Genomic DNA, 242,177 nt, shown 5'->3' with positions numbered 1-242,177 from the left:
AGACAAAAACCAAGTATAGCGCCGACTAGTAAACCTACTGTATACTTAAATATACAGTACTGTGTGAGGAGAAATGTAAAAACTATACCCAGGAGAAAGTACAAACAGAACAGAGCAATGTAGTGCAAAAAAACAGCAGCAAGGAGGTGCAAAGACAGCATTTAAACATTCTACTGTAGTACAAAAGGTGCAAAAACAGCATGTAAACATTATACTGAATATAAGGTGCGAGTATAAATAATAATAAATATATAAATGGTGGTGGAGTGGATCGAGATGAGTGATGATTGTGTTTAGTCCAGGTTGTACAGTTCAGTAACAGTAACACACAGTGAGTGTGTGTGTGTGTGTGTGTGTGTGTGTGTGTGTGTGTGTGTGTGTGTGTGTGTGTGTGTGTGTGTAAGTGAGTGTGTGTGAGTTCTGTTCAGTTCTTTGTGTTGAGAAGCCTGATGGCTTGTGGAAAGAAACTGTTACACAGTCTTGTTGTGACGGCCCGAATGCTTCGGAACCGTTTTCCTGATGGTAGGAGGGTGAAGTATGTGTGTGAGGGGTGTGTGTGATCGTCCACAATGCTGTGTGCTTTGTGGATGCAGTGTGTGGTGTAAATGTCCATGATAGAGGGGAGAGAGACTCCGATGATCTTCTCAGCTGTCCTCACTTGTGCAATTCCCAAACCAGGCAGTGATGCAGCTGCTCAGGATGCTCTCAATGGCCCCTCTGTAGAACATGGACAGGATGGGGGGAGGGAGATGGGCTTTCCTCAGCCTTCTCAGGAAGTAGAGATGCTGCTGGGCTTTCTTAGTGATGGAGCTGGTGTTAAGTGACCAGGTGAGGTTGTCCGCCAGATGAATTTTGTGCTCTTGACGATCTCCACAGAGGATCCATCGATAATCAGTGGAGATTGGTCGCTCTGTGCTCGCCTGAAGTCCACAACCATCTCTTTCATTTTGTCCACGTTCAGAGACAGGTTGTTTGCTCCACACCAGGCAGTTAACCGTTGCACCTCTTCTCTATATGCTGACTCATCGTTCCTGCTGATTAGACCCACCACGGTCGTGTCATCAGCAAACTTGATGATATGATTCGAGCTGTGCATTGTTGCACAGTCGTGAGTCAGCAGAGTGAACAGCAGTGGACTGAGCACACAGCCCTGAGGGGCTCCAGTGTTCAGTGTGGTGGTGCTGGAGATGCTGTTCCCAATCCGGAATGCCTGAGGTCTCCCAGTCATGAAATCCATGATCCAGTTGCAAAGAGTGGTGTTCAGGCCCAGAAGGTTAAATTATGTAAATAATGGAATGAATTGTGTCAGTTATTACAAACGAAGGAAATTAGTTAGTGTAGGGTATCTATTGTGTGTGTGTGTGTGTGTGTGTGTGTGTGTGTGTGTGTGTGTGTGTGTGTGTGTGTGATGGTCACCTTCATAATTTGTGCGGTTTTAGCAATACAGTTCAGTTGGGTTCTTAAACTTGTAGAAACTGGCAACCCTGATGAAGGTCGTCTTATTTAGTTTCTGTATTTATAATAAGGAGAGCACACTTGTAGGATATGTCTTGCAGAACATACAGTATGGGATGTTTAACTGGGGATTTTGTGGACAGCAGTCTTAAGTATTAAAAAGGGTGTCTGTTGGTCCCTCCGAGTGCCTAAAATGACCAGCTAATCTCACAGTTAATAACATGAATAAGAAAATCTAAAACATATATAGAAATATATAGAAATATGTAAAATACATACAGCTTTTCATTGTACATTTGTTGTTCAATAGCATGTAAATTTAAAGTTGAAGGATTTGAAGGGGATGAGTTCTTTCTAGCATACAGTATAGATTAGATGTGCCCAAACATTTTCCTAGGATGGGCATAGAAAATCAACTTTGATTGAGGGCCATGGGCTGAAAATAAACGTTGCATCATACCAAGCATTATATTACTTAAAATAAAAGTTGCCATGGTTCCTCTCAATTATAATTTAATAAATAAATTGAAAAATATATAAATAACTAGAAAACATAACTCTTTGATCTGCGTAAATTATGAGGTTTTGTTTTAAAAGGTAGTTCAGTGAAACTTATATCGCAAAGAGAAGCAATTCACTTTATTGTACAATAGAGTTCAATGTCTTAAACAGCTATTTAGTGACCTATAATGAGAAACATAAAGCATATTCTTACTTTTTAAGTTTTTCCAAATGGTATTCTTCCCTTTTTCTTTCACTAATATATATGGCATGGTTTACTTCCACTTATATTTAATCTTCTAATGGGCTGGTAGTTTCCTACCCATATCACTAGCATTTCTTTAACACTTGACAAACAGTGATGGAGAATGTGCATGTGACTAGACTAGACTAAATCCCCTTAAAAGAAAGATTAAAAGTAGACAAAGCACATAAAAAAGCAAAATGGTTACATATCTTTAACATCCAATACCAATAAAAAAATTTATAAAATAAAAAAAACAATAACAACAAAATATAAAGGGTGCACCAATAAACTGGCATTTAAAAATTAGATATTCATTTTATAGCAGAAGCTTTTCATCTATAATAATGGTGATCATATCTGTAAATAGTCTTTAGTATGAAAAATATTTTTTCATTATTACTTTTAATGGCTAATTCCCATCTTCTAATTGTCTTATTTTTATATCAAAGCAAACACCTGTTTATAATGTGCACACAGTGTATTAAAATAATACACTGCCTCACACTAGCAGAGAACAAACAATGTGCCTGATATTTATTGTCCATTACCTTTTAATTAAGGCAGTAATACATCAGAGTTATAACCAAGCAGGCGCAGTGCTTTCAGGAGATTTTATTAAACCAGAAAAATCTAGTAAATGTTGGTTTCTAAAAAAAATATGCTAGATTACAAAGTTTTGCAAACTCTTGTAACAAACTAAAAAAACTCACTGCAATGTAATATTTTTTAATCAACAAGACATCTAATGTGTTAGAATTCATGTTTGCCTTCATCATTCCAAGCAATAATGATGAAAAATGTATTTACTAAATCCTTATAACTAACAGTTGCACTGTAGTGAATCTATTATCTCAATTTCATATCATATAAGCTACACTTCTTAATTTTTCTTTTTTTTTTAAGGTTGTTTACTTCTTGGAGGTAAACACATTTGCTGTCGATATGTGTTGAGCTTTCATATCGATCCTCTTTCTTTTGTTTGCACTCTTTATGACTTTAACCTCAGCTAGTTTGCTTTACTGCAGAAAAATAATGGCCAAACTTGTCAAAGAACAAGGACCTGGAAAAAAGCTAGATGGACCTAAATGAAGAACGAGGGCTTGGAGATTACTACAGAGCATTTTGGTAACTTGCTACCAGCCAGCCATATTGCCTCAGACTAAGGTCTCATAATTGGGAGATGGGATTGGAGAGTTAGCACAGCTAGGTAATGTGTTTTTATGGTGTGTGTGTCTGTGTGTGTGTGTGTGTGTGTGTGTGTGTGTGTGGGAGGGTGGTTGACGGTGGAGGGGGGGGGTTGTGCAGGCCTGTAAATTAAAGGCGTTCTGCCCTGATGACAGGGCAGTGTATTAGCTCAGTAGAGTGACCCATCTCTTCGAGACATTACATCAGGGCCTTTTCAAGTGGACACACGCCCCAGGCACTTTTCTTCATTTTGATTCGGCGTGGACAAACCACCCAAGTGTTATGGTTTGATACTTTACACATTTCACAGCTCAACATAAATACTGAGAGGAAATTGCTTTTGTTAAAGAAGTGTCATTCACTAGGACATGTTTTTAGCCCTCTCTAAAAGATGTGTTCAAGCTTTTTGAACATTAAAAATGCTGTAAGGAAAACTCAGGACTATTTATTTCCTCAAATGACTCTCAGATGGGTCCGAATAAGGCTGTTATTGCTGAGTTTTTGATTATTTCTATGTGATTTACAGTTTATTTGCTGTACCATTTCTGCTGGACTTTTTTAACAACAGCCATTAAAAGAAAAATACTCTATAATTTAAACAGACATTTATGAAGTGATATATCTGTGATACATTATATATTTATGTTGTTCAGTTTTCACCTCAAAAAAACAAGTTTTAATTACGGTTTCTAAAACATTTGAATTATATCCTAGGACTCTAGTATAGTTGAACATCGAGGGTGCAGTTACATGCTGGTTTTGTTTGAATGAATTCAGTTGTAACGGCGCCATCCTGTGGTTGCAAATAATGACTTTTTGTGTCCCATTATTTACCATATAAAGAAATTAAACTTGGATATATTTCAGAGTAGTCAATGTGCAGCTTGTATAGCAGTACAGATTTACTGAAAAATAACTCAACATACAGCCATTATTGTCTATAAATAGCTGGCTAACAATAGTGAGTACACCCTAAGTGATACCAGCTGTACGTCATGTAACCATCCAAGCCCAGTTCATCATCTTCATGTTTTTGTCTGCTTGACAGGACCATACAAATTAGTGTATCTTGTATTCGAGCAGTTAAAATTAGGTGCTTTGAGTACAATTCCCTCATACTGACCACTAAATGTTCAACAAGGCACCTCAAGGCAAAGAACTCTGAGGATTTGTTGCTCTCACCCAAAATCTCTAATAAAACAAAAATGGAAATCGGATTTGGAATATTCTTATGAAGATACAGACTGGGGAACACTCCTAGAAAAGTCACAAACTGCACTGGTGTATACTAATCACAGACAAATTCAATTTAACATTTTACACATAACATATTATACCCCCTATAGATTGAACAAACTTAATAGTGAAATTTCAGCCATGTGTTAAAGATGTAAAACATCAACTGGAACTCTTCTTCACATGCTGTCAGTGGAGCTGCCAATCTTAGATGTTTTTTTGGAAGTACGTAATAGCAATAATTCCTGAAATATCAAATAAGCATATTGACTTTGATCTTTAAGTTTGGATATTGGGTGATGTTAGTTCAATTCACATGACTAATCATAAAAGTATTTTATCTTTCTTGCAGGCACTATATATATATATATATATATATATATATAGTGCCTGCAAGAAAGATAAAATACTTTATGATTAGTCATGTGAATTGAACTAACATCACCCAATATCCAAACTTAAAGATATATATATATATATATATATATATATATATATATATATATATATATATACCTAAAACTGGAAATCGGAAAAGCCACCAGAAAGAAGACACTGGATTAATGGACTCGTGTCATATAGTACTCCTGAAAAAATATGATATTCTGTTCAGCAAAAACATTCACATTTTGACTGTATTTGAACCCTTTTTCTTGACATCTTACCACTGTTGATATTCACATATTTGCTCTTCAGTATTTTTCATTTTTTTTAGTTTTTTTTTTTTTCTATTTCTTTCTCTTTTCTTCTGTTTTTGCTTCTGGATTCTATTAGTTACATTTACTTACATTGATCTATGTATTTTTACATTTGGTTTACAATTTATAAAAAAAAAATTCCATAAGGGGGGGAAATTTTACTGTTTTTTGATACTCTAATGTGTTTGTATATTTTACAACTATATTCCTAATAAACATATCTTTACAAAATAATGAATTGTTGTCTCCACCAGGTTGGCAGAGGCTATAAGAAAATCTGTAGCACCCTGAAACTGAGATACAGTACAGTGACCAGGGTCATTCAGAAGTTTTCCTAAAGTGTTCCACTCAGAACAGGCCTTACAAGGGTCTATCAAAGAAGTAGAGTCCTCGTGCTGTGCATCAGGTGCAGTAGCTGACTTTAAAATATACGAGTGCTGCCAGCATTGCTTTAGAGGTTTTCTAGAAGCGGATGGTCTGCTTGTCAGTGCTCAGACTATACGACTGCAACAAGTTGGTTTGCATGGCTGTCGGCCTTGAAGGAAGCCTCTTCTGAAGCTGGCTCACAAGAAATCCTGCGAACCGCTTGCGGTAGACAACCTGTTAAAGAGCATGTATTACTGGAATCATGTCTTGTGGTCTTATGAGACCAAATAAACTTGTTTGACTCAGATGGTGTCCAGCATGTGTGGCAATGCCCTAGTGAGATGTACCAAGAAAATTGTGTCTTGCCTACAGTCAAGCATGGTGGTGGTAGCATCATGGTCTGGGGCTGCATGAGTGCTGCTGGGGAGCTGCGGTTCTTTGAGGGAAAGATTGGATTCCAACATGTACGTGAGATTCTAAAGCAGAACATGATGCCTTCCCTTCAGAAACTGGTCCGAACAGCAGTTTTCCAACATAATAACAACCCCAAACACACCGCCAAAATGACAACTGCCTTGCCAAGGAAGATGAAGGTGAAGGTGATGGAGTGGCCAAGTATGTCTAAAGACCTGAACCCTATTGAGCACCTGTAGGGCATCCTCAAGTGGAGTTTGAAGAAGCACCATGTGTCTAACATCCAGCAGCTCTGTGATGTCATTATGGAGGAGTGGAAGAGGATCCCATCAACAACCTGTGCAGCTCAGGTGAATTCCATGACCAGGAGGATTAAGGCAGTGCTAGATAACAATGGTGCTCAGACAAAATATTGTCATTTTGGACATGTTTACTTAGGATGTACTTCTGTTGCCAACTATTTAGACAATAATGACTGTATTTTTAGTTATTTTTAAAGAACAGTAAATCTGTATTGCTATACAAGCTGCGCGCTACTCATTTCTACTCACTTCATTTCTATAGTATTGTCCCTTTAGAAGATATAATAAAATGGTTGGTGAAATGTGAGGGGTGTACTCACTTTTGTGAGATACTGTATACTGTATATATACATATGCAGTTTCTCACAGATTTAAACTAAATGCACAAATGATGTACCATTGATGGTACCACCTCAGTGTCAAATAAAATGTGAAGTTTGGTACCCTCATTGCTGTGGATATTCTCACATACTGTGCTGTTGACAGACACTGTGCTGTTGACTCCAAAAGACCTATTTATGCACATTTTTGTTTCAGTGGATAATTTGCAGTCTTATATCTTCTATGAATTATAAAGACTTTTACTTTACTCGCACCAGGATTGTTAATGTCATTATGATCTCTCCTGGTTGGTTATACGATTACATGGTTGGAGTTCTCATCACTTGGGAAACAGCCACTGCTGCTGAAGGTGGCCATACATGGACAACTTAGAGATAAATAAAGATATATGAGATTACCACTTGATACCATTTTGCTTCATTGGCTTATAACAATGCGGGGAATGCCAGGTACAGTTCATTATTTTAACAAAATAGATTTCAGAATATAACTGTAAGGGTTTTCCTGACTTTGCTACTGCATTATACTACTTTAAATAATTTTGTATGACAATGGCTTTGTTTAAAACCCTATACAATTAAAAAAAACAGTGGCAGCTTGGCAGTGCTACGGTTTGAACCTCCACCCTTTTTAACAGTAAACCAGAGCCTTAACAATTGAGCCATCACTTCCTGTTGAGTCAAAGGTGGTTCCTTTAAAGTTTTATTTTTCATGTCAATTCTTAGTGTGCTGCTGTACTGTCCTTTTCCACAAGATGACGCTATCATACTCCTCATGAGTGCTGAATTTGAACGGGTAGAGTGAAATTAAGTCACTATAACACTTAGCTCTAGCATTCCTTTTTTAATGCTCAAAAATAAGTGATTTAGAGCTTAATAGAGAATACTATAATTAATATAAACTGCTACAGTGGCTTAGGACTACAGATGATGATGGTACTACAATAAATGGACATTCAGTGTCACCCAAATAAGCATGTTTTCCTTTTTGAGTATTTTCCTCATGCCATCTCAGTGGGGGTTTCCTTGCCACAGTCACCAATGGTTTGCTAATTAGGGATAAACTTATAGGGACTAATTTGTACATTTACAGTATATATATATATATATATATATATATATATATATATATATATATATATATATATATATATACACACACAGTTGTGCTCAAAATTATTCAACCCCCACTGAAATTGATTGTTTTGGTCGGTTTGACATTGATTATGATCATTCAGTCATCCTGCTTACAATTAAATCAAAGAGGCACGTGTAGGTCAGACAAATATAACATAACATTTATAATGAAATAACCACAAATGTCTTTTCTGAGCTCACATCATTATCAGTTTTATTCAACCCCCAAGTGACATTCAATCTTAGTACTTAGTACAACATCCTTTTACAGTTATAACAGCTTTTAAACGTGAAGCATAGCTTGACACAAGTGTCTTGCAGCGATCTACGGGTATCTTCGGCCATTCATCATGGGCAAAAGCCTCCAGTTCAGTCACATTCTTAGGCTTGCGCACTGCAACTGCTTTCTTTAAGTCCCACCAGAGGTTCTCAATCGGATTTAAGTCTGGTGACTGCGATGGCCACTTCAAAATGTTCCAGCCTTTAATCTGCAACCATGCTCTAGTGGACTTGGAGGTATGCTTGGGATCATTGTCCTGTTGAAAGGTCCAACGTCTTCCAAGCCTCAGGTTTGTGACGGACTGCATCACATTGTCATCCAATATCTCCTGGTACTGAAGAGAATTCATGGTACCTTGCACACGCTGAAGCTTCCCAGTACCTGCAGAAGCAAAACAGCCCCAAAGCATGATTGACCCCCCGCCATGCTTCACAGTAGGCAAGGTGTTCTTTTCTTCATAGGCCTTGTTTTCTTCATGTTTATGTTCCATGCTCCTCCAAACATAGCGTTGATCCATGGGCCCAAACAGTTCTAATTTTGTTTCATCAGTCCACAGAACACTATCCCAAAACTTCTGTGGTTTGTCCACATGACTTTTGGCATACTGCAGTCGACTCTTCTTATTCTTTGGGGACAGCAAGGGGGTGCGCCTGGGAGTTCTGGCATGGAGGCCTTCATTACGCAGGGTGCGCCGTATTGTCTGAGCAGAAACTTCAGTACCCACATCTGACAAATCTTTTCTCAGTTCCTCAGCAGTCACACGGGGACTTTTCTCCACACTACGCTTCAGGTAGCGCACAGCAGTCGAAGTCAGCATCTTCTTTCTGCCACGACCAGGTAGCGTTTCAACAGTGCCCTTTGCCTTGAATTTGCGAATGATGCTTCCTATGGTGTCTCTTGGTATGTTTAACATCTTTGCAATCTTCTTATAGCCATTGCCCTTCCTGTGAAGAGTAATCACCTGTTCTCTTGTCTTCCTGGACCATTCTCTTGACCTCACCATGTTTGTAACCACACCAGTAAATGTCTAGAAGGAGCTGAGTATCACAGTCATTTTAAAGCTGCCTAATTGGTGCTTATTAGGCTTTATTGCTGCTCCCTGATATCCACAGGTGTTTTCAATACCTCATTGAAAACACTTCATTGAACCTCTGTTCTTCAGAGTGGTAGTCTTTAAGGGGTTGAATAATTATGTCAATGAAGAATTCACAAAAGAAACATTTACTACTGTATTACAAAACTAATTGATGTCATTTTAGTTGCATATGGTTCTTTAAGAAGTCCTTGTAGGAGTTCATTCTGAATACAATTACAAATGTACACTAAATTCCCTAAAACCATTTACAGCATTGGGGGTTGAATAATTTTGAACACAACTGTATATATATATATATATATATATATATATATATATATATATATATATATATATATATATATATTCATAATCCATTTATTACTGTAAAGTGGCTTCGGGACAGTGTACATTGTACAAAAAAATGAATTCAGGCTTTATTCAAAATTCGATTTAGTAACGAACATAATCATATTTTATATGATTTTTATAGTACCCCAGATCTTCACCTCTTTTCACTTGTTGTCTTTTATTTGCACTTACCTTTTGTTTGCTGTGTGTAAGTGAATGCTGGACATGAATACAAATGAGCAGAAGTCAGCAGTAGTTCCAGTATTTTTATTGAGTGTATGTTTAACTGTAAAGGATTTATAAAAATTGCTGAAATACAGGATTTGGTGTTGTCATTGATAATAAGTGGGGCTTAGAAATGCTTTTGCCTCATTACAATGATGCAAAGCAGAATGGTACAGTAAACAGTACTGTTTTTAATATATTCAATGGGAACCAGCTTCTACACTATACATTAGATAGATTTACTGTCAATCTTGTTAAACTTTAGAGACTGCTCTGTGTGCAAATCCCAGGAGATCAGCAGTATTTACTTAACCCAACCCATCTGGCACCATCAACCATCCCATGGTTGAAGTTACAAAGAACTATTTCTTTTTCAGTGAACATTAACTAAAGCTCTGGATCTGCATTACTGTGTACACTGAGATGCTGCCACGTGATTGGCTGTTTAGACAACTGAATGTAAATTAGCAGAAGTACAATAATAAATTCCTAATAAAGTGGAAGATGAGTGTATAGTATATAATGTATATGTCTTTAGGAACAGAATTATGATGGCAATGATGGAGATGATGTATTTGTTTGTTTTTACATATAAACTTGCATACATTGCATTAAATGTAGCTTGTTACTTTACAATAAAGAGTAGTAATAGCATAAAGTAAAATAAATTATTTCAATAATATAAAAGTAATAAATGTTTTTATGTTCCATGCTTGGAAAAGTGTTAAAGGTTACAGTTATTTTTGTATTAGTTATTGTTTGTATAACCTTCACTCTTCAGTAGAATTTGGGAGCATGGCTATGGGAATTTGTACTTATTTGGCAACAAGAGCGTTAGTGAGGTCAAGCACTTATGCTAGGTGAGGGGGTCTGGGGTGCATTAAAGCATTACAGCATTAAAGTTCATTCCACCATCCCAAAGATGTTCAGTGAGGTTGAGTTCAGTGCTCTTGTGCAAAACATTCAAGTTCATCTTCTCCAACCTTGGACCTTGCTTTGTGAACAGGGGACAAATTTGGGCCTCTTTAGTTCCAGTGAAGGGAAATAATTTTACTACACGCACTAAGACATTCTTTACAATTGTGTGCCCCGAACTTTGCTTCAACAGTTTGATGAAGAACCACATATAGGTATGGTGGTCAGGTGTCCACTAACTTTTAAACATGTAGTGTATTAGCTTTTAATTTCAATTCTGATACAAAAGACCAGGTCCAAAATCAAATAATTGCACACAAATAAACAGTGTATCATGTGTAAGCAGAGTTGTAAGTCTAATCCTCCTGTAAATGTTGTAGTGAGATGGGACAGTATTTTGTTTATAATACAACATTTGTATTCACTGGTGTTCTACAATTAGCTTGGATAACATGCATTCCACTTCCTGGACTATTCACTCATGGCCACTAGCAGGCCTCAGCATCTATTTATACCTCTTTGCCAATTCTTTTGCCCTTTGACTTTATCTACTGTAACCGTAGACTTCAAGACTAAATGTCACATGGAACATTAATAGCATATTTAAACAACACTGTACATCTCTTTTTTATAGCATGCAAGAACTCAAGCACTAGTTTCTTCACCATGTTCATAGGAATAACACCTATCTCAACATGTAATGAAGTTTTGGTCAGAGTATATGTGCAGTCATGATACAGCACACATGCATCAGAGAATGTTAAGACCCTTGCAGGGGTTTGAACTATCAACCTTTTGTTTAATAACCCTAACCCCTAACTGTTGAACTTCCACTGCTCTAGTTTAGAGCTCCAGTAAACTATTGCTTATTGCTGTTTCTCTTTGGGGATTTTTAGTATACTACACAAGCTTGGACTATTCAACCCATATTTCAAGAGCTATTCTTACAGTGATACTGTTATCTGGCATAAAGGCTACTAAAGTTATGGTCATACAATCACGGACGCTTTCTCATCAACGCCTTGGGTAGTTCCATGAAATTTCGGAGTAAGAACGGGAGGTTTGAGGATGGATTTGGACTGTAGTTAATGTCAACAGTCTGCTACACTGACTCAGGACTACATTTCGCTTCTGATCATCATCACTGCACCCCTCAACATTGTATATCTGCTTTAAATGGACATTCGGTGCAACCTAGATGAGGATGGGTTTCCTCTTGAGTCTGGTTCCTCTCAAGGTTTCTTCCTTATGCCATCTCAGGGAGTTTTTCCTTGCTCATTAGGGACAAACTTACACTTATAAAGGACATATTCACTTTTAATCATCACATTATATGTGTAAAGCTGCTTTGAGACAATGTTTATTGTGAAAAGCGCTATAGAATTAAACTTGAACTTGAAACTTGAACTTGAATGCAATGCTCAAAATGAACATAGCATACTTATGACCAGGTGTCCACAAACCTTTGGTAATGCAGTGTATATTTCTGTCCCAAATAACCCCAATTATCCACCTTTTGCTGATAAATGAACACCAGGGTCTAATGTGGAAGGTTCAGCTGTATGCTACTTCTCCTTTAAACACTGCAGTGAGGGCGGGTCTGAGCCTGACCAACCAAATCAGTGAGTGTGTGTGTACGTAAGTGGACGTAGGGTGGATTACATGCTCTACATCCCGATTGGCACCTGGATCACACAGGCAAACTTGTGGGGCAGAATGGTGAAAATTAGTGTTGTCAAGACCAACGCGTACAGCGACCAAAAGCCAGGAACCAGCGGCTTGAGGAAGAGGGTGACTGTGTTCCAGCAGAACCCGCATTATGCTGAGAACTTCATCCAGAGTATTATTTCTGCCATCGAGCCCGCACAGAGACTGGAGGGCACCCTGGTGGTGGGAGGAGACGGACGATTTTTCATGAAAGATGCCATTCAGTTGATCGTCCAAATTGCTGCTGCCAATGGGGTTAGTATTTTTGGGTAAACGTTGACTATTTGTGCATTGCATACTAATATGCATTTGCATTTTGCATGCATTTGTTAACATTTAGTGCTAGTTTCATCTATTTTGAACATCGGTGTTTTTTTGCTTTTTGCTCTTTTTTTACACGTCGTGCATGCTTTTTATACTGTGCAAACTACTTTATTTCAATTGCATGAAAGGCTTTCACAGAGCTAGGGTGCTTATTTGTTCGGAATGACCTCTGTGATCTTTAAGAAGAGATCTCCAGGGCAAAGGGACACCGCTGACATTTCAAGGCTCTCTCTCATGTTTCTCTCATCAGCGGTCGGTCAACTGCAACACACACTGTTGCAATTTAGGAAATGCTTTTGCAACAATGCACAGCTCTTTAAATATCTCCCTAGTCCCTACGCCTGCACCCTTTAAAGGGAACTAAATAACACACCAGGTAGTGCGATATATGTGCATTAGAAAGTCATTGGGGAAGTGAACCAGAATGCAGCTCGCGCTTCCGTGGTTGGTATGTGTTTCTGCCGCGCATGCGCGAAGGAGGCGTGAGCGCTGTCACGTTTCCTTTTGCACACAAATATAACATCCAATACAACCCCTAAACCGTATATAAATAAATGCAATTTGTGCACTGTTGAAAGATTAAATATACAAATTCAACATGGATTTTATCAATCTTTAACATATTTAGTAATTCATATTTTTTTGGACCCTTTTCAGTGAATTGATTCCATATCCATCAGCATGGTCACAATATAGTATTGAGTCTCTTTATGTGATAGAAAGGGGAAGTTTATAGGACTGTGGTGAGACCTGAGATGTTGTATGTATTAGAGACAGTGGCATTGAGTAAAAGACAGGAGGTGGAGCTGGAGGTAGCAGAGCTGAAGATGTTGAGGTTTTCGTTCTGGGTGACGACGATGGATTAGAAATGAGTTTATTAGAGGGACAGCGCATGTAGGACGTTTTGGAGACAAAGCGAGGGAGATGAGATTGAGATCGTTGGACATGCAGAGGAGGGACATGGGGTACATCAGTAGGAGAATGCTGAGGATGGAGCCACCAGGAAGGAGGAAAAGAGGAAGACCAAGGAGGAAGTTCATGGATGTGAAGGAAGACATGCAGGTAGTTGGGTTGAAAGAGGCAGATGTAGAGGACAGGGGGGCATCGAGACGGATGATCTGCTGTGGCGACCCCTAATGGGAGCAGCTGAAAGAAGAAGCTAGTATTGAGTCTCTTTTAATTTAAAAGGTTTATTTGATTTATATCCAATGTTGGAGAAGTTAATAGTGTCAGTGTCGTCTTGTGCTTAGATCACATAAATAATAGATTTATGATTGTGTGTGAACGTCATTCCTGATTTCTTACACCCTTTCCTGTTCCAGATTGGCCGGCTGGTTATCGGTCAGAATGGGATCATGTCCACACCTGCAGTGTCCTGTGTAATTCGCAAACTAAACGCAGTCGGAGGAATCATTCTAACAGCCAGCCACAACCCTGGTGGTCCCAATGGGGACTTTGGCATCAAGTATAACATCGCAAATGGAGGTGCGAGAGAGGCTTGGATGCATGATTTATTTCATTCTGGATATTTAAGTTCACCTTTTTCTTCATTGAGATGGACAGTGAATATATTATAATTAGTGTTATTGCTGAGCAAAAACATTCTTTTCTAAGAAGTGAAAGGTAATGTAATATGATATGGCAAACTAGATAGCTTATGGAGTACAATCATTTATTAATATTATTTATATGCTTGATTATTAATGTATATGGCGTATATACAAGGTTTCATCTCTGAGATGTGGAGTTCTAGTCTAGTAAGTCTAGCTAGCATCTGTATTGTCCCTGAACATGTTTATCTATTAAATAACTGTATTGCATTTACCCATGTATGCTGTATAATCTACTTGGTAAGAACTGTTCTATTGATGGCCAAATCACATTTCATGTCTCATGTACAATATTCTGTACAAACTAATCAGTTTTTAAGATGTTTCAGTGCTCAAATATATACATAAAAAACAACCCAACAGATATTACACATTCTAACTTGCGAAATTTGTCCTCCCAGGACCTGCACCAGAGGGCATTACTAATAAAATCTTTGACATCAGCAAAAGCCTTCAAGAATACCACATCTGCCCAGAGCTCAAGGTTGATTTGTCTGCTATTGGCAAACAGACATTTGAAGTGGAAACTCTGAAGTCCTTCACTGGTGAAATCCCAAATCCAGTTACATTCTATTGGTTTATTTGATGTTTTTTGTAACCAGTATTTATCACTGTTCTATCATTTCTTCCCCCCTCTGCTATGATTTAGTGGAGATTGTGGACTCAGTGGAAGCATATGCAGAAATGCTCAGGGACATCTTTGACTTTGCTGCACTGAAAGAGTTACTTTCCGGACCTAATCACATCAATGTGCGGTTAGATGCAATGCATGGAGGTGAGGATTCGGGTTTAAGAAAAACTGTCTAGACACAGTTACAGTAAAAGATGAATATAGTGCATCAGTACAGCTATTAAAAAAAGTATATTGCTTATTTACAACTAAACTGAAGTAAATAGAGCTTTAGAGTGGATATTTATTATAGTACCTTTTGAATGATTCAAATCTTTATTACAGTACCTTTGAATGGAATAGAGCTTATTACACAATAAGCACAAATGAAGGTTTAATTACTGCACCACTGAAAAAGAAAAAAGCTTTATTACAGTACAGTTGCATAGAATAGATTTACAGTACAATAGCTTACAAAAACGAATTTACAGTAGAATTGAATAGAAATGCAATCAAAGAAATGGATGGAATCTATTGGAACGAAACTTCATTACGCAGCAAAACAGTAAATCAACACACACTAATGCAGCATTAGTGTGTGTTGATTTACTGTTTTGCTGCGTAATGAAGTTTCGTTCCAATAGATTCCATCCATTTCTTTGTATAATGGCAGATACAGTGTTTCTGTAGACTTTTAAATTGATCATTTAAGTATGGCTTTTCTGCTGAAGTATTGTGGGTTATGATATTCTGTTTATTGCATTCTTCTTGACAGTTGTTGGCCCCTATGTGAAGAAGATTGTGTGTGAGGAGTTGGGCTCCCCGGCCAACTCTGCTGTAAACTGTGTGCCCTCTGAGGACTTTGGGGGTCACCACCCAGACCCTAACTTGACCTATGCTGCTGACTTGGTCAAAGCAATGAAAGGAGGCGAATATGATTTTGGAGCAGCTTTTGATGGTGATGGTGTACGTGTGCATGCTTTTCCATTTACATTAATTCAGTGTTGTTTTTTTTGTACTTTATGCACGTTTTAATTTATGTGTCACAAAGTATAAAACACTGATTAGAATTTATTGCAGAAAAAGTGTGTACCGATTTTGACTCGGTTCATATGAAAATGTGAATTCATATTTATTGTATAAACATACAGATGGATGGGAAATTAAGGGCAAAATCAAATATAAAGTGTCTTAGAAAATGCTTTGTGCCTCCGACGTTCTGAACCTGCCATAGGTACTATAGGTTTAAACATTTGTATTGAAGGATGGACACCATGTTTTAATTCATTATAAAGTTAAGACAGGGTTTCCTTATATATAGTGTGTGTGAAAAATGTTTACCTTTCCTTTTAGATGAATATTTTCTAGAAGAATGATCAACAATGAGGTAGTGTGATTTGAAACAACATGAAACAAAGTTGCTGTATTTATTCCCGAAGTGATTAGTATCCAATAAAAGCACATACCTGAGCGTCCTGTTCCTCATACAACATGATAATTTGCCAAAATAATCAAAGAATGACACATCATACTGCAGGGAAAAAGAGTCTAGGTTTATTGTATTTCGTTCTCTTGTCGCACTGTATGAAATCACCTCTAAAACTTCCGAATACATAGCGGTATGCAGTAGAGTCCCTTTTTATTTAATGATAACTCATTATTATCTTTATGTTCTGATTTAGGATCGTAACATGATTCTCGGCAAGCATGGATTCTTTGTAAACCCTTCTGACTCTGTAGCTGTGATTGGTGCCAACATCACCTGCATCCCATACTTCCAGAAAACTGGTGTTAAAGGTCTGGCACGCAGCATGCCTACCAGTGGTGCTCTAGACAAGTAAGACCAGCCTGCTTTATTTAACAGTAGTCAACTGAACTACCGTCGAGACATTACAAACATAAAAAAACATCTCGGGACTGGATATTTGCCCGTATTTCATGCAGCTCCTGAATATTTAGGTGGTTGTGTTTTACAGTGTGGCCAAGGCTTTGAAGATGCAGCTTTATGAAACACCCACAGGTTGGAAGTTCTTTGGGAACCTGATGGATGCTGGCAAACTCTCTCTGTGTGGGGAGGAGAGCTTTGGCACTGGTGAGTGGAAACCACAAATCCATATGTTACTTCTGCTTTATGGGTTATGACTAATTATTCAAATGCGTTTTGTCTACACTAAATTTAGCATCATCAATTAGTTTTGACAAGGAGTGGAATTGCACAAGAGTAAAATCAGTTTGGGGACCGAGGCTGCTGAATGTGAACACCTCAGATCCTCCCTCATTCATATTCCTCATTCATGGAAACTTGTTCTCACAATTCATTGCACACACACGTCAACAATGATTGAAAATTACAATTAGAATGTAATTAAAATGTTCTAATAGAAGAATATATTACACTGATCTATTGTGTGCATCTAGTACTATGTAGATAACTACAGTATGTGTAGCACATGCCACAATATTTTTTTTAAAGCCATGCTTGAAGCCAAACTTTTTTCCTATGAAGGGACAAAAATGAAATGTTTGAGGGTAGTGGGTTAATATTTTTTTCCATTACAGTGGACCCCCGGAACTCGCGGGGGTTACGCTCTAAAACCCCCTAGCGAGTTACGAAAATCCGTGAATTTTGGACGCAGCCCCTATGGTAACTTAGTGAATTCATCTAGACATTGTCACTTTAATAATGTGTTTTTAAAACATTTTTTGGAATTTGTTAGTGAAAACATCATTTAAAATGTAATTCCTAACGTTCCTGAACATTCCGTTCCCGCTGCGGATTCCTGCGAGTTTTAAGACCGTTAGTTAGATTCTAAATGAGAACCCGCACATTTTCCGAGCCGCGAGTTCCGAACCGCGTATTATGTGTATAATAAGTATTGAGTGTATATCAAACATTAAATTTAATTTCGAGTTTAGTGAAACTTGTAGTATAATGAGAAATAATCCAATTTATTGTATTATTGCCCAATACTGGCAATCATAATGATTTCTAATGAGAAACATGAAAATGGTCTTTTCATTTGAAAAAGTTTTTCCAAATGGCTTATTTCCTCTTTTTTATTTTTATTTTTTCTTCTAGTATATGTCGTTGGGCCAAATCAAAGATCACCGCAGGCCAACTTTGGCCTAGGGGCCCTAGGTTGGGAATCTGTTATACACTGAAGTTGCATTTTGTTAAGCCCTGGTTATGCAAAGAATACTAAGACTGGTCAAAACCTTGTTTCATTCGGATTGGCAGAAAATGTTAGTTTTTTTAGCAGTAAATACATTGAATTAGCATAATTTACAAAAAAGCCTTGCTTTCTCTCTGCCCAATGATGGACTTTTTACCTTTTAGTTGTTGAGGTTAAAGCTAGCATGAACTTTGTACCTTCTCACTTTTTTCCCCTTACTTTGACTGTCCAGATATTTTTGTTTTTTAGGGTCTGATCATATCCGGGAGAAAGATGGCCTCTGGGCCGTGCTTGCCTGGCTGTCGATTGTGGCCACCCGAAAGCAGAGTGTCGAGGACATCTTGAAAGAACATTGGCAGAGATTTGGTCGGAACTTTTTCACAAGGTGATTGAGATAATATTTTTGTTATCTTTTGTTATGAGACGCCTGTTGGGTTGTGGTATTTTCTTTTGGGATCGATCTAGCACAAACCTTTATTAAGGATGGATTAATTAATATACATGTATGTAGAGGAATTGACTTCTGGAGCTTTATGATTTGCAGAAGGATGCCCTCTAGTGTTGGAGTTGATCAATAGGCCATGAAGATTCTGCTTTTGTGTTTATTGGAAGTTTTTTTTGGAGCTTTTGGGTAAACCAAATAATAAATAGTGTCAAGCAAATGATATTGAGAATTAAATATTTGAAATTTGACACATTTTATACTTTAAAACTGAAAATGTATCTGTGCCAATACTTTGTAGTGTTCGTTTATTTATTCAAAATAATTCATAGATGTCTAAAGGCTTTAAGGTCATTTGTGAAATAAAAGTCTGTAAATATTTATGGATATATTTATCCACCTTATTATTATATCAGATTCTTTTTTTTTACATAATTAATATAATGTTGGGCTAGTACTAGTTTTGTGCTTTTATAATTAACTTGGTTTATGGGAAATAGTTTTTGTAGAGATTGGAATTTAGTGTGAGGCGAAGAGAGGGCAGTCACAAAGTCATGTAGAAAAAGCGTTACTAAAATGTTCTGGGTTTCTCCTTGTTAATGAGAGGACCAATTTAGAGCTACTTAAAAATATATTTATTACAGAAAAAAGCCTACCACTGCTAATGTCCACAAAAAAATAGTGAAATTATGTCTCAATTTGTGCTCACTGGGTCCATATGGGGTGGCAAAAGGATGTATAAAAGTTGAATCTATTTGATACTCAAACCAGCTTGTATGAACAATGTTACCAGAAAACTGTATTACTGATTCGTATTTAAATTGATACATTTTTTAACAAAATGTATTTTGTTTCTTGCCTCTGTTGTTAGATACGATTATGAGGAGGTTGACTCAGATGCTGCTAATAAGATGATTGCTGAACTGCAGCAGACCATGTTTGATAAATCTTTTGTTGGACAGAAGTTCTCCTCTGGGGATAAAACCTACGAGGTGGAGAAAGCTGATAACTTTGAATATACAGACCCAGTGGATGGCAGTGTCTCAAAGGGACAGGTGAATGGAAGAGACTATACTGATTATACTATTAAAAAAATCCTATGACGTTTGTATTACATAGTATTTCACTGTGGTTGGTGAGCCTGGCTTCCTCATAGCTCCAGGATCTTATTTCAGTCTTGAGCTTGGGCTAATGTTTGTGTGGAGCTTTACATGTTCTTTCCAAGGGACTATCATAGGAAACTGGTCAGCTTGGACGAAGCCCAAGTGGACATGGGGGAACATGTGAAACTCCACACAGAGATCAGAATCAAACCAAGAACCTTAATGATTCTTCCTGCTCTGCCACCATGCATCCATGTGTTACCTAATGATGTGTTTAAATGTTTCACAATATGCAATCTGCACAAAATAAATCTGTTGAATAGGCTTGATTTAACAGCCAGCACTCTGTTCAGTTAACTAGCATGAAAGAACAGTTCAATAAATTTTATTCAAAATATTACTCAAATTCATCTTGAAACTTTGTTTGTCCAGGGACTGAGGATAATCTTTACGGACGGTTCACGAATCATCTTCCGTCTCAGTGGGACAGGCAGCGCTGGAGCAACCATTAGACTTTACATAGACAGCTATGAAAAGGATCCTCAGAAGATCTATCAGGACCCACAGGTAGACTTTCGAGTTTTTAATCAGCAGCCATATTGTTTGCCATGTTTTAAAGTATAGGATAAGAATTATTCATATTAATCTATCAGAATAATATATAACAGTCCGTATAAGGCTAATAAGCTTTTTGGGGAGCAAAATTTCAGCCACAAAAATTTCATTGAAATGATCCCTGAAAATCTGAGAAGCATTAGTTGGGAATCAGTTCATTCTGTTATAAGGACAAGGACAAGTGGACTGTACAAATTTGAAATAGTGTCCCTAATATTGTGTGTTTGCCCTTTTAAATAGCTGCTTAAAGCAGCTGGATGATGATGATCATCATCATCATCATCACCATCATCATCATGATGATTGACATAATTCTAATAATGCGCAGCAGATGAGACTCTGTATTTATCTACTACTGAGTAAAATTATATCCGATCATGATGAACAAAGGATAATTACTGTATGCACAAACAAAAATAAAAAAATAAGTAAGTAAGTCAATAAATAAATAAATGGCCCAGTTTGACAGTCTCTATTCACACTGTTTATTTTTTTAATTGAAAAGATCAATTAAAAAAATAACTTACTAATAATTACTTACTTATTTTTTTATTTTTGTTTGTGCATACAGTTGCTTCAAATTCTCATTTAATCCCAGAGCTGATCTTGCTAAAAAAAAAACAAGAGCAAGGATCTGATAAAAGCATAAAAATGACATCACAGTGAGATGTGGAGAATAAATTAGTTTAAGATTTTATGTTTTAAATGACGTTGAATGCTATTTGTCTTTATTAGGTCATGCTCGCACCTTTGGTGGACATTGCCTTGAGGGTCTCGAAGCTCCAAGAGAAGACCGGCCGTACCGGCCCTACCGTGATCACATAATTATTTACATGCCTTGCTCACCTCCTGCTCCTAATTTACACCTCAGTTCATCCCAGCTAGCAATACTTTACCCCATGTCCGTTACCCATATGCCCAGGCCAATAGCACTTTCCCATTTCCATGTGTGTCCTAAACATGTTTCACATTTCCACAAGTGTTGTGCAAGTGCAATATAAAAAAAGTCTTTATTCACTGTGAGTACATAAAAAAAACATGTTCCATCACAGTGTTATGCACTTGGAGTAGTGTGTACATGTGTAGCAATAGTTGAAAGTGAAAATAAAACCCACCTGCTAACCATTTTTGCCTCTTTTTCGTTTTTTTATAACTTGAATAATTGTAAATACAATGGAGTAAACGTGTGATTTGTTAAGTAGGGTGCCATTCAGCTATGTAGCTACGAGGTGGTATCAAAAAAGTTTTGAGGTTATCTGGTGCTGTTCTGACCACGTGTTCCCACGTCTGTGATTTCATGATGGACAACCAGTTAGAACAAAGAGCAAACGTAAAATTTGGTGTGAAACTGGACAAATCTGGCACAGAAATGTTTGACTTGACATGCTGCAATGAGTCGTTCGAGGTTTTTTGAGTGGCACGCGTACTTCAAGAGCGGAAGAACATCACTGGAAGACGAAGAGAGATCAGGAAGACCTTTAACGAACTCAACCCTGAAAATGCTGAAACCAGTCGGCACCTTGTGCATGATGATCGTCGAGAACAATCCACATAATCTTACTTCCGCACCCACCCTATTGGCCAGATTTGGCTACTGCGGAGTTTGTCCTTTTCCCGACGATGAAGATCTATCTCAAAGGTCGCCGTTTTGACACCATTGCAGTGATTCAGCGCGAATAAGAGAAGATGCTTGACCATGCTTTGAAAGGAAGACTTTCAGGACACATTGCAGAAGTGGCAGGAACACTGTATTGCTATGCAAGAAGACTATTTTGAAGATGGTTGTGTATAAATGTAGATAAATAAAGTACTTTCTTGTTAATAAAGCTAGTCTTAAAACCTTTTGATACCACCTTTTATGATTTATGAAAAATATGCATTCAAAAACATACGTAGGCTAGAATATCTCGTTTTGCAATAACTTGCTGACAATGCATTGCTTTAGAAAAATAGCAATTCAGTGAAAATGAATGACAGTGTCTCTAACATGCATTTCATATTTTCAAAACAAAATACCAACAGAAAATAAGTAGTTACTTCCAACATCTAAAAAATCCAGCAGCACATTTTTATATTTATATGACGTCAGAAGAATCTTGACTGGAAATCTTAGGGACTGTTATACTAATCACCTCTCGCATCACACAAGGATGTGGTTCTGGTGGTAGAATGAGATGCAGACAGGAAACATGGCCAATAAAACATATTCTGTTTTCCACACCACAAATCGCTCAGGGGAACGTTCAAAATTGGCCAAAAATTAAACACAGATTCAACCATAATATTTTTACCAGACAAACTTCGATGGATCCTTTTTAACTAGTGCCAGACAAAGACAATTATTAAAAGAGGCTTAAAAGAATCTAATAATATAATAAAATAAAACTATTGTTCTGCCCTATGTAGTAAAGAAAGTCTAAATGTGTAGTTTTAATTAGAAAACTTATAATTATTAACTAGAGCATTATGAGAACTCCTTATGATACTAGTCATAAATAAAATCTATAAAAACGTATATCTGATGTTATGTGCAGAAAGTTTTGTTGAGGTACAAGTGGAACTTCTATGCCAACCAAAAACTTTACAATTGTGGTTCTCTTGATATAGAGCTAGACAACCCAGAGTCACGGGATGCACTGACCCCTGACTGGCCTTATAATCTTTTCTAAGATCTCTTATCATATTTCTTCCTCTTTTTCTGGTGCATCTTTGCACATAATAGAGTAATTAGAGCTCAAAATCCTGGAATAGTATCCCAGGAATAGTTGAATGGCACGTCAGTTGCTTTCTCTACATTCTAGAAGGTGTATACACATACATAAACATACGTGTTAATGTATATGTGTGTATATATATATATATATATATATATATATATATATATATATATATATATATATATATATATATATATATACACACACACACACACACACACACACACACACACACACACACACACACACACACACACACATATATATATATAACATACAGTACAGACCAAAAGTTTGGACACACCTTCTCATTCAAAGAGTTTTCTTTATTTTCATGACTATGAAAATTGTAGATTCACACTGAAGGCATCAAAACTATGAATTAACACGTGGAATTATATATGGAATTATATACATAACAAAAAAGTGAGAAACAACTGAAAAATGTCATATTCTAGGTTCTTCAAAGTAGCCACCTTTTGCTTTGATTACTGCTTTGCACACTCTTGGCATTCTCTTGATGAGTTTCAAGAGGTAGTCACCTGAAATGGTCTTCCAACAGTCTTGAAGGAGTTCCCCGAAAGAGATGCTTGGCACTTGTTGGCCCTTTTACCCTCACTCTGCGGTCCAGCTCACCCCTAAACCATCTCGATTGGGTTCAGGTCCGGTGACTGTGGAGGCCAGGTCATGTGGCGCAGCACCCCATCACTCTCCTTCTTGGTCAAATAGCCCTTGATGCCTTCAGTGTGAATCTACAATTTTCATAGTCATGAAAATAAAGAAAACTCTTTGAATGAGAAGGTGTGTCCAAACTTTTGGTCTGTACTGTATATACGTGATAAACAAAATGGAAAGAGAGATTTAGCATTCCGTCTTGGCAGTTACATACTAAGTTAGATTCCTACCACATAGCTTTCATGTCCTCTTCTGCTGTAATTATGTCGCCACATATTTATTCCTTGTTCATGCAATAAGCTCATCTTGATAAATACCTTCTACCTGGTATTTGTGAAGGGTTGTGTATTGGAACACCTATCAAAAGACATTAGTTTCCAATTCATTCTTGTGTTGTTGGTAAATTAAAGGGTAGGAACTGTAATTCTTTCTTCACAGCACTCTGGTATTTTCTATTCCATGGGCAATGTAACATGAAAATTGTTTGTAAGGCTTTATTTTGGTTGGTTGCTAAGTAATAAGGATACTTGACACTTTTAGGTTAATTCTTTTCCTTTGCACAGTAGGTGACTTAACAATGGCTTGGTGGGGGAGTGCCAGCTCAGTTGATAAGGTATTAGACTGTAGATACCAGCAAATCCCAGCACCACCAATCTGCCACTGCTGGGCTCTTAAACAATGCCCTGTAAGTCACGCTAAATAAGGGTGTCTGCCAAATGCTATAAATGGAAGTGCAAATAGTTTTTACATTAACATTTTGTTATGTTATTTGCTACACTAATTTATCGTGCTGATCATACAGAACATCTGTTCTAAGTCTGTTCTGAGTATATAACATAAAACAAAAACATTAAGTAACCTTAAAACAATTGAACAAGGAAGATGGCACTATATGACAATTGTCACTACCTTCATCTGGCTTGGAATATCTGTGCAGGATTCGGTACATGTTCTGTGTTCTCAGTTTCCTCCAAACTCCCCTAAAATGCCAGTAAATTGACTGACACTGCAAAACTGTCCCTACATTGTCCCTGAATGTAGACTTCTCCTATTAACCTTTGACATACAGAGACATTAATTTTAAATGCTTTATAATATGGTTTAGAATTTGCATTACTTTTGCCTGAAGATTTAAACCAAGCAAAATACATAAATGCAGTATTCCAGTGTTGCTCCTGGTGGACTCTTGATGATTTCCTTCTCCTGAACTGAATGTCTCACACAAATATAGTCACACTTATCAAACATGACAGCACCCATTTTCCTAATGGTCTTTACTTCACTAATGGGGTTGTTCTGTCGTGGAATTTTGTTTGATCAGAAACTTTTCAGTGTCCATTTTTATTCTAGTTGTTATTAAAGGCTTACAAAGTGAACAAGCTCTGAAAAGGGACCACCCAAGTCCACAAATATTTCCTCTTACCCTGTCCATTGAAGTTTTCCTCATATTTATGTGCAATGAATACCACCTGTTGTGCAGTTTATTTAGCTTATTCGCTCTATTAACATCATGGTATTTAATAACACCATTATGTTATATGATTCCGAAGATTTAAAGGGTTATGTGATGGCAATAATAAATAAAAGTGTCATTTTAACATGCAATAGAAATGTTTACATTTAACATCAAAAGATAAAAATAATTAAACCTTTTATTATTTCTTTTTACAAGTGAATTAAAGTCGAAAATAAAATATGCATTCCATGTAATGACTGTGGTTAAGGCACACGCCAACGTTTTACATTAAGTCTCAGCAGGCCCAAATTTGCTAATCCAGTTCTCAATTGTAATTCATGAAGAAGATCTTCTCCTATAACTTATGCAGCTTGATTGACACCCAATCCTTGGTCCAGAACAGAAGGTCTATTCTTGGGAGGGAAGTTTTGCTGTTTTGGTGGAGGTTTATTCAAAGCAATGGCTCTTCCTGTAGGCCTGTACGGGCCTCAGTCTCCCTGCTCATAACAATTAAATGCTGTGCATGGTTGCAATTTCAATCTTATTTTGCTTTTGGAAAGTAAAACAGATAGACATCAGAAGAAAAATAAAGAGAAAATAGCTGCATGTCATAAATACTTCGCCTCCTTTGCTGCATGGCACGTAATAGCTTCCAAATGTTTAATATTAGATGCAATCAGACTGAAGAACAAGCAACAGGCTGCTTTCCTTTCTTTTCTTTTCTTTTCTTTTCTTTTCTTTTCATTTGTTTGGACTGTTTAACTTCTAAGGTAACATTAGAAATAATGAATTATATATGTCATATTAAAATACCTTTACAAACTTAGTTTTTATTGTGTGTATACCTTTACAAACTCAGTTTTTAGTGTGTGTGTGTGTGTGTGTGTGTGTGTGTGTGTGTGTGTGTGTGTTTTATTAATATCTACAACCCCAATTCCAAAAAGTTGGGACACTGTATAAAATGTAAATAAAAACAGAATGCAATGATTTGCAAATCTCATAAACATATACAGTCAGACCTCTCAATTTACGATATCTTCAGAGATACAACGGTCACCTCCGACGCTAAAAAAAAAAAATAAAAATGGTGAGTTGCAATCATGGGAAAGACACAGGAGCTTCCACAAAAGCTGAGAGAGGAGATTATTTCATCACAGCTGAAGGGCCTTGGGTATAAGAAGATTTCCAAAAGATTTAACATTCCAAGAGACACCATTGGGAGCATTATAAAGAATATTAAAACTTATAGAACAGCTGCAAACCTGCCTGGCCATGGAAGAAAGCTCACAATTTCATCAAGGGCCCTTAGCAACTTAGTCAGGACAGCTAAGAAAAACCCCCGTGTGACTGCAAGACAGCTACAGGATGACATGATGAAGGCTGGTACAAGTGCTTCAGTGGCAACTATAAAAGATATAAGACGTGCACTGAATAATCAAGGACTTAATAACCGGACCCCAAGACGCACTCCACTTTTGACCTCAAGGAACATCAGGAGTTGACTTGAATATGCCAGGAGGAATTTGGACAAAACTACAGAGTTCTGGAACATGGTTCTATAGACTGATGAAACCAAACTGGAAATTTTTGAACATATGGACCAGCAGTATGTCTGGCGTGCAAAAGGTCAGGCTTATGACCAGAAGAATACCATCCCCACGGTCAAGCACGGAGTCAATAATGGGTCAATAATGATGTGGGGATGTTTTTCTGCAGCAGGAACTGGCAATCTTGATTGTGTACCTGGCATCATGGATCCCAGAAATACCAGGTAATTTTGAAGAAGAACATGATGCCTTCTGTTGACAAATTAAACCTTGGTGATCATTGGATCTTCCAGCAAGACAACAATCCCAAGCACACTTCCAAATCAACCAAAGCTTGGTTGGGGAAAAGATGCTGGAGTGTCCTGGAGTGGCCTTCTCAGTCACCAGATTTAAATCCAATTGAAAATCTTTGGTGGGATTTGAAGAAGGCAGTTGCAGCACGGAAGCCGTCAAACATCAGTGAGTTAGAGGCTTTTGCATGTAAAGAATGGGCAAAGATTCCAATCGAGGGGTGTAAGAAGCTTGTCAGCACTTATCGAAAACGCTTGTTAGAAGTTATAAAACTAAAGGGCGCTCCACAAGGTACTGAAGCTGGGGGTTGAATAATACTGCACATGCTCATGTGTTACAAGAATTACAATTTTAATTTGAACTTCAAAGTTAAGTCAACTTCTGTTGTCAAAATAACTCAAATATGTATCAAATATTGTTTGTTATTTCACAAGGTTTTTTTTTTCTCATTTATTTTAATTATCTTACATCAATTGTACTATGTTAAAAATTTATTTAATGTGTTTACAGTGCCTCTTTATGTCTGCGTCGGAAGGCATCATAGAGTAGTCATTCTTCTCGACTTATGGCCTGATGGATTTAGAACTGGTTTTTCGGTCACTATCTACATCGTAAGTTGGGGTCTACCTGTATTTTATTCACAATAAAACATGAAAAAAATCTCACATGTTTAAACTGAGGAAATGTACGAGTTTTTAATTTGATGGCTGCAACACGTTTTAAAAAAGTTTGAATAGGGCAACAAATGTCTGGAAAAGTAAGTGTTATTAAAATTAAACAGTTGGAGAAACATTTTGCAACTAATTATGTTCATTGAAAACAGGCACCATTAATGCTGAACAGTAAATAACAACAAATGCTTCAATCCTGAAAATGTATTTTTTAAGTAAGGCTTTGCACATTTGAGCAAGACAATGCTGGCTGCATACTGCATCTATTACAATAGCATGAATTAGTAGAGTCCGGGTGCTGAACTGGCCTGCCTGCATTCTAAACCTTTTACCATTTGAAATCTTTTGGTTAATGATGAAACAAAAAATACAACAAAGGACACCCAGAACTGTTGAGCAGCTGGAATCTTGTATCAGACACATATGGAACAACATTTCTCTGTCTCCTCCTTTTCCAGCTGTATACAGACATAAGACGTAATGCTACACAGTGGTAAACATGGCCCATTTAAACATGGCCCATGATAAACATTTACATTTTGCCCCATGTCCCAACTTTTTTGGAACTGGGTTTGTAATAATTGTGAAAGACTGTGGAAATATGGCCATAGGATCCATGTACATATAACATTTATATTGAATGTAATTAATACAGTGTATTTAGTTTAATCTCTTTTTGATAAATCCTGGCCCAAAAACTGAATGAATCACTCTTCCATATTACTTTCTTGCATTTACTGTATATATTATTTTTAGGCTTCTATAAAATATACACTATAATTCCAAAAGTATTGGGTCACCTGAACTTTCCTGCTATATGTGGTTCTTTTCCAAACTGTTACCACAAAGCTGGAGGCACTCAATTGTAAAGGACGTCTTTAGATGCGCTATAACAACATTTGGAAACCCAAACCTGTTACAGCATTAAACTGTCCCTGCGCACAAAGTGAGCTAATTGAAGATATGGTTTACATGCTTTGGAGAGAAAGATCATGAGTGGCCTGCTATAGAGCTCTGATCTAATCCCTACTGAACACCTTTGGGATGAATTGGAATGCTGACTCCACCCCAGGCCTCCTCACCTTCATCAGTACCTGCCCTTTGTAATACCCTTGTGGCTGATGAACACAAATATCTATAAGCACACTCTATCTAGTAAAACAGCTTCTCAGAAGAGTGGAGGGAATTATAAGAGCAAATTAGGACTAAATGTGGTATGCAATGATAAAAAAATCACATACCGTGCTTATGCCCTTTGATTTGTATGAGTGTTTGAATATGTGTGTGCATGGGGACAAGTATAACTAGGATATGCTCCATAATATATCGCCCATGACCAAGATATTGTGTTTACTGAGGATAAATAAATTCAATTCCAAGTTATCTCCTCCTTTGTGAATCACAGGCCACTAATTATTCATAACCACAACACCAAAGTTTAACACTATGTATTATTAATTACTTCAGTTAACATAAACTCTCAAATTGAATGAAAGACGAGCAATGTGCTTCTGTAAACCAGTGCAGGAACATTCATTTAGAAAGATTTATTATCTTATGTATTTACCCCATTACAAGTAATTTTCATGCAGCACTGCAAACTGCATTCTCAGTTATGTCCTGTGAGAGATAAACTGTTCTCATAATGAGTATAATGAGATGAGCAGGTGGAGCATGTAACATGTAAGTAGTGCCAACAACTCATTTATTTGCTCATTAAGACATTTCATGGCAATCATTATCAGTGTTTGTAGTATACATGCATGTTAAACCTCTCTCACCTACATAACACCTCACTGTCCCTTTCCTGCCTTCCTTCCTCAATGAAAACTGCTGAGAAATGTCACAAGGCTTGGCTTTGATTGCAGGCTAAGGTCAGAATTCTGATGCCTAGAGAGGAAATGAGAGATGAAATTTAGGTTTGCTGAACGAACTCATACCAGGACTTCAAAGGACGATCGCTCTGAACCGTTTTCTCCTCTGGCAGCATGACACAAACGAACAGAAACAGGTCAGGATGCGAGACCCCGAGCTTGTAAATTGCTACTATTCTCTGTATAGTCCCTACAGTCCTGCATTGCTTTAAAGTGGAAATGGGAGTGTGCCGACTTTCATAAAATGTGAAGACACCTCAGCTTTAAATCCACATAAATCAACTCCGGAGAAGTTTCCAGATGTTAGACGAGCTGATGGATTGTAGAGCATGGCTGTAATAGATGTTGAAAGGGAAGGAGGAATTTTAAAGATGTGCATGTGTCGAAATTGAAACAAACTGCCATGGTGTATGATCACATTCTCACGTTAGTGTAAGTTTTTCATCTTTCAGTTTTAGTTCAAAAGCACAGTCAGTGGCCACCTTGTTAAGTACATCAATTATCTGCCTAGTGATCATTTTATAATGGGTATTCCCATACAGGTCACTAGTAGATGTAAAATGAATACTGATGTTAAACATTATTTTATAGCTCTCCTCTTTCCTCTCTATTAAAGACAAGGGAAACAACAGAACTGGTATTACATGGGTGGAAGAATATCACAGCACTGCAATGAAACCTAAATGGGAGCATGTGTTGGCCTGGTATAGGTTTTAAACTCGGTGCAGTTTCTATGCACACTTGTTTTTTTGGTCCAGCTTAATTGGTATCATTTTTTATTGCGTTATTTTAACCTTTATTTCTTTACTAGTGTCACTTTTTTGTCACAAATAAAATAACAACTACAAGACCTTCGAATCACACGAGCCAATATTTTATTCACAATAGAACAGAGAAACATAAATGTTTAAACTGAGAAATTTTACACTTTTATTCACTTAGCTCATTTCAAATGTAATGCCTGCTACAGGTCTGAAAATAGTTGGCACGAGGGCATGCTTACCATGGTTTTCAAAAACAGTTTGAAGACATCTGGGCATTTAAGTTATGAGTTTGTGTAGTTTTGCTTTTGGAATTTTTTCCCATTCTTGCCTGATATAGGTTTCCAGCTGCTGAAGAGTTCGTGGCTGTCTTTGGTGTATTTTTCGTTTAATGATGCGCCAAATGTTTTCTATAGGTGAAAGATCTGGACTGCAGGCGGGCCAATTTTAGCACCCGGACTCTTCTACTACAAAGCCATGCTGTTGTAATAGCTACAGTATGTGGTTTCGCAAGGCTTTCCCTGAAAAAGACATTGTCTAGAGGGGAGCATATGTTGCTCTAAAACCTTTATATACCTTTTAACATTTATAATGCTTTTCAAAACATGCAAGCTGCCCATACCATATACACTCTGCACCCCCATACCATCAGAGATGCTGGCTTTTAAACCAAATGCTGATAACACGCTGGAAGGTCTCCATCCTCTTTAGCTCGGAGGACACGGCATCCGTGATTTCCCCAAAAAAATGTGTTCTGGACCATGTTCACATATGGCTTCCTTTTTGCATGATAGAGCTTTAGTTGGCATCTGCAGATGGCACGGCGGATTGTGTTTACCGACAGTGGTTTCTGGGCCCATTTAATAAACTCAATGACACAATCATGCCGATGAGTGAAGCACTGTCGTCTGAGGGCCTGAGAACCACAGGCATCCAACAAAGGTCTTCAGCCTTTTCCCTTACGCATCGAGATTTCTCCAGTCTCTTTTAATCTTTTGATAATGTTATGTAATGTAGATGATGAGATTTGCAATGCTTTTGAGGATTGTTGTTTTTAAAATATTCCACAATATTTTTACACGTTGCCAGATTGGAGAGCCTCTGCCCATCTTTACTTTTGGGAGACTCTGCCTCTCTAAGACATCCCTTTTATAACTAATCATGTTACAAACCTAATGTCAATTAAATTGATTAGTTGCTACATGTTTTTCCAGCTGAATATTTTCAAAAGGACCTGCTTACTCTTTTGCTACACACTCAAATGTGAATTTGGATGCTGGTAGCCAGTTTCCCAAACAGGTTTTTCAGTGACTTAATACATTTTTGCTAACTAATACATTGGTTTCTGTTTGTAATCATGCACATATCTTCCATGTTTAGAATTAATAAACCAAAAAACTGACTATTGCATCTTTAATATCGATCAAATGTGTTCTGATAACCTCCATCGGATTCCAGGAGGTTGTGCAGTTCATGTCGTATAAGATTTCCACCAGTAGGTGGCGACATACACTTTTGTCCAGAGCGCGTGGCATCAGCTCGAGGGGTTGTCTGTAATATGCGGTGTGTGTGTGCGTGCACGCAGTTTCGGCTTGTACACTGGAGCGTGCATGTGGGGAGTGCAAGGAAAGTCCAGTTTCTGAACGAAGGAGGAGGAGAAGAAGAGAGAAAGGGATAACAGAGTGAGAGAGAGCGCGAGAGCAAGGGAGCAAACACGCGCGCGCGCAAAGAGCTCGTGCGGTTTCCAGTCCAGGGTTTTTTTTATTTGCGCTTTTGAACCGATCTGCAGCGGATGTACAGGCATGACTCCGGAGCACGAGAGCGGAGGAAGGTGGTGGACGAGGCGGACAGCACAGAGACTGGCATCACGAGGATGCCAACCACACCAGCGCTGCTTTGTGCACTGCTTCATGATTGTACTGAGCGGCTTCATGGCGCGCGCTGCTGCCGGTAAGAGCCTTACCCTTCCTCCTCCTCCTTATCATCATCAGATGGAAGTTATCAATGGCAATGTGCGGTAATTGAGTTTGCACGCTGTTCTGCTTCGTATGCAAAAGGAACAGCCATGTTTATAAAACCACAAGGAGCATGCAAAACTGTTGAACGACTTTAAATATATAATTGTGATCATTATTTATATGCAAATTGTCCATTTAGGCCACGTGACCTGCTTCGCAGCAGGTGATAGTCGTCCTGTTAATTCTTAATAACGCCTAATTAACTTGCGAAATCATTAATTGGCAGTAGAAATGCATATATTTGCGTCATTTGGATCATTTCTAATAAACAGTAATGGTTGAAACAGTGGAACCATAAAGCGCTCGCGCCTCGGGGTCGGACAGATTAAGAATATCGTGTGCGCTAATCTGATCCGCATCAAGCGACTACGGGACTAAAGCAACGCCCACCATCCTTATAATAAACCATAATAAAAAAAAAAATCACCTTAAATGACTTTCATGTGAGTATTTTTATAACCCTATATTTTAGTATAAACATCTTAATTTAGCATAATGAACTTTTGTTGTGTGAAAATTTTATTTTATATCTATAATTCTAAGACAATTGCATTGAATCTTATTTTTCTATTGACAAATTAGATTGTTTTTAGTTTGCTCACCCACAAAGCCATAACTCGATGATCGTGCCATCAGCGTGAAATGATTTCAATCTAAAGAAAGCACTGCAGCAGCGCTTTAGTCCTTTAATCTGTCCATTTTTTGTTCTAATCCCACTGTCATTGCCGTCATGCTTGTCATCTCATGCATAGCTAAATCAGGTCTCTGCTAAAACAGCATATTCCCAGAACTGGGCTGTTTTCTCGGACTGGATTTTTCACCAGTGTGTCATTGAGTGTCAAGGGATTTTGCTGAAAATGGAGTAAAAATAAGATCAGTCTCTCGATTTCTTTCGTATTAAGGCGTAAACTGACCATTATCTTTTGTAAGATTGTCGGAGGTATTTGTCTTATTGAACGTCATTAGATGTGTGGTAGGAATGTGTCCATGTGACTTTACTGCAGCAGAAAACGGCTCATTTCTTTAAAATACAATATTAAGCACCAAAATAGAAACAAATTCACCACATCAAAAACAAATCAACATGAAGATGTATGGTTGATTTAAGGACGGACTTTAGCTTGAATTTAACAATAAGTTCCCTGAGCACTTGAATGTGAAAATGAGCATTATTAGTGAAATTAATCAGTGCATTGTGCACTAATTTAATGTGTGCATGCATTAATTGTAAAGAAAATCAATGTATTTGCCTACATTGTGAATGTGTGTCTGTACAGAGTTTCCTAAAAGCTTTAATGTTCAAAACTGGGTTCTAAAACTTTAACTTCCGTGCTTTAATGCACTTTGATTTCTTGCCTTACTGACTCTATACCCTCACCCTATAGCCACTGTATACTGACTGAAGGTTGATCCTTAAATTAAACTGGAGTCAGTGTTGGTTTTGCCTCTATATAGAATGACAATGGAGCTCTTAAAGTGCAGTGAGTATGCGTGTCGCCGTCTTAAGCCTCTCGGTTGGAGGGCCTTTGTGAGGTAGAGTTGCTTCATTTGCCTCAGAAAGAGAACTAGGAATAAGATAACGCCTAATTATGCAGAGCAAACTCCCCCATTGAGCAAAATACATTAGCAAAAGTGCTATCAGGGAAATCTCAAGTGTCGAATTGAGTCTGTGGTGTTCATTTGGGTCCGGTACTAAGTCGGGTGTAAAGAACAGAAGTATCCTCTAAACATATTTTAACAGCGATGGGACAGAGATTCGCATTTTAGACGCGTGATTAAACCGAAGGCAACTTATTCTACTCTGTAGCTGAAAGGTTGCTTTCACTATCAAGAAATCAAACTTTAAACAAAACCATTTAGAGCTAAAGTGGGATGTTTGCTCGTGTATTTAGTGCTTTAAGTGTATTTCAGAGCATATTCCCCACAACAAAGTCCTTCAGCAAACAGTGATGGGTAAAGATAATCAAATTATCCAAGAGATCAGCATTAATTTGTGTAGCACTCATGCGTACAGTCATTGTTTAGTTAAAGTCTGTGAATTATACCCTGCAAAGCAGTAAGCGCTATTTAAATTTGATAAAGTGTCCATTTTAACCAAGCGCATTGAGGGAGTACTTGAGTGAAGTACAAGCCAAATCCCCAAACTGTCCTGTGCACTCAATAAGTACAGATTTATTAGAATTGGGATATATTAATATAACTACAATATTGTGCCTTATAACTCATCCTGTAGAGCCCAGGCATCGAGCGTTTTGTAGTTTTTCCTGCTGGAGCAGTTGAGGTTGTCTACCTTTTCCATGTTTTTATACGATAGAAATTCCATGAATGAACCTGTTTTTTACATGAAAATGTGCCTACAATCAGTAAGGCATAAACCACTATAGGGTGTACAGGCAGACTAGATAAAAATTTAACAACGGGATGGTGGGATTTGCATTCGGCCATGATCACCCTCAAGTTCTTTTTCTTTAATAACATGTCCTGAAATGTTTTATTTCTAAGCAATTTGCAATCAGTCAACCATTTTCATTCAGTAAAACAACACCACATGGTACTTCTTATACATTCAAAGTTGTGGAACATCACAGACATAAGTTAGTTCCCGTTGTTGCTTAGGTTGTAGCAATTAATAAGACAATAAATTCTCTTCATTTTTTGCTGAGACACCAAAGTTCACTGTCCCTTTCAATGGCAGAGAAATATGCTGTTTGACACTGGAGACTCCTTACATCAGTGCCAAATTAACATCTCCTCGCTTAACTTCAAAACTTCACTTCAAAACGTGTAATATCTGCCATGGACAGGTATAATAATAATAATCTATATATACAGATGCACATACAAGTCCCCGTTTATTATTTTATGGTATAGAGATTATTACATTATAAGAGCATTACGTTCACTGTAGTCAGAGCTACAGAAAATTAATCAAAGCCTTTTTTTTGGCCAATAAAGAGAAATGAGAATTGAGCAACACTGTGCTATAAATCATTTTATTAAACAATCAGTTAAATATATTATTACTATCCAGGCATTCCAATATAGAAATCATAAAAGATAGACGTATAAAAGTTTCCACTTTCCACACATCTGTGTCCCCAATTCCCTTTCTCGCCTTCTGTGTTTTCACGTCGTACGTATGCAGGGCTCAGAGTTTACTTACAGGAGCGCACTTTTATTTTATTAATCATAACCTTTGCTTGGAAAGTGGCGTACGGATGTTTTTAGCCATGTTTTGTGCTTACGCCACATTGGGATCATTTCAAACTAAAAGATAAAGAAAACTCCATACAGTGTTTTAACTTTTTTTTTGAAGAAATTTGAAATTGATTTTTATAATTTTATTTAAATATTTGCGTTTGCATTTTGATGTAATATGGCAATTAAATGCAGTAAATAGCTTTGGTTTTCACAGACTGCAATTTCAGCAATAAAAATGAAATTTTTCTAAAACGGAAACAAACGATTTGTTCATTTTAAGAGACCGGTCTTGTTTTCTCTTGTATATTTTGTATCTCTCTTTTAATGAAGAAAAAGTACTACTTATCCGATTACTCGAATAATCGATTAGATCGACTAATCGGTAGAATACTCGATTACTCAAATAATCGATAGCTGCAGCCCTAGTACATTCTATAGAGTAAAAAAACATGCAATATATTTCATATTTGTTATAGACAATGCTAAAAACTAGGCAGATATTGTGATATAACTGCAAATAGGTCTATTTTTTTTGACCGGCTGCTCTCAGGGATATACATCAATCTTTATGTCTGGCTTTTCATCGCAGGCCCCATAGCAGATGTGCTTTTCGCTGCACGTACAGGCTCCAGTGCATGCTGGGATCTAAATTAAGACTTGTTGGTTGATGGATGGAGCTTGTCATTGGTAGGTAGGTTACAGCATTGCGTTCACATAAATGGAAATTCTTCCCCGCTGATCACGGTTGATATCGCAAGAAATGTTCCTTTTATGACGACGAAAAGAAAGTTCATCCCAATTTCGTGCGACTGAACCGAGAAACGGAATCAGAGCTCTTCAGTATTTCAGACTTTGGGTCTAATAACGATTGTGAGACCATAAATCATTAGGGTGGGATCGTTTTTTTGCAGCGTTCAAGCGGTACAAAATGTTGACACTAAAGGCACTTTACCTCAAAAAAAAGCACCATGAGGGAGGATTCTGGTCTGTGCAAGCGGCTCACAAGTTGCTCTCTAAATGCATGGTACAGTCCAGTTTCTGTCTTAAAAAGCTTTTATAGATATAGATGGAATGCTGACTAGGACCAAGTATCAAAACAAACTCATGTAAGCCTTGCAGTCTGTCTTCTTTCGTTGGCATGTTCTATCTTTATCACATTCTTGGCTCAAATGAACACAATACGCAATATGATTTATTAATCACCGAGTTAAAAACCATTTTGAGCACGCACACTCTTCATTCTGCATTTAAATCTGTATATTAGTGGTGTCAGACATAAAGAATTAGCCGTGTCCCCCATTTATTACCAAACTTGAAAACCAGCCAGGCCGAAATTTAGCTTGACGTCGGCGATGCATATAATGAAAGGACAGCGCTAGTTTCTATCAACAGCATTTAATGGTTTGAATAATTACGCTGTGTAACCTCTCCCTATGAGGAAATGTTTCTCCAGAGAAAGCTGGGTGTCCTAGTCTTAGATTATAGACTTGCTGGAGCTCTGCTTGCAGCTTGCGGTCTGCTGTGTGTAGCTTGTCTTGAGAGACGGTTTCGTACAAATTGTTTCCTACAGTCAGTGTGTTTGGATTTGTGATGTAGCAACTGGCAGAGTTGACCGTCTTCAATCAAAAGCATGTCTCTGTAGTAATGTAATTGTGGATCTCTTTTTTTTTTTTCCGCAAAGCATGATGTATTATGTGTGGTTTTTTTTTTGGGTTTTTTTTTAAATTGCTGTAGTTGGAATGAAATCAGCAGTTTGTTGTTTTTGAGCTATCTGATACCTGTGAACAGCAATCTCAAAGAAAACACTGATAATCCTTTCCCATACCTCCACCCACTCCACCTCTGTGCATTCGGGAGAGAAAAAGGGATCAGGAAAAGGGAGCGGAGTGTCTTTGTTCCAGCTGGGGATGGAGTTTGATTTAATTCTGTTCTGGAAACAATGCAAAGAAAAAATTGCAATAAAAAAAAAATCTTCATTGTCAAATATTAAGCATTGTATTAAAATACAATCCACAATCTACTGAGGTGTTTTACATCAATAGCATTTTGGCAGACGTCCTTATCCAGTGCGACTTACATTTTTATCTCATTCTGACAGTTGAGCAGCATTTGGGGTGAAGGGAGTAGCAGCTTGGTGTGGCAGGGATTTGAACTCACGACCTTCGGATGAAAAAGTCCAATGGCTTAAGCACAGTGTACCACAGTAATTCCGAATTCTCAATTTTGATCAGACAGAAGTTGTGCAAGTGTTTTATTGAAGCAAGTCTGACATTATGGCAGACGTTTCACATAAATGAAATATGTGCAATTGCTGATATGCTGATATGTGATATTTGTATATTTGTATCCAGCATCGCAGAAAATATCTTTTCAGGCTTTCCTTGGTTTCCCTGTAAATTGATTTTTTTTTTTGTTTTATTATTGAAGAAAGGGGTAAAAAGGTAAATACAAAAAATTTAAATGATCAATGGAAATACAAGTAATAAGCAAAACTGACTTTTTCTGTAGTTGTTCCATAACATTAAATTAAACTATAACCATTTAAAGTATGATGAATCATTCTCTGAAAAATGATTAAAAAGTGTTGCAGTATAAGGTATAAAACACTTTAAGATGTACAATCAAACATAACAAAAATTCTACTTTGCATCAGCCCACATCATACAACCCTGTCTTTGATTATTTTTCTATAACAGCATGTCCTGTGATGTTTTACTCCTTATACATCCATCCAGTTGTACGTTTATTTTGTTGACCTTTTTTTATCACAGTCTTCGGCACAATATTGTCAAATTGTGTAGCAGTTTATTAACCCCTCAGACTTTTTGTTTATTATTTATTGATTACATTTTATGAAGCATGTTATATTACTATATAACTGCAATCCATTATTAATGAAATATAAAAGGTTCAGCAGTGATTAAAGAGAAAAACAAGATAAAACCCTGTGATTATTGGCGAAATATCTCACGCCCACAGTCACGTCCATGCGCGTGCCGTGTTCCCTGAGCTCATAAATATCTTTACAGCCTGCTCAGGTGTTTAAGAAAATCTGAAAATGAAAATATATGTGCGAAGTGTCAGTCATATGCGAGTTCTCCAACCCCCCCAGTCGCACAGTGCAGGACTTCATGGTCTTGGGGTTCTGTCAATAAAGACGGCTTTGTACATTCATAATTTATCCTCATGTTGGGCCAGGAATATTTATGCCTAATAAATGGCTCCCCCGAGAGGAAACCTGACCTAGAAACTGTAGTAGTATAATAAGTGATCTAAGTGAGTCCTGTCCAAGGCTTGTCTCGACTGAGGGACACTTTCAGCAAGTGATGATTTTATCTCGAACACACCCAACATAAACATATACAATAAAGTATGGAGCTTTATACATCCTTTTTTAATACAAAAGTTTACATAAAATATCAACTAAGTTTAATGTGGTGAAAGTGCAATTTGTGGAAATAACTAATTATACTACAAACTTAGTGTTTATTTTACCTATTGTACTTTTTATTTCATATATAACTAATGATATAAAATATTTTTCAGAATAAAAAGATAAATATTCAATCATATGTCTCAGGCATGCAGGTTTCTGGATTAAAATGTGAAATTCGAGCAAACATCCAGTTCTTGCCCTACTAGATTTTTATTTATTTTTTTATTTTTTTAAGTTTTTTTTTTTTTAATTTTTTAATTTACATAGGCATTAAAAAAAGGAAGAAAAACTGTTTTGGATGAAATAAAGTTTTTCTGTTTAAGAACATCATCAACCACTCAGACTCCAGCACATCTGTAATTTAAGGATTAATTCAAGGAAAGCTCGATGAGCCTGGTACAATTTGAATTTAATACATTATAAACCTGCATTTGTTGAGATAAGACATATGTTTGACGGAGTTTTTTAGTTTATGCCAAATTTTAGTGATCCAGATCAGCCTTGAGTTGCATTTTTCCTATAGTAGTCATAGTCATTTCAGTTGTCAAATCAGTTATTATTTATTATTTTTTGTGAGTATTTATCTTTCCTAACAGTATATTTTTTTTTTCTCTGCACAAGCGGCAGTGTGCATTTAAGAAATTAAAATAAATAAATGTGTGTATGTGTGTGTGTGTGTGTGTGTGTGTGTGTGTGTGTATATATATATATATATATATATATATATATATATATATATATATATATATATATATATATATTTATTTATAATATGTATGAGTATTGTAAATCTTATTTCTACATTTTATAAATAACGCAGTTAAAGTTATATAAATAAAATAAAAATTTTAAAATATTGAGGAACTCCTGCTCATAAAAGACCAACTTGAAACAAACTGCTCTGACTTACAAATGAACCGGAGAGCTTTATATAAATATTTAATTCCGAATCTACACAGCGCGTGCTGTTGACTTTCGGCATCCTCTGTAAATGTAACAAAAAGTTCCATACCACAAAACAGAACGCTTTTTAGTCAGCGTTTTACTTGCTTAGCTGGATTAACCAAATTTGTTTGTTTATTCACAACAAGTGGATGTTTGGTTCTTTTTTAAAAATTCACTCTCAGATGTTGCTCCATGTGACCTGCTTTATACTCACAGTGGGCGTGAGGTTACGTGGCACAGCCTTACTGTGGTAGTTGGTTTTTTACATATAAGAGGGAAAATCGCTGTACTGCCCCAATAACCACCCTGAAATCCAATCGTCGTCAAGATATTTACACAGAGGTAACACAACATATATGAATTATCACATTATCATTTCCTCCTTCTTCATTTGGGTGTGTTTTACTCTGTTAGCACGCTCATCCTCTTTTTGGGTTGCATTCCCACATTGGCCAGTTTCACACGAATTGTTGGACTGTTTCATAGCTTTCCTCGTTTACTCACAATTTGCTGAGTGACTGGTCAAAGCCACTAAAGAGTTAGTATTTCAACATCTGGAGCTTTCCAGCTTGTCCCGCCCTTGTGGTGTTTTAACTGTGCTTAATCAGGAATGGTAACGCCAGGTTATGAGTGTTAATAATCAATAATCTGAGTCATATAAGATGATTGCATAGCTGCTGATTTGTTGTAGCTTTTTAATTACAGATTTTTAATGCCATTTGTTTTTTTGTTTTTTTTTACATGAATGTTTCTTGGTATCTACGGGAAATTTCATACTATACATGTGTGTATAGTATAGTATAGCATAGCATATTGTATAGTATAGCATACTATATGTGTGTGTGTGTGTGTGTGTGTGTGTGATCAAGCACATACATTCATCTATTGCTACATGGTGGTGTTATAACTGAGCCGGAAATTAATCTTTAGGAGCATTTAATTATTCACTTTACACCCAAGTGATTACATAATGTTTCTTTATTATATTTAATACATCAATTTCTCCCAGATTGGTTTTGGTTATAATATTTAATTTTAGCATCTTAGCTAAAATAATTTAACTGTATATTATATTTAGCTGAATATTTTATTTCGTTAGTCACAACTTTGCTTTAATTTAGCTGAGGATTAGTGTTGTACAAGAAAATCTAATAAAAAATTATTGAACCTCATTTTGTGTTTGTGTATGACCAACTGTGTGTTTTTTTTTATGTAAGAGTTAAATGGGCTTAAACGCCTGTCCTTAGATGATTGTTATATTACAGACGTTAGGTTGTTTGCTGCAGTTTGTGAATTCTTCTGCACCCAGAAAAATGCAGCATGTTGGTTTGGTGCACTGATTTATTTAATGAAACGTAAACCTATTCTTTATATAATTTTAGCTATATGCTATAATGAAACATATTATTCAGTTATTACTATCAGAGTCAGAATTGCAAGCCTGCACCTGATCACATCTCCTGAGAGATTAAGGGGTTAAGAAAAAGGTTGAATTAGAGCTCTGCTTGTTTTTGATGCGTAACCACATTTTAAGTTTTTGTTCAGTTGTTAAGGCATTGGACTTTAAATCGGAAGGTTGCAAGTATATATACATACATATACATATGTGCGAGGTACAGTTTTAAAGATGGCAACCTGGTTGCTATTTCATGTAGTCAATCTGTACAGAAAATCAGAATTTCTTTTTAAATGGTTGTTTATTGTAAGTTTATTGTGCATTTGTGAGCTGTAAGTCTTAGTCATCCCTGTTGCTCTTGTGTTGCAGCTGTTTTCCTCTTGGGGAGTAATAAAAATTCTCTCAAATCTACTAATTGATTATACTGTTCAGGATTTTTTTGGGGGTAATATTTATATATTGACATATGTTTCTTCACATAGATACACCTCAGATACATTTACATTTGTGGCATTAAGCAGACGCCCCTGTCCAGAGCGACGTACAAAAGTGCATTGAGTCTCTAGCTATTAATAAATCTATACTGGTACGCTAGATTACAAACTTTAAATAAATCAGACTATAATTCTTGATTTTTACAAAGCAAATTTGGAAAGTGCTAACCGTCATTTAAAGATAGCCAACGACTTCGCTGTTCGGACATCTAGGGGAAGTTCATTCCACCACCTCGGTGCCAGAACAGAGAAGAGCCTTGAAGTATACTTACCTCTCATTCTGAGAGAAGGTGGTACCAGTCGAGCAGTGCTGGAGGATCTCAGACAGCGTGGTGCAGTGCTAGATGTGATGAGGTCTCTGAGGTAAGATGGTGCTGGTCCATTTTTGGCCTTGTAGGCAAGCATCAGTGTTTTAAATCTGATACGTGCAGCTACTGGAAGCCAGTGGTGGGAGCGCAGCAGTGGGGTGGTGTGGGAGAACTTGGACAGATTGAACACAAGTCGTGCAGCTGCATTTTGGATCATTTCATACACAGATACAGATACACTTCAGATGTACCTGAGATATATATCTTCTTTATTGTTAGGTAATTAGTATCAGTAGCTTGGGATCCTTAATCCATGTGTGAATTGAAGAAAAGACTTCTCAAAAGCTTACTTTGAAGATTAGCCCCTTAAAGCTGTTTAGGACAAAGCCACTGGTTTACCAAGCCTACTTGAGTCACAGGGATATAAAGGGCCAAGTGCAGCTTGATAGGATCTGGAGATAACATATAAAAAATGGTTGCATTGATTTTAAAGGGCACTGTACATTTTAGCTACTGTAGCGAATATATGCTTCTAAAACTTTTGCAAAGTCTTTCCAAGGAATTGCTTTTCTGTTTAATTCAAATGCTGAATTAAAAGAGGACACACTGCCTGATGTTTTGTCTTCACAAGGATATTAATTTTACTGGTTCTTTTCTGGTATACACGAGTGCATGAAGCAATGGTTTAGTGAGGTTTTCATGCTGTTCCACTGCACTTTAAGTCAATAGTGTATTGTACCAACAAATGTACAAAAACACAACTCTTTGTGTAGCAGTGAGGGAAAATCTGTTGGTTGTGCCTCTGTCTAAATTTTCCTTTTGAATGAAAAAAATTACTGTTTTTTTTTTTGTTTTGTTTTACTCTATAACATAGCATAGTGTAACACCATTTGACTATGCAACTATAAAAACAATTGAGATATTTTACTCAGCATGGAAATGGGGGCGCAACAATTCTGGTTAAAGATAAAATTCCATATTAATGCAGATCAATTTAAAAATGCATCAGTTATTCACTGAGACAAAGCTTTTGTGGAATGAAAACTAATTTTTTTCTTTAACCCTCTTGCTGTTTTCAAGATGAGTTTTCAAGATAAGTTCAAGGTGAACTGAGTAAAGGAGGATATTAAAAACGCATAACATATTTTTATTCATGTGACCAATTCGACTCTAAACAAACGAGACATTGGACAATGTACTGCAGTGCACGTGATGCCGTTAGATCGCACTGTTTAAGTTTAAGGTCACTTTTTACAGCCTTCAGATTGCATTTTTGAAATAAAAAATGAAGTAATATTTGCTCATAGTTGCATCAGTTCAAAGAGGTGGAAGGTAAATAAACAGCTGAGAGAAATGTCACAGGCGAAAACTTATGTTTTTATGCATACACATACAGCTTATAGGGTTGTAAGCTTTAGCAGCTCAATGGTTAAGTTGTTGAACTCCTGATTGAAAGTTTGTAAGTTCGGATGTAGCACCGCTGCAACTGCTGGGCCCTTAAGCAAGGCTCTTAACTGTCAAATGCTTAGTTGTATTAATATGATAATTAAAGTCACTCTGTTTAAGGACACCTGACATGCTGCAAATGTGTTTTCTGTGTGGACAGGTGTTTTTGGAAAACGTGAAAAAGCCAGTAGACAGAGATCGTTTTAAAAATGAAAACAGTTTTCAGATCTATCCAGAAGAATTTGGACATTGTCTAAGTGTGCTTTTCTCGCTCTGTGATCAAGTTGTCTGATAATTATGTGCTACATCAAAATGGACATAATCTGGATCATTTAGTTTGTAATCAGATCCTGGCCGTCAAATTGTCCGTGATGCTGCTGCGCCACGGTCAGAATGGAAAAATGTGATTTTCTCCTTTTTCATTTTTTGGGGGTAACCAAATATTAATATGCAGGAAATTGACCTCTGGTCAAGATCCAAACAAACAAGAAACACATTGCAGTATTCAGAGCTATAAAATTCTATTATAGAGCTGTAAAAAATGGTCAGTGTTGACCACATGCAGAGTTTTATTCAGGCCACTACACATATACAACCATGAAAAATTGAATCCGTGCTTTGCGACATGGATCAAACCGGCCAATTTATGAATGCAAAACAAGTCTGTAGTGTTAGACTGTAAATGGTTGAACTCGTTTTGCACTTGTATAGGGTGTTGAGAAGGACCCATGATGTATATTAGAAAGTATTTCTGTGGTGAGTGATTAAGACTCTGTGTGTGAAGGCACTGGCACTTCAGCACACACTTCAGACTATTCCTTGAGTCCTGTGACCTCAAACCGCTGTTTGTTTAGGACCAGCCTTTGTGCAGTTGTCACTGCCAGTGGCTTACAATTAGGCACAAGCCACTATTTGTTCTGCTACTTCACTGGAGGAGAAAAGAATAGGCAAAATAAAGAGGCTCGTGGCAGTGTTCTGCCTGACAGCTTGACCCTGAATGTATGGCAGTGGGTGAGAGAGGGAGGGGATCTGCCTGGATCTGTTCAGAACATGCCTGCTTTATATTCGCTGCTCTTTTCCGGATCACATTTTATTACATTAATTTCTCCAGCTTGTGTAATTCAGAATTTTTTTCCCCCTCGTTTATTCCTCCTTCCTCATTCCAGCTCTCGTTCCGTTCTGTTCCTTTCGCCCTGTAGCAAGGCAGAACTGCCTTAACTAAACAACTCTTAACCATGGAATTCTGAAGTAAAAGGCTTAATATGCCCAGATGCTTTGTAATCAGAAACCAAGCAGGCCACAGAGGACCAAACAGAGGGAACCAGCCATAAGTACAGAGTTGTTAAGAATTAGGGGAGTGAGCTCTTATTTTTAATTCAGATTACCTCAACTGACTGTATGCCTGTGCTAGAACGCTACAGTGAGTATTATTTAATGTGTATGGACTTCATTTTAAGTGGTTGGCTAAATCTATAGTCTAGTTACCGACTTACTCTCCTCTCACTTTCCCTACAATTCTTTTCTCACCACTGATGAGCTGCAGCTATGAATGCCGTCACTTTGACAGTTTACTTTTCTAAATTATGTTGACGAGACGCAGCCACACTCCTGTGGCTAGGTTGTGTTTGCCCCCGGCTCTGAGAACCCCCATCTTCCACATCTTTGGGAATGGAAATCGAATTTGGCAGGATACGCGATGTCTTTTGTGCTCCAACGGAACCTTTTTCGAAGGTGGATCAAAATTTGAGTGTGTCAAGGGGAAAATTGAGTTTACCTGAAGCAGGACTTCCAGATTTAAGAGTTATTTGATTTTGGATGATTTCCAGATTTAGCAAGGCCAGTGGTCTCTGGACAAACCCCAAGGTTAACTTTATTTATTGGTGTCGAGTATTGGTTTCAGTAAGACAGGAAATGAGATTGTTTTGTGCATTTGTGTCACAGGTGGGGGAAAAAGCAGGTGACAAGACAGGAAAAGCGCCAAGAAACCAGAATGAACTGTATAACCGTAATGAATCAGAATCCTTGTGGGTGTGGACTCCGGTTCCTTTACAAGGAAAAATCATTGACTCACATGATAACCAAGAGGTAGAGCTGAGATGGCTGATGATGGTTTTTGGAGAATGATTAGTTGTGCTGAACTTTGATGAACACAAAGAAGGACACTTTTCTGTGTTTAGTTACTGAGATTGAGAGGATTCAGAGAAAAAGCAAAGATAGTTACATTTGATTTCAATGAAAGTCTAAAGTCAAAAGGTAAATTGTACTCAAGAATGCAGAACAAATTAAAAACTACACAGATGGACATTAAAATGTAGAGGCCAATGCGCTTACACATACATCTTAGCCATAGCAGTTATAAATTCATTTCAGGATCCACCTTAAACCTAAAGCAGCACACAGGCCAAATGTAAAATAATTCGCCTGTTGGAAAAAAAGCTATAAATTGAAGAGGTATGATGCAGGAGGTGACACATTTGTTTCTTGTACAGCATCACTTTGATATAAACTAAGTGGCCTGGACTGTGGTCTCTTTGGTCAGTGAAAAACTGAGAAGCTGCTTATTATTAAGTTATGTTCAGCAGATATTTGCCTCACTGTTTTCTACAGTTGTTTGACTCTGGAGGGGAAAAAAATATATATATATTAATACAAAAAATTGCCTTGCCTTGACACACACTAGGGGTTTTGTGGTAAGGTTCTGTTTTTCCTCTGTGCCAGCTAAGATTTTCTTGTTAGCGATATTTGGCTTAATCCAAATAAAGAATCAATTTTTCCTTTGGTGCTAATACACAGACCTTGGTAGGTGAATTTCTTTCAATTATTACGCTTTTCTTTTACATTTATTGAGGCTATTTTACCCATGTTTCCTTAATGTGTTGGACTCAAATTTGAAAGGCTGCACTTGTTTTTTCTTGTTATTTCTGTCATTTTTTAACAGACCATAGTGGCATTTGCCCCTCTCCCCCCATTTTCCTATATTTGTCTGGAAACTCAGTAACGCATTGCCATAGGTGGTATTTTATCTGGAAATGATGGTTTTCTACAGTGCCAGCTGTCCGGCAAAGCCACTTACTCCCAATCTATATTCGACCCATTGTGAGGTTAATCCTTATTTAATGGAACTATGCTATGTTATTTATTGTACTACGTTAAGGAGATTAACATCTGTTTATGCGCATGCTGCTGGGTTGTATAATTGTATTTGTAATACACTGACAGAATCGTTGGCCTGCTGTATGATTCGGCTTGCACGTTGCGCAGCCTGTAGAGCGCTCTGTGTTATTATTTTTGACGTGTGTGGCTGGACTTGCTGATTTCAAATGGGAGGCAAATGTGTGATTCATTGCTGCTTAATCGCATGTCTAAACACAGAACCTATCAAGACGAAGCCCTTGTTATTGTTTTGCTCTCCACTGGCGCAAAGAATAATACAGGTCTGAAAATCGGGTGTTTTTATTTCCAGTATCATGAAAAGTTGGCTGTATGTATAATCTTGATGAAATTACCTCATAGTTTTGGCTAAAGAGTTTGTACTAAGTCATTGAATGGTACTTTTTACATAATATGGCTATTCCATGTAAATATGATGATATTCGAGCTGCAAGTCAGCAAGTAGCATTGAATTTCAAAGAATTTTTTCCAGACCTGAAAAAGTGTTTGAATACTTTTGTCAAAGTAACACTTGAGATGCTCAGGTTCTAAATCTGTGACTCGAGTTTTCTATTCTAATGTACAATGCTTTGTATATTTTTCACCTTTGAGAAAAAATAACATTGAAAATCTGAAAAGGCCCATGGGATCAGAAGCAGTACAGTACAGTAAACGTCTCCTGTTCTTTAAACTATTAAATGATTGAATTAAAATGATTGGATATCATCTCGATCTACTGTTAAACTGCACTCTGTTTTGTAATATAATTTTTATATGATCATATATTTCCTTATTTTGTCCTCTGGTCTACTCTGGATATTGACAGCAATTACAATGTTAAACTGTTTTAACGTCTGTGAACTTTTTAGTATTCTATGGATCACTAACTGGCATGTTTTTCACAAGCGGTTTTAAAATGTATAGGAATTAATGTGAATTTGAATATATCAGGTTTAAAGCCCACACAGATATAGGAAACCTTGAAGCGGAAAATCACCAAACCTCCATTTACAGTTTGTTAATAGATGAAGTAATTACAGGTCTTACCCTTTAAATAAAGTATGAAGAATGTTAAGAGTAAGAACAACATATTTTACAGACCAGTTATTTGCATAGTGATATGTGTCTCTCAACACCCTGTTATATTAAATGACTGGAGAGTCATAGTTGTTGTGGAATTGAAAGGACTTTAAACTGGTGTAATATTTCATCTTAAAGAAAAGAACAACAAATATGAAACTGATACTTGTGATAGATGAAAGTGGTGCTCTTTATTTATTCGATTGCAAAGTTGGCAAATGTTGAAAATAAGTTTTAATTGGTCAGCTTTGATTTTGGTGGCATAGTGATGCACTCAATAATGAAACAGCAGGACCCCTGCTTCAGTATCTGAAGTTTTACATGTTCTCTGCATGTGGGATTCCTTTGGGTTTTCTGGTTGCTCCGAAAAGCATGGCAATTTCTTGATTAATTGTGCTTAACCCTATGTACTAAATTGTGTGTGCATGCATGTTGCTTTATGGTGAAACAGCAACTCATCCGTGGTGAAATCCACTCTGTTTTATAAGTTTATGCTTACGACATAGTATTTACTGTTAGATTTTGTAATGTCTGCACAGATTTTATTTCATTATAGTAAAGGATATTCCCTGAATTTTTTCCCCCTGATTTTTCCCCTATTCAATAAAAATCTATTCTTTTGTAAATATTATGACATAATTGAGCTTTTCAGAACATATTTGTTTCATTTATCAGCAATTACTGCATGCATTGAAAATTTTATTTCCTCCAAAATAGAAACCCACTATGTAATCCTGCTTGTCTTTTTGGTTTCCTCACAGTGGATACAGGACAGATTGGTGTAGAAAGTTTAACGTCTTCGAGGTGGTCTTGGACAGACCTCTGGATTGCCTGGATACTTTGTTACATGAAAGAAATTAGCCGGGGGTTTCGTGGAGCGCTGAGATATGTGTAATAACAGAAGTAGTCTGGGTCACTGGAGTCCATGTTGGTCTGAGAATTACAGTCAACACGATTTAGAAAAACCACAGTCCTTTCTTACTTTGATTAAAAAAACCACAAGGGAAATAAAAAAAGAAAAAGAGTCTATACATGACTTCATATTTTCATGCTGTATTTTCTTCTTCCCGTTTGTCAAATCTGACAGATGACACTATATTGTTCAGTTTGTTTTGATTCCTTTGTCCTGATCGCAGAAGTCTCTGAATTCCTCCAGCAACTGACAAAGTGAACGGAAAGTTTGGTTTTTTTTTTTTTTTTTCCTGGCTGCGAGTGTCACCATGAACTTGCCTGCAAGACTAGAGACTTATTTCCCCCTTTAATTAATTATAAATTTCTTTCCTTCCAGAAGCTTGGCCAAGGAAGATTTCATAAGCATGAAGTGAATGATGCAGAGTTATGTAAGCATACCATGCAGATATTTAGCCGATTTTGTCAGTGTAGGGAACGGAATTTTTTGTTGAAACAAACAATCAATCATGTCAAATTATGGAGGTTCTCAGGTTTGAAGTTGCAGCACTTTGGACTGCGTGGGTGATGTTTCCTGATGTAGGTCTGCTCTCATTTTGAAAAATTGGTCAAAAATAATGGGTGTTGGGAAGAGGCGGTTGAGACAAAGATAACAAGGCTGGATAGATTGGCAAGAGCAACTTGTTAAAATGTATTTCTCAGAAGGTAGAGGGATTTTCACCTCTTCTTGAGGAAGCGTTGCCAAAAACAATTACAGTGGAACCCGGTTATGTCGATGTCCTAGGGGGTCGCCAAAAAGCATCGAGGTAACCGATGATCGAGATAAACAAAAACAAAATGGCGGCAAAATATTAACGTGCTTGAAATTTCTTTATGTACATGATGTGCGTTAATAAATGAGAATGTGCATGCACGTGTTTTTGGAGGGTTTTTTACACAACAGCATTGCTGCGATTTGTTTGATGAAGGCATGCTATAAAAATGTACATACGTTTGTTAACAACAAAAGGCATAAGTGCACCTACTAACAGCAGAGATTCACCAGTATACAATACAAACCACCGTCCATTCTCCATACAAACCTTTATTATATTCTCCAACATTATAAACACACAGATCACTCAAAAAAAAAAAAAAAACAGCAGCTGCACAGTGCCGTCTCACATTTAGTCCACATGTGGGAAAAAAAAGACAAATAAACAGTAACTAAGTTTCTGAAAACTTATGACTATCAGGCTGAAGTAATTCGCACAAACACACAAAGCAAAGTGTCCGTAAAAACTTACGTCCGCGATGCCGAGGGGGAGATAAGCCGAGAGAGAGAGAGAGAGAGAGAGAGAGAGTTTGTAAATGGGAAAAATAGGGAAATTAAAAAATACCGCGAACCCGAAACCAAAAACGACAGAAAAGTCTCAAACGTGAACGGCCGAAGGGGGCGTGGCAGGTGCTTTCTCGGCCGCTTTCTCTGAAGCTCACGGTTTCAACTCCTTACCGAGAGAGCCGTGCTCCTTACCCGCTTACCCTAGCTCAGTAAGGAGTTGAAGCCGGGAGCGCTGTGCTCCCGTTCATCGCATAACATTTAACAAAAAAAATGCACATGTGCACTTACTAACAACAGAGATTCACCAGTATACAATACAAACACCTGTAGTATCTGTAAGGTTTGATTTTTTCACCACTTTCGCGAGTTCTTCTGCGGCTGCACAGTGCCGATCGACATAACTGACATTAAAATTTCTAATTTTTCCCCCCTTGTGCTCGAGATATCAGGGTTCGGCGACATAAAAAAAGTCGACATAACCGATAAAAAATGCGTAGAAAAAGCGAGAATTTGGCGGTTCCACTTCAAAAACGTCGACTTAATAGGGTTGGCGAGATAACCGGGTTCCTCTGTAATTGGAAGAATGTATCTTCATTATTTTAATTGTGTGCACACATTTATCTGGATAGTTTGTTCTCATCTTCTTCTATAATTTAAATAGTTGTGAAATCTACAATCTGTAGTTTATGGCACATATCTCATCCAAGTTCTAAGCTTATGTAAATTTCTGACATATACAGTAGCTATTCAATAGCTTTATCCGTTTCTTTATCAGAGAGATTTTCTTTGTCACGTTTGACTCTGTTCTGTTTATTAGAACTCTAGATCTAGTTCCCGATTCTTTAAATTTGCTTTGTAACAGTGTCAAGTACTAAACATGAACTGTACTGAAAATTGTAATTAGATGTATACCACTAACATTTATAAGGGGTATAAAGCTTCATTTAACAAATGAATTCTGTTTTTCATATTACTATAACTGGCCATGTTTAAACATTAGGAGGTTTAACCAAGGCACTAAAAGTTTTGCATTGTAACTAGGTGGCAATGAATTTGTTGTGGTTCATTGCTTTGTGGCTGCTTGTTTTATTTATAATCCTAAAAGATTAGATTTTGCTTACTTTCCTTCCCAGTGAACAGCAAGTGGCACTTTACTCACTTATTTAAGTATTTTTTAAAGCATTTGGATTTTACAGGAAGCAGAAAAAAGAAAGCAAATAAGTGAATTTATCGACACCTGAATTCAGACTTGACACAAGGACAAGGTTTGAGAACTGGGCAAAAGATTTTATGTATTTCATAGGCCGTGGTGTAAAGCTGACTATAAACTGTGCTATAAAACACCATTGCCACAAAAAGCCATGAGGCAATGGAGACTTAGGAGCTGCTCATGGCTGGGGAGATGAAGACAACATGGAATATTCATTATCTAAAGTGAGGAGTTTTAGACCTGGAGGATTCAGGACCAGGTACATTAAATTCCTTGCATTGAAGAGTCTGGAAAAGCAGCTATCATAACTTAATAGTGACAAGAGTTTCCTTTTAAAGCTTAAACATTGATGAATTGCTTATGAGTGTTAATAAGAAAAATTAGTTGAAAGTGGTTATGTTTTGTTTGTTCCTGACAGTTCATATCACCACTTTTGAATAGTGCCTTGTCTTTGAACATATGCGATATAAGTTGTTAGGATCCATTAGGCTATTTTGGAAGGTTGAACCGAAGAACAATACAAATGGATTTGAACTGTAATAATGTTTTAAAAATTTGCTACAATGACTTGCTAAATTTTTCATAAACAGGTTTGCATTCAAGTGTCGATCAGAGAACAGCTGATAACCTCAACAATGGTGGAATTATAATGAATGGATATTTTGTGTCGGACAGATGAGGATGTTACTTTTTCCTCTTTATACCATGTCAGGGAGTTTTCTTCTCACCACTGTCGCCACTGGTCTGCTCATAAGGGATGAACCTAAAATGATAAATTTTCACTTTATAAAAAAGGAAAAAAAAAACATTTAGATAAAAGTGTGTGTTTGGATGCAACAGAGTTGTGCCTTGTTGATTCCCATTTTCGACAACTGTCACTGAATGATAGCAATACAATGATCAGCATTTTTAAAAGTGCTCAGGTTAGCACACAGTTTAACAATAGTTTGCTCGGTCCTCTAGTTTGATCTTTTCACTAAAAACATCTTAGATCATCAATTTATTTATTTATTTTTTTAAATTTTTTTAAAACCAACTCATGCTAAGTAAAAATAGCGAAAGTGACCAAGCAGTGAAGAAATATAAGACTTCCCAGCTTCTGGGGGAAAAAACATTCAGGTGGTGAGCTCGGGGCTTTGTTTTCACTTAACCCAGGGAAGTAGTGGCCTTTCTCACCCAACCTAGCCTGTCCTGGGGTCTAGCTTAAATAGAGTCGCCCTGTGTGTCCTTTCTCGTAGCCATGAGAATAACTCTACTCTAAGTAGAGCGCTTGATTGGCATGACGGCAAGCCCAGAGAACGAGCTCAAAGGGGCTGCCTTCACATAAAGAAGGATGGCGGCTGTGACCGATCTACAGACAGATGGGTGGAGGGAGCAGAGGTTTTGATGAAGGATGGTTTGTCAAAGGGCCAAATCCCCTTTCATAGTGGAAGTGGGGCCTTGAGACTAAAGACCTCAGGCATCTGCAGGGTGTCTGAAACTATAGGAGAAAGAGGAAGTCGAAGCCGAAATCTCTGCAAGGTTGAGTGGAGGTGAGCACTGGGAAGTAACGCACACATAGACACTGCGTTATGATTGTCTTTAAAAGACAAATCAATCCTTTTTTTTCCCCTGTCAATAAGAAAAGTCATCCTGTCTTAATTGGCCTTTTCCCCAATTTACTATATAGCGCAGTGCAGACTGCATGCTTTGCACTCTTGACGGAGCTCCATCTGCATTTCTGATTTAAGCCAAATTTTTGTGTTACTTTTAGCAGATGGTTGGAATATGTTTCCTTTTGCGCTCCCCTTTTCCCACCTGTGAATTTAATTAAGAGCCCGTCGGAGGCTGACAGTCAAAGAGCATACCATCAAAGAGCAAGTTGGGAATTAATTGGCACGGTTTAAAGTGTTTATCCATTTGCTCATTTGAGGTCGAAAAGGCTTTCCATTTCTGTTGTGTCATTAAGGATATGGTACATGTTTAAAGCCAGAAAGTAATAATATCATCCTTTATGGAGATGTTTCACAGCCTTTCTGTCAGTCATCCAGCATGTGCTGAAGATTAGGAATAACATTATTTTTTTCTCCAACTGTTGGACCTTTACAAAGGAAACATTCTGCTATGGATCATTTACTTTTTTTATATATTTGATAGCGTCATACATGATACAAAAGCTCCGTTGTAATACTGTCTCATGCCAAAACTTTTAAGTAGAATCTAATAGCTACACAATGCTTCATGTTTCATATAATAGTATAAATGATATATAAGTTGATTAATGCATTTTAGGCTAATTGTTAGGTTGAAGGTTAAATTCATTAAGTCTTAAATGAGTTTTGAATACTCTTTAATGCAGATTCATTTCTGGCCATGAATCCAGATTTCTGTTAGACATGCATGCACCTTGTAATCCCCAGTTTTAAAGGCCGGACACAAACGAGCACTGCAAGAGTTCATTCATCATTGCAGATCTTTAATCGGCACTGTGCATGCTTCAAACACACTCCAGAATGAAGAATGGTCTGTTGTGGAGAACATGTGGTGGCAGGTTTCATATAAAAAATTTCAGGCTTTCCTCTTTCAGATTCATTTTAGTTTTTTTAATCGTCCCCAGAAGCTCTTTTCAATTCAGTGCATTTTGTCATAATGAATAAAACCTGATTGAACCCACGTGTCTTTTCTTGGACCGTTAACAAGCCAGCGATTTAGCTTGAGTGAGGGTGTGATGTATAACAAAGACTGCTTATGACTTAGACACACAGTCTTGAAGGAATCCCAAAACTGTCTCGAACGTCTCTGTTTCTTGTGATTACAAACAAGACAGGACTGAACTTTCTGCAAAAGTAGGAGACCCTACCGCTGGTTATATTGTAGTACTTTTCTGTATCGGGTCACAAAGATGAAGTTCTTATCTCGCGATTTAATGCAGACTGCTTTTTATTTTCACAGACTTGATAAGGTAAGTCGATTTACCATGTCAGCTAATACTATACAGGCAGAGATGAAATCAAGTGTGCTGGAAATAATCGAAGTAGAAGAAATGAAATACTCTGTGGTTTTGATCTGATTTAAGATATTTAAGGAATTCTTATCCACATAACAAGACCTTCATCTCCTTAAACTCACAGCTTATTATTCAGAAACTGCTATAAAAACCTGAAGCAAATAGGAGGTAAAGGAGTGAGGAATGTAAGTCTGGGCCGGCTGATTACCTCTGGGAGTTTGAAAAGTGTATCACAGTATTCAGTGTTTTGAGTTGCTTTCTTACTTTGAGCAGAAACTCAGAGAAATGCCCCTTCACAAGCAATTATGTAGAAAACAGGAAAGGAGAGAATGAGAGAAAGAAAAAGCTTTTATTCAACCTTCTCAGTGCTCATGTGGTCTGTCTACAAAAAAAAAACCAACAACATTGTGTCTAATCCCAGAAACCACCCCACTGTCTCATAATACATTGTTTGTGTTCTTGTAATGTGGCCCATGGCATTTATGCATTCGTCATCAGTAACCGCTGTATTCTGGTGGTTCTGGAGGCTATCCCAGGAACATTGGGCATGAAGAGGGAATACACCATGCATAGCATTCCATTTGCATTGCAGCCTATTGTAGACTTGTAGTGTTTATTAAATGTTTTAATTTTCATTTAGAGAAAATAGCACTGCGGTTCAGCAGGTATATTTGCACTTCACAGCTCCATGGTTCCTGGTTTGAACCTTGATATGTATTTTTCTAAAATTTTTTTGTAAAAAAGAAATTGGAATACAACCCTGACTAAGCAGCAGCAGCTTTGCATTCAATTATCTTCAGTAACCACTTTATATACTAGTCAGGGTTGTATTCCAATTTCTGGTCTGTGCCCTACTGCCTTTTCGTAGCAAATCTCCAAAGATAAGATGTACACTATTTGACATACAGTATATATGCTTTATGTAGAGTACATCATTTTTCTATTCCTTATACTTCCCAGAATATTGCATGACATGGCAAACTTCCACTATAATGCAGATGTTTTTTGGCCACAGAGAGCCATCTTTACAGGCGATAGGCATATCCCTTTATCCCATGATATGAATGAAAGATGAACCGATAAATAAAAAGCTTTTTAAAAGATTTTGCTTTCACTTCTCTAGAACCTTCTGATTAACACAAGCCTACAGAGGAATTTTCGCTCAGTGCCACAGGTGGTGATTAAGTGTTTCTGCACAGCAGGTGTGTAATGCACTTAGCAGTTAGTTCACGCCACTTATGCGGGGGGTCAAGTCTATGGGTGTTTACGCGAAATGGGAATCCAATATCAGGATAACATTTCTAATTACAACTAGAACACTGGTGGTGCTGTTGGCTGTTAGTTTTATTTTACCTTTGATATAAAAGAAGTTCTGGGCTTATAATGGCATTGCACAAGGACTAGAAATAATAGGATTTAAAAACGACTTAGCAGGAAGTTGGTCTGCCTCTTGTTCTGAATAAATGACTTTTCCATGACTACATACAACTTTGCCATGAATATCCTCTGTTTATGCTCCAAAGGGGGCTGAGGGATTAAGGTGGCCGGCATTCAGCTGATTAAAGTGAACACTTTACATAAACCATGAAATTGTACAGGAAAAACAGAGGGAACTTTTCATACTGCACAATCCATTTGGTTTATTACACAGAAAACACCCTGCAAATAGAAACTTTTTCTGTTTTTGTCACTATATATTTTGTGTTCATTCTGTATCTCCCCACACACACAATTTTGTGAAATGTCATTTTCCCCCACCACATACAGAGCTGTTGATGCAGCATACAGTATATTACAGTATATTAGTCCTTCCTTACTATTAAAATAGATTTGGAACTCTGCACCACTCCTCTCTAGTGTAACCCATGCATCTTGTGCGGTCACCGTTCGCAGTTCCCCCATTAACTCACCCCTGACAGGCGTAGCTGGGACACTTGACATGCATATCTATACCACAGTCCTCGGCCAAAGCTTTTACTCATGAAGATCGGCACTGAACCCTTAGCTCCTGCTGTAAATCCCACTCTGTGCTTTGAGAACACACTGCTGTGAAGGTTCGGCACATTTAACTTGGCGGTCAACATTTCACAAAGGAGCTAGTGTTGAAACGTAGAGAGATGATTTTGGAGAAGTCTCATTACAGCAGCTGTAGATTTTCTGAGCCACATGCCCTCAAGACCAAGGTTCAGGAAAGTTCATAGTTACACAACATATATATCAATTATAGTTATTAAGCTCAAGAGCACAGAGGCGATTTATAAGCGCCATTCTTTATAGTTATTAAGATAGAAAAATATACACTAGGGTTACACCTTAAATGCTGTCAGTGTTGGGATTGAGGTTAAGGATTTGGAGATTTGTGGTCTTGCCTTTCTCTCAGAGTGCAGTAAAATCTGTATTCAGACAATATTTTTGTCAGGAAAATGGGATAAGGGTAATTGTAACTTCAGTAAATATTGTAAGGGATACACTGTGTTCGAATAAGGGGAAACTTTAGGGAAATTTGTATTGTTGATCAATAGCACATCTGTGTTTTGCATGGAGATACAAAAATGATGTTGACAAAGGTGACCCATTAGTCATAAATTTTTTATATACACGTCTTAAAGCAACAGTGCAGTAGGTGACATTCGACTCGATATATGATTTTACATTCATTTGAGCTTTTTAGCTACATCCATTTTATGTTGTTTGCACTCATTTGCACACCTGCATTTTATGCAGTGATATGTGTAGGTCTGCTCATTGCAGACTAGTTAGGTCTGTGTTTGTTGCTCTCTGTTGTTGTTTGTTGTTTCATTTCACAGTGTACTGTACCAACTGTACATGGTTGAATGATCAATGAAAGCCGCTTGAGATAAAGTGAGAAATCAAAATGACTAGCTGTGGTTGCTTTGGTATGAAGCCAAGCATGTAACATGTGAATCAAACTATAATACATTTAAAACTATAAATGGTGGGCTGTAAACAATTCTTTCTGGCAACTATAGTTTCCGATCAGAGTTTAAGTAAGCATGGAGTACATGCCCAAAATTGACAAAAGTTCTGGGGTCAAACTACGAAGTAGCACAAGCAGCTTGTCACATACCAATGTGAAGTAGCTCAGGATTAGTTGCCTCTACTGGCGTACCAGTGTAAAAAAAAAAAACGAAACTCAGCCGACATGGTTAACTGTCCTAGATTGACTCTTGGTTTTCCTGGAAATGGCCATTTAACTCTTTTGTAAACACCGAGATGTAGATAATCCTGTGAAAGCAGCACCACCTGTAGTGGTTGCTACTTGTCAAGAGTGTGGCAAATTTAGGGCGAGACTTTTGTTTGTCATCTGGTTTGTCTGCATACCTTTCATCTAAACTCCACAAAGCCCCATTGTGTTCAAGTACTTTTGGGACCCAATAATTGGAAACAAATGGAGCCAACCACTAGAGAAGGAAATCAGTGTGAAAATTTTCAAGTAAATGCATGAACTTTCAAGCCTTTTTGCAAAGCACACCCGCTTGGGGTTATTCATCTGTGGCCTCTACCCGCGCCCTTGCTTTCTGTCTCTATAGGAGGGCTTTATTGTTGACATTCTGCCCTGCTCCATGGCACTCTCTCTGGGCTCGCCTTGTTAGACAGCCCCCTTCTGTGGATGTCAATCCCTGAGCTGAAAGAAGACAAAAGCGGCCTTTGGTTGGCCAACCAGTGAGCAGGTTTGGGGCGGTGCAAGCTGTCCATCAAAGGCAGACGTGCTGAATGCAGGTGGTGGTGGGTGATGGTCTACAGATAAGGAGCCTGAAAGGGTGAAGTAAAAGGTTTGGGAATACAGGGTCTTTATCGTTGGCTCTCATCTGGATGCTGTATATGATTTTCCCAAGGCTGGCTATGTTTACAGAAGACCACGGCAGCAGGAACACAGGGTTTAACTTATATAGGTCACAGTAGTCTGCTTGATAGGATTGTAAGACAAGGCACATTCTTTCATTTTAAGAGATTTTCTCTATCTCTCTCATTTTTTGCCTTGTCTCCTGCTTTTTATCTCCCTTATCATTGCATGCATGAAGGCAATCTTTTGTGTCTCATTTGGTCTTTATGTGTGGATCTCTCTATATAAATATTTGTTTTAGCCACTTTTCATACTCTTCATTTCATTAATTTTTTTTAAACACACTAATAAGTAAAGCCAGGTAACTGTAATTCTTGTGTTTTCATTTCTAGGAGCTTTGCAACTTTAATGATCCACAAGTCCTAATCACTGTGTCTTTGCTCCTCTGTCATACTCTGTCATTTTCAATGCTTTGCGATTTTGCGGGAGGAAAATTGGGGTTCTGATCTATTTTTGATAGATGGCATTTGAGCTAAAATACACACTAGACAGCCATGGACAATTCCCTTTGGCAAGGATTTGTCTCTTGTCATAACTGACATTGACAGCCCTTTGATTTGCTTTTGGCTTTAATAACCGAAGGATGACTGTGAGATGAAGCCAGAACCACTATACTTTTTATTCAGAAAGAAAGGTACAAAGCTTAGCTGACTCTAGCTTTTTTCTTTTGAAAAGAATGTTCCAGCAATTTCAACCTAATTTATATTGGGAGCAGGACAGACAACCTGCTCACCACAAAAATTATTTAGACATGACACCTAAAATTTCTCAATATAGTACATCACTAATTAAAGACAACCATTAAAATGATTTAAGAATGAGCCAGACATTAGAGAAAGTCTTCTCAAAGTTGTTTTTATGTAGTTTTATCCAACTTTCCAGTGCTGGAGTAATGCAGTAAATAGTAGTTTTGGCTACATTTCTTTTCTTTTTTTTCAGTTTTTAACAAGCAGGCATCAAAATATAACCACAGATTTTCCCTCTTGAGAAAGTCCCATCTCAGAACAGATAGACTAAAAAAGTTAAATTCCTTCAGTATAATAATTAATACATTTGTTGAAAAAAGATATAGCTGATAAACTATTATTGTGAGTGGATTTCTCAATAGAGGCAAGTGTCAAAATGTTTGTCCATGGTAACTGCACATAAAGATCTGATAGAGATTAGGTTGCAGTACAACGACATTTATCATTTATGGTTCAGTGCACACACAGACCTTGCAACACACTAAACAATTTAAAAGTTCAAAAAGAAATATACTATGAACAGCTATGCATATACAAATTAAAGCCCAGGAGATCTTAGCTGAGGAAACATCTGGATCCTCACAAGGATTGTAAGGAAATCTTACTTATAAACCATAGTTCACAAGTTTTGAAGATTCCATAAATACACATTAAAGCTGTTTCTTTCTCTCTGTCACCTAGTATGTCTCCTAATCTTTCTATGTAGACTAACTTGAAAGTTGTTGCAGATGTTTATATAAGATTAAAGCCAACCCAGCTGTGCACATCTTGACCTGCAAGGAAGTGTGTTCGGTTAGAAGGTAAAACAAGCCCCTGACAGTTTTATTATTATAATTATTATGAAAGGACTGTTTGATTAAACGAAAAGTTTAATTTTTCCTATTGATTATTTTGTATTACTAGAGAATCTGGTACTTTTCACCACAATCAAGAGATGCTTAAATTAATTAAACAAACAAACAAATAAATATATATATATACACATACACAAATATATATACATACTGATCACCAATCTTTAAGACTCCTGGGTAGGCTAGGCCATGTAATGCAAGGACTACCTGTGTGTGTGTGTGTGTGTGTGTGTGTGTGTGTGTGTGTGTGTGTGTGTGTGTGTGTGTGTGTGTGTATATATATATATATATATATATATATATATATATATATATATATATATATATATATATATATATATATATATATATATATATAGTTCTTGCATTACATGGCCTAGCCTACCCAGGTGTCTTAAAGATTGGTGATCAGTATGTATGGGGTAGTATACTTTTAAATTACAGTACATTATTTAGCAAAGCATAGCAAATAGGTATGTGGATGGCGGAGCCGGGCTGAACGAGCGGAAAGAAGCACACCCTTAGCTGATGAAAATAATCAGCACGCTCTGTTTCGGTGTCCAGCGACACGAATAAAAAGGAGAGAGCTTTGGGCTTTGAACAGAAAAAATACACGCTCTAACACAGAGGCATCTGAACTTTGTTGACCACTGGCAAGAGTAAGGCATCTCACAAGGTGGGAGATGTGTACATCCTGGAAGCATCCCAATGTATCATACCGCATATGCTGCAGTGTGAATCCTGGAAATATTTGTACAATTTTGGCGTATCACTGTCATCATCGTGAGATTGAAACTATCTGTATATATATCTCATGTCTCACATTTGCCACTCGTGGTCTTTTCACTTTGTTTCACTAACTGCATTAAAGTATTGCTGAAACCTCATTTCCAGCCAGTGACATGCTGTGCCATGGATCCAGTTACCCAGTGCATCTCTTCCCAACCATATCAACAAAATCCCCCAAAGTTTTAAGACACAGCCACAGATTTTCCAGCTTGCTGCATATTACTAGGATAACAGCAGGAGTCTGTGCAAGCTTTAATGTTTTTCAGCCGTATTTAATATGATGCAAGACAACAACAAAGCATAACATGCTTCACAACAGAAGGGCCCGTCTCTGGATCTTTCACCAATTGTTTTCTGGGCCAAATGAAAGTGGGACCAGACGGAAAATATCGATTGCTGTTCACACTCTATACAAGATTATGTCCTTCAAAACACTGTGGCCCTGTTTCAAAAGCATCAGTGTTGCATTGTCCAGATCTGGAATGCATGACCACATTTATCACAACTTAGTAAGATTTTCGCTGTTCCCAGCACACAATATACGCATCAGTGCCATGTCGCGGGTGTTGTGAAACTGTTAACAGATGACTGTAGAAGTTCAGTTTGTCATTTTTTTGGGTGTAGTCCTGGAACATATTTCTAGGGATCGATTCGATGGATGTTGTGTATGTGGATTTAAACGGGTAGGATTTTGATTAATAAAAGATTTGATTAATGTAAGCAAAGAATTTCCTCTAAGTTTTTCCTTAGTCATTATAAGGCCTTCTTTTGTTCTTCTCACGAATTGTCATGGCACTGTTTCAAATGTTCTCTTATAGAACATCTGACGGTCAATAAGTGGACAAAATACACATGTGGTGCACATGAAGAAGCAAGGCAATGTTTTTGGAAATCTGAGGCAAAAAAGTAATGGTGTAGCTTTGAATGTTTAAAATGCACATCTTGCCATCTTACGCTAATTAATTTCAGGCCCTGTTAGGGCTTGGATGATTATCAGTTTGATGGTTGAAATGAGAAATTATCATTTTTATATTAATGATTTTTTTTTTTTCAGTGGCATTAAAAGTTGCACAATTAAAACTTAGAAGAAAGTGAGGGATATGTATATGTGTGTGTATATATATATATATATATATATATATATATATATATATGTATATATTAGTTCTTTAAACAGGCAATATTCAATACCTTTAGTCTAGATTCTGATCAAAAGTATAAAACGTATAGCAGCTGTACCTATTTGGTCAAGAGAAATAAATATAATAATTATCTAGGGTTGGGGTGTCTCTTTCTTTAATTGTGTCCTTTTGTGCTAATCAGCCTGAAAATACATTTAACATACATGTGGATATACTGCCCAGTCAATAAGACCAAGTGTCAAGTGAATTCATTCAGCACCTGTTTTTACTCTCAGCTATGATTAATCAACTTGTCATCTGTGTGTCTTTTGAAGCAAACAAATATTTGACCTGAGATGAGCTTCCTGAGTCCTGTGTTTAAGCTTTGTTTAGCGAGTCATTATGGTGGTATGGGCAGAAACATGTAGGAATTGTAAATGACAGGCTTTAACTCTGGTGAGTACAGATGCAATGGACTGACAGTGTTGTAATAAAAGATCTGTCTTACCCTTCATCCTGAATATTGAGATGTTCACTGAACTGTTGTGGATGGCTAAATAATCTTTGGGGTATTTTGGGAGCGGTTTCGGATCAGTACTATTGTATGTAGATCTGTAATAAAAAAACTATTAGGCATAAGAATAGGCAGTAATGAAGTGTGTGTTTTTATATATATATATATATATATATATATATATATATATATATATATATATATATATATATATATATATATATTTTAAAAACAATGGACCAAAATCATGACTCATTGTTTCAGTTCTCAAACATCATCATGGAATAAGTCAGTGACCATTTGAAAGAGGAGTTATCTAAGTTGATTGTGAGTATAATACTAGTGACTTGGCTGGAGTTTTGTATGATTTTTCCTTATGGGAAGAGGTGGATTGAAGTGGCATCAGTGAAAGTTATATATATATATATATATATATGTGTGTGTATATGTGTGTGTGTGTGTGTGTGTGTGTGTGTGTGTGTGTGTGTGTATATATATATATATATATATATATATATATATATATATATATATATATATATATATATATATATATATATAATATATATATATATATATATATATATATTACTTTTATTGATGGCACTTCAATCCACCTCTTCCCATAATTCTCAACATTTTGGTACTGACTGGCCTTTTAGTGAAGGATTTATAAAAGCTTAAATAACTAAAAGTGAGGGATGTTTAATTTTGGGTTGGATCTGGCTCTACCTTTACTGTGGGCGACTGGAAGTATTTATGGTTTTTACTCTCCTTAGAGCACAAGCTGAAGGAAAACGGTAAACGCAGCAGAAAGCGCATATGGAATATCTTCAGTATGTCTTTAAAGTTCTGTACTATTTAGCAGATAAATCCAAGGTTCCTCTTATGCAGACGTGTTATTTATTAGAAGTTACTGAAGGGGGATGCAGCCCTGTGAAGAGCTGTGTGGTGCCAAGAAAATTGTAAAGTTCCTCAGTTAAACAGACAAGAAAAGTCACATTAGTGCTGGCTGTTCTAGGCTATTAGGAACTTTAAACATCAACAGCTGCAAGGATGTCGGTGGTGATTGTAACATAGTACCATTTTAGCATTTGTGTAAATCTGACTCCCTGCTTCCTGCCATGATAGCTGGTCATTAATGGCACTCAGTGAATTAAGGACATATTTTTCAATTATGTGGCTGATTTTTCTAATAAACTCAGCAGATTACAGCTGCTAACACCAGTCAACTAGCTGCCATTAGCTAACTGACTCAGTTTCTGATAGATTTTCATAAATAATTCTAATCCCTGCTCTTAACATTAAGCCAGCATCCCTCAGTAAACCTGACAGGCCCTCTGAAAGGATTTAGAAAATAAATATATTTATAATTGTCTCTAATTCATGTTGCAAACACAATTATCTGCCATGACCTAACATTATTCATTTCTGACAGGAATTTTAAGTAATATTTATATTACATTGATAACACTAGACTGCCAACCATATTTATAACTGTTTGGAGTTTCTGCTGGTAATGCTAGCCAGCTAGCTAGCACAAGCTAACCTTACTGGCTTTCTGGAAGGATTGTATTTGAAACTGATTAATTTTATGGTCTCTGCTGCTAACGAGCTACAATGTTTTCCAACCTGATTTTATTTTTGACAAAACTTAAGTCAAGTCAAGTAGACTTTTTTGTCATTCGAGCCATGTGCAGTACAGTACACAGTGAAACGAATCAACGTTCACTCAGGACCAAGGTGCTACATAAGACATCATAAACTAACACAAAACTAACTGTGGTGCGACATAAAGTGCACGAGTGAGATGCAAAAAACAGCATAAGGCAGTGAGACAGTAGACATAGTGACCGTTCAGCACCAACCAGTACAGAAGGTTTGTTCAACTCTTATTTATGATTTATTTTCCTCTCTGCTGCCAAATAGTTATAATAAGCTAAGTATTTCTCACGTCATTAGTCCAATGTATACACTTTTATAAATGCTAGGTACTGAATAATATTTTTTATGAATGCGTAGTAGTTTCTTCTTTATGGTCCTGCCAGTTGTTACAAAAGTAAAAACTACTTAGTTTAAATTCAGAGATCAGTTTCTCCTATGAAGCATGAAGTAAATATACGTGTGCTTTTTTTAATAAAAGCAAGAGAATAACATGAGCTAGTGTGTACTCTGACTAAAACTTCCCCAACTCTGTTATACTTAACTTTGTCGTACTTTAATTAACTTTAATCAAATACTTAAAATGACCCTTGAATTGTTCCTGTTCTTAAATCAGGATTCAGCAGCTTGTAAAGTCCACAGCTGTGTGTAACTTTTATAAAACATTTAGTTATTTTAACTGTCAGTGCTAGTTCTGAACTTTGTTTCCTATTAGACCTTACGCTTGCCATGACGTCACTGGAAGAATTTTCTTGTCAAATATTATTGGACGTGACTGCGAAGCAGTAACAAGTGTGGCATTCTTTCTGAATTTGTGCAGGCATTTACTGTAGAGGTAGAACTTTCGGTGAGTGACAGCCGATGCAAAAACAAATAAAAAAGCCAGAATGTTTGTGCGGCCAATTGTGGGTTTAACCCTCTATTTGCATGTCATTATCGGCTTGTGCTGAGCCACAAAGTGCTCATTCAGCCCTTTAACCCCTGTGTGTTGGGACAGCACTGGCAGTAGTAACAGTAGAAGACTCGCACTCGTGCACACAGCTGCGAGAGTCGTCCAGAATTAGTTTCCGAAATGGCAGATGTCAGCTGGATGCCTGGGATTGGCACAGAATCTTGTTAGCCCATGTGGCTAGGTGCTGAAAGCAGGGTGTTATCTGATGTGCCAAGCTGAAAGTCAATCCTTTGCACCCAAGAAGCCAAATGGGTGTATCCTAAATACTTTTAATATCATTTAGCATACGTGTTTGTCAATATTACAGTTAATAAAGACGAGAATGCAGGTACGTGTTTGTGTATTAGCAGATAAGCTCATGCTTATTTAATGTTATATTAATATTAATATGACTGTATTAGATGGTAGAAACTCTAGTGCTCATGATATTTCTCACTCTCTGGTGTTTGTATTGTGGTTTTAAGATTTTATAATCACACTCTTGGTGTCACCCAGATGTGGATGGCTTCCCGTTTGAGTCTGGTTCCTCTCAAGGTTTCTTTCTCATAATATCTAAAGGAGTTGCTCTTGCCACAGTAGCCACAAACTTGCTCACTGGGGATAAATGCACAATTCACTATTTAAAAATTTGTCCTATAATTTTTACATACTGTAAAGCTGCTTTGAGAAATAAACTTTAATTGAATTTGAATCAAATTTAATATTTAATCAGAAATTGATGTTTGGGCATTTTTGGGCAAAACAATATCAAGTTATAAAAAGACAAAAAAGAGTTTGAAATCTTTGAATTTGTATTCAGATTGTCAAAAACTTAGATGTTTAGTATCAAATAAGTGTTGATGTAAATGTTAGTGTATAATTGTACACCACAGACAACAATATTAGCCGTCTATATATAATATATATACATATATAATGTGTCTCTCTGTGTATGTATGTATGGGTGCACTAGCCCAAAAAATAATATGTTAAGGGTTTGTCAGTCTCATTGATCAACTTAGCAGAGTTTCATTCACCACGCGTGGCTTGACCCTATGATCCAAACTGCATTGTTTTCATAGGAGATGTCTCTGTCTTCACCTCTCATTCACTCACGTCTCCTGCGGCACTGTCACTCAATCCTTCAAGCTAACTCATGTTGAAAGCCTTGAAATTGTATTTTTGTAGCAATCAAGCAAGATTGGGCAAAGGAAGGGAGCACAGTATTGTGCCTGTGTGTTGAGTGAGGGGGGAAGCTTCATATCTGCTGAAAGATTGCAGAGTACACACACACACACACACATACAGTATCTCATGAAAGTGAGTACACCCCTCACATTTCAGCAACCATTTAAGTAAATCGTTTCAAGGGACAATACTGTAGAAATTAAACTTGGATATTTTAGAGTAGTCAATGTGCAGCCTGTATAGCAATACAGATTTACTGTCCTCTAAAAAAAACGCAGCATACAGCCATTATTGTCAAAATACACTGGCTAGCAACAAAAGTGAGTACACCCTAAGTGATAACAGCGGTATGTCGTGTAACCATGCACATGTCCTATTCATCATGTTTATGGTTTTGGCAAAGAACACTGAGGATTTGAGAATTAGAATTATTGCTCTCCACAAAGATGGCCGAGGCTATAAGAAGATCGGGAATACCCTGAAACTGAAATTGACTCTGCAGAAAGTTGGCGACCTGTGTGTCTCAGCATTCGCTGACCCGCTCTGTGATTTTACGTGGCTGAGTTTCTGTCGTTTCCAATAGCGTCCATTTTGTTATAATACCACTAACAGTTGACTGTGGAATATATGAGCAACCCATTCTTTTGCAAATGTTTGTAGAAGTGGTCTGCATGCCTAGGTGCTTGATTTTATACACCTGTAACCATGGAAGTGATTGGAACACCTGAATTCAATGGTTTGGATGCTTCATAAAGACTTCATGTTTCAAAGTTTCATGTTTCAATATTTGCATGTGCAGTTACATGGTTACATGAAAAAGAAAATTCAATGATTCCTGCAGTGATTTCAACATGTTAGAAGACTGAGGGTATTTTGAGACTTTAATTCAGTAATTGCTGAAATGACAATCACTTGAGTTTTGCTCAGATTCATAAAATATTGAAATCTCATTTAAATATCACAGAAATGATTCATTACTGTTTAACATCTTAAATAAGACAACTGTTTTGACTTTGTACACTGGCAAAGTCATGTTCTGCATTTTTTCTGCACTCTTTATAAATATGAGCAAACATTTATATGCAAAATGATAATGCATTGAGAGATTGTTTGAAGCACAATCCCATAGAGATTCTGCATTGTATTGTTTTACCACACTGCCTGTTTTACTATTTGAAAGTTGCAACGTACCTTGCAGTTTTTGGGATTTATTGGGCTTAAACGTTGTTATCCTCAACCCTTAACCACACCCCAATCACAGAAATATGCTTTAAGTATGTTGTATTCATAATTTTTATACTGTTATATATATACTTTTTTTTGTTGTTGTTTGGCTATCAGAAATGGAATCACTACATTGCAATTGCAAAATATCAATTACATCAACTCTATCTTAGGAGGGAAAAGTCACACTTGTGTGAACAGCCCTTAATTGTGTGAAATAACCTGCTCAATTGTGACATAAAATTTGCAATAGTGAGATAAAATGGTTTATATATATATATATATATATATATATATATATATATATATATATATATATATATATATATATATATATTTAAAACCATTTTATCTCACTATTGCAACTTTTATGTTCTTGCTGGCAGAAACAAGCTTTCATATCTTTTTGATATGGGAACTGGGATAGTTGTTATGGAGTTTAATCTTTTAGCAAACATACTGGAGTTCTGTGTTTGTTGCCTAAAAAATTTATTTTAGCCTCATTTGACTACAACATGATTCAGATTGAAGTGGTTGTATGTTCATTCAAATCTTGTGGGTTGCCTTTTTCAAAAGAGTGCCAATAGTTTTGCTGTCTAAATGTCAAGAAGGGACGTTTTAGAGTTTTACTAGGTTTGTTTTCAGATGAGTGTGAATGAATCACAGTAAATTGCTTAATCAGTTCCACCAATGACATGAGACACATACACACCAAAATGTTAGACAAAATCCTGGAGAAGCAATACGTTGCATTATTGTGAGCCTCAGAGCCTTGGCCTGCCTCCTGGGGCCTGTCAAAGGTCACTGGAGTATGGACTAATGAGGCCTCCCATGTCAGGTTCATGATCAGGCCATTAACAAGCCTCACAAGTCGAAATAAACAGCTGTAAAGATGGATGATGTGGGAGACTGCATGAAAAAATTACAGCAACACACAAATCACAGGGTAAGTAGTGTGTTTCCAGCCTGCATGTGTCATTCTGCAAGTTCACATGACTGTTTTTTGCTATTTCACACAGACCATTAGGGTTCTGTAAAATCAACTAGGATTCTGCTTATCAGCATCGGGACAAGTCTGCTCTGCAGTTAGAGCAATGTCTTAATAGGATTTAATTAAAGTGTAACATTGTAGAAAACTTTTGTCTTTAGTTGAAAGCCCCAGGGATTGCATCATTTATTTAGAACCATTGTGACCAAAGACACGTGACTGCTCTTATTAAATTCATCTAGAAGCCACTAATCGGAGAAATGCAGTACCGGGAATGGTAACAGATTAATAAAACATTATAATGAATAGAGAAAATGTGATCCTTATGATGATTTTTAGGATCATTTAAATTAATTCAACCTGAATGTCTGTCTGTTAATGTGGCCCCAAGTAACACCGACTAATGATGTCCCAAACCACAGTTTGTAATTAAATAGTTATTTTAATTATATTTTGAATTCTTAATTTTTTCCTAATTTTCAAAAACTCTGGAGAAAGTGATGAGGAAAAACCCCTCTGGGACAATATTCACTGTACAACCCTATGAAAGGATAAGTTAGCAGATACAAGCCTCTTTGTGTTTTTGCTAACCAGGGTCAGCAGTTTTAAATTGGCACTAAATGCAGGAAGGAACTAATGTTTTGTGAAAAAGCAAAGAACTGAAGGTTTTGTTGGAGAACTCACGTCAAGGAATTCAAGGATTTACCAATTTACTACATCACATCTAATTTGTTAAGGAGAGTATATCATCTATATGTTGTTTGATGTTAAGGTTTATGGCCCTCTCTCTGTGAGCTTCTGTAATACATAAAGAGTGGTTTGTTGCAGGGTAATAAAATCAGTGCTCTTGAACTGTAAACTTTTATTTTTAATTCCAACCTTTAAGCTTCTGCACCTAAAGGCTATTTATACAGATGTTCAACACTTGAGAAAGATAAAAATACAAGTTGAGGCTGTCTCAGGCTATGCAATATCTGTCTACACCCTGCTGAAATTACTGTCTTTATTAATAGATAGACAGTGACTTCACTTTTTGGTATTTTTAGCAGGTCTGATTAAAGCTCGGTTGATATCCTCTGGGTTTTTTAATTGCAACACTTCTGTGTCTTCATCCTCACTTCCAGCCACACCTTTACAGATGTCCCCCTACTCCCCCATTAGTTTATCCGGTAGTTGGGGGAGAATTTCAGGGAGGGGTAAAGGGATGAGCTGCAAGGCACAGAGAAATCCAAGTGGGGAAGGTGGAAGAAAGACGGAGGAAGAGGTTATCAGTCATCTGGGCCATGTTTGGAAAACAAAACTTTTGGACAAATGGATTTAAGTAGAAGGTTTATAATTACTTTATACAGTACAGTAGGGGAGAGGAGGTGGATGTGATAATGCAGTTATTTCATCCTCCCTACTTTTTTGTCATCTTTTTTCTCAGTCTGCTTTTACCACTACTGAGCTAATTTGAATGATCTGTTTCTCTCTTTGAATGCAGTTTCTGTAGTCTGTATAATTGTTCATCAGAGCTGCAATGTTAAAGCATAGGTAAATTCAAGGGTTCTCAATTGTTGTGGATCCCATTCAGATTAAAATTATTTAAAGAGTACAGACGTTATGCACAACAAGACAATTATATACCATTCTATTATATAAATTTAAGGAACCAGTGCAAAAGTGAAGAATTCGAAGAAATGTTATATAATAAGCATGTAAGGAGTTCAGAACATTACAAAAAGGTAAAGAGACACTGAACCTTTGTGTTTAGCAGGGTGTTAGCAAAGCTTTTGTGGCAAGCTAGAAGGAATATAAACATACTATCTAACGTACTGAAGCATTTTTTTTCCAAAGATGAAAGGTGTTCATTAGTGGTGTGAGGCTTAAATGCTTCTAAAAGCTCGACTATCACATACAAAACTGATACGAGTGCAAATGACTGCCCTAGACACTTTATCTCACTTTTACTTGAGTAACTCACAGTTCAGAGGTGAATATAGTCCAGAACTGAGGCCACATGACTCTTTTTTTTTGTGTGTGTGTGTGTGTGTGTGTGTGTGTGTGTGTGTGTGTGTGTGTGGAGAGAGACTAGGTCATTCATCATTACCATTTATCAGAAGTTGCTAAGAATCCCCTGAGCATTTATACACTACAAGCCAATTTTAAAGTGACTATGCTCGATTGTAGGAGTGTGTGTGTGTATTTCACATACATAAACATTCAGTGGTATGAAAGGTCCCCATGGTGTTTAGAGCTTAGTACAGTCCAACACTTGATTTGATATTGAAGTGTTTTGTGGGTATGTGTGTGGGCCTCTATACCTCTTTATGATTAGGATCATTTTAGTTTTTTAGTTTTTTTCAGAGATACTCATAATCTGCATATATATATATATATATATATATATATATATATATATATATATATATATATATATATATATATATATATATATATAAAAACATATATGAACATTCTGCCAAAACTGTTTAGTATACATTGTGGAGCAGGGCTTAATGAAGAGCCTTGTGGGACACCATAACACCACACTACTTTTTAGACTCTGAGGAATCTGCATTAACGTTTTAACAGCGATAAGGGTCTGTCAAGTAGGATTTAAACCAGACAAGAGCTTTACAACATTACTGCCATTAGCCAGCCCCAGAAATTCCCATGATTCTCCCAGAAACCAGAGAGAAACAATATGCTTATAAATAAACTGCTATTGAGATGACATTGCTAATCAAATACTCACACCTACCGTTGCCTTCTTTGTGGTTGTTTTGGTGCAACTTTGTGTTTAAACATCCAATCATCATTTGGACTGCCGTTCTCTCAAACTTTATTTCAGTACTCAAATAGCATGCCCAGAATGGAAACCAGAAGACATTTTTCTCTTCCATTCTTACAGTTTTTCCTGTTTTCTCACAGTTTTTTCCCCACCTGGGCCATGTCTCAGTTGCAGACCGATGCAGGCCCAAAGCACTAAATCCCCATTCTCTGTGGAAGCTGACTGGCTCTCTCAGCCTCGTGTGCCCTCGCTCACTTGCTTAGCACTGATCCGCGAACTGTGCTTGACCTCCAGGGGCTTTGTGATTAATGTCCCCTGCACAATGTTTCAAAGAAAGTAAGGCATGCTACTTACAGAGGTAGTCAAAATGCAGTGAGTTTAAAGCACTTGGAGTTGTACAGTAAGAATTAACAGGAGACCGATTTTCCTATTTATTTTTTATACAAATGGTGAGTAATTGAAGACCAAAAATCTAAAAAGTTGTCTTTACCCTTTGTCCATTATGCTTTGCATGAAATTCTGAAAACATTTTTATAATTAGTAGTAGCAGTAGTATTAGCATATTTTATTATTTAAATCATTTATTTATTTTAGATTAATTAAATATTTACACATTTTTTTTTTTTTAGTTTTCAGTCAAATGTATTGGCCATACATGATGTAGGTCATCAAGGAAGTTGTAATCAAGTTTTCCGGAGAAAGGTTAGGATCATATTGATTGGGAGAGAGAGTGTTTAATGTAATGCTTGCTTTACCATTTAACAATGATTTTTGTGCTGCGATGCTTTGGGGAAACTCAGCTCAGACACTCTAACAGTTTTGGACAGTTCCTCTAATCATAGCTAATATCCGTGTTTTAGCTTTCCGCTAATGCTCTCAATCACAGTGAGTTCAGTTACAAGGCGCAGGTCAGCAGTTGCCTTCCTCTCTGTGAACTGGTGTAGAGATCAAGTACGAGTTTTTCCTCACAGACCTCCAGATGCCTCCAGTTACTGTAGGGCTAGATAATGCTAACAAACAACCTTTACTTACAATGTAGTGACATTTTGGAAATTTTAGGTCATATTTTAGGTCAGATCCGATCAAAAATCTGGAATGTTGCAGGAGTTGTAGCTTATTAGTTAAAGCATTGGTCTTTGAATCAGAAGGTCATGAGTTCAAATCCCAGCCTCACTAAGCTTCCACTCCTGGGCCCCTGAACAAAGCCATTAACCTCTTCACTGCTCAATTGTATGAACGAGACAAATGAAAGTCCCTCTGGATAAGGGCATCTGCCAAATGCTTTTAATGTAAAAATGGTATGCACATTCATTGTGTTCTTATTCAACATGTGGTCTTTTGGATGTTTTGCTGGCTATACACACACACACACACACACACACACACACACACACACACACACACACACACACACACACACACACTTTTTTTGCCTTGTTCTATATATTATGTCCTTACCTTAACCACACTAATTAGAAGAAAACATTGGCTTGTCATTTTTTAATTTTTTTTTAAATAACACACGCCTGCGCGCGCACATTAGGATGTATATGACGTATCGTATTGGACAGGAAGACAAACTCGATTTAATATTTCTTGTTGCCAAACAAGAATGTATAAATGTAAATGAAACTTATTTAGGTTTACATACACTTTTATTTGATCATTTTTTCCTTTTATTCCAAATCACACGTCATCCAAAATAAAAAAACACACATTTTCCTCCTATAAGTTTATAATGAATTATTATTGTACTTTTGTTGCTTGTTTAACAATTTGAGTCACGTACTCATGCACTGCTTATTTTTTTGCCATGGAGACGGTGCATCACAGTGAATTGTATTTTGGATGTTGTGCATCGTTCCTCTCTTATGCATGCTCGCATACGCTTTTATAATCATCAAAGGGGAAGATCAGTGGCAGACAGAGAGCCTGCACAAAAGCAGATGTTCCTGAACTCCTCTTAATGGGAGCAACAAAACCCTCCTTGCTTGTGTGTGATCATCATTTCTGTTTTATGTCTTCCTGTGTGTGTGGGCTCTGATTCCAAACAACTAAAGAGCTGTTAAAAAAAAAAAAAAAAAAAAAAGGAGCATTTTTTCATACCCATGTCAAAGTAGCACTGATTATATTCGGAAATGCAGAGTCTCTAATTAGCCAGCCTCGGTTTCATGTATCCAAAACTGGCATTACATTCCCAAGGCTTGTACTCTGTAATATGATACATAAAACATGTTACTTATTACCGCTCCTCTAAATACAGCAATCTAGTTCAGTCCTGTAACACATTTATATGCGAATAAAAAATGCCTGATTGTATTGGCATTATGGTTTTAGTGTGTAGAATCGTGTGTGTGTGTGTGTGTGTGTGTGTGTGTGTGGGAACAGCAAGAAAGCACCTCGTTCACCTACCCGACCTTTCGACCCCTTCGACCCCAGTGTCTGACTTCATAGGAACGAGCGACCCCATGGAAAGTCATGGCAACCTGCCCTCAAGCCTCTTCTACCCTCCCCTCCGCCCTCATCTGCTCACGCTGGTTATTTGTGAGCGCTTGATGGCTTGAACAAAGGCAAGAAGGTTACGGATTGGGTATGAAAACAGAAGACTTTAAAGGACAATATAAATATCAGAGGATCGCATAGAATCCAGAACGGGTGTCAGGAGCCAGGGGGTCACGAGAGCGGGCAGGCTGTAGTTGATACCAAATATTTGTTTAGTCACGGAAATCTTGTAAACAACACTAACACTATTTTTTTTTTTTGCAGAAAAAGCAACTCTTGTTAAGCAAAATTAGCAGGAACAACATTGCATTTTCTCTTTGTTTACGCATGTTTTATAGGTAGGGGTTGCTGTTTAAATCATTACAAGTGTTAAGTAGTGATGAGAGATGAAAAAATAACAAAAATATTAGGTCTGCCAGCAAAAGAGCAGATCATTTTGAAAAAAGATTCAATACTAAAAATGTAGTTAAAAAAAATTAAAAATTATTACTTTCTTGGCAGTTTTAAAGATTTAACCTAAAATTTTAACATATAAATTAGCTGTGTCCTCTAACATTTAATAAATAAACTGTTCTAATAATCGTGCTTAAAAAGACTTCTGAAAAAAGTGTACCATGACATTTTTTCGTTATCAATATTTACACATACCAGGAATAACACTGACATTAAAATATTATGACCGGTGAGTGAATAACACTGATTTATAACTCTCATCATGCCACCTGTTAGTGGGTGGATATATTAGGCAGCAAGTGAACGTTTTGTCCTCAAATTTGATGTTAGAAGCAGGAAAAAATTGGCAAGTAAGGATTTGAGCAAGTTTGACAATGGCGAAATTATAGCATCTTCAAAACTGCAGCTCTTGTGGGCTGTTCCTGGTCTGCAGTGGTCAATATCTATGAAAAGTGGTCCAAGGATAGAACAGTGGTGAACCGGTGACAGGATCATTGGTGGCCAAGGCTCATTGATGCATGTGGGGAGAAAAGCCTGGCCCGTGTGGTCCGAACCAACAGACGAGTGTGGTCCGATCCAAGTTGGTGTATCAATTGTATGTCAAAATAATATTTTGGATTTAGTCAAAAGTTCCTTGTGTATCACCTGCCTGCATGAGTAAACTTTTTGAAGAAGTTTTTAAGGAAGTTGACTAAGTAAGTATTGAGTTATGCTAGCTAGTCATGTTCCAACACGGTCACTAATAAACGTTAATTCGCCTTTTGTAATGCATTTACGTATCTTACACGATTTACCTCAAATACTCTTGTCTATGAGAGATACATTGAACTGAAATGTTACACAGAAGACATGAGTGAGACTTGATGCAACACTGGTTTTCTCTTCTGTGAGTTTAATGACGTGAAAAACAGAAATGACAATCACGATAATGCTGTAATTAAGACTGGGTTTGCGTTTATGGGTCAAATGTAGAGCAAAGTGTCACAAGAACCTTTTTTATTGTATTATTGCCACTGTTTACAGTAATTCACTGTATCCTAGAGCTCTTTTTCAGTTGTGGGTAAAATGTAACCTGCACCCTGTCATGTTTTCCCTGTCCTAACACATCCAACTCAGGATGATAAGCTGAATCATGTTCTCCAGATTCATGACTGGAGATTAGTGCTCCGTTTCTCCCTAATCCAAATATGGCCAGAGAATGCTGGATACTGTTCATCTTTCTGACCTGTAGTCAAAGCAGAGTTCAAAGCAAGTCATGTACAATAAATGTTAGACTTGAGCCACTTTATATGTATCGAACAATATTTTATATTGATTAAATGTTTGAATTCTTATGCATTTAAACATAAATATGTTTGAATGTTTTTAATTCTACTGATTCCGTACAAAGTTGATGCATAAAATCTGTGCAGTTAGAGCACCCCTTGTACAAGCTGTTTAAAGTATTGGCTTAAACATCCATAGTTCAAGCCTGAGTTCAGCTCAATGTCTGTGTAGAATTTCACGTTTTCCTGTAACTATATGGGTTTCCTCTGGGTTCGGAGGTTTCTTAAAAACATGCCAGTAGATGTGCCTGTGTACTTGAAATTTGTTTCAGGTTTGAATGGGTGTGTGAATGGTACTGATTGACTGTGATGGTATATCAAATAAAATTCAGACATATTTGCATCCACAACTGGGGATCTAAACCCAAAAGCAATAAGATGCGATTATTATAATTATTTTTTTAAACAGAGGAACTTTTACAAACCTGTCCACATGCTGCCATAACCTTTTTATTCTTTTGTAAATTTCAAAAACTATAATTTAGTGTGTGTGTGTGGGAGAGAGAGAATCTTACATACTGTATACACATACATGCATACCACATGTGCTCCATTGATCTATGTATTTATTTAATAAAAAATAATGGATTAAAATTGCACTTTAGACCTAATGTCAATTATTCAGTACCTACTGTAACAGATTCTGTACTTACTTTTACTGCTCTGAAAGATTCAGCAACTACTGTACGTAGTTTTCTAATGAGCCAGTAAATGACTCTTAGTGATCTAGTAACTACTGTAAATTATTCTTTAACTGCCATAAATTATTCACTAATTGCTGTAATTGATCCAGTAACTACAATAATACTAGTAAGAAAGCTCTGAAATTACAAGTAGTAAAAAGGTCTGGATTTGCTGATGGAGTTTAAGAGCTCAAGCTGCTGCCATTTCTCTGACTGAGTTGAGCAAACCGGTACAAGTTTGTTGATTACAAAATGGTCCAGTGATTACAATGTTCTTCATCCTTAAAAAAAAATTGCTTAAAATGTCTAATTTGCTCTGTTCTCCTTGGTGTTATGTGAATTGTCCATTTGCTTCCCTTTGATTTTCTTAGCTCACACCCCTCCTTAATTCCCTCTCTTTAATGGAGAGCTATAATGTAAGATACACCTGGCAGAGTAGGCTCTGTGTGTATGTGTCGGAGCTTACAGTACAACAGACATACCCGTATGAACATACCAGCAATGTGTGTGCGTTCTTTTGTCGCCACAGGCAAAGCGGTATCTTCAGGTGTTGCTGTGTGTTTATGAGTAATTCTTTATGAGAGGATCGGTTTACAGAGTACACACTATAAACCCTGTTGTCGGTGGATAAAAGAGCCAGTGTGCTGGAATCCCAAGCATGTTTGTGTGCAGAGGATAGAGAGGACATCCCTTTGTACCAGAGCCATCACTGTCTCCCTGCTCTGACCTGATAAATTGATAAGAGCTCAATGAATAATGTGCCTCTGTTCCGGACTACGAGCGTCTTCAGGGGATGCGTCAGTGTAGTGAGAGGCAGAAAAGCTGACAGCAGGAACAACCCCAGGGCAAAAGTCTGAAGCACACACAGACACATACGGTCACACATTCCAGCTTGACACTCTCTGTGTATTGATCATCCGACCTCACAACCTTTTTGTCAAACAATAGTCTCGACATGAAAAGCCTGCCATGCTTTATGATGTTAATCTTTACTAAATTGCCAAAGATCCACTCACTGTAAGTCTTAGGAATTAGCTGCTGGATGATGGTGAGAAAAAAAAAAAACTTTGCTTTTTATTATTTCAAAAGAGCAGCCTCTGTCTGACAGAAGCCAGCTGTAGCAGGACGAGAACACAAGCTGGATTGTGACACTCAGATCAGATATTGAACTGTAAGCCAGTTGCTTGAGAAAACCATTAGTATGTAGCATGTAAATTTAGTCTATAGTTGAGTGTTTTACCAAGCTACTAAACACGAGAATTAAACTAAAGTGTTTAAAGGTCTGCATACGCACCTAACATGACCGGAGGAATGACAGCAACAGTTACGCTTAAGGTTTTACCATGAATAAGTAGTTCATGGCAATAAAGAAGACAATTTGTAGTGGTTATGTTTTGTTTTGCAATGTCATGCATTTCTTCAACATATGACACGTTTTGAATTTTAAGCAAATTGGGAATACTTTTCTTTTGTCAATGAGCTGTCTTCAAGTTAATCGTTTAAATAAATGCTTGTGATTGAATAAGAGAATCACCAACAGAATTGTAGGTGATTGTTCATGTTTATAGAAGTAGAGTCACTGTTCTACAGCTACTTTTCCCACTTGTGCTTACTAGCATTGCGCCAGTTGATTTGATCCTCTGAAATACTTTGCTGGATCCAGATCCAGACCATGATCCTTTTGCATTCTTTGATAAAGCATCCGTTATAGGAAATGTCAATTTAAAACCCACTCTTTATATATTTTCCCTATTAGTTTCACTGTAGGTCCTACATTAATAATATGCTTTAAGATGAATGATATTTCTGGTTAGCTGGCTTTTTTTTTCCCACTTCCAAACTGCAAACCTTAGCAGCAGAATTGAACATGCATGGAACCAGGGCAAATCTAGGACTCATGTGGCATTCCTTGTTTATAGTCAATATGTCACATTGAAAGACAGGCCTTACTGCTTGTCATAATTGATGTAGTGTTTCCTGTTGATGTTAGGTAGTGTTACTGATTGGCTGCAGATGGAGAACAACGCCATCCTGTGTGACAAACTTTTGATCTTTGATCGTTTTACACACTACAAGTAGGGATTCACCATAAGAGTCTCACTGGTGCAATTCTATATGCTGCTAGTTTGCTGCTTTCAACACATGGTTTAAAAAAGACTTAAGGGCCTTCAACAAGTGGCTGCCTCTGTAGAAAAACTATTAATATAGTGGTATTCCACAGTTGGATTTTTTATTCTGATTGGTTAAAAATTGTCAGTTCATTTTCTATATGCAGGCAAGTCACAGGTTTATATTAATGCACTAGTTTTAGTATCTGTATTACTATTGTTTCTGTACTAACAGGCAAGACAGGGACAATTGCTTTGTAACAAGGTACAATTGCTTTTATAACCTACATAAAGTGCATTGAAACATGCAGCATTATTTAAGGTATTAAAATAATTTCCACTGATCAGTAAATCAAGGGTGAGATATAATAGTGTGTAGGGCTGAAACGATTCCTCAAGTAACTCTAGTAATTCGAATATAAAAAAGCTTTGTCCATTTAATTAGACATGGAAAATTGTTTCCCCACGGACCATTATAACTGAAGCACCATCCGCTAAACTTTAGAGCGCTCTGGACAGGCAAACAAACTAAACTAAAATATAAAGAAAATACAGCACAGTGCGTTTCCTTTTTGTTTTTTTGCGTAATCTGAAATGTATTTATATATTTTTATTCAGGATTCTTTATTTATATATTTGCATTTGCATTTTGATGTAATATGGCAATTAAATGCACTAAATACGTTTAGTTTTCACAGATATTCTTGTATGCAATTTCAGCAATAAAATGTAAATTTTTCTAAAAAGGAAACAAATTACTTGTTCGTTTTAAGAGACCGTTGTATATTATGTATTGCTCTTTAATAAAGAAAAAGTACTTCTTATCCGATTACTCGATTAATCGGTGAAATAATCAGTAGAATACTCCATTACTAAAATAATAGATAGCTACAGCCCTAATAGTGTGGCTATTTTCAATAACCAATTAGCTCACAGAACGGTTACAAACCTCGACCGTTAATACAATGGACACAAACCTGGGCAATAACATTTGTCTAGATTCACTTATGAATGTTTTTTATTTTTTTTTAATTCAAAAATCCTTCTAAACGCAATACCTATTGAAAAACTGAATAAAACGTCAATGCTTGAACAACCAGAGACACATTTACAATCCATGCTTGCTGGTATGATTTCTCTTTCTCAACTGAAACTTTAGCAAGGTGATCTTCATAATATTCTAGAAAGCATTTGAACAGAGAATATAATGAGAAGCAGTGTAGAGAGCAGAATTTCATTAAAAATGTTGGTCTGGTTTGGTGGCACAGAGAGACTGCACTGTGTAACTAACTGTATATATGAACAAGTGGTAGCTCAGTGGTTGGACTTCTGATTGGGAGAATCTTGAGCAAGGCCCTTGATTGCTCTGTTGTATAAATAATCGTTAGTTGTAATATTGTAAATTTGTAATATATAGATCTTCAACATCTTTCGGCTGCTCTCTTTAAGGGTCGCCACAGCGGATCATCAGTCTCCATACTACTCTGTCCTCTTTCAAACCAACTGCATGTCTTCCTTCACTACATCCATAAACCTCCTCCATGGTGTTCCTCTTTTGCTTCTTCCTGGTTGCTCCATCCTCAGCATTCTCCTACCGATATACCCCATGTCCCTCCTCTGCACATGTCCAAACCATCTCAATCGGTGTTCTCTCACTTTGTCCCCGAAACGTCCTACATGCATGGTCCCTAATAAGCTCATGTCTAATCCTGTCCATCTTCGGTACTCCCAATGCAAATCTTAACATCTTCAGCTCTTCCACCTCTGTCTGTCTTTCCTACTGCACACTTCACTGCTGTCACACTGTCCTCATACATGTCCTGCACCACCCTCACATACTTCTCTGACACATCTGACTTCCTCATACAATACCACAACTCCTCTCTCTGCACTCTGTTGTATGCTTTCTCTAAATCCACAAACACACAATGCAATTCCTTCTGTCCTTCTCTATACTTCTCATCAGCATTCTCAAAAAGCAAATAAAGCATCTGTGGTGCTCTTCCTCGGCATGAAACCATTCTGTTGCTCACACATGGTCACCTCTTCTTTCAGCCTGGCGTTCACTTCTCTTTCCCATAACTTCATGGTGGGACTGATCAACTTCTTTCTCCTGTAGTTACTGCAGGTCTGCACATTTGCCTTATTCTTAAAGATCGGTACCAGCATACTACTTCTCCGTTCCTCAGGCATCCACTCACCTTCCAAAATCTTTTTAAACGACCTGGTTAAAACTCCACTGCCATCTCTCCTAAACATCTCCATGCTTCTACCAGTATGTCATTTGGCCCACATGACTTTCTACTCTTAATCTTCATAATCGCTGCTCTCACTTCCTTCTTACTAATTCTATCCACTTCCTTCTTCACCAACTCCACGTCATCCACCCTTTTCCTCATTCATCAGCTGTTTAAAATACTTCCTCCAACACATTTTCATCTCCATCCTTTATTATATACAGATATTCGGTACAAATCCTTTTCTACTTGCTTAGTGTTCAACTTCTCATACAGCTCCTCATATGACTTTTCCTTAACTTTTGCCACCTCCCTCTTTACCTGCTGCTGCATCTCATTGTACTCCTCTCTACTTTTCTCATCTCTCTGTCAATCCCAATTCTGTTTTGCCAACCTCTTTCTCCTTATGCTCTCCTGCACTTCCTCATTCCACCACCACGTCTTTTTTGTCTTTTTTTCTATTTCCAGATGTCACATCAAGTACCTTTCTAGCTGTCTCCCTTATTACTTCTGCAGTAGTTACCCAATCATCCAACACCTCTTCACCACCACCGAGCCCCTGTCTGACCTCTTCCCTGAACCTCACACTACAGTCTTCCTCGTTTAGATTCCACCATCTTATTCTTTTTTCAGTCCTCACTCTCCTACTATCTTCTTCTTCACCTGCAGCCATTCTACAGACCACCATCCGATGCTGTCTAGCTACACTTTTCCCCGCCAACACCTTACAGTCTCCAATCTCCTTCAGGTTGCATCTCCTACATAGAACATAGTCCACCTGTATGCACCTTCCTCCACCCTCCTCCACTCCTCCTTTTTCATAAAATGTGTTCACCACTGCAATTTCCATCCTTTTAGCAAAATCTACCACCATCTGCCCTTCCACATTCCTCTCCTTAAAGTCATACCTACATATCACCTCCTCATCACCTTTGTTCCCTTTACCTACTAACAGTGCACTGGCTTGTGCAATCATAATGGTTGCGTCCCAGAGCAATATATATATAATATAATACATATAAAACAATATATAGATAAGACAAAATAATACATGCTGCTGTAAAAGAACACTTGTGCATGCTGTTATTTAAAAATCAACATAGATTATTTTGCTATAAAAGAACACCCCATCCTGTTTTATTCTACCTGGTGTCATTTCATTATTTGGTCAGCTAGGGTGCACTCCAGAGATTTTCCCAATTGTGTTAGATGTTGAATATTGTTTGCTTTTCCATGGTAGCAGTGAGGCTCGTAAGACGTTTCCCATGATAGTGAAAGCTATGCGCTGTTTATTTTTCTTTCCCGCTTCTTGTGCACTAAAGGTAAACCTTTCTATATTGATTCCATCTTTATGCTCTTCAAAGAATGTGTCTTAATGCATGAAGTGGTTGCTCTGTCTGAAAGGGTCTATCTTAATAGCCAGGGCACTGGCTGTTTTTCTATGATTTGTACTAGCTGATGGCTCTATTCATAGCCGCTATCTTGTCTACTGCAGCAGTTTATTTGGCCCTGCTGTTCATGGCTTTACGTTGTGGCGTTAAACTTTCCTTGCCCAAATGTTCTTAGTGTTTGTACACAGGTGTGGTAAATGGTGTGAATAAAGCAAAGTAATAGATCTTTAAAACAGATTGGGCCTATTAATCTAGTCCCAGTTGTCTCTACTTTAAAACCGCTTTAAACGTTGTATGAGTGTGGCCACTATTTAGATCAAACAGAAGTGGAGTGTTTTTAAGTAGTCAAATTGAGATCAGAGGTAAGTGGTACCATCTTGTTTGGATGAATGAAGCACAAACGTTACCCCAGTAACAAGGGATGCATGTCAGTAAATAAAACGTGATTGCTTTAATCACGGCATTCTGCGAGTTGCACTTTTGTAGGTCTGACTCAGGTCCAGAAAGGCTTCTGATCTTTAATGTGGAAATCAGAGCGCTTAAAATGATTTAACAGTGGCTGCTTTAAATCTCGATTAATCCTCATTTCTATTTAGGAAAGTGCATAAACAAGGTTGTTTTACATCTACAAATTTATTATTCAACAAACTGCCATATTTTGACGTTTTTTCACAGAGCTTATTTACTTACACAGGGCCACACACATTCAGCTATTTGCAACAGTAAACACATACAGTATACACACACACACACACACACACACACACACACACACACACACACACACAAATGTGCTAAGTTACATTTTTTCCCCCAGAATTTTATCACCTAATCAATCACCAACAGACTTTTATTTCCACTTTTGCAGTTTAGCAACATTGGGTGAGCAAGCCAGTTACCTAAACACAATTCACTGTAAACAGTTAACTGGTTAGCATAAGTTTATTTATATAAGCTTATTTTTCCTGCAGGTATTTGGTGTTACAGGTATTTGGGGTGAGCAGCATGCCACTAGCATGCTAGCCAATGCAACGCTTAGTATTATATTATATATTATATTATATATATATATATATATACTATCTGTGCTTCTTAATGATGTCCACACATCTCTGCACTATTATAGCCTTTATATTTATTCTATCTATCTATCTATCTATCTATCTATCTATCTATCTATCTATCTATCTATCTATCTATCTATCTATCTATCTATCTATCTATCTATCTATCTATCTATCTATCTATCTATCTATCTATCTATCTATCTATCTATCTATCTATCTATCTATCTATCTATCTATCTTGTGTAAAGAAGACCAGTAGCCAGTTTATTAGCATGTTAGTTAGCAGTAAGGTTAGCATTATGGCATTAGGTAGATTTTTGTCTTCACCCAAGTGAGGATGCCATCTGGCAGTATAATTGCACTGCTAACACTTTGAATTATATCGGAGCATTTAAAATGTCTTACCAGGTTTTCAGAACACAGTAGCATGCTTAAAAAAGAGCTTATCTGTACATTTTCCAACACAGGAAAGTTTTCAGGGTAGAGAGCTTTGTGTTTAATCAAAAACGCAACAAGCTGTAATTTTTTGTATCTTATAAACTTGAAAAGATGAAAAGGAAGGGTGGTGGGGAAGTGACTGGTATAGCATAACAGAAAACAGAAACTAACTAGTTTTGTGGATGTTTAAACCATTACACTATAAAGTATAATATGGTAACTATAGATGAAAAGTATGACGTGTCAGTCTATTGTTGAACATTTTCCTAGAACAGCATGCCTTGTCATGTTTTATTCCTTGCTTAATTGTTTAAAACTGTATAACATTTGGCTCACATCTGTTATGTAGTACATCTCTGGACAGTTATTATGAAGCTTCTGGCATTGAGATGGGCAATAAGCCTCCATGTTGCTCAAAACAAAGCTTTAATCTGACACAAGAGGCTTTGTCTTGACATGTCTGTTCTGGAAGATGCTTTTAGATATGGCCCATGAACATTCTCCAATCCGACCTGGGTTGAGTTTAAGCTGTACACTAATGTCATGCAGGTTTAATTCAAGACAAAGAAAAAGGTTTGAGTGCTTTAAGATTTTAGATGTAGAGAGGCACAGTTGCCAGGCTGATTCTCCCAGAATGTCAGTACTATGTGTGAGCATGGTTGAGAGTGAGAGCCTTTACCTTGTCCCTGGCTGATGATCTCACAGGACCATCATCTAATTAAATGAAGTGAAGCGCTTTCATTGTTTTTCTTTCTTCAGGCTTTGGCTTGTGGGGAGGCAGCACTACAAAGCTTTAGCCTTCCCACAACGAACACACAGCCATCCCAATTTGGCATTCAGAGTTTTAGCCAATCTGTTAGCAATTTAGTGCAGCACTTACACCAGAATGTTTGGAGAACAAGGAGTAGGGAGTTGTTTTTAATGTAAATACAGTTAAACGTCCAGTACACGTAGATTAGATTGTATAGAAATGGAAAACAAGCAGCGATATCAAAAAGAAAGTTTCCCTTCCCCCCCCTTTAAAAATATAGAAAGCATTTATGTAGGTGTGATAGAATTTTAGTTTGTGAGAATTTTTTTGCTTGAGAAAAATGTCTCCATGCACATGGAGTAGGAGATTAAGTTAATCAGACTACTAATAACAGCATTTCACCATGTCTACCAACCATCCTTCATGTTACAATGATGCACTACTAACAATTTTTTTTGCTACCTAACTGTACATAACCAGGTTCGGCAGGACCCATATGTTGAGAAAAATGCAGCCCAAAATCATAATTACAAAGCCATCAATGATGGAATACAGTAAGAGGTTGAAGTATCCCCTATCAATTAGAATCCCAAAGAGTATTCTAGCAAGTCATGGCAAAATAGCTATATTTATCAAAGCATAGATAAGACAACAGAACTTTACCATGTAAACCAGGAAGTAGACAATTTGGGGTTGGGGCTATTGGCTATAATGGTGACTTCTTTTTGAAAAAAAGTATTTTACATGGTAAAAAAAGCTACATTTTTATTATTAAGTTTAATGGTGTTAAGGCTGTCAATTTTGTAGGGCTCTGCTGGAGATACTGAGATGTTGATTATTGCCCAAGGCAAAGTAATTGATCAGTGCATCTCTTGTGTTTGAGTGTGCAAGAGGACCTCTGCATGGCTTATGATCACCTATAAACTCTTCAAGGCTATCAGTGTGTTGAAGAATCATTAGTACTGACCTCTCTAAGCTGTGCTGTGGGGTCATATTAGATGATATCATATATCCTTTTATAAGAGGCATCTGGCATTATGTTGCTTGCTCTCTTTCACTTTCCTCCAGCCAAGCGTTTATTAGTCCATATTAAGCCTTCAGCTGAAAGAGCCTTTTGTGCTGTGCCATTTCACAGTCCTAATGAACCATAAAATAACTAGATGACATTTTCTTCCTTTGCTGTGAACCTCTCTTTTTTTTTGTGCAGTGTTGCTGAAACTGACATGTTGCTTTTATTACAACTAATCAGCACCCTACCTACTCCAGCTTGTCCATGAAAGAGTGTCCATAATTTAAATCCTCGTCTTGCCTTTCCTCTGAAAATTTGTATCGCACCTTCTGGAGATGCGCCTTGAGCTTTTAAGAACCAAGCCAGATCCAACACATTTTAATGTAAAACAGTGCTCAACATATTTGTGTATTATAAAAGATGGAGGTAATAATATTTTAATCCTAGTGTAATGAATCTTGTTGGGTCTCAGATATTAATATTAAAACAGGACACAATAGACAAAAGGGTAATAAATAACAAATTGATAATTAACACTTGAAAGTGCAAAACTCCTGATTAGTGCAAATTTAACCGAGTAATTATTTGGTTTTGACTGATCAAAGTTTCTTCTTTTTTTTTTTTTTTTTTTTGCATGGTTCTGGCCTGGTGATCCACTGGTCCATCTTAAAGGTGAGTGAGAATCACTTGATATATATTTAGCCTTCAATTAAAAGATGGAATCTCATAAGTCTAATACTCAAGCTAAATAATGATGTGGGCGTTCTATTGCTGCTTTATTAGAAACCTGTGTATGTAGCAGTTGTCATAACTAAAGAGATATTTGCATTAGCAGAAAATAATGCAGTACAGTATGTATTAAAAATTGATGTCAATGATTTGCTACTTGAGGACATCAGGATAATATTCAGAACTAGCAGGATATTGAAACCAAGATTATATATTTTTTTAAATAATAAGTCATTTATTGGCTTAAGTTTTTGCTATTACAAATTGTATGAGGTGAAACAGGAAGTAGACACATTAGGGAAAAGTCAACAGACTTTAATTCAGGAGATGGGTAAACTTTTTGTGACCTTTATTTATGTCATTTTTTTTTATGACTTTTTGAGATGGAACAATGGAGACGAACTTTGGTCTTTTAGTTTTATTCACTTAAAATCTTACATTGTAGTCATACAGAACCCGTAGATAGAAATTGACAAAGATCTTAGAGAATTGTAGATGTTCTCAACAGTTTTTTCTTATCTCTATTTTACTTTGCTAGCTTATTATATTGCAAGCCTCAGAAATTTATGCTGTCAATATTTTCCAGTTGCCCAGTAATAGCGTTCACAATTTTAAACACACAAGTGTATGTTGTGTTCACTTTACATGTATCAGCTATATGTATCTGCATATGTAAAGGTACAGATCTTTGTAGTTTCTGTTCATTTGCACAATGTAAATATAAAAAGTCAAGAAATTTAGGTTGTCTTTCGCTTCGATAAACTCTTCTTCACCTTCTTGGTTGTACCAGGCGACTGGTGTAATGTCATGTTTCTGTTGTTTGGTCAATGTCCTGTCATGTCAGCTCATGTCTGACTAATTATCCACACTGCTCGTCTTACCTCTGTCCTCTTCCCGTCACCTGAGCTGACTTTCTTATTACACCCAGCAGCATTCCTACACTTTCACAGTAACATGTGTGGGTGCTGATCTTTATCTCATTTATCTCAGGGCACTTTGACACCTGCCTTGATTGGCAAATTTGGATCATTGTGAAAATTTCACCCAACCTCGGGTGTGTATGTACCATTCTTACCTGCAGCTGTTATTGTAAGACTCTCCTTTACTCATCCCACGACTTATTATTCCCATATTGTTCACATAGTGAACATCTATTCAAGTTATGCAATACTACTTGATGATTGATGATCTATAATACACTTTTACAGTATACAATTTTTTGCAGTTTTTCTGTAAATCCACCTACAATGTAATTTTGTTAATACAAAAAAAAGTAGATGATGCAGTTCAGGTTGGTGTGCTTTGACTATATTTTGCTATAAATCAAGGCTCAAATAAAGTTTTTGCGATAGCTCTTTTTTTCAATTTAGCAGTAATATTTAATAGCTTCTTAGTAGATTGGATTTATTTTGACAGTTAGCATAGTTTTACGTAGTAGGTTATAGATTTATAAATCAGCGTTGTTAATAAAAATGCACTATATTTGGAAATAGTAAAATCAAAAAAAAGAAAAAAAAAGGAATATAGACAAACAAAAAACTTAAACTTAAAAACTTCAGTCTACCTTAAGATAAATTAGAAAAACATTTCTTTGTCCAGTGCTGAAACTAAGCTGCTTTTTTTTTTTTTTTTTTTTTTTTAACCCACTTCCAATTGGAAAAAAAAATTAATTTGAAGTTCTTGCTTTGTAGTGTGGACTGAGAAAGCAGAGATGACATTAACATTTTTTTAGTCATGTGATGCAGGCACGCAACCCAAAATAAACAAGATATTGGACGATGTTGTTAAATCAAAGGGACTAATAAGAAAAAAAAACCCTGACCGAAAAGATCCAGGCCAAAATCTTTTTTTATGTTTTTTATTATAATGTTGGCATTATCAGAATAATTATTTTTAAGGATTTGAAAATGCAGTATAGACAGGGAAAGCATTGAATTAAAAATAAAAAAAATCATTTTCAGGTCTGTCAAGTTTTCCGGTTAATGTGGACTTAAATAGAAAATTAAACTAAAAAATTTACTCATTATCAAAAAACAGAATGTAATAAAAAATAATACAGAGCAAACTATAAGGAGGAAAATACAACATTTTTCAATGTGGGCCAAAATTTATGCCAAAAATTGATTTCATGAAAACTGCACTAGGCTCAAACTTCAAATCCCCAGTGAACTTGATTAAAGAGTACAGTTTTGTCCTTGGTCAATAAATAAGAAAACATTTGAAAAATACACCTATTACAAGTGATGTTATTTTTTCCAGTCTGATCCGTGACCAAATGTTAAGGTTAATAGAAGGTAATTATGCCTTTGACGTTTCTGGTTAATGCGTACAACCAAGCGCAATTTATAAAAAGTAAGAGTGCCGGTCAAGGCGTGACAGGGTTATAAAACTTTTGTTTCTGGCTGTATTTCTTAACAGAAGATTTATTTGCCTTTTTAACAGAGCTATGCATTTAGCTACAGGGCTAAATCAGTTGTAAAACAAGTAAGAATTTGTTGAGTCTTGCAATGCTGTGAAGGATTAAAGTAAGGAAGTAGGTGGTGTATGTGTGGTGGGGACTGCCCGAGGGTTTCATGGTTTCATGATTTATGAAAAGACTGACTGGCATGTGATACAGTAGAAAGATAGACAATTAAAGACAGGGATGGTGATGACATCGGTGCAGACACAATGCAGGTTAGTTACAAGAATTAGTGCAAGGATTCCACAAATCCACAGTAAAGAGAGCACAGTAAGTATTAAAGCTTGTTTGGGATCCTCATAAATACCTCTATGACGTATAAATTGCAATGATTTGTTGGTTGCAGCCATTTTAAAGATTAACTCTTAATTGTTTAAATGCCCTAAAAGATGTTGCACCCTTTTATTTTGGACATGCCAATTCTCTTCAAAATAGTTTACCTTTGTTTCAAAATGTATTCATTAATGTTTATAGATTTGCTAAATAATCTCCTTTTAAATAAGTTGCTTGCTCCAGTAGCAGGCTTTGCTGATTCATGCTGAGTCTTGGTTTATCCTGAGAGCAATCCTGAGTCCATATTAGTCAGATGCCAATCAGTACAAGTGTCCCAGACAGCCCTACATCTGTGAGCATATCTTATTCGACATCCAGCCCCCCAGCCCCAGTCGGTTAAGATTTATTAGATTTCGAGGCCTGTGGGCGTTTAATGCCAAACCACCCACCGTCAATAGTCATTTGATTACTGTGATCACGGGTCAAGCAGGAACCGGTGAGCCCCCACTCACTTTTCACAAATCGAGGTACAGTTTGCATATTAGTTACCCTCCGTGCATCCAGCTAGTAGCAAGTGCTGCATTTAAAAAGCATTACATTACATCAGCGCTTAAACATGCAATGCCACACACAGAATGAGACACTTGCTCACACATGCTTAGTCATCCACATACCCGCTTTTCACTGCCTTGTTAAACACGCTCATGGATGCCAGCTAATAGAAAATGCAAGGCAAGAAGGCAGGATATAAATGTGTAGAGGAAGGGGGCATGTCCTGAGAAGAATAGAGTGGAAAGCTATAAGAAACGAAACCTGCTGTGCACTGTCAGCAATAAATTTTCTGAAAGAAAGACATAAGGAGACAGAGCTATGTTGTGTATTAAGCTTGTTTGGATTATAAGTTTACAGATAAACCCTCAGTTAATTACTGACCTTGGGGTGTGATGAGTGACTGAGCATAGTCTGTATACCCAACTAGTATCTAGTGGCATATATTACCATTTTACCAATTCTTATGTAAGCATATTCAAATTGATTTTGATTGCTATATAGCTAGTACATTTTGCCCTGTTGTATTCAGGACCCTGAGATGGGCATTGTGACTGTCACCAGTAAATAAATAGCTTTACTGTCCAACCTAACTTCAACACACACCTAAAAATCTCGTTTGGCCATCTGTGTGAACAAAACCTCAATAACCCAAACAAACCTGAGCTGATGTGTAGGCCACATTGTTATGAATTATTCACAAACTCCAATCCCTGTCTCTGATCACCAAATGAGTAACTGTAGATCAGCTGAGAATATGTCTGTTCTTTACTCTAGTGTGTGTGTGTGGGCTGCCGGGGCATGGCACAGTCCACCACATCATTTCACATGCCGTGGACCACTTCCTGCCTCAAACCAGCGTCTGAAAAAAGCCAGGCATGGTTAGAATCAACACACACAGTTCACCTCTGCCTTTACCCATGAGTTTAAAAGCACATTAGAGACTGGGTCCGGTGTCACTTTTCTTTACCCACACCTTTCTCTGTGTCGCCGTGATTAATGGAGCCTCCGTCGGTGTTCAGTACTCAGTCCTGCAGTGTTGGCCCAAGGGGAAACCTACAGTAGTGAACCTAGGGTTAACAGAATTTAAAAAACATTTTGTTATGCTTTGTGCTAATTAGCTGGAATGTGCCGATCTACTTGTACATAGTACATGTAAGCAGAAATTGAGGGTTAATATTCCTTGAGTGCTAGGACTCCTTAACTTTCACTGTCATTTAGGAAAGTGGCATGCATGCATGGGTGCTAATGAGTCATTATGAGCTTTATGGATATTTGAACAGATTATCCATAGGGTTTTCTTGGCATGTTATGGCAATCGATATATCTTCCTCACAGTAAACACTTTCGTCAGCCAATGACACTCCTGCCCAGCATGGTGACCCAACATAGAAGCTCTACCAATTGAGTTAGCCAGACATTTTAAAGGTTAAAGAGTGTAAATTTGATGATTAGACTTTTAAAAGCTTAGGAAAATGTAAATATATTATGTACTGGTTGAGGAGTTATAGTAACACTGCTTATGGGAAGCCAAAAGGATCAGATGATAGTGCTAGGAGAAGCTATCAGGTTGTTCAAATGGTAACAGTATGATCCATTTAATTGATGGACAAAGTAAAGTGAACTGATGCAATGTATATAGAAACACATGCTACAGTATGTCATTTTTTTTTTCAGTCTGATGTTTTGTGCTTTTGAAAGCCAAAATAATGTTTAAACCTGCAAAATTCTCACTTTTTTAATGATTAAACACACACACACTGATCAACTCCATCCAGGCACCACAGGATCGGCTTGTAAAACTCCAGGCAAGCTTGAAAATAAAGAGGTGGTTTAAAGTTTTATGAGCACTCTGTAGTGCTTCAGAGTGTGAATAAAGTTGTTCACCCTGCTCTGTGTTAGTACATATGGCTCTATTCAAAATGTTACCCGTGTGCCAAAAATGCCAGGCTTTGTTTTCAGCATTCTTTGAAGATCACGTTCTGTAGTTATCTTTTTTTGAATCCGATGCATGAGTCATAAAATATTACAAAGGCACCCATGTGCCATTCCTGCTGAAACTTTATGTGAATGAAGGACAAGTTTATATCGGTTTAGATCATACGTTTTGGCCCAATGGTTATAAATGTAAAAAAAGATTATTATTAAGAAAATCAAGTTTACTAATTGATGTATTTTTTATTTTGTATTTTTATATTTTCCATGGTTCTCAATTTGATTTTTTTGATTTTTTTACACCGTTTTTTTCCGTATATCTAGCATGAATTGAATGTCTTTTTGAACAGAAGAATAAAAATGTATATAAAAATGTATACACTGAGCTGAGGCTTATCCCCATTTGGCTGGGTTTCAGCAATCTCCTCCCTCCTGCTGCATTATTCTACCACACATGCTGAGTACCATCATCCTTGTGAGATTTCATAATCTAATTGGTTTAAACTCATTCTACGTGAATTTATCATGTTTACATAATTCAACCTGGTAATTAGAAACTTGTTTAAATTTTGCATAAGCAATAAAGTCGTGTCAATTAATTTTTTGTGTATTCTGAGATTGTAATTAAAGAAAATTGTATTTACTTGTTTCTAGAAATGGAAATTGTTTTGAAGTCAGAAAGGTGAGATTTGGTACTTTGGTGAGAAGAACGAAGTAAAAACAGCTTCCAATCAGTATGTAAGGCAGTTGTCAGGCATTCTCAGACATCTCACATAGACAATTACCGTATTTTTCGGACTATAAGCCGCTACTTTTTCCCCACGTTTTGAACCCCGCGGCTTAAACAACAAAGCGGCTTATTTATGAATTTTTCTTGGGTTTTTATAGTTTCACAAACTTTAAGCCAAAAAACTGAGCCCCATAACATTAGACCAATGAAATTTCCGAACGGAAACGAAAAAACGCACCTCACCTGTGTTCTGAGCTGCACGGCATCGGGAGAAAAAAAGGGTTTTTTTAAACGCACGACGATGCCAAAAGATAAACTCCAGAGAGAGTTTCTTGGAGATAGCTCGCTAACTCCAGTTGCAACAGAAATCATATAAGCACAGACAGGTTTCCAAAACTCGTGCTTTTACATTTTTTTTGGCAACAGTGTTACGTGTTAGTCAAAGAAACTTAGAAATGAGCATCAGAAAATAATAAGGACATATTCCTCTGTCTTGCACACATGCAGCAATGGCGGAAAAATGCGGCGGCAGGCTATTCCCAAAATATCGCTCTGCTCTTGAAGGAGCCACAACATATTTCACCCGTGTAACAGACACTGTCTTTTGTTAAATCCTGTGTAAAGTTCATTAGTTTCAGTGTATACAGGCTTATACACAGGTGCGGCTTATTTATGTTCAAAATAAAATTCAGTGGTCGGCTTATATATGGGTGCGCTTTATAGTCCGGAAATTACGGTACACACATGTTACAGTTCACAGTATAATGAATCAGATATGCAGATATTTGTGCATGTTGTTTCTTATAACTATATAAATCATGCTTTCACACATCCATGTATGCACTCTTTCTACATGTTCTACAAAACTGCATTTCTGGTTTTGGGGTTAAAAATAATGCATATCAAATACCAGCCTCCTAATTCATACTCATACTTTAGGAATATGGAATAGAGGAAGAATGTACAGCTAAACATGAGCCAGAGTCAGAGAGAGTGTGTCTGGTGGCACAGGTCTTCCTGTGTGGCTGTACACTGGATGCAGGTGGGGATCTTGCCAGCTTGTAAAACTTTAGGAACTTCTAACATCAACGAGCCTCTATATCCTATTGTGTCTTGTGAATGTGAGCGAGGTTGCAGCATTGTTGCTTAGCTTTTAGGAAGGGTTGTTGCTAAGCTTTGCACGAAGGGTCTGGATGCAGACACTAACATTTGTTCTATATTTTAGCTATTTTTACAGTTATTATGCACGACGTTCACATCATTTTAAAATTTAAATACAGTACATGGCTAGCTGCCCAAACAGAGTGATGACTTTGTTACACAAGTCCACTGCCTATGGCTAAGAGCTGTTTGAAACAATTTCATGCTAAAAAAATGTTTTTATTTTTTTAATAAAATGTATTATTCTTTCATTTTGTTTTTATGGACAAGTTCAGAAACTTACTCTGAGGCAATACTTGTTTCAAAAACTGATTTTAATTTAAGATGTTTATTGTAATGGCTCAAGTATGAACTACACTAACTGAAAGCTGGGATTAGACTTGCTGTTTCATCCTTTATACAAGTTGTTTTTAGTTAATTAACTTCTTAATGACCCTTTAATAAACTTGTTATTAAACCTTGAACACAGACTATCAAATAGTATGGCTGTGAGTTAACTAAGTCATCGATTATCCGGCTTCATGGTCATCTGCCAACTAATTTATAGCGTTTGTAAATTATGTGATAATCATGACTAATGTTCTACTTAAAAGTAAGCATCAAATACTTCTAAAATATTAGGCTACATCTCATTTGTGCATCACCATATTAATCAAAACTCAATCATCAGCTCTGAATCAGGCCGTTGGGGTCTATTCATCAGTCTGTTCCTGACAATATATGTTGACAAAGTTTTGAGAACACCACTTATGACTTTTTCATTGCACCCAAACTGTTGCTTTTCTACTGTACTTTATTGTACTTTACTTGATCTTGTTCTTCACTTGTCTTGTGTGTTGTTTGTGCTCCTGCTCCTACATGGAGTACTTTTTCTTTACTAAAGAGTAATATTAGAATACAATTCTCTCATACCGAACACCGGATGTTCAACATGACACCTCATGGCAAAGAACTCTCTGAGGATTTGAGAATTAGAATTCTTGCTCTCCACAAAGATGGCCAAGGCTATAAGAAGTTCGGTAGCACCCTGAAGGTGAGTTACAGTACAGTGGCCAGGGTCCCTGTAATAGGCCTCACAAGAATTAATCTAAGAAGTCTTCTTGCAGTGCGTCAGGTGCAGAAGCTGGCTTAAAAAAAACACATGACTATGAGTGCCGCCTCCCGACAGAAAACGGGGCTGGCGGCAGTTTTCCAACATGATGATAAACCTAAACACACTGCCAAGATGACTGCTGCCTTGCTGAGGAAGGTGAAGGCCAAATATGTCTCCAGACCCAATGTCTATTGAGCACCTGTGGGGATTCTCAAGCGGAAGGTGGATAAACGCCATGTGTCTAACATCCAGCAGCTCCGTGATGTCATTATGGAGGAGTGGAAGAGGATCCCGGCAACAACCTGTGCAGCTCTGGTTAATTTCATGCCCAGGAGGTTTAAGGCAGTGCTAGATAACAATGGTGCTCTTACAAAATTTTGACACTACACCCTAAGTGAACATGTCAAAACTGTGTTCTCTCATGGTTTATGCATTCCCAGAGATGAAAGTGTAACGATTCTGTTGCATATTTAGTTTGAAGCCATGACAATTGGTCACCATGTCATTGGCAAGCGTTTTGGCTCTTAGCTGTAATGATATCAAGTAAAAAATATTTAATTATAATCTGGCTAGTGTTTTTATTTGCTCAGTTTGTTTAGCTATGTTATAGAAAGCAGAAGGTGTATATGATATATATATATATATATATATATATATAATATATATTTTTTTATATAAGTATCTGTTCAGTTTACACTAATTAATCCACATCACTCTACTTGTCAGGCAGATGTGGGTGGTGCAGCAGGTGTTAGGATTTAGAAACACATAGTTACAGTATTGCGTAATATTAAATAGGGTTTCTTCTCGTAAGTTTTCTGTCTGCCGGGCAACTATGAGTTGAAATCTCATGGACGTGAATTGAACGAGAATTCTAAACCCTGGCTATTAATTTGTCTACCCCCTGCTGCTCAGCAATTAACCTAAAAAAATGTACAGGTACCAGTTAACAGTATTTATTTCATCTTCTACAAGTGTGCCTTTCTTTTGGGATCTAGCTTAACTTTCAAGGATACTAATGGGAGCTGAGTGTGTGTATTGGTGTGTATTTGTGTGTCCAGTGGCAGCTTCCATAACTTAAGTCTGTTTTGCCTTTTTCTCCACTCCGTCCCTCCCTCTCTGTCTCACACGGGATTTTGTGTGTGGTTTGGCCCTAAAATGATCACTGGAGCAGTAATATTTGGTGCCCTTAACATTTCTCAACAGAAGTGTTCAACTGAAATCAAGAATTTGCTTTTTGTTTGTGTCACTTTGCTACTTGAATCAAGTATTTTTTTCTTTGTATGCTCTGCTTTGCTTCAGCAATTCACTGTAAATGTTCCATTCGATAATCCATCTCCCTCAATCTAACTGTAGCACAGAGTGTGTGCCTGATTGTTGGCAGCCATGTTGACATGTCAGAAATCAGCTCTCGCTGATTCTGCAACCTTTCACCACATGGGCAAGAAGACAAAATAAACTCTCCCATTGAGCCATGCTAAATTGAGTTAAGGTTTTAGCATTTAATTTGGCATCCGCGTCTTTCGCAGCAGGTCAGCCATCCTGTAGAAACATGGTGTTCAGATGTTGCTGGCAACGCTTCAGCGTCTGTGCTTTTGCGTGTGGCTCTTTAAAGGAAATATGCTGATGAGCCCTAATGGTACTGCTCCAGTATGCTGCTCATCATCTCTCAACAACACAGCAACACACATACACATTGAACACATATATACATACACACACACACACACTTGGCCGGCTTTGTTTGTGTTAAGTTGGGTGGCCCACAGTTACACTCTATGAACTTCTTGTCCACATGTCTCAAGCATTTATCTTTCTAAATTAAAAGGAAATAACCTTTAATCTTAAACAAATGTTAATTTTCCTTCATTAAAACAGAATTCAAAAAGGATTTTTTAAAAAGTAAGTGCTAAACATTGTCTTTTTATTAACATATAAATGCTGGTTTTAAAGAGCTTTATAGAGAATTTTCATTAAGGAAGAAGATTAAAATGAATAAAACCAATATTTTTCTTGTTTAAGTACTCTAGGGTCGTGCTCGATCTGCAGACTATCACAGGAACAGCGACAAGAATACACCCTGAATGGGATGTCAGTCCATTGCAGGCCACAACACACTGTTTTATACCTATGCACAATGTAGAGTAACTAATAGATTGATGAATCCATTTATCAGTATGTTTCTGGGAGATGGGAGGACATTGGAGATTCAGGTGAACATTAAGCTCTGCATAACCTTTGGCTTTGTTGTCTATGTTGCTGCTTATCTTATGGCTGGACAGCAGCCGAGGGAACTCCAATAACTGATACACATTTAAACACGACACATAGATGTATTTATTTACAGTGATCTCCTTCTTCTGCTTATCACCGAAGTGTATTTAGCTTTTGATCGAAAAAATTTCTGTTTCAACTTCAGATACTGATTCAAAGATGCAATATAGAATTTTTTTATCAGACATAACAATCTTAGCAAGGTTGACTTTTGATTTTATCAGCAGTCATGCAAATATTTTCGAACTGGTTCCAGAGTAGAAATTATTATGGTTTTGGTGTTAGACCAAGTTTCTAAACTACAGAGAGATAGATAGATTGGTGGTAGAAAAGGCAGCTGGATGCCGGAAAAGGCATTTGTATATAAATTTTTATTTAAAAGCTTAATTTTCTGTCCTGGCATGGACTAGGTTTAACGTTCACTTGCAAGCTCTCTGCAGCTCTGTCATTTAATCCCATTTTGTCTCTGTACTGGACATTCCTGGGAGCTGGTTCGAATCAAGCAGAACCATCTAATTACTCCAACTGAAAATAGCTTTGAAAATGACTCAAACAGCAAATCCCAAAACAGTCCCATGCTGCCATTCCCCATTTAACGTCATGTTGTCTTCCTTTTATTTGGCACTCGATTCCATTGTAATCCATTCACAGCATGATTAGATTTTATAGTTTTCTAGTTTTATGGCTTTTGGATTAAATCATGTACATGCAAACATTGCGGATTGTTTTGCTATTTTCCATTTCTTTCTTCTTCTCGCTCTCTCTCTCTCTCTCTCTCTCTCTCTCTCTCTCTCTCTCATATGTGACTGATTAGAGTATAAGAGTAATAAAAAAGAAACAAAAGCCTTTCTCTCTCTCTCTCTCTCTCTCTCTCTCTCTTTCTTTTTTGGGATTCCGACAGCTTTACAGTGAGCTCAGCCATTAGATCCCTCTGATCATAGAGACCCTGGAGATAGACAGATGAAGGGCCCCATCTTTCCCCTTCCACCAGCCCTCGATCTTTTCTTTCACCACAGATGCTTTGCTGGTGTCTGCAGAGATACAAGAGTTCATTCAGCTGTGGTGCATTTGGACACTTGCCGCTTTGTGCTTCTGTGGTTGTGGTGAAAGCGATGATCAGTGCATGATACTGAGCTGATGGAAGTAGAGACGTATGTTTCTGTCAGTATTGTTGCGAATTTGAAAAGCATGACATTCACTTTATATATTTGTATGCTCCATCAGCGAGCAAAGCTTGATCAAAGATTTCACTCATAGTAAATCATCAATAAATTATTAATTCCTTTATCAGATTTTAAGCTTTTTTTTTTTTTCTTTTTTATGAAACAGGGAGCACTGTGCAGTGCATTTATGGTCATGTACACTTAATATGAATCGGGAAGTTCTATGAGAACTAGGGAACTCCACCTAATACATTATTATTTATAAGATCTGATCATAAAAGCAGGGTCACAGCCAGCTTTCCCAATGTCTGAAATCCTGGACGAAGAGGAGGGACAGACATTGGGAAAGCTGGCTGTGACCCTGCTTTTACTGTATGATAAAATCTGAGTGCAGATGGGTTTGTGTGATAGTTATTTGGCAGGGCCTGTGAGGTTTATGGTGACATGACATCATGTGAGGTGAAAGCAATGATGTGGATGTTTACTGAGATCTGACAGTTTTTTGGCAGAGCACCAGATTATATCCTGTTACCATGTAAATTATGGACAACTTCAGGACCTGGCGATAGATATCACACCACATCAATATGGAAGAGTACAATGAATGTATTCAATGAAAAGATAGAATACAGCAGATGGTTATTTTTCTAATAACAAGACGTTCATTTTGTTTTGTAGCACAAATGAATATATGTGAGTGGGCATCATAAAAAAAAAAAACAATATAATAAAAATTAAAGCCAAAATGTCTTTGAGGCTATATAGTGACTAGCTTGAGTTTAATTTTGAAACCATTCCTATGTTTGTGAATAAAAAAAAAAAAAATAAAACCTTGCCATGGCTAAGTTATAATCTCTACAAATTGTTTACAGGCATAGTGACATTTAACAAGATGACCTACAAGTTGTTAAGAGTTGCTATCATAAGTGAGATAATAAATTGAAGGGTGTGGCTTCGGCCATGACAGTCAAGCCTCATGAACATCCATGTACTTTGCAACACACTCTAAAGCTCTGGACAGTTGTGTATCAGAACTATGTCTTATTCTGTTGTAAGTCATTGTAACAGACTTCATTTAGGACTTGATAACAGTTTTTTCAGTATGTGCTCATTTTGATATTTAAGCTAGCTCATTGTATTAATATTATTGCTATCAAACCAGCGTGTCTGATCTGATAGGTTAGCCAGTCACATCTTTTAAACAAACTGCACTGAGACTACTATTGATGAAAAGTAGATTCAGAGCTAGATGATTCTCAGGGATGTTCAGTTTTCATTTACATTTTCTATTTAAACATACATTATTTTGATTAAAATGATGAAATGAGAATGCTAGCTTGTTAGCAAAGAGTATCTCTGTCAGGCAGATTCAAAGCTTTGCAATCTTTTACTGACAGAGTTAAAGTTAGTGCTTTTGTGAACATTATAAGACTACAGTTGAGCATGTATATATATTCATGAATAATGATATTTACGGCTTTGAGTTAGCCGAAGCACAGTAGAGCCTGATCAATCTGCTAGCTGATGACAATGATTTGGATTAACTCTAAACTTTCTTTCCAGATTAAACCTCTAAGGAGCGATATTTCTTTTTTACCTTATTCTTGAAGATGCTTGAATGAAGCAGGTGTTTTGGACTGTTTGGCCCATATCCTATTGTTATAATAGAGGGTTTTGGAGTGTTGCTAGATATTCTGGTGCTTTTTTTTTATTAAAGATGGACATGAACTTTTTACATTCACAGGATGAGCTCATTTAGCTCACATTGCAGACACTAAACACAGACTTTTTTTTTTATAGTATTTTGGCAAGCATTCAAGAATATCTCACCATAAAACACTTTTAAATTCACTTTGATAACTTCTAAAGAATGGTTGCTGATGACTATTGCTTTATGGAAGTGTGAATAGTGTAAAGATTCTGAAGATTGGTGCCAGATAAGTGTACAGTAAGTATTAAATGCTCTGTGATTCTAACACTTGCCCAATCCAAACTCTGACTCAGATGTACCAAGCAGGCTGCCCTTTGTTCCACTCATAGCGTAGCTAATGACAGACATAGTTGAGAGCAAAGTCAGAAATCAGTTCAGTACAAGCTGGGAAAGTCGTTAGTGTGACTTGGCCACTCCCTGTCTCCCCTCCTCCCTTCTCACAGGAGCCATCAAGGTTAGGGGGGTCACCAGACGCCCTTGCCTACATTGACCTGGCTCTCACTGGGGAGGATGGTGTCAAGGCCCCCTGTTTCAGGGGTTTGAGTAGTGATGGATAACTGATGGCACCGTTGCCATAAAACAGTGTTTGGATTGCGATGTACCTTTTTAAAGGTGCTTGGTTTTTGTCTCACATGGAGAGCTGGTAGAGGTGAATTTACTTTTTGTACATTTTAAGGGAAAGTGGTAGAACTGTGGTCTGCTTACATGCATTTTTGTTTCTCCAATTTCTTTTTTTTAGTTAAAGATTGTAAAACTGCACTGCTGAATTATTGAAACTGATGCCTTCTCCTATAACTATATATAATATGGTTGTTGTTGGTGGGGGGGTTCAGTTTAGTTATTGTGTTCAGTTATTGGATGAAGGTTGGCAGTTAGCACTTTGTTTCCGAGTTCAGCATTAAAAGGCCAAAAAGATCTGTTCTTGAGGCATTTTTTTGCCACAGTGCAGACTTTTGTTCTGCCTCCTACCATTTACAAAACAGAAAAGAGAAAAATGAGGCAAAAGAAAGTGTAGCATGAATCAAAGAGGCCTCAGTATAATGATTGCTTCAGCAGTGAGTGTGTTTCCTCAAGGCAAGAGACCAACTGACAACGAAGCATTCCAGCAGTCCAGTTTCTGATCTTTTTGGATCTGACTAAAGATCCAATCCACAGAGCCATTTATTCAAATCACAGCATGATTGCAGAGCACTGTCATGCAGTGTCCATTTCAGCTTCTTCTGTTTTTTTTTTCTTTGTTATACTTTCTTTACTCATTTTCTTCTTGCATCTCCGCACCTTTCCACAGTGTTACTGAATTATATCGCGCTCTGTGAAAATGTTCACCTCATGTGTTTTATCATTCTATCCATCACTTGTTTTCATTATCTATTAGTCTCTTTTTTTTTTTTGCACACACGTGCGTTCCTGCTCCCACACATATTGTACATATATGCGTAAACCATTTGTTACCAGCCTCCAGAGGTTTGATAAAGCGGTCTGTGCTTCAGGGACAGGAGGGATGACAGCTGTAGAGATGACTAAGAGAGATGAATAGAAGAAGAAGAGCTCCAAGGAGTGGAAGTTCTCTGTAGCTTGTCAGCAGTCACTGATGCTTTCAGAGACTGTATGTGAAGAGGCTTAAGCCATCGAGCAACTTTTCCAGATGTGCAGAATCAAACGCACTGGTGCGCACACAACCCGCAGGAACGTTTTACAGAGCCAGAGAGATTTTTAACTCTCTCAGCAGCCTTAAGGGACCTGGACTGGGTTAGACTTGAAGCTCATCATAGCGTTGAAAGTGCACTATGGTTCACTTTACATAAGAAAAAGCAAAGCACCACTGAGTAAATGCTCTATGACCAAATTTAAAGGTATTGTGTAAAATAAACTATTAATTCTGGCATATTGGTTTTTATGTTCTGTGATAACAACTTGTTACTTGATAACCATACACAAAAGGAAGAAATAGCAATTTTATTTAGCTTGTGGTGGATGTCATCAGCTATAAAGTCAGTTTATTTCTTTTAAAAAAAACAACAAAAAAAAAACACCTAAAACATGGATTAAAAATAATAATAATAATAATAATAATATATATTTATTTATTTTTAATCCGTTTTAGGTGTTTTTTGTTGTTTTTAATTCTAGCAGTTTTTCTTATTTAAATAATTTCAAGACAATGAAAGTGTATCAACACTGTCTGATTTTTCTATGCATGTGAGCATATACACTATATGAGCAAATGTTTTTGGACACTGACCAAAAGATTTGTGTGTGCTTTATGAACATCCCATAATATATATGATAATCTCCACTCTTTTGGGAATTTGTTTCACTAGATTTTGGAGTCTGCTTGTAGAGATTATTGCTTATTCAGCCACCAGGTCTTTAGTAAAGTCAGATACTAGTGTAGGGTGAGGAGGCCTGGAGTGCAGTCAGGGTTTCCAGTTCATCTCAAAGGTGTTCAGTAGGTCAGGGTTGATGTCAGCGTTTTATAGCAGTCTACTCAAGACCTTTCACGCCAAACCATGTAAAGCATATCTTTGTGGAGCTGGCTTTGTACACAGGGGCATTGTCAAGCTCAAACAGGTTTGGGTCTTCTAGTTCAAGTGAAGGAAAAATGCTACGGCATTACATACATAACATACATAACACTGCATCCAAAGACATCCTGTACAATTGTGTGCCTCCAATTTTGTGGTAACAGTTTGACCCACATATGGCTGGAAAATTCAGGTGTGCAAATACTTTCATCCATACCCATTTGGCTCATTTACTTTATTTGCAAAAGTTGGAAAAAGATTGATTCTATGCTTATATGTTTAAAATGTAGGATATGGGGATATGTATTTTGATCATGTTATTGTATTGTAATAACCGACTAAAAATCATTTGGTTTGAAATAATTTGCTTAGAAGCTTATGAAAAGTAATTTTCATACACACACACACACACACACACACACACACACACACACACACACACACACACACACAGTGGTGTGACAAAGTGTTTGCCCCTTCCTGATTTCTTATTTTTTTGCATGTTTGTCACACTTTAATGTTTCAGAACATCAAATTAATTTAAATATTATTAAAAGATAAGACAAGTGAACACAACATTGCTGTAATGTCCCATGTAGTTTTGAATTTTGTTTTTCTTCAATATTAAAACATTAATTTAAAAAACTGCATGTTGTGTTCACTTTTGTTATCTTTTACTAATATTTAAATTAGTTTGATGATCAGAAACATTTTAATACTCTAATCAGCATCGACAAATATGGATGCTCCATGCAAATGTTAAATGTTAAATTACGTAAATCATCAGGACACCAAATTTAGCTGATTTAGCATTTTGGTATGTTTTCACATGGACGGTTTTAATTGCAGTTTTTGGTGTTTGATTTGAGACTTGGCATATCAGTTAAACAAATGTTTGATTTAAAAAGATTTTTTGCTGGAGTTTATTATTATTTTTATATCTGAGTAAAGAAATACGCGCTGCGTTAATTGCGAGTTAATAAAATGAGTGCTGTTAAAATTAATTTGCATTAACGCGTTATCAATTCGTTATTTTTGACAGCTCCTGTGTGTGTGTGTTATAGTTAGGGGAGTTTTGTGTTTTATTTGGTTTAAACTCATATTTTGATAACATCTCTGATGCTATCATGCTATCAGTTTTGCTGCTGTACGAAAACCCAGAGTCTTAGTGCTTATGCTTCCTAATTTCATGGGATAGCACTGGAGCTTATCCGCCGCTCGACAGGACACCCTGCAGTTGGGTAGAGCTGGCTGGAGAACGAGGTGATTGGGAAAATCCAGACCAGCATGTGTCCCCAATTACCCAGATGTAAATGGATGCTTCCAGACTTCCAGAGAGGTGGTGGTGGTGAAAGGGAATAAAATAGCTAATCAAGCCCAGATCCCTTCACCCTGAGTGGGCTATAATACAGAAACATGCCCCTTTTCTAGAGGCCTCTTTCTGTTACCTAACAATGTGAAACAGAATCATGCAGGTCTGCTCTATTGATTGAGGCAGAAAAAAGGCACAATGTGTTATGGGTTAACAGTGTGTGCCAGAGCGGTACTGCATGAGGAAGACATTTTATCTTTGCAGTCTGAGATGCTTCGTGACTTAGTTGTGACAGGAAATTAAGTAAAGCAAAAGGAATTTTTGTTTGTGTGTCTTCAGCTTCCTTTGTTTTCTCATTACCTTGTCCAAATCAGACGAACTCTTGCTGTTGAGGACAAATTATGCTACACTTACTTAGCTTTATTAGGGTCCAACAGGGTAAAAATGTTCACGTTTTGATTTTCTAGCTAGTAAAATGTATTGATGTTCAAGTAAAACTTTAATATCCTATAAGCTAGAGTTACAGCACAACAAGGGCTTTGAGTTCACTTTTTTTTTTCCTGAAAAACAGTGTTTTATTAGTATAATGACCATAATTCACTTTTGTACGGAATTGATATGGGGCACTATTTTGGATATAGGAACTGCTGTGCTATTAATGCTAAGCATCAGATATACCTATAACACCGATTCTATGAAATAATGATTTGCCAAAAATAAGGTAGGCTATTTTTTTTTCTTCAAGAAACTATATCAGAGCATTTGGTGTCGGTCACATTGGTGTTTTGTTAAGCTTGTATGCCTCGTAACAGTCACTTTAAAAATAGATCTATTCAAGCTGTTTTCCAAACCAAAATTAAAATCTTTCCCTGACACTGCAAGTGGCAACATAAGCACGTAATATAAGCATACCATAATATACTGAGACGTATTCTATTGAGCTGTAATATATCATACCATGATTTCTTTATTCCTCATGTGACTGTCTTAGTTTTTCTGAGTGTCTATTACTGGGTTTGTGGATGTAAAGGCAATAATCAAATGTGGTGCTGGGTAGACAGGCATGTAAAACATTAAAACTTTATAGCAAAAGCGGGTGTAGTTTTCCCTTACAGGCCTCATCCGGAAATAAGGAGAAACAAAAATACCACAGGTTACCTGGAGCTGTTACATACTGCTCACGAAATAAACACGTCCACAAAATGTCCCTCTGGACTTTTGAAACCACAAAACTGCATCATCGGGACCATGTCCTCACATTGAACCCTAAAGGGTTGAAATCTATTACGCTTATATTGCTTAAGTTTAAGTGCACCTCACAATCCTACAGCATGTGAAGCTGTAGTGCATCAGCATCGCATAAAAATCTAGGTTCAGTTTAGTTGTCTGTGAACTGGTCTCTGTGTTAGGGTTTTGCAAACTCTAATCTCAGATCATTTTTGCTTTATTCAATACTGCTAAATTGAGGCTTGGTTGTGTTTTCAGTCACTGACAGAATACAATAAAAATGCCTGGATACGTTATGGAAACAAACTTAAACACACACACACAGGCACAATACGTGCTCTTAAACACAAGTACATGTTTGTAACCCCTTTTTTAGTGGTTTTAGTTCAACCTCTAACCAAATCCAGGCTAGCGTACCATCACTCTGTTTTTCTTTTTTTTTTGTCAGCCCTGTTCATTCCAAAAAATTTTAAGCATATAAAATCTTATGCAAAGAGGGTTATAGATAAACTGTTACGCATGCACTTTTTAAAATTTTTATTTTAGAATTGTCGAGCCATTTGGATAGAGACACAATCTGTTATTTACATCAGCCATTTTGTGAAGCAAAACAAACTGAGGATGGGGAAAGTCATTTTGTGGATCTAGACAAAACATGACTTTGGTACCACACAGCAATGCTTTAATGCTGTTAAAGTCCACAGTGTTTAAAGTGAAAACTGGAGCACATCATAGTTGAATTATAATTGTGAATTTCACTCTAGTAAAAAAAAAAAAAAAAAAAACGATTGTCTGTCTGTCTGTCTGTCCACATAACTGCTTGTCAGCTATAGTTATATTGTACCTAACTAGCAAGCATATTGATAGCATACATGATTGGCTGCAATTAGCTTAATGACCTACTTATGTTAGTAATACTATATAAGAAGTGAGCAAAATGCTAATCCGTTTTTGTACATTTGTCCTCCCAATAAGCTTATAACAATATACACCGACCAGGTATAATATTATGACATTTATAACATTATGACCTTTTGAAGTGAATAACACTGATCAATCTTCAGCATGGCACCTGTTAGTGGGTGGGAGATATTAGGCAGCAAGTGAACATTTTCTCCTCAAATATGATGTGTTGGGGGCAGGAGAAATGGACAAGCGTAAGGATTTGAGTGAGTTTGACGAGGGCCAAATTGTGATGTCTAGACGACTGGGTCAGAGCATCTCCAAAATTGCAGCTCTTCTAGGATGTTTCCGATCTGCAGTGGTCAGTATCTATCAAAAGTGGTCCAAGCAAGGAACAGTGGTGAACCAGACTGGACTATTTTGGCAGCAAATCGGGGACCAACACAATATTAGGAAGTTTGTCATAATGTTATGCCTGATTGGTGGCAATTGAGTTATACCTGAATGGTGTATATCTTTAACAATTCAATGTCAAGCAAGTTTAAACAGCTGCTTTTCAAGGATAAATGTATCCTAGCTATCAAACAGACTTTTGCTTGGCAAAATTCAGATTGAAATCACTCCTGAAAGGATTTTCTTTTTATATTTAACTATTTAAAAAAAATACTTTGGTGGTCAGTGTGGTCGGTATTAATGTAATTAAATAGAAAGACATTTGAATGAGTATATTAAAAGGCAATTACAGATATGTGGTAAAAATCTACAACATATGTGGTTATGTCTGTCTGTCTGTCTATCTATTTACAGTATATATATGAATGTATATAAACTATGACATCTTGTATCTTGCTAACCTGTAATTAAATTTTTGAACCAGGCATATTGAATCCAGTTTCTTGCTATTATATCAGCAAAACATTTTTTTTTTTTTTCTTTATTTTTACAACATGTCCACTAGAAATCATCTGCTGTGACCACAGCACAGCTTACTTTTGTGGGCTTTTTTTTTTTTTTTTTTTGCTTGACAGCTGATACATACCTCCCTTTACTATTAAAAATCATTGTGGTTTCAAGGAGAAATAATACTCAGCAGGCCCATGCATATCATGATAGCAGAAATAATGTTATTCTTTAATATAATAGATCCATCAAAATCTGATTTCTCAACAAGACAAGAGCAGGGTGCTTTTGCAGATATGTTGTACTTTGATTGAACAGACTCTTGTTGCATAAACCGTAGTCACCCTTCGTTTTTTCCCTTTATAGTCTCTCGTGCTTAGTTCTTTTTTTACTTTTTCCATCTCTTCCTTTTTCTTTGACTCTTTTTCTCCCTTTGGCTCTCTTGTTCTATCCTCTGGAACGCTGGTGCTTATTTGCCTAACCCTTGTAAGGAGTGGTATTAAGAAAGTACCCAGATTGACAGGAGGTCTGAAAGCAGCCAAGACTTTAGACATCCTACTGGCATTCTCTCCTGAGCTGGCCAAATGACACAAGCTATATTGGCTTGTTAAAGCGAAGAAATAATCAAGGCCTGCCTGTTTTACTGGAAACGTGGACTGGTTTGGCTCCAGATCCATCTCGCCTTGACTGTCACAACATCAGGTCAGGCAGCAAGGACAGAGAAAGAGAAAGATGTGGCTCTGAAGGCCACAGATGTTTTCCATTCTTTATGGACAGGCTTAAGACTGTTATATCATCGGGAAAGCTGTTATATAGTCTGGAATGGATCACAGTTTAAGACAAAGGACCTATATTGGTCAGTGGAAGAATTTTTCATGTGACTAATTTTAATAATATTCATTGTGACGAACAGTTGAAAGAAATATTAGTCCAAAAGTAGCAACAATGTTCTTTATTAACAAATGATTCAATTGCTAACAATAATAAATGTTTCATACCTTTTTCATAAATTCATAATATCCATATTTGAATCATAATCATAAAAAAAATCAATTAATTGATCATCTTCTATGCAAGTGAATTAGCTGTGAGTACTGAAATGTTAATGTATTAGAATGATGTTATTTTGTAATGTGTTAACATCCAAAAATTGTTTTATTCCTCTCATACCACAGCAATGTACCAATAATATATTTTATATATAATGATGATATCTATAGTTAAATTTACATACAACATTGAAGACTTGTCTATAAACCAAGTTCTTACATTTCTGCTATCGCTGGACACTGGAGACGCATTCCATAAATGATGTGTCAAAATTATTTATTTCATATCCAAATTCAATGTGATAATCATGTGAAGCAATGTGCTATTACCATGTGATAGCAGCAATAAGTCAGTTCCTCATCAGCCTTTTTTTCTCTCTTAAATTTAATAAGACAAAATAACGTTACTGAGAAACTTAAAAGGACAGTTTTATCTCTGACTAACAAACCATTGAAAACTGCACAATATTGTCAGTTTAAACAAAGTTTTCTATATGTTTGCAGTTATTGCTTTAGTTTTATGCATGTTGTGTATCCTTTGTGTAAGACCTTGTGGAAGTTGTTATTATAGAAATAACAAGAAAAAGTGCATTAATATGACCCTTGAAGCAGGAATTCCTTTCAGAATTGTTCACAAAACTGCTTTTGTAGTGAATGGAAAATTTAACAGTGTTGGGGTATAACTTAAAAATGGTTTTATAGCAAATGTACTTTTTTAAGAATGATTACCGTAATTTCCAGACTATAAAGTGCACCCATATATAAGCCGCACCCACTGAATTTTACAAATATTTTTTAGCCGCACCTGTATATAAGTCTACACTAATGTACTTTACACAGGCTTTAACGAAAGACACGTTACACACGGTGTAACGGGTGAAATATGTTGCGCTTCCTTTAGGAGCATAGCGGTATTTTGGGAATAGCCTGCCACTGCATTTTTCCGCTATTACTGCGTGTGTTCAAGACAAAGATTATGTCCTTATTATTTTCTGATGCTCATTTCTAAGTTTCTTTGACTAACCCTTAACGCTGTTGCCAAGAAAAATAAAAAAGCACGAGTTTTGGAAACCTGTCTGTGCTTATATGATTTCTGTTGCAACTGGAGTTAGTGAGCTCTCCCTTCAACCAGACTCAACACGTTACAACGGCTTGTATCTAAACAGTAGCCGACCAAGAAAGTCATTGTTCACTGTCTTCCTCCTTCCTTTCACAACAATTTCTCTCGGGAGTTTATCTTTTGGCATCGCTGTGCGTTTAAAAATTACCCGATGGAAGTTTTTTCTCCCGATGCCGTGCAGCTCAGAACACAGGTAAGGTGCATTTTTTTCGTTTCCGTTTGGAAATTTCATTGGTCTAATTTTATGTCGCTCAGTTTTTTGGCTTGAAGTTTGTGAAACCGGGAAAAACCCAGGAAGAATTCATAAATTAGCCGCTTTGTTGTTTAAGCCGCGGGGTATAAAACGTGTGAAAAAAGTAGCAGCTTATAGTCCATAAAATACGGTACATACGTTTCTTTTAAGTAAAACTTTGTGATATGGCTGGTGGGTGTATAAAATGCTCTGAAAAAAATGTTGGCATGAGATATACAGAAGAGAAGCATGGTAACAATATCCTCAAAAAAGTCATTAAGTAAAATTTACATGGCACCAAGGATAATTTTAATAAAAAGTTTGACTAACAGCTCTAATTCAATTTAGCTAAAATGCGCAAAGATATAAAAAAAAATTAACTCAAACTTTTGTTTCTTTAAGACATCTAAACATAAGTGGCACTTCAACTGGGTAAATAAATTTGACACCCTTATCTAGAGCAAATTACAGTTATCTCATTTACACAACTGAGCAGTTGTGGGTGAAGGGCATTGCTCGAGGGCCCAGAAGGGGCAGCTGGATTGGTGATGCTAAAATTTCAACTCACAGTTGTCCGATCCAAAGTCCAGCACCCTAAACACTGACCTGCCACATCCCCCAATTAGCAGCACACAGAACCATACATCTGCCTGAGGAACATCAAGAGGGTGATCCAAGAAAACAGTCTTTTTAAAAATTCCATAATACAAAAGCCTTAGGTTTTTTAGCCAACACAATAGCTATAAAACAACACATTCATAATGATCCAAATTCAGTTACATTAAGATTCAACAAAAATTTTCAGTTCAAAAAACACTCCCCACTTAAGTATGCAATCAGTTCAATAATTTTTTTATTTTGTAAGTACTTGCAAAAAACTATTCCATTAACTTAGTAAAATATAAATTTTGTGGGTTTTTAACATATCTACATGGATTGATTTAGAACATATAGTAAAGCTGTAAATGTAATTATTTATGAAAAAAAAAATCAATGTTTATATCATAATTGCTAAATTAGCAAATATTCTTTAGCAGCGTTCGTCACACTATCTAACAAGACTTTTGTATTATATTTTCAGGTGGATTGTGTAAGAACCTGACAGGTGTGTGCCAGATGCAGTATGGGTAAAGGGGTTAAAGGCTCCAGTAATTGACAGGTCAAAAAAGTGGTATTAGCAATTTGTTCTGCAGTCATGCAGGCAGAAAATACAAAAACTGTAAATGTTGGTGAGATGCATCAGGACCCAGGTGTCCTTGTTTATTTATTGCTCAAGCAATGGTCCATTGAAGCGTTTGAATCATTCAGATCACATGAGTTTTCAAAGAGATGAGTTTGGAATAAATCCCTGGTGTTTGAGCTTTAGTGATTTAAAAAATTAGCTTCTTTGAGCCCATCTGTCTCAGATCTCTTCATCGGTATTGCTGTCATCATATGGTGAGCGTGTGCATGCAGCAATTGAGCTCTGGACTGCAGTTACAGACACAAATGGTGCGTGAATTTCACTCTGCATTCCCGCATGATCCTTCTGCAACCAGAGATTCTTGGACGCAGGGCCACACGAGTCCCGGGGTCATTAAATAGTAAATCAATATGGTGTGTGTGACGTGCTGCAGGTCTAAACAAACAGTGCTGTCGGGTTCTGGAACTAACCAGAAACGTAAACTAGGTATTTCTGCTTTGGTGTTAGTTCTAAGGTTGTCAAGAAAGGGTCATCTTTCTATGTCTTCTTGTCTATAGTGTATCCCTTTGCTAATTCCCTGCAGACTGCAGACAGAGGCTTTAATTTTAGTCACAGTTTAGTGACGATGCAGCATGCAACAGATACTTCGCCATTACTTTCCCAGGGTATAGCATTTAAATATGGAGTGGGCGGCCAATAACAAATAAAGCTCAGCAGTAGAAGATAGATACTTTATTTATCCCAATGGGAAATTTGCAATTTACAAATTTACAATAAGAATGTTCATCCCAGATATGAGCCTCACATCCTCACAGTAAAATTTGAAGATTTAATGCTAAGCAAAAAGACTTATGTTTTAATATTCTAAGGCTCAGAATTCAACAAAACCTTATGATATATAAGATCAAACATTTTCATTTCCTTTTAGGAATTTGATATCAATATTTGTTTTGCCTTCAAAACTGCCTTTAAGCTTTTTCATATGCAGACCAGCTTCCGAATTCCTTTCGTTTGTATAAATTCCTTCTGTAGCCCACTGTTTTTCTGACATATCTTTTCTATATCTTTATCTAGATGTCTTTTTCAAATCTGATCTGGAGACTGAAGAGGGTCAGAACAGAACTTTTTTGCTTTGTTCTTCTGAAAAGAAAAGTAGGAGGGTGGGGGTTGGGTTGGGGTTGTTGACAGAATGTCATTACACCACTTAGTGTGAGCATCTAACAGGAGCAAAGAATACCAACTGAACTGAAGACAGAGCTGCTGCTAATGCTGTGAGCAATGTGCCAAACGACTCAAAGCACCCTCAGGCTAAAGCTGCCTCATTACCATCAACTCCCAGGAGGAGAGGTCAGCAGGGCCTGGCTGCTGTCCGTGTTAAACTGGCTAACTAAGCAGACTGGCCTGCAGCTGCACTGGAGCCTTTCTTCTACTCACTTGTTTGTTGTGTTAATAGCAGAGGCCCATGTGTTGCGCTCTCAACATCCAAAGCATTCTCCGGGTTCAGTGCCCAGTATCAAGGCTGTCTCCACCAGGCCCGAGCAAGCAAACCCATGTCCCTGGAGCCTGGGCAGACTTATCTTGTTACTGCCAGCTTACTGAGACTGGACAGAGGGCGGTGGAGGATTTGGGGGATTGATTGACTTGTGTTGCCCATGCTGCATTTTCCGAGTTTCCCACTGTTGCTTTTCTGTTGCTACTTTTACCCACGGCATACATCCATTATTCCCAATGTTCTCACATTTCCCTTGAGGTGTCAACATTGTTTTCTCTGGGATTGTAAAATCAAAGGAGCCAAAACAAACCTTCAGTGTTTAAGCCTGGATTTCTGCCCGTCTCCAAACATGATTTACGAGCAGCATCAGTACCACCCTTGATCCCAGTTACAGTGTGCCTTACTTTGTTTTTTTTTGTTTTGTTTTTTTTATCTTTCAAGTAATAAAAAGTACTAAACCCGTTAGTCGAAGGCAAATGAGAGCTAATTTGCAATGACTTGTTAGCAATGTTAGCATAAAAACCTGACTTTTGTTTTGTTTGAAATGACTTTTGTACAGAAGCAGGGAGAAAGAGAGATATACCGGTTTCAGATTTTTTTCAAACACATTTTTCTTGACAGTACAGTAGCCAATGGATATGTTTTCTTTAAAGAAAGCATGTTCTTACGGTCATGTTGTTATTTCCTTAAACATCACTCATAAAAGCACTGTGAGGTAAACCTGAAACACAGCAGTCTAATCAATCTATTGGAAGATGAATGTGGTGTTATTTGGAGACCTTCTGTCTGGATCAATGTTCTCATAACTATCCTTCCACATTGTTGATAGAAATATCTTAAGGCACAGAGCAGTTAGATTTTATTTTTTCGTAATACACTGCAATTTATTGTATTTTCCCACAAATATTATTAGCAGAAGAAAGAGCCAAGTTATTATAGTTTTATGGGACTTATATCAATAATAAGAACCACACGAAGAACTATCATTTCAGAGTCATGAAACAAATCATGCGATCATATTAGTCATGACTTTATACTCGGATTGAAAATGTGGTTTTATTTGTTTTACCCATGCGCACACTAAACCAGATCTGTGGCGCAGCCCCAAGTTCGTGCCCTGTGCTCAAAAAGTGGGATTATACAGTTTGTTTCCATTAAAACATGAGTGATGTGCTTTAATGTACGTCCATGCGATTCAGAAAACAAAATAGAGCTGAAAGGATGAATGCTTCATCTCTCCTCAAGACAGACTTAATGCTGTTTATAGTGAAGTGGAAGACGATGAGTACTTGCAGATATTGTGTAACTCAAATATGTTTGTTTTTGGCAAAAAGTTGTTCAGAGCAGTACAAATTTCCTCCCGTTTCTATCGCCAATTATTTATGACATCTCTGGTGTTATACACTGCCTTCTTCAGAAGAGGTTTGGAACCGGATGGTCACGACAAACTTTGGCTTGGTTTTCTCTCTTTCGAAACTTCTGAAGCTTTTCTTTGCTGTTGTTTTGTAGGGCTGCCACAGGATATACCCACAGTTCAGTTACTTTTGGTAATCATTTTATCCTGGTCAGGGTTGCATTAGATCCAGGGCATATCCCAGAATCATTAAGTTGTGGGGCGGAATACAGCGCAGATGGGACACCAACGCATTTCAGGGCACCATACACACACACTAATTCACATCAAGGGATGTAGAACGAAATTGGAAAATCAAGCTGAAACACATATGGACACCATGAGTACACGTACAGAATCTGTACAGCTGTAGAAGTGTAACAAACAGCATTAAACATCTTAAAGGAAATTCATTTGGAACTTGAAAGTCTACTTTTGTAGATAAATTGAAAGCAGAGATACCGTATTTACTTTGTGCGCTCAACTGTGACGTCACATTCGGGAGGTGTGGATGGATGTGGTGATCGAGTTTCAGGGGTTTCAGTAGATTGCACCCAAAGAGCTGTGTCCAAGTCTAGAATGTGTCTGTGATTTGTTTTATATTTTTGTTGTTGTTGTTTGTTTTAAGGCCATCATTCTACAAATGGGCATCAGACATTAGATCGTGATCACAAAATTGCTCTGTAATTATCCAGATATTTCTTGATTTTCTAATGGTTGATTAAATAGCAGATGTGGCCTAATTGGGGTAACAATTCTTTTCATCTGTGGATATTTCATTGACCCATGTAGGCTAGTTTTTGATTTAACCCTCTCTCTCGCTCTCTCTCTCTCTCTCTCTCTCTCTTTCTCCATTTGACCCTCTCTGATTGCTCTACTTTCCATGCTTGCTCTCTAAAACAGCTACTTTAATTGTTGCGGGATATCTGGCATCTGTTTACATTTTTACTAGTAACCTAGTTACATTTTGCCATTCCCTACTATGTATAGTTTTGAAAACTGCAGATGTTTCTTTTGTATGTATTCATCACTTGAGGTAAACATCCCCCATTGTTTTTGAATGCAAGCATTCATATATATGTATGTGTGTATTATTTATATATATAAATGTCCTGTCTATACCATGCTACCAGAACACCTTTTCCACAAAATAACTAAGGCATTTTAAAAAAAAACATTATTTTGCAGAAAACACACTGATCAAAATTAGAGAACAACAATGACTGTAGCATGGAAAAAGATTACAAAAAATTTTTCTGAAGGTTACAACAGTCAGCAATTAGTAGGAAGTATACAGGCCTCTGCTCTGAATGACTTCAGCACATCTGCGGCCACAGGACAGGACTAGTCTCTCACACTGCTCTGGTGTGATTTTGGTCCACTCTTCTTCCAGTCTCCTCCACAGTTTGGTGATTGTAGTGGGTTTCTTGGCCATAACTTTGTCACCAAGGATTTTCCAGAGGTTCTCTATTGGGTTGGGACCAGGACTCTGGGCAGGCCATGTCATTATTTCAATGTTTTCAGTTTCAAGGAACTGCTTTACCCGTTTTGCTGTGAACATTTGCAATTACTCTGCCCTGTAGCAGTATAAGAGGCCCAACTCCTGCTGCAGAAAACATGCCCCAAACCATGTCACTTCCTCCTCCACTTTTCACTGACTTCTTTACACACTTTAGGTTCAGTCTTTTTCCAGTTTGTCGCCGAACATAATGTTTCCCATTGGACCCAAATAAATTAAACGTGCTTTCATCACTGAAGTGAACTTTGGACCAGTTCTCCTCTGTCCACACAACATGCTCCTCAGCAAAGCTTAGTCTATCCTTTTGATTCTTTCTGCTGATGAGAGTTTTGGTCACTGGAGAGTGGGCTTTCAGTCCAAATTCTCGTAAACCTCGAGACACTGTATGACGAGACAGATCCTTACCCTGTTCAGCGCCGAACTGGAAATTAAGGAAATTAGCACCAGGTACCAGATTAACACCAATAACTGGGAGGTATCTGAAAGTGTTCTCTAATTTTGATCAGTGTGTTTTCTGCAAAATAATGTTTTTTTTAGTTAATTTGTGGAAAAGGTGTTCTGGTAGCATGGTATAGACAGGACAAAAACTCCATTAATGAACTCCTTCTCATATGTATTCAGAAAAAAAGACGAGTACAATGTGCTAGACAGACACAGAGAACAAGCAAAATACTTGTACTGAGGAAGATTAAAGATGGATTAACAGAAGTAGTTTATATGCAGTGTGTTTCATTTAATCATTTGGCACAAACTAATGAAATGTGATATGACACCCACTACATTATTAAGCTTTGTGTACAGTTATAGCTCAGTAGCTGTAGGGAGCTTTACACCACCTGTTCCTCATGCAGATGCATACTAAATCGTGTGTGTGGGAAACACTACAGCATAATCAGTGGCAGTAACAGGTGTGGGCATATAGTAGCAGCTCATTACAAGCCTGTAAAAGCAGCCGAGTTTAACGGTAAATTAGCACCCAATTAACACACTGCCACTAGTGCATTTTTACAGTTTCTCTAACACACGCACACACTCCATGTGTATTTACACACTTCTGGCTCTGGATGTAACAAACCCAGATAAATTAGGTGAAATGTTTTTTAATCTGTCTCTTTTACAATACAACACGATAATGCTGTTTGACAGTATTATAAATTGAGAGCCAAACGTGTTAACATGGGGAAGAAACAGTTTTATTTTAATGCTGTGATGAATGTGTGGATAAATTATAACGGGTCATTACAAATACTGCTAAATTAGCTTGTAATTAACACTACCACATGTCCTGTGTGTGTATATAGTTGCTTAAGCTGTGTGAGCTTTGACGAAATGTTGCTTCGTGCAAAGCAATGATTCATATGCTTTAATGTTATTAGTTACATGGCATGAATTCTCCAGTCTGATTGAAATTCTATATTATTTTCTTTGAATAGTTTTTGCTACATAGGTTTATATTTATGCACTTATTTGAAAATGCTATAGTTTCTAATATTGTATTAAAGTGTTTATTTATTTGTTGTAATTTCAGGGGGAGTCTCCTGTTTTAAGGCCTTTAAGAAGTCAGAGATGTTCAGAGAAGCTGTAATTGATACTTTGGCCACTTTTACAATAAAGTTTTGGCCAAATTACAAAAAAAAAAAACGTAATGTTCTGATTTCTTGTAATGATAACAAGAATGTACCTCACTGACATAAAAATAACTATAAATGGATAAGTACACAATGTATTGCTTGATAAATAGAATTTAGTCTGCTGTAGTGAACATATTCTCATGACCTTACTAAGCTAAATTATTTTGCATGTTATATAACTTGAAGGATGATTATAGCAAGTTCAAATCAAGTAATGTCCCCTTGCCCTGGATTGTTCTTCCTTAAATTAGCACTTTCCAAGTTTGCATTGTAAAAATCAAGAGTTGTAGTCTGATTTATCGTAAATCTGTAATCTTGCATACCAGCACAGATTTATTAATTGCTAGAGACTCAAAGCAATTTTGTACGTCGCTTTGGACAAGGGCGCCACAAATGTAAATGTAATGTTATACCACTCTGACATCAATATGCAAGAGCTACAACAGTTTGCCCGTTCATCTTTTGTTCTGTTCACACCATCATTCTTCTTTTATCGTCTCTTTAAGGTTTACAGTTGAACAAAAAATCTTGCATATGGAGAAATAAAGTGAAAATTTTTATTTCAAAATACCCCCACCCCACTGTTGTGTCATATGGATTGTGTTTTTGGCTGTAGATATTGTAACTTAAAACTCAGGTGGTGTTTAATACACTTAAGTCAGAACTATCAGCTATGGCTCTTGAATTAGGTGGAGACTAAATGATGTTAGATTTATACACCGACTTATGATTAATTCTTGTATTATTGTAGGAGCTAAAAATATATATTTTTAGAAACTCAGCATTGTTTTTGATATGGGATATGAGAAATTAGTATGGATCAACCCAAGACATTTTAATAAGTATAAATGTTATATGCGATTATTTCCTATTTCAGTATTGTCCCATGGTAAAGGTATAAGAAGTAATTGAACAAGTTCAATCTTGTCAATTTATTTCTAAAATAAAGTTGTATTAACAGCGCTTTATATAAAAACCCTTCTTTTTTTTTTAAAGGCAGATAACTGTGCATATTTCTTGGCATGTACCTCTGTTAACATAAAAGTAAGGTGCACTTTGACAGGATTAGACAGAAGGATTAACTGCAGTTATTTTTATTTAGTGAATGGCTGTTCTTTGAATGAACCAAAAAAAAAAATCCATAACCATGTTTTCATCAGTTGCCTTTGGCAGGGATTTCCTTTCCACAACCCTAATAATATTTAAATAGGGTTCCTGTTGCATTAAATATGTGGATATTGCGTTACCTTTACACACATGTTCTGTATATTCAGCGTATGTATGCATGCCAGGTCTGCAGAACGACCCATCACGTGTGTAATTATATAAAGGCAAGAAAATGCCATGCACCAAAATGATTTCCACATATGTGAGAATTAAAAGTGTCTTCACGGTGTGCGTTCTGTCATCTACATACCGTACACGTGTTCGTAATTACTCTGGGCAGGTCGGACAAGAGGAGGTCGTTTGTGTCAGTTGTATTGTGAGCTAGGTGTGTACTTTTGCTATGGGCTGTCTACTTCAGTTAAGAATTTGTTGAGATACTGTTTAAGGGTGGAGGGGAGGAGGAAACTCGCTTTGCCCTTAGGATCTACTCTGGTTTTGTCAGTACAAAGTCAATGTACTTGGCACACAGGACACAGCAGCTGTGTGTGTGTGTGTGTGTGTGTGTGTGTGTGTGTGTGTGAGAGAGAGAGTGAGCTCTTAGCACTGTTCCAGTTTGCATGCATGAACACACTCTCTCACACACTCACACACATATCTCCTGTAGGCACTGGAGGTGAGTTCACCTATGCATTTGCATGTCAAGGGTCTAACTTTAACTGAAAACGCCCTTATTTAAGCTTGTTCAGGGATCCATTTTTTTATTTCCACATTTCCATTACATCACTATATGTGGGAATTTCCTTAGGAATAACAGAAGGATTTTACAAGATTTTACATTGATGTCTAGTCAAATCCTACAGCATCTACACTGACAATAAAATTAGCTGTATGTTACTGGATTTCTTTTTTCAGCAGTTAAACAGATGAGTTTATCATCACTTCTCATCACTAATTCTACCATTTCCCCCTTATAGTGTAAGTCTTGAAATTCGATTAAATTCCTTTTTATTTGTGTAGCGTTTTTAACAATGGACATTGTCTCAAAGCAGCTTTACACAGATAATGTTCTCAGAAACAATCAATAAGATTGTTTTTTTTTTTCCCAAGTTCTAAATTTGTCTCTAATGAGCAAGCCGGGGCGACTGTGGAAAGGAAGAACTCCCTGAGATGGCATAAGAAAAAAACTTTAAGAGGAACCAGAATTCCCTTTAACAGCATTCTCGTAAATAATGTTAACACTTTTCCAAAACTCATAATATTGGCATACCCAAGTCATAACCGTGTCATGGGAGATCACAGTGATATAAAATGTCCAGCACTCATAAGGATAGCAGCCATAATGTTTATTAGCTTGACCACTTATGTCTCATGCTAATATGTGCTCTAGTGTGTGCTTATGTTTTAATGACGAATTCTTTTATAAGATGTACGTCATTAAAACTGCCATAAAACATTTAGCAGCTCGGAAAAATACTACTTTTCTGATTGTTTCACTTTATAAAACATCTTGTTATGGTTGTCACAATAACCAGCTTAATGGTTTATAGCATTGCAGCTTGAATCACATGCTATTTTTTTAGTCCGCTCTAGTTAGCTCTTGTTTCATTAGCTATATATTTTGTGTGGTGAAGTTAGAAAATAGTAATCAGAATAATTTTGCCATCATGTGAGATAAAATTTGTGCGGTAGTAGGCTTAGCTTAAATAACATTCTCACACGTTATGACAATGGAGAGAAAAATTACTGAGCTTTTGTGTGATTTGATATATCAGCCATATGAACGAGCCTTCAAATAAAGTGTTTTGTAAATATATAAATGTCACGACAACTAAATAATAGCGCCCATTACAACCTTGGTTCTTCTTGGTGCTGAAAAGGAGCCAGAAACGCTGACTGAAAAAGAAAAGAAAAAAACGTTTTTTTTTCCCATTGGGAAAGTGGGATACAGCTCCAGCATTTCAGTGCATGTATTTCGATGACTGACAGAAAACAGACACATGCTAACGGCATGAATTCCACTACAGAGCGCACCTCCGTCCTGTACAGCTCGCCTCTCTGTGTCCAGCAAAGACCCACTCATTGTTTATTGTTTTCGGCGGACCGAAGTGATGAAAGTTTCCCTGCTATGAGTGAAAAGAATCCTTTGTAAGCACAGCATCACTAATTCCAGACCTGTCAGCGCTTGCTGATATTGTGTCGTTACACTGTAATGAAATCTCTTCTGTACAGTAACAAAGTCTGTAATCATGTTGTATTATAGGCTGTTTTATGCATGCTCTATAGGACATGAATAGAGTGCCAATAAAGACCTGTCTTTCACTGAATGTTCTGAAAAATGCTTGTTTAGATCGCACACTGGTGTGTTTAGGCCCATACAACCACAAAATGATTATTAGAAACTGAAGCACTTCTTTTTTTATTTTTTTTTCTGCACAGGGGCTGAAGTTCTTTCTGAGCCGAACGTGGTGACTGCCTCGAGTTGGAATGTTTCCAGGGAAGCACAGAAAGGTAAGTATGTCTGCCATGCTGTATATGTTTGGGTTGTATCTCCGCCTATTTGTGTGGGCCTGAGGAACCGTGATCACCTGATGTTTTGTCTGCATACTGAACTTTGTTTTGATTGCTAGAGGAGACTGCATTCATACCTACAGCTTGTTAGCTAGGAGTCTAAATTGTCAAGGAGACTTATTGTGACTGACATCACCTTGATGTCAGTCACACCTTGTGTGTGCGTGTGTGTAAACGTTTTGGGATTGTCCCATTATTTTTTTAATCAATATCTGAGCTATTTCGTAGCACTGTGTGCACTCAAACTTGCAGAGGAAAATGAAATATAAGTCCTCACGTTGTAATGGCCCTTTTTAAAAGTTTTTCCCTGTTCGTTCCTTTAAATCTTTTTGATGTGCTCCAATTTTCCTTGTATTCTTTAACAAGTCAACTCTGTTCAGTTAAATGAAAGAAATGTGCTCTTAAGACATTCGGTTGGCTTAATTACTCTGGAAACCTGGCCGCCTTAAAGAATTTCAAGGTTACATCGGATTTCTTCTAAAGTTTTGGACTTTACCAATGATAAGATGCAGATCTGAATACTGAATCTGTTAAAAGGAGATGTTCTAGTAAGGATGTAAAAAAAGATTTCAAACTTGACTGGATAGTGTTGCTGCCTCATAGCTCCAGGGTCCCGATCACGGGTTTATTGTTTGGAGTTTCTATGCATGTTCTTCATATGTTGGTGTATGTTTCCTCTGGGTTCTCCAGTTTTCCCCCATCTTTCAAAAACATACTAGTAGGTGGATTAGTGACACCAAATGTGATGGTTTCATCCTCCAGTTTTTCCAGAAGCAGATCCAGATCCACAGCAACCCTGACAAAGTGGTTACTATAGTTTAATGAATCATTGGCTAAACTGGTGTGCAGAAATTATTCACATGTGTGATGAAAATCACAAACAGGATGGATAATTGCCTTATAACATTTTTTCTTTTAGACAGCTCAGCGTTTCTGTATTGGATGTACCGTTTCAGTTATTAGTGCAGTTGAGAGTGAAACAGTTCTGAAATGTGACAAAATGCTACAAACAGCAAATTGTATTTTTTGGCTCAGGATTATTAAAATAGTACAATTACAGGCAATCCCATCTTACTGGGCAACCCCGAATTGAGAAAAGCCAACAAAAGCAATGGAATCAACCAAAATGTCATTATAATGGAATCATTGTTGCGTATTCTGCAACACTGTGTTGTGTGTTATTTTAAAAGGAATGGGTGTTACTTTTTTAGACTTAAAAAAAAAGATAAAAATTTCTATCTTCATATTAACTCACAAACACCATTTTTTACTTAAAACTTTGGAGGCAGATATTTTGTTTTTACCTCTATGTTGTTATCGCTCAAATCTTCAAAATAGTGTACACAGCATGTCCAAATATCTCATGGCCAACACCTACACGCTGTCTAGTGTTTACTTAAAACCCAAAATGCATGCCAAAATGCATCCTTTCCGCTCTCTTCTTGCCAGAGTTTTTCTATGATGGTTCCTATTAATGTTTTGCTTGTATTTACCACAATTATATACAAGCTGGTATCAAAAGGTTTTGAGACTAGCTCTGTTTACAAGAAAATACTTTATTTATATATGTTTACACACTATAACCTTAAAAATAATGCCCTTGCACAACAATACAACGCTCCCACCTTCCAACTTCTGGAATGTGTCCTGTAAGTCTTCTTTTCTAAGCAAGTCAAGGACCTTGTTGGATCTCCCCAATGGTGTCAAAACGAAGACCATTAAGGGAATCTTCATCTTCGGGAATACTGCAAAGTCCTCAGGAGCCAAATCTGTCAAGTTTGTGGGTGCGGAAGTGAGATCATGTTGCGAGAAACTGATTTATGAGGAGAGCTCGGTGCCAGAGTGCCCACATGGTCACAATAGCACCAGTTTCACTCGATGTGCACAGGAGGATGTCTTTTGGCACATTGATTTATGAAGGTCGGTGCACCCTGTGACTGTGCGTGCAACCATATGTGCTGCCATCTGTTGGTGTGTTTTAAAACTAGCTTTGAAACCTTTTAATACCACCTTGTATTTTAGCAGGAGGTTGTGTATTTGGAAAAATATATCATGTCATACATGGGGAAATTCCAGTGCATATTATCCACATCAAATGTATGTGCATTATGTATAAATGAAAACTATGTAATCATAAACATTTTTGAGTTTAACATACATTTTGTCAAATGTACTCAGAACACAAATAATTTTGTATTCATTTTGGCAAAATTGTCTTTAGTCCCCATCTTCACTGATGGCCTCTCCACTTCAAAAGTCTGTATACTGTACATTTTTATAGGATTCATGTCAGGAGTTTAATTAGGCCATGACAACACCTGTATATCTGAGAAATATCAAACATCTGCAAATTGGCCTAATATGTTCTGGATCATCACCCAATTCTTGTTTTCTTCAATGATGTGCAGTGGTCCGGTATGTTTATAGAGAAGCAGCCCCGAATTATGATGCATAGTCCCCTAGAGCTGAACTATTGCCAAATATTTTATTTAGTTATATATTGGCTGACCTGCATGCATTGTGCCAAAAGAGTCTTGTGGCATAACATACGAGGGACTTTAAATTAAATTATTATTATGCTGAGAAAACAGTTAAACATTTAAATAAACATGTTTATCATTTGTGATCCACAACTGTGCAGGATGAAACAGTTACTGAAGATGAATTCATAATTATTGTCTTGTTACTTTGAAGGTTGCCAGTACATCTGGAGTTAACTCTGTCAGACTATACTTTTTTGCACAGCGTGTCTCTAAATGGTGGGGCCTCAGATGTGTTAGTGGAACTGAAGTTTAGCGCTAATATCCGTTAGTCTGGACAGCAGCATTTGTATGTTGTTATAAGAGAGCTGGTGTTTGAACAAAGGAGATTAAAAGGAGGGGGACAGAGGAGAGATGTGCCTGAAGAGGGGAAAAAAGCTAATTCCCTTGGCAGACTTAGAAATGACTGGAAAGGGATAGGGCCAAGGAGGAGAAAGGAAGGGTTAGAGGAAGGGAAGAGGATTATGAGAAAGGAAAGTCTGATGATGACATGGATAAGAATGGCATATTGTAACGATGGGAGGAAAGGAAATCTTTTTATATTAAATATATGTAAATTTTATGGATGCATTTAGATTTTGTAGTCTCAGTTTGATTGTCTTTGTTTAGTTTTTATTGCGTTTCTCTCTACTTATTTTACTAAAGTAATAAATATTCTTTTGGATAGGTATAATGCTATGATTTGTTTCTTTAATAAGAGAACTGCATTCTATTAAGAGTTGCCTTTGCATTTCCTGAAGGACCACTATAACTTTGTGTAATGTTTATTCAAAGTAACAGTCAAGATAATGTCAAAATAAGTCATAGAGCAGCAGATGCTTTGTAACAGTAGAAATACTTCGGCAAATGCTCCTGTCACAAGTAGTTTAACAAGTGTTTGTTTTTTTGAAAAGAGAAAATTAGTGAGAGAAATCCGGCGAGAGAAATATTGTGGATATTGCTGCACAGCTGTGGGCCCCGGGGGCCTCTTACCCTGCCCCCGACCCTAATAGCCTCCCACTCAATATGCTTTTATTAATTTCCTGGTCAATGTCACATTCCTGACATTTCTGCCCAGTCTGGCTTCATTCTTGAGCAATGAAATGTCTCTGTAAATGAAGAATGAAAGCTGGTCAAAACCAGGACACAAATTTCCTAAAGCAGAACACAGTGTAAGGCAGGGTCCCGTAAACCGACATTGTGCTTCTGGAGATCTCATGCTGAGGAAGGAATGGTGTTTTCTTGAAGTGTGTCATCATACTGGCATCACACAGGAGACAGGAAACCCCGGCAGCTAGAGCCTGTCTGTGCAAGGCGAGTAAAACGGGTCACGCAGCTGCGGGAGTTCAGGATTAGAGTGTAGAACAACTCAGACTTTCTCTTACTTATCAAGTGATCGGAAAAACATATTTTAGATGAACAAAAGTATTAGGACACCTGGCATTTCCAGCCATATGTGGCTCTTCCCAAAATCCTTAACCACAAACATAATTGAATACGATATTTTCCATTCACTTGAACTAGGAGACCCAAACCTGTTTCAGCATGACAATGCCCCGTATACAAAACGAGCACCATGATGATATTGGTTACATGGGTTGGAGTGACAGATCTTGAATGGCCTGTTATTTAGAGTTTAAACTCTGTTAAACATCTTATGCAACCCATGAGCATAAATCTCCACAAGAACACTGCAAAATTTAAGATCTTGCGCTGTTGTTATAAAAGCAAATAGAGACTTAATGTGTACTAGGCTGAAATCTTCAGTGTGCTGCAGAGTCTTACTTGAGAGGGTTACCTGCCCAGATACTAGGCCAAAAAATGGTAACTAAAATAATGGACTAATGTATAGTGTATTAGTTACATTCATTAATACAGACTGAGGATTACAAATGAGTTCATGGTTATTATCCTCTTCTAATACAGCTTTAGAGTAATGCTATTTAATGTTGCATTCTTGAGAAAATGATCAAATTGTTGGCTAAAGTTTCATCTCCGTAATGTGGTTTTCTGTCCTCTACTTGCACGTAAATGATATGGAGTCTGGTTAGCATTTTTTTTAATATGTTCAACCTTGAAGTCGTTTATGTATAGTGGGTTATGTATTGCATTGAGTTATACCACAACATTGTCCTGTGCTTCTATTTTTTAATTATTTTTTTGATGGTGTTTTCATCTGCCTGTGTGTTCCTGATGCAAAAAAGATTATAAATAGTAAATGTTTTTTTTTTACAATTTAATTCATACCTTCCTATTAGCATTTCTTTAAAAAAAGATACACTTTTCTAACTATATTCAAACAGTTTTTTTAGACAGATTAATATTGTTAGTGTGTGTTCTAATGTACCAGTAGCAGAAAGGTTTTAGAAGCACTGAATGAGGTTGAATGCTGTAAATGTAAACAAAAATAATTCTAACCTGAATGCCAAATTAGCTCATTTGTGCTACTTATTTGTCCAACCCTAAGCAACAATAAAGCAAAAAAATTGCTAAATGTTTGTTGGTTTTTTTTTACTTCATCAGAGAAGGTTGTAGGTCAGTTTATGACTAAAACATGATGTATAGATGAACACTAATTGGAATTTTGGTATATATGTGTGAAATGCAGACCATGCTTTCAGGAGAAACCGGTATGAAGAGTAATTGTGAAACTGTAATAAAGTGAACACTGAAAAACATATGTTCGTCTAGATTATGCTTTGCGCTACACTGCCACACCTCCAATGATGAGGCGTAGGTTGTAGATGTTCAGTAAAGGAGAGGCAGATAGGTGATGTGGGTGTCACAAGCGGTGAACTATGAAAGTGCGGCTTCAGATTTCTTACAGAATGTCTCAGATTATCACAGATAGCATTTGGGAAAATTTGCATTTTCTAGATTATGTCGTTACTTTTCACAAATCTCAACACTGGTGTGAGAAATTAAAGATTTACCACCGCGCATACAACCCTGAACTGCCTTGTAAAAGATTGCTAGCAAATCTTTGTGGTTTGTTACAGATGGTAAAAACATGGTAAAAACAAACACAATGAATGGGAAAAGTCTTTTCTCTCTATTAAAACCCACTTGTAAATGCATTTTTAATAAATCTTTATTGTTTAATAATTGTTGCGCTGTGCATTTTTTTATACAAACCTCTGTGAAGACACGGAGCATTTCTTATGTGTTAACTTCAGAGTCTTCAATTATTGCGCACCAAAATTATATGGCCAGCAGAACAGTTTCCCTTTCCCCTCCACAATTTTTATTCTCACTCGCTCATCTTTGCCTGTTTTTTTTTTTCCACAGACCACTTCCTCAGACTTGATGCTCCCATGAACAACATCACTACATCCCTGGGCCAGACTGCCGAACTGCACTGCCATGTGTCGGGAAATCCGGTGCCCAGCGTGCGCTGGCTGAAAAATGATGCTCCGGTGACCCCAGAGGCACGACGTGTTTCCTACAGACAGACTCCATACGGCTCTCGACTTCGCATTCGCAACCTGGACACCACTGACACCGGCTATTTCCAGTGTGTGGCTACCAACAGCTATGGCACCGTCTCAACCACGGGAATCCTCTTTGTGAAATTTGGTAGGTTTTTTATAAAACGCATAGCATCACTCTCCGTGTTTGGCTGTTGATCTAGAAATAGCGTTGAATGGTTTTTGTTGATAACTTATATAGATGTAATGCCTTATTTGCAAGTGCACAATCCATTCCATTAATAAACAAAAATGTGTCCGTTCATAAAAAATTAAAAATGTATAATCCAGAGCAAGAATTTGCTGTTGGATGAAGTTAAATGGTTATTCTTTTCATTGTACTGTGCCAGTGCTTAATGTTGGCAGCATGTGTTCACAAGAGGCTCTGTGCATGGTTTATGTCTGATCTGCTGTATAAAAAAGTGCTGCTCTTTCTTTTCCAGATCCGCTGCCAACCCCCCAGTCTGGAAAGCCTTCACCGTGAGTCCGTTTTCTTCCTCTTTACCTTGTACCACATCCAAGCACCTTCATTACTGACCATTAACCACAGCAGTGGAACTGGAAGAAAAAAAGCACCATGCTTACCTTTGAAAAAAAAAATCATGTTAGTGTTAGTTCAACAGTACACACTATATTATCCTTCGAAATAACTTAAAGAAAATAATTTAGCATGTAAAGCATATGTATGTATACTATATGTGTATACTATATGTGAAACCTGCAGTATTAGCCTGTGGGGCAGTCGTAGCTTAGTGGTTAATATGCTGACTGCAAGGTTGTGAGTTTAAATCCCAGCATCACCATGCTACTGCTCATGGGCCCCTGCGCAAGGCCCTTGAATGGACAAAACTGTATATGGAGTTGATGAGTATTTGATATTAAACAATTGATCTTAGGCCCTATTTAGTTAGCAAACGTTACTGCTCCTACTCAATCGTGTTCTTTTTTTTTTTGTCAAGCCCAGCTATAGAAGCGGTGGTTGAAATGGCTGCAGCCCAGCAGCAGACATGCCGGGCCGTTGTTGAGCAGACCATGCATAGTGCACTTTATTGATGAGGCACATTATTATTACATGTTCTGTAATAATAGTAGCTTCTGTAAGAATATTTTTTGTTGTGGTGGTTATGTCAGTGTTTATAACAGAAACTGAAGCATTCACCAGTATATCTCTTGTCACTCCAGAAATCCTCCATGCTGTTAAACGTTTAATGAAGTGACCTTTCTGTCTAGCTATTGTTAAATGCCTGGCCTCTCTCCAGCTCACATTCATGTTGATTAAAGCCTTAATAACCCTTCTTAAATGGGGTGGTGCTTTCAGCACACAGACTTTCCTTTGAGACTCTCTTTAGTCTGTTGGTTATCATTAGTGTCATCATCAGAGTGCACCATCCTTCCAGGGCTCAAGAGGAAAAAAACACTCTTTCTACTTTCTTTTTCATAGGGATGTGTCAGAGCGGCAGTTTTGGTAAAGAGCGAGGCACCTGGAATGAGGCGAGAGAGGAGGGGACGTTGCTTATAAGGGGTTTCAGGGGCAGTAATAAATGCATTCCCTGGACTCATTGCACAGCGATAGAACAGACATTGTATGAGTGAGAGTGGAGGGAAGTAAAGGAACTGAAAACTACGATAAACACAACAAATGCTGCGATGTTGTAAACAGATAATATTAGACAATAGCTCAGATATGCTTAGGAGACCTTCACTAAGTTTTTAGCACTCCGCAAATCTGGCTTCTCGCCTACATTAACCGCAGAACAAGATGTCTTCCAGTACTGTCATTTCTGACAGGCTTTTAAAATGGTTTTTCCCTTGCGTTTCTATTTCTATTTGCTTATAAAATATTCTTTACATGAACTCCTTGGGTTATGTACAAGACGTCCTGTCATAGCTGTTAAGTTTGGTTCGATAGAGGGGAGCCCCTGAGCTTCAAATCAGAGACAAGCTTTGTTTTTTCTCTGGTTGTCATCATTCAAGGATGTGAAAGTGAAGCCGGTCTTGCACACCAGTGCAGATCCAGCCTCCCCTCCCGGCCTCCTTGTGAACCCTCACTACACAGTTTGCTCACCGCTGTGCCTTATGACAACATGCATTAAAGAGAGTTATTCATAGTCTTTTAATAAATGCAATATGTTATTATTATTTTTTTTTTTTACTTCTGCTGCCTTTAGCTTTTCACATTGGCGGCTTTATGGAGACCACTTGCAGCGGAGGTAATCGAACACCACAGACAAGGAAGGGACCAGGGCCTCCATAAAAGCTGAACAAAGTATACTGTTGTTCCGGAACAAATGTCACTCACAAGATGGACATCTGTCCTATAGAAACACACCTCTGTGTTGTATTAGTCATGCAGCATCTGTGATTTGGTGGGTTTGGGGTGGGGGTATGGTTTGACTGATTTGCTAAAATTAGCTAAGGCTTAAGCATGTCATCCTGCCTCCTTAAAGAAATATATGGAGTGAGTGAGTGAGAAGCAGTGGCTTGACAATGGGGACCATGATGTGTGTAAGACATTTTACTTCAGCATGAGGCAGGAAGTATTCTTGATCCTAACTGTGTTTGTGACAATGTAAAGGTCAAGTAAGTCTGCTGAAAAATCAGACATACACATAAATTGAAACTTAGAGTCTATTCGCATTATAATTGAATTCTGGTATTTATTTACTAGTCTAAATTTTTTTCAGACATTTGCTGAAAACCAAGGCATGCAAACATGATAGTTTGACAGCACATGACCGCTTAAGTAGGACAAAAACATGACAGCAGCTTCACAGCTTAAAATATACTGTAATGGTTTGATGTTAATAACTGTTTATGCATGTTTATTAAGTATTTCCTTTCAGCTTCTTCTTCAGCTTTAAGTACAATTTTCAAGATTTTAAATATCCCTAAATCCAGTACCCTATATAAGCCACTTTAAAGTAGGTTAGCACATCAACTGTAAACTTTATTAGCATGCGTGCAGGCTAATTAGTTAATAGAGTGCTAATAGCCCAGACCTGCATTCTGCTTCTCCTGGCTACCCAGGCATCTAATTTATCCACCCATTTGTATATATATTGTTTAGTATAAAACTTTAAACATTTTATGTTCAGTAGTTAAAGTTGGTGGTTAATGTGGTTGTTTGTTGTGGAACAGAATAGAATATGCACGTTTAGCAAATCCCCTGCTGACTTTTTTCCTTTTCATTTTATTCGCCCCCCTGTAGCTTTCACAGACGTTTTGCATCACAAGCCCTTAATTTTCAGGGTTGTATAAGATATCTCAGACATATCTCAGTCTGCCATCGCAAACCTCCTAAAATAAATCCAAGAATAAACTCTATTCATGAGCAAAAAATGCATATTAATATTAGGAGACAAGAGCTGGGAAGAAAAGTTGTAGGTTCTCCTTATAAAAATATCATTAGATTTAATGTAAACAGACATGTACTGACGTTTTCCTCTAAAGGAGCAGATTAATGAAAACAGTGTTAGCCATGCTACTAGTATCTACTGAAACATGTCAGTGGGGCCTTCTTTAGTGCCAGGCTCTTGAAAAGCAGACAGGCCTTCGTCTCTACCACATTGTTTATAGCATCACGTTTTCTGGCCGCTTGAGAAGATTAATATTACCATCCCTGCTCTGTCAGGACTGTTTGACTTTCCTCAGTCTGGCTTGGGAACCTTTTCTCTCAGCACCGAAAGAAAAAATGCACTGGAGGAAAAGGAGACCCTCTGTTTCTTTCTCCTTCCCCTCTTCTCTCCAGCTGAACGATGAAGAGAACAGGGTGGTTAACGAAGTCCAGACCACCTTCGCGCCTTCAAGGCCGAGAGGGGAAAAGTACGGGTGCTGGACACATCCCAGAAGCCTCAGTGCATTCTGAAAGTGCACATCCTAATGGGGCCCTCTGCCCTGCTTTTAACTAACGACTTCCATTAGGCTTCTCAGAGGTATTCAGGCGCGAGAGTTACGAGTCACTGTTTAGCAAGGATTCAACAGCACCTTCTATCCACTTAGAGCCATCGACATCCATTAGCCAACCTAAAATTCCATTTCTAAAAACTGAGGTCAGTTTTTTTTAATGGTTTAGGTGGTAGATAAAATATTACAAATGATACTGGCATGACATTTGTTGCCACTGACTTAATTATACAGCCATTAAAATAAGTTAGTGGTTGTTTGAAATGCATGTTCAGTTGTCACAATGATTTATTACACTCATAAAACCAGAGATACTTTTTCCTGTGGGCCTGCAATGATGTTCCTAATGATTTAGCACATTTCATTCAGCAAATGTAATTCTTTAAATTATTAAAATTAGTCTTTCAATTAGTCATGTTTTAAATATTGCTGATATTTCACCCGTTTATGGTAGCGGATACCTTCAATAAGTTTTACCTTTTACTACTCAACATTAATTCCTTACCAGCTTAAGTTAGACACATTTGTCTTTTCTTTTTTTACGAATCAATGCTTAGCTTAATTAACTAAATTCATGCCTTCTTCGGGTGTATTCTTAATTAATACAAACAATGCCCAGATTCACAAAATCAGGTTGAAACACACAGAGAGAGATGAAAACAGCCTTTGCCTTGATAGGCATTCCTTTTAACGAAGTGTTGATTGACTGAAGATTGAAGTCACTTGGGACTCACCCTTTGGCCTGACTTGTTCTGCTGTGTGAAACTTGAGTCCCCTCAATGAAAAAGGGTCATTGCGGACTTTTAACCATCCATCTGACAATACACACTACCCTTTATCATCAACTGCTTTACCCTCATTGCATCAGCAAAATAGACAGTATACAGCCAACTTTTGCTTTCCATTCCAGTCAACTTCATTGATTGGAAATGAACAACCACCTGATTACTGCTAAACAAATAATATTAGGGTGGTGTACCATTCTCAGCCACCTTAAACATGGTTATGATGTGCATTGCATTTACCAGCAGCAATTTATAGTCTAGCATCTAAGAGTGAATGGATTTTTATAGATTTTTGGGTTTGCCTAAATGTGACTATTTGGTTAAGAACAGTTTGTCTACTTAAATGTGTATTTAATTAAGTGTGTGTAGTGAGGATATAAAGACCTAATTACACACGTTTATATTTAGACCTCTGTCAAAGATTTTAACTTAAATGGTATTCAGAAGCTACTAGAATTGCATACAGCTCAAGAAATCTCTTGCAACTTTAAAGGCACACAAACTGACTCAGTAAATTATGGGAGTTTTGACTCGCTTGTTAAGGCTCTGGTTTACTGATGTCAGGGTTTTAACCTCCAGCACTCAAAAGCTACTGCGATTAAGCTCTTAAAGAAGACCCTTAACCTTATCTGCTTCAGGAGCACCATATCATGGGAGACCCTGCACTCTGACCCTATCTGGGCTATGCAAATATTACAACAGCTTCTTTTGTGGCATCTATAAAGTATAAAGTAAATCTATGTATTGTAGAACACCCATAGCTTTCTCCACATAAATATTGACAACAATTTTGGCCTCACCAACTTAACTCATTTAAACTCCACCTTCATTGTGCACCAACATGGTGTGTCTTATAAACGGACAGGAAAGAAAACACAGTGCTGGATAACTCTCGCAACACTGCCATACCTTATAAACTTGTACAAGCATTGGCAATCATCATCTCTGTGTCATTTCTGCAATAGAAGTCTAGAAAGCAGATAATAGCTGCTCAGTTGTGTTCCTGACTCTCACTGTCCCTTTTTACTGAAGTGGGCCAACAATAAATGGACCACAGGAGACATGCAAAGTAAACCTGAGTAGTAGGCAGACATGGGGAAAATAATGGGTTTGTCCTTTAAACTGCAATATCGGTGCAAATTTCTTCACATCACTAGTTCAGGTAATATACTTCAGCACAAGTGATGCATTGTCTACACCTAAGGCCTTTTTGCAGTCCTCTATTAACCCCATAGGAGAGAAGTAAAAAGGTTTGTATCATGATAACTTGTGTGGCGCCCTAATGAATGACCCCACTGTTATCCCCCAGTATCTGCATTTCGTGAGAAACCAAAAAAAAAAAGCAGTATTATTTTATTTCTCATTTAAACTCCAAGCTTTATATTTTCCCCATTAATTCTGGTATATAGAGTATGATTCATATAAGCATTACATTCTTTCTCTAACCTTCTGTCTTTTAAATGTTATACCAGAATTTAACAGCAAATAAATGAGAAACAACAGTCTTCATTCAACAGTTTACATGTGCGCAGACAAATAAGCACAGACTGAAGTCCAGACTCTTAGACGGTGTGTAAGTCCCATAGTAAACCCAGTCTGTCCCTGGTGAGCAGGCCTGTACTGCTCCTTCGCTCCCCTCCTCCTCTTAGAATTCATCTCCTTTTTGAGTTTTTCCATGAACAAAGTCTGACTGCCAAAATCCGCTGATATTTTTCCATTTAGGCCGCAGCGGGCACAGGATTCAAGCTGTAAACATGAATGAAAGGTCTGAAATGCTCTCCTTCTGCCACTTTCATCACTGAGGGGATATGTTATATCTTATTCACATTGCTTTCGTAGAGACAAGGGGCCAATAAATCTACTTTTACTGGGAGAACATGAACTCCATTCCCTTGGACTCTGTCAAACGGAGCTGTACAAATGCAAGCCTGGTCTGAATTTTTACAGTTTTGGAAATGGTGGTTGTTTTTTTTTACTTTCAGAGCAAAGTGTATTGAATTCTTTTTTTTTTTTTTTTTTTTGTCAAAAGGACAATAGAAATGATTTGCCTTGTTGGTTAAAAAACCCCACAAGGAATTGTTAAGGGAAACAGAGACAGTTTGACAGCAGGTGGGGAAGCTAATATATTGGGATGCTCCGTGACTTCCCAGTGTTTTCTTACCTCCTGACATCACCCTGAAATAAGACCTAATTATTCATGGCTCCCTCATTTCTCTCTGAAATAGTTGGCTGCGTCAAACAGGCATAATCTTGTTCTTATAGTACATGTATATGGATTCTAATCTATAGGCTTTCTACTTAAATCGCAAGGGAGTAAATGACTCACCTGCAGCACACATATGAAAACATGATGGAAAGTTCCCCTGCAGAGAGGATTTGTATTGCACATCGCCTTATAATTATGTGAATTATATAGTCATGTAGTCAGTTTAGTTGTGGTTTGCCAGTTGAATGTGGTTCCGGAGGGATTACTATATGAACTCCAGCCTTCCTTATGCAGATGTGACTGGACATTTAGCAAAAACAAAGAATCACACAGCCTAATAATAGCAATGTCAGAATTCAGTTTAATCCACATTCATACAAACTTTGGACTGTGCACTTCCAGCATTTCAAAGTCTTGATTTCACACCTCAGTATGCCTGGTCTGTTTATACTGAAGGAGATGTAAACACTGAAGGGCAGCTTGTAGAAAAACAAACAAGACCTGTCTCACTCCTCTCCTCGCCTTGGAAGGCCATTTTGCATAATATATTATTTCTTTAGCAAACACTCGTATAAACTGATTTGGAAGCATAGAACGTATGTTTAGAAAGCTTTAAAAGAAAACTAGGAGACTATTATTTAAGGATTTGAGCCTGCTTTCTAAACTATTACTCACAGGGGACGTGATGTGATGTAGTTCATCCCTGATGAAGCGAGAAGAGATGGGATTGAGGTTCTCTGTGCTTTCTGGAAGATGTTCCAGTTTGGCGAGGAAAGAGTTTAATGAGGATTGATCATCCTGGCTATTGAGTGTAGCCGCTTCTCCAGTAATGTCTGGCATTTTTACAGTAATCATATTAGCATGCTTAATCATATTCACTTATAATGCTTTTAAATTATAGGTTTAAAATTTGGTTTTCCTGCTTTTGTCAACCTCTCTCTCTCTCTCTCTCTCTCTCTCTCTCTCTCTCTCTCTCTCTCTCTCTCTCTCTTTTGGAGATCCTAAGGTTATAGGGTTGAGTTGTAGTGTTCACCTAATAGAGGCTGCTATTGTGTTAATGTAACATAAGAACTCTTTCCTCTCTTTCTTCAGTGCTTCTAATAAGAGTCCCTCAGTGGCCCCGTGTCCCTTCTGCTCGGGCCACCGGTCACAGACCATGGACCGAAAATGCAGGGACAAAGCAGACACAATAGCATGATCCTGCACACTACACGCTCAGGTTGAATATTGAGAGAATATCCTAAAAGTCATGAATGGGCTCTTGTCTTCTTTTAGCTTCTCAAAATTTTTAGATGTAGTACCAGATCTTCTGAACATCAAAATAATCCTAAGCATTGCTTTGAAACTGCTGTATTATTCTCCATTTACTCTGAAGCAAAGTTTATCTTGTCAGGACATATTATTAGAAGTAAAATACACACATGATTATTCCTGACTGCATACAACAGTGTGCAGAATAATAAATGTGGTATCACAGTACCTACATAAACTTGCAGATTTTTGGTGGTTGGAAATATGTTGTATATGTCCTGATGGTAAATGGGCCTGTAAATTTTGTATTTGGATGATCTGAAAACCACTAATTACAGGGCTCTGTGTAGACAAAAAAATGTAGCCTGATGAGACTCCACTTGTCATTTTGTCTCCAGTTTTCATTTGCTATTTTAGCAAATATGTTAAAGGCCAAAATCTTTTCAACTAATTGCTATCACACTAAGCTAGGATGTAACTGTCAATTCCATAAACACAAATATATGACCATGAGGGTCTCATTTAAGATTGGTTTTGAGTTTCAATTCTGCACTATGATAATTAGTAGCATAATCCAATTGTCAGCTCATGATAGAATTTAATGATACATTTTTTTTGCGACTTTCTTGTGTATAGCCTTATTGATTCTTATTTTATATCAACTTTAATTATAGCCTTACACTCTAAAAGCCTGATGTTAGCTAGCTTAGATGAATAAAGTCGATCAGCTGGAACACTAACAAGTTAAGAGAGTTTCGAGTAAGAAATACAAACGCACTGACACTGGAGGCTCTGTCCATACATGCTAAACAGACATCTCATGTTTATGTGCAGTCTCAATTAAATATTCCTAATTAGTATAATGATGAAATTCGAAAGACCAAAGCCCCACATTGGGCTCTCTGTAGTATAAGAAACAATGATTAATAATCATGACTATAATTGTTTAAAAATTATGTTTGACATGTAAACAGATGTTTCGAATGAATGCAGCTGGAAGAAGCAGGATATGAGAGATAAGGACTTTTCCAGGACTACAGATGAGCAGGGAAAACGCAAATGCTCTTATTAGACTCCAGGGCTTGTGCTCGAATATCAACAAACCGAATCTATTATCTCCACTGTGCAAAGACACACACATGTTGACGTCTTTATATACACAACAGCACAGAACAGAGATGTTACAGAAATTAAAATCCATGAATTTTGGACGCACCCCCGCGGCCCCTACAGTACCTTTAGTGAATTCATCTAGACAATGTCACTTTAACACAAGAATGTGTTTTTAAAAATTGTATGAAATTTGTTGGTAAAACCAAAGTTTAAAATGTAATTCCTAACTGTTCAGTTCCTGAACATTCTGTCCCGCTGTTGATTTTACATTAATGAGGTCAGACAGTGATGTTGGATGAGGAGCCCTGGGGTGTTAACAATCCATCCCAGAGGTGTTCATTGTGGTTAAGTTTAGGGCTGTGTTGAAGAATCTAAGATATGCTAGATAATTGTGTGCTTCGAAACTTTTGGCAACAGTTTTTCGAAAGAATCGCATATGGGTGAAATGTTGATGTGATGTGATTCCATATTCGTGACTCTGGCATATTTTGAAAGTCTGGTGGTCTCAGACATGTGCATAAACTCACTCATGTCTCACTTGTTACGGGGCCATTTACTCGCACACCAGCCTGTTTGCATGTGAGCTTGCAAATGCTTCTGCTTTTTGTTTGAATACAGTCCAGATTTTTTCCACTTTCTCCATTTAATGTTGAAAATTACATTGTCTTCCTATCTTGGTAAATCAAAGCAGCTTCTCTGTATTTAGTGAGCTCACAGATGTGCAGTAGTGTGACATCATGGTGGAAGCAGCATGTGACATGTCACTGTAAAGCAACGCCATGATTCCTCACATGCTCTTCAAACTCAAGCAACCTCCTGTGCACATGGTCCCAATTATGGCCTACAGTTCACCACTTAATTTTTTATACTTATCATATGTCATGATATAATATTTTGTGTTTGAAATCCTAATTATATTTGGTCGTGTGTGTGTGTGTGTGTGTGTGTGTGTGTGTGTGTGTGTGTGTGTGTGTGTGTGAGAGAGAGAGAGAGAGAGAGAGTGAGAGAAAACTATCAGGAGTCAGGAAAAAGTGTGTTCAGATTAGGATGCGTCTTTTTTGGTAAACCTGGAGTCTCTTTTACAATTGGGACTATTTGCTGCCCTCTAGTGTTTACTAATCGAACTGCTCATTTTTTTACTATAGGCTTTTTTCTAATTTTTTTTAAAGAAACTTTTCAAAGTCAATCTAAACTTAATTTACCACTCGGTGTTCAGATTTACGAATAAAAGCAAAATAGTTCTATGTGAATTGCTTTGTATGATGCACCAATTACTTTAAGAATGCAATCTTAATTATACACTTTGATAAAGAAGGAATGTGCTTTCCACCACTGTAGCTAAATAAAAAAAATCACAGACCCCCTGGCTAGGCCCCAGAATAGATCACAGCATGTGTTTTTCATATTCTGTCCATTCTACTTCATGAAATGAATGTTGCCCTTGTCTTGTTTAATATTCTAGTGAAGACTTTGACGAAGAAGGCTTCTGCCAGCCATACAGAGGTATAGCCTGCGCTCGCTTCATCGGGAACCGGAGCATCTTTGTGGACTCACTGCAAATGCAGGGCGAGATCGAAACTCAAATAACCGGTAATGCTTTTCTCAACCTGCCCTTCAGCCATTGTCTTGAGCACTACCATTTTATTTTGGCCAGATGTAAATAAAAACAAGAACGGTACAGTTTCTCTCACACTTTTCTTAGTAGAAAAGCAACACTATCTTTTGTTTTGTGTCTTGTTTTAATTTCAACACAGAAAATTGGCATGGAAATGTTATAGGTTCTGTATGTAATGTCGCACGTAAGTAGGAAATGTCTGGCTACCACACACACACAGTGAAATTGCCAGATTACCTCAACTCACTCTAAGATTTCATTATTGTTTGTGCAGATGCAATTTCAGAAATATGAGCACGTTAGAACCAGTGCCAGCAATCTCTCTCTCTCTCTCTCTCTCTCTCTCTCTCTCTCTCTCTCTCTCTCTCTCTCTCTCTCTCTCTCTCTCTCTTTTTCTCTCTCTGAGTCTCTGTGATTAATGTTTTAATGGACGCAATTCAAGGACATTCCTTTCTGTTAGAAAATGTACTCTCACCACCCAGCAGGCTCATCTCTGTATTTTGGTAACTCCTCATCATTGTCCATGAGAAACAACACAGTCTAGGAACCAGACTGACCTGAGACTAGACTTTTCCCATGGATTAATATGACCATTGTGGGAGTCTTGGAGGTCAAGGTGCTAAATCATTGTGTAATAAGCTACTTTTTGGCAGTAACCTGGCCTCCGTCAGCAGTTCTAGTTGTTCTTGATGTTTGAGAGCTTTATTTGAGCTAAGCCAGCATCTTAAACATTTCAGATGTCTATGGATGAAACATACTGTGTCGAAAGTTCATTTCTGGTGCATGAGAAGTGCTCAGTTTTCTGTTATCTCCCATTCTTTTCCAGCTGCGTTCACTATGATTGGCACATCGAACCACCTCTCAGATCGCTGCTCTCAGTTTGCCATCCCCTCGCTCTGCCACTTCGCCTTCCCCACATGTGACCGAAGCTCTGGCATCGATAAACCGCGAGACCTGTGCAAGGATGAGTGTGAGATCCTGGAGAACGACCTGTGTAAGACGGAGTACATCATCGCTCGCTCCAACCCCATCATCCTCAAACGACTCAAACTGCCCAACTGTGATGACCTGGCTGCTTCAGACAGCCCCGAGGCGACCAACTGCATGAGGATAGGCATCCCGATGGGCGAGTCCATCAACAAAAGTTAGCATGTCTTTTTCAGTTCATGAGCATTTATTGCATTTAAGTTTCTCCCATTCTAAATATTCAACCTACTGTTTCTTTTCTGACAGATCACAAGTGCTTTAACAGCACCGGTTCCGATTATCGGGGCACCACCAGTATGACGAGGTCAGGCCGCCAGTGCCAGCCGTGGAACTCGCAGTATCCACACAGCCACACTTACCTCGCTGTGCGCTATCCAGAGCTAAACGGCGGCCACTCGTACTGCCGTAACCCAGGCAGCAAGCAGGAGGCGCCCTGGTGCTTCACTCTGGATGAGAGAGTTCGCATGGAGATGTGTGACATCCCTGCCTGTGGTGAGGATCAGTGCACACACACTGCACTCTTAACACATTTAATGTTACAAGGTGCCACATATGGTTCTGGGTGCATCACTAATATAATGTTCTATAATTGAATCATTTATAACCCTAACAATGTCATATGTACTTAAAGCAGTAGGGATGATTAACAATACAGTAAATAGCACTCAGTATCAGGTGCTACTCATTCAGAAGTCATTGAAATAATAATAAATGAAAGTGTGAGCCACAAAGGAGAAATCTCTGAATTCTATAATTGAACTTTCCATCGTTAGTTATTGAATTAAATGTATCAGTGAACAGAAAAATCTAATTGAATGTAATGTGATATTCACATATATTTAAGTTAGCTAAAGAAAGGCTGTGCATTATATACCATTGAATAATTAGTTTACTAATATCTAATTTTGTCTCAATAATTCACTTCCATATTTCTTTCATTTATATATGTAGTAGTGATACCAGTAAATCATAAAGTCTAAATGTTATATATAAAATGTAGTTTAAATGTAAAGTAAAACTTTTAAACTAAAAGCAAATTGAAAAAAACAATATTGTACAGTAACAAATAAATGTCAGATGAAATAATTCCATGAGCTCAGTTTCCCAGAACAAACTATGGAATACAGATATGACTTCACCAGGCTACACTTCCAGAGCCCATCACATGTTAATACTTTCTCTGTGGACTTCTGATTACTCTCACTTTTTCCCAGTGTGTGTCTCTAAATGACTCTCACTCATTACACAGTATAATGTAATGCTCAGTTTAAGTTTACATCAGAATATACCAAGCTGTTAATTCAGTAGTTTTTCACGCTGTACTGTTCCCTTGTTTTTGCTTTGATCCTGTCGGCCATTATTGGATTGTTCTCTCATTTATTAAACCAAAACTAACTGCAATTGCATCTGTTTCTGCCTTATTATGAAACAGTAAATCATCTTAATGATTGAATGATTCATGCTTGCTTGTTTGTGGTACTCAGACCCTGAGAAGCGTGGAGGAAGCAGTATGGAGATCCTCTACATCCTGGTCCCCAGTGTTGCCATCCCTCTAGCCATCGCCTTGCTCTTCTTTTTTATCTGCGTCTGCCGAAATAACCAGAAAGCCTCGAGTCCACCCGCCCAGCGCCAGCCCAAACCTGTACGAGGCCAGAATGTAGAGATGTCTATGCTGCCTGCGTACAAGCCCAAGGTGAGGAAAAAACAGACACAGTAACAAGGCAGAAAACTAAATGTAGTTAAATACTCCATAGCCAACTAGTCTCTATATATACTTCCAGTACTAGGAAATGAATAGCCTCAAGACCCAAGAACTATGAGGTTAAATTTTGACTGTGATTAATATCAACAGTCTTCTGCAATGGCTTAGGACCACAGTTTGCATGAACAATTCTGCATTTAAGTGCCAAACAGTAAACCTCAAAAATAATGGAAATTTCAGTGCCACCCAGATGAGGATCAGTTCTCTTTTGGGTTCCCCTCAGAGTTTCCTCCTCATACCATCTCAAGTAGTTTTTCCTTGCCACTGTCGCCACTGGCTCGCTTATTAGGGATAACCTTATAATGAAAAACTTATAGCCACTAAACTAAATGTTACAAAATGTAATAAATTCCAACTTTCTAGTCTCTTTATCTCTGTAAGGCTGCTTTGGAAAAATGTCTATTGTTAAAAGATTTATACTAATAAAATGGAATTGATTTGAAATTGAGTAAAAGTACAAATCCCATGTTTTAATATTACTCCTGTAAAAGTATTCCTTTTACATTCCTTCTTGAGTAAATGAACAGAAGTAGTTGCTTTTGAATGTACTTTAAATTTGACTGCAAGTATCAAAACAAAAACTGCTGATCAGACCTTTTTTTTTTGCAGTTTATGCAGTACATAGAGTGAGAAATCCATGAAGAATTTGCACATTAAAATGCAGTGAAGTAAAACAAAAAACACTTTGATGAAACACAGATCTTTTATTTTATAGAGGTTTAACAAAGAGACAATACATTTTGTTGCTGCCCACCACTGCTTATTGCAATTTTGGACACAATTTTTCAAAAAGCAGTTTTTATAAAATTAGCATTTCCCTTATAAGGTTGGCAATGAATATGACAAGACGTTGCTGTCATTGCTGGTACTGCTGTACCATGTGGAGAAATTAATGACTAAAATTAAGTTTTAAAATTAACACACTAATTTTATACATTTTATGTTGTGGGAATTAGAGGTAGACTATACGACACATACTATCATTAAACTATAAGCTAATTATGTGGCATAGGATAAGTATCATGAAATGTGTTTTTTTTTTTTTGTTTTGTTTTTTAATAAACAATCCACCTGAAACAAAAGTGTACTTTCTGAAAAATTGTACTTTTAGTCAATGTGTACCAAATGAAATTCTTTATTACTTAAGGGGGGCATTGATATAATTCTGCAATCATTTTTAGATTAAAATTTTACATAGTTCAATCAGGCTTTCTAAGTTTGTAGCTGTTATTTAACATTTTTATTATAGTTTTCGAATAAGATTGTTTGTATAAAAAAAAAAAAAAAATCACATAATACACATTATCTGTATTGTGGCATCGCTTACTATGGTTTTGATTTTATAGTCATATTACCAAACCTTAATGGCAAATTTTTTATTTTGCAGTTAAAAATTCTTTTATTTTTTTATTCTCATTTTTTTGTAAGCTTTCTCTTATTAAAATAAACCTCAAATGTTGAATTGAATCTATATCTACCCAAAACATAAATCAGACACTTGTTAATAAAAGCTGCTAGCCACTAGAGGGTGCCATAGGCAACTTTTTTCATTGTGTTTTTCGTTTTCAACTTTTCATTGACTGTCGTTGTCCACTAAATACTATAACTGTGGCACTACAACAAGATTTACTCTTGTAAAGTTCTTATTCTTACAAACTTGTCTAATCTAATAAAAAAAATATATAAGGCTGTGTCCAGATTAGAGAGTAGTGTCCAGGTCTATAAACAGTGTAGTTTCCTGTAGTAAAAATAAGTAAATGGAGCTTTTGAATTCATAACACTGAACTGGGAAAATAAGGTTTTATGACTACAAGCTGTTGACACGTATGCATACATATTCAACATAATGAAACATAATAAGTCCCAGATGTATTGTACTGTACTTAACATGCTCTCATGCAGACTCAGCTGCAAGTCAAAGTTCAAGACAGGGGTCATGCAGAGGTCATCATTTGTATGACTAATATTTAATATGAGAGGTTTAAGGATGAGACATAGTTGCCTCAGGGAGAGTTGGTTCTAACATGAAACAGCTGCCACTTATATAAGAGTCATGGCATTGTTCCCTTTGCATTCTGGGTAGAATTTCATTTGACCTTTAAAGGCTTCTGAAGGCTTCAGTCTTCCGCAGTTACAATGACTATATCTATTGACATTTAACTAAAAACAATGTGAACCATTTAGGTGGGGATTAAAACACCATGGAGTGTCATTTTAGGAAAATAATCATTGGTAGGATGGTATGATGTAATTTAACATAATACACTTTGTTTAATTTATTACAAAATGACAAGCTACACATAATGTGGTGGAAAATAAAGCTGTAGTCAGATATTATAGCCACTGTAACACTTTTTCTTAAGATAAATAAAAAAAACACTTTTGTTTCTAAGCAATCGATGTAAAGGAGAGCACTGATACTAGAGACCCCTTTTACACATGCTAAATAAACCTTCACAGAATCTTTACAGGAAATGGCACCATAAATGCTACAATTCCGTTATTTTTTTTGCAATCTGTTTAATATTAGTAGCAGATGTTGTGTAGCGTTCATCACACAAATAAGCTGTTTTTCGAACACTAATAACATTAGAACAAGTGCATTAATATCAATGGGTTTTTTTTGTCTGGCATGAGTGGTGCTGTAGAATGAAATTGAATCAACACTATCTAAATAGTGATAGACGATAATTCAGAGGTGCTGTGGTATAAACTCTAAAATTATATTCTGGTGCATGAATGGATTATATACGATACAGTACATAGCTCCAGTTAACATTTCACCAGTGGTGGATGAAGTACACAAACTATATACTTGAGTTAATGTAGAGATACTGTAGGTAAAATTATGACTCCAGTAAAAGTGCTCCCTTTAAACTTTCACTTGAGTAAAAGTACAGAAGTATTCAAATGTACTTAAGTATCCGAAGTACTATTTATAATGGCTATAATGGTCCTATTATATTTTTTACCACAAGACTCTTTGCTTAATCACCTCAGTTTAAGTGAAAAGACTCTTAACTCTTAACACACTGAACTATTAATAGAAAGATATTAATTACTCAAACATTGGTTGATATCTTTTGAAATTATCATGAGACCAAAACCTTCTTTTCAACTCATGGGTCAGGAGTAATATACCAATAAGCTGTAATCAAAACTAGTTCCAAACCCAGACTGGTGGATTTCTGTGTTTAACCAGTTACGTTTTTATCCATTCATAATTAAAAAGACTGATTTCGCAAAATGTAGTTGAGTAAAATAGTACGGTATTTGACATTAAAATGTAGTGAAGTGAAAGTAAAAGTCTCTCCAAATGGAAATTATTCAGTAAAGCACAGATACGCGAAAAAGATACTTAAATACACTAACGAATTGCATTTACTCGTTACTGTCCACCACTGCATTTCACACAGTCTGTGCTATATTTGTAATGCTGCAGTGGAGCTCGCTTGCATGCATGGAAGAATATGGCAGTAAATCACTCTCTGCATTTGAAACACATTGTACACCTTCCAATTGGAAGCCTTCTGCTATGTCCATGAATCATTGAGCATAGTAACAAAAGCTAGCTAATAAATCTTCATTTCTATTCATAAATAAATATGAATCTGTCAGCTGACTGTTTACAACAGCTATAAAATAATGCTTGCAGATGGAACACTTTGATGTAGGACGTCTGTTCAGGTCTTCAGCGCTCACTTTAGTCTCTTAAAGAGCAGGGTACAGAGCAGGTCACAGGGTCACAGGTCATCATTACAGTCAGAAGTTAAACTCCTCCAGGTTTCAGAGAGAAGCATCAAAGGAAAAAGAGAGAACTCAATCCTTTACCTAACGTTTAGGCTTTCAGTAAAAAAAAAAAAAAAAAAAGTCAGATCATTTTTTTTTGTTTTAATAAATGTATTTTTGATATCTGTTTCAATCTAGTTTTAAGAATTTAAATATTAAAGCAGTAAATGTAAGATACTAAAATGCAAGAGAGATTTGCTTTATAATCAGACTGATGGGGAAAAAATGCGTTGCCTAAATCAGAATACACAAAAACCAGATTCTTAAATATTCTTGATAAAACATGATTTATTAATAATGTATTTAATACTTGTACCTGAAATCACAATCATATTGAGAATATTTGCATTCTTAAAATCTTTTGTAGGCTTGCGGTTGGTCATTTCATTATGGGTTTATGTATAATCTGAGTCACAAAAGTCTCCTCCCAGCTGTGAAGGATGGCGGTGGTTGCATCATAGTTTGACACTGCTTCCTTAGGGCCTGGAAATCATTCCAAACTTTATCATTTACTATAAATATATGCAGAAATTTCTCAGGAGAATGTCACAGTAGCACTCACCTGGAGCTTGATAGATATGAAATGTTATGACAAAATATTTCTTGCAACTTAGTAAAATCAACTTGCACCTAAATTTGACAACTTCTTTCTTCCTTCTCTCATCTAGACTAAAGCTAAAGAGCTGCCTCTGTCAGCTGTACGTTTCATGGAGGAGCTGGGAGAATGTGCCCTTGGTAAAATATACAAAGGCCACCTGTACCTGCCAGGGATGGAGCATGCTCAGCTTGTGGCCATCAAGACTCTAAAGGACTTCTCTAGCACACAGCAATGGAATGAATTCCAGCAGGAGGCCTCTGTCTTGGCTGAGCTCCATCATCCCAATGTTGTGTGCCTCCTGGGAGTGGTGACACAAGAGCAGCCCGTGTGCATGCTCTTTGAGTTCCTGCCACTCGGAGATCTCCATGAGTTCCTGGTCATGCGCTCGCCACACTCTGACGTCGGCTGCAGCAGTGATGAGGACGGCACAGTTAAATCCAGTCTGGACCATGGAGACTTCCTGCATGTTGCAATGCAGGTAGCAGCTGGAATGGAGTACCTGGCCAGCCATTTTTTCGTCCACAAAGACCTGGCAGCAAGAAACATACTCGTAGGAGAACAGCTCCATGTTAAAATTTCAGACTTGGGACTGTCAAGGGAGATTTACACTTCTGATTACTATCGTGTGCAGCCTAAAACCCTTCTTCCCATTCGCTGGATGCCTCCAGAAGCCATCGCGTATGGAAAGTTTACCACAGAATCTGACATCTGGGCTTTTGGAGTGGTTCTCTGGGAAATCTTTAGCTTCGGCCTTCAACCATACTATGGCTTCAGCAACCAGGAAGTGATTGAGATGGTGCGCAAGAGGCAGCTGCTGCCTTGCCCAGACGACTGCCCACCACGCGTCTACACACTAATGAACGAGTGCTGGCAGGAAGGACCTGCACGAAGACCCAGGTTTAAGGACATTTATTCTAGGCTGCGTGCCTGGGAAGGCTTGTCATCCCACGCTAGCTCCAGCACACCATCCGGAGGCAATGCCACCACTCAGACCACCTCGCTCAGCGCCAGCCCTGTCAGCAACCTCAGCAGCCCACGCTACGCTGGATACATCTATGGAGCTCCTCAGGGGATATCAGCAGGTCAGATTGCCGGTTTTGTGGCAGCACCAATGACACAAAACCAGCACTTCATCCCTGTCAATGGATACGCCATCCCTCCAGGCTACACTGCTTTCCCAGCTGCCCACTTTGCCTCAGCTCAGGCACCCACACGAGTGATCCAGCACTGTCCTCCCCCTAAAAGTCGCTCCCCCAGCAGCGCCAGTGGCTCCACCAGCACGGGCCATGTTACTAGCGTGCCGTCCACAGGCTCGAACCATGATGCAAACACACCACTTCTTTCACACTGCGTCACTCTGGCTCCTGTGGCCACAGTGCAGGGAGGTGCGGTGTCCATGTTTGGACACATGGCACAAAAAGGGCTGTCAATGGACCCGGCTCAGGCATCACTGTTAGCCGACTCCAACAGACTCATGTACACCGAATCGATCATCACCGCTGACTTGTGAATATAATGATTATAATTATTGATATTTTTTAAACGTTTTCTTTCACTGTGTAAATACCAACTAGCCGGATTGGAATGTAACAGATTTATCTACTATGTTTTTGTATATGAAAAATGAAAGAAAGGAATAAAGGAAAACCTCCTCATCTCCTCTTACTGAAGATATAAGTATGATACCTGAAGATGACTTTGGAACCCTATCATTTTCTTCTGCTCACTCATTTTTAGTCACAGTGAGCTTGCTGTAAAGAAATACTTGTCTCGATTGCAGCCCTGAAATACAATGGGTATGAACTCATGCCTTACAGCCATTTTAAATGGACTGTAGCTTGATTTCAAGTCAACACTTCTTTTTCGCTTCTCTCAATCACAGTTTGGTTTATCCGTGGCTATTGCAGTAATTATGTGGTTTACTGACTATCGACTACCAGTTGCTTTGTGAATAAGTTGAAGCATTTTGATCATTTTAACTCTGCATTATCTTTTCAGGTAGCTTGAAATCTAAAATTCTAGTGAATTCACTCAATTGAACTATACATATTCAATGCATAGACTTAAAGCCTTTTATGCCTGACCTCTGTCCAAAATGAAGACATATGCAGTACAGACAAAAAGTTTGGACACACCTTCTCATTCAAAGAGTTTTCTTTATTTTCATGACTATGAAAATTGTAGAGTCACTCTGAAGGCATCAAGGGCTATTTGACCAAGAAGGAGAGTGATGGGGTGCTGCGCCAGATGACCTGGCCTCCACAGTCACCGGACCTGAACCCAATCGAGATGGTTTAGGGGTGAGCTGGACCGCAGAGTGAAGGCAAAAGGGCCAACAAGTGCCAAGCATCTCTCGGGGAACTCCTTCAAGACTGTTGGAAGACCATTTCAGGTGACTACCTCTTGAAGCTCATCAAGAGAATGCCAAGAGTGTGCAAAGCAGTAATCAAAGCAAAAGGTGGCTACTTTGAAGAACCTAGAATATGACATTTTTCAGTTGTTTCACACTTTTTTGTTATGTATATAATTCCACGTGTTAATTCATAGTTTTGATGCCTTCAGTGTGAATCTACAATTTTCATAGTCATGAAAATAAAGAAAATTCTTTGAATGAGAAGGTGTGTCCAAACTTTTGGTCTGTACTGTATATATTACATTTATGGTATTCCTTCTTCCCTGATTCTTCCTGTCATATCGGTTTTAATTCTACCTGCTTGACCAATGTATGCTAGTCTGTAACTGTGTCAGGCGTCACTTGAAATCAGGCTTTTCTGTTGATTTTGCTTCTGTTTATAAACAACAGAATATAGCTTATAATTGCACTTACACCGTTTTTGATTGAGAAAAATGCAGTTTCATGACGGAAGTGTTTCACATTAGCTTAATTAACATCGAGATGTTTGTCTGTACTTAGCGAGTATATTAAAAGCAATGATCAATTTTTTGTAGAAAGAATGAATTACCGCTCTTAAAATGGTAGTCGTAGCGTTTTGGCTCTGTTTTTACATTCCATTCCAATTATACTCAATCAGTAACTTGGACTAACTACCTATCTGTCTATCAGTCAGGCTTTTATCGTTCTAGCTGTTTGGCTGAATGACTGTGCAATTTATTTGTTTCCCACTGCAAACTCGATATAAAACTCGATTTTTTTATCCTAGGAAACAGCTACATCAGCAGTTTGCCAGCAATTAAATTTTTCAATTTAGTTCAAGTTTGCCACATTTTATGTGGTTATTAGCTACATTTAATATTGTGATCTGTTCCCAGTGCCTTTCTTTAATTTACAGCAGCTGTAAACCGTTGTTTTCTCACTAGATTTGTTTTTTTCCGGGTTAATAAACAGGTTGTATCATTATCGAGAAACCACAAATCACTCTGTCCTGAAGACTTCCCTTTGATTCTTGTATTACAGTCATCATCAGGACTGTACAAACCATACATCCAAATGTATATGTTTTATAAACACTGCCAATTGAGTATATGCAGAGGGTTTACAAAGGCTCAGAGTTTCCTTATTTTAGATTTAAATTGAATGCATTTTATTGATAAAACCTGTATCTGCCAGCTAGTATAGTCATGTTCTTAATTTCTTTGTGTATAAAACTTGTCTAGACTGGACTGGGAGTTTTACCTAGAACATCAAAGGGATTAGCTGCACTGTCTAGTCAGTAACTCTTTCTAATGTTTAACTTAGTTAGTTGCTATGCAACTATTGGCTGCAGATGTGCACCAGGGTTCAGACTGTTATTCAGAGTACAGTGAAAAGCTTACACATACCAAGCTAGAACAATCTTCTCCAGGAAATGCCTTTTTGCCTGTGTCATAACATGTTATGGCATATTATGACTGAACATCACCTTGCTATGCATGTAATAACTGATATTTGAATTAAGTTTATTTTTGAATCAATGGTTTATTTTTGTACATTTTGTATCAACAATATTTGCAATATTCTTGTACCTCATACCATATTGCGACTCTTGGGTTTTTTTTTTATGATATGAGCTCATGTTTGTAACATCGACAAATCAAATCAGTTCTTCATATATTTGTGTCTTCCAACATTTTCCTTGAGGAATAGCAGAGGTTTTCTACAGCTGTTTGATTAGATTTGTAACCATAATCACTTGTCAAAAACCACTTAATACTGAAGACTGTGAATCGTATTATGGCTCTTTATAGAGGGGCGCCATTAAGGACACAGTAAATACTTCCTAAACGTTTACACTCTTTATATGTCAAACTATGTGGCCTTGATTTTTATTTTTATTTTTTTTTGTTATTTTGTGAGAAAAGAATTTTGCACAAATATTTTGTATGGCAAAACTGCTATTAAACAACAGGTTTTTATTGTCATCTTGAGAATGTTTGATTATTTTGGGATTCAGTGTAAAACATTAATTTAAACATAAATTTGACATTTGTTTTCATAATTTTAATTTAATCAGAAATGTTAAATAAATTAAATTTAATATTTCTAAATGTGTGCCAAGTATTAACATGCAAAGGCAGCATGGTGACAATAATTGGGGTTTTTTTGCAGGTAGTTACGTATTTGCAATAATGAGGCCATGTTGTATGAAAAGCATTGCAAATGAAACTGATAAACTGATGCTGTTCAGCTAATAATTAAACGTCACGTTGCTGTATATTCGTTTAACCACACGGGGGCGACACAAATTCACTTAACGCACAATCCTTAACGTATACATTTCGGTAAGATAATAGGCTTACTTTAGCGGCATCTTGTGGTCGAATGGGGTACAACAATACAAAAATACAGTTTAGATTCAGTCAGAGTTGCCAAGTAAAGGTTTATACAAAACAAATAGCTACTTTTAGCTTGATGTGGATTTCTTTTCAAACAAGGTATAATATTGAACAATTTTGGAAGTCGGATAGTTTATATGTGGATTTGTTGCTTTATGCAAATCGCTTATAATCCAAAATAAATTGATTAAAAATAAAAATACAAATCTATTGCAACATAGTGGAACTGGAGAACCCTTGGGGAAACTTGAATGCATTGTAGGAATACAATCTGAATGGAATGTCAGTCCATCTCAGTGCACACATTTACACCTAGAAGGCTGTTTGACACAGGCAGTTGTTGGTATGTTTTTGCGAAGTGGAAGTAATTTGAAGAATCTGGAGAAATGCGCAAAAACCCAACACAGATGGTAACCTGAACTCGAACAAGGCACCATGGAGCACAAGGTCACACTCTGCTTACTGTGCCCACTGCCATGCAATAATAAATGTTTGAAGTACAAATCCTTGTTTTGTATGGCGATACTTGCTTTGTGTTACTCATTATTTATAATAAATGAAGTAAATTAAGCACATTTTGGTGCTTAATGTTTAGAAAAAAAAGTATAATGTTTAACCATTTTTGTAAAAATGTGTGCTAATGTGTAAATGGTACATATTTTGCAATGGTTTTCATGATTTGACTCGAAAATGAACATATTTAATTGACATGAAGCTTAGGTTTAAGTTGATTTCTCACAAGAATCTGGCAACCTGTGATTTTGTAGCTGCTGCATGTGTGTTCATGCTTTTTTATAGCTTGATGGAGACCAAATTGTCTTCACACACAGCTGATATCGGTCAGGTTTGTGGGGACATTTGGTTGGTCACCATGAAATAAGTGTGTGTGTGTGTGTGTGTGTGTGCTCTTCATTAACTCACAGTTTAAAGGTACCTCAAAAATCTTGTCCCCATCTCTTTCAATAAACAAATGTCCTTTATGTCCCTATATTCTTCTTTAAAAAACATGAGTCATGCATGCTTGCCAAGCCAATAGAAGAATAATGCTGTGCATATGGAGAGATGATTAAATGCACACACACATGAACACAATCCTGGCTCAGAGAAAGAAAGGAGTTTGATGTTGGGAATGTTTTTAATCAGTTCTGCTCTCCGGTTTCCAGCATTGCTTATCTGAAACAGGCGCAGAAATGACCAGTCAGGCTGGAACGCAGAGCGAGGAAACCGACCCAATGTGTCATATCACAGGTGTTTGTGTGTGTCTGTAATTGTAATTACCTTGAAAAGTGCTATAAGGAGTGTGTTATTTATTGAGACCTTGCTTTCCAGCTGTTTGTGTGAAATGAAAAATGAGTAAAGATTAACATGAGACAAATCCTTATTTCACTCGTATTTGAAGGCTTAAAGCTTTGACGTGCATGAAGGTTTCAGCATGTGTAATTTTGTTGCGTAATTGTTGTTCTGGCATAAAACCTGAAACTTTAGAGGATGTCAAACAAAACTGCGTTGATTGATGTTATTAGGTTCGTTTTTTTTAGCATGTGTGTATCCTCACAGTGCTCTAATAATCGAGATTTTTTAAATTCTTTATTTTCAGTGCAGTAATATAAAAAGCAGTACCTATTCCAAAACAGGGATAGTTACATTCAATATCTGCCAAAAATTTTCTTATTCTTTTTTATTCTACAATATGTACATCATAAAAACAAACAAAATATAATAATATATAAAAATATGCTTTATATTCTAACTTCTTAATAAAAGTGGTTAATTGTAGGCTCTTATACAGTATAGAATAGATATAATAGAGACTGTAGGAAAAAGCATAGTACCGTATTTTTCGGACTATAAGCCACTACTTTTTTCCCACGTTTTGAACCCCGCGGCTTAAACAACGAAGCGGCTAATTTATGGATTCTTCCTGGTTTTTTTCCAGTTTCACAAACTTCAAGCTAAAAAACTGAGCCCCATAACATTAGACCAATAAAATTTCCGAACGGAAACGAAAAAACGCACCTCACCTGTGTTCTGAGCTGCACGGCATCGGGAGAAAAACTTCCATCGGGTGATTTTTAAATGCACGACGATGCCAAAAGATAAACTCCCGAGAGAAATAGTGGTGAAAGGAAGGAGGAAGACAGTGAACAATGACTTTCTTGGTAGGCTACTGTTTAGATACAAGCCGTTGTAGCACGTTGAGTCTGGGTGAAGGGAGAGCTCGCTAACTCCAGTTGCAACAGAAATCATATAAGCACAGACGTTTTCAAAACTCGTGCTTTTTTATTTTTCTTGGCAACAGCGTTATGGGTTAGTCAAAGAAACTTAGACATCAGCATCAGAAAATAATGACATAATCCTTGTCTTGAATACACGCAGTAATACTGGAAAAATGCAGTGGCTTGCTATTTTCAAAAATACCGCTATGCTCCTAAAGGAAGCGCAACATATTTCACCCGTTACACCGTGTGTACGTGTCTTTCGTTAAAGCCTGTGTAAAGTCCATTAGTGTCCATTAGCTTATATATGGGTGCGCTTTATAGTCCGTAAATTACGGTAATTTACCATACGTAATAGGGGAGAGATATGTAAGAGAATTCACAATAACATTTTTCCTTCAAAAAGTAAGGGACATTAGTTCTATACTTTCATTATCACTGAGATTTTTGAAAAATGGAATAATCATCCTGAAGCCCCTAAATTTACATTTAAAAGAAAAATCTTTTAATTGAACAAATATTTGAAAACAGTTTTTTGTTTGACATCATTACATTTCTGTGAAAGTTTTTCAGTGAACATTAATTACACTAAATAACTAAACCTGCTGCTTTATCGCATTTAACAGGTTTACATTCATTCATATATCTTTCATTTCCTGTTTGAAGGATTATGGGAAGAACAACGCAAGAGAATGTATCGTTTAGTAACACTGCTTTTTCCACTCAGCTTCAAAGTCTCTGAGTTATCCTTAGCTTGCCCTTTGTATCATGTTCATCTCATGTCTATTAGAATTATTTCTGGGTTCTCCAGTTTAATCCCACTTCCTTAAAACAGGAATCTAGCTGGAGTGACAGTGCTAAACTACCTCTTTTTGTCTACCTGTGTGAGTGCATGCTGCCATGCAATGAACAGGGTGTATTCGAGCCACACTTCTAGTGTTCTCCAGAGTGTGGTTCAACACAATTCTCCACACAACTGAATGCAACCAACAAATGTTTTCTCTAAACTTGAATCTCTGTTCTTCTTTAAACTCACTTTCCTGGCAGTCTATGAAAAGACACCAGATTGCAGGACACCATGTTGGTTCCATGAAGTCTACTGCAAGTAAATTTGAAATTCTTTTTCCCAATTCTCTCCCAGGTGAAATCTAATATAGATGAAGCTTTCAAAAATAATTTATGCCCAAGCCACAGTATGTTCACATTCTCCAAGCTGCATGAGTGTATTTTCTTTAATAAGCATCAGTTTGGTCAGATATACAGTATCTATGTCTATGATCTATGGCTGACAAGAAGGAAAGCGAGAGAAAGGAGACAGAGAGATGAAGAGATGAATAACTCTCAAATCCCATGAAAGGTCATGGCTCTGAAAGGGAGATGGGTAATTGGCGCAAGAGGAAGCAGATGCTGCTTGCTGACTGACTGACTCTTAATCACCCACTGACATGATTCGTGCCTTTCATGTTCCGCATGACACTCCTTGTTTTTTCACTCCCTGCATTTTGGTCTCAATGCCCCTTATTATTATTTTTTGGTTCTTTTTTCAAATTGAGTCATGTTATTGTACCCGGGTTTACACACAATATTTGATCAAACATTTCTCAATGAATCGGTCACATGTCTGAAATGACACAATAATGTAGTCTCAATGACATGGCTATCATTCTTTTTTGCTAAGAAGACAGAGCTTAGGGTGTTAATATTTATTTTTGTAGTACAAACCCAATATGCGACAGGCAACCCGAGACCTCTGCACTGACAACAGCTGTTTAGCACAGGTAGAAACTCAAGCTCACTTGAATCCACTACTGCAGATCTAAGAGTAACGCTAATTTGCATCAAGCTGCATGACACCACCCCATTGTCTGAAAAACTTTTCCATGTCCTATATACATTATATGGAAAAAAAGTTCTAGACACCTGACCATAAGACTTATATGTGCTTTTTGAACATTGTATCCCACATTTGATTTTGCTCTCATAATAACATCCACTCTCCTGGAAAAATGTTCCATTAGATTTTGGAATGTGCTTGTGTAGATTCAGCTACAAGGGCATTAGTAAATTCAGGTAGTGTTGCAGGGTGAGGAGGCCTGAGGTGCAGTCAGCGTTCCAAGTCATCCCAAGGTGTTCAGTAAAGTTGAAGTCAGAGGTCTATAGCAGGCCACTCGAGGTCTTTCACTCCAACCCGTGTAAAGCGCATCTTCATGGAGTTTACTTTGTGCTCAGGGGTATTGTCATGCTAGAACATTTAGTTCAAATTGAGTAAAAATTTTATTCTACCACATCCAAAGACATCCTGTACAGTTCTGTGCCTCCAACTTTGGGATAACTGTTTGAAGAAAGAAGCACATGTTTCCCAATACTTTTATCCATATAGTGTAATTGCATAAGCATTACAGATTTCCCTCCAACTCCAAAAATACCCTTGATTGCAGTTCAACAAGCAGACTTTAACAAAGAAATATTGTTTTCATTCTTTTGCCTGTATTAATTCAGCTGAGAAGTAAGGCATAATCCAAAACAGATGTACAGGCAGTCAAAGAGGCCCAACAGCAACTCTTAAGAAAAAACAATCCTTAACCATTGAATCGCAAGGAAAGAAATCACTTTTGTAACTTTACTACATGAACTTTGACTTGAAGCATAGCATATTTGGGCATGACCAAGAGCCTATTTCCGACAGGAAGAGGCTGGTTGAGTGACATTGTAAGCATATAAAAGAGATCAGATGCACAGGGTGAGCCATGGGTGGAGTGTCTGAGAGAGAGACTATGCCAACAACCATTAATCTCTAAATCTCTTGATCTCTAAATTCAGTTGCTTATACAATAACAGCATTAATCTTCCATGTATGCAGGAAGATGGAGCAGAAAACTAAAATCCACTTTATTGTACTTGGGTAGACGGTGATCCTAGATCCATAGCAGAAACATCTACAATCAAAGGGAGTGTGACAACCGACTGGTCTTTGTGTTGAGATGAAAAGCTGAAAGGAGAAACGGGATAAGTAAGCAGGTACACCCCCACCCACATACATACACACCCACCCAAGAGCAAGACAAACCCTCAGTTGTCAGGCCATGTGAATTGTTGTTATAAGTTGCTCTGTGTTTGACCTCTTGATAAAAGAGGGCACTGTCTGGGTCTGATGCCCTTGACCTGGAGAAAGAATAGGAACAAAAAGCCTTCTCAGTTTCTTAAATAGTCAATCATCTTCCACTCTGGCCTCAGGCATTTATGTTTGCTCTCATATTAACTACTATGTTTTACAATCAGCAACTGGGCAGATGAATCTGACTGTTAACTGACCTTAGAATTGATTTCCAAAATAGTTGTGTAACACTTAAACTGCATTTGTAACTTTATTTTCTTATCCCCTTGAAATCGAGATTCTCTCTTACCACTGAGCCCTGGCTTAGATGCCAACATCGAGAGCCATAAAATCGAGTCAACACTGTCCACATTAACCACTTCAACACCCACAACTTATTCATCCTCAGTGAATTATTCAGAACTCCTACTAAAATATTGTTACTGCATTGTAGCTTATATTAGGAAAGTATGTAGCATGGATTGATAAATATATCTGTGATATTCTTGGGATTTTTAGCATTTTATTCCAAAATTGGAAGTTCTGACATTTCTTGCATGGAACAGAATGTAATAAATAAATAAATATTATTGTTTGTGGTGTTAATATCATTTTATAATATTTTAAAATTCTATGCCAGATGAAAACACAAGTCTCTAAAATATATTGACATGAATATAACAATAAAGTTTGTTAAAAGTCAAAAACAGTACAAATATAAGAGAGATTTTTGAACAACATGAATAACCATTCAAAGAAATTTAGACACGCAAACTCCAAACGTTTTCTCAAAGTAACAAATCCACATCAATGCTTTCTTCCTTTCCAATCATCAGAAAGAATCTTTGAGGAATCCCCAAAAAAGAAAGCAACAGGGTGCGATGCAGTATGATCTAGGTGGCTCAGAGAGAACAGCACCTTCATGACCAATTCACCTTTTTCAAGAATGTTTATTCAGAGACTTACAAAAGATCAAAAGCACAGCGAGGTGGTGCACTATCATGCTCAAACATGATATGTGGTTCCAATTCTTTCAAGTGTAGATAGACAAAGAGTTCCAGTTAGGAATATCTACTAATTTTAGTGCTGGGGATCATTTTTAGTTCATAGACGAAACCATGTACATGGTGTGTGCACATTTTGTCATCAAATATTTTTTGGTTAAATGAGAAAACAACATCTGGTGACTTAAAAATAAATCTTGTACAACAAAAGATTTTCTGTGGTTAAAATGATCTAAAGACTTGTAAATTCAGATCCAAAATCTACCAAGCTCTCACTTGTGGGCCCTTGAGCAAGGCCCTTGACCCTCAACTTCTCAGTTGTAGGGCATGATCTTCATAAAAACGTTTGCCAAATGCCATAAATGCAAATGTAACTGAAGAAACAATATTGTGACTTTTTATTTAATATGATAAAATGTATTTGAATATATACTGCCTGGAATTATATTATATAAAGCCATATTGTGCCAATAGATTTGTTAACGTTTTCTCTTTTCTTCTCAACAGCTATTTTTAAGTCACCTTTAAATTAGCTTGTGTTAAAGCAGTGAAAACGTAACACTCTTCCATTGCACCTCTCTTTCATTCTTTTGGAACACTGATTCAGAATGATCATCAAAAAAACAAGAGGTGAATACTTTTCTTTACTTTATCATAGTGCAAACATCTCAGACTAAACCTAAGGAAAGATAGATAAGTCTGTGTCTACATGTTGTCTATTCATCTTTTTCTCTCTTCCTTTTTTTTATAATGTGAGCTACACTTGTATAATAACGAAGTGAGAGTGGCAGTACAAACATCCAAGGTTTCATTAAAGATCTAAAAAGACCAATATTACTTACTTTTGTTAAGTGTGTGTATTTTTTAATTTAATAACTGTAGTATAAAACAATATGAAAAGATGAAGTCAGCAGTTTCCTGAATGCTAGTGTTCTTACACAGTCTTAGTCACGGAGACAGATAAAACCATGAAAGTTTGAGAGATGCAGAGAGATAGGAGTCTCTGAGCTTGTGGATTACAGATACAGAAAGATAGCAGTCTTTAAGCTCACAACTCCTCTGGCCATGGAGGGGGAGCAGGCCATCCATATCCTCATGTTCTAAGAGAGGAAAAACAGCATAATGCACTTTAATGTGTTCCATATGCTTTGAGGGTTCAGGGCTAAAGTGGTATGTCTATCCCTTACCCCCATCCTGTCTTTTCAAACCTTTGCCGATATCTCTTGTTTGCCCCTCCTCTATCTTTCGTTATCTTCAAGCCTATTGCTTGTCTTGCTTGTCTTGCTCGCTCTCTCTCTCTCTCTCTCTCATTCACAGCCTGTTTCCACTCAGACAATCTCTGCCTGAGGATGAAAGAAAGGGGCCTCATCACAGGTCATTTTTACCACATGAATATCTTTACACTGTTCTTTATATACCCATAATCTATCCAGAGTACCCCAAACTAAATCAAGGCCCACATAGATCTTTGAAAAAATTTAATCTTATTTCCTTTTTAGAAATCGGCAATCTGTTCTCAAAATGTTCATGTGGGTTTCTTCCAGTGTTCTCCGTTTTCCAATTACCTCACAGAACCATGCATGTAGGTCAGTTGGTTAGGCTAAGTTGCCCCTAGGTGTGAGTGGGTGTGTGAATAGGTGTGTGAATGGTGCCATGCATTGAACTGGCATCCAATTCAGGGTGTGTCCCTGCTTCATATTCAGTGTTACTGGGAAAGGCTCTGCATTCACCACCAGGATAAAGTGCTTACTATTAATGAATGAATGCCAGGGTAAACAACCTCACACAACAAAGTTTTTTCCTTACTAGAATTTTATTAAATAATACTTTTACTGAGCTGCGTATTTTAGAATTAGAATTTTAATGTCTACTACAGTATTTTCAATAAATATTTTTCCATTGGGAAACTTTGCTGTTATATTTTTGTATATTTTATATTTGTTATATTTTTCTTTAAAACTTCTAACAGAAACAGAATTAAATGCTACATTACACAAATTGTATTCATTTATTCATATATACAGTACACATTATTAATTTTCTGTCAAATAAAGCCTTTAGGTGGAAAAAACATATTTCTAAATTTTGACTTCAACATTGATGAAAGACTTCACTAAAATGAGAAAAATGTCCGGGTAAAAAATACCCTTGCTAAAAAATAATGACAAATTATAGTTTTGTTTGCATTTAAATCTTTTCTTTTATTATATTCTAAAAGAATGTCTTAAACAACTGTCACTGTTTGAATACTTTCTCTTCAAGATGCAATTTGACTTCCAAGACATTTTCCTGGATCTGCCACTGGGTCTCTGAAATGATTTAAAACAAGCTTCCCAAAATTGATTTCCATACTGCAAACTGTAGAAACACAGTAAAAATCACTTTATCATTTACAGATGGAACAAATGCTCTGGCACAGAATTCTGTTCAAAGTAAAAATGTTATTAATCTATTTGAACTTTTTTTTTTAACAATAAAATAATGTAGCATTTGCGCTACTAGTGTAACAGGATTACATTAACCAGAGAAATGCTACAATAACCCTTAAGGTGAGTTCAAACCTATATACTGTTAGAATTTATTGATCGTTTTATTTGGTATTGGTTACACCCCATATATCAGAATACTGATTCAAGGTACATTGTGGTACAACTGATTCAAGCTCCATATGGAAAAAGCAGAGATGACCTATAACCCTGTCTATGAAATGAAATGCAGTGACACACAATGACTATTGCCCAGCTGCACTGTTTTATCCATCCTCTTCATGGCAGCAGGCCCAGAGTGAAAGCACAGTTAGCAGTAAAGTGCTTTATATAGGTCTGGTATAAGAGTTAGCCTTAAATTATTGTCAGGACTGGACAAGATCAGACAGAAAAAGATTTTTTTTTCCACGGGATAATGATTTACGATGATGTTGGAGTTAACTTGAATATATGGGCCCCAAAGCTTTAATAAGATATGTTTCTAAGGCAAATCCGGACAAACATGAAAAATTGTGACAGACGTACTCCCAGAACAACTTTCCAAAAGCACAGCTAAGCTATTTATGAAGAGCTGTGGACAGATATAGCCTTATGTAGGGGTTCTTTATACATTTGTTGCACAATAAGCATAACATCATCAGCCTGTCTGCATTGTTGATGCCATTTGTAAACTACTAATACTGACGTAGAAAGAAAAAGCCTAACTAATCAAACCAACTAAGCCTAATTACTCAAACCACATAAAGAAAAAAAACATGATACAAAGATTACTAATAGCTTTCATAATGTAAAAAAAAACAAAAAAAAAAAAACAATGAAATTGGGACACACATCCCACCCTTTGTTTTTTTTTTTTTACTGACAGACTCATCTATTAATACAGATGAAAAAAAGCTCTAATCACATCATATTTACATTTATGGCATTTGGCAGATGCCCTGATCCAGAGAAGCATATTTATACACTAAACAGTTAACGGTTAAGGGCCTTGCTCAGGGGCCCAGCAGTGTCAGCTTGGCAGTGTATGGATTTAAACTTGCGATCTTTGTTTTAATAACTAATGAAAGCGCAGTCCAGGCTTCCTGTTTCTCTTTTGTCCCACGAAACTGAATTTTTTAAATGTACAGGTCAAAGTTCAACATAAATTCAATAAGCTTCTCTTCAAATAATTATTTTAGTGTTGATTGGTCTGACACGAGAAAAAAAAAGTTTAGCTTTTCAGTGCCTTCAGGATCACTGCACTGATCTCTTAAAGGTAGTTAGTTAGTTCTTTAGGTAGTCATATCACTTTGTCCTATGTTACCAAGAGTATATTTTAGCAGTATATAGTAAGTCACACAATAATTGTTATGTTGCTTTTGGAAACACTTTGGATAGAAGTGTAAAGAAATCTTTACCTTTACTGGGTGACCATTTAGAAATAACTAGATATTTGAATGGTATAAGAAATAAGCTTGAATTTTACATAAATGTAATAACTAGGTGGCAGTTACAATTTATTGACTAGCTGCCTACAGCCAATATAGTTTTCAAAGAGCTGCCAATCATCTTTACACAGCAATATTTAAGAGCTTTTATCCTTCACGAAACTGCAGACAAAAGAAGAGCATCTGAATCTAAACAATGACAAGGTTTAATTAGGTTCAGTATACTTTTTAGAAGTATAAAATTCATTCCAAAAACAAGCCAGGACCTGCATACTTCACAGTAGTGTAGATGAGCACAGATGAAAATCGCCAGTGCTTCACATTAATGATATTTTCACCTGTTTTGCATTTACTGTGATTGCCACTTTGGGAATGTTGTCCCTCATTCGAAAAGGTGTAATCACTAGCACTTCACAGTTGGGGTTTGTGCATTTGTATACATTCCCAGCAGTGTCAAAACAAGCTGCAAACTCAGTGTTTAGTGCAGACCGAAATAGAAAATGGTTTCAGCTGGGAATCAGCTTAGCCCTCAAAGCTTGTCTTGCTGCATTGATGTTGAAATGGTGAAGAGAAAAAAGGGGGAGGGAAAAAAAAAAACTAGATTCAGTTTCATGGCTCAGTAAAAAGCTAGGAATAAGGTTGTCATGGCAACTGGGTTCATTAAACCACCCCACATCCCACAAAGAGATATCTCTTAAAAAAAGACTTTAAAAGGGTATGAAAAGAAAGTGCATATGTGGAGCCATTTATTTGTCAGTGCGAAAACTGGCCTTGTGAGTGCAACCCCTTTGCTGGGCCTTTTGCCTCTGTCTCTGCCAGCACTGAGTGTTTTAACTATCTGCTCATTATTTAGGAAAGTTTTAACAGATTTCTGACTATTCACTGAGTTTTCTCTTGGAAGGTAAGTTCTATTGCAACATCCATATTTGATCTAACAGTCAGTATATAAAAATTTCATAAATAGACATCATTCTCATTATCTAGATTTATATATGGTATTAATCAGATGATTAAGAAAAATAACAGAGCTACGCAATTATGTAAGGATGCTACACATGTTTACATACAATCTGAGAAATGTAAAAATGGCTGATGCAGAACTGATGATTGTCACATCACTGCAATTAAACACAATTACAGGGCAGTGTTTCAGAACATATATTGTTCAATGTTGTCACTAATCTCCTGTAATCAGTCATATACAGTGCTTGTGGAGACCTGATAAATTCTATAATACGCCAAATTTAGGTTTTGGTTTTACAGTAGGTTTTCTGGTTTATAGTTGGGTTGGTGGTGGGTTCAGTGTTTCTGCAGTAGAATTTCTGGTGAGCTTGATGTGTCATGGAAGACGGAATGGGAGGCAGGTTACCAAAAAAATAAAGCAGCTTCATTTTTTCAGAATCAGTGCACATATACACACACACACACACACACACACACACACACACACACACACACACACACACACACACACATTCATTTCTCTGTTTCTCTTGTTCTGCTTCTCTGTCTGTCTGTTTTTTCTGTGTGTCTGTCTCTCTTTCTCTCTCTCTCTGCTTTCATTTATCCCCTTAACTGCAACAGAAGACACATTAATAAAAATTACACACAGGTGTTTAATCTCTGCTACTCACTTCTTTCAGCTCAGGACTCTAAAAACTGCCATTCGAAGACTCTCCTGCTGCCTATCTATGAACAATGTATGTCAAATACAACAACTAGGAAATACCTAGTCTTTCTGGGACACATGAATATTTGAGAGTGGGTGTATAAAAAAATCTAAAAGTAAATAAGTCATGAGTAAAAAAAACAAATGAAGAATATATTAAACTTAAATACTTTTAGGATTAAATTATTAATTTCTCATGGGAAGTTTGTTTTTGGATTTGATTTCTGTCTATTTATTTAAGTGCACAAATGGCTGTCATAAAACTTTTATATAATCATTTAATGTCCTTTTTTATTTTATACCATGGACATAATTGTCCCAGCTTACTTTGCTTGTCTCCCATTGTTTGAGTAAAGAGACAGAGAGACTGCTTTATTTTTTATTTCTGGGGTGTGTGAAAGGTGAGCATGATTCATGGGTGTGTTCATTTGAGTCTTTAGTATCAGATTTTAACTAAACTAAAGGGACACAGAGGAAACAAAATAGAAGTCAGGTAGTCAGGTTACATTACTGACATTAGTGACTCCTCGTGTCACAAATAAGTCCTCTCAAATCACTTCTATTTAGTCAGAATATTAAAAGGCAGAATAAGCATTATGTTAAACTATAAACTAGACCTGGATACACATGAACAGGGAATATGCCACATGTCCTGTCTTTTTTTTTCTTTTTTTGGTCTGTTTGATCAGAAAATATTTAACCGTATGTACAGTTGTTTTCCATTGCAGAAGAAACAAATGCACTTCATATTTAAAATTTAATTCCAGTCATACCGAATATGCTCATGAAATTTTCATATGAGGCAGCGTGGCTACAGCAGAAGCGGCTCAAGCTTGTCCAGCATCTGGGCTCAGCAGGCATTGGCAGCAGCAGTGGCAGAAGGAGGAGGAGGAGGAAAGGCTGCTGCTCCTTTCATCTTCTCTGGCTGTGGATCAAGCAGCATGTGCTGTAGGAGCTCTTCACATCTCTGTCTGTCCTGCCACTTCATCCTCATCTTCACCTCCTCACTATTCATCTTCTACCAAACCGCTGACTGGAGGAAGCACTGATGTATCCCTTGAATGTGCCTCAGAGAAGGCAGTACACCTCATCATAAGGGCATTGTGCAGAACCACAAAAACCAAACTACAGTGATACAGAATGCACTGTGTTTTGTGTGGGGGAAAAAAATAACACAACACTAAAATCCATTTTAGTTGCATAGCAGATTTAAATACCTAACAATTATTCCAGAAATGATTGCGAATAAAAATCTCCCAGAGACAATACAAGAAAGAAATTTTAAAACAGTACAGGCAGTCAACGATGCTTACATCTATACAAGTGGCTACATTTAGCAATATACACTACATGCTAAAAGCATGTAAGTATTAAACATCCAATTCTAAAACCGTGGGCGTAATATTATTCTCTCTCTATGTCTGCTGCTGCTGTAAGAATTTACACAATTTTAAAAAGTCTTTCCTCTACATTGTGAAATTGTGTTGTGAGGATTTGACCATTCACTCACAATAGCACAAAAGGTTGGGCACCGATGTCTAGTAAGAAGGCTTGGCACAAAGTACCAGTTCATCCCAAAGGCATTCAGAGGGTTTTAGGTCAATGTCTGTTGTGGGCTACTTGTGTTCTTCCACACCAACATTAACAAACCATGTCTCTCTATGGACATAATTTGTGCACAGTTTCAGTCAAGGGAAATTTAATACTAGAGCATATTGTGGTAACAGTTTGAGGAAAACCCACAAATGGTTTTGTTGGTCAGCTAGGCACAAATTTTGGCAGAGTTAATGTTCAGTATTAACCATGGGTCTTAATTCGCCTACAGGAGATTTTAGAATCAATAAAGACTTTTCAGTACATTATGGTTATGTAAACCAAACATTGCCAATAACAGTTAAAACACATGACATTTATTTAAAAATGTACAAGGAACAACTTTAAACTTTACTTTTTTATTTGTTTAATATCATATGTTCATTTAACCATTCAAATGTGTTAGATAACAATCATTCTCTCTTTTCTCTCCAGGTCTAAACTCTTTGCTGCCTTTGGTCTTAAATTAGTAACAGAGCTGAAAGTTATAAGATTTTCTTTTAGCATAGAATTGGCAAATAATAAAAATGTGGAAGTTAGAATCCATGCAAATAACTCTAGGTCATTAGGAGTTAAATTCTTTAGCATTAAAAGTCTAATAATTACTTAAAATATATTGTTTACTTAAAATATAAATTTAATTTGCTTTCAACAAATAGGTAATTTGGTTAACAAAGGGTTGCATCAAATAACCCTATGAGCCGTTATTTACATTTCTTGAATATAAAAATAGTGTGAAGAGAAGGTAATTCTATCATTATCCTTATAGGAAAGTAGATGCTGTTATATACTGAAACATCTGCTGTGTGAAATATTGCATATAATTCATATGAGCAACTGTGTTCCAGTAGCAGGAGGATAAAAAAAATTGTTGATTTTTTTCCTCCACAATGTATAAAATATAATTCAAAGAAAACTCCTGCTTCAAGTATTGTCTTATAATTCACTGTACAATGCAGTAAAAGTTGGTTAGAACAGACAAAGTGATGTTTTCTAAGATTTTCCCTGAAACCATATGCTGTTGTGATCTCTATGTATTTCTAAACAGAATATCAGTGGGACAGAAATGTCACCAGAATTGTGCCAAATGCAAACATGGAATTGTGTTTATATTAACGTATATTATAATATAAGTAATATAATAAAAAATATATAATTAACTTATAAAAATATATAATTAATTTACAATATTGGTTAACCTCACAGGAAATTTATACACTTTAACTTTAGGCTTAAATTTTCTCGCTTTAACTGATCAGAAACTGGACATAATTCAGGTCCACTGAGGGAGGAACAATGCTGAGCTTGTTTCATGGGTTCAAAGCCACAGCATGACTGCTTTTTGATGTTGGGTATTATTATTTAATCCTGTCATGGCAGAGACAACTAACTTTAATGACTTAAAATCAGAATAACTGCCTGCTTTTGGCAAAACTGGACCAAAGCATGCCCAGTTACCCAATTTAATCTGTACAAAGTAATCAAGCGATGCATCTTTTTTTAGGAAGTATGGAGTTGTATATTGTTTACATAATTTAATATTGGGAAATGATGGCATAGAAGTGTTGCTGCCTCATACAGCTTCAGTTTGATTCTGAGGGCCACAGTTTGATCCTGAGCTCAGGTTATTGTTCTTTGTTTTACATGTTCTCCCCATCCCCATGTTGGGTCTCCTTCAAGGCTGGGTTTCCTCCAAATATTCCATTTGGCTTCCCTAAATCACATGTGGGTTTGTAAATGTGTCTGCATGGTGCTCTGTGATAAACTGGCATCCCATCCCATCCACATGCTTGATGTGACAGATTATTTTTTCCAGGACTGTGGGTTCACATTTTCTTTTTTATCAGCCCTAAACCTTTTTTAGTAGTGCTAGATCAGATACACATCTGATAATATGCTATGTTACATGAATAAGCAAGATCGACTTGGAATATATGTAACTTTTCCCACTGTACATGTCTGAACCAGCCAGTGTCAGCCGTGCAAACAAACAACAATAAAGAACAGTCACAACTATAAGTGAATAGAGAAAATGGTGTTTGCTTGATATATAGAAGCCATTGCAAGCAAAGATGAGAGAAAGATCGTGAATCTGAGCAATATTCAAAGGTTTTGCACTTGTCAGTCACTGGAGAACCAACATTCAGAGTGTTTTAGCCAGACGAGATCAGTCTTCCCAATCCTGAGTGAAGTCAAACCAAAATTCCATGGTTCAGATTAAGATCTGATCCAGTTCAATTTCCTGGGTGAAATTGAACCAAATGTTCATGTTGCAGAAGCTGACCTGATCAAGCTTGTACTATCTGGGTAGACTCAACTCAAGCACTAGTAGAGGACACTACAGTGTGATCATTCACAATAAAGAAAGAAAGAAGCCAAATATGGTTACAAATGTGAACATGTGTAGAACAGATATATCTGAATGTATCAAAATGGATCAGGTCTGATATTTTGTGTTCACACAGTCCTAAGAGAGAGAAAAAATTTAATCACTTTCACATTTAGTCTTTTGGGTTCAAATTGGTGAACTTGCTCACATAAACACCTAAAATCGGATCTTGATCCAATCCAATCCAAACCAATACAGTCCAATCCGATCCGAAACAATCGATTAAATCCATTCCAAACCAACCCAAGGTAATTCAAGACAATTCAATTTAGACCAGTGCAAGCAAAGTAAATCCAATCCAACTGAAACCAAACCAAGCAAACAAACCCAAACAATTCTGAACCAATCAAATCCACACAATCCAAAAAAAAACAAATCCAATCCAATCCAAACTAATTGAAGCCATTCCAAATGAATCCAGTACAAACCAATCTAATCCAATTCAAATCAATCCAAAACCAGCAAATCCAAACCAAACCAGTCCAATATAAAATCCAATCCAAACCAATACAGTCCAATCTGATCCGAACCAATCGATTTAATCAATTCGAACCAACCCAGTGTAATTCAAGACAATTTAATTTAGACCAATGCACACAAAATAAACCCAATCCAACTGAAACCAAACCAAGTAATCAAAACCAAACAATTCTGAACCAATCGAATCCATACCTATCCAAACAAACAAATCCAATCCAATCCAAACTAAATAAATCCATTCAAACCAATCTAATCCAATTCAAACCAATCCAAAACCAGCAAATCCAAACCAAACCAGTCCAATTCAAAATCCAATCCAATTTAAAACAATCCAAACCAATACAGTCCAATCTGATCCCAACCAATCGATTTAATCCATTCCAAACCAACCCAATGTAATTCAAGACAATTTAATTTAGACCAATGCAAGCAAATTTAATCCAATCCAACTGAAACCAAACCAATCAATCAAAACCAATCTATTCTGAACCAATCGAATCCAGACTAATCCAAACAAACAAATCCAATCCAATCCAAACTAATTGAATCCATTCCAAATTAATCCAGTCCAAACCAATACAGTCCAATCTGATCCAAACCAATCGATTTAATCCATTCCAAACCAACCCAATGTAATTCAAGGCAATTCAATTTAGACCAATGCAAGCAAAGTAAATTCAATCCAACAAAACCAAACCAAGCAATCAAAACCAATCTATTCTGAACCAATCGAATCCATACCAATCCACACAAACAAATCCAATCCAATCCAAATTTGTTAAATACATTCCAAATTAATCCAGACCAAACCAATCTAATCTAATTCAAACCAATCCAAAACCAGCAAATCCAAACCAAACCAGTCCAATTCAAAATCCAATCCAATCTAAAACAATCCAAACCAATACAGTCCAATCCGATCCAAACCAATCGATTTAATCCATTCCAAACCAACCCAATGTAATTCAAGACAATTCAATTTAGACCAATGCAAGCAAAATAAACCCAATCCAACTGAAACCAAACCAAGTAATTAAAACCAAACAATTCTGAAACCAATCGAATCCATACCTATCCAAACAAACAAATCCAATCCAATCCAAACTAATTAAATCCATTCCAAACCAATCTAATCCAATCCAAAACCAGCAAATCCAAACCAAACCAGTCCAATTCAAAATCCAATCCAATTTAAAACAATCCAAATCACAGTCCAGCAGGAGAAGGTGATCCGGTGCGGGTTTTCCGGACCACCGCTGCTCTTCTCTCCTATTGTGATGCTCGGGCTGGACGCAGTTTACCGAAGCGGCTCCGTGTCTGTGTTACAGAAACTGAATGCGCTCTTTTAGTAGGTTTCGAATCGGTTTTTATAGTAAACAAAAAAAAACCCCATTTCCCACACAATGCCTTATTGCTCTGTGTTTCGGATATCGGAGTTGCGTGGAAAGTGGAACTTTACCGACCTCCGGCGACAAAGTTAGAAGGTACCGAGTGAAGTTTTGGTGTTTTTTTCCCTCCTAAGAGCTTCTCCAGCGACCGACTGCTCACTACTGAACACAACACGACCATCATGGCGAGACACTCGGGACCCGGAGCGGTGATTTCCCCCGGCTTTATTTCCTCTTCGCCTTGGACTAGTGTTGCTCTGCTTTCCGGGAACAAGTTGAAGGTTTGTCGCTGTTGGCTCGTAGCTTTGCTGGGACTCCTGTGTGGAGGACTCTGCGGCGCCGAGAGCGACTTCTCAATCCTCGAGGAAGCGCAAGTGTTATCGGTGCAGATGAGGAAGCTCTCGGCTCAGGAGCTGGGGGTCTTCACCATGCAGGTAACCAAACACTCAACAATCTATTGCACGCTTTTCTGGGAGTTTGGGGACGAGGTTTGTTTTGTCTAGTGTTTAGTTTCGAATGTATTGAGGAGCACATTTATTATTGCAATTACAATTGTTTCCTTTTTTTATAATACATATAGATAATTGTTTATATTTGGAGGTGTGGTACTGTTTCCTGTTTTGAAGATGTTTGTTTGATTCAGTATTTTGCATCTCCATGGCATATTTTGTTTGACATTTTTTTCCTTGATGATTTCAAGTCCCAAAAACATTACACTGATTTCCAGATTATTGTTATGAATTATTAATGAATTCTTTAATCAAATACCTGACCTGGAGTTAAGTCTAAATTGCATTACACAGATCCTCTTTGTATCTATTTCTTTAAAATTGCTTACATTTATACTGTAGGTGTTTCTGCCATCCGCAAAATGTATCACGATTTAGTGTTTTTTTTATTCAAAAATATTGTTTCAAGGTGTTAAAATGTCAATAGAAATAGGATTTTGTATTCAAATGTGTCCAATTTACGTCACTGTTTGAAAAAATGTAAGGAAAAAAAAATGGACAAAAAAAAAAAAGGCAGGTAATACTGTAAAACCGTAAAACTAATTTGTAAGATTAATGACAAAATTGGAACAACAACCAATCAGCTTCTCCCAGACATATTGTAATTTAATAAATGCTTAAAAATAAATGAAGAGATTTATGATAGCCTGGGAAAAAAATTGTGTATTGTGACATTGAAGATCACAGTATCGATATCATATCTACCTTCCTTGGTGTGCTGTTATATATTTTTATATATATATATATATATATATACCAAAATGTATATACCCCTGATTAAACACATCAAGTTGAAGATATTTATAAACCTACTTGATTTTGTGGTTCAATTACAAAGACCACTGTATCCTGTAGGTTAATTACTGTAATAACACTGTATATAAACCTTGGATAATGGTGGGTTTCCATCCGTATACAATCAGTAAATAACAGAAGTATTTGGTTAGCATTCAGAAACCCTATTTTAGGATTTACTGATTTATCTTGAAGCGGAAAAAATGCTTGCATAGCATGCTGATAAAGGAATAGTAAAATAATTCCTTTTTGTTAGAGTAAGCGTTTAGGATAATACAGTGTGTTTGTGTGTGCAGTGTGCAGTGTGATGTTTTTTATTTATTCATTTTTTTTAAAGTGCAGCATTTGAAATATACATCTGAGCAACACTGTTGGAAAAGCACCTCAAAATCTATTACTGTTGCCTTGATAAAAAGCATACGGGTGTCATGGCTCTTGTTTGAGAAATTGTATACGACATTTGAAAACAAATGGCAGACTTTTTTTTTTTTTTTTTGTTATGGCGGTGTGATGTGATGGTGTTGGAGGTGCGTACACTTCGTAGTGAAAGGACTGAGTGGTGGTCGGTGGGGGGGCCCCGTCCCAAATGGCCTTTCATCTCTGTGAAAAAGCTGGAGACCACATCATCGTCCCAGAGGGGCCTGCACCACTCCCATAGCTCCTCCTTTGTCACACTTAGTTGTTAATAATCTCTCTTTCTCACACACACACACACACACACACACACACACACACACACACACACACACACACTCACTCACTTACGTGTGCTCACACATGCTTGCTCACTCCTTCTCTCTCCTATACACCTCGTAATTGATAACAGCTCAGACAAATGCTTTGCTTACTTAGGAACGTTTTAAAATCTGGTCTTTTTTTCAACATCTGATCCGAGATCAACATCGCAGCTGTTGGAAGAAGAAAAAAAAGTAACAAAACAAAAAATGCCCTTGAAATGCTCATTTTAAACATTTTTGTTAAATCGAGCTGTGTATTTAGTTAGACCAATTCCCATAAGCCTGGACAATCTGCTTCCAGTTTAAATATTTTCCTGCCTATGAAAACAAGGCTAGCACCGTCACGTTGCCAAGCTCCTACACCTGAATGACAGCTCTGGCATAAAGATTGTGGAAGTGGTGTCTAACGTTCCCTGCATGTTAATGACGCTTCCAGGATAATGCGTCCATCTGCGATAGCAGTAAAATATGATATATTTTTTTTCTCCCCGTCTTTGAAAGTGTCCTTTGATACACTCGAGTGAAATGCTGTAAATATGGCCTGCTTACAAGCCAAACAAATATCTAAGGTGTAGGTAAATAGTGTGGTACTTCTGATTAAGATCTTAAAATTGCATCTTATTCATGATTTTAGATTTACCGAGGATCTTCTAAGACACTTTTTTTTGCGTTCTTGCAGAATTAAAAAAGCACTAAATGAAGTAACTCGTTTTGAGTTAAAGTAAATTTGCAATGCACTAAAACTCCGGCTCACATTTGCCCTTTGCTCACATTTCAGGTTTTAGTCAAATATCTGTTTTCTTGTTTTTCATGCAGAAAGTAGTAGCTTTAGCAACAGCTTTAGCATTAGCTGGGCTTTTGTGTTTGCAGCGGAGCTTATAGTCACGCACCGATTTCCATGTCTAGCTTTATTGTTTGTCGAGTGTTTGGTGGATCAGCAGGCTGTGTGCTTTTATTTCTGCTCCATGTTGTACAGTTCTGACACTGACGTCCTGCATCCCTCATAACGCAGCACAATCCTATTGACATATCCCCAGTTTTTCGCAAAAGCACATGATGGGGTTGTTTATTACCCCAGTGCTGGCAGGAATGCCAAGGAAGAATGATTGTATATTTCAGGGTTGGATATGGAGGATATCTTTTTTTAAGCAAACTGTAATGTATAGCTTGGCCTGTCTGTCTGTATTCTTCAGGTCTAATGGATTTGTTCATAGTGACTGTGGGAATTAGCGTGTTAAGACCAACCCCATGCAAATGAATGACCTAGTGAATAGCCACCCATCCATTAACACCGAGCAGGCTGGGTGGCACGCCTCTCCACGTTGTTCCAGCCTCACAGCAAGTTTAATATTACCCCGGTTCCAGTGGCTGATTATTGCATACATCGGTAGGTCCTTTAGAACATGGGCCATGAAGCGAAAACTTGTTAAGCTTTGATTAAATAGCTGAGTATTTGTACACAGTGTTCTATTAACTATTGCTGGCGTGACCTTCTGAACTGTTTTTTTCTTTAGTGCACATACAGCTTTTCATACTGGGAAAAGAAAAAGGTTCAGTTTAGAGCTTTGAAATTCTTTCAATTATAAAAATCTGAATTTGTATGCAGTATTGTTGAGTAAGACAGAGAAGGAGAATTCTGGTATTGCAGTGGTGCTACACTTCATAAATCAATATATTCAGCAGGATCAGTATTATTCTCTATCAAATAGTCTTCTTCATTTTCATGCTGGAATTACATGATTTTTGTGATTTTTTTTTTAAACCTCGTTATAAACAAGACTGATTCCTAAATTACATTGTATTTCTTTGAAAAACAATACAAAGCAATACGAAGGTTTTACAGTAGAACAGAACATCTGGCTCCTTCTGTAGTTTAAAGGAAAAGGGGTGGAAGTTGAAAGTGTAAGTTATACTTAGGTGATAAATTCGAAAATCTTCACTGAGAAGAGCTGTTACTGGTGATGCACAGAGGCCTTGTGATATTCCAGCAACTTATTTAATGTATGCAAAGCACCAATTGAAATTGGTTTAGACTGCTCTTCATTCCGGGAGCTGGGAATTCCAAACTACAATTAGTACACTATTTGGGAAAAGGTTTTTGGACACTTGAGCATAATTTTGGTATCTGGGTTTTGAACATCCCATTCCATGTTTAGTCCCTATTTGCTGTAATAATATCCTCCACTCTTCTGAGAAGATGTTCCACTAGATTTTGGTGTGTGGTTGAAATGTGTGTTGTTCTGCTACAAGGGTGTTAGTAATGTAATGTAATGATGTAGGGTGAGGAGGCCTGGGGTGCAATCAGCATCCGTTGGCCTGTTCTTAAAGATCTATAGCAGGACACTCAAGAAATTCCATTCCAAACCATGTGTAGCCTTTATGGTGCTTCTTTTTGTGTACAGTGGCATTGTCATGTTGGGACAGATAAACATCCTATACAATTGTGTACCTGCAACTGTACCTGTCCCAATACTTTTATCAATATTGTTTAGGTGTCATTTGGAAATGAAGTACTTATATATTGTAACTGATTCAGCTTTCATCAGGCCATTTTAAGAACATTTTAGTTGTTGGTACACAGATAAGATCAATGAAATGGTTTAATACATGCTGCAAAATTCCTTGGTTTGTGGTTTCCTTTTTAGTAGGCAAATAGAAAGTGAGATAAAATTGAGAAAATGAGATTAATGTAATCAGCTACAGTCACTGTGTTTGAATTCAGTTATGGTCTGTAGAAAAGCCTGGCTTTGTTTAGAAATATTCTAAAGATTATATACGGTACTGAATTGTGAAATGAACAAGATGTGTTGCTGAAAGTCTTTGTTTTATACCTGTCATAATTAAAGTGGCTGAATGTATTTGTTTTACTCCCATGGTCTCGAACGTTGTGTTAACTGGTCTGCAGGAAGTAGTAAGGTTCGCAGATCTGAGATTAAAATGAGCTGTGTGTTGCTTCTTCTATATTCCATTGAGAATTCTTTGCATTAGCAAGATGCATGAACATTCACATAGTCTAATTATCTCCCTGCATCAAGCCTAAACAGGCAGAATAAACACTGAAAGGAGAATGTTTCTCACTGAAGAGCGGTTAGAGGAAATGTGCTGACTGGATTTAGGGGAATACGTGGCGTCGCTACCAACTCAAGACACAATTATGTCTATGACTTTAATGGGTTAATTGAAAGTAGTTGAGGTTCTTCACTAGTTTTAAATCAAGGACAGCGGTACTGTAAAATTGGTCTTTGTTGTGAATAAACAATACATTGTGTTGTTACATTACACAATAGTTTATAGCCTGTGTCCTGTGTGTTTATTGCCCTGTGTGTTTGTCCTGTGCATTTTATTGTCCTTCAATGGTCTCACAGTGCTGTTTATTGCACTTCATGCAGTCTTGCATGCTGTTCTTTATTGCACCATGGCCTAGGAGAAACAGCATTTCGTACATAAAACCCAGTTATTTTAAAAATAAAAAGTTAATTTGCTGATTCTCTGCGCTGAAAACTAAAAGTGACCAAACCAAAGCTTTGGACTTGATTCTACACACTGAAAATACTTCGCCCCACACACACAACCAGCAAGCAAAAAAGCCACCTGTGGATCTTCATTTTGCCTCCATTGTAAAGGAATGTCTTTGGAATTGAACGGAAATTACCACTTGAAACATCGCATGCACGTCAGGATCTTCACTTGCAGTTTTTCTTTTTTCACTTCTGAAGGGAAACACCAAACAAAAGCGAACCATGTTTGAGTCCAGGAAAACCTGTACTTCTCCAGAAATGTAAATGCTAGAAAAAGACAAATTTCCACCATTTGAAGGGTTTTCCTGGGCAGCCACATGCTCCTCATTACTGTTTCATTTGCTAAATGAAAGTGTGGCTGAACACAGCTGTACTTTTTCTGGTTTGGGGTTAACAATCTGTCGAGATGAACAGCAGATATGTGAAGCATGATTTGTGCGAGGTTTGTGCCATGGAAAGACTCACATTGTGAATCTGAGCAATATACAGGAAGGTCTGTTTGATTTTCTGGAAGGTACTGAGCAGATTTAGTAAGCAATCAAGTGATTATGTTGGGATAGACAAAAGTACAGATTCCAGCCTTGTCGAGGACGTTGTAGTAACATCCGAAAATATTTTATTGATAATTTCCTTCACAAAATAAAAAATCATCTAGGAAATAAGAATAACTAGATCGCCTCAAAAAATGTTTTGTATTGGAAATACAGTTTCATCTCTCATCCAATCCCTAAATGGCGATTAACTTAAGAAAATGTTTGTCATTGAGGTTTTTTCTGCATCTCTGTCTGCGGAAGATCTTTCTCCAACATTATACCACATATATGCATACCACAGACATGTTTGAACATTATGTCTAAGCATGACATTTCATACATAGAATCCCAGATTTCCTGGAAAACTCATGTTCAGTCACAAACCAGGAATAAATCCTTTCATGGCTGTTATGAACATAAAATATAATGTTGTGCTCAATTGTTTTTGTGGGGAAGAAAATTCCAGTGCATGCAATATAAATGCAGGTATTTGACAGCTTTATTCAGACTTGGCTGGATTTGAATCAGATCCTTGTTCAATTAGACATGTTTTTGTGCATTTTCTATCCTCTGGTGTTTCTCGCTCATTCTGTTGTTGTACTTTTTTGCAATGTTTACTGTTAAGGCTGTGCAGAAGGACAGTAGTGCCACAATATATTACTTAATTGTCTTCAGTGTAGGTCTTTGCATATTGCAGAAGCCTGTAATAAATGCCTCCCCCCCACATCCTGTTTATCTGAAGTTCTGAATGTGTTTCTGTTCTGACTGATAGACAGCAGCAATGCTGAAATTCTTAGAAAACTTGTATCTCCGAGGTTTTCTGGGTTTCTCAGGTTGTTGCAGTGGTGCTACCTGTGATTTGTCTGGTTTAGCATTCTATATATATAGCATTTACCTGTTATACTATATGGATCCATGTGGACAGCTGACCATGTGCTTTTTGAACATCCCATTCCACATTTAGTATGGAATTGGGGCACCTGATTTTTTTTTTCCTCCAAAATCTATTGGAAACGCTTGGAGAAAAAATTCAGGTGGCCCAATGCTTTTGGCCAATACATAGTGTCTTTTAATATCTTAAATATATTATGGTGTAATAATAATTATATACCAGCTATTCCTAGCAACACATTGTTGTTCATGTATGTTTAATGAAAGTAAATATTTAACACTAAAATAGCAAAAGGTTTGTAAAACTTTAAGCTTTTACCAACAAATCAGGTGCTTCAGTTCAGTACTAACAAAAAAATGATTTATTTTGGAAGAGCAGTTTGTGGTTAGACTTTTGGCTTAACCAATAAAAGAACAGTACAGTGGTTGTGATAGTTAATTATTTTGATTCATATACTCCAAACTAACTTCCCATTTGCAGGTATATGAGTAGTTACATGGGATCAGTCACATAAAATATTCCCAAAATACAGTGATTATTTTATTTCCAAGTTATAATTTTCTGTTTTAATGCACTAAATGAAACAGTGCTGTGTGAGAAACTGTAACTCATAACAAACTATACCCCAATTAATGATCAGTGAAAACTTTTAGCTGATAAATTTTAATTTCAGCCACATAATGCACTAACGATTCACTGTTAAGATGTGTTCAAAAGTGTTGTAATACACTTTAAAATGTAAGTTCTGAAGGTCCCATGGCTTTAATGAGAGCACAACTTGTTTAGTGAAGTTAGTGTGGGTGGGAGTTTTACTGCGAATCTCCCAGAGGCAAATCTGAGCCCTTGAGGTGAGCCTGCTGCACAAATGTCTCATTAAACAGGAGCTGTAATCAACTGGCCTGGTTCATTCAGGTACACACACACACACACACACACACACACACACACACACACACACACACACACACAGTGAATAGGAGCTTCATGGGAACCAGGTTTTGTGTGGCCCTTCCTGCAGAGTGACCCGCGATGGCACACAGGACTTTATCAGAGAGGCTTTAAAACACAGCACTACCCTGAGAGATTTGAGGGGGGAGATTGGGTGAAAGAAATGCTGTGAGAACCAGGCTGTGTGTGTGTTTGGGCTCTGCGTGTGTGTTGCCATGAATGAGGGGTGGTTCGGCACTTAGCTGTTCTTCAGGCTTTGCATTTTTTTCTTTTTAAACTCCCCTCCCCCTTTTCTCGACTGGAGGAGGCCAGGCTTTCACAAGAAGCACTAAGCAGGGTCCCTACTACTACCAGACTGCTAGACTAGTCTAATTTCTGTCATTTGGATTAATGAGCGAGTGTGCTGCGACATTTTGAAAAAGGCCTGTGATGTGATTAGTACGAGTGTGCGAATGCAAGAGCGTGCATGTCGCCAACATCGAGTCGTAGCTCACAGAAGCTCGTAGGTCCGGGCCGGTTAAGCGCAGGATGGTGGGGGGCTGGGAAGTCGTGCATGGGTCGCTTTGAAAGGTCCCACAATGCTGAGCAACAGAGTGAGAACTCTGTCTTTGCAGCCAGGCTTCTTTTATTGTCATGAATAAATAAATAAACGCACTTCATTAATCCTGAATTCTATTTGAAGGTCTTCTGTGTACAACAGACACTAGGGCATTACTGTGATTCTAGTCTCCCGCTCTCTCTCTCTCACTCACACACACACACACACACACACACACACACACACACACACACACACACACACACACTGCAGTCAGCACTCCTGTCTGAATGGCTGCTTAAAAATAATGAATCTCCTCCTGACCAATCAGATCAGAGAATTCAGAAGTGTTGCAGTATGTAAATAATTGTAATTTTGATTAACTTTCCAGCATTGTAGCAGGAAGTTATTTAATAATCACCTGAAACATTTGTAATATTCATGGGCCACTTCCCAATTACAAATTCCTGGACATTTGAAGGAGAGATCATACAAATTACAAGCTGCAGATTTAATATTTATTTTCTCAGTGCAATGTTTAGATTCTTGTCTCTGAGTGAATCAATAGTTGCAGTATGTAATGATCAACTCTATATACACCGATCACGCATAATATTATTACATAATAAGCAGTGAAGTGAATAACACTGATTAACTCATCATGGCACCTGTTAGTGGGTGTGATATATTCGGCAACAAGTGAACATTTTGTCCTCAAAATTGATGTGTTAGAAGCAGGAAAAATGGGCGAGCGTAAGAGTTTGACAAGGACCAAATTGTTATGTCTAGATGACTGGGTCAGAGCATCTCCAAAACTGCAGCTCTTGTGGTCTGGTTCCTAGTCTGCAGTGGTCAGTGTCTTTCAAAAGTGGTCCAATGAAGGAACAGTGGTAAACCAGCGACAGGGTCATGGGAGGCCGAGGCTCATTGATGCACATGTGGAGCGAAGGCTGGCCCGTTTGGTCCGATCCAACAGACGAGCAACTGTGGCTCAAATTACTGAAGAAGTTGATGCTGTTAATGCTCGATGGTTCAGGACTGTTCTGGCAACAAAAGGGGGACCAACATAATATTAGGCAGGTGGTCATAAAGTTATGCCTGATCGGTGGCCATAATGTGATGCCTGATCGGTGTATTCCTTCACTGTTGCTGAATGCAACACATTTTCTTATATAATCCTTAAAGGATATGCATTTTCACCCGCTCACTGGAGTCTGTGGTCCCCTTGATTGTCTCACATGAAACAGGAAATGACCTCGAATGATGCCTGACCCCCGACCCTGTCTTTCTGAAGAGGAGATGAAAGTGCCCCGAACCTCGGAGGTCAGTAATTGACAGGAAGTTTAGCGTTGCCTTTGTGTTTTGAAAGAGAAACGGCGAGCTCAGCCGGCTGCAGGTTTGCCGTCTGGTGGTGTGCGGCGGTGTGCGTCCGTGGCTTTATTCATGCAGCTCAACCGGTAAAACAACACCTGCTTCAAGAGAGAGAAAAAAGGAACTGGGTGTTGCAAGACACTACATTTCCTTTGGCTGGTGTGTACACATGAACGTAGCCATCAGCGTCATTTTGTGTGGGTGTAAACGGAGGAGTGTTGCCAAAGTTATTCGTGTTTATTTATTTATATCCCCCATAAGGCCAGAGAAGGTGCTGATGTGTGTTTTAGATAAACTTACTAACCCTGGGGTGGGATCACATGAGCTTTGGAGAACTTTTGCTCCGTTACTTCTTATGGAATTTTGTGTGTGTTTCTGGGGAGGTGTTGTATGAAAAAAAGGTGTTGATCATTGAGTGTTTATAGTACCTGTCTGCACTCTGCTTGGCCTGTGTATGTGCATGTGTGTGTGCTGGTCCAGTGCCAGATCATTTGCACAGGGGTCTTGGGGGATGGCCTACCGCTTGTCTGATTGCTGCTGAAAAAAAATCACGTGTAATGAGCCTTTGTAGAGAGACAGTGCACCAGAGCATCATGGGAAAGCAGGTGGCCTCAGGTGCCTCCATATATGTGGATCGAATGGATCGATTTTCAATCTTTTTTTCCATATTTTTTTATTGCTGTTTCTTTTTAAATGATTAAAAATGAATATATATTCTTTTAGTGCCATGTGCCTGCCGAGCGAGTGCTGCTGCTGCTCCAGCTCCTTTGCGCCTTTGTTCATGCATAAATAAAGATGAGGTTTGCTTTCTCCGATTGATGTAGCTCCTCTCTCCGTGCCGCGGTGCGTGCTGATAGGAGTTTGTAACTCGGATCTGTTTGATGTTCCGTCTTTAGAACATCAGTACTCCGGCTCTGCATTATTAATGGGTTTGTCAGCGTTCATGCACCATGCATTTTAATTCAGTCTCCCAACTAACATTAAGTGCTGCAGTGTTTCTGGATATGTGGATATGTGGATATGTTAGGGGTGTTAATAGGAAGATTTTCAGGTTTTAACAGGATGACAACCCGGTTTAAAAATATTGCCGCGAAAAAAGTACAAAGGTCATGTACAAGATCTTTTTTAGGCACATCTACGTATGCAAGACAAAAGAAGATCCTATCTCATTGTTGTGTCTTTTTCTTTAGAGTGGTATTTTTGAAAATGGCTTTTAAAGTAAAAATTCCCGTTACTGATAGTGTTAATTAATAAATGAATTCTTAGCTGATAATAAGTTGTTGATTCAGTTATGGGCAACTACGGCATGTTTTATAAGCCACTGTGTTAGAGACAGTAATGTATTTGTCATCAATACTGGCTTCACAGGCAATTTTACATCTGACCTGTCAAACACGCACCAATTCCATATCTCTGACAAGATATTTTCACCGTTCATTTATATGAGCACATTCCTCAGGGAAGTGCTTCCTGTTTTCCTTGGCAGGTCTTTATTATTTGTATTTGGAAGCATCACAGGCTGTAGGATGCAGTTATCAGGTTATGAAGGCTGTGTTTTTACTTCATATTCTGTGTCAAACCTTGAAAAGCATTTCAATTTTTTTAATGAAAAAATAATGTAAACAGGTTTATACAGTAGGTTGTAGAATATATTGGGGGGGAAAAAAACTTTAAAACATCAATTTGCAGTAATCACTAAAATCATCCAGCACTACTGGCAAGTATAGACCTGTATACCAGAGTAAAAGACTGCTGAAATCAGCCACCATATCTAAAGGACGAAGAGCAGCAGACAGCTGCATGTAAATTACAGTAAATTTAAAGTCCTCACTGTCCCAATGCGGTTTTATAGAATGAAATAGTTAAATAAACAAGTCCCTATCAGTTTATCCCTAATAAGAAAATACGGTGCTGATAGTGACAAGGAAAAGTCCTTGACATTATATGAGGAGGAACCCTTAAAGAATCCTCATCTGGGTGACTGAATGTCCATTCATTATGGTGCCATAATTTGTATGTAAATGCCTTAAAACAGTAGTAAAGCATGGTATATTTGATACTTCATACAATATACAGGTATTAGAAGTACCAACACTACATTTTGTGCCTTAAATATAAAAAATGAAAATATGCTAGACCCTGGTCATACATCCTTAATATGCATTTGAAATATTGCTGGTGCATTTAAAATATTGGGATTCAAAATGATCTTTTTAACTCTGTCCAGCAGGTGCCTGTGTAAAACTGTAAATGTTTAGTAATTCCATCACCTTTTTTGTAGCAAGTTTTGTGCAACAGCATGGAATTACTACAGCTCTGACTAAGCTCTATTACTTTCTGTTTAAAGCTATCCTCCATTGTTTTGATTGTTGTCATGAACCGCAAGTCAGGTAGGTTGAGTTCTTTCAGACATTAAACGTGTAACATAAAAAATGGGAAGATCCTGTGTGAAGAAATAAAAGACTTAAATACAAAAATATGTATAATATAAATGGTTCATTTCTTACAATTTTTCAGCAGCCCAGAAATGTACAAATATCAAAATGTGAATCTTTTTGTTTGACAACTTTGGATTTCTTATAGAAAGCTTATACTAGACATTCGCTGACAAATTTCAGAAAAGTTACTTCCCGAAAGTACGAACAAATCTTGGGCGTCACTTAGAAGGCATTCTGGTGACTTTAGATGGATTGACTACGGTGCGTTTTGAACAAAAATGTTATACCATGAATCCCTGCTGTGATACAGATGTTATGATATTTTCGTTTGCTAACAAATGGGCAGTTATGCATTTTAAATGATTAACATCAAGCCAGCTGGAGTTTGTAATTAGTATAAAATGACATAGGATATATGCAATGCCTGTAATGATAATAATACAAATTGACATATGTGTTTAATCCTAAATGGTAAGGTATTCAGTATGTGAACATAACCGTGAAATTGTGACCCTGTAATAATCCCAGCTGTTGTGTGATAAGGATAATTAGCAGAATGAAATCAGGGTTTTTCAACTGAAAATATCAAAGGTTTCTTTTTAAATACTTAAATATTGTTTGTGTGTTTTTAACATTACATCTTTTGAGTTCAACAGATCTTACATTTTTTTAAATCCCATCTGTGCATGTTTGTTCGTCACGTTAGTTCATCATGCTGTAAATGCAGCCGGGTGTTTTCCAGCTGTGTTTGAGGACTTTGCCTTGTCTTTCATCTCGATTGTCCTCTCTGTTTGGGTTTCTCCCTAAGGCCGATGGCAAGTATTGGTGTGTGTTTGCTTGCAACTCCTGCTCTCTTCAGAAAAGGTGGAAAGTGCCAAAACCAACCGTTACATTCCTGCACCAGGAACAAGGAGCAGCTTTTGTTTTTTTGGATTAGCTCCAGTGGTTATTCGCATTGCAGTCCCACAAGAGCAAGGTCTGAAATTTGACACCAGATATGTCTGACTGGATCTACTTAGTCAGGTTTTGTGAATGTATGGAAGAGCAGATTCTAAGAAAACTCATGCTGCTTTACGGACCAAAAGTCATTAGCGACGTGTTAAAAAATTTTCTGACATAAATAAACAGATCCTAATCACCTAACCTTAAGTTAAACACGGAGCGTAAAAGGTTTAACTTGGTTGTTTTTCTAATAAATATGAAGTCTGCTAGAACTTTTTAATCATATGATGGTAATCGCTGTGTTTTCCTCTCAGACTAGGTGGAGCCACCAATATTAATTTTCTCTCACATTAAAGAAGCAGCTTGACATTTTTATGGAGGTTTAAAGTATGCAATATTTACCTCTATTCAAAAAACGTATAAAGTAAATTCCTAATATACAGTGTATACAAAAATAAATCTACTTTTTGATACAGTTTTAGAATAGCTATGTAGAGTAGCTATAAAGGCCATAGATGCCTCATGTTAAAAGGAAAACATAAAGACTTGTAAATGTTATATGGTGTAGGGCTTTTAATGTAGTTTTTCCCTACATCATACTTTATTAATCAAATTAAACCGACTGTGGAAGAGTTGCTTCCCAGTTGCAAGAATGTTTTGGGAAAAATGTCTATCTATCTATATATATATATATATATAAAACTGTATTATGTATTGTGTGTTTTGCTCTTTAGGAGACACTATAAATTGTTTTTTCTTTTTTAAAGATTCTTTAGTGGAGGAAGGAAAAAAGACCAAGTGATAAGAGAGGCAGCGACTAATAAGGAAAAAGTAGCTGTAGCTTTATAATATAATGTATAATATAACATTGTGTGTCTGTGTATATAATGTACTGTATTTATTCCCCCTAACCCTTCTCCCCGCCAACATACACCCCACCAAAAGAAAACTGGTCTGTGTGGTAGAAAAGGTTGACCCCCACTCTAGATTCTGAATGCATTAGGTCACTGTGATCAGAGACTTTAAAATAGAACTGTATTATAAATGATCAATAAATAACGAATCATTGCCTCTAAAATCATAACAGAACCGTTCAAGTGAAAGCCTGAGGTTTAGACTCATTATCACAATACTGATATTGCTGTAATCCTGTAATTAGGGAATTACTGTACCCAAGCTACTTCGTTTGTGTTCTAGGAGCTGTTTGTGATTCTCCCAGATTTCAGATATTCAGGTTATCAGTGCAAGCTGAAAAATTTAAATTTAATCAGATTTTTCTTTTCTTAGCATTGGTAAAGTTTTGTATGATCATGGCACCTAATATATTCAGTAAGTATTAATGGTTTTTTTTTTAATGTACATTTGGATCACAGTGTGTACTAGTACAACACCACTATCCCTGTTCACATAGTTCAGCCTTTATTTAATTGTTTTTAAATATTTTCAAAATATATATATAAAAAAAAAACGGGCAACATATTAGATTCATTAGTACTTTTGTCCATGTGGCACGAAATGTAACAAACATTTACATATTGCTGAAGGGTTTCCTGGTGGGGAGAAAAGGGGAGAAAATATGAACCAGACATTGTCTTACGCAAAACCTGATGTTTGCATACGAGTCGATGCTGCTAATAGTATACTAGAAGTTTAGGCGAGGCTTTTTAAACTAGTTTGTTTGATATAACTATAATTAGCAGTAAAGGAAGCTTGATTGAAGGTGCTGGGGAGATGCTGTATTAGTGGCCAAAGTGCTCTTACATAAGAACTCCATTTAACAAGCTGAGCTGAGAGCCTGTCTGATTGAACCTAATGGGCTTTGGCAGCACTGTGGGTTCCTGCTCACTGATGCCTATCTGTAACCAGGTTCGTGTGTGTGTATGAGCACAGCCTAAGGACGCTTTGTCCTTCATAGTGGAGCTAGCAGCAGGATGTAGGCAACGGGTGAGCAGCGCCGGTCCTAAACCCAACAGTTCTCCTTGACCACTTGGATGGAGTTCCTCTGTTCATTTTGGATTCTCTTCAAAAGAGCTTTCTGAAGTTAGCACGTAAGCCAAGTACATGGTTAAAGCTTGCTGAACTGCTCTGATGACAGACACACACACATTCACACCCAGTGGTGCTATAATTCAAATGCATCAGGCAGGTTTCCATTAGTATGTTTATAAGGTCAACATATTCTAATAACCACACTGTTTTGGGGTTATATTAGCATTCTAATACAAGCTATAAAAAAAACCAAGGAAAAAAGTAGTCACATGTTTCACGCTATCAGATTACAACAAACACATGAGGAAATTGTTTCTTTACACAGGTATGCATAAATGCTGTAAGGAATAAAATATAGCAGGAAGTTGCAGTTTTGGAAACAATGCAGTGATGTGATCAGGCCAGGCCCAGAACTAAGTTACTTTTACCACCCTGAAGCTGATAATTCTCCAGTAATACCATGTTTTGTTACTAATATAGCACAGCAATTTTCTATCTTAATTAGTTAATCTTGCTAATTAAACCATTTTTAATTGTACTGTAAGATGTTTGACCGTTTGCAGTCACATTTAATACGGTCAAATATCCAAAAATGTCTTATGGTCACTATCGACATGGCAACTCATAGCAGAAATAATGCAAAAGTAATGACTGATTCAGTGCGTTTATATGAATGATAGCAGTCATTATTGTCAGAGCTGTTCTGTATTGTTATTATTGTCCTGTAGCAACTGCTACAGACAGTTAATCAGCAAGGGGGACGCTCTGATCAGAAGGCTCAAGGTCCTTAACCCTTAATTGCTCAGCTGTATAACTGAGCTAAATGTTGCTCTGGGCAATTGTCAACACTTTCTGACCAATCAGATTCAAGAATTAAACTGTTCTGTGGGTATTAATTTCTAATGTTTAATCATTTGATGCATTTCAGTTTTTTAATTTAATTTAATTTATTATTGGTTGTCGTTTATCCGGTACTGCTAGCACAAGTTTCGGCCCTCTGTTGTATGATGGCAATGTGAGCTTAGTACGTTTACACCCATTTGACACAATTAGACAACAATCCCAACAATGGAGTTAGGTTTTAAAGAGAAACTAATCGAGCTTTAGGAATGTATATCAAATTTCAGACAAATATGTTGCTGAATTATGAAATATGAAACATTTTCCAGGTTGGCATGGGCAACCGATGGACAGGGATGTTTTGGCTCGGACGCGTTTGCTTATAATCCTCCAAAATATGTACAAAAAGTCTGCAAGCAAGCATATGAACAATGACTGTTGTGTAGCTGCCACATATTTAAGCACTACCTTGGATTTACTGCTGCTGTTCAGTTCTGTCGTGGAAATACAATACAAGTAAATACCCACAATTATTTTTCATTAACTTACATATATACACACACACACACACTACGTAAACACAAAGTATAAAATACACACTTTTTAGGAGATGTTTTTAGAGGCGTATGGAAAAGTGCTGCTTTTCTTAGTAAAATCCCTGCAGATCTGCCCCCTGTGACGACCTTTCATCCTGTCTACTGGCATCATCACCACCCGCCTGAACTAGGCCAGAGGGTCATCGGCACACAGAAAGGACACACATTCCCTACTTGCTAGTTGGACATGCCTAAAAATATTTTTAAAGCAATGCAGACTGAGACAATTAGGACGAGTGTGGTGCAGCTTGAGCAATAATTATGCCTTTTTGAAAGATCCAGGGATTCAGTTTTTCAATACCTTTTTTTTTTTTTCCCCCTAATTATGCTTTATTATGGGCACAGTGGAGTGGAGCAGAGGAATACATGTGTATTTGTGTCTGTTATTCTGTCCTTATTACTTGCCATTGTGTAGGAAAACATCAGTAGTTTGAAAGGTTTTCATACCTTCTCAGTTTATAGCACATCTTCCATTCAGGGTTTTCATTGCAGCTGGAAAATAAGTATCAGATCCTTTCCATCCATGTGTTTTGCTGCTTGCTTGCTTGCTTGCTTGCTTGCCTGCAGACTCATCAAAAGGTTCACATTTTCACAGATTTTCCGGTTGAATCTGTATCTTGTTTGTGCACAATCATAACTGCAAGTATCTCATAGTGGTCATTTAAAAAAAAGTGAAGATGTCCCCTGGAGAAAAAAAACCCACCCCATATGTGCACCTCAATTTCTTGAACTTTTTTCCAACACGATTCATTTTCAGTAGATTTCAATAAGTTTTGCTCACATAATTTGTCCAAATAGCAGGTCCTTATTCTTTTATCGAATAAAGTCACAGCTGCTGACATCTTTAAATGCTATTTTGCCACATTAGAGACACTGGATGATGACCTTGATGAGTAATATGCACACGAGCAGTAAAGCGCATTGAAAAAAAACACCATATGAATTCCCATGTGACCAGTCTCATTATCATCTCATATGGCCACTCATCAGTTTTGCATCTGATCTAGGCTCACATGCGCAAAGTCTCCGGTCTGATTTCAAAAGATTTCACAGTCCAGGCGGAAAAAACCCAAATCTGTGTCACATTAAGGCAGAAAGGAGTATTTGCGTGTCATACGAACATAACAGTGCTATGCTATGCTCTTTTATGTAGCATTACAGCACAGCAGAAATCTCGCAAGATAAGATCTTTGAGCGTTTGCACATCTGTGTCTGTAGACATGATCTCACTTTTCATTTGCCATTTAAAAAAAAAAAAAAAGGACCACCCTGTCCCCACTAAAAGATTTACTGCCGCTCTATTTGTGGCTCGGCTAATGCATAAAGGTGCTTAAGACAATAAGGCTAGTCCCGCTGAATTGAAATGCAGCTCTTTAGCCAGCGCTTGGTGTATTTTTTGGCATTAATAAGGAAACATCACCCTTAACAAGCCCACTGACAGTTAGATCGCATTGTTCTAGTCAGTACAAAAACAAAGTGCAGCTCAAACCATTCGAGTGTGTTGGAAAAGTGTGGGCTCTTTTTTTTTTCTCTCTCTCTTCCTCATCTGCATCACTTTTAAAACCATGAAATCTGAACTGCCATTTATCTTGCACTCTACATTTCACTGATCTGTTAGCAGAAGCACTGTTCCTGTAGTTTAAATGCTTTTGTGCAAAGCCTAATGAGGTTAAAAAGCTCAGAACAAAGTGTATTATGAGCAGCATTCTGGCTGCAGATGTGTCAGGTCCGTTAGCTTGTGCCTGCCATGGTCGGCCCAGCATGAAGGAGACCGGGCACTAAAGGGCAGCACTTCCTGGCACAGCTCTCACCATCTGTGTGTGTTATGGGTTGGAGCGGCTTTGAGGCCTGGAAACGCTGGCTATCACGAGTGCCAGAACAGCCAGCACATGGGCCATGAAGGCATGCAAACTGGACGCACTCCTATAAATGGGATTAATTTAAAACGCACACTGCAGATTTTTTGGGGGGGATTTCGATTCACCTGCTTCTGTATTTTATTCCTTATTGTTTCTCAGATTCAGAGGTTGGTTTATTTTCACATTATGCTAAGCTAAGAGATGTTTTAGCCTTCATACCAAAATTGGTATTTTAAAAAAAATATCAAGAGGTCACGAGCCAAGATATACACTTTCTATGGATTTAAAAAAAACTTATTTGTTTGAGTCATTATTTTCCATTTTGATCAATACTTCTGAGCAAGCTAGGGTACCATCGATCAGTTTTCTAGACCAAAGAACTTGATAAATGCCCAAAGAAAATATTGTTCGACACAATGTCACGAATATACAAGCTTTTTAGATTTAGTCAGAGGAATAAATGAGAACAAAGCGGAAAAAGCCTGTAAGAATTTTTGTGTGGAATCTACTGTGTGAAGAACAGGGTTGGACTTGTATGTGGTGGGAGTTTGGAGAAACAATCTTCCATTCACTAAATGTGCAAATGTCACAACAACAGCTTCCCGGTCTTGACGGGTATGAAAGTCTACTGAAGCAAATCCAAACCAAGTAGTATGAAGGTAAAATGGAAATGCAAACATATTTTTTTTTCATGCTTGTGGTATGTTTAACCTTGAAGTTTCAAGTATTTTTGGTCCTCCTAAGTGAAAAGTTGTTATGGAGTCATGGAGAGTATAATTATGCATTACATGTGCTGTTGGTCATTATTGCTGGAAGGTTCCACTGTTTGGTTGGTGTTTGTTTCTACCCACATATCCCTTTTTGTTTGTTTGTTTTTTTGCGGCGTTAGTGTTGGTTTTCTTTTTGACATTCTATCTACATATTTAAATATTTGGAAGTAACTGTGGACTCCTTTTCATTAGAAATAGGATATACTGCCCATGTCCACCTTATATACACCAATCATCAACCTTGCAGTGTTTGTGTAGTTTAGATTTTCTCCCCTCCACATTTTCTTTACTCTGATTTGGTCTCTGATTGTGAGTTTCTGGATAATTGTAGGCCAGCCTTGGCTGGAAATGGTGCAGTACCTCTCTGTGAGATGGATATGCTCCAGGAATGTCAAACAGAGCTTTTTACCTTCACTCCCTCTTGTCCTGCACTTTCTCAACATCATGTGAGGCCCGTTTTGCTTTTGAAGCCCAGACTCTGGCACTGCCGAACACAGGCCTCGCACGCCTCCCAAATTTATCCAGGGAGACAGTATGCTAAGTCACCCTCACAAGTACCTTGGCCAAGTCTTGGAGGCAGTTATGCACAGCGATCTAATTTTAGGTGCCAGAGCCTCAAGTGGGTGTCCTGCATTGGGGGTCTGCATATTGATTTATAATCTGAATTTGAATCCCCTCAAGGCAGGCACCCACCTGGACATGAAGACCTGCCTGTAGTAGTTATTCAGTCATTACAATTTAAATATTTGGGATATAGAGAACACCCTAACTTTGTTAATGAATTTGTAATTTGATATGCTGCTTAATGCATTTTTTTAAATCATTTCGAAAGTCAATTTCTTGCCAAAACCTGAGAAAAATTAAGGCCTCCAAACTGATATTTAATCCCCGGTTAAGTTTCTGTCACATACCACAATCGTAGTCGCAAATGCTCTACCTTCCTTTCTTGGCTGAGTCTTGGATCAGATGTGATGGAAGCCCCGCGGCTGCGGCCGCATGTGGAAAAGAGAAGGTAATAAAACACCAGGCCTCTCAACTGTTGTCGTTGTTACTCAGGCCCCTTTCACATGTGGAAACCATTATATCCTGTCTGCAGGACTGAAAGAAAACAGGCCGGCCGTGAGCTGCAGATCTGCTCCAGATTCCGCTCAGTGACCCAGTCTCTCAGCGGGGCCCTCACTGTTTTTACAAAGAGGTTTTGTTATTGCAGAGCGCCCGGGTACTGTCGGCCCTCCGCTCACACTCGTTCACTCTCAGCGTGGAAGAGCAGACGCAGGACACACACACACACACACACACACGGTCAACCTGCAACAACCGATGGCACATATTCTGACTCACACTTAGTTAAATCATTCACACATGCTCATGTATTTCCTTCTTATTGACATAGTGTAACGTTGTACTTTTCCCTCAGACAGCATAATCAGCTCTTCTAAAGTGCTCAGGAGTTCAGGGCCTTAACTCTTCATTTTACTGCTTATGAGGTTCCATGGAAACGGTCACTTTTTTACCAAGTTAAAATGGCATTTTGTTTCTATTGTATGGGAAACAAATCGCTCTCTTTTATTTTTTTATTTTTTTAAGCCACCACCTGAGAATTTCAAGGAGTTTTGTGTCCAGTGTGCTCAATAACAGGATTTAGGCTTTGTCTGAGGTCTTACAAGTTAAAACCAAATGTTAAATATAGGATTCTGTAGATATTCTTTTTTCCACTTTGTTCCTGTGTTCAAAATGGTTTTCTCTTCTGTAAACTGGTATTTGGAAATGTGTGTAGAAAAGGGAGGCAGTCCAATTGCACCTTTTAAGATTCAGAAGCTTGTGGCCAGAGATGTGTACAAACGATATACATGCTCTTTATGGCCTATTTGTGGAATTTCTGCAGCTGTTGTGTGAAGAACCTCAGCTTTAGTAGGTAAATCCCCAACGGTGAGGGCCATAGTTTTGCTTCCTGGTGCAAAGCAGGTCATACAAAGCAAATTAAAGGCCAGTGAGGTGGAGCTTTCCAGATGGAGCATTGCAATTGATGCTTCGCCTAGCAAACAGTTACTAATATTTGTAAAGGGATGGTTTCTGTCACACTTGTATAAACAATTCATTTGAATAACTAGCCGTTGCGTAAATGCTTGCAGACATCTGCCTTGTTATCCCTGATGAATTTACTTTTATGTATGCTACAACATAGCAGCTGAGGTTTGAGTCCATGTATCATGTTTGAAACACATCAGTTTTTTGGATAGCCAAATATCCAGATGCAGGAATTTCTGCATTTTTTTCCCCCTGTTGTGTTTTGGGAACCACAGAAGAAAAAGAAAGCCTGTGTGTGTGTTTGTTTATGTTGTATGTATTTGTGTGTGTGTATATTGGTGGCAAAAAAATAAAATCTGGCATCAGAGCGGAGGCATAGGGACTCATTGTAAGCCAGTGGCCTTTGTAGTGCAATGAGCCCATGGCTGCTAGGAGCATGAGCTGGCAGTAAGGTGCGAGAGGAGGAGGATGAAGGTAGCAGCAGCAGGAAGCTTCACATCAGCACACACTCGTGCCTTCTGTTCTCTGGCCTTTCATCTTCTTTTTTTTTTAACCCAGTTTCTCCATCACAGCTACAGCAGTCAGTTGGATTACTATTAAGGAAATATACAGCTTCAGCCACCCAGGCTTAGACAGGTTTTTATACTTAATCAATTCATTTCAATAATTAGAAAAATTCATAAATACTATTTAGACTATATGGACAAAAGTTTGTGAATGACCATAAGTTTTATGAGTGCTTTTTAAATGTCCCATTCCACATTTAGTTCACATTTCCTGTTATAATAATCTCCAGTGTTCTGTGAAGATGTTCCACTAGATTTTGGAGTATGTTTGTGGAGATTTGTGCTCATCCATTCACAAGGGTTTTAGTAAAGTTCAGGTACTGATGTAGGGTGAGGAGGTCACAGGGAGGAGTCAGTGTTCCAATTTGTCACATAGGTGTTTATAGGGTTGAGGCCTGAGCTCTATAGCAGGTCACATATAGAGCTCACTTTTGTTTGGGTCTTCCTGTTCAGGAAAAACTACCACATTCAATGACACCCTATACAAGTGTATAACCTTTGAGTTAGAAAAAGAATCACATGTTGTAAAAGTCAGATTGTCACACTTTTGTCTATATAGTCCATACTTTCCTGAGTTTATATCTCTTTTCTTAAGCCCTTTCTTGCCATTAATTTCTTTCCTTCTTTTTCTTCCTCCCTGCCCCTCCCTCTCTGTCGCTCTGCCTTTTTCTTTAATCTTTGTCACTGAACGAGAACACTGAGATGAACAGACATGATGGATGGCAGACTTTATCTAGCTATTATTAAGTTCATTCATTTCATATGAAACTCAAATACAAAAAAGCTGTATTTTTTTTATATGTGTTGTGTGTTTTACATTTATTATTTAATCTAATGATATGATCTTAACTGTTCTACTCATTTTATCATACTTTAACAAATGTCTTCATTCCTTCCACCCTTCATTCATTCACTACCTCAATATGTGGAATTGTCAGAATCTTCTTTTAAGAGAAATTCTTGAAGCTGGACATTTTTTATTTGTATATGGACAATCCTTTTTTCACAACCTTCTGTACTGTCATGGTCAGCGCTACTGGTCTACCATCTCATGTTAGAACTGGCAAATCCTGACCACAGACGAGCAACAGACTGAAAGTGTGATCTGAAGTGAAGTGTTAGCATTCCGATTTTAAGTGAGAGAGATTTTAAGTCAGTTTGTGATCCCAACTTGGTGTGGAATCATGCGCTCAGTCTACTGGTCATCATACAGGGTGTATGAGTGGATTAGAGCACCTTTAGAGCACCTTTCATGCTTTCTCTCAAAGGTGTAATTCCAATTTTAAAGAGGATTAGCTGAATAGGTTTGTGCCTTTAAAGACGCATGACTTACTAACAGGTTTATTCTCCTTCTGAGTGCTCTGAATGCTTCTCTCGGTTTTAGATCAGACACTTGTTGACCAAAAAGCAGGCAACTAAAAAAAATAATACTTAGCTAAGATGGTGTACATATTAATTTATTTGAGATGAATAGAGTAAAGTGCACTAGGAGCTGAGAGCAGTGGTGAACATATTGGCTTATTAAGTCCTGGCTTTGTTCGATTGGATCTCCCTGAGCCTCAGTCAGCAAGCCTATATAAAGGGCACAATAAGCTTTACCCGTTTTAGGAGTCTATTAAACTGCAGTTCAGATTAACCTTTAGGTTAATGAGATTATAATCTCTCAGGACACCTTCTCCCCACACGGATGCAGCTACAGTGTGTGGTTTACTTTCCAGAATTGCAGGATCACTATACCATTCTCTTTATCTATTTATCCCTCCAAATGTGTCCATATTTTTATTTAAGCCAAAAAAAGTGGGTGTGGCCTGAACTAGATGAAACCCCAGAGAAATACCAGGGTTGTTATCATGGTATGTGAATTCCTCAAGATCAGGTCATAATTGGTCTCTGCTAAAAATTTTATCTAAAGCTGAACAAACTAGCAGTCTAATTTATACCACGGTGACCCTGACCAGGCAGTGACTAAGGAGGTGTTTTGCTCTTTTGGTATTTTTTCCCCATGTTTTATATTCAGTAAAAAATTGTGTTGTATTACTGTAGGTTTAAATCTTGAATGCAAGATGAGGTTGCACATTAGCCTGTATTCTGAAAATGTGCTGAGTAGGCTGGTGCGATATTGTAACCTTGTGCAACAGCTGGCTTGTATTACAGTAATGTCGCGTGTCGCTACGATCATTTCGAAGTTTTGCTTTGCGTACGTGCTCTTCCAAAGGTTCAAGGACCTTTTACGCAGCAGTTCGCCATCTCTAGTTTAGGCTCTCGGATTTCAAGCTGTGAAATTCCTCCCTGGCGTCGCCATAGCTGTGAAAGCCATCAGAGGGCTTTAGATAAACCAACCCTCCAGAGTAGGAACCAAGTGTTCACAACACTGCTGGTGCTTTTCCTTTTACTGTTGCACACCAGGTTGTGAAAACTGTGTGATTTATTATTTTTTTATTCATTCTCACTTTTATTTAGTGCGCAGGCTTTTAAGTCTATGGCATGCAGATGTCAGATTATTTTTCTTATAATACAGATTCACAAAATAATCTGTCGTGTTTATAACTAAAGTCTATTCAGGAAGATTAAAGTGGGATGATATTTCGATGGAGATTTAAATAATAGTTTTTCTTGGTTTACTAATTTGATTGATCTTAATGCGTTTCCCACTGTAACATCCCACTGTGTGTATTGTGTCTGTATTCTCTCGTAAATTTCCCTCGTAAAATTTCACTTTCTGGGTGTTGTGCTACTTTTCATTTACATTCTTTTCATTGTCTCTTCCAGCCTATAGTTGGTTTATTTCAAAGAATTCTTGAAAAGCAGTCATGAAAACAGGTTATTTTGTATAGACCATTTTTGCATAATTTTTCTGTTTTATAAGCTTTTTCCAATTTATTTATCTTGGATAACTTGATATTGGAAAGCATTGTATGCATCACATTATTTAGTTTTGCTAACAAACCGTCAGGGCTTTAAAAAAAAAAAAAAAGAGTAATGATGATAATGAATAATGTAAAAATACTGTATTAGGTATAAAAGAAAAAGTACAAAATACATATTGGGTCACCTGAATTTTCCAGCCATATGTGGTTCTTTCCCAAACTGTTATTACTAAGTTGGAGGCACACAATTCTATAAGATGTCTTTAAATATGGTACCATTTAAATTTTCTCTTTACATGACGTACTAGGAGACTCAAACCTGTTCCAGCATGTGCACAAAGCCAGTGCTATGAAAATATACTTTACATGAGCAGGAATGGATCTTGACTGGCATCAACCCTACTGAACCCTGTTATGATGAATGTGAACGCTGACTGCACCCAGGCCTCCTCAACCTACACCAGGAACTGACTTCACTAACACCCCTGTGACTCAGTGAACACAGAATCTCTACAAGCACACTCCAAAATCTAGTGAAACTTTAGGGACTAAATGTCAAATGGGATTTAAAAAAAGGAAATATGGTCAGGTGTCTACAAACTTTTGCTGATATAATGTACCTGTGATCTCTTAGACCAGTGTATTCTGGCAAATTTTGCCACTGTGGCGCAACCTAACGCGATTCATCCTTTTTCTTTTTTACATTTTAGGGCAAACCAAAGTCCCAGCAACAATTTAAAATGAAGCTTACAAGTGTCACCTGTACAATAGGACACCATGTGAAAACGAATCCAATTCGAATAGGGCTTTAGTCATAATCAAATCATTACTTGTTCAAGCATGAATATTTAGTCATTTCAGTTGCAGCAAGGAATTTTTATACAACCAAAACATTTGAAACTTTGCTTGCACTTCAGACTCATGTGAACACCCTGCCTGTTAAGCTCAGTGTTAACGTTTGTTCTTGTCTTATCGTCGTTGCTACACAATGTTGTACTTAAGGATTATCATGGTTATATTAAGAGTGCAATATAAATGCAGCTGCCTAGCTCGTTGCTCTTGTTTACGCATTTTGAATACGAGTGGATCTGCAGGACAAGTGTTGAGCATTGACAGAGCGCAAGACCTCCGAGTGAAGCACCTGCTGTCGGGCTTAAGCATGATATAATTCTAACTGGTACAGTGTTGGATTAAGTTTATGGCTGCTAACTGTGCTTGTGAGATAGACCACCTCGGTTTGTTGAAGAGTACTACAGTATTTGAGCTCGTTTGACATTTTGCAAGGTATAGTATATTCAGTGAAGTTTTATAAAATGTTCTCAAGCATGCAGTTAAGCTTTTCAAGAAAATGTTCAGTTCGGCACATAAAGAAACACACATTAAGCAATTTTATCAATTTTATCATAATAACACCTGTTTAAATTTTTCCTGATATCTTCTTTCGGCTGCTCCCATTAGGGGTCGCCATAGCGGATCATCCCTCTCCATACCCCCCTGTCCTCTACATCTGCCTCTTTCACACCAACTACCTGCATGTCTTCCTTCACCATATCCATAAACCTCCTCCTTGGTCTTCTTCTTTTCCTCCTTCCTTCACTGAGAGGTGTATGAGGGAAAGTAAAGTTTGAGAATTCCAGAGATTATGACAAATTTGAGCAAATAAATAAAGGGAGCTGTGTGCCTCATTGCCTGTGTTCTTTGTGCCTTATTTAGTGATTAAGTTGGATTTGTTATTTACACTTCTTCCACTAAACTGTGAGTTTCATTCCAAATTATATTCCAGTGAATTAAACTGTGTGTGAAAAAGGATTTATGTGGTTACTTGATACAGTAACAGCCTTCTGTGTGGAGATTATATGTAGGAGCGCTAAAGACTATTCTCCTAATAGTAATGCTGACAGACTGCAACTTTGATGCTATTTATTTTTCTGCGGTTACACTGGTTACAATGTTAGACTATATTTGCACTGTACGATCACTTTAATTTACCTCACGTCTGCAACGTACCCCACTGAATTACCACATCACACCCTCAGCTCTATTACTTCCTCTTTTTTAGGGATGTGCTTCTCCATAACTGAGGCTGGTTTGATTCAACACAATGCAATAAGATGCAACAGAAAAAATATGATGCTGTAAATCAATATGTTACGGATAGTTTTTATTTCTTTGGTTTGGACCACAACCAAGGAAATAAAGTAAATGTACTTATGCCTTCTAAATGCATTGCTTTTTTGCAAACAGGCTTTTGCAGTGCAAAGAAATCAGTTAAAAAACAGACATTTTTCCTGTTCTGCATCCAGGAAGATGCAGCTCTACCTCTGCCAGGTTAATCTATATTTGGTTTGACTCAGAAAATACATTGGTCTCTGTAGTGTTGTGATCTGTCATATTCAAGAAGCAGCAATGATGCTGAAAAAATGCGCTTGAGAAACAGCTTAGCGAGGAGAAATCAAGGTGTATATATAAAATATTCACAAAAAAGTGTCTACTAACAATCTACTTCTAATCTATATCTACTAATAATTAGATATAAATAAATCAGTTTTTACTGATGCAAATATGCAAAAAAAACAATTAATCACGATAGAAAAAATCCAAACTTGTATCCTATGCACACCTTTTTTTTTTTTTCACATCGATAACTTTTATGCTGATGCACAGATGAATCACTCTTTATATTCTGCATGTCTTCATAGTTATATATTGAGAAACAGACAGGAGGTGGAGCTGAAGGTGGATGAGGATGGACAGGATTAGAATTGAGTTTATTAGAGGGACAGTGCAGGTAGGATGTTTTGGAGACAATATGAGAGAGGCTTGATTGAGATGGTTTGCTTCCAGGCTGGAGGAGAAGAGAGAGATAGATGTGGTGAGGGAAGACATGCAGGTGTTTGATTTGATAGAGGACAGGGTGGGGTATGAAGATGGATGATACACTGTGGTGACCCTTAACGGGAGCAGCCGAGAGAAGTGGGTTTTCATATTTATATAGAGGACTTGCTATCTCTTTATTTTTTCAGTTATTATGTAAATAACTTTTATATACCTTTTTACTTTTTACTCTCTTTGCTGCGGTAATACTTCAATTTCCCTCTGGGATGAATAAAGTTGTCTGCCTGTCTAATTATCTATCCATTGAGAAGTTTTATGGTTTAATGGCTTGGCTGGAAGTCATGTTTGGATCAGTGACACAGTATATTTTAGGATGACCTGCAGTGTGTCTTATCTGGTGAGAGAATTTAAGCTGAATTCTGTGCTCTGTCTGTTGATCATTGTCCCAGTTGGCAGAAAATAATCATTCACATTTCATTCTAGTTAGTTATAGTTCAATAAACGGTCCTATTATTCAGTTTTACTGGCAGCACATCTCACCGTGCCTTTATCTCTTTCTCTCGCCCCCACAGAGAATTTTCAACTCCTTTGTGTACACTGAGAAAACTTCAAACGGCGAGACTGAGGTGCAGCAGGTGAGTAAATTTTCTCTGTCTCTGTGTGTGTGTGTGTGTGTGTGTGTGTTTAGTCTGTAAGGGCAAAGGATGCCAATTAAAATTCGATAGTAGCTGTCTGGTTTGCTTTGAAGCCGACTTTGTGTTTGTGCGTATGCTGAAACTACTGCAGCAGTGTGAAGCTAAAAAAAAAATTCTATAAAATATAATACAACATTATTTTGAAAAAAATCTTTTGTAAAAAAAAAAATGCACAGACATTTTGTTCAGTTGTGAAGATATAAGCATCTAAAATATAAAATTCATTTAATGTTGTGTAATAATTAAATGATATACAGTGTGTAAATTAATTATTCAAACATTGAAAACAAGCATTTGAACATATAGTAAAGCAGTAAATCACGTTTGAAAACAGACAAGTTAACTGTTGTAGTAGACACATACTATAAAAAGAGAATGGAACGGGGAAATTCAGCAAGCTAACAGAAAAAATATGCATTGGTGTTCAAATGCATAAGCATTCAAAATTGAAAACCACAACAGTTATTAAAAATTGTATCGTTCACTGCTGCTGTTATTTGTTGCTTTTAGATTCAGTGTTTGTTTAATCTTAAATTCAACTTTAATTCAATCCATCATTATATCGCGAGCGAGGTGACAAGTCACAACCGAACAGATCAGTGCGACTGTCCCGAAGTTAGCAGACAAACAGTTTACACAATAGCACTTTTTAAACGATTCCATTTTCACATGATGAGGATTATACAGTTTTTGCTTACCGTACACTTTTTCCCGCTGCCAGTTGACTCTTTATTCTCCGCCATTTCGCAAGCGGCTGTGTTATCTTGCCCTCATGCTAATTCGTAACTTAAACAGCCCAACTAAACAATAATGGCATTTATTGACAACGAATTTCATTATTGATTATTATCGAATTTAGCCTGATTTAGATTTGTGATTGATGGTTGTACAGGAAAAAAGGTGAAAAGTTCAAAAAGTGTTTAGTGACTCATTAACAGAAGGTTACATGGATGAATGGGCTCTTCTTGACCAAAGATAAAGCAAATACCAGAGGTGGGCAGTCAGAGCCAGCAAGGCTTTCTCTGCTGACCTAAACACTATCAGAAGCACTGATCTACATTTACAACCTAAATTCTAATATTTGTTCCATGAAATTGTACTCATTTATTCCCAACAGTTTATTCTCTTCATTTCATAGCGTTTCTCTTGTCTGCACTGCTTCCAGTATGTGTACGTGGGATTTTTTTTGTCCAATCAGATTTCAGCCTCTATGTGCTGCCATGTCAATCTAATCTGCCCAGAGCTTGCAAAGTCTGTACTGCTGGCGTTTTTATCATCATCTCCTTAATAAATAGCTCTGTTTTTTTAGCCAATCAGATTTCATATTCCCCTCACAGGGAAGCTAGCTGTCCCAGAGTAGCGTCAGCATTTTTCCATCCTCTGATTGGTTGGTCAGAGGGAAACTGTTACAGCCGAGTTCGACTGGCAAAACACCCGTGTAGCGATCTGCACATATTAATACATCAGAGTTAGACTTTTTATGCCTACGGAGAAAGAGAAATTGATTTGGTCTCAAACATACTTAAAAATCCATTTTCAAGAAAAGCTAAACATCGTGAGGAGGTCGGTCAACCCCGAAGCTAGATAGCTTGTCTCAGCCCGGGAAAGGGTTTGTTCACCACTTTTAGAACAGTGAATACGAGCGGTACCACTGGATTACAGCCTTTAAGGAGTGGTGCAAATTATGAGTCTGCATCTCTGGTGAGTAGGTTAGATTTTATTGACATTTTAATGTTTTTGTTATGTTATTAGACAAATATTGATTCTGAACTGCTCCAGATGATGTAGGTGGGACAGTTTCAATGGTAGTGTAGAGGTTTGGAGTTGTCTTAACTGGGTTTCTTGCTTTAGTAAAAATGGTATTCAGCCATATGTGAAATGCTTCTCTCTCTCTCTCTGTAATGTCACCTGCTGTTATATTGCGTTTTTATACAGTATTGATGGTTTCTATAATCGCGACGTGATAGTTGTGTTATTAAGAGGAGGATTAAGTCTGGTAAGTCCCCACTGAAGGCCCAGGTACCGAATGCATGGCTCACCACTGACAAATACTAAAATAATAGCAAATAAATACAGAAATAAATGTTTTTTGGGTGGCTACCAAACCCATAAGTACAAGCATATGTACACCTGTATATAAAGTAGAACTCGGTCCCTGTGTGACTGTGTTTTTGCCTGTGTCTGTGTGCCTCTGTGTGTCTCTGTGCACCTGTATGTCTGTGTGTCACTGTGTTACAGTGTAGCTCTGTGCATGTGTGTCACTGTGTGTCACTGTGTATCTCTGTGCATGTGTGTCACTGTGTGTTACAGTATATCTCTATGTACCTCTGTGTCACTGTGTGTTTCTGTGCTTGTGTGTCACAATGTGTCTCTATGTGGCTGTGTGCCCTTGTGTTACTGTGTTTCAGGGTGTTTCTGCGTCTCACTGTGTGCCTGAGCGTGTTTATCTGCGTTTGTGGTGTTTCTGTGTACCTGTGCCTGAGTCACTGTTTGCGGGCCTCTGTTTGCAACGGCCTGTTTGTCTCTGTACCTCTCTCCTTCTCAGTGAGCCTGCCCATCGGGGTGTGTTTGTGTGTGTGTGTGTGTGTGTGTGTGTGTTTGCATGTATATGTAAATTCTCTGCATAACATTCCACTCAGCCCGGAGCTTGAATATACTAGGATTGGGGTGTAGTTTTTATTTTTTTGCTCAGGTTGCCTTGCCAAGAAAATCCCCTTGTGAGTGCCTTGTTCCTGTGATACCGTGTCACTCCTGCAGCTGTTTACTGTCTGTTAGTGAGAGATTAAGCTGTCTGTTTGCACTGTGAGAGTTCTGGCACCTCAATTACTACCAGTGCACTAATGTCTGAGCTTTAGTAGTAAACGATAAAGCATTTGGCATGCTGAAGTGACGCAGACCCAAAGCACCTGGGATTATAGCGGATGTTTTAAGTGCATGCTTTATTCAGCTACATTTTTCTCACCAATCATGCAAATGATCATAAATGGTAACATCTGTAAAATCTTTTATATATATATATATATATATATATATATATATATATATATATATATATATATATATATATATATATATATAATGCTTACACTTCACTGTATGGATATGTTATATTTATATCTGGTTTTTTATTAACCGGGTTCATAAAAATGTTCATGTCTAGTTCCCAGTGTTTGAGTGGATGTACATCTTTACTTCAGAGTGATTTGTAAATTGTGAATTGGCTTTTGATGAAAACTGTGCAAAATAGCAACAGACACATTCACACACTATATGGCCAAAGGTTTGTGTACCTCATTATCACACCCAAATGTGTTTGTTAAACATCCTATTTCACTATCCTGGGAAGACTTTCCAATATATTTCAGAGGGTGGTTGTGGGGATATGTGATCATTTAGTCACAAAAGCATTGGAGAGATCAGGTACTAATGTACCCCAGGTGGAGGTCTGAGATAGAGTCCTGCATGGGACGAATTCTTTAGTCCCGCTCCCGAAAGGTTCTGTCCTGCTCCCTCAAAAATATTTTTTCCCGCCCGAACAAAACCCGCAGGTAAAATGTTTAAATTCCCTTTTGAATATGAATGAAAAAGAAACTGAAAATTATCGTTTATTTTATTTTAGACTTTTTGTGTAAGTGATGAACATGGATATGAACACGGACCCTATCAGAACATAGAACATCAGCTGAAACGATATCCCCCCCCAAGGTTTTGTCGTGTTGTATGTTCCTTTCTTTAATAATGAATAATAGCACTCCTCTGTCTTGAGCTTCAGACATTCAGACCTCGGTGTCTAATACCGTCTACCGCACAGTTCGCTTCTGGCCTTGTGCTTGTAAATCGTTTTATTTTATTTTAGTTGCATTGTTGCTTTTGTGCAATAGATACATAAGTTTATTTGTGTGTAGTCATTTATTTAAAAAATATATTTTAAAGACCATTTTGTGGGAGTCCCGCAAATTGTTTTATTCTCCCACAACCCGCACACACGAGTATTGTACCTCCCACACTCGCATTCACTCATCAAATCTTGTCCCGTGGGAGTCTCTAGTCTGGGGTACAATCTGTGTTCCAGTTAATCCTAAAAGTGATCAGTGGGGATGAGTTCAGGGCTCTGTGCACATCAACCTTGACAAAACGTGTCTTCATGGTGCTCACGTTGTGTGGAACAGGTTTCGGTTTGTTGGGCCCCCTGAAAGAAAATTGTAATGTTACAGCACAGTAAGGCATTTAAGATAACTCTGCAAATCTTTGTGGTAAATGTTTTAGGAGGGAGGGCAAAAGTTTTAGCGTATATCACTATAAGGTTACAGATTTGGGTCCTGACCAATATTGCTTATAGTCCATTTTCTGATTTCTATTTTGTATATTAAAGAAATGTGATGTTATGGGACAATAGTACCATAATTTCCGGACTATATATAAGCCGCACCCACTGAATTTGACAAAGATTTTTATTTTGAACATAAATAAGCCGCAGGTGTCTACATTTAAACGTATGAACTTTACATAGGCTTTAACGAAAGACAGTGTCTGTTACACGGTGTAACGGGTGAAATATGTTGTGGCTCCTTTAAGAGCAGAGTGGCATTTTGAGAATAGCCTGCCTCCGCATTTTTTCACTATTACTGCATGTGTGCAAGACCGAGGAATATGTCCTTTATTATTTTCTGATGATTAACCCGTAACGCTGTTGCCAAGAAAAATAAAAAAGCACTGGAGTTAGCGAGCTCTCCCTTGACCCTGATACAACGCGTAATAACGGCTTGTATCTAAACCATCTACACAGGTGAGGTGTGTTTTTTTTTTTTCGTTTCCGTTCGGAAATTTCATTGGTCTAATGTTATGTCGCTCAGTTTTTTGGCTTGAAGTTTGTGAAACCGGGAAAAACCCAGGAAAAATTCATAAATTAGCCGCTTCGTTGTTTAAGCCACGGGGTTCAAAACGTGGGAAAAAAGTAGCGGCTTATAGTCCGGAAAATACGGTAAATGACTGTCATTCTCCTAACAGGCTCTATTTTCTTCTTAGTAAAGTTATAAGTTAACTTATAAGACAAAAAAAACTCCTCTTTTCTAAATACACTCGCACAATGGCAAATCTTGTGAATAAGATTTTTTACGATGAAATAATAAACGATAAACGTATTCCAATAAACGGGTGAAGAACTGAGTACTTAACAGCACTGTTGTATCAGTTATATATCAGGTTGATGAAAGCATCAGTGTCTCCAATGCCTTGTGTAAATGCCCGTTTTTGTTTTTTTTTGTCTCCCCAGATGTTTATAGTTTGAAACATAGAAAATCAAACAGCTGCTCTATGGATCATGTGACTTCTAACTTTATAAAGCGAGTTATTTTTTTGTTTGGTCACATTATCATCATCATGATTCCTGCAAATGTTGTTCCAGCACATGGAACATAACACTCTATTGATTTGGCCATCGGGGAGTAAAGGCTGATATCAGATTTGGCTTTCTGTATATAAATTTTTTCCCATCATTCACTTCGAAGCAGATCTTAAGATAGTTTAAGAAGTGAGTAAGCGCTATTCACCATTTCTGTCTGTTCACAATTATTCCAGTTTTTCCCTCTTTGAAGGAAAAAGCGCAATTGGTGAAAATTGCTTAAAACAGCCATAATTCAAGGAAATTGCTTGTTTATGTTAAGAGTATTATACTTATGAGAAGGACAATGTTGGCTTTGAAACTTTCTAGTGAGTAACCTGTGACATTCAGGTTTAGTGTCCTAAAGCACTGACGTCTTGTACATTTCTCATGAACCACTGGACGCTGCTAACATAGAGCATTCATGGTAATAAAATTATTGCCACATTTTTGAGGAATGAATTCCACCCTTTTCATTAGTATTATTATATGTTCAAAATGTGTTTATGTGTGTGTTACATTGTGATCTCATGCCACTTTTCTGTTCCACGTTTAATCTTTCCCCCTCTGTGGAAATCAGTTTATCTGATGTCATAATGGTTATTGCGTGTAGATTTGACTTCATTCATCACTTCTTGAGTCTGTTACGCTTGACTTTCTTTCATTGTGTATGTTTGGATTTGCTTAGTTTGGATCTTCCTTTGTTATTCCTGATACTAGGTCGCACAAAGACCTCTTTGGAAGACTTAGACCCTTTCCCTCACCCTATGTTATCTTTGGTAGAGCGGCGAGCCAAATTTACCTCTACTTGCCAAGCTGTGTGGCTGAGGTGTGCACGGTCAATGGGTCATGGGGCTATTTCTCTATTCCCTGGATCTCCTGGATCTCTGGCAAAATGTTTTCCTTTTTTTCTGGGTGAAAAATGAGCCGGTATAATTGTCATGTTGTAGCTATTAGGTGTGAGGCTGTGTTGTGCTTGGCATTTGTGTGCACCTGATTTGTTATGTGGTTGAGTTTTAATGTCATTTTTGGGCATGTGAGGATCCCAGCAGCGTTCACGAGCATTGCTGCTTTGCTAAATGAGCCAGCGTTGAACGAAAACGCTGGTGCGCGTGTAATTTATGTCGAACGCCTGGGGGAACCCTTAATGCCGAGCCAGTATTGCTCAAGCTCTTTAATTTCCCTTTGGGAACTTCGTACTGAGTAAATAATCCAGGGTTCATAGACGTGCAGTTATTTTAGCATGGAACCCCTCACACGAGAGTCATGCTCAAGTTCTCACACTGATCTAAAAGCTCATCTGCGCAGCACACTTTCTTCCCTCTAGTCATTTATCTGCAGCAGGGAGTGGAGGTTATACTTGCAGTGCATGTTTAATTAGCACCGCTTTCTAGTCTGTAAGGTTGACTCTTGCGCTCTTTGATCAAGGCCCAGTCTGGGGAAGCGCATTAATCACTCACTTCACCGCCACCTATAATAAAACAAGTCATTCAGAATGCAGTCTGTGCTGCTTCACTTTAGGTTCTCACATTATTTATGAGTTTCAAATGAATATCCATAACATTGAAGTGTTGAAGCTTTTCAAGTCTGCAGATCGGCTTTTCGTGTTGCTTTTTTGCCAGTGATTGTGAAGACATTTGTAGACAAATCAATCTGAGACTTTATCCAGACTTCACAGGAACAAGGGTTTGAATTGCCATCAAGCCACACCAATTGGTTTAAAACTCTATGCTTGTTTTCCTCTCCTGTCACTTCATGGAATGCCTACCAACCATATCCGACAGTCTTGTGATTTTCTGGATAGAAGTTTTTGGAGTAGCATATGCCATGTAATATCCAAGATATATAAAAGTTTGTTACATCTAAACATCAAGTTAGGTTAAATCCAATAAAGCTAGACTGGAAATCTGCATTAAAATCTACTTTAAGGAATCGCTAGAAAATAATTTTCACAGCTTTGATAAGAAAAGATAAAAGTGCTGGCAAGCTTTGCTGACCATAATAAAACCTGTCGGGCTCTAGAGATTTGAAAACATGTTTCCTTTTTTTTTTAAATAAACTGTTTGGAATGTTACTTCAGAAGGCAAAAATGTCAGATCTTTACATAAAAATGACTAGAAGGCTCAACAACTGAATTTAGATGTATACATTGCGATGCCTGTAAAGATCAAAAGGACCAACTAATTGTCCTGACCTGTTGCTGATATGAGATGTGTAGGAAAGTGAGGTAGTTGGTGTGAAAGAGGCAGATGTACAGGACAGGGGGGTATGGAGAAGGATGATCCGCTGTGGAAGCCGAGAGAAGAAGAAGAAGAAGAAAAGTGAGGGATGTAGCTGTTTCTCTGTACTTGATTTTATTGAAAATAGATATTTGTTTTGCTTCAAATCACTGCTAAAAAAAAGTTACATTATAACCTTTACAATGTGCTGTATTAAACACTGAAGATGTGTAAGCTTTATTATTAAATGGCGCAGAACCCCCTACAATAAACTCTGTAAAACAAAGGTGACCATTAAACATACAGTAAAGGATTGATATGCCCTCACGCTCACTACTCATTTATTTTACTCAGAAAATACATATTTACTTTTTTTTTTTTTCCAAAAATGTCCCTTCCAAAGCATTTGAGTATGAAAGGTAAATCAACAATTGTATTGTATTTTGCAGATGGCAAGTTGACAACCATGCATAAAAAATCTATATAAAATAATACAACATTGTTTTGACGATCTTTGTTTTAAAAAAAACTTCTCGGATACAATACACGGATATTTTGTACATTTGTGACGATATAAGCATCTAGAATATGTAATTAATTGAATTTTATATAGTATTAAAAGGATATAAACATAAATTCTATATACAAACATTAAAAACAACCATTTAAACGTATAGTAAAGCGGCAGTAAATCCCGTTTGAAGACCGGTAAGTTAAGTGTTGTAGTATCAAATGGAACTGAGAAATGCAGCAAGCTAAAAAAATATGCATTGGTGTACAAATGCATAAGCATTCGCTGAAAACCACAACGGTGACAAAAGATAATCGTTTACTGCTGCTGTTATTCGCTGCTTTTAGACGTAGTGTTTGTTTGCATCGTTTTAATTAAATCCATCACGCAATCAGCTCGATTGATTAAATTAAAACGGTGCAAACAAACACTACATCTAAAAGACAGACAAAACAGAACAGATCCAATGTGACTGTAACCAAGTTAGAAAACAGTTTACACAATAGCACTTCAGTAAATTATGCCATTTTCACATGATGAAGATGATACAGTTTTACGCTTCTTTTGTGTTTTAAGCATTATGTTCATTTAGGTCCGTTTTGTTGTGTTTTCAGCTGGCGAAGAAGATACGGGAGAAGTTTAACCGCTACCTGGACGTAGTGAACAGGAACAAGCAGGTGGTGGAGGCATCGTACACGGCCCATCTGACTTCCCCACTCACAGACATTCAGGACTGCTGCTCCATCCCACCCTCCATGATGGAGTGAGTAGAGCTTTTTAATGAATTCTGTAGGATTTCTAGAAATTTTGTTCTGCTGTAGTTTAACATAAATTTTTCTGAAAGAAAAAACATTAAGGATCTTCTATTTGATGGTTAAATAATTATACTGTAGCTATTTAACATGGTCATTTAAGAACATTTTGTTATTTTTGGTCTTGTAGTCCTCAAATAGACAACATCATTATATATATTTTTTAGCAAATCTCTTGGAGATGCTTGAATGGGATTACATTGTTTCCAGTCATGGTTATCGGCGTGTGTGTTGAATTGTTTAGAGATACCTAGCGGTAATTGGACAGACTGAGCCAGATCTCTTCTAGCGAACTGAGATGCACACACTGCAGTATGTTTAAATGTCAGGAGCATCCTATCTCTAGAGGAAGCTCGAACACAGAGGCGCCGTTAAAATCGAGTCGAGATGCTCTGTGCTTTTAAGCCTAATCTCAATGGGAGCAGATTGCAGAGTTTCCACAGTTATCTGTTAAATCTCATCCTCATGGTGTCTGGCTGCCTCTCTCTCTTTCTCTCTCTCTCTCTCTCTCTCTCTCTCTCTCTCTCTCTCTCTCTCTCTCTCTCTCTCTCTCTCTCTGGTGTTTGCCTTTATCTTCTTTCACACCTTTTTCTTCACATTTTCATTGTCATTTTCGTGCCATTTCTTTCATCTCCTTATCAAGCACAACCCACCACACACACACACACACACACACACACTGATCTTCCTCTGCTTCCTTACTATAATCTCTGATGACATTGCAAATAGTCTTTTGCTAGTAAATAATTTTCATGAATCACCAGCAGGTCCATAAACAATGTTTGAAACATTCTCAGTCTTCCCAACACACACACACACACACACACACACACACACACACACACACACACCAAAATTCAGCATGACTTGGCCTTGAAACTCAACTTCTCTGCTTTGTGTATTCCTGCAAGTTTTTCACACTACTGAGAGTTTTAAGGAGACCAGGTAGGGGTTGTACACTGAGGCTGCCTGGGTAAAAGCATTTCCCCATTACACATCTGAGTTCAACTCTCACACTGTGCAATCTTTTGTTTTTAAAATTCTATACGATATGTATGTGGCTCCACTGTAGGATCTAATATCAAGTCGAGAGGCTTTTATTGTCATTTCTTCTATACACAGTGGTACACAGTACACAGTAAAAATGAGACAACAAACCCTGGATATGTATAAGGGATTACTGTAGGAGCTAACAAAGGGTTTGGTTTATTTTAGGTTCTAGGAACATTTTAATCTCACAAGTAGACGTAACAAGCAAATAAATGTGTTGAACTTCAGTGGATGCAAAAGTGAAAGTTTCAACCATAATTACAGTAATACAACCAACATTTTCAACCATTAACATATAAGTAATATACAAAATAGCAGAGAATGTATAGTTTCCATTTCCTGCAAATACTGTCACACCCCCCTGGATTACTGAATGGTCTCTACTTGGCCTCCTACAATCTGGTATTTCTCATCACTGTACTTTGCCAATAATATTTGACAAGCAAAAAGAGTTCATCAGCAAAATCGATTTTAGATTACACCATTTACTGATTACTAAAAGTTTCCAGTTTAGATCAACATTCTATTCTTGAATAGCTTATAAAGAATGCTATGAACTACATCTTTTAGTGCAGTGGCTCTATTTTCCCCACATTTGGAGTGATTCTGAAGTTTTGCCCACAGAATTCCATGAATTTTAGAGACATTTGTTTCAAAGAACAATTAAGAAGCAGCTTCCCTTCCCTAATGTGTGTCATAACCTCTGCATTGCAGTGGAAAAAAAAAACGTAGCTCTGGAATATGATCTGGAACCTGAAATATCGCTTCTGACCTTTTAAATTCCCATATGTTAGAAAAACCTCAGGGAAAGCATGCTGAGCGAGGGAGAGCGCCAGAGAAGATTGCCTGAACTGGGAGCCTGAGCCGTCTGATAGCACATTGCTCCCAAAACTTCAAAGGCTTTCCATAAACACTCCCAGACTCTTGGACCACTTTGTGAAAATTTGCAGCTCTCACTGTGACAGTTTTGGAAAATATTCCCCCCAAACACTGAGTAGCAGAACCAACACCGCAGGCTTTCAGATGTGGTTTGGAGGTGAATTTGTACTGGATATGACTGTGACATTTATATAACCGTAAAATATACAGGAGAGGTAACTCTGCCATGTTGATTACACCAAAACCTGAAATAGTGGAAAGTGGTGCTTTAAATTATGACAGAAATCCCAGCTGACTTATATACACTGTGCACTATACACAGTATTAGGTCACTATTCCATTTGTTGCTTTAGCAATGGTATATTGACTATACATTATTATTTCTCAGTCTCATGTGTAAAGTACAACCAGAACAAATCTGTGCAGTATTAAAAAAAAAAACGACAGAAAAAAAATCTGGAAAAAATAGCTCCAATAGGCTTAAGTGGCAAATACACTATATGGACAAAAGTATTGAGACACCTGACTTTCTCAGCCATGTGTGGTTCTTTCCCAAACTGTTATCGCAAAGCGGAAGGCACATAATTATATAGTGTGTCTTTGGATGCAGTAGCATGAAATTATCCCTTCAAACTAGGAGACCCAAACCTGTTAAAGAATGACAATGCCCCTGTGCACAAAGCAAACTCTGTTAAGATACGTGTTGGAGTGGAAGATCTAATGACCTCAACCCTTTTGAACACCTTTGGGGTTAATTGGAACACTGACTGCACCCCAGGCCTCCCTCATTACCTGACTTTACCAACACCCTTGTGTCTGAATGGGCAAAAATCTTTAAAAGCACACTCTAGTGTGTCTAGTACAACATCTTCCCAGAAGAGTTGAGGGAATTATAATAACATTTGGCAATATAGTTTATTTAGTGTGATCTCTTCTTACACGTGAGCAATAGTAGGAGCCTGGCTCTCATAAACCTAAAAATAAAGGTCCTTTAATGTCCTTGCTAACTCCTGTATTTGTCCAATTTCATGCCAAAATGACTGCTGTGGTAAAGATCTATTACACTAGATTTGTTCAAGAGATGCTTGAGCATTACATACACATGTTGTAGGGGTCTAATTAAATGGCAACTAATAAGACCAACCTTCAGCCACATCATTCCATTTAAAATGCTAAAGTTATATGAAAGTTTTACTATTGCATCAGCACGGTCACTCTCTAAGGTAAAATGCAAACAAATTGGATACTCACAATGTAGTATTTAAACTGCTACAAAGAAATCTTAAGAATCCAGAGAGGTCAAGGACAAAGAAAGGACTGTATGGCCAAAAACTTTCCAAACCTGATGTTTACTTTTTTCAGAGACCTGAAATGTCCAGCAAGGGCCTCGCTTAGCATCTGGCTTCATTGTGATGCCAAGTTGATCTTTCTACAGTCCAAAGAAGCTTAATCAGGAATAGGAGTGGTAGCAGCCAAGAAAGAAAATGATTGGAAGAAGAACAGGGTGAAAAGGCTTAGATTTGCTGAAGATTGGAATGGACATCATTGAAAAATAGCATTAGGAAGTGACAAATCCAAGTTTGAAACTTTTGGGTCCAATCTTCACCAGTATGTGAGAAGACAATTTGGAGAGAGATGAAAGAATGAGTGTTTGAGGTCTTAATGGTGGAGGGTCTGCCCTAGTGTGGGGCTGCATTTCTGCCATGAATGCTGAAAAAAGCCTGGTATAATATACCAGAAGATTACTTGAGAAAACCTCAAGACAGTATCCTTAAAAGAGTTTAAGGTGTGCCTAGTGCAAATAAGTGTGTATGTGTTTTTACAAAAAAAAAAAAAAGTTGTGTAAATATTTTTAGTTACTATCTTAATAAAGAGACCAGAAAATAAATATGGTTGGTCATTTAAACTTTTCTAAAACAGCAAAGCTGGCAGTGGCTTTGACGCAGTACTTTTGCTAAAGTTGTCTATAAAAAAAAATCCATCCCAAGCAGCCATGGCATCGCAAACATGAACAGTACAACGGTGTGAACAGTCCCATGGGCTGTTCATCCATCATCTGATCGTCTTCCAGCTGCCATTTCTGCCCTCACTTATGGATAAAAGACCAAGTGGTTGACACTGTATCAATGTCATGTGCCTGCTACTTATCCCGCCTGTGTGTTTCCCGGCACACTCTGACCTCTGCTTCAAATGTAAAGAATGCTTTAATCATTCAGCTTTCATCCCAGTGATAGCTGCTTCACTTATCCAGCTATACTGCATTCTCCAAATAACCACATGATCATCCTGTGCTTAAAGTGACTGAGACATGAGGTCAGCCTGCAGCCTTGCAGTCTGATCCCGTTTATTTTCTAATGGGGGATTTTAATTTTCTGTAGGATGTTTGAGAAGCCCTCTCGTCAATATCAAGCCCTTTCGAACAGCATTTTAAAGCCGTATAGCATCTCCTCGTGACAGCGCTGCTCATTGTGATTTAAGTATCATAAATAAATGTAATCAATAATATTATTTGTGAATGCTCAGTAAACTGCTGAAATGAGCTGCAAACATCTTTATACATTTACCATCATAAGCAAATAATTTATAAATATTTATAAAGTCACACACTGGCCAAATATCTATCTGAACAGGATGTCCCTTGACCACATTAATTAACCAATCAGTTGTATTCTTTGGCTCACTCCCGATTTAATAATAAATGCTAATAATAAAAACCAATTTGAATTATATTTATATTGACTTCTTGCATCCAATTTTGGATTATACAGAAAAATTCTGAAAAGTCATCCCCCAAAAACTTCAGGTTTGCTGCTCATACTGTTAGAAGAATTATGGCCAGTGTACTGAATGAACAGTCATATTGCTAGCATTTTAAATGTTTCCTGTCGTCCTGCCAATCCAAGCTCGCTTTCACCACCCGACCCTGACTGCACTATGCTCGAACCAGTGGCTTACTGTAGGCCATAATAGACACCTTTTATTCATTATATTTAAGTCCTGATGCTGAGTGATGGTTCTGTGTACTCTAATATAATAGTAATTAGTTTTTTTTTTAATGAAATCCCATTTATTATTTACTGGGAAATTCACATTGTGTTTTCCGGTGTTGTATAGTGGTATTTTTTTATTTTGTTCTTGTTTACCAACGTTCCAGACCGTCAGCTTAGAGTATGTGTGCAGTTGAATCATGGGAAGTTTTGGTGGCTCTGATGAAATGAAGAGCTTTACAGTGACAGGCAGTAAAACTTTCTCTTTCTCATGGAATGTCTTACACACAAGGTGCAATCTGGTCATGGTTAAAGTTATTTAATATTAAATGAAGCTCAGCCAGAGGTGGGAAGTAATAAAGTATAAATAGTTCATTATTGCACTTAAGGAGATTTTTCTGGTATCAGTACTTCACAATTAATTTTTACTTTCACTCATTACATTTTTACACAAATATCTGTACTTTCTACTTACATTTTTAAATCAGGCTCATTACTTTAGTTTTAATCTATTTGGTGACGTGATCAATATTTTTTCTTCTCATTGCACACCGTTTTCAGCTCATCAACCTATTTCCTGTCATTGCGCAGCTTTTTTTAATCTACTGCTGGTGTATCATTTCCTGGCTCTCACACACCACAGACGTAGACTAGTTTACGAAGCTCACAACGAGCATTCATCTTTGCTCTACTTGTGTTCTACATGGTAGATGTTCAGCCTTGATACATTAAATAGATAACAAAATTATAAATTGTGTAAATATATAATTATATGAGTGGCGTCCAATTTCCAGCGCGACACTAAAACAGGTAGCAGTAATGGCTACTTTTTACTTAAGTACATGTCAGAGCCCAGACTTCTTTACTTTAACTTGAGTGAAAAAAATGTAGTAGTCAGTACTTCACCTTTTACCAAAGTTTTTTTAAAACATCAGTATCTGTACTTCTACTTGAGGGATGGATGTGTGTACTTTTGCCATCTTTGAGCTCAGCTTTAGTAGATGCACAATATTTCGGTTTTCTCCTTTTTTCCCCCCTTTACTGTCTCATTAGTTTGATCATTCATGCTCTGTTTTACTCTTTGACTCAGTGGTATAGCAGAATAGATGAGATGTCAGTGTAGTGAATTCAGACCACATGTCTTTCTTAAGCCACAAATCCTACGTCTTTTATCTTCTGGATGTTGGTGCATTAATGACTTGACAATCTAAGGAGTGAGAAAGGGATGTCCTGTATGATTCTTATCTCCAGGGAGCTGCTCAAGCTTTTTTATTAGCAGTGGAGCTCCAGGCCAACTGATCGTATCACCAAATCAAGTGCCGTTAAATCGAGTTGGAGTGTGTCGGAGACAGGGCAAGTGGGAGATTTGGCTCTGGTGATCTTTACAGCTGTGCAGTTATCTAAACTGGATGAAAGCCTGGTACACACCTGTGAGGAAAAAACAGTTTAAGCTGAAACACAGGAATGAGCATTTGGGAGAGTCAGTAAATGATTCACCAAAAAATAAATAGGTTTAATAAGAATTTTGATTTGTATTTTGTTTTCTTTTTTCTAAAAGAGTACAAGGATAGACAAACCTGATAATATAGTATGTAAAGTAATGCTGTAATACAGTCCATATGTTTCTTAATGTAATATAATGCTTAATATGATAATGTTCCCCCAGTTTAACGACTGCTGCATGTATTTATTTATTTTAATTTCTTGCTTTTACGCATGTTTTATTTAACACTTTATTTGCAAATCGAGTTTAAACCAGTGATGAAGGAGAAAATAGAGCACTCTTAATCCCACTGTCTTGCTCTGTGTCAGTTGCTTCAGCATCCTCTCTGCCTCCTCCCTTCCTCAATGTTCTGATGTTCAGTTCAAAGCGTTTGCAAATGTATTATTATTTTTTTATCTACCGAATTTGCCTAGCTTCCTACTCGTTAAAAAAAAAGTGTGTTGAAGGAGAATACTAATGACAAGAGCCTGGTGGGAATTAAATGTCTGAAGTTCAAAGCACTTTGCACATCACAGCAGCTGTCAATCATGAGGCAGCCGGGGCAGAGGAGAGGCAGCGAGGGGAAGCGTTCTGGTAGACAAGAAAGCACGAAGGGAGTGAAATAGGACGGAAGGGAGAATTTGGATGATTTCAGAGAGAGGTACATCGCTTGAGGTAGTGATGCAGGTAGAGCAAGGAAGGAAGCTGAGCACTTGTGTGCGTCACTCCGGATAAGGGCATCTGCTAAATGGCGTAAATGTAAAAAGCTTCAAGTAAGGAAAGAAAGGTTTTGGTGTCAGGATTGGAAGAGATCTGGAAGAGACACTGAACTCTCCCGAGATGAGTTTTCCATAAGATGGAGGAAATGCATGGTGAGAAACAGCTGTGAAACACCATCTCTCACTCTCTCTCTCACACACACACACACACACACACAGTGTGGTGTGAATAAACATTCTCACTCACTCACAGCTGTGTTGGATCTTGAGACCAGGATTTATGTTACACTCTTGGTTTGTGTACGTCTGCTTGTGACCGATTTCATTCAGGAAGAGCTCTATGTTAAACATTTATTCTATAATTCAGAAATTACCCTCACTGACCACTTTATTTCAAACACCAGAAACTCCACTGCTTTAATCAGTCTATATGTAGCCAATCATGTGGCAATATCACAGGTCAAAAAGGTCAAGCAGATACATGACATGAGCTTCAGTTCACCTTCAGCCAGCTTACAGGAAGCAAAAATCCAGTAATAAAAATTATACATTTAAACTAATTTACATTTAATGCACTTTCCTGGACACCTGATGGATACACAGTCCACATTTAGTCCCCATTTTATTTTGATAAAAGTATTGGGACACCTAACTTTTCCAGCCATATTTGTTTTGCACCCAAACTGTCACCACAAAGTTAGAGACACAGTTCTATAGGCTGTCTTTGGGTGCAGACACATTACATTTTTTCCCTTCACTTAAACTAGGAGACCCAAACCTCTTCCAGAGTGAGTTCAATGCAAGCTCCATAAAGCTATGGTTTGGTGTGCATGGTCCTGAGTGGCCTGCTGTAACACTCAGCTGACTGCACCCCAGACCTCCTTACCCTAAATCAGTACCTGATTTTAATACTGCTTTTGTAGCTGATTGAACACACTCTAAAATCTAGTGGAACATCTTCTCGAAAGAGTGGAGGTGATTGTAACTTCATAACAGCAAATGCGGACTAAATGTGGAATGGGTTGTTTAAGAAGCACATGTAACTGTGAATTACGGTCAGGTGTCTACACACTTTAATTTCATAAAGTGTATATACTTCAGAGAAATCACGTTTGTACTTTTAGTAATTTTACATGTAAGAAGTAGCCACATACATATGATACTTGGTTTGTTTCTCAACAAACACTTTCTTTGTTTTTTTGGGGAATTTCTGAGCGTCTGTATGTGTAGACTTTTGTCAAATAAAGTGTATAATAACTCAGTTTATTTCTTGTTTCTTCTGTTTGCAGGTTTGATGGAAATTTTAACACAAATGTGTCAAAGACCATCAGCTGCGATCGACTTTCCCCTAACGTCAACAGCCGAGCTTTCAACCCAGGACGAGACCTCAATTCTGGTGAGTACAACAGCGAATACACACGCGTGCACACACATTGTACACGGAATGTTCATTTCCATCTGGCCACCTGCTGCTATGGCAACAGTTTTTAAAGCAGATACCTGCATGTGTTAAATTGTAAAGAAAATATTTTGATAGAATGAACCAATACTGTGTGCTTCTGTCTTGTTATTGTGCATATGGTTTTGCCGTGTGTGCGCTCGCAAAAGTACAGACGTATCTCTATGGCCTTTCATAGAGAAAATAAAAACTTTATCTTCTGATTTGTCTTAGGAGCTCTTTTCATCTCGTTGTCATATATTTATGACTACATGCTTCACTGAGCAGCAAAGCTCTTAGCTTTAAGTATCTTCGAAACAAATATTTAAAGTAGTCACACAGATGTTCGTTCGAGCTGCAGTGATCTGTGGATGCTCCAGTGTCTGGCATCGTTCCTTTCCCATTTAGCTCCAGCCACATTCTTGCTCTCTCCAGCCAAACCCAGCCCAAATCATCTTCCTTCACAATGTTGTTTTTTTCTGAAGGGAGAGAGATGAGGAGAAAGACTGGGAGAGAGATGGAGGGAGAGACAGGGAGAGAAATAAAAATATCACCAGTATGTCTGTGTGTCATTAGTTTAAACAGTGCTTAGGAAACTGCAGAGACCTGACATGGGGAAAAGCAGACAGGACGGATCCAACCTTCTTTCTGATGAATCAGTGACTCCCCGATGTTGTCTTCTCTCTCTACACACTCCTCCCCTCTTCGCCCCTCTCTTCTCTCTTCTTCCCTCTCTCCTCCTTGCCTCTTGACGTGTTTATTCCCCCCAGAGTGCTCTAGTACACTTTCGGCTGTCATACACGAGTGTCATTCTCGGATGAAATGAGGCTCGGGACTCACTTAACCAGGGTGTGAGTGAGGAGATAAATGAGGTGATGTCAGAGATGATGTCGACAAATAGAGCAGAAACTGAGTGCTTACAGAGAGGGAGGATGGGGAAGGTTTTAATATCATAAGGCTCGCTTTGTAAAATAATGGGAGTCTCATTACTCTGAATGTCATGTGTGTTTTTAATATTAGTTAATGTACACCCAGGTTTAATGTATAACGTTTCAGAGACGTTTAAACAATGTTCCAGTACAAAACGTTTACCCATGACATTGTGTGTAGTGTGTGTGTGTAGTGTGTGTGTGTAGTGTGTGTGTGTAGTGTGTGTGTGTAGTGTGTGTGTGTGTGTGTGTGTGTGTGTTTAGATCAGATTGAGATGAGACAAGCAACAAAATACGTTTATAAATAGTGTGTTCAGATTTTTGACACCTACATAAAGTCTGTAATGTCTAAAAAAAAAAAAAAAAAAAAAAAAAAAAGACATTTGTGGATTTTTATTTAGTTGTAAGGATGCCTCTTGAAAATGTATTGATTAATTAACTTTTTTTTAAATATGGTTTAGAAAGGAACGTTACTTTTTTACATTAAAACCCCCACAAATGAATTAATAAATGAACCACACTAAAATTTGGTTAAATTAAAGCTTTCTATATTGGCACCCTGATGCATGTTCACATGTATATCGATTCGACTTATGATGAGAAAGCAAAACTAACTCGAAATACAATTTTTTTTCCCCACTCTTGAAATTTCAGTATAGACTGTTGAGGTGCAACTGCTACAAAGAAGAAAGTTCTTCATTTATTCGATCCCTTACCCAGGTTTCCGAAGCATGTTCCATCATTCCATTTCTTTACCCTTTCTCCTTTTTTGGAGTCCTTTAGTTTTCTGACTGGACCTTGGTTTATGTAGATAGAATGCACCTCTTGCTCCTGTTCATGTCCTACACTTCTACTATATTGTGCAGGCATTTCTTAAATTCTAAGCGGATATAAGCCACACGTGATATGTAAAGATGTAAATGAAAAGCATCATTCGCTCACTTTACTCTGGTGTAAGAGATTAGCAGCAGCGAGAGGCACATTTTATCTAAATAAACCATCATCTTATCTGAAACAAAAGGACTCAGGAGGAGGAGAACATGTAAAGAAACGGAAAGACTGAGCAGGGTAAGGAGCCTGAGGGAGGGATTGAGGAAATAAAGCCCCTTTGCTTATGGTGGTGGTGGTTTTCAGCTTCTCTAAACATTGAGTGGAGGATTAAGTGTTGTGAAGCAGTGAACGTATACAATTCCTCAAACTGTCAACATGCTCCAGAGTTCCTGTTTATATGCTGAGTCCTGATTAATGGTGCTGGGTGCTGGTGGATATGTCTGGCCTTCTCTTTCCTGTCAAGAGCTCAAGTTTAGTACAAGTGGCATTGTAAATAAGTCCTTTTCACATTTCTCTTCTCTTTTTTTTGTCTTTAAATTTGGCTATGTAGCCATAATATAGTTAAGATGGCTTTACACTAATAAACAAGTGGCTCACTCTCATGGACTGAATTTTGGCTGGCATTGGTTGGTTCAAATGCTGAACCTGGAACCGTTTGCTGACATTAAAACAAATGTTTGACATTCTAGAAGTTTGTGGTAATGCACTTAAACTATACCAAGGGTAGTTTAGGAAACGTCTGCTCTTCATTAAACAGGAATACTTTCCCATGATTGAAGCAATCACCAGTGGTGGACAGATTTGCTCTGTGACAGGACCTAAGCAGTTTCTCTTTAAGAAACAAGCAGATAGAGCCCCACCCCTAAGACAACTAAACTCAGCCTTCTGAAGAGCCTGAGGGTTTTGTTTGTTCATCTGTCAACTACTGCAGTACTTTTGGAGAACACATCATAAATCCACACATGCTGTTTACACACAGCCTCAGTGCTCAATAAGTCATAGTTTGTATTATGATCTCATGAATCCATGGCTGCTGTACATTTCTTGTTTTTGCACGGTACAAATTATTTAGTTTAGTGTATGGATTTAGCAATTTAACATATGTTTACTAAAATAATTCAAATTTGTACTACGCACAAAGAAAATACACAGCAGCCATGTGAAAAAAGATATGTTAAAAATCTTATATTACATGTGTTGAAAGTCACTCACTGTTTTTTTTTCTTTTTATTCAGCAGTGAAAAACCCAAACCAACCAGTTCAGTATGATAAAAGCTTTCCATCACCTCACAGGTTTATTAGCAAACCTATTCAACTAGATCATCTTCTTTTTGCTATTTGTTCTACCATTCAGCTGATCAGCCACATTGTTCAAACCCATATAGATCATTTCATTCAGATCAGCAATAAATAGGTGTACTCTTCTGATTTATGTATTTATTATTATTTATTTTTGTTTTTGTGTAAAATGTATGAATACACTTTAATATACAGTTTAAACAGTTATTAGTTAAAAACTATGGAAATTGTGCCTCATTTTCCAAGTTCTATCTTAAAAGCAAGTATTTGATCATTTGCAAATAAGAGCAATTTTTTCTTGACACAGTTTTGTATATTAAACTGAAGAGTTTGCTTTAATACAATAGATTTTACCTGATGTAAATGAATGCAAAGAATCCCTGGCATGCGGAGTTTAGCCTATACATTTATAACAAAACTGATCGTAACCTTCTGATTGGTGAATTTTTGTTTTTTGTTTCAAATTGTGTACACAATTGTTTGTTTATTTATTTATTTTTACAGGGGCTTTTTTATTTGCATGTATTTATTTATATACAATTATTTTGTATGTTTGTTCTGTCATTAAAACTAACACTATTCAGCAAACATATGTATACTCACATCTACCATTTGTTACTGTGGTTTGTCACGTTGCCCTTCCCCTTATGTGAACATGAGCATAACAAAAATAAACCAGAAATACTAAAGTTTTTTTTAACTGGCGTTTTATAACATAAGCCCTGAAGAGAAGAGATTTTGTTCTTGGTCTAACATCTGGACAAAGAAATTGGTTGCAAACATGTACAGCAGTTTATACCATCCTTCTATATCTCACAAAAGATTTTATGGAAACACTGACCTTGTAAAGCTTAAAGGACAATATTCAGAATGTCTAGAGTATATTCCTATAATAAGTTCTCATCTTTCCCCAGTGTGGTCCTTAAATAAGCTTTTTTTTATCCTGTTCTAGCAAAAATACACTTATTACAGCCCTGAAAACTGAAATATAGTGAATAAGTAACATTATTTGAACCCGAAGCTGTGTTTTAATATTCTACCATGACTATTTTCCAGGTGTAGAGGGTCATTTAGCACTCGTCCCTCATCCTGTCTTTCTTGTTCCTGCTTATGCAGATTAAATAAACACTTAGGGCAGTGTGAGCGATGTGATTGGGGTGTTTGGATAGGATGATCTTGTCTTTTAGAATCTGGGCTCAGGGCCTCACAAACCAGGGGCATGTCCAAGCAAAACACACTCAGGCTGCCTCGTCACACTTCATTAGCACTGCAGCATTACCATGCGCCAAGAGAACCGCACTGTAGCAGCCTGGGTGAGGGGCGTCGCAGCTGAGGCCTGAGAACCAGCCGGATGATGTTTGGTTAGTTTTGGGAGATAATACAAAAGAGTACTTCCTGGAAGGACTTTGGATTATAAGACAAGGTGCTGAACTACTTTGAACACAATATCAATATAGGCTCTTTATCACCATGTCAATTCAGGTAGAGCTGTACAATGGATATCAAGCCTACATACACATAAAACCAGGATAAATCCCTTTTTTTTCTTACTTGATGCAAAAATACGGCAATATTAATAGGAGAAATAATAATCAGAAACTTTTTACGAGGTAAAAGGAAACATGACGACAGTTGCACAAATCTGCACACCCTTTTATATTTTGGGGTGTGGCTTGGTATATAATTACCAAGCAGGATCAGTCTCATGTTCAAAAGTAATTATCAAAGAGCAGTTTTCAACTAAATTTTTCTGATTAACTTTAAGTAAATATCATTTGTAGGATTTTTAGTCACTGTATGACTGTACAGTAACTCACTGCATGGCATCCCACTTGATTCTGATTCTGACTTGTTAAAGGTATCAATCAGGAGAAGGGTTGTATATTGTATTATTTTCATACCCCTGAATGTAACAGTTTACTGATGTGACCGATTCGGATTGGGCTAAAAACCTATAGATATTTTCCATTGTGTCCAACCTCGCATTGTAAAACTAATCCAATCCAAATGGAGCTTTTGAGGAAATGTTTGTGAAGCACTGGAAATCAAACTATACACTTTATTTACATGGAATATATTGCTGCCACAAAAAAAATCAACAGCTAATAACCTCTCTCCTTTTCTCGTGTGTGCTTTAGTGTTGGCCGACAACCTGAAGTCAAACCCCGGCATCAAGTGGCAGTACTTCAGCTCCGAGGAGGGCATCTTCACTGTTTTCCCAGCTCACAAGTTTCACTGCAAAAGCACATACGAGCACAGGAGCAGGTGCAGCAATACACACATATATATGCACACACATACATCTGACCACACTGATGCAGTGAGTTAAACGCTGAGCATACACCACCTATCAACAGATCTCAGTAAAAAGCCACATATATCTGAGAAAAAAGCTTGTCAGAACTCTTTTTTTTCTGCCAGGAGCTCACACACATGTTTCCTTCAGCATGGAATACGAAGCCTCAGTCTTTATTTGTTTTGCATTTAGACCACTTAACTGAACGAAACCTAAGACAAATGCTCTCCATATGCTTGAATAATCACTTGGATCACATCACACTTTCCCCCCATAAAAACACTTTCCCTGCTCATTTTGGGAGCTTTTCCAGCATAATTGAATAGTTTTTTAGCTTTGTTGCCCAGATCAAGATCTTTTGTTCAGAGACTCAAAACCACACCAAGATGGGTTTTTTTTCTGTTTCTTACATCCCAGTGTAGCATATTGTTCAGTAACTACACTAAAACTAATAGCAAAAGCCTTAAAAAAGTCTGTAAGAAAATGGGAAATCTATGAAGTGTTTTAATGTTTGTGGTTTACGAGGAATTCTGTAGATTTGTCTTAATTTAATCAAATGTGTGATTGAGATAAATGTAATAGCTGTTATAGCATGTTAGTGCAGCGGGCAGAGTTTTGATCTTATAGCTCCAGGGTCAATACTGGGTTCAGGTTACTTTTGGTTTTGTATTTTATTATTTAATTTTTTGCAGTTTCACGTTCTCTCAGCGTCCTTGTGGGTTTCCTGCTGTTTCCCTAGTTTCCATCCACCTCCAGAAAACATTGATTGGTGACTTTAAATAGTCCCAAGATGGACCGGTTTAAATTCCAGGATATATTTGAGTGTTGCTGAAGATGAATAATTGAATGATGTATAATACTACAAGCAGCCATCTTGATATTCTGTTTTAACATGTATAGGCCTATCAGCTACAGATCCAGTCCGTTTGTTTTGTAAAGAAAAACTGAAGCTCAGCCTGTTAATCTGTTATGACTACACACTAAGCCAGTTACTTTTACAAGGTAAACAAGATCAGGCAATTTCAAGGTTCTCACACCAGAGGCGGGTAGTTTAGAAACTCAATCAATGCTTGTGACTAGATGAGGAGTTTTGTCATTATTCCCAATAAACAAAATCTCCTGAATAAATTGGTGCACTTTTACTGGATTTAGCAACTCCCGTCTGCTAGGACAAGAGTGATGGAAAGTGAGTCACACATACACAGGGCCAGATGGAAAATGAATCATTTCATGTATGTACAACAATATTACAGCGTATAGAAAGTTCCCTGAGACAAGTTTCTAGCTTGGACAACCCAAATAAGCACAATTATGTTTCCATAAACATGCTTTTTTAAAATAAAGGTGACAATATAAAGATTAGGGCAATGCCATACAAGAAAAAAATCAGCCTTTGATCAGTATTTAAATAAAAAAATTTATTTTATATAAAGTTGAATGGCAGTGTAGCCTTCATGGTGGGAACTTATGTGCACTTGAAGCAAGAACTTTATTTGGTTCCAGTTTTACAGAGCAAAGCATTTATTAATTTTTATAGCCGACACCAGGCCTGAGGTCCAGCAGTAAACACAGCAAAAGTGTTTTTTTTTTTTTTTTTTTTTTTACTTTTCTTTTTTTCTTCTTTTTTTTTGTCTTATAAAACTGAGACTTTTACAGCATATTGTACAGGCCAGAAATGTCATAGCCACTAAAACAACAAATGAAATGTCTGACAGATTTTCACTGCTGTTCCGCTGTAGTAAGAACACAGAAAACATGCCAGCATGGTGTCCAGCAGGTCCACTGGGGTTTGCTCTGTGGCAGGGTCGGGGTTTGATTCTTAGAAAGTTCTAAAGTTTATTCACTGCTTTAATCGGCTCTGTGCATTTGCCTGCTATGCTGAGGTTTCCTCATTAATGCTCACCAGAAATGATCTGTGGGAGTTTGGGGAATTTTTTTTTTATGCTTTTGTAGCTTTTTGTTTGTCTTGTTTTCTATTAGTTTTGTTTCCTGCTCATTCTCTTCCTTCACTCATGGAGGAGTGCATTCAACTGTTAGAATGGATGTTGTGCATGTTTTTGTGCACAAATAGTGGCAGTTGTGTACACACACAATTCTAAATGCATATTCACATTTTACATCCATACATTGTAGAAATTCTAATGCAATTTTCATTCATTTTGATTGATTCTACATGTTACTTGTCATGTTACGTCCTGTTTCTGTGATGCAAAGGATAAAGAAATGCCCTGGAAAAATGCTAAACTAGATGTATTCCTGCTCCTACATGACAAAATAATGTAAAAAAAGAACCAAATCATATTTGATATTTATCCCCTTCTTATCAGTAACAGAAATTCTGGTGTATGTAAGATTACTTTAATTAATAATACTTTAATTCTTGAAATAAATAAAAAAAAATTTTTATATATTATTACAGAAAGTCAACAAAAAGTATTTTGCTGTACATTACTGTTTAAGGTTGTGCTTATGACCATTAAAGTGATTTTGAGAACCTCGCAAACTGGGGATTAGCAGAGGGATCTCAACCGGTTTTCCTTCCCACCGTCTCTGGTTGGCTCATCGATCTGGATTTCTGCACATCTACTTACTGACACTGTTTTTCTAAATAAAATTTTAAACTGTATACAGCAAACAGCTGGATGTAAAGATAGAAGAGCATGAGTGCTTCGCTTTAGTCCAGATTTGATTTATAAGTGGTGCTTTTCTGTGTCTGTCGCTCTCTTTTTCTTTGCTAATTATTTTAACACCTCATCAACAAAAGGATCTTTCCTAAATATCTATTTTTTTTCCATCCTTTTGTCAGGCCTGTGTATGTGACAGCTGTGAGGCCGCAGTCGAAGCATGTAGTGGTGCTTATCGACCACGGTGCCTCGGTCAGCGAGACGCAGCTCCAGATCGCCCGCGATGCCGCTCTTGTGATCCTCAACTCCATCGACGAACATGATAAAGTGAGAAAATCCAAACATACAGCATGTACATGTCATGTCTTTCTAAGAACACGTTAGTTTTGATTTATTGTGATGGGGTTTTTTTCTAGTTCTCAAGAACATTATGTAAAATCAACAATGTTAGTTAGTACCACCTTTGCTCTATGGCCAAGATTTGGCATTGTTATATTTGCATTTCAGATCAATGGGTTTAAAGAATTTCATACAAAAGGTAGCAAGAAATAGCAAGAAAAACTCTGCATGGAAAAAACAGAAACTTGAAAAAATAAAGAAAAAGTATATTTGAAATTCTTTAATTGCTTTTGTTTTACATGGACCTTTACTTGACTGTGTGTTCATGTTTTTTCATCCCGAAATCTGACCTACTGTAGCCCTGTTGTTTTCTCCTTTGCAGATCTCTGTGTTGACAGTGGCCGATGCGGTTCGCTCATGCTCCTTGGACCAGTGCTACAAGAGCTTCCTGTCTCCTGCCACCAGTGAGACCAAGCGCAAGATGAGCTCGTTTATAAACAGTATTAAGTCCTCCGACAGCGCTACCCAGCATGCCATGGGCTTCCAGAAGGCCTTTCAGCTTCTGAGGAACACTAGCAGCATGGGCAGACACCACAGCAGTAAGACACGGGATACAGCTAGAACCTAAAGCTGAGCTGGTTCTCTTCGAGCTTTAGTAATGTTTTTTCTTTCTATCTGTTTTGCCTGCTCTGTCCCAGACACTGACATGGTGATAATTTACCTGTCGTCGGGTGTCACCTCTCGAGACTCCTCGGAACACGAGAAGAGAGCCACTCTGAACGTAGTTAAAGAGAGAATCGGCACCTCAACAACTCTGTAATGATTCTCACCTATGCTCTTATCAACGGTAACACACCCTCAAACCCTTTTCTTACCCTCCACTATGAATTGTCATTCACCGACACATTCATCTTAGTCTCTGAGTAGCTTTGATGTGTGTATTTGTGTATGCATGCGTATACATGCTCTTAGTTTTATCAAATATTTTGCTCAGTCTTCACTCTTTTCATCGTTCTGTCTCTGATTTCTGTACGTGTGTGTGTGTGTGTGTGTGTGTGTGTGTGTGTGTGTGTGTGTGTGTGTGTGTGTGTGTGTGTGTGTGTGTCATAAGAAAGCCCTCTCTTTTGTCCTCCTCACCTGGCCCTCTCTCTGCATGCATTAGCCTGTTATTAACATACATTAGCTGGGCATTAGGAGAATTAAAATGCAGGATGTCTAAAGGAAGAAAAAGAAAAGCAGCAGAATACATCAAAGGGCACTCGGTGACATGAAAGTGCGCAGAGGGCTTTTTGTGTTGTAGATGACGGAAATATGATTGGACTTGATTAGCTTGGTAGTGTATGAAGAGCAGAATTGTGCACTAGCTCTGACTGGAACTCGCATGGAAGATCATACAAATTACTACATCAGAAGGGAGGAAAAGGATTTTGAAAAGTCCTGTTTTGTCCGACAATTCGCCCAGTATCACTTATTTTTTGCATTAAACAACAATGAGCCAAACTCCACAAACATCCATCTGTATACACTGTTACTTGCTATTGTAGGTCTTCATATCTAAACATGTTTACAAACTGCTACTTTCTGTAGGCAGAGGTGCAAAGATCCATGGTTTAGTCATGAAGAAGATTGTAACCTTTGCTACAGATTTACAAGAACCACCTGCTTTTCTTCTTCCTCAGCTTCATTTGCATTCAGAACTAATGCAAATATAAAGCAATTCACTAAAGGCAATCAAGAAAGATCTTCTGTTTTATTCAGGGGAAAATTAAGTAACAATTACACTGTACTTTTGATTTGATTTTGCTGCTTGGAGCACATCTTATGGGTGGGGCGGATGTTGGTAGTCTTCTATTGACTTTTTTTTGGCACCTTTGTAGAGAGACAAATGTTTGTGGATCTAAGTTGGTAATGCTGTTCTTCTTCTTCTTCTTTTTATTATTATTTAAAAACATAATTTTTTTTGTATGCAGAGGGAGTAACAGGTCTAAAGGAGTTGGCGTTTATGCGAGACCTGGCGGAGCAGAACTCTGCGAAATACAGTGTTTCGGATCGTACTACACTTCCTGTGGTGAAGGGCAGCATGATGGTGCTGAACCAACTTAGTAACCTGGAGACCAGCGTGGGTCGTTTCTACATCAACCTGCCCAACCGCATGATTGACATTGCCACCTTCAGCCTGCCCTACGCAGATCAGATGGGTGATGGTGAGTTGGCTTGTGCTGTGTCTCATATTTACAATACAAATGCAATACATACACTACTGTATATTTTTTTTTTTCTCCACCAGAGAATTCCTCCATTTGTGTTTTTTCTGCTATAAAACATCATTTATTCACATCATTATTATTAATTATTAGTAGTGGTTGTCTGATACACTCAGAAAATGAGTGTATCAGACAAGTATGGCGTTTTTAACTCACTTGGCAATTTGAAACTAATTTGTCATTTGAATTGGGGTTGCCAGATCAAGCAGTTTGATTCCCGGTTCTATGTCTCCAATGCATTGATCCCTCAGCATATGCAACAGGCTACTCACTGTGTTCATTATTGTTGTTTCTTAATAATTATGATGCTAAGAACTGTTTTTTTTTTTTTTTTTTGTTAGGTTTTATTATGACAGTCAGCCGGCCATGCTACTTTGGGAACCTGCTGCTTGGAGTTGTAGGAGTGGATGTGAATCTGGCTTATATACTTGAGGATGTCACCTATTACCAGGACTCGCTGGCCTCATACACCTTTCTTATAGATAACAAAGGTATGAACATTGACACTGTGGTGGGGTTCAGTCATTTTGAAGTGTTTTTTCCCCTCTGTAATACAGCATTATTGTTTCATGAGCATTAATATGGCCACAACAAGCCTGTCATACATAGCCAGTGGAACAGCTTTGGCCTTTAGTATAGTTAAACTGCATCTGACATTCACTGAAAGGTCTGTTAGATCAATTAAATGGTCCATTGGAAAAATGTTTAAAAACTCAAGGCTCTGTGCCAACATGACTTTGCTTTTCACAGTGTTTATGGAATATAACACAACAGGGTGTGCTGTTGTAGAAAATCATCAGCGACAGTGTGCTGTAATGTTGCCAGACACGAAACAAACGTACTCTTAACACCGTAAACATTTTATAAAAGGAACATCAATATGATCAGAATTGATAATTCAACAGCAATATATTTACAATTACAATTGGTGAATTTCCTATTGGGATGAATGAAGTGTCTGTCTGTCTGTCTGTCTGTCTGTCTGTCTGTCTGTCTGTCTGTCTGTCTGTCTGTCTATCTGTCTATCTATCTATCTATCTATCTATCTATCTATCTATCTATCTATCTATCTATCTATCTATCTATCTATCTATCTATCTATCTATCTATCTATCTATTCACCCCCTTCTCTCTTTCTCTACCCTACTAGCTACCCCATTCCCCCAGATCAATCTTTCCATCCATCCATCCATCCATCCATCTTTTTACTTAGAATGTCTGCTGCAGTTGGTACTGATGTGCGCATGTCAAATTAGATTTTATGGCAGTTTATAGCAGATTAACTCAGACTTGATCTCAGTTTAATATCGCTTTAAATGTCTTTTTGATATCATTCACACAACAAAATTCCAGGCAAGGTTATGTTACATAAGTTATTGCACATAAATGAGCCAAAATAAGTGGTGTTAATTAGAGTTCAGTCTCATTTCCATTAATGAGGCTAAGCATATAATCTCTTGAGAAATTGAAGCGCCACTCTCCGGGTGAGAGAGAGCGCTGCACCTGCCTTCTCCAGCTGCTCACTAAACACACAGTGAACCAAAGCCAAGGCATGGCACTGAGGATTAAATGCCCCTTTATCAAGGTTGCAGTGAAGCACTGTAAAATTCAAGGTTTTATTACAGTGTGTCACGAGAACGTTTACGAGCCATCTGATTCGGTCATTTGAGAAGTGTAATTAAAATTTTAAATAGTACAGCACAAGTGTGGAGAACCAGTCATTTACAATACATGGCAGATTAGCAACTTATATAAATTGTAGTCACATGATAATGACTGTATGGTGAGTGTATATGCAGTTTTCCTTGTTTAACCTCTGATGGTTTCTAAACCATTTTTTGCTTTGGTCTAGAAAGTAAGTAGAGTTACAGAAACAGGATGGCACTCTGCGAGTATGAATCGATACAGAAGCCAACATTGGAGTTAGTAAAGCTGTATCTTTTTTACATAAAAGCAATGTAAATAACAAATGTAAATAAAGTTCACTATTTATGAAAGTATAAGGTTGCAAAATGTAAAAAATAGATTTATGTTTTTTTATAATTTTGACCCAAGAATTTACCCTTGTGAGTTCATGAGCCAGTATCAGCCAGTGGTGGACAGTGACGAATGAAATGTAATTCCTTACTGTTCTTAAGTAGTTTTTTCGCGTATCTGTACTTTACTGAAGTATTTCCATTTAGAGGGACTTTTACTTTAACTTCACTACAATTCAAAGTTAAATATCTTACTACATTTTGCTTTTTAGTTATGAGTCAGGGTTTCCGCAGGGTCTTAAAAAGTAAAAAATTAAAAATGCCTTGAAAAGTCTTAAATTCGCTGTTCTTGGTCTTAAATAATTTTAAACAGGTATTCATTTTCAAATGTCCATGTAATGCAACCTCTAATGCTCATTGAAATGCGAATTTCAGAATGTTTTTGTTTGTTTCCATGGTGTTGTAGTTCTTTTTCTGCTAGTCCACATATAATTCCCTGGATTATCACTACAAATGAGACCAACATGCAACAGCCAAACAGCTTTCTGGGATTAACATTAATCTGTCTTGGATTCTACCACAGATGTGGTAGATTGCAAGTTTAGCGATACATATTAAATGCTTAAAAAGATTGGATTTAGGGCTTGGTTAGAGCCAGTTGCTAATTATGTATTTGTATTTTATTTGTCTTAAATTTCATTCCTATGGTCTTAAAAATGTCTTCAAAAGTCTTTTTAAAAGTTAAGTTTGACTTTGTGAAACCTGCAGAAACTCCAGACGCTTAACTTGCTTCAACACCCATCGCCTTATTTGGGCGAGTTTGTCTTTTTTAAGTAGTTGAAAACAAGAAAAAGATTTTAGGTATAATAAATCATAGTATTTTGGATACTGAAGTACATTTGAAGGCAAATACTTTTGTACTTTTATTTAAGTGAAAGTTTAAATGGGGGGAACTTTTACTGGAGTAATATTTTACTTAGTGTATCTCTACTTTAATGGTTTGTGTACTTCATCTACAGCCAAGTGGTTGGGAAATGTAGTCTCTTGGTTTGGTTTTAATATAAATGGGGAGTTGTTTTCTATTGCTGCTTGGTGCATATGTGCTGAAGGAAATTGAAGGATATACATTTTTTTCGTTTTATGTATTTTAGTAATTTTTTCATTTTGGTTTACAACTCTGTGTATAATAAAACAATAGAGAATGCAGACAAATAAAGAAAAGACTGGGGGTGATTCTGTGAGACATGTTTGATATCTTTGGAAAACAACTTTTACTTATGTGAAGGTTATTTACTAGACTGCTGTCATTTATTTATTTATGATATTACATTACTCCTTTTGAGACGAATGGTTAATTATTGTAACTGAATCTTACATAAAATTGTTTGGATTTTATTTTGGTCAGGTTTCACTCTCATGCACCCATCCCTGACTCGTCCGTACCTAATGACAGAAGCCCCTCTACACACAGATATCATCCACTACGAGAACATCCCCGGATTTGCCGCTGTTCGCCAAAACATCCTCAGGTGAGAGGCTACTTCATTACATATACTCGTGATAAAGTATTAATAGTGTAGGGATTCTTTTATAGACGGCTCTGGGATGATTAACGACCCTCATTGTTCTCTGTCAGTTTGCCTCTGGGGAGCCAGGTGATCTCTGTGCCCATCAACTCGTCTCTGTCCTGGCATGTAAATCGTCTGCGGGACCCAAGCCGAGATGCCTACAATGTCAGCTACGCTTGGAAACTGGTAATGGCATTGCTGCCAACATTGTGTTCTGCATACCATGCTTTAGTTTTATTTCCTTTATATAAGAATCCAGTCACGAATCTATAAAGGTTCATTTCAAGGATTTCTACATTGACGATTTCTACATTCCTACTTAGTTGTTTCACAACTTTTCCCAGCATGCTCGTTTTCTAGGCTCCGGCTTCATTTATGGTTCCCGCTTTGCGTTTCCAACTTAAATTGGTAGGCTTGGCAAATATATAAAAATCATAATCATTTCAGCCATGTCTGCTTTTCGCAGCTGTCCAACAGTCGTCATGACCAATAAAAAAAAATCTGTGCTGCTTTTGTTGTCGTACCAACTCCATGAAACTCCTCTCTAACAGGATTTAGCTTGATAGAATTTTGTGCCCCTGACCTACTTGCACTTCCATGAGGATATGTTTTTGATGGAAGTTATGAACTATGTACTGAATAGCAGTGTCTGCCAAATGATCTAAATGTACATTTAAGTAAGATATAAAGTAAAAACGTATTTCAGCTACAATGCTTTTCTGGAAGCCTCTGCTGAACACTTACCTCATTGACATGCCACCAAAGTGTTTCATCTAAAGAAGAATGCCTTTGTGTCCTAGTGCCAGAACCCATTTCTCAGGCGAGGTGGCTGTATTACGAACTCCAGTGTTTTTTTTATTCTGATTCATAAAACACTTTTTGATTTTGAAAGTATTCATGTTTGCCATCAAAGTGAATTTAGATCTTCTAAGCCGGAGCGTGTGATCTCTGTGTTGTGTACTATGTAAATGCACTAGCATACTTAATATTGGGTAATCTGATCATGTCCCACTGCTGCCAACGCTCTGGGCGACACTATGTAACATGGCTATCAGATTTTACATGAGTATTAGATGTAATTTAAAAGTTCTCACCCTCCCCCCCTCTCACACTATTTTCATTGCTTTTGGTCTGTGATGTGTAGGTGCAGGACACCTCGTTTATCCTGTGTATAGTGTACGTTCAACCCGAGATCCCCGTGAAGCAGTTGAAGAACCTGAACACAGCCCCCAGCAGTAAGCTCTTGTACCACCGGCTCGACCTGCTGGGTCAACCCAGTTCCTGCCTGCATTTTAAACAGCTCGCTACTGTTGGTAAGCGACCCAAGACTTCAAACCACAACATTACTGTGATGCCCTGGGATTTCGGACTGGTCACCAAATCGATTCTGTGCTTAAGTCATGTACTGTACATTAGTGCTGTTAGTTTTTATTTTTTATTTTTTCTACTAACGATTAGTAATGTGAAAAATATAACAATACAGGACATGGTGCTAAAGGACACATCATCAATTATCTGGATGGTCTGATCCATTATTATTGTAATTACTGTCTAATACAAGCAGTGTTTTTTTCCCCCTCTGTATTAATAGCAATGTGCCAACAGTTGCGATTCTTATTTTTAGGAGAACAACCCTTGTTTAGATGTGGAACATCAGCAAAACACTATCATATGTTTTAACAATTACGAACAGTTCTAAATTCATAGCCCTGTTTTTTTTCATGGTGCAATAGTGATTGACTAAAGCACTGTTAATGTGTATTTGTTTTGACAGAGAGCCCAACGGTGATGCTATCAGCTGGGAGTTTCTCCTCTCCTTATGAGCACCTGAGTCAGCCAGAGACCAAGCGCATGGTGGAGCACTACACAGCATACCTGAGTGATAACACGCGCCTCATAGCCAACCCTGGCCTAAAGGTACACACTCACGCACACGCACACACACGCGCGCGCGCGCTACCCTCTTAGTGACACACCTCAGTGCCACCCCGGGCTTTAAGGTGCACAAACACCGACTGTCTCCTGAGTGACGACACATTCTCTATTATTAAAGCCAGGCCTGGAGGTACATGAACACACACACAATGTGTATGATGGACTGAAGGAAGGTTTGTGTGAAATTGTTTGGCACCGTATTTCTATGTTTGCATGATATGTGGAATGCGGTTGCTTTTTATGATTTCAAACAATAATTTGCTGTACAAACACCACAGCATGATGATACATGCCTCATTGCCAACTCAGACCTGAAGAAAAACACACACCTTGTTGCCGGAGTTACACAGTCACATTTATGGCAAAAGATGCATGCACAAGCTAAATTTACAGAATGAGTGTAACCCCGGAACATTAGCAATTGAATTTTTTTTGGTACTTATCTAATTAACTATCTATAGAACAACAGCAAATGAATGCAGGTTTGTACAAAAAAATTATGTAATCTGTAAATTGGTTGCTAGCAAGCTTGTTAATTGCCAAAAAAAGTAAAAAAAAAAAAACAAAAAAACAAAAAGAAAGTAAAGCATGCAAGTGCTGTCTAATCTAGCATCCTGACTCTGTATACTTTTTCATCCTTTTATCAAATAATTCATTATTAATTTACAAATAATTCCAGTTGGACAGTATAATGTAAAATTTCATGGCTTTACTAGTTAACACCGTTTCAATTTTGGATCTGTTGCTCTGCAAAACAAGCCACAGTCCAATCAGAGTTCTATAAAAAAAAAGCAAAGGAGTTAATTGTCATTGATGCAAATTTGGCTTCGTTATCAATTTTGTTTACAGTAAAACAGGAATCAACCAGTTATGGTGAATTTTAATGAAATAAACAACTAACATGCCAGTGATGTTCTAAGCTCAGACCTGAACACTCACATCCATTCTTTGACTTTCAATGATCTTTCCCTCTTTTCTTCTCTTTCTATTAATAATTAAACAGGTTTGATTGCGCCCTGGTAAAACCACATTCTTAGTATCTTCTGTTTTTTTCCCCACCTCTAGTCTTCTGTCAGGAACGATGTGATGGCGACCAGTCATGTGACGGACGAATGGCTGAGTCTCATGGAGTTGAGCAGCTTGAACTGCTACATTGTACGGCGTTACATAGCAACGCCCAATGGGGTGCTGCGGATTTACCCCGGCTCGCTGATGGACAAAGCCTTTGACCCCACCAGGAGACAATGGTGAGATTAGGGCCTGAGGGCACAGGTCTCCTTGCTCTAACACAACACCAAAAGCGTTCCAGACTCCCTGGGAGCTGGTGATGAACATCAAAACTAAAGAATATTGAACACTGGTGCACTGCTTCTCTTAAGGCAATATTTTATGCAGAGAAATTTCCCCACTGTGGGACGAATAAAGGTTTATCTTATCTAAAGTTGAACACTAATGATTTTAAATCAGCACTGTCTGGTCCTGAATGCAGGGAATTAAAACAGAGAGTAAGAAGTTGAGCTCAGGTCTATCCTTATAACTATAAACTAATGGTGTATAGAAGCCAGTTTCCATTTTTATTTACTGATTTATTGATTTTGCTTTGCTGTTTTAGGTATCTGCATGCTATAGCCAATCCTGGTTTGATCACTTTCACTGGACCATACCTGGATGTTGGAGGAGCAGGCTATGTGGTCACCATCAGTCACACCATCCACGCCTCAAGGTTAGAAACCGCAGTATTTGTAGATAACAGAAGGGCATATGAGGTCAGAATCAGAGGAGATGTTTACTGCAGAATTTAATTAGGCAGTGCCCTCTGATACAGTCTACAAATAGAAATGTAATCTGTTTATTTGGCTGTTTGGATGATTTTGGGAGCTTCGATATAAGGCAGCGTTGATCATTTTAATGTCCGAGTCGTGGCATCATTTGTTGCATTTGTGTCATGTGTTGACCTTCTAAAAATCAATCATAGTATTGATAAAGCTTATTTTATATAGGAATGTGATGAAATCGTTTACAATTTTCAGGATTTTATAGAGAGTTTGCCGTTTCTTCTATTACATTTGATTGGAAAGCAACACACAATTTGAGAACACAATACTCACAATGAAGTAACACAAAGTTTTGTGAATTCCCTTTTCTTTGAGAGGTACAATGTGTAAAATTGCCAACTTCCCATATTTTACAATAAACTATGAGAAGGTCCCAGTTATATTGGGGTTGTTTTTGCAAGCAGTGATTAAAGCAGGATTTTTTAACCCAGGTGATTTATACTTTATTATTTTTCTTTTCTCACCTTTAATATTTTTCCTCTTTCAACTAGCTCTCAGATGGCCCCAGGCTATGCAGTAGCAGTAATGGGCATCGACTTTACCTTGCGCTACTTCTATAAAGTCCTGCTGGATCTACTGCCCATCTGCAACCAGGACAGGGGAAATAAAATCCGGTAAGCTTGCCCCAGATTCTTTCATCATCCTCTCTCTTTCTCGTTTTTTGAGACTACCAGAATCCAGCTCTATGTCTCTCAGTGCGCTCCAGGGAAAAAGCCAGAGGCTCTTTAAAACTCCTTTTTTATATGAATCTAATCAGGTTTGCCGGGATTTAAAAAAAATAGCATTCACATAGTACTCTTATTTTCTCCCTTTCTTTTTTCTGGTTTGTGAAGAGTAATTTTTTCTGACAGTCCGAGGTAAAAACGAGATGTAAAAACAAATGTGGATGAAATAATGATGGATAAAGTAGAAAGAATAATTACGTGAGCAGCGTTTAAAATGGAAAAAAAATAAGATGTGAGCTGGTGGTGAGAAACACAAACGGAGATAAGCTGATTATGAGCGCAGTCCAGACACATCCTGTTCTGTTCAGTGCCAGCACTCTTGTCCCATCTCCTCTTTTTTTCCCTCTACTTCTCTTTTTTCCCTCCTAAAGGTTTATGGCCTCCCCTCCCCCTCTCTGTCCTCCACACCTCCTCCTCTGTCTCTCTCTCTCAATTTTTATTTTAAGTGTGGTTTATTGGCATGGCAAAAATTTTACATTTGTATTGCCAAAGCAATTGCAGCTGCATACAAATATTACAGAACATTTTACAAAGAAAAAAAGAGAAAGTAAGATGCATTTAGTTGAGAAGCTCTCTTGCTCTTTCTCTCTCTTTCTCTCTCTTTCTCTCTCTCTCTCTCTCTCTCTCTCTCTCTCTCTCTCTCTCTCTCTCTCTCTCTCTCTCTCTCTCTCTCTCTCTCTCTCTCTCTCTCTCTCTCTCTCTCTCTCTCTGTGTCTTCTCATGCCTCAGAAGGGGTCAGGCCCCAGTGTTTTCAGTGTTCTGAGTGCCAGAGCCATTAAACAGGATTAGCTGAGTGGAATGGCCCAGTGTGGCTTTGACAATAGTGAGGACTATACTGAGCTGCCTCATGGATCTGAGCTTTTCTAAAGAAAGTGGTACACACCCCTTGCACCCAGGCCTTTGGACACTCGAATTCCTTCCTTTTAGTATGTCCATGAGCTTAATGTTTTCACAATACACTCTATTATACCACCTCTGGTAAAAATGTGCTGTTGTAAGCTGTTGTCACTGCTTGTGTCACCAACCGAGCTTTGTGAATGGAAACTGGAATCTTATATACACAGATTTGTGTGTGCGTGTGTGTGCACCTGTGTATCAGCATTCAATCAGAAATCCGAAACCAGTGGACAGGGCAATAAAGTGCATTAAACTTATAAAATAAATTTTGTATCGAATCCACTTGCAGTCATATATGTTGTAGATCAGAATCTAGATTTGGATTTATTTATATGTCTATCTTGTATTTCTTGATATGAAATGTGGTTTCACTACGTGTAGGTGTTTTATTATGGAGGACAGAGGATACCTGGTGGCCCACCCCACCTTAATTGACCCAAAAGGCCATGCTCCAGCAGAACAGCAACATATCACACATAAGGTAATCTTTCTCTGTTATAAGAATGAGGATAGTTAAATAAATGATCGTATATTTAAAATTGGAAAGTATAGTTTTATCAAATATTGATTTATTTTATTTTGAAGGAACCCCTGGTGGCAAACGATATCCTCAACCATCCAAACTTTGTGAAGAAGAAGCTATGCAACAGTTTCAGTGATCGCACAGTGCAACGCTTCTACAAGTTCAATACCAGCATTGTGGTGAGTGCAGACGCTTCTGTAGTTCTTTCATAATCATGCAAGCAGGTGGATTGCCTGGACTATATTGACCCTGGGTCTGTATGTGTGTGAATGTGTGCTCACGGTGCTTTAGAGTCTACTTCATATCCACTGTTAACGCAGTGTCGATGATTCGTTTATAGTTTCCGTGTACAATTGTCAAGTAGTGTCATACCGCCATCTGGTGGTTAAGATAGTAATTGCGTCAACTCAAATCAAGTTTATTTCTATATTTTCACAATGGACATTGTCTCACAGCAGCTTTAACGAATATACGAATTATAGAACAAAAAATTTAATACAAGTGAATTATGTGTATTTATCCCCAATGAGCAAACCTGGAGCAAATGTGTCATGGAAAACTCCCTTAGATGGTATGAGGAAGTAACCTTGTTAAACCCAGAAGTGAAACCCATCCTTATGTGGGAAATACCAAATGTGCGATTGTAAATCATAAAATAATGACAAATACTGCAGAGTAAAAAAAACAGGTCATGAGCTTCAGAGAGTGTGATTATAAGTAATGTTTTTTTCTACAGTATTATACAGTCAGTTGGAGTTGTGGCACCAGGTGCTCATGAGTAACTCATAAATTAGCTCAACATCTGAGATCATTAGTTTCATAAATCGAGATCATCAATTGTCAATAATTATCTTTACACTGTCTCAAATATATGACCTTATTTCTATGTCCTAAATTTGGCAAATGCATAAGAGACATAAATCATTTTGTTTAATTGACGCTTTATACATAAATCCTGTTTGTTTGTCGTATTTGACATTGTTGTGATTGATTTTCAGGGCGATTTGACCAACCTGGTTCACGGCAGTCACTGCTCAAAGTACAGGCTCACTCGTATTCCAGGAACTAATGCATTTGCAGGCATAGTGAACGAGACATGCGACTCGCTGGCCTTCTGCGCATGCAGCACTGTGGATCGCCTTTGCTTAAACTGCCACAGGTGCGTTGATTCTCCTGGCTACATTATTTTTTATTTGTAATATAAAATATATTTTTTACTGCATGCAATTCATACAATAGATCTTTCAGGTGTGGGTAAGAATTTCTTGTTTTTACTGTTTTCTCCTCAGAATGGAGCAGAATGAGTGCGAGTGTCCATGTGAGTGCCCTCTAGAGGTGAATGAGTGCACTGGCAATCTCACGAATGCAGAAAACAGGTAAGTCCCCATAGATGTGCGTTTAGCTGTGCTTTTATGCAGCTTTGATGTTTAGCTGCCATAATTCGGATAAAACCTATTTTAGCTTTTTAATATCGTCATGATTTTGTTATTAACTGTGTCACAAATGAACTTTGAAGGCTGCTTAACAGTATTTACTGTTTGTGCGTTATGGTTATAGGATAATGGTGACTTTTTCAGCTAACATAAAATTGACTAATAATTCATAGTCTTTTATGTTCTTGTTTGTGACTGAGTAAATCCACATGCACCTGTTATGCTAAGCAGAAGTGTTTTCCTTTATGCATAGAGCTGTTAAAGGACCATCTGTCACAAATTTACCACAAATCCCTGAAGAAAGCCTGACTGTTTTTGTGTGTATGTGAGGAAAATGATGATGAGGATGATGGTTATAATGCTAACTAATAACTCCAAAGCTCTGCGAAGGGGATTTCTTTTTGCGTGGAGATGTTTTTGGAGAGTTTTGTAATCTAAGCCATAACACTGCGTTTACACACTTGCCTGTGTATGTGTTCAGGAATCCAAGCTGTGAAGTACACCAAGAGCCCTTGTCTATGACTGTGATTGAGTCCAGTTTGCAAGACACTCTGCCTCAGTGCATCAACACACGATGTAGCCAGCGCTTCACCAGCAGGTCAGTGTGCTTAGCTTATATTCAGAGAACCAAGTTTCTGTCCCACACACACACCAACCATTTCCACAGACAAGGTGACAGCTGGTGCCAGTGCCGTTTCCATCACTAAAGCGAAGGTTCTTGGCTGAGAAAAACTGACTCAGTTCCATCACCAAAGTGCTGCTGGTCTGAAACCAAGAGCCAGTGACACTATGGGCTTCAAAGCAGCATAATTTGGTTGCTATAGCAACTGCAGTATTTTAGTTTTATACATGGTCACTGTCAAAGTAAGACATAATAGCGGCATGATTTTTTAAGGTTGTATTTGTAATAGGAAATGAAATAAAGTGGCGCAATCCTAAATTGCGGGTTAGTACAAAAAACAGACACTTTACTAGCATTTACTGCAAATTAGTGGTGCACTGCCATCGCTAATGCTGGACTTAAAACTATGCACCTGTTTACATAGCCAGAAAAAAAGAAATGCAACTGCTTCACTCAGTTCTTTTTGGTTTTATAAACATGACGTTTTGTGCATTGTAGAGGTTTCGAGTGTAACAGTTCACTCACGGATTCGAAAGAAAACCACAGATCATGCTGAACTTTTTTTTTAATTTCAGAGTTAATAGCACGGCTCGTAGTCAACAAAAAACACCACCTTATTTTTATACCACAAATAATTAAGATGAATGTAAAGACAGCACTGAAGAGATCGAGACCGTGTACCAATAGGAAAGAAGCCATTGTTGTCATTTTGGAAAACAACTGTACACAGATTGATGCCGGGTAGTGACCCATGTCTCTGACTAATTATAATGGGGGCTCATGGCTTTTATATTATGCATTAATAAGAAAAAGATGTCCTTTATTTATTTTTGTTGTTATAAAACAATTTTCTATGCTTCATTCAAATTTCACACGTATTCCTGCAGTGACTGCTTCGGTGTGCTGGACTGCGAATGGTGCGTGGTAGACAGTGATGGAAAGACACAGCTGGACAAACCTTACTGTGCTCTACAGAAGGAGTGTTTTGGGGGAATCGTGGGGGCCAAGAGTCCTTATATGAATAGCATAGGTTCAGGTAAGCGTACACAGACGTCTGGGAAATACTTAAAATAAAAAATATGGTTAAATATTTAGCACCGTTCTTCAGCAAAGTGTGAAATGAATGTCGGTGTATGTTGGACGGAAAATTCCATAAATACACATCTGGACTTTGTACCTTGAAACCTCTTAAACGCAATTTCTTCCTGTCACCCTGTTTCAGATGAAGAGGTGGCGTCTCTTAACATGATTAAGAGTGCGCCTGTGGGTCCGGTCGCAGGAGGCATTATGGGCTGCATCATGGTGCTGGTTTTGGTTGTGTACGCCTACAGGCACCAGATCCACCGTCGCAGCCATCAGCACATGTCACCTCTGGCAGCACAGGGTAAGTCTGATTGGATACACACAAATACACCCACACAAAAAAGCCTAGGACAGAGAGTCTTAGCCAGTCAAAAAGATAACTAATCTGCATATTCATCATGTAAAAATGTCACTGATATTAAAATCAAACTAGAACAAAACAGTTTTGAGGGGAATTGGTAGTGGTAGCTTTACATATTTTCCAGTTTGGACAACATGCCCATGGTTTTAGTGGATATCCTGTAAAAAGTCATTTTATGTGGATTCAGTGCCAAAATGATCATTGGAAGTACACAGTCAGTGTTCTATTGCTGTAATTTTGCTTTCAACACAGTGCACACGTGCTGTGTGACATTTCCAAATCATTAAGTACGCATTCACGTAATACTTTGCCTCTCAATTAATAGGTGTTTCGTAAACACACTTTGGTTTTTTTGGTTTTTTTTTCGCTTGACATGTTCACGTCTGGAGCCTTTCACAACCTTCAGAACATAATGTTCTACTTAATTAATGTTCTTAATTATCTACTAATTATATCCTTCTGTGGTAAAACCAAGGATTCATAAACTTGGCCTGAAAGTTTGGGGTTTGGAATTTCACAGATCTAGGTCTGGTTCCCTGGTGGTCTAGTGGTTAGGATGCGGCGCTCTCACCCCGCTGCGGCACGGGTTCGATCCCCGGGCAGGAAACCAACCCCAACCATTAGGGTTGCACAAGCCTTAGTGCTGGTCCCAAGCCCGGATAAATGGGAAGGGTTGCGTTAGGAAGTGCATCCAGTGTAAAAACTTGTGCCAAATCAAACATGCGGATGATCCGCTGTGGCGACCCCTAATGGGAGAAGCCGAAAGAAAGTTTAGGTCTGAGATTTGATATCATTGAATTTGTTCTGTTTTTCTTACTGCTCAGTTGAGTGTCTAAGCTCCAGTAGACCAGGGAAATTTTTACAGCTTTCCATGGTTAACTAGCAAATACCAATGCTCATAGTAAATAAATATATGAGTCTGGAGGATTCGTTTGCCTAAAAAATAGCCTTGTAGAACACCAAGATTTAGATTTAAGTGCTTAAAGAAATCATCCTGAATTTAGAATCACAACCTGCACTGAGATCAAGTTACACAAGCAAGTAAACACACTCATGATTGAAGGCCAGGATTCATTTACTACTGTTAGATTTTTCTCTGATCCATCCCACTCGTTCTTGTTCAGTATCTCCAATACAGTTCCGGGAATATCAATCACACATGCACAAGGATGTGTATGAAATATATCCAAAGTATAATCATGGGAGACTGCAGATATTGACCTCTGTGAAGAATATGAGACCATTGAGTTACATATCAGTACATGATGAACAAAAACATTGTTGGTCATACTGTTCTTGGTACATATGTAAGTATTTATCATATAGATATGAAAGTCACGGCATGACAATATGCAGCGAAGGATAAAAAGAAGTCGTCACACAAACTAGGTCAATTACTTTGGTAGAATTACTGAATAAGTGATTTGGAATATTGCTCAACAATTACTTTACAGAAATGGAAAAATAGAAAAGAATACACAGGGTTAGTTTGAAGGCCACCAAAATCTCTTTTACTGATCTGGTTTGCACTTAAATGGAGTTGCTATGTTTGCCTAAATGAAGTGCACCAAGGGGTTAATGTACCAGGTTTAACTAGAGGATATTAAATACTGGTTTTGTGAGGGAACCTTTAATTAGAGGATCTGTGTAGCTTCTATTTAGTTACGTCCAGTAAAACCTTCTGTAAAGGCTACTAGGGGTTTGTAAGATAAATTGGGTGTAATTTTCTGATTGTAACATGCGGATTATTCTAGTATCAGTTGTTTTGTTTGGCTTTTATCATTTTCTGTCTCATGTACTGTTATAAAAAAAAAAGGCTAGTTAACTAAAACTGGCTATTTAACAAAATATCCTTTTTAAATAGGAGTCTACGACCCTTTCAGCTAATGGCATTATAAAGAGAGATTAACAGGCAGAGAAAAATGAGTCATTTTCTGAGGCTTATTCCCTTTTTTAGGCTTGTTCTTGTAACTGAAAAGTTTTTATGGTTTGTAAAAAAAAAGAAAAATACATTAATTATTTCTGTGCAGTGTTTATTTACAAGTCTAGTTCTCATTATGATTAGTTTTTTTTTTTATGATCTTTTTTTTATTGCATGTTTGTCTAGCAGTCTGTAGTTCAATCAGAAAGTGAGATGAAGTGACATTTTAAATGTATGAATATAAACAAAGTGGAAGTGCTGTGGAAGAGAAATGTGTTGAGATCAGCAGATTTTCTCTGCTCACTGCTTTTCTCCCTCACCTGCTTTATCTACAGAAATGTCAGTGCGGATGTCCAACTTGGACAACGAGCGTGATGAAAGGGATGATGACAGTCATGAAGACCGAGGAATAAGTAGGAACCTGCCTTCGCTGCCTTCTCACTAAAATGTTCATGTTCATGTCATTCTGTAAACGGCATCCTTTTTGAAATATTTGCTCAAAATATTTGTATACATGAGATGTGTTTAGAACGTGTGATGGCTTACATTTTGTGTTTCTCAACTTTCCGTACAGTCAGTAACACACGCTTTATCGCTGCGGTCATCGAGAGGCACACACACAGTCCTGAGCGCAGACGGCGATACTGGGGTCGATCAGGAACAGAAAGTGACCACGGTAAGCGAGTTAGTAGAAGTAATATGCAACGGAGGTCAGTATGCTATGAAATACAAAGCTATGAGCAGAAAATTTACCGAATTCATTATTCTGAATAATCAGATTATGTGGAATGATTTTTCAGACAAGCTTGATCAGATCTAATGTTTATATTGATGTGCTCATTTAAGGATATTGTCATTTCTTTATTAACAAATACATTTTTATTTATAATGATCTTTGATCTGGATCATTTTCTGTGAGGGTAAAAAATGAGACACTGGTGAAGGAACAAGTGTTTGTAATGGTTAATAGCTAAGTGCTATATGTCTCGTAGACATAGATTTTCTAGTAATGTTCCAGTGTAGGGGAAACCAATTCAGGAACTATTTCAAACCCAGCACAGGAACTTTATAGTTATACTTCCAGATAGTTCCATAATTCATAATAGTATCTCAGTAGGTTGGGAAACGGCACATCCTCAGATGAACCCAGAGCTAGGCAGTACAAAAAAGGAAAACAATATTGAGTAAGCAGTCTCAAACTATCAAAATAGTGGTTTATTCATGTGGATGTGTAGTAATGTCTTTTCCTGTTATGCCTGCTAAAAAGTAAAAAAATAAATAAATAGGCCTCAGGTCTGTTTCAGTTTAATCACACTGGTACAAAAGCATCGCCTCCTGCTGTAGCCAGGTCTTGTTTTTAAGATGCAATCAAAGAAAAAACATTGTTAGTCCAAGCCTTTTTGTAGCTAACCAAGAAAAAACACCATCTTCGTTCCACTCAGAGTGGTGAAGAGTTGATCTTGCAGAAAGGAGCAAAGAGAGAGAAAGGGAATAAAAGAAGCCTAGAGCAGCAGAGCAAACTTTTCTGTATTTTTAAACAGCTCAGCCAAAGGTCGCCTCCCACTAGCTATTCACTCATCCTGCCCAAGGGGTCGAATTGATTCGTGTTTTTTTTTTTGTGTGTAGTGTACTCTGACTCACCAACTGCTCCTGCACCACCAACACACTGTTCCTATATTCGCCCTAAGCTCTGTATATAACTAACTGTTGCCTTTAGAATATTTTTTTACAAACCTTTGTGACACGGGATTAGTCGTCTCCTTCAGAGCTCAGGTGCTAATATTGGGGTTCTTTTTCCAGTTTGCCTTGGAGCGTCTGGCTCTAAACTTTTTTCTGAACTGTCATGTCTTGCTTTACACCAAGGGCAATGACATGTCAGGATTATTGTCAGTTTAAAAAAAGCCAGATCCAGCAATGAGTATCAGTGTCAAGACTAATATGTGCCAAAATCTCCCATATAATTCATTGAAGTCTGATGCGACGTCATCTAATGCTGACTGACGCACATCGGACATCTGTTCAGTGCAATGCATTTATAAAATGCATGTGTACATCATAGGACATGAGGAATATGATTGCTTATTGCTTTGTCACCTGCTTGTGTGAATACCGGTTATTCTCCAAATTACAATGGTTCGATACGATAAAGATTTTATATTTTTTGTCATTTTTGTGCGCCATTTTAATATTTGTACAATACACAGGGACGCTGCCAGAATGTGCGCATCTCCCGCCTTGTAAGATGCCTTACTCTCGCCAGTGGTCGACAGAGTTCAGTGGTCTCTGCGTTAGAGTGTGTATTCTTTTTCTCGGTTTTTGGTGTTTCAAAGCCATATTTTAGCTCTTGTCTCTCTGCTTGTCTCTGCCTGTTGCCACATACATATATATATATATATATATATATATATATATATATATATATATATATATATATATATATATATATATATACTGTAAAGTACATTATGGTACTGAAAATTGCTCTATTTTGCTAAGACTCTTGGGTACGCTAGGACATGTCTCAAATTACAATAGTTCCAATGGGGTGATTGGAACACATCTCCATCGTAATTCGGGGACGAGCTGTATAGCGTGACTTCAATCTGAATGAGATTTAGATCTTCAATGGGCAAACAAGTGTGATAGTCACGAGATAAAAAACTGAAAAGACATGAGGGAGAAACCATGAGTAGAACCAGACTGAAAGGAAATCCATGCGCTTTTAGGGTTAAATCTTTGCATTAAACAGGTGCAGAAGTTTAAGGACAGATGGCACTCAGTACTGTTCAGTATGAGTTGATTGTGAATAGAAATTATGGGATGACTTTTTGGCATTTACAAACTGTGTACAATCCATACAGTAACATTAAAACAAACAAACAAACACCCTTCACATTTCCTATAGCATCAGTGTGCAGTCTTATAAGTCTAAATCATTCAAGTAGCCTGCCGGTATTAGAGACAGTTTCCTCTGCCAGAGATAAAGCTGAACTCCTGGATAGCATCCCAGCTGGTGGTGTTACAGTGAGGAGATTCAACATACACACCAAAGTTAGCAATGAGGTTGTGTTCTCAAGCTGCAATTAAGAAGAGAGGTGCAACTGGAAGCATGTTTCAATTAACAAGGGCTACAAACGTGTGAGGAAAGTCATGCTTAATTATGTGAATGGATTTTTTTAAGCATTAATCATTCCTGCTTACTTGATAACACAAAAAATATTCAAATATTTTGCCGTGAACATCGCTTCAGGTTGAAATCAAGATTTAGTCATATCAGCCCACATTTTCTTTGATTTACATCTGTCTGAATGTGTGTGTGTTTAGGCTACAGCACTATGAGTCCTCAAGAAGACAGTGAGAATCCGCCGTGCACCAGTGAGCCCCTCTCAGCAGGAGTGGATGTGGGAAATCATGACGAGGAACTGGAACTGGACACACCGCCCCAGACCGCTGCTCTGCTCAGCCACAAGCTCTATCCACACCGGCACACACACACGCGCCACTCGCTGCACACGCACACACACCACCTGCAGGCGGCAGTCACCGTTCACAGCGTGGATGCCGAGTGCTAAGGCCAAAACCCCACCTACAGAGCTCACCTTTAATGCCACTTCACTCCGGGCCTGCCTTCATCCTCCACTTCCACTCTGAGCCCTAAAGCCAGGCGCTGTGCCCTCCTGAGGGAGCAAAGGGAGAAAAGGGACGGGGCCGAGGCCTCATGGGGAAATCCTCTGTGATGAGGAAAGTCTTTTTAACCTGAACCCTAGATCCTGGACTTACCTGCTTTTAATGGTGTGGAGGCACGGATTAGCACTTGTTTGAAGTGCCACAATGCATCTCAAAAAAATGTTTTTAAAGAAAAAATGAAGCTGAAAGGATTATTTTTTTTACTATTTATTTAACTGGAATTGAGGTGGGAACATATGAAAAGGAGAAAACTTGTAAACTTGATGATTAGTTCATCATTAGGAGGCATTTTTGAGCCGGACTACAGAGCAAGGAGCAGTGGGATGTGAGGCACTTTACGTCTCACACACACACACATTACTGTGAGAATGTAATGCAGCGCAAAAAATGGGCACAAGTGACTGCGCTGAACATTAGCCAGCAAACGGCAAAAAAGAAAAAAAAGAGAGAGAGAGAGCACACCAGCCATCTGTGAGTGGAGGCAGAGATGTGTTGCTTCTCTGAATCTGTTCATTCGCTGCATAGTTCATTCCAAGCGTGTTATTTACAAAAGAGGATAAGATTCTCCTGAAACTGTAATGTTGCAAAGGATCTCCAAAATTGAAGTGTTTCAACTGCCAATCACTGTTTTGGACGTTTTTAAAGTGACCTCAAGATGCTGAGATGTACCACTGTATGTGTATAAGCCTTCATTATAATTCACCTCAGACTGACCATTTTTCTTGAATGAGTGAGTTGTTATTATTATTGTTATTATTATTATTATTATTTTTTATTTTTAGCTCGATATCAGTATTTTTTTATTTTCCCTGATGGAAAAGCAGAAATATCAGAATCCTGCACTTCCTTCAAATTTCCCATCTAATCCAAATGTTGCCTATGTGCTTATATGATTTTAGAACGATTATGCCTATTTTTTTCCAGATTGAAAAAAAAATTATACCATGTATATACATTTGACCTTTATGAAAGTAGCATATAAATGAGTTCACCCTTCAGCGTTCGCATCTGTGTCAGAGGTTTTATTGTGTCTGTATTTACTTATTCATAAAGCTTAAGCTCATGAGTGATATGTGATGCTGGTGTAGAAAGGGAGGAATAATTAGCACATAATTGCATTTTCCGCAATCCAAAAAAGGATCAGTAATAATTTATCTCAAGCAAACTACTCTGTAAGTCTACTGTGTGGACATGAACTGTATATTTTAAATGATTAATGAAGCCTCCTCTCATTTGGATTCAAAACATGGAAAACTTTACTGAATCATCATAAATAGCTATTAAATACTGTGAAAATAACAATATGTCTCTAAAGGTTTTATCCCCAGTACAAAACAGGAAATAAAAAAACTTTTTATTTCAGGTTTCAGGCTAAATATGGTGTATATCAGTGACCGATCATGTGATCCATCCATCTCTTAAAGTGATTCATTAGACCTTTGCTTTTTTGTTATGTATGATTCAGAATCACATGAGAAACGTTCGGATATAAAACTTCATCTATTATTACATTCTAACAAGTAAATTGGCACACGGCACTGATGCAAATATATTTCTTTAAAATATTAACAGGAAAAGGAAATGTGTGGTGTATTGAGTGTATTGTAATGAAAGTCTTGTATTTAGGATCACACACACTCCCTACACATTCTAGTCATTCTTAGTGCCATATGTTCTGAGGGTCATATATTGGCTTTTTTTTTTCCAC

At 37.5% G+C, this 242,177-nt stretch overlaps 3 protein-coding genes across 4 annotated transcripts; all 3 read left to right on the top strand.

The window, feature by feature from the left end:
- Positions 1-12,366: 12,366 nt before the first annotated feature.
- Positions 12,367-21,437, top strand: pgm1 (phosphoglucomutase 1). The gene is made up of 11 exons (XM_046858476.1): positions 12,367-12,690; positions 14,082-14,244; positions 14,771-14,914; positions 15,019-15,144; positions 15,755-15,945; positions 16,662-16,816; positions 16,956-17,071; positions 18,402-18,537; positions 19,466-19,649; positions 20,130-20,264; positions 21,048-21,437. Exons 1-11 carry the CDS (start codon positions 12,391-12,393, stop codon positions 21,135-21,137), a joined length of 1,740 nt encoding a protein of 579 aa, XP_046714432.1. The 5' UTR covers positions 12,367-12,390; the 3' UTR covers positions 21,138-21,437.
- A 10,268-nt stretch (positions 21,438-31,705) lies between these two features.
- ror1 (receptor tyrosine kinase-like orphan receptor 1) lies at positions 31,706-144,723 on the top strand. Of its 2 annotated transcripts, none has more exons than XM_046860297.1 (9): positions 31,706-32,254; positions 118,932-119,003; positions 124,871-125,158; positions 125,493-125,529; positions 135,770-135,897; positions 136,749-137,066; positions 137,156-137,401; positions 138,394-138,602; positions 143,129-144,723. In XM_046860297.1, exons 1-9 carry the CDS (start codon positions 32,107-32,109, stop codon positions 144,566-144,568), a joined length of 2,886 nt encoding a protein of 961 aa, XP_046716253.1. In that variant the 5' UTR covers positions 31,706-32,106; the 3' UTR covers positions 144,569-144,723. The 2 variants fall into 2 exon arrangements, with proteins under 2 accessions (XP_046716253.1, XP_046716257.1); XM_046860301.1 differs by lacking the exon at positions 31,706-32,254 and adding an exon at positions 32,520-32,765.
- A 20,627-nt stretch (positions 144,724-165,350) lies between these two features.
- cachd1 (cache domain containing 1) lies at positions 165,351-241,472 on the top strand. Its single transcript, XM_046848767.1, is given in 28 exon segments — positions 165,351-166,011; positions 193,721-193,783; positions 202,568-202,716; positions 211,173-211,279; positions 216,519-216,645; positions 219,483-219,627; positions 220,022-220,238; positions 220,338-220,424; positions 220,427-220,486; positions 221,610-221,843; positions 222,245-222,394; positions 225,285-225,408; positions 225,516-225,633; positions 226,592-226,760; positions 227,222-227,364; positions 228,448-228,629; positions 228,995-229,105; positions 229,709-229,831; positions 231,221-231,320; positions 231,425-231,541; positions 232,361-232,521; positions 232,652-232,738; positions 233,277-233,393; positions 234,305-234,453; positions 234,640-234,801; positions 237,118-237,195; positions 237,357-237,458; positions 240,107-241,472. Coding segments are annotated over 28 exon segments (3,882 nt in total). The 5' UTR covers positions 165,351-165,759; the 3' UTR covers positions 240,355-241,472.
- The last annotated feature ends 705 nt before the right edge of the window (positions 241,473-242,177 follow it).

Source organism: Silurus meridionalis, chromosome 1, assembly GCF_014805685.1.
Source record: "Silurus meridionalis isolate SWU-2019-XX chromosome 1, ASM1480568v1, whole genome shotgun sequence".
Classification (NCBI taxonomy): domain Eukaryota; kingdom Metazoa; phylum Chordata; class Actinopteri; order Siluriformes; family Siluridae; genus Silurus; species Silurus meridionalis.
This window is presented reverse-complemented; position numbering and strand designations above follow the sequence as displayed.

Coding starts and splice junctions, on each gene's coding strand:
- pgm1 (XM_046858476.1), top strand. CDS start 12,391: ATGCTCTACATCCCGATTGGCACCTGGATCACACAGGCAAACTTGTGG. Junction 14,915..15,018: donor AACTCTGAAGTCCTTCACTG/GTGAAATCCCAA, acceptor GCTATGATTTAG/TGGAGATTGTGGACTCAGTG. Junction 19,650..20,129: donor GCAGTGTCTCAAAGGGACAG/GTGAATGGAAGA, acceptor TTGTTTGTCCAG/GGACTGAGGATAATCTTTAC.
- ror1 (XM_046860297.1), top strand. CDS start 32,107: ATGACTCCGGAGCACGAGAGCGGAGGAAGGTGGTGGACGAGGCGGACA. Junction 135,898..136,748: donor GATCGAAACTCAAATAACCG/GTAATGCTTTTC, acceptor ATTCTTTTCCAG/CTGCGTTCACTATGATTGGC. Junction 138,603..143,128: donor TGCCTGCGTACAAGCCCAAG/GTGAGGAAAAAA, acceptor TCTCTCATCTAG/ACTAAAGCTAAAGAGCTGCC.